Genomic DNA, 288358 nt, shown 5'->3' with positions numbered 1-288358 from the left:
TCATTCACCAAATCTAGAACACTTGATGTTTTGTGCACAACACCTGCAAAGGAAGATTCAGTATGTCCTTTGGGTACATTTGCTCACATGATAATATCAAAAATGCACATTAAGATAAAAAAACAGTAATAATGATGATTATGGATTTCCATAAAATATTGCAAAAAATGTTAGGCATACTAATATGTCTTATTTCTATTTTTCAAATTCAAACTTCATAGTTCCTACTTCTATTTTTTAAAAAATAAAGTCCTGATACTATTTTGCCTCTTCCTTTCACTAAGAATGATTGATGGGCCATTTTAACTAAATTGTAAAATATCAGCGTTTTGCTATATCTGAAATTTAGACCTTATTATAAGCGACATGTAAAAAGAAGAATAGAAAAGCAGAGTGGAATTCCATTATCAGACTAGTATTAGAATATAATGACACTTGTAAGACAATTTTCTGTCACACCCTCATGAAAAGTCTTAGACATATTTACTAATCATTTACATATATACACAGGCATTTAGCTCCCTTTAAAAATTAATTGACAATATAATTATTCCCATATGCATGTGTCAAAAGAAGTGATTTTTTGTCCATTATAACTGGGTCAGTGCAACTTGCTGTGAAATGGTTAGTTTTTCACAAAAATGAAGCAAGAAGACTCTCACTTCAGGCTTCATTTATCATTTTATTTGTATTATTGGTAACCTGAGAAGGAAAAATCACAGTTTTGTTTGTTTCAAAACCTAGCACACTGTAAATTTTAAATGACTACATTAGATTTCAGACACATTTTTTTGTAAATGCAACTATTTGCTTTTAAAAGCTATTTTAATAATAAGGTCAAAAATATTAACTTTTAGTGACTGCACGAATTTTACTATAGCTATGTTTGGTTTCCTTAGAAAATCATGACATCTTTTTTTATTCCATTTACTGTAATTTAAGATGTAATTGTTAGAAATATTTTAGAGATTCTACAGGCCTTTACTATAAGAAGCACTACAGTTCAATCTTACAAAATATTAAATTTCTCTATACTTCATTTATATTCTTTTGAGGTAATCAATCATTAATAATTCTTGCTTTATATGGGTCTCATATTTTTAATTTATACATTTATGAAAAACAATAAGATACATATTTTTAAAAATATTCTTACATATAAAACAATTTTTGGCATTTTAGATTTCCTTTAAATCCCTGAATAATTAGGACTTCTGAAATCTGTAGAAAAGAATTGTTCTATTATTGTGTTCATATGTCCATTAGAAATAATATATGTATCATATATTGAATAAGAAAACTTTTCTTGGATTCTAAGTCATAAGAAATGTTTTAAAAGTTATAAATGCAAAGAAGCAGTCAAAATTTAACTTATGAATTATAATATATGGTTAAATGTCTAACATAAACATTGTAGAAATGAAGAATGGAATCTTTATTGTATAATTGATAAAGATTGAATGTTTTTACTTGAATAAAGGTATGTTCGCTTTTAATTCTGTATATTTTTCTCTTATTGAATTGGATCTCAGAAAAGACATCTTGAAAGGTGACCTTCTAAATGTGAAAAAATACTTTCATGTAAATTTATTTATCTTAATAATTGGAAATGTTTTGAGTATTTACATTATGAATATATTTTAAATCCATGCATCCAAAAGGCAGTGCTTGAGATGAGCATTTTCAGAATATGTGATTTTTGTCTTGACTCCATTTGACAAGACTGCCTAATACTGATGTCTAATAAGGTAGAAAATAATTCGCTCATCAAAAAAAGCAAAATGAAAAGCAATATTATATATATGTGTGAATATATATCTACACATGTGTAGATATAAAAAGATACGATTATGTTTAGGGTTATGATAAAGTATCATAATGGAAATACGAAAATATTTTGGTGCATTTTGGAATTATATTAATATTAATCTAAGAACTATCTATCTACTAATATATTGATTGTTCTCTTTTAAATTCATAGATAATATTAGTTTCTCCATTATAGTCTATGGAACAAGTTCTTCCATAATTACTTGAAACAATTATTTTAAAATAATATTATAAAACAATGTAAACAATCCAGGTGCTTAGCATCAGTTATTTAAAAATATTTGTTTCCTATAAATTATTTTTAATCCCACTTACATTTTCTGAAACCCGAACATAAAATCACAAAGTTTATTTTATGTGCAAAATTGCATATAGTATGCTGAGTGCCACTTAAAAGGAATGAAGCAGTAACAGTAGCTTATTTTCTGAAGCAATCTTGACACTAATGCTAAATTACAACTTGAAAACATCTAGCATTTTTACCTTTATGAGAAAAGGCTTTTTACATATTTAACATAATTCTAGGGAAAATAAACTAGAATTACGTATAAAGATATGTACACTGTAACCAAAGGGCATTTATATTCCCCTGTAGAATACTTACAATGATTTTATTGCCATTTTGTGTCATTTTCTAAAGGATATAAAATACAGCCAGTAAACAAACTAGACTTTAGATTTGAGCTGACAGCTGTTCTTTCAGAAGCAATATTCAGATATTTAATCTTAAGAACATTGAATAGTTTACAACCAAGTAAAGTATACTTTTGCAAAAATAGAAGGACTGAGTGCTGTGGCTTATACTTTTCACAGTCGTGATGATCAACAGAGCCCCCACCACCGATACCCAGGATCCCTATATTCCAGGGAATAAATCCCAATGTCAGCCCTGAGTTCAATTAACCCCTCAAGGAAATTAACCTGTGTGCTTTACTTTTTCAAATTGAAAACATCCTTTCTCTAAAATGATGATGATTCAACCTATAACTTATACAGTGTCATATTATTTCTAGTACTATTTTTGAAATCTATAGTTTTAATCAGGTGTAGCAATCTGAATTTCATTGAGGGACCCTTCCACTTCATTTCCGAATCATCACGAGTTGCATCACGCCTCCAAATGTTGATATCTTGCTGCACTCAGTGAATTAGTGCTATGAATACATACATCTTAGTGTTAAGTGGGCAAATGAAATCAAAATTTACTACCAGAATTCTGTTTCTATTTTATTTTTTCTCCTTATCTCCTATTTATAAAGGCCTCTCTCTGAAACTTTATGAATATTGTGTATTTTTGGCAGCTAGATTTGACCCATCCCACCGGCTCAATGATAAATAAATTTCATTTTTCCAATTTGACACTTGAGGAGATACCTACCCTTATTAGCAACCAATTAACTATCTCTTTCTTAAGGCCTGTTTTAGCTAGAAAATTTCTTAAGAAATCCAGATGCTTCTTTACAACAGAGGACCAGTCCTGCTTCAAACACAAGACAAGAGTTTATGTGAGCTATTGCCTCCACTGCTATGGGTGTCACCATTGAGCACGGCCTTGGCACGGGCTAAAAGATACTTATTTGTCTCTGCCGAGATTATTTTCCAATCACACTGTCTGGCAGTGACACAGCGGTGTTTCAAGCTTGTATTCTATTAGTTCACAATTGTAAGTCCCTAACACCATTGTAGTGAGGCCCTGAGTGGCTAATCAAGACCTCAGTGGCTTCAGCCTCAGCCACAGAGAGTGCCAGATCTAATTTTCCTCCAAAAAAGTTGATTCTGAGTTTTTGTCCATTTTTGTTGTTGTTCTTGCTGTTATGGAGGAATAGAATTTGGAGTTCTTTCCTCTGCAATTTTCATTAATACCCTATATTACTTCTCAGAGGTAGATTCTGACAGTGAAATTACTAGCTTAAAGAATATGAGAATTTAAAAGGATGTTTATATGTGTGTGTATGTAGTATCTGCTACATCTGTTTGTGTCTGTGTGTATCTGAATTGCCCTCCTGAAATATGAACAAAGGTATAACCAAAACTGCAGTGAATGGAAAGCTTACCCAATAATTTGATAGTCTTTTTGGCTGTAGTCACACAAACCGAATTATACTTCTATGACTTAATGGGATAATACTATATTTAAAATATGAAACCACATGGGTATCATCATTCACTGTCCTTTTCTACCTTCAAAAGAGGCTACATGACTAGGTTTGTTTTTTGTTTATTTTCTAAGCATGACCCGTTTAAATACAAGTTTGTCATAAGATTTCAGTCATTAGTAATATTCATTTTCTAGCCACATTTCTTCCCATTGATCAATAATATCCACAAAACAAAATAAGTATGACTACAAATGACTACAATGTTGTTTGTGTATTTTTAGCACACATCACTTAAATGACTACACAAATTAATACAAATTTAAAATGATCTAAGATTTCTTAATGGTCACATTGTAGTGATTAGAAAATGAACTTTTTCACACAGAGTTAACTTAGAAATGACAGTCTGCTGGGTGTAGTGGCTCAGGCCTGCAACCCTAGCACTTTGGGAGACTGAGGAGGGTGGATTGCTCAAGCCCAGGAGTTCAAGACCAACCCAGGCAACATCCCACCTCTACAATAAATAAAAATATTAGCTAGGCGTGTTGGTGCATGCCTGTAGTCCAGCTACTTGGGAGGCTGAGGTGGGAGGATCACCTGAGCCTGGGGAGGTTGAGGCTGCAGTGAGCTGTGATTGTGCTGCACTTCAGCCTGGGTGACAGAGCAAGACCCTATTTCAAAATTTTAAAAAAGAAATGACAATTAATAAATTTATTTAGGAATGGCAATTGAGGGTGATTATGTGTTTATTTCGTCTTCCCCAAACCTATCAGGCCAAATTTGCTAATTTGATATATATCACGTATACATACAAATCATTTTTTACAGGTACATTTTTGATACATTATGGTGGCAGCTGTGATGAGGACAAGGGGAATAGTTATAGGTGTGGGAACAAATTAGAAAAATCAGAGTAACCTGAAAGGCTGTGTGCTTCTGGTCCACGTCCCTGCTGATGTATAACCAGGCAGAAAAATGATTCCAGGTAATTCATCCAGATGAGAATTGGAAAGTTTCTGAAATCTCCAGCAAACAAAACCACTCTTGCTCCGGCTTCCTTCTTATCCAAGCACTGTAGCTTGGGTAAGCTTCTGTTACCATTTAAGACTCTTTAAAGAATTCGTATTAATAAAGAGGTACTACTGAGTAAGGAGACATCCCAACAGTTTGTTTTCTAGACAATAAAGTGATGAGGAAGGTTGTTTGTTACTCTGAATCTAATTCTCAACAAGAAAGAAAGATTGTAAATGACAAAAAACTGAGGAGAAAGTGACCTTCTCATTGTGGAACTCCCGATGAAGGCTGAGCACCATTTAATTTAATATTCGCAAGGGCATTTCAGAAGTTCAGAGAACTGGCATGATGGATCTGAAAGGGAAGGCATTTCAAGAGCCTTGGAAAACGCTCTAGAATTGTAACTCTGGCTTGCATTATTAGATAGTCTTGATGAGAAAGAAGATAAGGCATCTAAATAAATGCCATGGTGCACAGAATGTTTCCTAACAAACTTATGTTTTAAAAGATCACATACCAAGAAATAGAGAAGTGCATAATAAAGAATAAAAGCAAAAGATAGTTAATAAGAATGACAGTTATGCCTGGAATTCCAGCACTTCGGGAGGCTGAGGTGGGCAGATTGCTTGAGCCTAAGAGTTTGAGACCAGTCTGGGCAACATAGCAAGACCCCATCTCTACAAAAAATACAAAAAATTAGTCAGGCATGGTGGCACCTGCCTATAGTCCTAGCTATTGTGGAGGCTGAGATGGGAGGATTGTTTGAGTCCAGGAGGCAGAAGTGACAATGAATAGATATCATGCCACTGCACTCCAGCCTGGGTGACAGAGCCAGACCCTGTCTCAAATTAAAAAAAAAAAAAAAAAAAGAAGAATGACAGGGAAGCCAGTAATGGAAAAGGACTTCACAATTTCAAGTACCATAATGTACTATCGATCCTTGTTCAAGGATACATAAATTTTCCTCAACATTATTTAGTTGTATATATCAAACACCTAATGTATTTCTGCATAATCACAAAGGATATTTATTAACTCATATAAATGGGAAGTACCATAGCTATTCTGATGGGATTTTGACTCAAGAGTTAAAAAAAATTATCAACTCTCTTCTCCCTTTTTTTCATCTACATTGGCTCATTCTTGAGAATGTTTTCTTCATAAAATGACATTGATCCAGGCTTTTGTGATTCCTCCTACTCACTATCCTGGAAGATTTTCTTTTCCTGGTATTTCCATCAGTACCCTTTTTCTCTATTTGCTCACCCTGGAGAGAGGCTTTATGATTGGCTGGCTTGAAGATTTATAGTCTCATCAGGAGATGGAAGAGTAGCTCTAGTTCTGCACATGTACCCCAGAACTTAAAGTATAATTAAAAAAAAAAGAAAAAAAGAGAAAAAATGGCTTTTGCAACCCCAAAAAAAGAAAAAAAGGCTTGTCAAGTAAGTGCATGTCCCCTTTGCTATCCAGAGAAATACATTCAGTTTGCCAATGTGCACGTAGATGTGGCTCCTGCCTTTCTCATCTGAATGGCCTTTGGTACAAGAGGTCATAAATTCTGGTGGAAAACAATCCTTCAGCAGAATGCTTGGAAATGTTAGATGCCTTCAAGATGTAGGAGAGGCGTATGAAGTCAGTGAAATTGGTGATTATTCTAAACAGGCCAGGAATAAACCCAAACTGTGTGTGACAAGGGAAGCAGGATGTTGGCATGGCTGTTAGTTGTGCTTGAGTATAAATAGTCTTGTATATACAGAGAGCTTCCTTAGGGACAGTGAGTTCCTACTAAAAGGAATGTTATTCCTTATTTTCCCCAGACAGTTTTTTATTTCTACGCATTTAATCAAACAGTAGTTATTCAAGGCATAAAAGAAAAGTCCAGTCTTGTTTTTGATTTTAGATTTCAGTAGAATTAGAAAAAAAAAACTTTTCAAACATAGTTGAATTGTTAATTATAATCCCATTTTCTATACTACTAAATATATTTATACAAATATTACGATATTGGATAGAGCTGCTGTAACATTATTGTAAATGTCAGAAATGAAACTCAACCATAAAATCTAAATGATAAGCTTCTGTTATACTATGGAATTAGAATAATCATGAGGTATTTCAGTGGACTTCCAAGCTACAATTCCAATAGAAAAATAGGAAAGAATTAACAGTTGTGGTTTATTCCAACTAAATATTTCTTTGAAACATGGTTAATAAATATATAGCCATTTGTCACCACTTTTCAGGTGTTTGGTGATATCAGTGGCTTAAAGCTTGTCCACAGTGAAGTGATCACAGCTATTCAGGAGTATATAAGCAAAATGGACAGCATCCTGGGAGACTCATTTGACATTTAATTGAGAGACATGAAAAGAACCCGTTAAAATAAAACAGTATTTATTTGCTGATTAAATATTTAACTCATTGCTATAAATGAATGCATCAACTAGGAAGGAGCCACCAAGTGCTACCTCTTTCTTCTTGTTTTTCTAATGCTCCATGTTGCACAAGTCATGGTGAGAAGACTAAGTTCAACTTCCTTTTCAACCCTACTGCCTTGTAATATGTAGTTGACTTAAGGTCAATAATGGGCATTGGAAAGAACACCTAGAAGTCAAGGTCATTGCAAATGTGTTTTCAGAGAGAGGAGAAACCATCTTAATCTTTGCTAGCTTAGAGAGTACTATTTGGCTACTCTGGAAGATGAAGAGGGACAGGACGCCATTTTTAACATTGTTTGACAGTGGTATTCTTTCATGAAGAGGAAAATAGAGGAATGGCTAAAAAATGGTAGGGTCAAGTCTAAATAAATTCCCCCTCCTCTTCATTTAGCTTAAAAATTTCACTTTTTTTTTCTAGAAGGAACTTCAAGAAAAATGGAAGAATTAAATAACAACGACAAAAAATCAGGTTACTTAAATGAGTTCATTTGTGTAGTATAACTTTTGTATTCTAAGGTAGCAACCACCAAGCCCAAACTGGCTGGCTCAGATTTGGGCTGCTCCAATCACCATTCTTTTTAAAGGGTTCAAAGTAGCACAGCCCCCTTTCTGGTCCTCATATAATCTCTTTCCTTTCCCCATTACTCACTTGCTTTCCTCTCATTCAACTGAAGATTAGGTATCAGATGTATAATCATAAAGAGACAATGAACCCTAAGAGGGTTGAATGGTCATAAAAAGTCCAGCATCATTAAGAATCTTTTGTCCACTGTATAGGGGACATCTCAGCTCCCTGACCTTCCTCTGCACATTTAAGGAAGGATGAGAAGTGCTTTTTTAGCCGTATCTCTCAAACAGAAGGCAATGCTTATTAGAAGGGTCAAAATAGATACCAATAATTAGAGAACATGTGAACGCATCCAATCCTAGTGATTTTTCAATTCCCAGCTTTAGTCATTGTCTACTATGATATTGTCAGTGTAACATAAGAAGTTTGCATTAAAGATTACACAATGTATTCCCTCTGTCGGCAGAAATTATCAAACATATATACTATCAACACGTTTTATCCTCTATGGCTATTATTGAAGAGCAATCAACATACATTAGTGTCTCTGTCAACAGATATTAACTTTACAGAAACTAATAAATATTCCAAACATGTTACAATAAATTATTGGCCAGACGTGGTGGCTCACATCTGTAATCCCAGCACTGTGGGAGGCCAAGGCAGGCAGATCACGAGGTCAGGAGATCGAGACCATCCTGGCTAACATGGTGAAACCCCATTTCTACTAAAAATACAACAAATTGGCCCAGCGTGGTGGCAGGAGCCTGTAGTCCCAGCAACTCGGGAGGCTGAGGCAGGAGAATCACTTGAACTTGGGAGGCAGAGGTTGCAGTGAGCCGAGATCACATCATCCTGGGCGAGACTCCGTCTCAAAAAAAAAAAAATTTAATTTATCACACCTGCTCACCTCAGACAACTAGAGTCTTCCTTCAGACACTTAAAAGTTACTATCACTGACTTCCTTCCTTCCTCCCCTCCACTCTTGAAAATATTAATACTTATATCTGTGCTCGCTATATATTTACCTCCACTTTTACTTAACAGATTTATTAAGTAAAACTAATTACATACTTTTGTTTCCCATTACAGCATGAGTTACCTGTTAACAGAGAACTTTTAAAATGTATCTTCCTATTAACAGAACTTGGAATAGTGCTTGGTACCATGGGGGAGCTTGGTAAACATTTGATGTCGGAAAGAAGGCATGAAGGAGGCATAACGATAGCATTAGGTCCAGTTCTTTATTCTGCTCTTATTTACAGTAGAAATAAGTCCACACAAAGAGACAAAGAAAAAATGGGGCTAGATATATTAAAACAAATTCTCCGATAGACCTATATCAGCACAAAATACCCTGAGAAGGAACAAATGTATATATAGAAGTAGATTTCTGCATCTTACGCAGTGTTTCACTAAATTATTAAATCAAGTCAATAAATAAAAAGTACTATAGTAAATTTTTAGCCGCTGTTTGCTTAACTGAATTAAAGTAAATATCTGCCAATTTTGCAGGTCTGTCATTTCTATTTATAATTTTCTCACTAAAATTTAAGGCCTATGAAGGCAGGGATCATTGTCTACTTTATTTAATGTTACCTCCCCAGTTCCTAATACTGTACTGAATTAATAAGTGCTCAGTATATTTTTGTGGAATGAAAGAATAAACTGATATGTCACATTTCACTTAAATTTATGTTTAATGTGCTAAATGAATGAATTGAATGAGCAATGCAGAAATCAGCAATCAGTCCATTGATAACTTTTCCTTTTGCGGGTTTCCTTTAGGAAATTGGTGGCCCCAGTGGAAGGATGAGTAAAGAAAAGCAATATTTTCTGCACCTGAAGAATTCCCATGGCCACAGTATATTTTCTAATCCGAGGCATCTTCTACTACATTATTGCGAAGCATGAGTTCAATACTCTAAAATAGAAGTCTGCAGAGTTTATTTTGTCACTGTTATTGATTTTCTATATTTGTTTTCCCTGCCATTGATCTTCTCTTACTGGGCACTATGTACTAAGTAACAGGTTCAACACTTGAGCTTGTCTTAATCTTTTATAACAATATATGTACACATAGGTGTTTGGTGTGTAGAAATTTACTGACCTGTGTTTTCACGAATTCTCTCTTTTTGTTAAAAAGTACCATTCCGAGGTTCAGGGCTCAGTATTATCACCCAGTTCAGTGTTGAAATAAGATTTGACACAATCTACACCTGAAGTAAACACTGTGTACTGGCATTGAAAGAATCTATTGAATTTAGACTTTTTTGATGTGCATGTATACTTAGTTTCTTAAGAAGAATAGAGACAGATAAAAGAAACTTTATTCTTATAATCAATTTCTCTCATTTTCTGTGACTCTTTATGGACCGCAAGTAATAATTCCATGGATAAGGAGAGATGGGTATAGTCTTTGTAAACAGATTCTCTGTAAGAACTGAGTTCTAATGTAAGAGGCATCGGTACAATGTCCCCTTAGGAGAGTACATGTGTTTACGCACAGTGCAAAGTACTATTTCAAAATTCAGAACAGGTTTCTGAGGGACTACATATCTGTGAATTTAGTCATCAGTCTTTTTCAGTCTATTGAGGATAATTTATAATACTAATAATTATTTTTAAGGCCTCTATTAGTAAAACAATATCAAAAAACTTATGTGTATATTTTCAGTGATTTCATTGGTAACTTCATCTCTAGTATTATAGTTGGTTGCTAATTGACTTGTGTCATTCAGACTGACATTGTTCTTCCCACAGAGTAATATACAGTAGAAAATATGATTGTAATTGAAAACTGTAAATAAAAAAACCTTTTAATAGATTATTTTTGCTAGTACCTACTGTGCTCTTATTGTCTAAATAAATTATCCGTTTGGAATGCAATTCTATTAAGGATAAAAATATAAATAAGAAGAAATTAAAATTTTAAATGCTTTCTATAAATTCAAAAGTGAGATCTAGTAAATATTTCTTGTATTAAGTTCAGTGACAACAGATAGATTATATTAAGTGTCAGTTAAGCAAGTGGATGAAAAATGAGTGATTTTCATCTTTCAGTTAAGTATGGTGCTAAGTGGTATGTTGCTAGCATTAAAAGCAAATTACTTATCACTTCAATAATCACAGCATGAGAACATTCTATTGGAAGCTGTATTTCCAGTCTATCTGGGTCCTCAGTTTTATTAAATAAATCAACTGATAATGCTTGGATAAGCAGAAGGAAAAGCTTTTATGGCACTGTGGCATTTCTGTTTTATAAGTGCTTATTCAAGATGTCTCCAAAATGGTCTTTCCTATATATTTTAGTCACTAACAATGCATACACACACATGCGCGGGCTCTATATACATATACACATATGTTTACACACATATACACATATATATACAAACTATATATATATACACACACACACACACGCACATATATAAGCGTGTACATACACACAAGTTCTTTGGGTCCAGCCAATCATCTGTGTAAAGCACAAATCTCTTTTACTACATCACTTCTAGTTGGCCATCTAGCTCAATATTAAACACCTCTAGACATGGGAAAAATTGTCCTTTCAAATGAGAACTCTTACAACTGGGGAATTCTTCCAATAGTTTGAAAATACCTACTACCAATTTGGAGATTCCCCTAAGAACTTGCTTAGTATAACAGTGAAGAGCCTGGCAAATGATAAGTCCTAAATAGCTGGTGATTGAGTGAAATAAGGTAAACCTAATCTTTTTTAAAAACCCGTTTTTTTTCTTTTGAATACAGTGCATTTTGTATAGATTTTTCTCTTTTGTCACTGGTGAGGAGTTAGGGGATGGGGAGAACAGATATACTCAGGGGTGAAGTAGGTGATGCTAGGTTCTGCCTCCAGGGATCCAGAAAAAGTTCCATTACTTCACACAAAAAAGTATTGTTTTCTTACATACTCTACCAGTGCCTGAAATGCTTTAAATAGGACCAGATATGTATAATATGCACTGATACTCTGGTCTGTGGCATGAACCCTGGGATCTGCTGAATGGAGAATTTGCTTGATCTTGGACATTTGATAGATTAGAATGGAAAGGCTGTTGTTCCTTATTGATACCTTAATTTATTGAGACCTTGGAAGGAGCAGAAATTCTCTCCTAAAATGGTATAAATTCCTCAAGGATAAACACCCCAATGTCTAGGTCAAGCTAGGAGCTCAGTAATTGTATGATAAATAGGTGAATAAATGAATCAAGAAATGAATAAGATAGTACAGCACAGTGGTTAAGATCTGGGGCTCTGGAGCTAGATCTAGGATGAAATCCTGCCCTATAGCTTAGTAATTATGTGACTCATACAAGTTACTCAACCTTACTGAAAGACCTTAAGTGGTATTTGCTAATCCAGTGATGTAATTAGGCATGTATACCTGGAGTGCACAATTGGAGAGTATGTCTGAATAGCTGATGTACTCTGTACACCCCACCCCAGGAGAAAGACTATCTGACACTAGAGCTCACCTGGTCCCATGTTGACCACACGGAATGTGAGAGCTCCACAGCCAGGAAGGGGATTTAAAGGGGGCTTAAAAACTGTGCTCCAGGATTCACAGATCATTATGAGTGAATGCACCAAGTGTTCTTTCTCTTTGAAGCTGACTTGATACTTTCAGTTCAGTCTTTCTGTTAATGGATGTTGTTGCCCTGATTCTGTTGTTCCACTAATTCTATACTCAATGTGAGAAGGTAGCATCATTTTCTCAATCGTCTCCATGAAAGCATCTGAAGTAGTTGCACCCAATCACTCTGGTGGGGTTTTACCAGTGTCCATTTCACAGGGTGGTTGTGAGGAATACCATGAAGGATGAAAGAAATTTGTTAGCTACTGTGATTAGCTAGGCAAATTAATGAGCTTAAGAAGAAGAAAAAAGAAGTAAAGAATAAAAAGGAAGAGAGTAGTAGGGAAGAAAAAATGATGGAAAGATGGAAAGAAAAAAACTGAGAGGAAAGAAATAATACATTTCTATAAGTAAGATGATGATGATGATGATTATTATTGAGGTGGAGTCTCGCTGTGATGCCTATGCTGGAGTGCAGTGGCACAATCTTGGCTCACTGCAGGCTCCGCCTCTCCAGTTCACGCCATTCTCCTGCCTCAGCCTCCAGAGAAGCTGGGACTACAGGCGCCTGCCATCACGCCCGGCTAATTTTTTGTATTTTTAGTAGAGATGGGGTTTCACCGTGTTAGCCAGGATGGTCTCGATCTCCTGACCTCATGATCCTCCCACCTCGGCCTCCCAAAGTACTGGGATTACAGGTGTGAGCCACCACGCCTGGCCTTCTATAAGTAAGATTATTAAATAAATTGGTAGCTCATTTAAAATTCCAGTATATACCAATTTTACTTCAGAAATATTATACTAATTTCTACTTTAACCATAAATGGTAGTTGAGTTAACCTCTTCTTTCTCCAGATTTTGCTACTAACAGACATTAATTGTAAAAATATTTTCTTATTGAAAAGGTGAAAATATTTTATCAGAAATGATGTTTATTTTACAGGATCAATGAAAATGTATAGTTTTACTGTTGGAACTCACTTTTTCTTATTGAATTGTAATAGCTCTTTATATATTAAGTGCAGTAAAAGCTTTGTCACATATGTCACCAAATTATCCCAAGATTGCCAAGTATTTCATTTGCTTTAATATATATTTTGGCATACAGAAGTTCTCAATTTTTATGTAGTTTAATCTGTAGTTTTTCTTCATTGTTTTAACATAGTGTATCAAATAGTTTATTTTTTCCCTGATATTTGAAATGCCACTTTGATTATATAGTAACCCATTTAGGTTATTTTTTCCTGGAAAGTGTTGCTGATTCATTGATTTATTGTCTTTCTCATGCTAGTGTCAGACTCCATTAATTAAACAGAGGTCATGGATGAACCAGGGACATCCTATGGTTAAACTGCATACTACTAAGAAAGATTTTTTGGCAACATGGGAAGAATGAGAATGAAGAGAACACAGCATAAAGAGGAACACTGGATTTAAGTAATGGATAAGTGAGAGTTCATTGGATACTATTTTTTTACTACTTGTGAATAAATTTAAAATGTTTTATAATAAAAAGTAAAGAAGGTTATAGATATACAAAAAACAGGTATGCTGTAATATTGTGTATTTATTGAAGTTTCATTTTCAAATAATAAAGAATTACATGAGGAAATGTTCAAAATATAATGTGGAGTGAAAAAGGTAAGATGCACATACTATGGTCTCAATTATAAAAATATATTGTGTTTAAAAATTTGAAAAAACACATACAGATATATTGATAGTAGCTATTTGTGAGTGCTGATATTATACATTTTATAAGTTTCTTTTCTTTCTATATTTTCCACATTCTCTACTCTGAGCTCATGGTATTCTTATAATCAGTCCTGAAACAGCAAATGTAATTCTAAGCACTAAAACCACTGAAGAAATTAGGAAAGTATATGTGGTGTCACCTATGGAACTGAAAGCTATATTATATTTGTTAACATTATCTGTGAAGAGAGATGTCCAAAAGTGGCACACTGGAACATTTTAGAAGACAGAACCCCTATGAAATAGAAACAGAAAGCTATAAGTAGTGGACCAGCTTAGATAAAAATGTAACAGGATGAAATAAAAAGAAAAGTAATGGAGAACGAAAGATTAATGAAAACTAAAAATGAGAAACTAAAACTAAAAATGCAAAGTTATAAGACATCTCAGAGGCTTGCAAGTGCAGATTTTGATGCTGCAGAAAATCAAATCATGTCAATTGCATGTCCATCACTTTTCCTCTGGTTTGTCCCTTTTTGTTTTTTTCCTTCTCAACCAGCTTAACTTTCATAGTCATCCAACATCATCACTCCTTAGGGGCTCACACCTGTGGCTCACCTCTCATTTCCTTTTCTCACTTGAAGAGACCACGGCCCTAATTGGACTCACCTGTGCCTCATTTGTGTCTACCTATGCGATTAAATGCAGCTGGAGAAAAATAGACATTGACACTGACCAATCTTACTCTAAATTTATGACTATAGATCTCAAATGGCCTTTAACAGTTCCTGGTAATCATGTTATATTTTCTTATTTCATTCACTCTTCCCCTATCTGACTATTGCATTTCATTGTCTATTTCCAAATTTGAAACACATCTTTCCCTAGCCTCACTCTCAACTAAAAAGCTGGATTTCTACTTCCTTGGGAAAACGGAAACAATCAGGAGGGAACCCACAATTTCCTGTCATGCTGTGAACCTACCTACCAGTACCTGCACCCACGGGTGCTGCATTTTGGCTTTCACTTCAGGGGAAGGCACCATGCATTTTTCTAAAACTGATCTCTCCAGTAGGTGCTAGATCACTTTCTTGACTCCATCAGTTCTTTTCTCTCTTTTCTACCTTATTATTTTTTCACTCTCCATTTGATAATACGAATTTGTTATTATTTCTCCATCTTGGAACAGAAATTACTACCCTTGACCCTATTGTCTCCATCATCTCTCATTTCTCTGTTCCCCTTTGTAAAAAGACTCTTTGGAAGAATTGTCCATTCTTGCTGACTCTTAACTCCCCTCTTCCTATGCTTACTGCAACCCAGCTCATCAGGATTTCACACCTGTCCTCCATGGAGACTGTTGCTACCAAGTCCCACAATGACCCTTCCCAAGGTTCTAAATCTAATAGTCAATTATCAATCCTCAATCTACTTGATTTCATAGAAATGTTTGACATAATTTAACACTCACTTATTCTTGGTGCATTTCTTCACTTGGCTACCAGGACACCACTATCTTAGTTTTCCTCCTATATGATTGCAGTTCTCAGTTACCTTTGCTATATTCTTCTTTTTCATTCTACTTCTTAACGTTGAAGTGCTCTAGGACTCAGTCCTTGGTACTCTTTTCTCTCTTCATTCATTGGTGATCTCATTTATTAGAAGAGATGATGCTACAGTTTGAATGTGTTGCCTTCAAAATTCAGGTGTTGCCAATGATAGTATTAGAAGGTAGGGCCTTTAAGAGGTGAAAGCTCATTAGTGCTGCTCCCTGGTGAGTGGGATTAAGGTCTTTATAAAAGAAGCTTCATGCAGTAATTGGCTTGGCTCTTCCACTCTTCTGGCCAATGAGGTCACAATGTTCATTCCTTTTGCCTTTCTGACATATGAAGATTCAGCAAGAAGGCCTTCACCAGGTGCTGGCACCTTGATCTTCAACTTGCGAGTCTTCAGAACTGTGAGAAATAATTTTCTATTTCTATTTTTTATTATACTTTAAGTTTTAGGGTACATGTGCACAATGTGTGGGTTTGTTACATATGTATACATGTGCCATGTTGGCGTGCTGCACCCATTAACTCGTCATTTAGCATTAGGTATATCTCCTAATGCTATCCCTCCCCACTCCCCCCACCCCTCAACAGGCCCCAGTGTGTGATGTTCCCCTTCCTGTGTCCATGTGTTCTCATTGTTCAATTCCCACCTATGAGTGAGAACATGTGGTGTTTGGTTTTTTGTCCTTGTGATAGTTTGCTGAGAATGATGGTTTCCAGCTTCATCCATGTCCCTACGAAGGACATGAACTCATCATTTTTTATGGCTGCATAGTATTCCATGGTGTATATGTGCCACATTTGCTTAATCCAGTCTATCATTGTTGGACATTTGGGTTGGTTCCAAGTCTTTGGTATTGTGAATAGTGCCGCAATAAACATACATGTGCATGTGTCTTTATAGCAGCATGATTTATAATCCTTTGGGTATATACCCAGTAATGGGATGACTAGGTCAAATGGTATTTCTAGTTCTAGATCCCTGAGGAATCACCACACTGACTTCCACAATGGTTGAACTAGTTTATAGTCCCACCAACAGTGTAAAAGTGTTCCTGTTTCTTCACATTCTCTCCAGCACCTGTTGTTTTCTGACTTTTTAATGATTGCCATTCTAACTGGTGTGAGATGGTATCTCATTGTGGTTTTGATTTGCATTTCTCTGATGGCCAGTGATGATAAGCATTTTTTCATGTGTCTTTTGGCTGCATGAATGTCTTCTTTTGAGAAGTGTCTGTTCATCTCCTTTGCCCACTTTTTGATGGAGTTGTTTGTTTTTTCTTGTAAATTTGTTTGAGTTCGTTGTAGATTCTGGATATTAGCCCTTTGTCAGATGAGTAGATTGCAAAAATTTTCTCCCATTCTGTAGGTTGCCTGTTCACTCTGATGGTAGTTTCTTTTGCTGTGCAGAAGCTCTTTAGTTTAATTAGATCCCATTTGTCAATTTTGGCTTTTGTTGCCATTGCTTTTGGTGTTTTAGACATGAAGTCCTTGCCCATGCCTATGTCCTGAATGGTATTGCCTAGGTTTTCTTCTAGAGTTTTTATGGTTTTAGATCTAACATTTAAGTCTTTAATCCATGTTTAATTAATTTTTATATAAGGTGTAAGGAAGGGATCCAGTTTGAGCTTTCTACATATGGCTAGCCAGTTTTCCCAGCGCCATTTATTAAATAGGGAATCCTTTCCCCATTTCTTGTTTTTGTCAGGTTTGTCAAAGATCAGATGGTTATAGATGTGTGGTATTATTTCTGAAGGCTCTGTTCTGTTCCATTGGTCTATATCTCTGTTTTGGTACCAGTACCATGCTGTTGTAGTTACTGTAGCCTTGTAGTATAGTTTGAAGTCTCAGTAGGTTCATCAACCTGATTCCTCGTTTTCGTAGTCATTTTAAGTCTCAAAAATATCACAGTCTCTTTTGGATTAGGTTAGTGGCTCTTTCTGGCAGTGCAACTATCTCAAAACCTTAGGCAACTTTTTATTTAACTGATTTGTCAGCTGAATATGCCAATAGTTCTTATAGTTCTTTTTAGACATGACTTAATTGCAGGTGCCCTGAGCTTATTAAGCATTGATGGCAGAGATTTTTTTTCCTAAGCCTTTTTCTGTTAAATTAACTCAGTAATAGCATAACCCATTCAGAGGTAGTAGTAACAATGAGAATACCACTGATTTGTTTTTACCAGAAGGCTTTCTTTCCTCACAGGCATTCTCAAGTTTATTTTGTATTGGTAGCTGGTAAAAAGCAATAACCTCTTCCAACCTTACAAATCTTCAAATTTTTCCACTCCCTTATCCCATTTCATTTCTGCTTGCCAATCAGCAAATTTCTTTTAAACTCATCTATTTTTGGAGTACACTGTGAAATGCAGCCAGTAGTATCCAACATATGCAACTACATTCTATTTTTCCCACCTCTCCCAGATCCTACAATATAGGCTCATTAGATACATTATTCACCTTCCAAGTTAGTGCTGAAAACAGTTGCTGGCTTAAAAGAAAACGTATTTCTTGTGCTTGCTATACATCCATCAGAAGTCCCCTTAGACTACACAGTGTTGTCTTCATCCTCACTCTGTGCCCAGATTGATAAAGTAACCAGTTTCTAGGACACCCCCGGTTGTCATAGCAGAAGAAAAAAAAAGCAATAGGGGGCTGCATGACTGGCTCTTAATATTTCCAGGTAGGACTTAAAACATGTCCCTTCCACTGACACAATGAAAGCAGGTTAAGTGGTCACAAAAAGGTGGAGTGCAGTCAAGGTGACAGGTCCAGACACCAACAACTGTACTGATTCCAGCAGCTCCTTTCTGCCTCTGCTGTCAAACATTCAGAAACTCTACTGGGTATGCTTTGAAAATAAGTCTGTAATCTGGCAACTTGTCACCCTGTTCTCTGCTGCAACCCAAATGTGAGCCAATATTATTGCTCTCTTGGACTTCTGTGAGAGTCTTCTTATTGGTTTCTTTGCCTTTGTCCTCACCCCACATTGACTTATTCTCAATGCATTAACTAATCCCTCAAAAATAAGTCAGAGCATGGGACTTTGTTGTTCAAATTCTCCATTAGTTTAGCATGAAAGGCAAAGTTTTCACAGGGACCTCAAGTCACAGTCAATCCACCCAGCCATTACCTCTTCCTTTCACATTCATGGATATGTTTGCCTTTATTCATACTGCTCTATCATCCTGGCTTTTTCCTATTTCCCAAACATACCTGTTCTTTCTGCCTGGAAGACCACTCCATGCTTTCTGTTCCAGCTGAGATCCACGCAGCTAAGCGCTCCCAGAGGTCCACTTAGCTAGCTTCTCTTTAGCACCCTTGTGCAAATGGCACCTTCTCATTGGAAACTGCCACTGACCCCTCTATTCAAAAATTACATCTCACTCTACCCCCTCCATAGAGATCCCTCTAAATCTGATCAACCTTTTCTTTTAATAGTCTCACAGCCCTTAAGTCTTGTATTATTTCTTCTGAAGATCAATTTAACTCTTCCTGCTTACCGTAATTTTAGTCTTTCACCCATGCACAGCCCAGCCACTGGAGAGCCAAACACTTACAAGCCTTTTAAAAGCATCACCAAAAATTCTCCTGAGGAGAAATTCTTGTATCAGCAGCTAGAAAAGATAAGTACAGGCAAAAGAGAAGCAAAAAGCAAAACAAAACGGCAATAAAAACATCACTTATTTCATAGGAATTAGAGGCAAGCGTTTAATAAATACTCTTAGAACCAACTCTCTGAGTTAGGACAGTATGAGTAGCCCCTGGAAAGCTGTATTTTTTAAAAGCACTAAATGTAATTCTGACAAACTTATAGGTATCCACTAATATAGATAAGATGAATAATACAAAAAATCAGTATAATTTATGTAGAGAGATGTTCATGTCAAATTCTTATTTCCTGGTGCTACTGGTGCATTTATAAGAATATATCACACATTAGGGCTCTTACTCAAAGAAAAATCACCAGTTGTACAAAACAGAAGTTGTACAATACATATTCAGATAATAATGCACAAAAACAATTAAGAAATTATGAAAGTTTATATTAACAGAACGCATGTGTGAGAAACTTTTTAAATTACTTGTGGGCCAAAGAGGAAATAAAAATTGCAATCATAAGCTATTAAGAAATTAATGATAGTGAAGCAATTAGAATGCTATTTATGAAAACTTATTAGATGTGGCCAATGCTGTAATATATTTCTTATTTAAAAACAAAAGTCAAGAATTTAGGAAAAAAATATAAAAAAATAAACCTTCAAAAGCTGAAAATCAACTGAAAAATAAGAATATAAATTAATATTTATGATTTTTAAATTGATAGAACAATATTGATTTTTTTCTTCTGGTAAGATTGACAAAGAAAAATGTTGCAAACATATAGCATTAGGAATCAGAAGTGGAATATGACCACAGATAAAGAAGAGGTTAAAATATAAGGCATTTTTATGTTAAGACCCAGAAGTGCTATATCAATTCCACCCACGTATCACTGGCCAGGGCTCAGTCATACAGTCCCGAACATGGGGTGCAGCAGGAATATAGTCTCCCTAAAAACAAATGGTTTAGTGTGGTGGTCTATATTTGTTTCTGTAAATGGCCAAATAATATTTTAGGTTTTACAAGAGTTACGGGCCTGTCACAACTCCTCAACTCTCTTGTTATAGCACAAAAGGCCAGACAACATATAAAGGTATGGGCATAGCTATGTTCTGATAAAACTTTATTAACATGGGGTGAGCTGGATTTAGCCTACTAGCATAGCTTGATGAATGCTTGTTAGTACGTAGCATTGTTTTTGACACAGTTTAATAATTGACTTGGAAATGTATCTGTAACGTTTTAAATAAACTAGGTAGATTATTATTCAAAATTTAAATATATATTTATAAAAGGTTCTCTACATGCATGCAGACATATGTATAGATTTGCATTAAAATAATGGAGAAATAGATACTAAAGTGTTAACTAATGTTATCTGTTGGTATTTAAGGTGATTTTCTTTTCTGTGTATCTACATCTTTTAATACTTTTACAATAACCATATAGTACATAAATAATAAATGAAAGAGAAAGAGTGAAGAAGCACTTAGCAAACAAAATTTTAAATGTATTTAAAAACTGCATTAATTATTAAAATACTTTATGGGCACAGATGTAAGTAGACAAACCAGTTGAACTGAATAGAAAGCCTAAAACAAAGCATAAGCAAAATATAAGAATTTAATGTTTTGAAAAAAGTTGTCTGTGTAAATGTATATGATAATATACGTTAAAATAAAATGCCCAGTACACAATGATTGTTGAATAAATATTTATTCAAAGAATACATTGGGTTATTGATTAAATATTGATTAATTCAAATATTTTTACTCAGGATATTATGTCATTAAATTTTTTGAAGGCATGATGATTGCATTTTATGTAGAGACTTTTTAGTTGTCTATATAGTCAAATATATCAACTTTTCATCCATCTTGGCCATTTATCTACACTGAAAATGTTCTCCTTCATGAAATGAAGTCATATTCTTTCCCCACTATTCCACGGTTCTATTTTTTAGAATTAACACCCTAATTCCTGCAGAATTTACCTTATGGAGGAAAGATGCAGCCTCATTTTCTTTTCACTTAGCCAGTTCTCCCCAGACCATTAATTCTGTAACTTTCCTTCTCAACCAAACTGAAATAAAAGAGAATTTGATCTTGCCCCAACTACCCGAAACAACTTCCAGGGCTGCCCTCTATGGGTTTATGACAATAAAAACTCTAACCCCTCAGGTCAGATAATCAGATGTATGATAATTAACTGTATGAGTAATTATTGTGTTATGCAAATAAACAATGCAGATGAGTCATTTCATTAAGCAAGCACCATGGGGTCATTAGGTTTTGATCTCTGTCCTAGTCTTTTGGGGAAAAATATCTTCTATCAACTGTTCTTCCGAACTGGCAATAAAACATCACTGGTAGGTTCACATTAAGCTGGATAATATGCAGACTGCTTGATTTGTATTGAATATGTGTCTGGTGGTTGGGGCCCACTGTAATGAACTAGCCCACAAATCACAGCTTAATGGGAATCTACTTTTACATATTGCTTAATTAAAAGTTGTGAGCTTATTAACATGTGTCTTTGGCACTGAGCTTTGGGGATGTAATCTCTGTGCAAATAAGACCAGGTTGTAAAAGTTTTATAGATTGACGATGATATTATAGTCCATACCTTAATAACCCATCATTTCCCCAAAGAATTTTTTATATCTTACATTCTTCTACCCAGCTGTAACAGATTCTTTTCTTTTTGTTTTCAATGTGAATGATTCCTATAATATATACTGGTATCAAAAAAGGGTTATATCTTTAATTGTTCATCTGAATTTTTTATCATTTAATCTTACTACCAAAGGTATGCAGAAGAAAATTTCAGAGCTCCTTTCATTAAAGGGGCTCCAGGTAGTATAGATCTATTAGATATGGTTTTCTAGAATTTCCATTATAAATCTCTATTTTCCGGGATTTATAATTCAGCTGTAAAAATGTTGCCCTAGGCTTCAACTTGGAATACAAGGTCTTAGCCTGAGAGAGTACATTGTTAACACATGAAAAAAAAAATCATGTTGTTTTCATCTTACCAAAGTGAAAAAGTAATGGCATGTAACCGTTTTCAAATACTTTCTGGTATGCCACTGTAAGATGATGTTTGGAGTTTTTTCTTTCTGTTTTGTCTTGACATGACGTTTTACGGTATGTTTGTAATTTTAACCAAGCCATTTGGTCGCTTTTTAAAAATGTCCAAATAAAAGATGGCTTCTGTGTGCCTCACACTACAGTTCCTGGACTGGACATCTCTGATTTTCATTGGTGGAGCCTTTGACACAGAGCATTTCTGGAGTCTTTGCACTGAAGCTCCACATTTTATTAACTCCCATCAATATTTGGAGTAAACAAAAGTTGTATTGTTCTAAAGAATTGAACCCTATTATTGTTTTAAGCAACGGGTAGGCCTATTTTAATTAAAAATTCAAGTTGATATCTCAGGATAACAAAGTATCAGTGACCTTTGTCTGATGGAAAGAGCTGTGGGAGAGGATCGTGGCCCAAACTCTGTTATTAAATGGCTGTGACCTTGGAAGATTTACTTGAATGGTCTGAACCTGTTTCTACATTCATCAAAAGAGTCTGAAGATAAAACAGTCTCCAGTATTCCTTTAGAGTTTGAAATTTTCATATACCTGCTATTTAGCCATACCTTGCTAAATTCACCAGTGACTTCCATGTCTCTAAATCCGATAAACACCTTAGTCTTCAATTTAATCTCACCACAGCATTCTGAACAGATGACCATCCACCATTTGCAGACACATTGGCTTCTAAATTACTTTAACATCAGGTATCCATGATTCTTCTTTTTTCTCTGTACCCCTCTGCTGTTTCTTTCCCATGTCAACTCAGTCATTAAATGTCAAAGTTCACGAGACTTGGTTTGGTGGACTCTCCTTTTGCTGTTCTATGCAAACTCCCTAAGGGACCTTGTCCTTCCCAGTTACTTCAAATGCCATCCATGTACCTTCTCTCAAATGTTTACTTGGGGCCCAGATCATTCTTTTAACCCCAGATCTTTTAAAGCCAACTGTTCACACAGTACATCCTCTTGAATGAATACCTCATTGTAATTCATGGGTTCTGACCTCCTGCTCCAAAGCTGCCTTTCCCCTTCCCTGCTAAGTATATGGTTCTACCCTCTATCCAGTTATTCAGTCTTTGGCTTCATCCTGACAGCATTTCTTATTCTCTGCACTATAAACCATGTCAATGTTTCAAATGTTCAAATGAGTTTTATTTTATTACTAATGTCGATTCCTCGGTTTAGGCCATTAATATCCTCCTTGGTGATAAATCCAATTTCTTCTCTCCTTTTCTGCCTCTCCTCTTGCCCTACTCAATTCAGTTTCTAACTTGCCTCCAGAATGACACTTAAAAAAAAAAAAAAGAAAAGAATTCTAATCTTGACACCAGCCAGCTAAACATCATTCAACAGCTGTGATATTACATTTAAGCTAAGATCTCAGATCCCTCCTACACAAAGCACACCATGATCTGGGTCTCCAGCTTCATTCCTCATGCTATTGCCAGTGACTCCCTCTGCTTTAGTCCTCTATGGTTCTTACAGTTTTTTCAAGAACATCTTTGCCTTTTCTGCCTCAGGCCCTGACATTCCATTCCCTCCACCTGCAGTAGTCTCTTTGATCTCCTGTCCTTCTCCCAGGTTGCCCTCCTCATTCTTGTTGGTGGAAGAATGGGGAAGGGGACCCTTGGGATGGGCTGTCTATGCCAAACTGAACACCCGTCTCCTTCTCTAGGCTCTAAGCCTCATGAGAGCAGCATCCTCTTCTGTTTTTCAGGAATCTGACCTCAGCTCCACCTGGTGCCTGGCACATGGCAGGTGCTTTATGAAAACTTACTCTCTGAGACTGTAGAGATTGAAGTCCAGCAAAAGACCCAGGCCAGGTCTAGGTCCCACCAATGCCTGAGACTCTGTGATCAGCAGGAATTACACATTCCACTTACTATTGTCTGAAGCTATTATGTCATTTTGTTCCACAGGATGGTAAAAACAATTAAGCAATTAAGCAGCAGCTGCTGGGTCCAACATGATCTGGGCCCTTGGTTTATAACAGCCAGGGTGCAGGAGCAGGACTTGCTCAAGGCTGTCAGGCAGCTCACAGTGGATATTGGAGACCAGGCTGGCCTTGCAGTGCTGAAGTTTCCATTCACTAGTGACTGTGTTTCAGACACCTTCTCTCCCCAGATTCCTCTTCTCTCCTTTAGTTTATTTTGTTCTGATTCTTTACATATTGCTAGGGCCAGTTATTTCGGTAGAAATATCTGAGTAGAAAAATCTGATTAAAAAGATACATTTTAGCAACTTTATATATTACACCTTTCTATAGTGATTATGTTTTATAAAGAAAAACACGAAAGGCTACAGTTTGACAAAATGAAAAGTTCTCTAATGGTGGAATTTTGAGGCTTGCAGTTTGAATGGGACAGAGATTCCAAGGTCATGGTAGCCTTCTTTTGAACTGCTCAGTCACACCAGAGGATAAGACAGAATTGGTATCAGTTTCTCCTTCTTAATCAGGAGCTTCTACACCATTAGGAAACGTGCTATGCTCAGAGCCTTGCAGGGAGCAAAGCCTCTCTCCTTCTTGGCTCCATTTAGGCCCTCTTCCAAGGTTTCAGGGCTGAATTTAAATCAAGGTACATTTCATGGACTATGGCATGGAAAATACCAATAGACCATGAGAACTGAAAAAATACTTCTGTTTTCTACACAGAAACATAAATGATATCATTAAAAGTGTTCTAATCCATACCTCGTGCAGACTTGGCCAATATAAATATTATGTAGGGGACGGGGCTCCACAACTGAAATGTCGACTAAAAATAAATGACCCTTGAGTTCCTTTCTAACCCTGGGATTCCATTAATCTAACATTTCCTTTCATAGCACATAGATAACATTTCTCCTTCAAGAGAAGATTCATTTAGTACCTATGCCATTGCAAGGAGTTAATATGACTGATTTGATCGACCCGAACAAAGGCAAATGCTGTAGGATGACCTGGAAGACCATGATCATTGAAGCACGGTGCCTTAGCAGCATTAAAAAGATTGCCAAAGAAGTGTGACTGGTCCCTAGACCAGGTGACTGACTACCTGGAAATCCATTCACATCTGAAAATCATTTCAGTTCAGTTTCTTTTTCAATAGGTCCCCCTTAAATGAGGCAAGGAATGCTGGCAAATGAGCAGTAAAGACTTTATTCTAACATCTCAAGCCAGGTTTCTTTTTTTTTCCAGTGGTACACATCAAGCTTAACAGGAAAGCCACACTTTTCATGCTGGTAAAAGAAAACACCTTCTATGTTAGTAAAAAGGCTTGGCAAAGTGACAGTCACCTTGTTGCCCATCAGGGGCTGTTAGCTTGTCACTGTTTCCACTTATGTTAATCTTGATTTCTTTGAAGAAAAATAATTTAGAAGAATTGTTTCAAATGCACTCCTAGTGTGAAATGATGAGAAATGCTGAACAGGCTTAATCTTTATTACACTAACTTCATTTAACAATTCTGCTCTAAAACTGATTGGACCCCATGGGTCGCATCAACTAATACCCTGACTATACTTATTTTGGTCAATCATTTAAATTTACAATAGTTATAAGCCACATACTACAGTCCAAGAATTGCAATGTGAAATTACAAATATGTGTAAGGCAAGATTTCTACTTTCAAGTAGTTAGAATCATTTGAGGAGTCAAGATATGTGAAAAAAATGCAATACATATCTGTTGAATAGCAGTTATGAATTAATGCACCTAAATTCTAATGGCTGTCAGTTGACCGACTGATCAGTGAGGCATACATAGAAATGTTTTCTTTGGCACTGATTTCATAGACATAGCAAAACAGAAAACAATCTAGTGTAATGACCTGGTAAATTTGGTATTGGATGAGACTATATCAAGATCGAAGAAATAATGCAGAGTTCTCTTCCCATGTCTTTTGGCTTTCTGCCCTTCATTCACACTATGACCAAGTCCAGATTGGTTTTGAGTAGGCTCCAGTTTACTCAATGATTCTTATAGTGCTGACCATACTTTAGGCGCAGTTTCAAGTAAGCAGATTTTAAATTAAATACTTTTTGATCTTGGAGAGTTACTCTGTTTACCTTGCAAGCAGAAGTAGAGAAGAATGCACTACCTGTAGCTAGTAGAGGGGATAGCACGCTGTCACTGTGGGGCAGGGGATCACTGCAGGGCCGTGGCCACTATTACTAGAGTGCTTGGCTTAGGGACCTTAGGGAGGGCAGATCCATCAAATACTTATATTACACAAATCCTTCTCACTATTTGCTTGCATGCATCTCAACACCACGCAGGGTATCTTGTGAATGCGTAATGAAAATTAGGTCTGAAATGTATTTGGAAACTTCCCTGAAGACCCATCCCCAGGGATGCTATTGTCGAAACACATATGCCAAAGTGTGCTTGGAATGCTTATTAAGAAGGCACTTCTCCAGCCTATTGGCATGCACGCTGGGAAGCATGTGCTTCTGTTACTATCACTTCATGCATCTCTTTTTCTACTTCCCTCTTTCCTTTCCATTCCATGCTTCTTAGCCAAAGCCTGCTTTCAAAACATGAAGTTTAACAATTTCCCAAATGTTTTAGAATATATGTATCCAATTATAATATGAAGAAAATATTTCTACGACTTTAAAAGAGAAGAGAATTCTCCAGAAAGGTCATATTTTATATGATGAAGCTGTTTAACTTAGGTTTACCAATTTGATTATTGTTTTGAGGTATGGCATCACTATCTTTTCACCTGGTTTTTTAATATATGAAATTTTATGGGTTTTTTTTTTTTTCTGTTGCCCAGGTTGGTAAGGGCTCATTGCAACCTCGAACTCCTGGGCTCAAGCAATCCCCTCACCTCAGCCTCCTGAGTAGCTGGGACCACAGGCATGCACCACTATGCCTGGCTAATTTTTTGTATTTTTAACAGAGATGAGGTTTCACCATGTTGTCCGGGCTTGTTTCGAACTCCTGGGCTCAAATGATCTGCTCACCTGGGCCTCCCAATGTGCTGGGAGATTACAGGCGTGGGCCACTGTGCCTGGTCTTATATGCTTTTTATTCCAGTCAGGGACACCATATAAATACATTTTTGATTAATTGATATTTATATGAAATATTCATATTTTAGTGGAATCTGTAGTTGTTCTTCAGGGAGAAATCAGCATTTTTTATGTGAAATTAGGTGTATATCGCTTCATCAAGCCTTTTTCAATTTAATTTACTCACAATAAGTATTCATGTGGGTTCACTTTCCAGAGACCCTTTGTTTCATTATAGCTAATAATTTTTGATGCGGTTATAGCTAATTATAAAAAAAAAACTAATGAGGCCTCTCAAGTCATAGTAGGATAACTATTTCTGTTAAATAACTGTACTCTTGTTGGCGTGGTATTTTCAGGAAATCTCACAAAATATTTAACGTGTTTAAAAATATAAAAAGTATATAACTTTTAACAGGGTAAACTCCAGTCTACTTAATCCTATTTTTAACTTTAATATTTACTGTATACAACATTTCTTTCAGTTAAATATGCAATGGAAAATATATATCTGTGAATACTCTGTCACTTTAAGCAATTACAAGTTTTCAGTGTACATCACAGATGAAATGTTATGGCTGAATCACCTATATCACTACCTAAAGATGTAGAGGCATATCCAGAATGCTATTTTTTTTTTTTCTGGCAAGCGGGGAGGGGTGTTTGCAGTGACAGAGCCTCACTCTGTCGCCAGGCTTGAGTGCAGTGGCACAATCTTGGCTCACTGCAATCTCCGCCTCTCAGGTTCAAGCGATTCCCCTGTCTCAGCCTCCAGAGTAGCTGGGGCTACAGGTGCGCACCACCATGCCCACTTAATTTTTTGTATTTTAGTAGAGACAGGGTTTCACCATGTTGGCCAGGGTGGTCTTGATCTCCTGACCTCGTGATCTGCCCGCCTCGGCCTCCCAAATTGCTAGGATTACAGGTGTGAGCCACTGCGCCTGGCCCAGAATGCTTTTTAAAAAGGCAATAGCCATTAACAATTACTCATTATTGTTTTTTCTGTATACTTGAATAGCGGTATTTTCTTATTTTTAAAGTTTGTATACATTTTCCCACAGAGATAAGAAATTAAAGTAAGACTAAATATAATGTGAAACCTTCAAATTATAGACCTAATATATTATGCTACTACCATTAGTAATGGCTGAGATATACTTACTTACCTTGTGTGTGTATGGCCTAGATAAATTCTTAAATATGCCAATGACATTGGTACTATTAGCTTTACTATATTTACCAACAAGGAAGCTGAGACTTAGAATGAAGTGACCTGCCCAAGTTCACAGGATGAACCTGGGGGGCAGTATTATGAGTTGAATTGTGTCCCACCAAAATTTACATGTGGAAGTCCTAACCCTTAGTACCTCAGAATATGACTCTTTGGAAATAGGGTCATTGCAGATGTAACTTGTTAAGATGGGTTACAGTGTAGCAGGAAAGGCTCTTACTCTAAGAGGACTGGTGTCCTTATAAAAAGAGGAAAATTCAGAGACACACGTGCAGGGAGAATGCCCTGTGAACCTGAAAGTGGAGTTTCTACAAGCCAAGGAATGCCAAGCATTGCAGCAAACTGCCAGAGTCTATGAGAAAAGGATGACAGATTCTCTTGTGGCCCTCTGATGACAGAAGAAGCCTACTGTCAACATCTTCATCCTGGACTCCTGGACTCCAAAACTGTGAGATAATTTCTGCTGCTTATGCCACTCGGTGGCATTTTGTTATGACAGCCCCAGCAAACTAATATGGGCAGCCAAGACTCACAGCACAAGCTGAGTTGGCATCAGGACATTCACTACTTCTCTCACAAGTGACTGACTGCTGCTGATACCTGGACCACCCCGCTCCATTCAATCCCAACTCTAACAGAAATTTAGCTCAGTACCTATGGTGGTCTAAATCACTGATTGAAAACCTCTGTTGGATTAATGATGGTATTCTTCCAGGGGAAGTATATAAATTTCTTGCTTATGAAAAATAAACATAATTTTTAGCCCAAACAGTTATTGAGAATGTATGTTTTAATGATAAATGGTTTGTGTTAGCATTTTAAGTAGTGTTTTCCCTTAATATTTTATCAAGGAAAGTTTCTGATATTTCATAAAAAAAATTTTATTTACCCCAAATTAAATCCTAAGCAAGATAGTGAAGGAAATCTTCTCTGAAATACTGAATAAAATCAGTTGACTACAAAATAGAATGCATGTCTTACTTAAGCAGAGATTGAGCTTTTAGGGTAATTATGGATAGCAATCTTCCAATTCATGTATGGTTACCTACTGCTAAATTGCAAAAAGTAAGCTTGGCATGGCTCAATTGAAAATGAATAATATTATCATATTGAAATTCAAAACCTATTAAAAGTTTCTAAAGATTCTGAGCTTGACTGTTAGAAATGGTAATGGTGGGGGATTTGGGTCATAATTTTCCATGGTATGACTTTAGTAAGGAAGTTCTCAGAAGCAGTTTCCAGGTGATGGTTAAGTCTAATTCTCTTAGATTTATAGCACCAGAACCATTAACAACTACAACAGACTGTAGGTACTTGACTAACAGTCAGGAACTTAATAATTCTTCCTCAAGTAAGTAACCTGATTAAACATCTCAAATGTTTTGCCATCAAAACCATTTGGAGCCTGTTATGATTAATGGGCCACATTACTTGCCAAATGTTGATTTAGAGCAATTCTCAATATAGTTCTTTCTGGATGAATTGAAAACATAACCTACCAATGGCAATGCTGTAATCCTTTCTTCAACCTTTAGAAAATAGTTTATGGGATGACAATTGAAAGTTTATGCTGCAAACTGCTAAAATAACTTACATGTTTTGGATCATTTTAATGATTCCATTGTTAATTACTACAATTCTCTTTGTCTCCTTTATTGCAAACTCTTCAAAAACAAGTTAAGCCTCTCTAAAGTTTTCATTGCCTTGTCACTGACTTTTGGCTCTGTGAATAGAAGTCTTCAATGGACGGAGCTATTTTGGCTCAACAAAAATGCATCCTCATGTTGATAACCACATACACTTTGTAATCTTAGTCTTCCTTATTCACCAAAGTGAACAGGAATATTTTCCTTAAAAATCACACAGTAATCTCGGCCAGTTTAAAATGTTGATGCTTATCCCTCTTCCCATAAATTTATCTGCTCACTACTCAAACCCACTTTAAGCTGAATACTTGCCATAGAAATTATTTTAGGTTCCCATTAGGAGTGGGCACCAATAAGTCCACATCTCTAAATCATCCTTCTTGCAGCTCTCTGTGAAAATAATTTGGATATAGAAATGTGGGAAAGCCGGGCGCGGTGACTCACATCTGTAATCCCAGCACTTTGGGAGGCCATAGCAGGTAGATCACTTGAGGTCAGGAGTTCAAGACCAGCCTGGCCAACATAGTGAAATCCCGTCTCTACTAAAAATACAAAAAAATTACCCAGATATTGTGGCGTGTGCCTGTAATCCCAGCTACTCAGGAGGCTGAGGCAGGGGAATTGCTTGAACCTGGGGGGGCAGAGGTTGCAGTGAGCCGAGATGGCACCACTGCACTCTAGCCTGGGCAACAGAGCAAGATTCCATCTCAAAAACAAACAAACAAAAAAGAATAAAAAAGAAATGTGGAAAAAGGCTTATGTCAGCACTTACACCTGCTAAGGTAACAGCCCATGCTGACAACTTAGAGGAATTCCTGTAAAAATATAATGGGGTGAGGCAAGGAGGAAAGGACTAGGAAGTCCTTTAACTCACAGAGCTGCAGGTAAAAATGGTTCTGGACCATGTTTGGCTTCCTTCTCTACCTCACAGATGTGCCGAAGACAACAACAGCAGCACAGCCATGCCAAAGATCTCACAGTGTCACTCTGGAGGGAAAGCCATGCTAATGAGCAATGGAGTCATTACTGCAGCTGTCTCATAAGAGGGAATGGTTGAGTCATGCAAGGAACACAGGCCTTCTCCTGGGTAGCTTCTGGCTGCCTTGTCACATATGACAAGGACACTTGCATAACTGCAGCTTCCTAGGCTGCAAATGACTATGGCTTCTGCCACTCCCAACAGTTCCTGAATGTGTTAGTAGGCCCAGGTCTGCTATAGGGAAACATTGGTTTAGTGTCATTTAAAATGTTCCTAGAAGGTTAGAGCAGAGATTCTCTAACTCTGAGATAACCCATTTTATCTCCCATGAAGTACATAACACAGGTCTTTCTACATATGCATGATAATATGAGAAACAGCACCAAACATTTGGGAGGCACTACAGTCCTAGTGAAGAGGACTTCATCTGATGAATAAAAGGAATTGATTTCTAAGAAACAGTTATTGCCAGAAAAAAAGAAAATCAATGTATTATTTCTATAATACAAAAACAGGCAACCATAAAGATCGAAAAACTTAAGGTGTAAACATCATTCAAAATTTAAATTTTGTTTGTTTGTTTGTTTGTTTTTTGAGACAGGGTCTTATCTCGGCTCACTGCAACCTCCGCCTCCAGGTTCAAGCGATTATCTTGCCTCAGCCTCCTCAGTAGCTGGGATTACAGGCGCCCACCACCATGCCTGGTTAATTTTTGTATTTTTAGTAGAGATGGAGTTTCACCATGTTGGCCAGGCTGGTCTTGAACTCCTGACCTCAAGTGATCCACCCACCTCGGCCTCCCAAAGTGCTGGGATTACAGGTTTGAGCCACCGTGCCTGGCCCCAATGTAAATATTTATAATGGAGACAATAAACAACACTTTGAATACTGCTGAAATCTGAAGTGGTAAAGTGAAAGACAAAATTAAGTGATTATCTCAGAAATTACAGGAAAAGGGAAAAAGGGGTGAACGGATTAAAGAAATGTTAGGAAACATGAAAATACGATAGATGGGATCTAACAGAGAGGTGAAAAAGAAACCCTAATGAAAATAACACAAGCTTGGAGAGCAATCAATCCAGAGGTGAGCTGAAGTAAGGAGATTGCAATGAGAAACACCCAGTTTTTAAAAAGTAACACGGAAAAACTTCTAATCTTTAAATGTACCTAAAGGAGCTTTAGTTACTCAAAGAATAACTAAAGATGGATAAGTGGTAGAGACATAGAAGAATATAAAGGAAAAGACCATATTGCCTCCTCTGAAATGAAAAGGTTTTACACAAAAAGGTAATTATAATATATTGGTTCACTGCAGGACACTGTGCTATGTATAATATGCATAATGTTATACTAATGTAAGTGATAAATACTGACCTAACAAAAATGTATATTTCAATTGCTTTAAGAGTCAGAGGAGACAGGGAAAATGTATGTGTTTGTGTGTGTATGGCCATAAAAAGCCTGATCTTTTTTTAAATAAAAAGAAATAATAGATAATAGCTAAAACCTTTTTTATATATACTTTTAAGTTCTAGGGTACATGTGCACAATGTGCAGGTTTGTTACATAGGTATACATGTGCTATGTTGGTGTGCTGCACCCATTAACTCATCATTTACATTAGGTATTTCTCCTAATGCCATCCCTCCGCCATCCCCCCACCCCATGACAGGCCCCAGTGTGTGACATTCCCTGCTCTGTGTCCAAGTGTTCTCATTGTTCAGTTCCCATCTGTGAGTGAGAACATGCGGTATTTGGTTTTCTGTCCTTGTGATAGTTTGCTCAGAATGATGTTTTCCAGCTTCATCCATGTCCCTACAAAGGACATGAACTCATCCTTTTTTATGGCTGCATAGTATTCCATGGTGTATATGTGCCACATTTTCTTAATCCAGTCTATCATTGATGGACATTTGGGTTGGTTCCAAGTCTTTGCTATTGTGAATAGCACCACAATAAACATACGTGTGCATGTGTCTTTATAGTAGCATGATTTATAATCCTTTGGGTATATACCCAGTAATGGGATCACTGCGTCAAATGGTATTTCTAGTTCTAGATCCTTGAGGAATCGCCACACTGTCTTCCACAATGGTTGAACTAGTTTACACTCCCACCAACAGTGTAAAAGCATTCCTATTTCTCCACATCCTCTCCAGCACCTGTTGTTTCCTGACTTTTTAATGATCGCCATTCTAACTGGTGTGAGATGGTATCTCATTGTGATTATAGCTAAAACTGAATAATCAAGTAACAGAATTATAAGCATATTAACTGGAAGAGTTGAATAAAAGTGATTGCCTCTGAGGAGCTGGAATTAAAGACCGGTGGCAGGTGTACATCTTGTCTGTGTTTTAGTTCATAACTCAAGGATATATGTATATATCCATGCATACATTGGGGTTATATAGGTATATATTTAAAGCAGATTGCCAAATTTTGAGGGTATACTGGTGTATCATAAACATAAACACATTTCCTAGAAAATAAATATTGTCTTTCATTATCATTCTTAGAAAGAAAACAAAGTTGCATGTGTCATGAGGGTAAAGATGTAAAAGAATTCTGGGTATTTTATCCTAAACAAAGGTATCATTTATTCTGGTAAAAAATTAAAATGTGCATAAATGTTTTAATTTACAAGAGAAAACTAAAGCCTTTAGAAAATATATTTCTTATAGCAAAACATAGAAATAAGAGAAAAATAGAATAATAAAACAAAATATGGCAGAATATGAGATTATTGACATAAGAATACTGACACCAAGAATACTGGTGACAAATATCTGTTAAACTGTGCCTCTAAAATTATATTTAAGGAAGTGGAAAATGTTGATAATTATTTTTAAATTTCTCCTCATTATTTTTCTAATTGAATTATTTGTAATATTATAGTACAGGTGTTCAATGACACTTTCTACAATATCTAGTAGGTTATGTGGAAAAGCTAATTTTATGACTACAACCAATTAGTGATACAAATATAAAATTTAATTGTTAGAAAACCCTATATTCGGTAATAATAATAAAGTAGTTTAGTTTGACCATAGAGGTTGTTACCACTTAATAAAATGAGTCATTATTTTATACTTCAATACGTTTAAATAGTTGGAGAGATAACGTTTGATGTGAATATTCTAAATAATCTTAAATTTCTAAATTCTCTAGATTTTAGCTGCAGACAGAATCACGTGATGGGTTTAATGTAGCTTATTTCACCAGTTTTTCTTCTTATCTTCTGATATTTTCAACATACAAGAATTTACAGTAAATTTGTCCCTTGTAGACTACAATGAACACTCATCCAATCTCCATTACTGGTAAAAGATTTGACATGTGTTTGAGTATTTTTATCTAGAAGAATATGTTTCTGATGGTGACAGGCTTGCCTTTCTCTGATATTTTCACTTATAGAAAAGAAAATACTTTGAAAAAGTTAGCCTTTATTTAAACTTTTTAATTGATGCCTTCTCATTAACATAATGGAACAAGTTTATAGTCGAATTTCACATTTTCTCATTTCGAATTTGTTGTTTTCTTTTACCACTAGGTGAACATGCATTCTGGTTTGCCTGAAACAGTCTCAGTTTATACCTGTGATGATGGTACAATTTTTTTTTTTTTTTTGAGACAGGGTCTCACTTTGTCACGCAGGCTGGAGTGTAGTGGCACAATCTAAGCTCTCTGCAGTGTTGACCTCCTGGGCTCAAGAGATCCTCCCACCTCAGCCCCCCAAATAGGTGAGATTACAGGAGTGCACCACCACAGGCAGCTAATTTTTTGTATTTTTGGTAGAGATGGGGTTTCATCGTGTTGCCCGGCTGGTCTCAAACTCCTGAACTCAAGCAATCTGCCAGCTTCGGCCTCCCAAAGTGCTGAGATTACAGGTGTGAACCATTGCGCCAGCTGGTACAATTTTTAATAGTGCTTTTTGACTCTCTATGCCTTTGCAGTTTGGACAATAAATTACTTGGTCACCCTACTTTAAAAATAGACATTCTTTTAATCTCAAACAGAAACTAATAACATCATTCCTTGATACTTCTGGTAATCAAACTTCAGCTCTTGAAAGAAAGAGTTGTAACAAAAGATTTTACCCGAGAGCAAAGACCACGTATAACATAAGCTGAGAATGAAGAATGTCTTTTAATATGTGACTTGTCTCTCTATAAAACATGAGAGGTTTGAGAGGATACAGAAGGAATGTGATTGAAGTAGAAGAGTGATTGATAGCCATGGCCAGATAGCGGAGAATGTTTGCAACCAAGCAATAATAATAATAATTGTTGCTATTAAATGGTTCAGCAGCAATTTCCAGTGCATACTGCCATGAGAGAAAAGATGGTGCAGGGTAGATGGTGGGTGGATTGGGTGGGAGAGAGGATATGGGGATCTAGCTGCTTTTTAATGGTTTTTTGTTTCAATCAATTCTCCTGCATGCTTCCTCATGAAATACTTGTTATTGTTTTCTGCCTATTTTTGGTGGTTTTCAAGACTCTGAATATCACTAATGATGTATGCTGAAAATGTAAACTCAATCTAGGGAAAATTTTAAAAGCTCCAAAGTTATTTTTGTGCCTTCTATATGTGAAAGAAGTTGGTGTATCCCAACTAGATTAGAAGGAACTAGTAACCTAGATATACAAAGACTCTGGAAGAAAGGGAAAAAGTAAAAATCGGTTATCAAGTGACTGATCAGAATATTACAGCATGATATCACTTGGTACTAGTTGTATTATTCTCACAGACAATGTTTCTAAAAACAAGGTGAGGTTGAAAGTAACCTTCATCAGAAGCATGTGAAGCACTTCTCAGAGTGCAAACCGAATGAACTAATAAAACCTTGGAGAATGGGGCTCAGGAACTTTTCACAAACTCCCTCAAAGGATTATTATGTATACCAAAGTTGGAGAGCCATGCTTTTGAGCTCTGTAGAAGTGTTAGAAAATCATTGTATTGGAACACCAAGTATAAGTATATTATATATTTTATATATTTCATACAATTTTATTGGAACACCAAGTATGAGTATAATATATAGTATATATCTTTATATAGTATACATATATAGTGTGTATTTATATAGTGTATATGTACACTATATAAATATATACTATATATTATAGTATATATAGTATATATTATATAGTATTTATATAGACTATATATAGTAATATAATATATACTATGTATTATATTTAGTATATTTATATATCAATATATATGATATAATATATACCATATAGTATAATATATATTACTTATATATACCTATACATTATATAATATATAACATACTATATATGTATATATAATATATAGTATATATACAATATACTATATACTACTATGTATGCATATGTAGTATGTATATATAATGTATACTGTATAGTGTATACTATATAAAGCATACTACAAATGGTATGGTATGTCTTTATATAGTATACTATAATGGTATACTATTTAAATTCCACTGCTGAGGATATCCACATCAAACTCCTTTAGTCACCAATGATTACACTGGAAAATATGGGGAACTCACTGCCCTGGAAGCCACTCTTCACCAGGGGATTAATGAGAATCCATGGTTAAATGCTTCCTACATGAGTTTGATCCCCAGTGAACAGTTCTGCAACACACATCATAAGTCTCTTCAGAAGGTTCCTGTAGATGAAGCACAGTTGCCATTAATGGTGGACAACTTGATAATACATTCTTGTGTTGGCTTTCATTGTTTTTTTTTTTTGTGATTTTTTTCTTTTTTTGAGACACGGTCTTGCTCTGTCGCCCATGCTAGAGTGCGGTGGCATGATCACAGCTCATTGCAGCCTTGAATTCCTGGGGCTCAAGCCATCCTCCCAGTTCAGCTTCCTGAGTAGCTGGGACTGTAGGCCTGTGCCACCAGGCCCATTTAATCTTGTTGGTTTTCATTAATTCCCTTTTATTTCTCCTGCTCTACATGCTTGCTCCCAGGAATCCCATTGCCTACAAAAGCTACCTGTGCCTTCATTGTTTGGGAAAACTCTGGCTAAAAAAAATTGATATTTGAATTGTTCCCAGAAAGCAGACCCTTAGTATAGATTTTGGAGTTGAGTGACCCACCAATCAGATGTGAATAATAACTCTTCTGCTAGTGTTAAGTGAGTGCTGTGAACTCCTGGCATATTCAGCATCACAAATACTAAGATTGCAGATTCGTGGATTGTAAAATAGATAGAGGTAGAAGTTGAAACACTGGGTTATGTGGTAGCTCTGTCTCTTAAAACATATGAGAGCAATTATAATTAAAAAGGCTGTAGCATTGCCTATTTTTTTCTTAACTATTTTGGAATCCTGGGGAAAAAAAGAAGCCAGGAGGAATCATGTGGCAGAAAGCCCTCTCACCATCACTTTCAATAACTCCCTTCTAGAATTTCTTCTTTCCATCTTCACAACCTCAGTCTTTATTAGGTGAGAGGATCTGGATTTTAGGGAGGGAACAAATTTATGAGGGCATAGACCCTAACTAATGAATGTCTGGGTCGTCTCTCTAGGAAGAAACTTAGTGCAGAATAGTTCTACAGGTGGTCTTGGACCAACCAAGTTCTCTCCTCTTTTTTTTTTTTTTTTTTTTGAGATGGAGTCTTACTGTGTTGCCCAGGCTGGATTGCAGTGGGGCAATCTTGGCTCACTGCAACCTCTGCCTCACGGGTTTAAGCTATCCTTTGCCTCAGCCTCCCAAGTAGCTGGGAGTACAGGTACATGCCACCACTCCCAGCCAGTATTTGCATTTTTAGTAGAGATAAGGTTTCGCCATGTTGGCCAGGCTGGTCTCCAACTCCCGATCTCAATTCACCTGCTTGGCCTCCCAAAGTGCTGGGATTACAGGCGTAAAATTAACTGTGGAATGTGCTGGAAATGCAATATCCTAAGATAGTATAGGACTGGCCAGAACAACCTGGGCTCTGTTCACCTTTCTCCCCCACCTACCCTAGAAGCAAGATGTCTTTCACTGCATTAGCCCAGCAATCCCTATGACCCCTGGGCTATAAGTCTCTGGACGGGGTGCTTTCTGGAAGCCCTCAGACCCTTTGTAAATAAGACTGCATCCTCCCCGGGCAGCTTTCCTGAGCTGTGGGGAGTCAGCTCACAAGGAATATTAGGCTTCTATTGTTCCTTGCTGCCTACCTCTAAAGAATAAATGTGCTTCATGCAATTTGTGTGTGGGGGTGTTCTCCATAAGACTCAAACAAGTTGGTAACCAGTACACCTGCTTCACACTTAGATTAAAGTGCTGACCAATCATGAGGGGAAACACGAAGGAATCAGGGAAGAGGGAGATGGTTAAGTATGATGGTGTTAAGACCAGCTGCAGCAGCCAGGACTATAACTGTTTGTACTAAGACGTCGCAGAAATTATAGCAGACCTACCCTTAAAAATGAGTCTGTGATTGATTGGACTTACTGTATGGTATGAGTTGATCTCAGTGAACAAGATATAGACTATATCCAATAGCTTTCAGACACCATTTCAATATCTCCTTAGCTTTAGCTTTTATTCCAGCCACAGTGGACATGACCAGTTCCAGATAGGCTTCAACCAACTTTGTGCAGAGGCAATGAGATAGGGCCTCACCATCCACCAGCACCACGTATCTCTTCCTGGGTCCCCTCCTTGGGTCGTCTTTGTACCATAGTAAGGGACCTCCATAGGAACTAGCTAGGCAGCCATGCAAGTGAATCCTAGAGGTTTAGAAAGTTACTATCTGGGAGCATCCCTTGAAAAAAAGAAGCATGATAGATAAATGCATCCTTCTTTCATCTCCAGGCAGGCAGGTCTGAGGCACGTTTTAAGTCTCTTCAGTAGGTCCTTGCAGGATTAAACACCAGCAATAGTCACATTGTTAATGCATCCCTCTAGTGATTTTCCCTACCTTGTCTTTCATTCCCCTGTTTGACGTGCCTGCTTACAGGGATTACATGCCAGACTTGTCACAGGCTCAGCATTCAGGTGAATGGAGCCTAAGATGATTAGGATGACACAAAATGGGAGAAAAGAACTGATGACACTGTGAGGATCAAGATTAATCATGCAGGCAGAAAGAGGATCTGGAATCTGCTTTCTAATTACCAAATGGGCCTAAAGATATGCTGATACACTTCAACCCAACTTCAAGAATTGTAAGACTGTGAGCATCTAATAAATTCTCGATTGCCTTTACTGTATATTGGTTGTCTATAAATGTAGAAAGAATACAACCGTGGCTTGTTTGAATTTCTTCCATGAAAAAAAAGACTGGGGAGTGACACAGAGGAAATGAGAATCACAGGGAAAACGTGATTATTCTCTGGAATTAAGAATAAATGAGTTTCATGACTGGTTGAGTCAACATGTTCCCCAATTTTTTCTGGAATTAAGAATAATGGCTGGGCGCGGTGGCTCATGCCTGTAATCCCAGCACTTTGGGAGGCTGAGGCGGGTGGATCAAGAGGTCAAGAGATCGAGATCATCCTGGCCAACATGGTGAAACCCCGTCTCTACTAAGAACACAAAAATTAGCTGGGCGTGGTGGCGTGCACCTGTAGTCCCAGCTACTTGGGAGGCTGAGGCAGGAGAATTGCTTGAACCCAGGAGGTGGAGGTTGCAGTGAGCCGAGATCATACACTGCACTTCAGCCTGGCACAGAGCAAGACTCCATCTCAAAGTTAAAAAAAAAAAAAAGAATAAATGAGTTTAATGATGGGTTGAGTCAACATGTTACCCAATTTTTTTAAAGTAGATTTTAAAATTCTCAGATTAAAATTAAATATAATTCTGTTGGCAGAAACCCCGAAAGGGATGAAACTAAAAAATATTGGGACACTTTAAATCAACTAATATTTCTACAGTTTGAAGTACATCTCATGACAAAATTGGAGACACTGTTAAAATAATTCTACGTACATATCAAGATTCTGTGATAAGTTCAGATGTTAAAGGACGTTTCTAGAAAATAGAGAGAGATACTATACCAAGAGTGATGAAACAACAGTATGATGCAAGCTTCTAAGAATTAAAGCAACACTGGTAAAGCCAAGAACGAACAAACATTTATAAACAACGTTAAAAATGAAAAAACCAAAATTACTTAAAATATATTCTTGGAGAAAGAAAATAAGGAAAGGGTGAAGCTTCTGTCTGGAAAAAAAAGCAATATGCATAATGGTACCAAGCTGGAGAAGAAATAGTAAGGTATTTACAGCCCAAAGAAAGCCACACTTAACCAATAAAACAGGGAAGAAAAACTTACCAAATCACCTTTCGATATACTTTATTTCCCAAAATTGTTTGTGTCCTTAGCTTCCTCTGGGTGATTGAAACTATTTCAATGTAAAACTATCTGATTGTGTTTGTGAAATGCAAGACTTAGAAAACTCAAACTTATGTGTGAAATAAATATTTTACTTTCCATGATTCTGTAATTGAGGAACAGCATTTTATTTAACTCACAGAGGTAAACAGTTCTTAGAGACAGAGTAGCGGCTAGGAATACAGGTATCACACGTGTAGACCCATAGAAAACACACACGCAAAGATATGTTAACACAAGTTAGGATACTTTAGGTCAAAAGTAAGTATGGTTTATATATAGGAGGCTAAGAGAAGCAATTTACTGGGGGCAGACTGCAAGAGAGCCATGGGATTTCCAAGCCCAGACAAAGGAGTGTGGGAAAAGGTGTCAGCCTTCTCTGAACCATCCAGGAAGTCTTTGTGAGGCAGACAACTTAAGGGATGTTAAAATGTCTACAGATGTGTAAACCTAGTCATTTCAAGCATGTATTTATCCCTGAAATTGAACCCATGTGTGTCAAGTCACTGACTATAGATTTCAAAGGGAAGCAGGACTGAATATTTCTGTTCCAAGCATGGTTTTTTTTTTTTTTTTTTTTTTTTTTTTGTAGTAGTAGCAGCTGCATTGGTTTTAAGATAAGGGCTTCTTTATCCAGGCAGATGCAGCAGTCATCAGAAGCTAATTTGCTGGGATATTCACATATGCAAATCATGTCACAATGCTGAAATGCAACCACGTAATGACTGGAAAATGTTATACTCATAAATCATACCGCCACGATCATCAAAATTTCCACTCAGCCAGGACAAATTCAACAGCATTTATGTCTTTCCAGCTTTTAGCCCATAAAAACTCTATGTTTTTGGAGAGTGTGTTACACTGGTGATCTTAAAACTCCCAAGTCTGGTATAATGAGTCCTCAAGTGCGTTATAACTTACCAGTAATTACATTTCAACATATCTGCTTTCAGCAGTTAGTGTTTTATTCATAAACATTTAAACACTGAATTAGGCATAAAATAAGAATGTTGGCAACAACCTGGCTTAATTTCATTAGCTATTAGGTAAACTTAGTATTTCTTCTTCAAATAATCCTTGGTTTTGAATGCTAAAGATGTAATGAACTTCATGGTTCATAGCATCTGACATTGCTTAATTAATGGGTGCATTTATAGTACATAGGCCTTGGTAATTGATTTATATGCATGATTTGCACATACAGCTGTTAGTTCCTGTAGGAAAGTCATAATTCAAATGTGTGCATACTTTGCAGATATGGGAGAAAGAAGAAAAAATTAGAACTTGACAAGTTCCCCCAAAACATGATAGCGAATTAATAGCTTAGAAACAAACCTACAGGATGAAGCATTAAAGTTATAGTCTCGAATTTTAACAGCATGTGCTTTTCAAAAAATACCGAGAAAATGGTTTGGGTTCGTTTTAAATATTTACCTTCCTAAGAAATAAGAATTAGTTTACATATCTTTCTGTTCTAATCCATGCATTGGAAGAAAAATGTGGTTAGATTACAGACAGAGTCAACTTCATTAAAATAGAGCAAGGCGTTGAGACATTCACCTCCTTAATAACTGATCCTTTCTTTGGTATGTAGGTCAAATGGCTACATAAGAATGTATATGTGTTATTCTCTAGACATAAAGGGTCTACACCTTTCATGTTTGGGGTTCGAGTAATATCCTCCCTAGAAGTAATGATAGATTTCCACTTACATTTACTTAGCTAATTCCCTAAGTGAACAATAATACTAATTTACAAGCAAGCTCCCCTTAAGTGAGGACACAGTTTGAACTGGCAAACAGGGAGAAACTAATAGATCTTCTGAGCAGAAGCGGCTGCTCCCTTATATGAGGAATGATGTCTGAGCCATGGTGAGCACTGTATCTCTATTTCCTCTGTTGCACCCAGGGACCTATACTATCAGAAAGAAACTACCCTTTCTGTCTTCAGGGTCTTGGGTTAAGTCTTCTCTAAATGTAAGACAAGCATTTTATGGGCAGGCACAGGAATTCCGCTTTTCTATCTTATATAACAGATTACTTGTGAAAGCCAAAGTTGCAAATTGAGGGGTCAGAACTGAAGAATATCTGAGCTCTGATAGTCTCCGGCAACATTAAAGAAGGTTGAGGTAGAGAAAGGGTTGTTTCTGGATGGTCCGTGACCCCAAGAGAAGAGCAGCCTCCTCTGGGTTCGCTCCTGGTCTGCGCTGTGGCCCCGCACTGCACCTGTCACCTCTCACTTACGCTGCTATTTGCCACAGACGTTTAGCGCCTCTATCCACACCAGTGATGGCGACTGGTCCTTTCCCCATTTGTTAGCTGCTGGAGTTATTTCAGTGAGGATTTCGGGAAACTCTTGCAAACATTACAAGCTTTTTTTTCTTTCTTTCCTTTTTTTTTTCAAGGCAGCTATCAAAGTGCTTTACTGCACATTAAAACATTCATAGCACAGGCACCTTGATGGCTTTCACCATGTTGGTCCGATTTCCTGGTGCTCCAAGGCACTGCTTAGCTTTTCACTTTCTAACTCTATACTCTACATCTGCTACTCTAATGCCTTCATTCATCAGAGGACCGGCAGTTGTAAATTTTTCCAAAGCTATTCCCGCACATGTGCTTGCACGCCTGCGCACGTGTGTAAAGAGTTGACATGATGAAAGGTAGAAGCTGGACTGAGATGCTGTGGCTTCTTCTGATAGAGTAGTTTAAGATGTTGGCATTTACAGACAATTCCTATCCACACATCCTGCCCTGTATTGGTTTTCAAGTCCCAAATCCTGCATTGTCAGGACTGGAGATGATGAAATAGTAACATGAAACATACGCATGCTCTCTTTGAAGAAAATCCTAGGTTTGCAACTCCTTATACTCACATATTGGAATTTTGCTTTTGGTCCAAGTTTTCAAGTTTTAGAATTAATTCTAAACTCTTTTATCTTGCCATCATTAATAATTTCCGTTATATAGTTCATCAAGAGACCAGAAAGGTGACTTGGGTGAGATGTTAAGTCCCTATGAGAGAACAATACAAATAATTAACTTTAGGTCAGTGTCCCAGAGTCTAGCAAATGACAATTATTTATGTAATTCTGCCAGATACAAGGTTAATCTTTATACATAGCCAAGGGTCATTATTTGGTACCTTGGGAAATTATGGGAAGCAACAACAACTACTCTTCATATGTGTGGCATGCCCCACTTTAAATACTTCCCCAAGCATTAGCTCATTCAAGCCTCAAAACAATTCTATGTCACAGGTAGTGAACACATTAGCATTGTGCCTTTTCTGTGGTAACAGCACTGGGGAGAATGGGGTAAAATAAATGGAGCTAGTACATATATTTAAATTTTTAAAATTTCAAATTATATGACCTTTCTCTTATACCAAACCATTATTCATTTTCACTCTATTCTTTCTCTTTCTTAATTATAAGAGGCATTTAATGATACGTATTTATAAAGTTTAACTTTTAATCTCTTTAAATTCAAAAATAAAATAATAAAATTCTCTTCCTTATAATGTGTGAAAAACAGTTATTGCTAGCTCCTGTGATTACAAGCACTTACATGACAGATGACAAATTCTATAGTAGAATTGATGGATGATCTTACACCAAAAAATGGTAAAGGTAATCCATTTATTTATTCCTCCTTTCTTCTTTCTTTCTTTCATTTAAAAATATTAATTGAACATTTACAGTATACGTGCCAGGCACTTAAATGAGTAGCTAAAATAGTGACACTTTGAGGTAACACTGGCGAAAGTCTACTCAAGATACTACTGGCAGAGAATGTGGCAGAAAAAGCAGTTCCGTGAACCAGGGAAATTATGTTCTAGTTAGATAAACATTAGTCTCTCTAAATTTTTGTTTGTTTTAATTTAAGGGATTGGATTGGATAATATCCAAGAGTTCTACAACTCCAACATTTTATCAAATTGAATTTCTCACCTTAAGAAGAGCTAAATATTATGCCTGGGTCTTAATGTCTTTATAAGTAGTCAATAAAGTATTGCACGAGCCACTATAGGAACCTAAGAAACTCTATAAACCTGTGTGTGACCTAACAGAATAAGCCAGATATGAAGACTCTATATGGCAAAGATTTTCTAGAGTAAAGGACTTTTATCTCAATTTTTAAAAAAATTTATAAACAAATGTCATGACACACTTCTTACAATTAAAGCGAGGCTTGAGCTATCTAGCCTTAAAACTTAGACATGTAAATAGCAAGAAGGAAGAGCTGACATTTCTTGAGTCCCTGCTATGTTTTCAGGCCTAAATTAGGTACTTTGATCTAAATGAGCTCATTACATAGAATGCCTTATAGCTCCTTTACTTAGATTAGCTCCTGGTTACTGGTTGTAAAGATTACTTCTCTTACGGGTGTTGTTAGTATTAACCACTCCGTATGTATTTTCACCTTCTCTAGCACACGTGCCTTGCTCTATTCAGACTGTTCTCTTCAGTTTTCTCAGCCCACACATTCACCACCTCCCTCTCTTTGTCATATCTTCCCTCTTTCTCTTTGTCTCTTCTTCTCTCATTTTTTCTTGCTCATTTCTTCCTTCAACAAATGTTTATCAAGCATCTACTATGTACCAGGTAGCACTATTCCTTTGTGTTGTGCCTACGCCAGTGAGGGAAACAAAGTTTCTGATCATACATCTCAGTTGGAGACATATTATAATTAGATACAAGTATACCTGGTTGTTTTAAGAGCTGTGAAGAAAAATAAAGCAGGATGAGGACACAGAGTATGACTATTCCTATCCAACCTCTGACCGTTGTCTTTATTCTGTTCTGAGGGCTCTGTCTCCTCTGGCTACTGGAATTCTATCCATTCCTTAGTTCCCAGCACAAGCCTCAGCACTCCATGCAAGCTTTTGCAGCATCCAGCATCCGTTCACATGTCTTTTAATTTTTCTGAACTCTTCTTTTGCACTTATTGTTAGCACCTGAGTATTTTGAACATGCTTCTACTCCAGTTGTTTTGTCAGTCGTAGCCTGGTCCACTCAGCTTGATTGCAGTGTCTTTGAGAGCAGAGACCATGAATTACATTACTTTTGCACTTTTCTCAGCCGTTTGCTTGAGAGCAAACACATACTGGGTGCTCAACTAGTTCTCATAAAATGATGTTTACAGAAACATTTTATAGAAATATGAAGATATCCTATGGAAAAAATATAGGTTTAGTAATGAGTTTTAATGAAGCCCTGATGTGCTAAAAGCAATGCAGAATAGAAAGGGAAAATATTTTTTCCATTTTGATACTAAAACTTTATAGTGACGTGAATTTTTTATGTAACCTGGAGTAAGGGTTTTTAACTCTTGTTGAGTCACAGATTTCTTCGGCAATCTGTTGAAGCCTATAGATGTACTTGCAGAACACTTTTTTTTTTGAGACAGTTTCAGTCTTGTTGCCCAGGCTGGAGTACAATGGTGCGATCTAGGCTCATTGCAGTCTCCGCCTCCCAGGTTCAAGTGATACTCTCGCCTCAGCCTCCCAAGTAGCTGGGATTACAGGTGCCTGCCACTACGCCTGGTTAATTTTTTGTGCTTTTAGTAGAGGGGGGTTTCACCATGTTGGCCAAGCTGGTCTCAAACTCCTGGCCTCAGCTGATCTGCCCGTCTCAGCCTCCCAAAGTGCTGGGATTACAGGTGTGAGCCAACGCACCCGGCCAGAATATTTTTAAATGTACAAAATAAAATACTTAAAAGAGTACAAAGGAAACTGATTGGATTAAAGTTACCAAAATGTAAAGGAATTTGTAGAGTAAGCCACACACTGTCTTAATGAGATAATGTGGTGGATCTAATAACTACCACAATGATAGAGGGGTGATGAGTGATGGACAGAAATCATATTCGAGGATATGTGCAATAATGCGATATGACAAACACCTGCAATTTCTTCTGGTGACAAAATTGTAAGTACTGGTTATACTACCATGTTTTCTGGCCATATTAAGAATGAAAGGAAATGCTAAAAATTTCCATTAGTTACTAGAAAAAAAATCAAGTGATTTTTCCCATCCAGGCTCACAGATTCCCTGAATTCTCTTGAGGGATTCTGGGCATGGGTGTGAGTGAGTGTTAATCCCAGGTGAAGCATCAGGCTCTGTGGTCCTCTGTGATCATCTAGAATTCAGATTCAAAGACAGCTCGATTCTTAGGAATCAATAGTCCACTTTAATCTACAGCATAAAATGCCAGACACAAATGACTTAGAACAGTTTGATGTACTGAAGAAAAACAAAATTAATCATAGAAATGTATACTGAAATTAAGCACAGCAGGTAAACAAAGATCCTGTGTGGATTTCAGATGATGCCACACATCAGTGCACTCACACACGTTGTCTTTCTATTTCTGCTGCAAAGAGGTCTTATTGGAAACAATTAAATACGTAAATGAGAACTGAGAAATAGAGCTGTGGATCTACAGAATATTTAGTCATTTGCTGTTTTATAAATTTCAAGTTTTGGCGTCTTAGCAGCAGGACCTCTCCCGGGTTTAGATACCCGGGTTTTCAGTGGATAACAGAATTACCTTTAGTTAATTTGATCAAGTATCTTTATTCAGTATGGTAGAAGTTATTTGTTCTGGAAATTTTTCTTGTTCTGCCTCAAGCCATAGACCACTTGAATCTGGCTAAATGGATGCCTTACTATTTATACATAATATGAAGACCCAGGCTCAATTTAGAAACCTGCAGGCTGTAAGGATGCTGAAAAGTAAAGGAACCATCACAGGGATAAGGAACAAGTCTGTGTAATCTATAGCAGTTGGCTAGAATCCTTACTGCCTAGTCTTTACAGACAGCACTGTGTGAATTTTAAGCCATGAAACTTGATTTTCATTTCATAAGGTAAATTGGCTTTCCTAAGGTGACTATATACTGACATATCTTGGGTGAAATAAACAGCTTCTTTTCGTGCATCTGAAAAAGGTTGTTAACTCTACAACAAACACATCTCTTCAAGCCCTATTGCCTAGACAAGGAAAGCAGTACCTGACAATCCAGGAAGAAGGATCATTCATGATGAACCCCCACTATAGATTTTCCCCAGAAGCTGTGTTACTTCAGGTAGCGGTTGGTGGGGAGGGAGTGGCTGTGTGTCCAAGGGTATTTGAGAAGCTTTATCTTCCTGTGAACATATAGATAACACTCAAGAAATGGAATCTGGGGAAAGTGTGTACATTTCCACAAAATCAAGATGAGACATGTTTTTTTTTTTTTTGAGACGGAGTTTCACTCTTGTCACCCAGGCTGGAGTGCAATGCCGCATTCTCGGCTCACTGCAACCTCCACTTCCTGGGTTCAAGTGATTCTCCTGCCTCAGCCTTCCAAGTAGCTGGATTACAGGTGCCTGCCACCACACCTGGTTAACTTTTGTACTTTTAGTAGAGACGGGGTTTCACCATGTTGGCCAGGCTGGTCTTGAACCCCTGATCTCAGGTGATCCACCTGCCTCGGCCTCCCACAGTGTTGAGATTACAGACTTGAGCCACCGTGCCTTGCCGAGACGATGTTTTTAAACAGAAGTGAGATTCTTCTGTTAATACCACTTTAATTAAATAAATGAATAAGACAACCACTACGGTGGTGCCATGAGAGGTAAATGAAATTATGAAAATCCACATTAAAGAGTGACTATAAAGTTGAATCAACATGGTTGGTATATATGAAAGATCTAGAAAAGCATATTACCCTAGTTTAAATAACAATTGTATAATTTTTAAAAAACTATTATAATGGTAAGACAATGAAATTTTTAAAAATTTTTTTGAGTTCACTGTTAATGTAAAATTAGGTTAAGTGTCTTTTTCTCCTTATATTTTACATCTGTAAATATTACAGATGTAATATTTTACATCTGTAAATATTACAGATGTAATATTTTATCCCTAAATAAAAAAGATATTATTATATCAAGCCAGAAGAAATATCTTCTTATTACAAATTTGATATTATAATCGGATAGAACTTGTTTCAGTCTAGGTGCTATCTAATATTTGATTTTTTAATCACAACCAACTCATTTTATCTCTCTGAGCCTTAGTTTTCTTATTTTGTAAGCTATTGTGAAAACAGTTGTTGCAAAGGTTAAATGTGTTAGCACAAGTAAAACACTGTGCCTATCACTTAGAATGTCCTCAAAAAAATCAAGCTTTTATTAGATACTTGACTGAACTGGGTACTTCAGAAGACAATTGTCTGTTGTGGCCAAAATTCTAATATAAAGTCCTGTAGCACATGTTTGTATTCACAAGTCAAATTTCTTCATTCAGCATTTTCAGGGAGACTTCCAAGCTCTACAAGAAAAAATATATATTGTTATAAAAAGTTTCTCAAATTTTAACTTATAAAACCAACAAAAAGCAAACAGTATCCAAGCTTATCAGCCCGTTGCTATGAAAAAGATATTGCTGACATGGTTGAGCTAAAAATATTGCTGTATGTGTGCCTTCCTTTGTTAATGAAGATACCCAGCACTTTTGCAAAAACCCTGATCATTGTGTCTGAATGTCCATGGGACTGACACATCCAGGGTCAGAATCCAATCTGCATCCGTTGGGTGCCTTCCCTCTCTCTTACTAGTTACTTACCGGGCATGTGTACCTATTGCCTAGCTATGTTCTGCTTCTCAGTGTCTCCTGACATTCCTCCAAGGCTATGGGATCCATTCAGGCACATTCCCTAAGCTTTCCCAAATCGCAAAGCTGAGCAGAAAAGATGAAATGGCCCAATCTCTGTAGAGGTCAGACATTTTTCCTGGGCCCTAGTGAGACAACAGATTTCCCCTTGGCCCTACCTGTTAATGGCCTTAGCACTTCCTGCCCTGTCTTCTTCCCATTCCCCAACAAAGAAAGAAAGAAAATACAGAAGTCAATGTGAACATCTTCTCTTCATTAGCCTCCTTTTCTCACAGGTTTCCCAGGTTCCACAATCCATTCTCAGTGAAACCAGGTGGCTTCCTTGGCTTCCATTCCGTAGTGGCCCTGGAGAGTAACCTAGTTACGTTTTAGGAGGTCATTAGGACGCCTTCCAGCACCTGACCAAGTTCTGATCTGGTGGGGAGAGTCCAACTGTAAGATAGCAAGCATATTTGTTTAGAATTTTGTTTTCCCTAATCTGGCTACGCAGACTGTGTAGTTCTTACTCATTCATGGAAGCCCAGTGTCTTCTTTTCTAATCTTAGAAAATTATTGGCATTTCCTTCAGAATGGGAATGAGTTGATGTTAAGTCTGTGATTAAAAATAAGTTTCAAGTAAACAGGTTTCTGGGGGAAGAATCCCATGGCTATGCAAAGGGATTACAGTTAATTCTAAACATGGCGTACTTTACAACTATTAGGAGACAATAATTTTAACAGTTCTACAGATGATTAAAAAGCCATTTTCTAAAATATTCTCACTGGAGTTTTTTAAAAAAGAAAACATTTAATTGCTCCAATCAACCATAACTACTTTCTGCTTATGGTGTAATTTGTATACTCTGATCACATGGTGTGGCTATTTGTCATAATTTTGTAAGTGTATATTCCCCACTGTAGTGATTGGCTGTCATTAATTGTGAATAATTCCCTGCTCATTAAAGTCCTGCAAGAAGACTGAAAAGCCAGGTCCAGCAAACAAGAGGAGGATGAGAAGCCCTGGTCAGAGTCCTCTCCATGCATAAACGTTATGTTTTCCAAGACTTTATAAACTTGGAAGGCATTTAAAAATAATACAAACAAGTGACAAAAGCAGCCCTTCAAGGTTTCTCAGGTAAAAAATGGAGCCTGACTTATGCTTTCTCTGCTGCAGGTAGCAATTACTTTATGCAGCTCAAATAAGCTTTACTTTTAAATATTTAAACCTGCTGCAACCCTTCTTTTCACTGTATAGGTTAAACCATCCTGACAGGAAACAGGAAACTGCATAAGGATTGTCCCAAAGGGACCATTTCAAAATATAGTAATCCTATTACCTAGTTAGGGAACATCAAATCCTTACTCTGTGCAAATGGCTTAGAAGATATAAGATCTAGAAGTAACATCTATCTGAGTGTCTTAATAGCCTCTTCAATATGAATGAGTTCTATGATGCTAATGAGAATGAAAACAATCCAGGTTTATTTAGAATGGGGCAGAATCCAGGAAAATGAGAGCCAAGTACTATGCTAATCATAAACATCTGTAGTCAGCTGTCTGTAATAGTTTATCTATTTCCTTGGTATAATAAAAACATGACATTTTAACTTTATATGAAATAGCCCACTCCTTACCCATTGTCATCATTCCTTTCAGGTGAGGTCTTTTGTCTCTTCTTTTCTTTCTTACCTCTGCTCTCTGTGCCTGTGTGTGTGGGATACAACCTTATTCTGCAAATTCTCCCACCTATTATTCCAGTGGTTCCTGAATTCCCACCATTTTCCCCAGAAAACCTTCAATAAATCAACCCAGAAGAGCTCATAGAATGCTGTTTAACCTTCCTCAGAAAGTGACAGGGAGAATGACATCAGTTCTCTGGCTGCCTCCTCATGCCTCAGAACAAAAATCGCACTGCCTCTGAATGATGTTTTGGGAATATTTGCCTACTCATAGAATGTATATATTTGTTAATGACTTTTCAAGTCCAATTCATAACTATATCATCCCTTATTATCAACAAGGCACTTCCTTCCAAGTCAGTGTTGAATATTATTAAGTTTATACATAATTTTCCAAGGCATCTTGGGCAAACAGGCTTATCTCTAGTCACTGCTATTATCAGTCAATAATGATAATGAAAATAATGATGATCATTATCATTAATAAAGCTAGAGGTGTCCTGGACTTGGATCGGACAAGGAATAGCATTGAAGACCCCATAAATTGTGCCAATGGGTTTTACATATATTAATATAAGCAGGGAATCATAACTTCCTTCATGTCAATATTTTCCTCTGTGTGTGTGTGTGCAGGTGCACACACATACATATGTGATATGGTTTGACTCTGTCCCCCCCAAATCTCATCTTGAACTGTAGTTCCCATAATCCCCATGTGTCATGGTAGGGACCAGGTGAGAGGTAATTGAATCATGGGGGTGATTACTCCCATGCTGTTCTCCTGATAGTAAGTTCTCATGAGATCTGGTGGTTTTATATGGGACTTTACCCCCTTTGCTCATAACTACTGTCTCCTGTTGCCATCTGAAGAAGGATGTGTTTCCTTCCCTTTCTGCCATGATTGTAAATTTCCTGAGGTCTCCCCAGCTGTGCAAATCTGTGAATCAATTACACCTCTTTCCTTTGTAAATTATCCAGTCTTGGGTAGTTCTTCTTAGCAGTGACAGTGGCAGGAGGTAGGCAAATGCCTAGGCAGACAGGGGCGGGTACCCAGTGAAACCCCACCTTCAAGCCTAAGACAATTTAAAGCCTAGCTACAAGTCCTGGTAGATCCATAGACCAGATTGAGAACCTGTCTTCCCATTTGGTGTACCTTCCTCTGATTGGTCCCCACCCTTCACCTATTTTGCAGATACCTATCCTTTTCTAATTGGTTTTCTACACTGTCGTGCCCACCTTTAAGTGGTGTCTTCACATTAAACTTTTTTGCATACTCACAAACCAATCAACACACACTCCCCTACTCTGAGCCCATAAAAAACTCTGGACTTGGCCACACTGAAAGACAAACCACCCTCTGCATCCCCTCTCCACTGAGAGCTATTCCATCACTCAATAAAATTCTTCTCCACCAATCCTCACCCATTGAATTGTCGGTGTATCCTCATTCTTCTTGGACATGGGACGAGGGCTTGGGAACCGCCAAACACAGGTACAAGTTATTACACAGTTGGGCTGAGTGGGTGAGGTTCCTGCAGCAGCAGGCCTGGGGCAAAGTGAGTCCCAGGCAACAGTGGGGCATTGCTAGCTATGGAGATTCTTGGTTGACAAGATGGCCAAGAAAAATCATGTGTCAGCAGCATGAGAATGGGCTAATACAGTAAATTGGTGCTACAGAGAGTGAGGCACTGCTCTAAAAACACCCGAAAATGTGGAAGCAACTTTGGAACTGGGTAACGGGCAGAGGTTGAATGAATTTGGAGGGCTCAGAAGAAGACAGAAAGATGTGGGAAAGCTTGGAACTTCCTGAAGACTTGGTGAATGGCTTTGACCATATACCCTAAATCATCTCTCTCAAGTTCAAAGTTTTACAGATCTCTAGGGCAGGGGCAAAATGCTGCCAGTCTCTTGGCTAAAACATAGCAAGAGTGACCTTTACTCCAGTTCTCAACAAAGTCCTCATCTCCATGTGAGACCACCTCAGCCTGGAGTGTATGGACAGCAAAATCCAGGCTGAGGTGGTCTCACATGAAGATGAGGAATTTGTTGAGAACTGGAGTAAAGGTCACTCTTGCTATGTTTTAGCAAAGAGACTGGCAGCATTTTGCCTTTGCTCTAGAGATCTGTGAAACTTTGAACTTGAGAGAGATGATTTAGGGTATATGGTGGAGGAAATTTCTAAGCAGTAAAGCATTCAATAGCATAAAAGTTTGGAAAATTTGCAGCCTGACAATGCAGTAGAAAAGAAAAAACCGTTTTCTGGGGAGAAATTCAAGCTGGCTGCAGAAATTTGCGTAAGTAATGACGAGCCAAATGTTAATCTCCAAGACAATGGGGAAAATGTCTCCAGGTCATGTCAGAGACCTTCATGGCAGCCCCTCCCATCACAAGCTAGGATGCCTAGGAGGGAAAAATCATTTCCTGGGCCAGGTCCAGGGCACCCCTGTTGTTTGCAGCTATGGGACTTGGTGCCCCGTGTCCCAGGCTCTACAGCCTTGACTAAAAGGGCCAAGGTACAGCTCAGGCCATTGTTTCGGAGGGTGAAAGCCCCAAGCCTTGGTGGCTTCCACATAGTGTTTGTTCCACAGGTACACAGAAGACAAGAATTGAGGTTTGGGAACCCCCACCTAGATTTCAGAAGATGTATGGAAATGCCTGGATGTCCAGACAGAAGTTTGCTGCATGCAGGGACAGAGCCCTTATAAAGAACTTCTGCTAAGACAGTGCAAAAGGGAAATGTGGGACCATTGCCTCCACACAGAGTCCTCACTGGGGCACTGCCTAGTGGAGCTGTGAGTAGAGGGCTACCATCCTCCAGAAGGTGGTGGAGGTAGATCCACTGACAGCTTGCACCATGCACCTGGAAAAGATGCAGATGCTGCACGCTAGCCTGTGAAAGCAGTTGGGGGCGGTCTTTACCCTGCAAAGCCACAGGGCCTGTACTCTTCTTACCTCCACTGTGGAGTAGTACACTGATTTCATCTTGATAGTCCATGTCAATCACCCCAGCCAACATTGTAACTCCCTTCTTAGCCTGTTGATTTAAAGGTAAGAGGAGCCCAAAGTGTCCAGGTTGGAATCTTAACTTCCAGTTTAATGAAATCGTTGTTGTGTCTCCTGGTGGCAGCATCCCTACCTCTGGAACTAAGACCCCTAGGCTAGCAGAACGTAATGTTGCAGGAACGAGTAGCAAAAATTTTGCTAGTGGGTCACTAGGGGTGATGGTGAATGGTGCAACTTCCACTTCCACCCCTAGATTCCTGGACCTGTGAATCCCTGGCTATGGGAGAAACAGTACCACATATTGGATGCTGATTCAGAGAATACATGGCCTTCTGGACATCGTTGCACCAGCCCTGCAAAGTATTGTCACCTAGTTGGCATTGTAATTGTGACTTCAAAAGGCCATTCCACCATTCTATCAATCCAGCTGCTTCAGGATGATGGGAAACATGGTAAGACCAGAGAATTCCATGAGCATGAGCCCATTGCTGCACTTCTTTAGCCTAAAGTGAAAGCTTTGGTCAGAGGCAATGCTGTGTGGAATACCATAACAATGGATAAGGCATTCTATTAGTCCATGGATGGTAGTCTTGGCAGAAGCATTGTGTGCAGGATAGGCAAGCCTATATCTGGAGTAAGTGTCTATTACAGTGAGGACAAACTTCTGCCCTTTCCATGATGGAAGAGGTCCAATATAATCAACCTGCCACCAGGTGGCTGGCTGATCACCCTGAGGAATGGTGCCATATAAAGGGCTCAGTGTTGGTCTCTGCTGCTGGCAAATTGGGCACTCAGCAGTGGCCATAGCCAGGTCAGCCTTGGTGAGTGGAATTCCAAGTTTGCTGAGCCCATGAGTAACCTCCATCCCTGCCACTAAGGCGACTTTTTTCATGGGCCCATTGGGTGATGACAGAGGTGGCTGGGGAAAGAGGCTGAGTGGTGTCCACAGAACAGGTCACCCTATCCACTTGATTATTAAACTCCTCCTCTGCTGAGGTCACTTGTTGGTGAGCACTAACATGAGATACAAATATCTTCACAGTTTTTGACCACTCAGAGAGGTCCATCCATGTACCTCTTCCCCAAATTTCTTTGTCACCAATTTTCCAATCATGCTTCTTCCAAGTCCCTGACCATCCAGCCAAACCATTTGCTACAGCCCATGAATCAGTATATAATCCTACATCCGGCCATTTCTCCTTCCATGCAAAGTGCACAACCTGCTTGAAGTTCTGCCCACTGGGAAGATTTCCCTTCACTGCTGTCCTTTAGGGACGTCCTAGAAAGGGGCTGTAGTGCTGCCGCTGTTCACTTTCGGGTGGTGCCTGCATATCATGCAGAACCATCTGTGAACCAGACCCTAGTCTTTTCTTCCTCTGTCAACTGATCATAGGCAACTCCCCATGAGGCCATCAGTGCAGGCTGGAGGAGGGAAGGCAGGGTGGCAGGAATGGAGACCACGGGCATTTGAGCCACTTCCTCGTGTAACTTACTTGTGCCTTCAGGACCTGCTCAAGACTGATCACATATATATCACTTCCCTTTGATGACGGAATACTGCTCTGCACAACCCATTTGATGACTAGATGGGTCAGAAAGTACCCATAAAAGCACCATTTTATAGAGAAAATCATTACATCAGCCTAATGGTGTAACCAGTTCACGATAGGCAGTTCAGGTTGCATGGTGACTTGATGACCCATAGTCAAATGTTTAGTTTCCACCAAAGCCCAGTAACAGGCCAAGAGCTGTCTCTCGAAAGGAGAGTAGTCATCTGCAGAAGATGGTGGGGCCTTCCTCCAAACTCCTAGAGGTCTCTGCTCTGATTCATCTATGGAAGCCTGCCAAAGGCTCCCAACAGCATCCCTATCTGCCACTGACACCTCAAGCACCATTGAATCTGCTTGGTCATATGGCCCAAGTGGCAGAACAGCTTACACAGCAGCCTGGACCTGTTACAGAGCCTTCTACTGTTCTGGACCCCACTCCTGGTTCCAAAATCTGTATTAGGGTTCTCTTAGAGGGACAAAACTAATGTCTATATATGTGTGTGTGTATATATATATATATATAGGACTTTATTAAGTATTAACTTATATGGTCACAAGGTCCCACAATAGGCTGTCTGCAAGCTGAGGAGCAAGGATAGCCAGTCTGAGTCCCAAAACTGAAGAACTTGGAGTCCGATGTTCAAGGGCAAGATGTAGGCAGGGAGGCTAGGCCTGTTTCCCCTTTACACGTTTTTCTGCCTGCTTTGTATTCACTAGGCTGAATAGGTTGTGCCCATCAGATTAAGGGTGATTTTTGTCCTCTTATTTCAGCTTCTGTTATTGACTCCAGACTTACTCAGTGCAATTAAAAAGTGGATATGGTTTCCATCTAGCTTTAACTCTCATATATCCTTGAACATAGTTGACCCTTACACTCTGGCTCAGTTTCTCTCTGGCTGTTGCTGGTCATTCCATAGCCTCATTTATTCTCAGCTCTCAGGACTCTACATTGTCTAGTCTTAAATTGGACTCTGAAGGAGATGGAGAGGGGGTGGTTAAATGTGGTCCATTTAGTTAATCAATGAATACACACATATGAGTAAAACACAACCCCTGTTCCTGAGGATTTCATGGTCCAGACAAAAAGATAAACTTTTAAAACATTATTTATTATATAATATGATAATGCCACAATAAAAAGATGGGCAAATTGCTGTGGCTGGTCAGAAAAAGTTAGTGGTATTTACTGTATCCCTTACTGAAAGGATATTTTGAAAATAATTAATTAAACTAAAAGGAAAAAAGTTGTCCAAATTGTAGGGTTATCTCAATCACATAAATATATAAAATAAAACTGTTTTTATTATATAATAATCATACAGCCTCTTCCTTATCAAATTATTTGCAAAATATCTTTATTTAGTTGTATTTAGTTGTGGCTAGGATAGTGTCTTTGTTCTCACAAATAGGATCAACATTTAAAGGCAGTTTAAAGCACCTGGGTGCAGTGGCTCACACCTATAATCCCAGCACTTTGGGAGGCTGAGGTGGGCGAATCACATGAGGCCAGGAGTTCTAGACCAGCGTGGCCAACATGGCGAAACCCCATCTCTACTAAAAACGAAAATTAGATGGGCATGGTGGTGCACATTTGTAGTCCCCACTACTCAGGAGGCTGAGGCAGGAGAATTGCATGAACCCAGGAGGCAGAAGCCGCAGTGAGTCAAGATCGGGCCACTGCACTCCAGCCTGGGTGACAGGGCAAGACTCTATCTCAAAGAAAATAAAAATAAAAATAAAGTCAGTTTAAAGAAAGAGATCTGGTGAAAACTTTACAGAAGTTGTGAAGAGAGCAGAGCACCTTAAGACATGAGGATGCAGCTGGGTATTTTGATTTCATATCGGCTTGGGTTATCCCTCACAGGTACCCACTATTTTCTTCTAAGGTGAACTGACTTCCACACATGTACATGAAAATAAAAAGTATACACCACTGTATAGGGGTATCTAATTCTACAAATGGTTTAAGTATTTGCAACTGTTTAAAAAGAAATTCTGCCAAACCAGTGGATTCCTCTAGCCAAAAGATTTTAAGAAAAAAAGGGTTACATAGAAACGTGAAGAAGGGAGAAATGGTAATAGAAAGTCATAGACCACTATACCATTTTATAGATAAAATCATTACATCAGCCTAATGGTATAACCAGAAAGGACTCAGTGAAAATGAAATAGGGAATGAAATTCATTGGTTTTTAATGAGTTTGAGAATACACATGAATTGGTGGGGGCTGTTTGTAAATGGAAAGCTATTATAAAAATAAATTCACATATTACTTGCATAATTAAAAACATCATTTAAAAGACATAATAAAGAGGTTCTTATTGTAAAAGTCCAGATTCCATTTTATTCCCCATATCCAGTTTTCTACATAGAGCCATTATTTTCAATTTTCATAAAACTTGTATTTCAATCCTTTTTAAAAAGAATGTTCACAAATTTGTGATTATAAACTCAGCATTCTGTCCTTACAGTATAGATGTTTATAGTAACAATGGAAGGAGTCCATTCACTGCAAGAAAGTTTTTCTGGTTAACTTTATTATTCGTGCCCCTGTGCATGTTTATTGTATGTGAACCCACATTTGTTGTATAATTAATCTTGGAAGCAAGATTTTGCAGCTTCGCTGCTCTAGAAGTAAAAGGAGTAAGCCTCAGGGATTTTATGCAGTTGACACAAAATATTTAATACTGATGAAAAGATAGAACTTATCTTTTGAGTTATTTTTAGTGTCTTACTTTTTAAAAAAATGAGATTTTTAAAAATCCCTGAATCTGAAGATTTATAGCTAAGAATTTTGGAAAGTGATAAACTTGAACTTTTTATACAGTCCCAGATAATTGCCAAAGGAAAAAATAAGTACCTTATCAACACACACATCAACACACATATGCAAATCTACCTGTAATGAGTAAGCTGAATTAGAGCATAGAGCCCAGGAGTTGGAGAAAGTGTGGTTTCCCTTCTGCTCTTCAAAGCCAATGCCACCTTCTGTATGTTGTCATGTATCTTTTCCTTGACTTCACCCTCCTTGCTCTGCTAGATCTTATTTTTTAGGATCCAGAGACACGCTGAAATACTCCCCATTCTAAAACAAAAAGCAAAGTAATACAAACACTACTGTTCCATTGACCTTGGATTTCCTTCTAGCTGTGCCCCTTCTCTGCTCTTTTTCTCATAGAATCCTCTCAACCATGGACAGAGGAGGAGGAATTCTGCAACTAAGGGCTTTAATTTCTTGTTTCTTATCTGATAGTCAACACAGCAATGTTTCTTCTAGCTGCTAATCCATATAAACCAGTCTTCTTAAGGCAACCATTGAATTATCAGATTCAATGGTACTTTTAGCTCTTTACTTGCTGGACTGTCAATTTCACTTACCACTGTAGATTAGCCCTCCTTGGAACTATTCCCTTGATTCTATATTAGATTTTTTTTTATTCTTCAATTTCTCCCACCACTCTTTCTCTTATTCCTTTGTGAGTTTTTTCTTCTTGGCCATTTTTTACCATGAGATTTCTTTTGTTTTCTCCCTCAGCCCACTTCTTTTTCCTTTTTTTTTCTTTCTACCTGGACAAACTCATGGCTTTAGCTATTATTTATATGTAGATAAAACTTGATTTATACCTTCAAGCAGAATCATTCTCTTGAGATATAAATCTTCGTATCCAGCTTCCTGCCTGACATAACTACTTAGAGGGCTCCAAAGCACTCTAAAGTTATTAAGTCCAAAATTGAATACATCCATTTCCTTCCCAAAACGTGTTATTAGTCTTATGCTCCCCATCTCAATTGGTGGATCTAACAAGGTCACCCAAATAAGAAATCTGGAGTCATCATTGACTCCTACATCTCTCCACTGCTTAATAACATTAGTGACCAAGATTTTATATTAAACATATTTAATCCTTTCACATTCTCTTCATACAGATTACCACTGCCCAACTTGGGCTTTTAAGATCTTTCTTGAAGCTATTGCAGTAGCCTCCTTTGGGTTTCTTTGCCTACATTCTTGGTTCATTTAAATGTATATATCAAATATCAGTGTTTGAGCTAAAGTCAAATCTCTCTTATTCATGTCAATGGCTTCCAGGTACATAAAGTATAAAATTCAAGTTTCTTAGACTAGCGTAAAGACCTTCCTCTACCTGACTATACCTCACTCTCTCCTGCCACACCTCCAGTGTAAGTTTCAGCTCTGTTAACCTATTTGTAAAGACTTGCAAACTCTCTACAGCTTCTCTTTTGCATACTCTTCTTCCTTCTTGGAACTTTCTTTAGTCCTACACTTTTTTTCACTCACCAAGCTTTTACTCATGCTTTTAAGACCCAACTCTGGGACAGGTCCACTGTAAACTCCCTTCCTCTTTTGGGCTCCATTAGTTCTACCTCTCTGTGCTTCTAAAGCAGTCTTTGCAGGCCTTTTCATGATTTAAATGCATTATGTATATAAGTGACTCAAGAGTAGGGATATTTTCAATCATGTATCTTAGCACTTACAAAGTAAGATTTCTGGCCAGGTGCTGTGGCTCACGCCTGTAATTTCAGCACTTTGGGAGCCTGAGAGGGGCAGATCACAAGAGGACAGGAGTTCAAGACCAGCCTGATCAACATGGTGAAACCCTGTCTCTACTAAAAATACAAAAATTAGCCAGGTGTGGTGGCACATGCCTGTAATCTCAGCTACTCGGGAGGCTGAGGCACAAGACTCCCTTGAGCCGGAGCGGGGGGGGGGTTGGAGGTTGCAGTGAGCTGAGATCGCATCGCTGCACTCCAACCAGGGTGACAGAGCCAGACCTTGTCTCAAAAAACAAAAACAAAAAAGAGAAAGTGAGATTTTTTTCTGTTCAGTAAACGATGCATTGTAGTCAGACTAGAAACACAGATGACATTGAAAAAAACATTACAGTTGTTAGAGGTGTTTTCTTATGAAAGATCAAAGTAAAATTTTTGATGGTATTAAAACTAAAGTGGTTTCAATATGTAACTTTTGTTAAAGCAATTTTGGCCACATCAATACAAATTTGCATTTGCTTTCTCTGCTCCATCTAGACAGAGATCTGCATAAAATTACAGTATCATAAAGTTGGCAGAGACCTTAAAGATAATCTATCTCCACCGAATAGCAGGTATTTGATTCTCTGCAACAAAATCCCCACCAATTGTTCACTAAGGTGTATTTAAACACCTCCAATTTGGAAGGTCTCACTTTCTCAAAGATGAACCAATCATAAATTCAAGCATTTCCACTGCTTATTAGGTTTTCCTTGAACAAAACAAAATCTGTCTTCCTGAAAAGCCTGCATTGTTTCCACATCTCTTCTCCTTAAGGTCAAACAGAGCCAGCCTGCTCCTCTTCTACTTGGCATGCCTTCAAAAGTAGTCACCTATTAGGGACTGTATAATCATGCCCTCTCCAAGCTTTCTTTTTACCTGTCTGTGGGTGATTGTATTTTAGGTCCCTTCGCTGTGCTGACCATCCTCCAGGGTACATCTCCTCCAGTGTCTACTTCCCTCTTAAAAAGTCTGACTTTAGACCTGAATCCAGTGCTCCAGGAGATTCTGATTGGCACACAGAAGAGCAGGTCCATCACCTTCCAATTCCAGATGCTACACATCTATCAACATCTGAAAGGTGCATAAGGATCAAATGTACATAAATAGGTATATCATGATATCAGTACCCTAAGCAAAATAATTGATATGAAAGCAGTCTCTTTTGTCTCAGTGGGTGGTTACACAAGCCAGAGAGTACCAATTATGAATGGTACTTTTGCTGTGTTGCCCATGGCATGCAATGTGGCTGTACTGCAGAGAGTATCAATTAATTTCCACACTGCTTCTTTTCTGACATCCAAATCCTCCACCCTGTTCTCATATATTCCACCCTATTTCTGTTTCCTCTGCCCATTCCTGTGGTATTCTTTCTATTTTTACATCGCCTATTTTTCTTCTGTCTTCATAATCTGCTACTCAAATTCTCCACTCTCTCTACATGCACTGCTTTCTACCTTCTCCGACTTGCCTCTTGTCATTCAGTCATCTATATATTTGATGATATGGTTTGGATCTGTGTCCCCACCAAATCACATGTTGAAATGTAATCCCCACTGTTGGGGGTGGGGCCAAGTAAGAGGTGATTGGATCATGGGGGCATATTTCTCATGAATGCGTTAGCACCATGCCCTTTGTCATGAGTCAGTTTTCATGAGATCTGGTTGTTGAAATGTGTGTGGCACCTCCCACCTCTCTCTCTTGCTCCCTCTCCTGCCATGTGACATGCCTGCTCTCCCTTCAGCTTCCACTGTGATTGGAAGGTTACTGAGGCTCTCACTGGAAGCAGAGCAGATGTTGGTGCTATACTTGTACAGCCTGTATAACTGTAAGCCAATTAAACCTTTCTCTTCATAAATTACCATGCCTCAGGTATTTCTTTATAGCAATGCAAGAACATCCTAATACATTTGGTAAATATGGTTTGAGTTCTAACCATGTATTGGGATGCTGTTAGCCAGTCCTTGCAATAGACTCAATAAAGTTTCTTTTTTTTACCAAATCAGATTGAGATTACTCAATCTATCAAAGGTGAATAATTGTTTGAGCAAATAGTGAGCGCTGGGCTTGGGCATGTGTGCCAGTGATTAGAAAGAAACCTGTAATGCCAAAAGAGGAAGTGAGTGAAGGAAATCAGTGGCAATGTAAGGAGAAAGTAACGGGATCAGAGAGGATGATGCCGATGTCCATCATACAAGGCTCTTAACAAAACTATAGGTCACATAAACAGGAGAGTTTGGAGGTATTTATGAGCACAAACTAGCAGGTTAAATATTTTATGGTGTATCCATAATTTAGAATAATATGCAGTTATTAAGAATCATTTTTTCAAGAATATTTACTATTCCTAAGAGTGCATTCCCAGTTAAAAGGGGAAAATTATCATTAAAACTATTATAAAATGATCCTGAATTTATAACGTGTAGCAAATATAATAAATATATAAGATTTTATATTGTTTTATAAATAAAAAGAGGAAAGAAGTTAATCAGAATATCAGAATTATTGGTAATTTGTTATCTTCTTTATATAGTTCTGTATTTTTTACATTTTCTATAGTAATATAAAGTACCTTATATTTATGATCACAGAAAATAAATGCCATCAAATATAAGATGGCTGTAGTGACAAACTCAGTTAATACCTAAAAACAAGTGAATTATATGTCTTGTAAGTTAGATATCACATGGATAACATGTAAAATTGCACTTATAATTTGATTTCATGGTTTGTGTTCTAGTTTATAAAATAGTACAGAATGTTAAATATACATGAATAGAAAGTGATATAAGAATTTAACATCTAACTACCTTTATGAAAGTAGTACCATTTCTCCCATTTCCCTCTTATAGTACAATCCAATCATTCAAGCATATTTTTAAATAGCATTTCTTGTATTTGAAAAGTTATTGAGTAATCAAACAGTAACCTTTCGTACTCCACCAAGAAATGCAATTCAGCTTTGTATAGCTTCCAAACTAATCAATATCCTATTATGATCACAGACGAGATTTTTACAACTGAGACACAGCAGCTAGAGTACCAGATACACTTTTGTTTTCTCTAATGCCAGAAATTTTATGCGTTTGCATAAGAAACCATTTTAAGTAGGAACATTGCATTATTTCTCTTTTGAACAGGACAATTAAGTTTTAGGTTCTAACATAATGCTATGAGAATAGGGTGTATTAACCATCATAGACCCATTACCTCAGAAGACTTATCTATTACAAAGAATATGTGAATCTCCTTTCATCTTGCTTATTTATTCTGAATGGGTGTGTAAAGATTGATGTGTAGCATACCATTCATCAATCAGACTACAGGAATGCCAAGAGATACTCACATCTAGAGCTGATACTATTATTAGGCTCCACCAACTGATTATCTAATACAGTATTTAGTCGATTAGTTCATTAATAATGATCAAACCAGTTGTGTACATCAACACAAATACATTTAAAATGCTTATAAGGCACTTGAAAATCTAACTCTTTGAGAAGTACAATCCAGGCAAAGCGTTGGCTGCTGACTTTAACCTGCATGGGCTTCCAGGGCAAAGCCAGATCTATTAGAGGTTATGGCACAAACTATCAGTTGACTTACTGATGAATTAATATCTGTGTTGAGAGGATCAGGGACAACTAATTTTAAATATCTATTTGAACATGTTTATAGCCAAAGATTTATAATCATTTCTTACATTACATTTTTATACATTAGAAAACTTACCTTAATAAATAAATACAAATATCAGGGAGAGAAAGAAGATAGAGGATTACCACTATCGCCACAATGACCCAGGTGGATATGTTGTGAAAACTCTCGTTCTACTACTAGCTAAATGAGCCAAGACAGTAAATCCACAAAGACTTAGACATCATCACTAGAAACAAAGGTTGAATTTCAAAAGCATTATGGGCTCTTCCAGCTGCTATGTTAAGTTCTAGGGGAAAAAAATCCTAATGACTCTTACTATATATGGCATTCGACAAAAATAAAATATTTTCCATAGACTAAAGAAGGGCCGTATATCTATTCTGTATATTCATTTGTCTAGTATGTGTTTCTATGGCCTTTCATTACAATAAACTCTTGATATTTTGGTTTGGGGCTTATTATCCAAAAGTGAGCAAGAAAGCAAAACTACAAAGTTATGTCATCCTGACTTTGAAGAGGTTTGCTTTCTGTTTTGACATCTGTTGAATCAATGGCATCAGCCTCTTTAAAAGTACACTAAGCCAATATTGAATCTTGTAAGGGAATTGCACAGCTCTCTTAGATGGTCCTAATACAGGCTTGCCCATTTGAGTCATGGGACTAAGGAAGAAATCCAGGGGCAGTAGCGCAGAATCATTATTGCGGATTATGTTCCAAAAAAAGGTATTAAAAAAAACTAATGCTAATAGTGCTTGCCATAAAATATTGAAAAAAAAAACCTAATACTAATAGTGCTTGCTATAGGCTGTATCTGTTCTCCAACTTCTTTATACATATTATTATTTTTTAAAATCTTCACAGCTATGCTGTGGAGTAGGTATTATTATCCCCATATTACAGATGAGGAAACCGAGGCACAGAAACAATTTGCCCAACATTACATATTCAGGAAGTGCCTGAGCCATGTTTGAACTTGGGCAGTCAGTCGTCAAAACCCCCAAGCGCATTGCTTTCCCTCTGTTTAGGAACAACGTGGCAAGAAGCGAACTACCTGCTCCTCTTAGTCACTGGTTCCTTTAGACAGGAGAAATTTTCTCTCCAAAGATAATGACTCAGGGGGAAATTTTAACATCAGGAAGTAGGGCTTCAATTTGACTCCTTTTATCATCAGGAGTGTGATCTAGTGCCCTCTAGAGGGCAAAAGGGAAGATCATGAGCAATGCAGATTTTTTTTTATGAACATAAGCAGAAAATTTGCATTAAGACAATATAGAATTGGAAGTTTGAAAAGCCTACATTCTTATTATTAAATCTCTCTATTTAAAAAATTTTTGTAAAGTTCCTTGTCTTCCTGTAATATGGAAATGATAAACTTCTGGATGTTGTACAAATGAACTGCAGCCAAGATGATAATGTGAAAATATGGAACATAAGATAGTACATAGTAAAATCTTAAAATGACAAAAGTAATCATTTAGGTAGTCCAACTTTCACAGCTGCACGATTTGAAGACACCAACAATTACTTGAAGCAGGCTCAAATAAAAGAGAAGATTAGTGAAAAACCCATTGTTCTTTTGCAGGGAGACTTGGTATCACTCCAGTCAACACAAAATTAGGTCATCTGCATTGCACGTAAAGATACTCACCAAGCACCAAAAACCTGGCCTGGTTTTGAAGAAATCTGATCTCTCTACAAACCAGTGTTTTCTAGATGTGAAAATAAAGACTTTTTTTTTTCTCTAAGGCAGACAAAATATATAACTAATATTTTAGATAACTGGTACTCATTAAATACTTGATAAATTAGTGAATGAATTCTGGTTCTAGTTATACTAAAGGTCAAATACTCTTTAGTTTTTTTATGTATTGTCTAACTTCTCACCCATCTTTGTTGAACTAATGAAATGAAGATATCCATCATGATGTAACTGTGAGCTGGGAGGATCTAAATTACCTTCATCTGGCACCATTCCAATATACTATAAATGAGGTAATTGTCCTTGACTATAAAATTTGCATTTTCAAGACTTAATTGCTATCATTACATCTTTTTTGTAATGCTATTAATTTAACTGAATGGAGCGGTTGGTTTTATGGTTAAAAATTTGCATTAAAACATTGTACATCTAAATAGAATTTTAATATTTTTATCTAAAGTTCTATACAGTTATCCCAGAGGAGCTAAGTAATTTCACAAGAAAAAGTAGGGACCTGTCAACAAGCAGCTTTTACCTTCAGTGATCATTAACAGACCTTCAAGTCACCTGCAAATGCTTCATTCTGGGATTTGAGAAGCCACTGAGGCCATGCACTCCATGGAGTCCTCCGACTTAATCATTAACAGGAAATCTATTAGCCATAGCCAAGGCATGGCTGGGTGCCCTTTCCTATGATCGTCTTGGTGTTTGAGGTGTTTCCATCTTATCCTCAGCTGAATGGGTCACTCTATATCTGCATGTGTTTTGGTTCAGTTGGAACATGCAGTCCTCGCTGTTCTCTCTCCTCCTGAGCAAGATATTTACATGTACGTGTCTGATCTTCCAGCCACAGTTCATTGCACAGACTGGTTAGTAAAATGTTATAATTCTTCACTCTTACTGGCGGGGGCAGTCGAGAAAACTTTCCACCTTAGCCTTTGGAATCTTTGTGGTCACTTAACAATTATGCAGCCTTTTCTTAATAGATTTTAATGTATGTGCAGAACTTTTCTAGTCAATTAACACAAGCATTTTCTTAAGTAAAGATACAGAAAATTGCAGTTAATGAAATTGACTTTTTACTTAACAATTCTGCAACCCTCTAGACCTTTGAAAACTACCAGCGTCTTGGTTTTTGGACAACTGAAGTTGGTTAAAAATCAGAAAAGGACTGGGGCAAAGTTTCATACAATAAAGTTTGGAAGGAGGGGTAAAAACTGAGAAGAAGCCTTTGTTCTGAAAAATTTTGCAGTGATGGTGGATTTTCCTGACTTTACTAGCCAGCTGTGAGGATGAGTGCACTCATGTACCTTCTGATACCACTTAGTTCAGAGAAAGATGGCAAATATTTGCAGAAAGTGGATAAGGAAATGTCATTAGGGACATGAAGAGCCTGCTTTATACCAAGCATTAATTTTGAAGATGAAGCCCAGAAGCCCAGAAAAGGTCTGTGACTTGACCAAGGACTTCCATTTAGTCAGTGGCACAGACGACCTAAAAGTCAGCATCCTTGATTCCAGTACATACTTGTAGTCACTGCATCGTACTTCCCTTCTAATACCAAAAGCTCTTCTTCTGGGGAGAATCACTGCAGACTACAATCAAAGTAGCAGGGCCTGGGAGGGTTCAGTGAGAGGTGGTTGACACTGGCCCCAGGTGTCAGAATTAGTTCCTCATCCACCAGTCTTAATACCTCATGTATCTTCTTGTACATACTCCCAGACCCAATCCCTGAAGCCCAGTAAATTGAAGGATGTATGTCTTAAACAACCAGAAAGCCAAGTGTGTCACTTAGATTTCTTTTTCTACCAAACTGACACGCCCACCGATTCTATACGTATCACTTTGAATTCATTCAGAGAGATTTTATGAAGTGTGACAACTCCCACATCAAAATAAATTCTAGTTGTTCTCACCGGAAACACAGAACAGTATTGTATGATTGAGCACACCATGATGTATCTACCTAGGGATGACATCAGGAATGAGTTGTATATAAAAGGAAAGACTTTATATGAATTAGCATCCTCAAAACATTATAGTTGTGCTTACTCAAGAATTCAGTGTGAGGCATTTAGATTGAATGCAACCTATTATTTCAATCATAGAACCTATTCTACCAAGATTAATGAAGTCAGCCAATTATTTTTAGGTTAATAATATTTATAAGGAGCTGGGCATGGTGGCTCATGCCTGTAATCCTAGCACTTTGGGAGGCTGAGAAGGCCAGATCACCTGAAGTCAGGAGTTTGAGGCTAGCCTAGCCAACATGGCAAACCCTGTCTGTACTAAAAATACCAAAAAAAAAAAAAATTAGCTGGTCATGGTGGCACATGCCTGTAATCCCAGCTACACATGAGGCTGAAGCAGGAGAATCGCTTGAACCCAGGAGGCGAGGTTGCAGTGAGCTGAGATCTCACCACTGCATTCCAGCCTGGGCGACAGAGCGAGATTCGTCTCAAAAAACAAAATTTTTTTGAAAGATATTTCTTGCTTAAACAGGAAATGAATTTCCTTATCTCCGCCTTTTCTGTCCCCAGTCATTCCCCACAATGTGATTAATCATAACTTAGTATGCATTGTGCTTTGTCGCTTATTTAATGCACAATAATATTTCAAGAATCACACTAGTGACTTATTTAGGGAAGGTCACATAAATCACAAGCTTATCGCCACCATGAGCCAATGGAAAAGACTTTGCATAAACTTCAGCTATAAGTTCCCCCCCACCATTTTCTCTGAACACTTCAACTCAAAGAAGTCTGACTCAATTTAATAAACATTTAATGAATTTCTACTATGTTCAAAGCACTGTACCAAGTACAAGGATCTTAGAAATGAGTAAAGCATATCCCTCTACCTAAGGCGTATATTGTTCTCGTCTGGATAGCTATGACTGCTATCACTTACCTGCATCCTCTAAGCTACTTAAATTTTTTGTTGTTTGTAGTTAAATTCTAACTCCCAAGTTATTTGCTAAGGAAGCTGGAGTTTGAAGATACGCCTTGTTTTTATATTCTGACCAGTGTGATCCTATATCCTGCTTTGCCTGACTTGCTCTTCTTGTCTTAGGATAATTAGTAATAGCACTCCATTCCCCACCAATATATTCTACTTTGAATAATACATTCTGTCTGCACAACATAGTACCCAGCCTGTTGTTGGCTTAGAGACCAAAACAGAGAATGATGGGAAGGGTAGAGCTTTATAGTCCCAAACCTGTGTTTGATCCCTGCTCCAGCCCTGACCAAATGATAGCAGGTTTGTTTGTTTTTTTTAACTTTCCCAGGCCTTAACTTCCTAATAAGCAAAATAGTCAAGGTGACATCAACACTATAGAGGTGCTGTAAGACCAAAGGGTTTTAAATGCTGGAAAGCAATTTGCAAACACAAAGCACTATCTAACCATTCCAGTAAATAATTATTGTTGGTGACTATGATATAGGCAGTGTGGAAGGTCACAGACCTCGGAACTAAAGTGTGTCAAGTCTAATCTTTAACATTTAGGATTAATAAAGGCAGGGCTAAGAGTATAGCCCAAGTATTGCTGAGCCATTAGCCAAATATAACTGAATAAGAATAACAATGATAATACCCACAGCTAGAATTTATTATGTCTATATGGTATACTATGTATTATATGTACTCTATATGTACTAGTACTAATTGTTATATTTTCCCATTTTATAAATGGGGAAATTGAGGTCCAGAGAGGCTGAATAATTTATAATGGGCACTGCTTAATGAATGACTGAGTTAGCTTTCAAATAAACCTTTCATCATTTCCAGCTGCCTTTTGCTGTGTGCTGGCACCGACAGGAAATTCTTAGCGCACTCACCGTAAAATAAAAACATACTCCCACACATACATACACAGGCACACACACACTCACATGCACATGTGTGAGCACACATGCACACCAAGCAGACAATGTAACAAAGAATGCTATGCACCTACTGTACAGGTAGTTGACTGTCCCAATCAAAATGCTTTAGTCCTGATTTTCTTCAAGATACCTATCAATAATGAACTTTTGGGCTGGGTGTGGTGGCTCACACCTGTAATCCCAGTATTTGGGAGACCAAAGTGGGCGGATCACCTGAGGTCAGGAGTTTGAGACCAGCCTGGCGAACACAGTGAAGCCCCGTTTCTACTAGTAATACAAAAATTAGCTGGGCTTTGGTGGCAGGTGCCTGTAGTCCCAGCTACTCGGGAGGCAGAGGCAGAAGAATCGCTTGAACCCAGGAATTGGAGGTTGCAGTGAGCCGAGATCGCCCCACTGCACTCCAGTCTGGGCGACAAGAGTGAAACTCTGTCTCAAAAAAAAAAAAAATCACACACACACACACACACACAAACTTGGTGGGGGAGTTTGGAGGAGAGTTCTTCCTTCAATCACATGCAAAATCTAATAAAATGTTTTCCATAAAAATACTCTATTTCAATATTAAATTCTCATATATTTTAAATAACTACTAGTTATTTTAGGTTATTTTTGCTTTAAATAACTACCAAGTAAACATTGTAAATAGTTTTAAGTTTAAAAGTGTGTGTTAACTATTTACTAAATAATAGGAGTTACTGTTATTTTCATATCTCTACTACTGTGTTAAACTCTGGGTCTACATTATTTCCTTCTTTAAAAAAATAATATTGCTTTTTATTCACAATATTCTTTATTAGGCAACAGCAATATGCTCTCTCTACATTTCATTTTATTTATTATGTATTTCAATTACTTTATTTAAATGTTAAAGCTGTCAGCTTTTGCTGAAAATGTATAGAGACATTATAGTAATAATTTAAACACTTCTCTGCATGAAGTATTTTTTTCTGAATCTTATAAAAAATTGCAAATACCAACACTACATCACTCAGCATTGCACTTTACACACAATTTGAAGAGGATCGTTTTAACCCACTAGTACTGAAACATTTGTTTTAGTTCTCCGTCTCTCAACAATCTAGAGGAACTCAGATGCTCGGACCAATCTTGCCAAACATTCTCGTGTATTTTGCTGTGAACTGCCCCACCTTGTATACCACTGCCAGTAACAAGTTCAATAGGAATGAGGGCTGTTCATCATATGCTGAAGGTCAAATATAATAATATTGTGAGAGTCATTGACAAACTCAAAATTATAGACTTTCCCCCTAAATATTTAGTGAGCAACTTCTCTATGCCAGGAACTCTACTATGCACTGGGAATAAAAATAAAATTAAAAAATAAATCATTATTGTCAACATCTGTGCCCTTAAAGAACTATAGTTCAGGATGAAGACACATAAAAAAGAACAATTGGCTGGGTGTGGTGGCTCACGCCTGTAATCCCAGCACTTTAGGAGGCCAAGTCGGGCAGTTCACTTGAGGTCAGGAGTTCGAGAGCAGCCTGACCAACACGGTAAAATCCCATCTCTACTAAAAATACAGGAAAAAAAAAAATGTAACCAGGCATGTGATCTCAGCTACTCAGGAGGCTGAGGCAGGAGAATAGCTTGAACCCAGGAGGCTGAGGTTGCAGTGAGCCAAGATCACATCATTGCACTTCAGCCTAGGCGACAGAGTGAGACTCAGTCTCAGAAAAAAAAAGAAAAAAAAAAAGAGCAATTAATTAAAATGTCTGCTGATAAATGTCATGATGGTAGTAGGCATGGGATTCTATGGGGCTGTGTACACAGTAGACTCCTCTAATCTAGACGATTAGGGAGGGTATAGGGTTATGTTATTGGGTGTGGCAATTTAATTTCAATCTTGAGAGTAACACGGGAAGATAAGATCTGAGCACTGAAGGACAGTCCAAGGTCCAGAGTTAAGAAGGGAGCTGTGCCAAGGTAGGTTTTATTTTTTCCTTTAAAGATGGAATGTTTAGATGGGCCTTCTAGAGATAGTCCAGAATCCTAGGTTACAGGGCTGTGCTTTAAGTCCTGCCTTTGTTTAATGATGATATATTGGGTAAGTTTCATAATACCTCTGAAAGCCAGTGTACTCTTCAGAAAAATGAACTTCATCTTTGCTTCTTACCATTGAAAACTATGAGGATAAGATGAGGTAACACAAATGAGGTAAATGACCCTTGAACAACCATACAGTAATCCCTGCAAGAACTGGGAGCAGAAACAAGACCCGAATCCTAAAGGAATGGACGTAGAAAGCAAGGACTGAGAAAAGAGACGAGTTACTGAAACTCAACATTTGACACTATGCCAGAACCTCACTATGCCTGGTTCCAGGCTGCCTGCTTCCCTGATGCATTTGCTCAACTGTCTAAACCTCAACCAGTTTCTTTCCTTAGAATATCTTGACTCCACATCCTCCACATTTTGAAACCTCCACAACTTAGTAATTGTCAAGACCCACACGTCTGACCTTTAAACGTTAATCTCCAATGCCATTTTTTTCTACATTGAACTCAAAAAAGGTTAAAGGGAAGCAAAGGGTTCAATAATTTTGCTAAACTGTAACTATGAAAATGGCACACTTGTTAAAATTATTACATACTATGGTGCAAAATCTACCATGCCTACTTTTGTTTTTTGATATTGATGACATAAAATAGATTTGCTTTTTAGAAGAGGCAAAATCACTTACTAGCTAGAAGTATATTCCCTAAAGCCAGCCTGTCCATGTTTAAAGCTCAGATCTACCACTTGCTAGCCGAGTGACCTGAAACAAATGATTCAACCTCCCTTTGCAACTGTTTCCTCACCTGTAAAATGGGATAATACTGTCTACCTCATAGAGTTCTTGGAAAGAATGAATGAGGTAATTCACATAAAACTGTCAGAACAATGCCTGCCACATAATAAATGTTCAATAAATGTTGGCTGTTATTGTATCCAGCACTGGGGTCACAGCAAGTCACCTTGTTGGCACTCAATAAAATCTGTGGTTGAAGGGAATGATTGACTCAAATGAGTAGCAAATAATGACATAACACTTCATATAAGTTCATTTTAATAAAATTATCCCCAGAGAAGCATACCTAAAAGCAAACTCAGGCATTAGTAGACATGAAAAAGACATACGTGAGAATTGCAATATTCAACAGCAAACATTTTTTAACAGGAATAGGGGTAAGTTTCTGTCTGAGGGCTGTTGCAAAAACTCAAAAAATGCTTTGCCTGTTACAGAGTGAGAAATTGTCACAAAGGGAAAACTTCAAGGAGTCAGAGAGCATTTAAAGCATTGAGTCATGAGAGCTACTTCCAAAGAAACAATATCTTCTGCTGTTTTTCACTTGCACTTAAATTATCAAAACAAAGTAGCAATGATGCAACTTATTATTTTAATCAAGCTTGCACATTAAAATCCCACCTCTCATCACTTTAGCCAAATGTCACTGTCTGAGTTGTTTTGATATTCTGCCACCATGTGTGTTGAAATCATTTTGTGTAAAACTTTACTCTGGAAAACAAAGGTGTGTATATTTGGAAACAACCAACTGGCTTGCTGAGTCATTAGCTTCCATCTCATTATCTGTTGTAGATCTAGCTGATGTGTAGCTTCAGTACTGAGGCAGTGGTTGAGAGCATCTGTACTGCTAGGACTATTTTGTAAGAAAGGGTGCAGAAAACAGCCAGTCTCTGAAACTAGCCCCAGCAGGTCAACCCAGATAGGCAGCATTTCATTTTCAAAGAAAGTATTTCCCCCTTTCAACAATGTCTGGGACATTCTGCTGTCAATAATAACTTGACTCCTACATACACATACTACAAATTGTTCCCCAATGTGGTTGTACCAATTTATTCTTCCACCAGAAGCACATGAGACTTCCATTTTTTCAGCACTCTTAGCTTTCTTTTTTCAAAATATTTAACTTTTTATCACTTGGATAAAAACACAAGGTATCTCACTTTAATTTGCAATTCCTTTTTGATTAGTGGAATGGATCATCTTTTCATATGTTTAATGATCATTTAATGTTTCTGTCCTATGAATTGCCTGTTCACATGCTTTGCTCATTTTTATGTTGGATTCTTTCTTTTAGTGATTTATTACGTTTCCTTATATATTCTAGATAATCTTTTTCTTGTGCCCTAGATTGTTTTTCTTCTTTAGTCTGTAGCTACTATTTTTAGTCTCCTTATATTGTCTTTTAAAATACTTTTACTTGACAATGATCTCAAACATACAGAAATGTTTTAAGAATAAAAGTAGTACAAAGAACACATCTGCACATTTTACTTAGATTTTTTGTTAATATTTTACCCTATTTATATGTATAGATGTTTGAATACATATACAGAACATATATGTATATATTTTATATATTTTTAAAACCTTAATTTTAATTTAATAACTTTTCTAGGTTTCTTCTTCATGACCTGTATTTTAGGGTCCCTAAGAAATTATTCCTTAACCCTTAATTTATTAAGATATTCTTCTATATTTCCTTCTAGGAATGTAAAGCTGTGTCTTTGTATTTAAGCTATAAATCCACACATTTTTGTGCAGGATATGAATTCGAAATCTAATTTTTTTCCCCTACAGATTAAAAAGTATTTGTATTACTATTAAGTGCATCAGCCATTATCTCCATATTAATTTATAATTTTACTTCTGTCATGGGAGATAGATAGATATCTATATTTATATAAATACACACGCACATACACACATATACACACTTAAACCACTGGAACAGAGCAGAGACACACATAAATATATATATATATGTACACATTAGTATATATGTAAGTGCAGTGTACAGTATACTACATATGTATATGTATAAATATAGTATATATGTATATGTATGTACTGTGTATATACATGCATGCATATATATGTATATAGAACATATATATACACATATATATACTATAAATTTATATATGTATATATGTAAATACATATGTACAGGTGTCTGTTTTCGTAGTTTCTGTTCTATCCTTGTTTAGTAATTGAGCTAATAATATAGTACTTGCAAGTATATCTTACTTGTCTTCACAAATTTCTCCCATCTTGCCATTCTCTAGTGGTGTCTTTTTTTTTTTTTTTTGGCCATTTTCATCTTCTGTCACCATCTTATTTTAAACAGCAGCTTTTTGGTATTTTATTGACTTCAGTTTAATTTAGAGATTAATTTGGAAATTATAACTTCTTTTTTTTTCTTTTCAACTTCTATTTTACAGTCGAGAGTACAAGTGAAGTTCTGTTACATGGGTAAATTGTGTGTCACTGAAGTTCGGTGCAAATGATTTTGTTACCCAGGTAGTGAGCGTCGTACCCAATAGGTAGATTTTTTAACCTCATCTTCCTCCCACTCTCCTTATTTTATCTATTGTAATAAACTTTATTCAATTGTAGTATTTCTATTTTCCACCACTGAAGACTTTGATTTGCTAATAATTTATTTAGGATTTCTGCATGTATCTTCACACAAGGGGATGGCCTGTATATTTTTCTTTTTCCTTATCTAATTTGGAATCAAATTTATTATATTTATTGGCATACTTTTAAAAACTATCTACTGAATCTAACCTACTAATTGCCTTTTGTGTTGTGACTTTTCCTTTTTGTTTTGTTTATTAATCGTGCTTGAAATTTGTATGTTTTATTACTTCTTTTTCAAAAATATAGGCAGCTACTTCTATGGATCTTGTGTTTTTCATTTTTTATTAGCACTTAAAAAAATTTTATTCTCTCTACTTGCTTTAGGTCCATCTTTCATTATTTCATAGCTTTCTCAATATGTCACTCCCCCATTTTCAGTCTGTCCCTTTAAAAAAATATAAAGCTCTTCAAGGTATACAATAAACCCTAAACTGCACTTTCTCTGTATTGCTAAGCTCGGCTCTACTTTTCCTTCACTCTTGTTCAGTTCAAAATATATTTTATTCCTTGAGATTAACCCATAAGTTGATTAAAGTCCTTTTGAAAGTATTCAAATGTCATCGACATTTAAATTATTTTTAAAATTTTGTGTTTAAAATTAATCATATATTGTATGATAATTATATGAAATGTATTGAGACTCCACTGTGGCCTCATACATGATTAATTTCATAAATGTTTTATGTGTACTAGAAAAAGATAAGTATTTATATTTGTTTAATATATATATCACATAATTAAATGTACTGATTACATTGCTCAAATTTCTTGTTTTTAATCAATTTTTTAATGTATTTGACTTTAATTTCTGAGAAATGTGTGTTAAAATTTCTCACTATGATTGAGAGTTATTTTTCACTTTTGCTTTATATTTTGAAGCTATGCTTTTATGTTACTAGACTATGACTATCCCTAGATGATAACCATTATAATTTTTAGATAGATTAGTTCTTTATTTATAATTATTATCTATATTCTATTACAATCAATTCATTTTCTATAAATTCCTTTGTCCTGTTATAATTTTTCCATACCATATATCTTTTGTTTGGAGTTTATCTGTTTTTCTCTTTTTATTCTTTTATTTTCAAACTTTGTGTAGGTTTATTTTAGGTATATTTGTCCTAAGAGGCACAGTGAGCTGGGATTTAAAATTTACTACAAGCCTTTGTCATTCGATACATTACTTCAACACATTTACTTTTATTGTATGATAAATATATCTGGACTTATTTTTACCATTATTTATTCAATTTCTCATTAACATTTTCTTTTCTCATTGCTCGTTCTCTTCCCTTTTTAAAATTAACAATTTTTAATTATTCTTTTCATTTGCCATTTCCAAAGCTGTAGATTAAGGGTTCGCTTATTTTAATATTCATGCTTAACTATCAATTTTTTTATAAAACCTTTGGGTTTCCAACTTTTTAATTTTGTTATTAAAATCAGAAGCACCTTGACACTCTTTAATCATATGCTGAAAAGTCTCCAAATCAAAAACAATATTGCTATTTTAAACATTTTTAATTGGTTTTCTGTAGATTTATCAATTTATTCTATTCATTTCTGTATTCAGTGTTTCTTTTATCCCACACTTATATATTCCCTTTTATCCTGATCACATTCTTTTTTAAGAATATGATTGTGGTAATTACTCTTAGTCATTTTATATGGAAACTATCAGTAGTCTGTGATGACAAATTGAGCTCAGATGTGTCTCAATAATTACTAGCTATATGATACTGAGATGTTACTTATTCTGCATCTTAGTGTAAGCATGTAATAATGATCATTTCTAAGTCATAAGGGAAAATGAAATTTCGATAATACATAAAATGGGTTTAGGGCAGTGTTTGGCATATGGCAAACATGCAATAAATGTTTCCTATGTTTATTACTACTCTGCTTTTTTTCCTTACATTTATTAATTTAACTTAGAAATACTCCTGAGTTCACTAAAAAGTTGCAAAAGTATAGTGCCAAGGATTGTTTTCCTGGACCATTTGATGGCAGATAGCCAACCCGATGCTTCAACGCTTTAATGTTTATTTTTATAAACAGATATTTTCCTACATGACCATAGTAAATCATCAAAATCAGAAAATAAACAGATATATTTCCATTAAACCTCAGCGTTCCATTCCAGTTTTCCTAATTATCAGAAAAATATTCCTCATAGGAAAAAAATCAGTTCAGAATCATGAATAGCATTCAGCTGTCACACTTTTAAGCCTCCTTCAATTTGGAATAGTTCCGGGTGCTTTCCTGGACTTTTATATTTTTCACACTTTTTAATCTTATAGACCAGTTATTTTGAAGAGTGTCACTTAATTTGGGTTTGTCTGATGTACCCTAAAGTAGATTCAGGTTACAAAGCTTTGACAAAAATATTATGGGAGAGATGCTGTATTCTCATTTCATCTTATCAGGCATCACATAATGTAAATTTATCCCATTATAGATGATCACAACGATCACTTGGCTAAAGTGGTATCTGTCATATTTCTTCAAATAATGTGACTTTTTAAAATTTTATGATTGTGGCAGCTTTGTACTGTTTCACCTTAGCTAAGCTTGAACTTTGATTCGCAGATTCCTTTGCTGGTATGATTCTGAGCTAGAATTGGCCACAAGAGAAAGCTGGGTGAGATCTAGAGGGCAAATGGGAAGTAGCAGCCACGTTTATGATTGAAAGGTCTGTGTCCTGTCAGGTGCTGTTGTAGCTTGTGAACATTCTCACAAATTTGCTTTCTCATCTGGTTGACATGAGCCAGCAGGAGAATGCACAGCTTCTCCAGCTCCGGTTGGAACTGTGCCAGGTACATGTTTAGTTTTGTGACAATGGGCATCAGTTTCTCCTACAAATCACCTCCTCATCAGCGTTGCAAGCAGTGGGACACCAGCATAGGTTCAAACCCCGGGGTTCCAATTTTCCCTTGCTGTCCCCACTTCATAATCATGTTTCTTTCCTGACTGCCTGTTCTGCTGACTCCTGGCCCAGCAACAGAAGCAGAAGTAAAAGCCACGTGTAAATTGCATAACCAGAACCCATGATTGCGTCATCTCTGTAATAAATTCTTTATTCCATATGACTCTTAGTACTTCTGTTTCTCTGATCAAACCATGACATAGAGAACTGAAAAATACCTTTACTTACCAGTTTACCTAGAAAGCCATGAGTATAGGTCCCATTCCAAGCCTAACCATGAGGTTCATCTTTGCCTTCTTTTTCCATATTTAGAACTCTCTTTAATAGTGAGAAACATGGCTTCCAGTAGAATCAATAAATTTACTTTCTTGTTTAATCCCCCTCAATGTAATCAATTTCTTACAGGTATCACTGCCCCCTCCCGATGCAGATGCCATCCTCAACCTGCTAGGCACAGACACCCCAAGCCCACTTACTTCTCCACGTGGGCACCCTCCTTACTCTGCTCGGCCTCTGACATCCCATGTCAGTTGAGTCTGCTCACCCTGCTAGGATACTGGTACCTTACCCTGGGCTGCTCCTAACCCTCGTGTCCACACTCTCCTTATTCTGCTCAAATTCTGATACCCGTGCACCCACTTCCTTTTCTGTCTCTTACCCCACACGTGGTGTGGATACCTGGGTTGTTTGGTCCCATCTAATGTCTTTAGGACTGACTTTTTCAAGAAAGATAAGAAAGAAGAAGAGAAAGAAAGCTGCTCTTATGTTTATATGATAGTTCATCTTGAATAGCTTTCTTTTCTAAAACTAACATTTGATTTATTGAAGTTATACATTTCTATAAAACCTGGTTTATTTAAATGTTTAAGTTTAACTTACATACTTTGCCATTTTATTTTAAAGTTAAGTATTTTTCTTACAAAAGTAACACTTTCTTTTACTTGTTTTTGGATTAAAATTTGATTAATTCAATTTGAACAGATTAAATTTCTCTGAACAATTTGTTTCATTAATAAGCAGATTTTTAAATTGCCTTAAAGATCAAATTTTCATGTGTAAGTTTAAAATACTCAACATTTTAGCCTTCAAATGTCCAAAAGTGAAGATTTTTAACCCAACAAAACTTTCTGAACACTTTGGTAACTCTTATAAAGCTAATAAATTAAACATATAAATATAGAAAAACACATTAGCTAAAGCATTGCAATAGTGTTTATAAACTTGCAAAATTTTCCCACACCTAAGATCTTAAAGTCACAAGACTTAATATGCCACATTTTAAAGACATGATGAACATTTTAAACAGTAAACACAAATTATCTTAAAGTGAATATAAAAATATTAATAAGAGTTTTCATACTCTATGACTTCTGTACTTAATCTAAAGGTTCCCAGAGTTGTAAATTTATTTAGTTAAGTTTAAAAGAACACATTTTAAAATCAGACAGCTAGAAATCAGGATCCCAAATAGATATTAATCCCTTCATATTCATTGCAGCATGATTCACAATAGCTGAGACATGGAAACAGCCTAAATGTCCACCAAAAGATGAATGCGTAAAGGAAATGTGTATACATAAAATGGAATAATATTAAGCCTCAAAAGGGAAGGAAATTCTGACTCAGGCTACACACAGATGAATCTTGAGGACACTGTGCTAACTGAAATAAGCCAGTCACAGAACGACAAATACTGAACGATTCCACTTATATGGGATATATAAAACAGTCAACTTTACAGAATCAAAGAAATTGAATGGTGGTAGCCAGGGGCTGGGACACAATGCGGGGGATGGGGAATTAATAATCAATGGGGCTAAAGTTTGAGTTAAGCAAGATGAGTAAACTCTAGAGATCTGCTGTACAACATTGTACCTAGAGTCAATGATAAAGTATCGCACATGTGCAAATGTTTTAAGAGGGTAGATCTCATAAGTGTTCATACCACAAGAAAATAATTATGAGCTTACATTTCTCCATCACACAATGGTGAAAAAAATTATCAAGGGATAACTAGCAACCTTGCAGGAAAAACATTTCTTACTATAACCCAAATGACCCTACATATAAAGACATTAACCAACATTGAAAAGTTGAGAAACAGAAACAAAACAAAACAATTAAAAAGAAGAAAAAAAAAACAAGAAAATGAGCATAAACTCTGAAATCAGTGTATAAAAATATAAGCTGAAACTTTCAAGTGATGAAGAAAATTAGCTGCAACCTAGATGAGGTTAGATTTCCATCTCCTCAAATCAGAAGATAAAACATGTAAAAGGCTACTTAAAAAACTGGGTAAGGAGTTGTATGAAAAAACTCCAGGTGAATTCCAGGTGACAGTGTAGACTTCTGGGCTTTCAAAGACAGTGACTGTAAGAATGATCCCAGGGTATCTACCATGTACAATTTGGGTAGAATCCCACTGAAACTAGTTCTTACGTCTCAGGCCCGGCCTGGCACATCGACCTCTAGGCAAACATCTTAAAATGTCAATTTTTTCCATCTGGTAATTGCAATCTGTCTGATTTTAAAATAGTTTTCAAAGTTAAAAACTTATTTTTTTTTCTGTAAATTTTAAAGGTATTACTGCTTAATGCATGGCTTCTCTTGTTGCTGACAAGAGTGATGTTGATTCTCATTGTCCTCTTAATGTAGGTAAAATTTCTCTCTGATTGCTTTAGAATATTAATATGTTTTTCTTTTGCTTATGTTCTGCAGTTTTGCTACAGCATGTCTATATACAGATTTAGCTATTTATTTTTTGTTGGGTACTTACAATAGCCTTGTGTTCTGAAGACCTTATATATTTCTTAAATACTGAAAAAACAAAAAAACTCAGCAGTTCCTTTTAGAAGTATTGCCTCGTTACCATTCTGCACACTCTTCTGGTTTTTTTTTTTTTTTTTTTGAGACGGAGTCTCACTCTGTCGCCCAGGCTGGAGTGCAGTGGCGCGATCTCTGTTCACTGCATCCTCCGCCTCCTGGGTTCATGCCATTCCCCTGCCTGAGCCTCCCAAGTAGCTGGGACTACAGGCGCCCGACACCACGCCAGGCTAATTTTTTTTTTTTTTAGTAGACACGGGGTTTCACCGTGTTAGCCAGGATGGTCTCAATCTCCTGACCTCGTGATCCGCCCACCTGCACCTCACAAAGCACTGGGATTACAGGCATGAGCCACCGTGCCTGGCCTCTCTTCTAATTCTCTTATAAGACAAAGGTTGGAAGCTCTCAACTGATCTTCTACTTTCTCTTCTCCCGCTTTTTTAAAATTTTGTCTATTTAGCTCTGTCCTGAGTTCTTGTTGGAATCTTTTGCAATTCAATAATTCTCACTTTTGCCATCTATAAACTATGGTCTGTCCTGCCTTTTTTCTTATTTGAATGTAATATTCTATGAATGCTAGAGCCAGACTACTCTTCCACATTCTAGGTGTATGACTTTGGATAAGTAACTTCATCGCTGTACCTCAGTTGTTTTCTTTCTTTTTCTTTTTCTTTTTCTTTTTTTTTTTTTTTTGAGATGGAGTCTCACTCTGTCACCCAGGCTGGAGTGCAGTGACGTGATCTTGGCTCACTGCAAGCACCATCTCCATGGTTCAGGCCATTCTCCTGCCTCAGCCTCCCGAGTGCTGGGACTACAGGTGCCCACCACCATGCCCAGCTAATTTTTTGTAGTTTTAGTAGAGATGGGGTTTCATCGTGTTAGCCAGGATGGTCTTGATCTCCTGACCTCATGATCCGCCCGCCTCGGCCTCCCAAAGTGAGTTGTTTTCATTTTTAAATGAAGGTAATAGTAGTATCTACCTCGTTAAGTTGTAGTAACATACTAATTCATGCAAAACATTTAGAAAATTATCTGGCATAAAATATGCTTTTATCGATAGCTCTTATTATTATTTTATTATTTTAAAGTTTAATTTTCTATATTTCAAACTATGTTGTTATTATCTTTACCTGTTCTTGATTTACTGGTGACTGGTTTTGTTTTACAATTTTTAAAAAATAAGTAGAATTCATGTTTTCTTTTTGAACATTTAATACGTATATCAAAAGCCTGGTCAGACTCATCTATACAATTCATTTAACCTATAACACACTTTTATTCCAAGTCGTTTTAACTTACTTTATTCACTTTCTTATTCACATGCCTTAGAAATTTGGTTTATATGCTGGCGATGAGTGGAACCATCCCACAGCCTTTACTCCCATTCTCTGTGCTAAGCCCTCCCTGTCCAACGATTTTCTGTTTCTATGTATAGCCTAATCCAGAATCAGGTCAAGTCATAGAACCAGCTTTCCTGACTCAAAGCCAGGCTGGGGATATCACATATCTCGGGAATGAGCTCAGAGGGCAGCGTGACTTAGCTCCTGGTTGAAAATCTGCACTTGGTTTCTTGAAGTATGATGTTCCAAGAGTCATGGCTGCAGACAGAGATTAGTGATGACTTTTTGTCTTGCTTTCAGGTTTCAAATTGTGAGGAGGCTTTTTTCTTCTTTTCAATTCTATTTGAAGTTTAGTCTCCATTTTCCTTCAGACAAACTCTCAGTTGCCATGACCTGCATTCAACTTTTCATTTCTTGCCCCTCACCATTTTATGTTTCTGCTCTGTTTCTGGCAACAGAGATGTTTATTGTATTTTTGATTCTGGCTTTGTCCTCTTAGTTTTTCTTGTTTTTTGTTTTTTATCTGCCACATGCATATGTTTGAAGCAAGGAAGGCATTTGAAGCTTGATCCGCCCACCTAATTTCTAGATAGTCATGTTTCTCTTGTCTACACTTTTATTCTGTTCCTCATTTTTAGATTGACACAAATTGCCGGTGGGTATGTTGCCTGTTTTCATATGACAAGTAGATATGCACACCCAACACAACACACACACACACACACGTAGATCATTTGCCCAGGCTCAGAATATTGAACCTCTCTTGTGACACAAACACAACATTAACAAAGCAATGCTTATATTTTTCCAGGATGTTAGAAACCAGTCAGAGTTTTGTCATTTTTTTTTTCAGTTATGTTCTAAGAAATGTACTAATGTGTTCCAAGTGTTTGTAAAAGTATTTGCAAGAAAAAATTGTATTTGGGATTGTAGTTGACTGAGCTGATGGGGACTCTCATCCATTGTGAATGATAATACAGCTTAACCTCCAATAGGCTATGTATTTTTGTTTCATGAATGCCAGTACTGACTACTGTTTAGTCCAGTTTGTTATTGATATGAAATGTCATGTTTCCAATGCTTTAAAGATATAACATGTTAGAAGGTTTTTGTTTTGTTTTGAATTAGAAAAATGATAGTGGCAAAGCACTGACAATTTTCCAGGAGTGAATCCTGTTTCAAAATGACAGTTGTCTTTGATCAGACAAAAGCTAGAAAATGTACTGTCACTTTTAAAACTACTTAATCTTTATTACCTTTTGCATGATGTTTTAAACAATAATAGAGTGTTAACGAAGAACAATTTTAGTGGTGTTTCCAGTAAATAAATGGCACATACCAAAGCAAAAAACGTGGGAAAACTAGTTTTGCAACACTTTTCTGACCATCTAGCTCTGACACTAAAAAAAAAAAAGGCTGAAGATAATTTTTGAATTGTACCTTGGGTCCTGTGAATTCTACTCCTTGTCCCAGATGTGGCTGCATACATGAAAGAGCTAGGCTGAGATTATCTTAGATTGTGTTGGAGAGAGCTTTCTAATGAACAAAGAACAATAAATTCAAATGTTGTGTAATAAATATTATGATGACGGTAGGCCTGAGATTCTACGGGGCTGTGTACCCAGGCAAGGTCACTGATCTAGGCCGTTAGGGACACTGTGACCATGTGACCTACAGGAAGAGCTGTATTTGCATAAATTAAAGTAATTGCTGAAGATGAATCCTTAACAATGTAAGAGGAGGTACTAGAAATGACCCACAAAAGAGTCACATAAAATATCTGCCAAGTTCAACAAGAACCAACACAATTTCCCAACAATATTAATCTAGTAAGATGTTTTGCTCTTTTCCCTTCTGCCCAAACTTCTCCCTCTCCCCCATCCTGGAGGGTCTGAAACCAAGCTCCGTGGGATGGAGAAGAGGAGGTAATGTATAAGGCAGCGGAGGGGAGAGTAACCAGCCCTCTTACTACACAGGCCTGGGCTGGACAACGGCAAGAAGCCCTTACTTATTAAATTTGAGGATGGTACCATTATGTGTAGATGATCTTTTTAATCACTGAACAGAAACTGATTTCATTATTTGCCCGTAAGCAGAAAAACCAGAGGACTTGTCAAAAATTGCATCCAAGCATAGGGGAAAAACAAGCCCCACATAATACACATGAAAGATCAAAATAAAATCCTTCTTTGATTATCCTGCAAGTTATGTTTCTTTGGTGTAACATTTATACATGTAAAATGGGATTAATAATATAATAATAATAGTTACCTGGGATGGTTGTTGTGATAATCAAGACAATATGTGTCAAAAGATGACATACACCTGGCTTAAAGAAAGTATTTGCTGCTATTTTAATAGTCTTCCTGTCGTACCTTTATCATGCAAAATCACGTGAGTGGGCTGGAGAACTGAATAGATTAGTAAAGGGGAAAAACAAATTATGAAGAGACAGAAATGGAAAACCCCACTGATTTTGCCGATTATGTGCAGTGCGTAGGGAAAGCCCACAAGATGAGAGGCTGAGAATGGCTATGGGGGAGACAGGAATGAAGTCATCATTATCTAGAGGCTGCAAGAGGTTTTCACATCAGGCCTCCAAGACCAAATTGTCACACAGGCCACTATCTTGGGCCTGAGAAGTCAGTTAATCTGCCTTGTCTTTTGTTTATTTATTCAGCTAAAATCTTTGATATTTTCTGTGGAAGTCTGTGAGACAGAATCATGGCAGTCAGAAGAGAGACAAGTTATCCTGTTAAAAATGTATTCTTTATTAAGTTTAAAAATTTCCGCCAATAGTTCATTGAATGACTCACTTTCCAAGGATTTTTTCGTGAATATGTGGTATTTAAGGATGTGACTCATATTCTTAGCAATGTTGTAAATTTGACACATGAAGACAAAGGGTTGAGACACATACAGAACAATAATGGGCTACTAATGCAGGAAAAAGATCTTTGAAATCAAGATGAGACTTCTGTTTATATGGTGATATGCCTGGATTTCACATTAGCCCATGTTTTATATTTGAGCCGAAATGTTATAATCCAATCACCATAATGTTCTGAGCTACATGTTTCCAAAATAGCTGATATGGTTTGGATATTTGTCCCCTCCAAATCTCACATTGAAATGTGACCTCCAATGTTGGAGGTAGGTCCTTGTGGGAGGTGTTTGGGTCATGGGGGAGGATCCCTCATGAATGGCTTTGTGCTGTCCTCGCAGTAAAAAGTGAGTTCTCGCTCTGTTCGTTCACGGGAGAGCTGGTTGTTTAAAGAGCCTAGCATCTCCCTTTTGTTTCCTCTCTCGTCATGTGATATGCTGGCTCCTCCTTTGCCTTCCACCATGATTGTAAGTTACTTAAGCCTCATCAGAAGCCAAGCAGGTGCTGGTGCCATGCTTGTATGGTCTGCAGAACTGTGAGCCAAATAAACCTCTTTTCTTTATAAATTACTCAGTCTCAGGGATTCCTTTATAGCAATGCAAAACGGACTAAAACAGTAGCTGATCAATTCACTTCACATTTCAATTTCAATTTTTTGAAATTCAATTTTTATTTCAAATTTTTTCTCCCACTTTCATAAAATAGTTAACTGAATTCTGTATGGAATTCCTAGGATGCTTTCATGCCATTTGGATACAATCAAGCATCCATCATGTCCATTAGATTTTTAGTTCAATTACCAAAAGGACGTTTTCCTCCTCAACGTAAGCTTGGGTGTATGAGACCCTTAGAAAGTAACTTCGTTGTGTTGATCTTAATCTCATAATGCAGTTTACCTTTCTCCCAAGGAGCAGTGTACTTATTACAGAAGAAAGCTATTTTCAGTATCTCTCCCTGTGTATGGTGGGTGTTACATTTATGGCAAACATCTACAAATAAGGTTTCAGTATTTATGTTTGCTGTTCTGCTATACTGTTTTCTATTGATCTGTTTTTACTAAGACTGATGGTAAGGGCTATGGGATATAGAAGTTATTTTGAACTTCTGTTTAGATAAAATATATCAGTGCATTTAGTCATCATTGGAAATATATGTCCAAATGGGTTTAGTCGATGTTTAGAGGCTAAAATTTTCACGCAGAAGAAATTAATCATCTTTGTAAGAACTTAGAGTTAGTAAAGTTAGCATAATCTGAATGTCATACACGTGATGATATTTAAAAGAGAATAGATTGAAGTAAGAGTTGATACAGGTAGATCAATGAATATCATCAGAAATATAGATAATTAAATAATTGTAAGAAAATTTCCACATTCTTGTGACTGTGCACACAACTAATTATACTAATCACAGTATATATATATGTATATGTGTGTGTAGATATGTGTATATGTGTGTGTGTGTGTGTGTGTGTATATACATAGATTTTTGTTTCATCCAAGAAACAAAGAAAATTGCAGTTCAGCATTTTCCTTAAGATACCTAATGGTATAGATGCTAATTTTATTTTTGTCCTGTGTAAAAACTAATTGCATAAAAAAGCAGAATAACAGTTTAAAACCAGTCTAAATAAATGCTATTACTTATAAATTAGGGGAGGTGATATCTAGAATACAATTAACTGTTTTACTTGCGTAGTTTCAAATATCACTCCAATCAGGAAATACCTTACAATAGAACACCGTGATGCATATATTCTGCTTCATTTTGGATGCCCTATGTTTATATTAGGTCAAAATAGTTACTTTGAAAAGTCATCTATTTATTTGGTCACTTGCCTAATCGATTTTATGTAAAAATAGTTTGCCTAATGCCAAAAAACAGAAGCTACGTGCTTATGACTTGAATATTTGGACATTGTTTTAACCCCATTTTATGTATATATTTTGATACTATATATAAAAAACAGTCTTATGAGTCCTGCAAAATGGACTTAATGCCATGCTCTAAGTATCCTAGAGAAGATTGTAATGAAAAAATTGATTTCTCAATGCTTTTTCACCCTACTCCCTAAATGTTATTTCTTTGTTTCCTTACTCTTCAGCAGTTTTTATTTACATTTTTATTTTTTAATTGATCAAATAAAAGTTATATATATTTGTGGTATACAGGCGGTTTTGATATATACATGCACACATACGCACACAAGCACACGTTGTGAAATGATTAAATAAAGTTTACATATTCATAAAGTTAAGTATGATGTCACATACTTATCATTTCTTTTTTTGATGAGAACATTTAAAATCTACTGTCTCAGCAATTTTCAGGTATCAATACCTTGTTATTAATAGTAGTCACCATGCTGTACAATAGATCTCCAGAACTTAATCTTCCTATTTAACTGAAATTCTGTACCCTTTAACCAACATCTTCCCATTCCCTCCACTTCCCAGCCCCTCTGACAACCACTTTTCTACCCTGCTTGTATGAGCTCAACTTTTTTTGGTTTCACATGTAAGTGAAACCATCTTCGCCTCTTTACTTCTATTATAAGTCACATTTTACACAACAATCTCAGTCTGTTTTAGGCTGAAGCCCAATTAGAACCTCCCAATTCTTTGCTAAAGTAGACAATGTAGCTGGCAGGGAAAGCCACCTATTCTAGGGGAATAATCTGCAAACAATGTCAGTTCTAGATTTGACCATATCCTCCAATATTTCAATGTGGCCTCCCTGACAGTACTGACAGTTTCAGCTGCTGCAATTAGACCCTTTCTGATCAAAAGGGATTGTCCAGAATGTATTTATAAAATACGGATGGGGTTTAAACCTGTGTTATTCATCCAATTAATCTAATTACTGCAGGGCATCTGTTTGGTGATCAGCTCATGCTTCCTTTGGGCAAGTTGAGGCATTAGAAAGATATGCTCTTGAACACTCCAAAGGTTTAGTATATTGTCCACTGAGTCATACTCTGGAGAGGGGTATGTGTTATTCAGATTAAATAGAAACTCTAGGTAAATGTAAATTATAATTATATGGATTGAAAAGCATGGGGATAACTCAAACCCCCTACTTATTCAGACAGATGTTAAAAATAGAATTTCTGAATACCTGGATACCTAGAGGAATTATTATTTAGAGCGCATACTCAGATTTCATCTTCAGTAATTTTATCTTTGAATCACAAATCTAATTCCTTTTCTAATATAGCAGTACTTTTTTTCTTAATTCCACCTAATACTTGAGCTAAGAAAACATATTTTTATTGACTCTAATATTGGGAATCTTGAGGAAGAGCAGAAGTAGTAACACAGGACAACCTACCTTCTATAACCTAGTAGTTTTGGGGGTTTTTAAAAGCATTTTTCTATATAATACTTGAAATATCAAAATTCAAATTTAAGACTCAGGAGAGATCACCAGAAAGTGTGACTTTGAGTTGATAGTAATGTGAGCTCACTTAATCACTTACTTAATCACTTACTCGCTCATTCATTCATTCAGTCACTCATTGAGTCTAACTCTGTGCCAGGCACTGTATACACCACTGTACACACCCTTGAGGTAGGCATAACGATGTCTGATGACTTAAAGATCACTGCTGGGTGATTGGCAGGTGGGAAGAAGAAGGTGAAATAAAAATGGCAGCTGTACTCAGTTGACTTTCAGGCTTTACCTAGGACTAACAAAGTTTATCTGAGGTCTTCTCTGGGAGGTCCTGAAAGGAAGTGAAATGTACAAAAAAGGCTGCCACTCGCTCTTTGCTGATGTAACTACCCCCAGATTTTCAGTTCTATTTCAAGGTATTAAGACCACTCAATTATCACCTGCTTTTCAGAACCAGGAAACGTTAGTGTAGAAAAACTTGAGAAGTTACTCACTTAGATATGAATGGTGGAACAAGTGGGAAAAGGGAAAACAAGAAGCAAATAATTCAGTTCTAATTGTTGCAGAAAGAAAGAGAGAGAGCGAATGGAGCCAAGTCTTTTTTGAGTTTACACACCCAAATCCCTTGGCTCAAGGTCTCATCACAGCAGATTAGAGGTTGCTGGGTGGAGTGGGGCCAGTGTTCCTCTTGATGGGATGGTTGGCTACGTCGCCCAGGAATGATGACTCACATGAGAAACAGCAAGGGGAGGATCCAGCCTGCAACCTCAGCCCCCACAGGGTGTCCAGCTTACACAGCCCAGGGCCCGTCATTCAACAGCAGCCCAGGTTAAAACCAAAGCCTCACATTGGCAGCAAAGCAAGATACCAGCCTCTCAAGTAAAATTTGCTGTGTGCTGCATCGGCCTCTATTTAAAGCTGATCAATCCTGGTAGGGCCCCTGTCACTGTAAACTGCACTTCTCAGAGCTGTATTTTTAAATAGGGAACTGCTTACAATAGCCATTTACAACTGTATGCTGTTTAATTAGCCAGCCTGGGTAGTGCTGCAGGCATAGATCACTTTGCTTTAAAGATTTCAGAATGATAATAGTACAGTATATCATTTTAATTATTACTGGATTAATGTTGTGTCTCAAAGAACACCTAATGCAAATCATGAGAAATGGCCTGAAGTGACCCAAGGGTTGCGAGGTATTAGAAAAGTAATAGTTCTGATGCTTAAATATAAGGACATTTTCTTTGTTCAAATGTCAGTCAGCATTCAGCAGCAGGGCTTTGTGGGGGCAAAGCTTTGTTTCGTTTATTAGTAGCAGTATTCTGCAGTTCAGGCTAAGAAAGGCCAAAGAGTTGGGTTAGAACTGCGGGTCTAGTGTGGTAGCCACCAGCCAGGCATGTGTGCTAAGAAGCAGTTGAATGTGACTCTTCAGCAGTGAGAAGTGCTGTCAGTGAAAAACACACACAGGATTGTAAAGACAGTACAAAAAGAGGTGTAAAGTATCTTACTAATTTTTTTTATATTGGTTTCCTCTTTCAATGATAAAATTTAAGATACATATGGTTAAATAAAAGCCATGATTAAAAAGCAGCCAGGTGCAGTGGTGCTCACCTGCAGTCCCAGCTACTAGGAGGTGTGAGGCTGAGGGGAGAAGATCACTTGAGACCAGGAGGTCAAGGCTGCAGTAAGCCATGAGTGTGCCACTGCACTCCAGCCTGGGTGACAGAATGAGACCCTGGCTCAAAAAGATGAAAAAAAAAAGTTAAAGATATGAAAAATTAATTTCACCTTAATTTTTTAAAACTATTTTTAGTTTAGCTGTTAGAAAATTTGTAACTACACGGATAGCTCATACTAGTGACGCACATTTCATTTCGTATGGACAATGCTGGCCTAGACTTCCAGGAAAGAAGAGAAAACTCAGGCCAACAATAAAAGTGCATTTAAAATTTCTTCTTTATTGCCACTAGCTATATGGCAAGACGCTGTTAGTTTCATATATACACACATACATGCACACGCATATGTACATATGTGTATACATATGTGTAGGAGATAACATACGTATATATGAGATACATATATGTATATATACATATGTTTATACACACACATACGTGTATATATAATATGTATCTCATATATACATATATATCTTATATATCTCTCATATATCATATAGATGAGAAAGAGATATGTATCTCTTTTTAAAACCTTTTTTTAGTTTAGCTATTAGAAACTTTTTTTTGGCCAGGTGCGGTGTCTCATGCACGTAATCCCAGTACATGCGAGGCTCAGGCAGGCAGATCACTTGAGGTCAGGGTTCGAGACCAGCCTGGCCAACATGGTGAAACCCCGCCTCTACTAAAAAATTACAAAAATTATCTGGGCATGGTGGTGTGTGCCAGTAATCCCAGCTACTTGGGAGGCTGAGACAGGAGAATTGCTTAAACCCAGGAAGCAGAGGTTGCAGTGAGCTGAGATTGTGCCACTGCACTCTAGTCTGGGCAACTGAGCGATATTCTGTCTCAAAAAAAAAAAAAAAAAAAAAAGAAGAAAGAAAGAGAGAAAGAGAGAGGAAGGAAGGAAGGAAGGAAGGAAGGCAGGCAGGCAGGCAAGCTGCTAAATTCCATGGATATGGAGAACCAGTTAAAAGAAAACAACAAAAAAATATAAATTAGCAAGGTCTGCGAAGTTTGTGCAAAGTTAGAGAAGCACTAACTAAGCTTGTCAGGAAGCTATGGAGCTAACAAATTCCAAGGATGAACTCCTAAAATCTCCTCCCAGAGCCTCACCTTTGCCACCATCATGCTGTTACTTGTTGGAAAAAGCTTCATTGTATCAACAGTGCTTCACAGCAAGTGTTATAAATGCTCTACAGCAAACCATGATTAAACCCATGAAGTATGTGCCCATGTAAGAAACACAGGAGAACATAATTTTGACTCTACAACACTGAATGTCTAATTTTAAACAGATTTGAACACGCTCTTATGCCCTTCTCAGCCCCTATTCCGGCACATTTGTTTGTCAAATGTCCACTTTCTTCGGTAATATAAGAGCCAAAAATTTAACAGGGGAAAGGGTGTCAGGTTCACTCTAAAGGAGCTGAAATAAGTTATAAAGATGTCTCATTTGAATAAACTATTTTAAAGACATTTTTATGTCTTTGGCATTTCAAAATTCTCTATTAATATTTCCAAGAAATACTCATGCAGTCATCTGCTTTTGAAAGCTAGATTTCTTTTTATTTATTTATTTATTTAAATTATACTTTTAAGTTTTAGGGTACATGTGCACAATGTGCAGGTTTGTTACATATGTATACATATGCCATGTTGGTGTGCTGCACCCATTAACTCATAATTTACATTAGGTATATCTCCTAATGCTATCCCTCCCCCATCCCCCCACCCCACGACAGGCCCCAGTGTGTGATGTTCCCCTTCCTGTGTCCAAGTGTTCTCATTGTTCAATTCCCACCTATGAGTGAGAACATGTGGTGTTTGGTTTTTTGTCCTTGCAATAGTTTGCTGAGAATGATGGTTTCCAGCTTCATCCATGTCCCTACAAAGAACATGAACTCATCCTTTGTTATGGCTGCATAGTATTCCATGGTGTATATGTGCCACATTTTCTTAATCCAGTCTATCATTGTTGGACATTTGGGTTGGTTCCAAGTCTCTGCTATTGTGAATAGTGCCGCAATAAACATACATGTGCATGGGTCTTTACAGCAGCATGATTTATAATCCTTTGGGTATACACCCACTAATGGGATGGCTGGGTCAAATGGTATTTCTAGTTCTAGATCCCTGAGGAATCGCCACACTGATTTCCACAATGATTGAACTAGTTTACGGTCCCACCAGCAGTGTTCCTATTTCTCCACATCCTCTCCAGCACCTGTTGTTTCCTGACTTTTTAATGATCACCATTCTAACTGGTGTGAGGTGGTATCTCATTGTGGTTTTGATTTGCATTTCTCTGATGGCCAGTGATGATGAGCATTTTTTCATGTGTCTTTTGGCTGCATAAATGTCTTCTTTTGAGAAGTGTCTGTTCATCTCCTTCGCCCACTTGTTGATGGGGTTGTTCGTTTTTTTCTTGTAAATTTGTTTGAGTTCTTTGTAGATTCTGGATATCAGCCCTTTGTCAGATGAGTAGATTGCAAAAATTTTCTGCCATTCTGTAGATTGCCTGTTCACTCTGATGGTAGTTTCTTTTGCTGTGCAGAAGCTCCCTAGTTTAATTGGATCCCATTTGTCAATTTTAGCTTTTGTTGCCATTGCTTGTGGTGTTTTAGACATGAAGTCCTTGACCATGCCTATGTCCTGAATGGTAATGCCTAGGTTTTCTTCTAGAGTTTTTATGGTTTTAGGTCTAACATTTAAGTCTTTAATCCATCTTGAGTTAATTTTTGTATAAGGTGTAAGGAAGGGATCCAGTTTTGCCAAGTCAATCCTAAGCCAAAAGAACAAAGCTGGAGGCACCACGCTACCTGACTTCAAACTATACTACAAGCCTACAGTAACCAAAACAGCATGGTACTGGTACCAAAACAGACATATAGACCAATGGAACAGAACAGAGCCCTCAGAAATAATGCCACATATCTACAACTATCTGATCTTTGACAAACCTGACAAAAACAAGAAATGGGGAAAGGATTCCCTATTTAATAAATGGTGCTAGGAAAACTGAAAGCTAGATTTCTAAAGTCAGTCAATACCTATCTATTCTGTATATGTGACACTAGGTGAAAAGGCAGAAAACATACCCATTGTCACTGCATTAGAAATGTGCAGAGCATGTTCATTGTGCTTCTGCACTAAAACAGAAAGGAATACTTGAATGTATATGGTAAATTCAATATGACAGGAAAACAGGACATGCACGTTTTAAATGGAATGCTCCTTAACTTTTGTCCAAAGCCTCTCTGCGTTATCAAAGAAACTTCAGTGAAGTGGAGGACTTTCTATTCATTAGCCTCAAACAGATCTTTCTTTATCATGGTCCTGATCAATAAAAATACTGAAAAGGATCCCCTAAAAAATATTGATTTTATTGCCTAGCCTGTACATAGAGAGGGAAACATCTTCAGCATAAAAAAAGCATTTAAGTGAGAGTCTGCACGTGGTGCTTGGACGATTTTCCACATGGAGTTTACTCAGTTTGCCATAGTTGGTCTCTCCAGTTGGGAACTAGGAGGACTGGTTTTTAAATTCTAATTTTTATGAAGACCTACATGAAAAGAGTTAGGTGATTCGAACGGGAGTTTTAAGTAATCATAAAAACAATGATGAAAAAATAATAATAGTTAACATTTATTGAGTGCCTGACACATGGCGGATATTGTACTAAGCATATTGTATCTCATTTAATTCTCACAACATGCCCAATAACTAGATATTATTCCATTTGATAGATTAAGATCTTGGGGCTCAGAAATATATAATAAATGGCCCAATAGGCAGAGATGTCATTTAGCTCTAGATTTGTCCGACTGCAAATTAGGTTCACTTGCTCTGATACAATTTGTTTCATATACACCTTTTACTCAAATAATGTAAGTGGGGTCTAGTGTGTGTAAGACTGGCATTCTCATCCACCATTTCTAGAAGAATCACCTATAACAAAAACAAAGTAATACCTTTTCAAACAGTTTAAAGTGATTTCTTATTTTTATTTGCTCTAATTATAGAAAAAAGTTATCTGAACCTGAGGCTATACTTATATGACGTGTAGAAATTCAGCTGAATAGTGAAAGCAGTAGCTAATGAGCTCATCTTGAATACACATACATAAACTGGCTTAACTGGTTAGCTTCAGTGCATTAACCAGATAATAGGCTTGCATAGTCCAATATGGTAGCCACTAGCCACATGTGGATACTGAACAATTAAATGTGACTAGTCTTAACTGATATATGCTTGTATTAATCAATATAAAATACACAGCAAATTTTGAAGTAAATTATCTCACTCATAATTTTTCATGTTGAGTATGTATTGAATGGGTAATAATTTGAATATAATGGATTAAATAAAATATCATTAAGATTAACATTACCAGCCGGGTGCTGTGGCTCACACCTGTCATCCCAGCACTTTGGGAGGCCAAGGTGGACGGATCACCTGAGGTCAGAAGTTCGAGACCAGCCTGGCCAACATGGTGAAACCCTGTCTCTACTAAAAATACAAAAAATAGCTGGGTGTGGTAGCACAGGCCTGTAATTCCAGCTACGCAGGAGGCTGAGGCAGGAGAATCACTGGAACCAGGAAGGCAGAAGCTGCAGTGAGCCCAGATCACTTCAGCCTGGGCGACAGAGCAAGACTCCATCTGAGAAAAAAAAGAGATTAACATTACCTATTTTTTTCTTTTTTTTTTACCTTTTCTTTTTAGCCTGGGCACCAGAAAATTTAAAATTTCACTTGTGGCTTACATTATGTTTCTGTTGGACAGTGCCAGCAGAGACCATTCAAAAAATAAGATTATGATGGACAGCAGTACTGGAATATCTTGAACTTACGAAATACATATTTATTTTCCTGTATGTCCATAGCACTCTGCAAGGCATTAGGGACAGAAAGATGAAAAAAATCAAAAGTAAACAAGGACTTCATGGAATTTACGATTTAGGAAAGGAACAGAAATATTTCATATTAGCACAAGGGAGGAAGTGGTCAAAAAGGGAAGGATTAACCACACTTGAAGTTGCAAATTGATGTTATCTTTAAATCCTGCTATATGTTGGTAAGGATCTTAAAATCTCACCCAATCACCCCTGCAGGAGAACTGCCCAGACACAAGGTAACTACAACCAGCAATTCCCAAATATTCCTAATAGTTATGTCACTCGAACTCAAGTTTTATGGTATTGATAATGAAGTTATTTGCTTGCTTTGGTAGAAAGGAGTGTGGACAATTCTTCACAATTCAGGGCTCATTAATATCCAGGAACTTTCTACTCTAAATGACAAAGAGTTTCACTGTCATGAAGAGAAATTGCTGCTGACCTTAGACCTTTATTTTTTTATTTTTTTGTTTTTTGGAAAGTGGAATGATGGAGCACAGGAGCAGAGTTTGGTATTTGACCGAATCCTTCACAATTATCATGCATGTGTATATAATAAAATTAATTCTGTGTCTCTGCACTGTAGCCTGCGGCAAGAAGCGTCCAATCAGTTTTGTATGTATAATAGATTACAGAGTTGTTCATGAATAATACAAATGCATTGAGCAGATACTAGTGAGAGAGGATGTTTGTCTTTGCATGGAATCGAAGTGAACATGTAATATTGTGATAATATATATTTGATGAATTCAGGTCTGACTTGCCTTTGCCATACTCTGCTAATTCCCCGACAAGGGTTGCCACAATAATTGAGTTTCCAATAACATTATGATTATTTCCACATGATAATTTAATTGTGGGTATTTTTTAATATTGTAATATTGTAGATTTGTGATTATTATGCATTTGCATGCAGATTTTCTTGGTGACTTGGAGCACATCCCTACATTTATAACTTAATTTTATATATTATTGCATATATATTTGGGGATGAACTCATTAATGCAAATAAAAAAAATGTAGGTCTGTTTAGTCATTCAGCTTTTATTATAAATGTTGAAAGCCTTGCTCATTTTTTATAACAGTCCTTACAATACTGTGAATAAACCAAAGAGAACTTTAATTTGAGAATGGATTCATTAAAAAGAATGGTAATAGCTATAATAATTACAAATTGCAACATATTTGTTCCACCTAATTGGGATACAAGATCCTATATATTATTTTTTTCATAATGCAAAAGTTCTGGGTGTGCTATTTATTGACTATATCATAGGAACTCCTTACTATTAAGGATGTAGAAAATATTGACTGATAATTTAGTCAGTGGAAAGCAAGCAAAAACTTAAGAAAACAAAATCCTAGACAACGTTTATATTGTACATCTTAAAAACGAGAAATAAATCCCATGGTAAAGACATCTGAGTTTCTGCAAAGACTTAAATTAGAGTTTAGGATAGAAAAACAGAGGTATATTATATACATATATATATATAATGCAGATATGTATTAAGCAGATATATATTATCCATATATAGATATATAATACATATATTCAGATATATATTATACATATACAGATATATATGTTATATATATACAGATATATATGTAATATATATACAGATATATATGTAATATATATACAGATATATATGTAATATATATACAGATATATATATGTTTTGAGAGATGTGAACTCTGAACTAGTTCTTTAGATATAATAACTTGAAAATTTTAAAAATAAAAAATTTTGTTTTTAAAGCATGTATCCTAAAGCAGTAAATATGAAGAAATTATGTATCTATTGCTACTTAAAAACAAGAGAAATGCTTACAACTGTCCAACAAACACTTTCAACAGATACATCCAAAAAATTATGGGCAATAATTTTTACTTTTACATATGTATTCATCTTTGATATCTAGAATAGAAATAGAGATTGCTGTTTTGGGGATTAACTTCACTTTGCTTTCACTTTAGCTAGCCGTACGCAGAAATTGAGGAAGGGATATATAAACCCTCATTGACACAATGGCTGATTTTGAATTGGCTGAATTCTACTAGATGTGTCCAAGTTAAATGACTTAGCAGAATTTAGCCGTTTAAAAAATTTCACTGTTAATTTCATCTCAGGTTATTAGAATCAAAACTGTGAACAGAGAGTCCATATAAAGCTTAATTTTAATTTATATTTTTGTTATAATTTGGTTTTCAAATTCATCAGGTATTTGAGAACTGATGCTAAGCAGAGTCCTCATTTCATCACTGTAAGAGGTGAAGGTTTCCCAGGAAACGAAGCTGCCAGAAAGTTTCTTATATACTGGTTTGGCTAGACAGGGCACCGAGACAGAATGAAGGCATGCTATAGCAGAAGTGCAGCAAAGCACTATTCAGGGAATGCCCAAATTGAAGAACTCTACTTGATTGATCTTGTGATGTACAGAATTATGAGGAATGAAAAATGGGGAATGCCAAGACCAAAGATAGAAAATGGTCAAAAAGATTCATGAAAAAGACACATCTTTAGAATCAGATAAATTAGGTATAATTTTAACTTCTGTGAGCTTTCCCTATTAAAATGGGAGAAGCAATACCTACATTACAGAAGTATGGTAAGAATTAGAACTAAAACATCTGAAGGAAAATGGCTCAAGGCTTGGCATCTAAAAGGCATCTCAAATATAAATAATAACAGCAGCCAACGCTAATTGAATGCTTACAAGGCACTGAGTACTGATTCTCATTTTAGCTCAGTCCGTACTATTATCTCTTTTGTGCAGTTGAGAAAGCTCAGATGAAAACTAATGAATAAACCACTCAAGGTCACACTGCTGTTAGAGGCTAGAGGCAGCTCTAGAATCCCAGACATCTGACTCTGGGGCTATCTAAATAAGCGATGTTACTGTGTTAAATTGTATGATGTATCACACAAATGGAAAGTACCCTACTAGGCTCCATTATATTAATTATGAATTGACTTAGTGAGGGCTGAGGCTTAAAATGTCAACTGGGGTTAGGGATTAGGATGTAGTTTTCAAGGTAAATAGTTCTCCTGCTGTGGTCTTGGGACCAGTACCATTAGCATCACTTGAGAACTTGTTAGAAATGCAAGTTCTTAGGCTCCCACTCAGACCAATTAAATCAGAAACTCTGGGGGATGGGCCAAGAAATCTGTGTTAACGAGATCTCCTGTTGCTTCTGATGCACTGTCATTTGGAAACCACTGCCCTAGGTCAAACCATGCCATGATAGTTCCCACATCACGTCATGGTTTGATCTGGACTTTAGGAAAGTGACTGGTGGCAGGCTTGAAGCATAGAATGCACAGGAGGGTTACCTCAATTGTTCAGATGGGAAATACTGAAGGATTAATCCTGGATATTACTAATGGGTCTCCAAAGTCAGAAGGATAAGTGACAAGAAATAGCAAAGCCTGGTGCTACAGCCTGAATATTTTTGTTCTCCCAAAATTCCTATGTTGCTAATCCCCAGCACAAGTCTATTAGGAGGGGGGGTCATTAAGAGGTGATTAGGTCATGGTGGTGGAGCCCTCCTGAATAGGATTAGTGCCCTTAATAAAGAGACCCTAGAGATCTGCCTTCCTTCTTCCACAGTGTGAGGGCACAGCAAGAAGGTAGCATCTGTGATCTAGGAAACAGACCCTCACCAGACACTGAATCTGCCAGTTCCTTGATCTTGGACTTCCCAGCCTCTAGAACTGTGAGCAATGAATTTCTGTGGTTTATAAGCCACTCAGTCTATGGTATTTTTTATAGCAATCTGAATGGATTATGACACATGGTAACTGACTCAGTACAATAAACATGAGCAGAAGAAGAGGAAATCATTGAAGAAAATAGGAATATCTCTATCCTGAGAATCAGGTGGTTGTTGATGTCATTGATTAATACAAGGGGAAAATAAGGAAAAAGAAAACAGCGGAAGTATATATTCAAGTTCTTTTAGTCATAACTATGGTTTTAGAGCAATTGTTAAGGTCTTTTCAAGTTGTAGGTCAATTTAAATCTATTGTTTTTGTCTCACATAACCCTCCCAATTGTCTGCTTCCAATTGTTTTTGAAAATGCATAAAACATTGAACAATTTTTCTTTTCCTCAACCTTTAATGAATCTGTTCCCCTTTTCTACCTCCATCACAAGATTTGGAGTAGGAGGAAAGTTTGTAAAAGCCTGGGTCCTGCACTATTATCTTCCCAAAGGTGAGAGAAGGAGCCTGGTCTAATGAGAAAATTACAGGAAAAACTTTCACCTGACATATGCTGTACATCTAATTAATCACCTTTCACTTTTTTAGATGTTAGGGAGTTTTCTAGTTTTCCCTCATTATAGTTTCCTCATCAGAAAAATGGGGATGAGGATATTGGAGATTATATAAGAAAGTGTTTGAAAACTACAAAATGCCAAAGAAGTCCAAGCTAGTACTATCAGTAAGTTTTTAGAGCATATAACTGAAATCAAGAGAGATCCTACAGGTAGGAATAGAGTGTGGGGTAGGTAAATTACTTTCACAGAAAATCTACTTTCTGGCTGGGCAGGTGCAGTGGCTCACACCTGTAATCCCAGCACTTTGGGAGGCCAAGGCAGGCAGATCACCTGAGGTCAGGAGTTTGAGACCAGCCTGACCAACATGGGAAACCCCGTCTCTACTAAAAATACAAAAAGAAATATATTAGCCAGGTGTAGTGGCGTATGCTTTTAATCCCAGCTACTCAGGAGGCTGAGGCAGGAGAATCGCTTAAACCTGGAAGGAGGAGATTGCGGTGAGCCAAAATTGCACCATTGCACTCCAGCCTGGGTAACAAGAGCAAAACTCCATCTCAAAAAGAAAAAAAAAAAAAAAAGAAAAGAAAAAAGAAAAAAAGAAAATCTCCTTTCTTCTTTGCCACATTGTCTTTGAGGAAACACAAGAATTTTTAGATTTTCCTGCCTTTGGTAGGGGTACCCTGAACAATAAAGAAAACGACAGGTGAAACCCTTTCAAAACTGTCATTTTTAGTAATGGTATGTAAAAAATAATCGGTCTATGACCTCAGCTTTTGCATCTATTCTCATTATTAGTGTTTGACCTCTTGCAGGGACTTGTGTCTGGGCACTTTAGTTCAAAAGAAAAAAACTCTCATGAGAGAAAGGTTCGTGGAGTTTGGGGAGGAGAATCACAGATTCCATGGTGAGCTCCTTCATGTAAACTGTTTTATAGTTAGAAACTTTTAACAACCAAATTAGTTATTCCATCAATGTAACAGAAAAATAGTACGAATGCAAATTCACTAATCTTTAATAAATGTGTTACTGGAAAGGTGTCCCTATCCAGACCCCAAGAGAGGGTTCTTGGATCTTTCACAAGAAAGAATTCGAGATGAATTCATACAGTAAAGTGAAAGCAAGTTTACTAAGAAAGTAAAGGAAGAAAGAATGGTTACTCCACAGGCAGGGCAGCCCCGAGTGCCGCTGCTAGTTGCCCACTTTTATGGTTATTTCTTGATTAAATGTTAAACAAGGGGTGAATTATTCATGCCTCCCCTTTTTAGACCATATAGGGTAACTTCCTGATGCAGCTATGGCATTCGTAAACTGTCATGGGGCTGGTGGGAGGGTAGCAGTGAAGATGACCAGAGGTCACTCTCATCGCCATCTTGGTTTTGGTGGGATTCGGCCGGCTCCTTTACTGCAAACCTGTTTTATCAGCAAGGTCTTTATAACCTGTATCTTGTGCCAACCTCCTATCTCATCCTGTGACTTAGAATACCTTAACCATCTGAGATTGAAGCCCAGTAGGTCTCAGGCTCATTTTACCTAGCCCCTATTCAAGATGGAGTTGCTTTGGTTCAAATGCCTCTGACAAATGGATTCAAAGAATTATCAAAAAAACTAAAGAATTTTACTAGTACAGACATATCTATTAATTCTAGTTATTCTAATAATTAGAACTAAAATAACTCATGCTATGTTCACATAGAAACACCAACCTTTAATCCCCATGTCTAATGCCATATTTAATGACTATGAAATATCCTCATTAAAATTCATATTTAGCTATTACCTGAATTATAATTGTTCTCCCACCACACCTGTATTCTGATGAGTCAATACTCACACCCGTGTATGTCCACCTCTGTGAGAACAGTTGCTACTGGTGATATACTCTTCCATAATAGAGATTTCTTTTTTTCCCCAGGTGAGGGTTGATGCCTGGCAGTGAATACACATTCGGCAAAAAGCCACATAATGTGTTTGCTTTTGATCCTCTGGGAATTCTTCTACTGCCTACTGAAGCAAAAGGTGCCTGGGCAGGTTGGCAGCTGCAAATCTACTCTTCACAAAATGTTGGAATTGCAGCTACTAGAAGCCCTGAAAGGTTCTTAATACAAAATTGTATTTAGTAAATTTTATTTAGGTTCTGAATTCCAAAAAATAACCCCAGAAGCTGGGAGTACCTTTGCTGTTTGTTTTGTTTTGTTTTGTTTTTTAATTCTGTGATCAGGCGAGAGTTTTTGGAGCACCTCGTTTGAGTCCAAAGGGGAGCAACAATCCACATGTCAGTCCAGTGACAGAGAGGCACAGAATTTCTTGGGGATCAATGACTGACTCAACTTTGTTCATTTCAAAGTAGCAAAAAACCCCAGTAGATCAATCCCAAGAAAATGCCCTGATACCATTGATTTTAAAAGCTGAGGAAAAATATACACCTCTTACGATCTGTTTATGTATGCAAAGGTTCCATTTATTCTTATTAGTAGTAATAATGATAGGCTCCCGTGGTGCTTTTGTGACACATGTTCTTTGCCCTTCAGGTTCCTTTATGCAGAACAAGAAGAAGTACACTGATTTGCATTGACTTCCCATGGCGGCTCTATAGGCAAGGGGATTTTTTCACATCTCTGTGGGAAGTACAAGATCTCTCTGAGAATGGAATGTCTAAGGAATTACTACCCTGTATGTTGGCCAATCAGATTTCCTGAATAATTGCTCAACATTCCATTTGCCTTATTACATTGTGCATCATTTTAATTTCCTCCAGGTAATCATATGACAGATCTCTCACGCACATAAGGCACTCGTTTTTTCCTGTGCAACAGCTACAAACAAAAAGCATGTAGTTCAAGAGGAGAAAACAAAAATGGAAGAGTCAAAACATATTAAACAAGCTTAATTTGTTTGAACATATTTTATGCTCCTCATCATCCCCAGTGGTTTCCTGTTGTGAAATGGTGCATTTTGTTTTCAAAATTACAAACTGGTGATAAAAAGAAGGCATTTTTACTGTAAGGTCACATTCCAAGCATATTATCATATGTCTATTTCTTATGTGTGGCTTTTACCAGAAGAAAGACCCACTTGTGTGCATTTGTATTTTAAGAACCATGTGATAGCATAGCCATCTTGAAATTCTTTTCAAAGAATTTGCTACTTGCCAAAATTCTGCAAAATATTCTGCCAATCAGTCATTTTGTCTATAGAATACAAATTAAATTTTTGGACGTATAATTTTTCCCATGAGTTTATCGCTTGAGCTTAAAACTATTTAGGATCTGTTAAAGGATCATTGTTTTATTTAGGACACAGATGGTTTCTTCAGATGGGAAGAAATAGGCAACAACTGTTCAACCACAGAAAAGTCATCCTCAAAACAAGAACCACTGATTGAGCGCCCATTATATAATTATAATCAGTCATAGCAAAGTACACTTATAAGCACTTATGATGTGCTAGGCACTATCTAAGTACCTTGCGTTAATTAATTAGCACTTGTAAAAAATGGTTTTCTTATTAGCCAACCTATGAACGGGTGTTTCTTTTCAATTCTACTTTTTGTCAAGAATTAACTGAACTAAATGTTCTCCATGAAACAAATTCAATGGATGAATGTATGCTCTTCTGTTTTGCATTTCATATAGAACCTAAGTAATTCACTATTGCAAGTCAATTATGGGATGCAGAGTTTCTTTTTTATGTTATCTAAAATAAACCCATTGTTATAAGTCATTTTTATTAGAAATATAATATAATCCTCTTTAAATACAAGACAATAGTGAAGGGAAAGACAATTGCCCACAATTCAAGTTATTTTGAGCATAGACTTTTGGGTGGCAGAATTGGATTTATGCCCTAGATCTGTTACATTGTATAATATTTGTACAAATAACTAGCCTTGTCCTAAATTCTGGATCTGCAAAATGAACAAAATAGCACCAATTTCTGAGCACTCCTATGAGATGTAAGTCACCTTAAAGTGTAAAGAGAGGCTGGAACTTAATAGATACTAGCACTACTCTAGTTTTTGAAACGTAAACACTGGCACTTTGAGCTTTACCTTTTTTTCCCCTCTTCTTTTCTATGAGTTTGTATTTTTTTAATCATTGAATACATGTAAGTTGGAATCCTAATGTTTTCTATTAAATGAGTTTTTTTCTGTATTTTCAAGTCTTTATAACTATAGTTTTTAAAGTTCTAACAGGTGAAGAGCTTATTTTTTTTTACTTCCAAAGATAAGATCATTCATCTTAGCTTCTCTTTTGAGCTCTAGAATACTGGTTTGAAAATTGTTTGCTTGGAGCATCTTGGTTCTTCAGAGGTACGTTACAGGTAGTTTGAAGTGGGTGGTTGAACATTATCCAAGCAGGTTTCCTTTCATGAGTTTCAGGGTCCACTGTAAGGGTTCTATTTCTTCTAATTTACCTTTGGTGAGATGAATTAGTATCCCTAGTCCAACTGACCTTATTAAATTTATTTGTGAAGCCTAATGGAAAAGCCACATGCTGCAAAGCCAGCCGTAGCTGGCTTGGAACGGTGGTTTGCCTGTGTCCTGGTTGAAGGACTTGGAGGAACTGCCTATCTTCTTTGAGTATCAGTTTCTCGTTGGTAGCAGGAGGTTACTAATATCCACGTTTTAGGACTGTTGTATGGATCAAATGAAGCTGATTCAGGGCAGGTCTTGGCTTCACTGGGAAGGGATTCAAGAGGGAACCAGGGATAAAAGAAAACAGCTTTACTGAGGGGATGGCAGTGTTATAGCTCCATGACTGCTCCTGCAGAGCAGGGCTACCCCACAGGCAGTGCGCTGAGAGTAGCATCCTAGGAGCAGTTTTTGCAGTCATATCCCCTTTTAATGACACGCTAATTAAGGGGAAGGTTATTCAGAGATAGTTAGAAAATAGGCGCTAATTTCTGGGTGTTGCCATTGCAAGGGGCGGTAATTTCCTGGTGTTGCTATGGCAATGGCCAATTGTCATGGCTCTGGTGGGCGTGTCTTATAAAGGTGCTTTCCCTGCCTCTTCCCGGTCTCAACCAGCATTCAACCCCGTCCAGAGATGCAGCCTACCTGGCTTTTTTTTTTTTTTTTTTTTTTTTTTTCTGAGACGGAATCTCGCTCTGTCGCCCAGGCTGGAGTGCAGTGGCGTGATCTCGGCTCACTGCAAGCTCCGCCTCCCGGGTTCACGCCATTCTCCTGCCTCAGCCTCCCGAGTAGCTGGGACTACAGGCGCCCGCCACCACGCCCGGCTAATTGTTTTTGTATTGTTAATAGAGACAGGGTTTCACCGTGTTAGCCAGGATGGTGTCGAGATCTGCCCGCCTCGGCCTCCCAAAGTGCTGGGATTACAGGCGTGAGCCACCGCGTCCGGCCGCCTTTTCTACTTCAAAATGATTATACAAAGTTTTTGACATTTCTTCACTATACGCTAAAATCACAATTATTTACAAAGTTTGTTTTGCTATACATGGATGTAGAAGTATAAATACATAAACATACACATGCTTATAAATATAAAACAGAAACAATAGACAACATCATTTTTCAAAGCAATGGATACATGGCTTTTCATGCTAGGAAATATGCAGAGATGTGATCTGTGAAAGAATGACTTTGCTAAAAGAAATTTTCTGTGGATCAAACCAAATGATACTGATTCAGTCAAGCGTGGCAGAGCACCCTCGAATAATCAACCTTTCAACGTTATATATTTACTCCAAAACTATATTTAATAGAAAACATAAAACATTTTAAAAGTTCTAAGTAACCTGTCTGTCTCTATGAGCTGTGTGTGTCTGTTGATTATTAGACTTTATGCTTTTCCAAAGAAGCCGCTTAGACGATAAAAGGTAATAGTGGTCTCTGAATAAGAGGTACATTTTCTTGTATTAATATCAATTTCTAGTTAAACTTGAATCCTTTCTTAGTCCTATTTGTACAATAGATGTTCATGATTTTAAATATTACAATGCTGTTTGTATGATTGATGAGCTGGTGGTTCTGAGTTAAAAAGTAAGAAATTTGATTATTTTTTATCAAGAGGGACAAATGCTTCATGAGGTCATAGGAGAGTGACTATGGAGGTCGCACTGCCCCCGGGACGTTTAGGATATTTGTGGGGGAGTCATTGGTTGTCACAATGATTGGAGTGATGCTGACATGGTTGAGCATCCCAAGTCTGAAAATATCTGAAATTTGAAACACTTCTGGTCCCAAGCATTTCAGATAAGGGATACTCAACCTGTAGGGTTTCGTGAGCAGAAGCAAGAGGATTTAGTTACAGACACTGTGTGATTCAGTCTAGCCCTAGAAGGACGTGCCTGTGTATCCCATGACTTCCGTTTGTGTTGCTGAAAATTCATGTAGATGAACATCTGTTTATCAGAAACTAGATCCTAATTTGGGTAACACATGAACCAAAAGTTGGTGGTGGTGTTGTTGCTTTTACTCAGTTTTAATTTACATTGAAGTTTCTTGGAACACATTTGCCACAAAAATTGAGAAAGGAGGTCACTTTGTTTCATCTGGAAAAGTACCAAGGTTTTTCTCCCTATTTTAGAATGTCACATCACTGACCATAACGCTACCAATAAAGCCCATCTGTGTCATTCTTATTTAAAGCTGTCATGTTTAGGGAATTTCAGGGGCAAATATGTGACTTCCTTGTTACATCTTCTAGCAAGCTTGTGTCGAAACATTTACATAATAATGTGCACATTATTTTATTGTCAATATTTTCCTTTTATTTTTTTTTACATTTCATTCACAGCTAATACTAATTTTAATTTCATTTTTGGCAACTTATATTATCTATACATTTTATTTCGTGATGATAATGCAGGGATTTCACATTATCTATTATTAAACAGAAAGCAGAGTCAGGTGAGTCTGAGGACCATTCATACAGTGATCTAGAATTCAGACTCCAGACTGAGTGGCTTTCTGGGTTCTACTTCAGTTCTGCCACTTGCTAGCTATGTGATCTGAGACAAGTTCTTTAACAAGGCAGAGCTACTGTGGCCTCATCTGCAAAATAGGATTAAGGACTTGCCTTAGATGATTATTGAGAAGACTTTGTGCGTTAAGGGCTCATGTGTCCTAAGTGTTTAAAAAACACTTGTTTTTTTACCATGATTGAGGACTCAATTGTCTTCAATCATGGTAATTTTTTTTTTTTTTAGACCAAGTTTCACTCTTGTTGCTCAGGCTGGAGTACAGTGGTGAGATCTCTGTTCACTGCAACCTCCGCCTCCCAGGTTCAAGTGATTCTCCTGCCTCAGCCTCCCTGGTAGCTGGGATTACAGGCTCGTGCCACCACACCTGGCTAATTTTTATATTTTTAGTAGAGGTGGGGTTTCACCAGGTTGGCCAGCTGGTCTTGAACTCCTGACCTCAGGTGATCCACCTGCCTCAGCCTCCCAAAGTGTTGGGATTACAGGCATGACCCACCATGCCCATCCAATCATGGGAATTTTTAACTCATTATATGCTAAGATGAATAACAGTGTTTGTTTTTATTTTATTTTTTTTGGTTTTTACTTCAAAATGATCTATGTAATATAGTTTTCTTGAGGCCATAGTAATGATCATGATGAAAATAATGAACTTCATGAAAGCTGCTAGATATTTTTCCCATTCCAAACTTTCATCTCTAGGTTAGAGAAGGGGTATGTTGTCATATTTACAAACCAAAAATAAAATTCTAAGCCCCCTAACTAACTGAATGGACCCCTCCTCTGGGCCGAAGGCATTTTATAGTAAACTTGAAACTAGTTCAAGCCATGATGAGAATGGGTGGCCAGACATGCCTCATTATACCTTCTACCCTTTGGAAGGAAGCCGACCAACCTTAACATTAACGTGGACATTAAGACCGACAAAGCAAACTCTTTGTAGCAATAAGATACCAATATGACACCTAGCAGGACCTGAAAGAAATCAAAGTATTTTAACCCAAAATATATTTCTTTGACAAATTTTGAAATGGTCCTGCAAGGTTGTCTCTTGTAGGGAAAATCTACATTTTGCAGAGAATTCCCTTCTCATTCCAGGTCTTTTCCCTGATTCAGGAGAGAATTAACTAAGAGTCTGGAACCTTTTTGGGTCTGATAAGAGCTCTGAAGCCTGCTGCCTGGAGGTTTCATCTGCATGATAAAACTTTGGTCTCTACAACCCCTTATCTTAACCCAGACCTTCCTTTCTATTGATTCTAGGCCTTCAGATAATAACTCTTTCAACCAATTGCCAATCAGAAAATCTCTGAATACACCTATGACCTGGAAGCCCCAGCTCTCCAACCCCTTCAAATTGTCCTAACTTTCTGGACCAAATAAATGTACATCTTTCATGTATTGATTGATGTCTTATAGCTCCCTAAAATGTATAAAACCATGCTGTATCCCAACCATCTGGGGACATGTTCTCAGGATCTCCTGGGGCTGTGTCACGGAGCAGTCGTCACTCATACATGGCTCAGAATAAATCTCCTCAAATATTTTACGAACATTTGAATTTGCCTTTTCATCAACAAATATATGATTGGAGGGGAAAAAAAAAAACTACTTTGGATGCAGTTTTGAGAACTGATTTGAAGTAAGGAGTGCATACCAACAGATGTAGGGAAAAGCAATCCAAATGAGACACAGCGGCGGCCTGGCTCCTGCAGGGTTGTGGGGGCCTGGAGAGGAATGTCTGTTCTTGAGAGATACTGAAAACAGAAAACGAAAGTGACAGGATTTTGCAATGGATTAATTTGGGTAAGGTATGAGGTAGAAGGGACTGTCAAGTTCAACCCCAAATTTCTAACTTACAAATCTAGCTGAATAGGAAATACTGAAAAAAAAAGAGCAAGTACGGGTAAACTGATTCGAATTCAACTGCAAGTATAAATGTGCCTCCTGAGAAATGGGAATAGTAATAGAACTCTCCTCATAGGATTGTGTGAAGAATAAATAAGCTTAGAACTGCATAGTGGTTATTACAGCGTTTGGCACAAATAAGTATTCAATGAATGGCGGCTATTTTTATTAGAAAATAATCACAAAGGGCCGGGTGTGGTGGCTCACGCCTGTAATCCCAGCACTTTGGGAGGCCAAGGCGGGTAGATCATTTGAGGTCAGGAGTTCAAGACCAGCCTGGCCGACATGGTGTAACCCTGTCTCCACTAAAAATACAAAAAATTACCCAGGCGGTAGTGGCATGCACCTGTAATCTCAGCTACTCGGGAGGCTGAGGCAGGAGAATTGCTTGAGCCTGGGAGGCAGAGGTTATGGTGAGCCAAGATCGTGCCACTGCACTCCTGCCTAGATGACAGAGACCGGATAACAGGTAGTACTTTACAAATAATTCAAAACAATTTCAAGATTTGAGAATTTTTCTAGTTTATGAAGTTCCTATGAATGTTTCTCTTCTCCAACAGAAAGAATATGATGGATACTTGTCTATTTTCTTTTCTTTTTTTTTTTGAGACGGAGTCTCGCTCTGTCACCCAGGCTGGAGTGCAGTGGCGGCGCCATCTCGGCTCACTGCAACCTCCGCTTCCCAGGTTCAAGCAATTCTCCTGCCTCAGCCTCCCATGTAGCTGGGACTACAGGTGCCAGCCACCACTCACGGCTAATTTTTGTATTTTTAGTAGAGACGGGGTTTCACCATGTTGGTGAGGCTGGTCTTGAACTCCCAACCTTAGGTGATCCAGCCACCTCAGCCTCCCAAAGTGCTGGGATTGGGCATGAGCCACCGCGCCTGGCTATTTTCTTAAACTGAGCGTCAAAGAAGGGTGATTTCACCTTATAACTGATGCACTTACTAAATTGTTTGTATATCTATCTGTTTATTATAAGAAAATGAATAGCTTTTTAATCCAGACTTTTTCATCAGTTTTTGTCTCTTTTGAATATTTTTAAGCAGCTTATTTATTTGAACATGTAATTAAGAAACCAGTAAGGAAATTTAAAATGTCCTCAAAAACACTATGTGCAGGGCATTGCAGTTGATGCCGTCATGGTTTGACAGAAGATGCAGTAATGCATACTTCCTGATCTCAAATTGCTTTCAACCTTCTTGCTAAAGGAATCATTTATTGTCATGTATAACTGGTTAACTGTTTAAAAAAATTGGCTTATAAGTATCAAGCTATACATTAATTATTACTCCAAAGAATCAAGAGTAGCAAAAAAATCATTATGGGCAGCAGTAGAGAGAGAGACTTTTTTTTTTTTTTTTTTTTTTTTTTTTTTTTTTTTTTTTTTGAGACTGAGTCTTGCTCTGTCATCCAGGCTAAAGAACAGTGGCACCATCTCAACTCACTGCAACCTCTACCTCCCGGACTCAAGTGATTTTCCCACCTCAGTCTCCTAAGTAGCTGGGACTCTAGGCGTATGCCACCATGCCCGGCTAATTTTTTATATTTTTAGTAGAGATGGGGTTTCACCATGTTGGCCAGGCTGCTCCCAAGCTCCCAATCTCAGGTAATCCGCCTGCCTTGGCCTCCTAAAGTGCTGGGATTACAGGTATGAGCCACCACGCCCAGCCAAGGGAAGCTTTATGGACTAGGTAGACTTTGGCTTGAGTCTTGAAAGATGCTTGAAACTTAAATATGCAGAGAAAACTAAAGAGGGCATTCAGCTTCACAAATAGGAGAAATATAGACATTATGGTACATATGGGACCTTTTTATTATAAAGGCTGCCTATGCCAGTATTCATTTATTCAAGGACAGTGAATAGGGAACTGAGCTAGAGACAAAAGTCCTTACACAGTCTACTACTCTATAAGTAATTTCTATTTTTAGTTATCTTACTGATTTTTGAGGCAAGAAGGCTGCCTAAAAAAACACAATAAAATGTGTCTTCTTAATGACCACCAATACTTAGGGGGCCCTATGGTATCCCGAAACTGACCCACCAACTCTTTGTCCTTTGACATAACCAGAGTTTATTTACTCACAGATGCGGTAGCCCAGGCCAAAGTCACCCAGTACTTTATGTGCACTGACAGTTTTTAGCACTTGGCAAATGTGGATTCCTACATGAATCATTCTAAGTCTCTTCCACAAAAAGATCATTATCTAATACCAAATGCAGACGTATAAAGGTCTTAATTAACTGTTAGAAATACAGGAGGGTATAAGGAACAGAACCATCCAAGCTACTAAAGGAGGACCTAGGAAGTCTTCACATAAGGAGTGACAACTGATTGAAATCTTTACACGTGGGCAGTTTCCCAGACAGAAATCATGTGGGAGGGCACATGGAAACTCAAAGAGACATGTAATATGTATTTTTGTATTGCTGGAAAATAATGTATACTTAGAACAAAAGATATAGCTGATTTAATATTTCTAGGCTGTAACATAGTACTGTTTTTTTTTTTTTTTTGAAATGAAGTCTTACTCTTTTGCCAGGCTGGACTGCAGTGGCGTGATCTTGGCTCACTGCAACCTCCGCCTCCTGGGTTCAAGCGATTCTCCTGCCTCAGCCTCTCAAGTAGCTGGGACTACAGGTGCACGCCACCATGCCCAGCTAATTTTTTTTGCATTTTCAGTAGAGGCGGGGTTTCACCATGTTGGCCAGGATGGTCTCAATCTCCTGACCTCGTGATCCGCTCTCCTCGGCCTCCCAAAGTGCTGGGATTTCAGGCATGAGCCACCTTGCCCGGCCCATGAGCACTGATTTAACAGCTTTACTGAGATGTAATTGACATGCGGGACAATGTACATATTTAAAGTGTACAATTTAGTAAGTTTTGACACATGTGTACCCTGCTCAAACCATCCTCAGAATCAAGCTAGTGAACATCTAGCTTCACTAGATGTGGGTGAAGCTTTTCGGTGATACCCCCAAAAGTTTAATCAGGTCTCTGTAGGCTCTCCCAGCTCTCTTTGTTTCTCATCACAAGCAACCACCCATCTGCTTTATATCACAATATATTAGTTTTGATTTTCTAAAGTTTTACATAAGTGACATCATATGGTATACTCTTTTTTGTTTGGCTTATTTCACTCAGCATGATTACTTTGAGATCCATTTATGTTGTTTGTACCAATGGTCCATTCTTTTTCAGTGCTGTGTAGTGTTCCATAGATACCACAACTTGTTTATCCTTTCATCTGATTGATTTTTTTTTTGTTTGTTTTGTTTTCCCTAGTTTTGAACTATTACAAATAAAGCTACTGTGATCCTCCATATATGAGTCTTTGAATGCACATGCGTTTCCTTTTCTCTTGAGTAAATACCTAGAAGCTGAATGGCTGTGTCTCATAGTAGGTGTATGCTTAATGTTTTAAGAAATTGCTGAACTGTTGGCATAATGGTGGCAGCATTTTATATTTCCACCAGCAATATACAAGCATTCTAATTCTTCCACATCCATGCCAACCGTTGGTGAAATGTATATTTTTTACTTTTAATCATTCTAATAGTGGTATAGTGGTATCTTATCATGGTTTTAACTTGCATTTCTCTCATGAATAATGATGTTGATCACCTTTTCATCTGATGAAGGCAGAAATATCACCTTTATTCATTCTCTTAATAGCGTCTTTCAAATACCAAACAATTTTAACTTTGATAAAATTCAATTGTATCAATTATTTTTTCTTGTCTTTGGTAGTCATGTTTGTGATGTCATATCTAACAAATCTTTCAATTAGAATCTCTGGGAATGGGACTCAGATATCATAAGTTTTAAAAGCTTCTCAGGTGAATTCATATGTAGTCAGGCTTGAGAACCAGTGTGCTAGATCAGTGCTTCTCAGATTTAAAATGTGAATTCAAAACACCTGGGAATCTTCTTAAAATGCAGATGCAGATGTAGGGCTAAGATGCTACATCTGACAACGAAAACAAACAAGCAATCAAGATAAAGCAAGCAAGGCAGTCAGTCAGAAGCCAGGCAAAAAATTGTGTCTGCTACTTTAAGGAAGTTAGGGATTTGAGCTTGATTATTTTGGCAATGGGGACTCATTGGAGGGCTTACAAGAAATGAGTAATGTGGTTGCATTTGTGTTTTAGAAAGATCATTCTGGTAGCAGAAGGATGGGTAAAGATGAGACTTGAATCGGAGGACCTGCCAGCATGTGTTCTATAATCTAGGAGACAAAGAAAGCGTAAAGAAGTGAAGACTCAAAGAAAAGGGGGTGAATATGAAAGGCGTTTAAGAAAATTGCATCACTGAATAGGAGGGTGAGGGAAGAATGACTCCTTTAATGGCTTTGGACACTGGATAAGTTGCAACACCATCACATTTTTCAATATAGGAAGAGAGAGTTGAGGTTGGGCTGTGTTGGCTGACACAGAAGTTGAATTTTAGACATATTAAGACTAGAAAGCTTTTGGGCCATTCAGGAGTAGATGCTCAGTAGAGCATTGGTTGAATGAGTCTTGGGAGCGTGCATTTAGGAATCAGCTGGTGTAAGGACATTGGAGATCATGTGTGTGAACGGAATTGCCCATTGAAGATATAGACCATTAAAATCAAAAAAGACCTACAAGGGATGGTTTTGGAGGTCACCAATGTCACTTTTCAGGGGCATTGAGGGGCAGAAACCTGAGTGCAGTGAATTGAGGGGTGAAGAAGAGTCTTTGCCCTCAGGGTTTTCTTTGCCCTCAGGGTTTTTATTGATCACCTTACAGGGTAATTATCAGGCTGCAAGCGCTGACTGTCTACTAGATTTCCCTGAGCATCCGGGACTAACTTCTCAAAATCCTGCTTCAAGGAATGATCCTCCTCCCCTAATCCCTATGTTTATTGGAAGAATTGTGAGGTATAAAATAGGAGGCTGACACTGGCCACACATCACAAGTCAAAGGTCAAAGAGAGGTAAACAGCCTCCACAGCATGTCTTCCCAAGGCCCAGTGCATCAACGCTCTTTTTCTGGCTTGGTTGTTAAAACTTCTTCATACTTTCACCTAGGCCCTCTGGCTCAGTTTCCTAACTCTTGCAGGAAAAGGGTTGATCCACATTTCGGAAGTGTCTCCCTCAACAGGTTTATTTTCATAGTCATATTTTTTTGGGTTTTCTTTCAAGTAGCAGGCCTTATTCTGGCGTGGATTACTGTGTTGGGTTTGAAGGATCAGGGCAAAGCTCTCATGCTCCACTGAACACAATCAGAAACATTTCCATTTTTGTTCTGATTGCAAGAGACAAATCCTAAAATTACCATGTGGGTCTAAATGCTCAGTATCATGTGAGAAACATGCCTCCAAGTTGGTAATCATACTACTTACACTGTGGTTTCTGGATTCCTTCTCTCTTTTTATTTTCGCTTTCTAGTATAAATTCCATTTGTAGTTTTCAAGGCACTGTCTCTGAGTATATATACCATTTCATTTAGCTTTTGCAAGCTAAGGGCAAAGTTTCTACAGGTTTCTTCACTATAATTCTAGCCTGTCAAAGAGGAGAGAAGTGAGCACCAGGCCACAATGAAAAGGGGGTCGTGCATCTTTAAAGAAAACTGCAAAGGAAACCCTAACCTCTCCTAATTTACATAGGGTGACATTTTGCAGAAATATTGAAACATTAGCTGTGACATAATGAAATTCTGCCTATCAGCCATGAAAGGAATAATGTTACTGTTAAGGTAACCTGTCCACAGTTTGTTATCAAGAAAATATTCTTGCCAAGAAACATATATTTAGTAAGGCATGATAAGAAGGGATTTTTCTCCCCTTATATTTTCTCTCCTGGGCTATCCATCTTCCCCTACAGATTTACTGCACGATCACTCCCTTTACATGCTAATTATGTGCAGGTCTGGCGAATTTGTTAGTGGTGACACTTCTGGGACCCAGTGGGACTGCAACTCATTATGTGGCAATGTCCAGATATATCAGATATTATTAGCTGTCATTAATCTGCTGTGGAAACACTGAGTACTAAGCCAGGGAAGGAGGGGAAAAGAGTGTGCAAATGAAGTCTGGAAACAGCCTGAACCCCAAAAGGTCAAAGGGAAAATCAGCTAAAGAGGGGAGGACAACATTTTGTTCCTGATTTTTTACCGCTTTAGCTAACAGGGTGCGCCAGGGAGAAGGAGCAAAGAAGCATCACTTAGCCGTTTGTTATTTTAATACCCCTTGTGGCCATTTCACCGGCACTAACATTTTACTGTAATTATGTGAAATTATACACAGTATCTGTTAACTTGTCCTAGACGCAAAGAAACACCAGAGGTGGGCATTTTACCATGGGACATACTTCAGCTCCAATTTTGTGCAGTAATTCCTAGGACAATAAATTCTGAAATGCAAAGCTTCTTGTTATTATTATTATTTTAGTTGGTATATTATTTGAACTTATTGCTTAAGCTATTTCCTCCACATGGACTGTCTAGTCTGTATCTGCTCCCCATTTCCTCCCATCTCTGCATACCCAAGTTCTAATTTTTGTTTAAGGCTCAGCTTAAATGCAATCTTAATAAAGACTTACATGACCCTTTAAAATCCATGTACTCTATCTTTTGACCTGCCATAAAACCTTTCTATATTTTAATGATCTATAACTATAGACCTTCTATCTATCATCTATCTATTTACCTAGCTGTCTGTCTATCTATCTATCTATCTATCCATCTATTCAGCTAATTTCCTTATGTAGTTCATAAATCTTCAGGAGAGACAGTTAAGATCACATGTTGGCTTTGAGTCTCAAATAAGATGTTATAGTCTAACGAAAAGCATGCAAAGTTAATTTTTTAAAGTATACAAAAGCACATATGTATAAGATTTTATGATAAAGGTATGCATTATCTATTCATGTATATTTTATATATTTGACATGAACACACATATAAATACATGCATATGCTAAAGATGTCTGTATTAGAGAGTAGAAGTCTAAACAGTATATTGAAATGCTTCCTTTTGTTTACTTTCATTCATTCTTTGTTGCTTACCTACTTACCTTTTTCCAGCTCATACATTTCTCAGCGATTATATGGTGTCTGAGCAACAGACCATCCTCACATCCTGAGAGCGATTCAGAGCTGCAATTCAGATACCTTCTTAATACTATTCATTTCTCGAAGAATGGTCTTGCAGGGGTTCCTAGGATTATGTCATATGTTTTTAGTCCATCGCTAAGCAATTTCTGTGGTGTTAAATACTGCGAAGCACCCCAGAGTGCTCATAAATACGAGTTAAATGAGACTATAATGTTTCTTCATTGGAGATGTTCCCTAACTATAACAGACATGTTTATTACTCCACCCATATCATTTTAGTTCACCCACAAAAAAAATTGCAGATGGTCATATTCCAGGCCAGTGGCTTTCTGCATTATCCTGCCTCCAAGAATTATCCAGCAGTGGAAGCAACCAGAAATACCAGGGAGTTAATGTCCCAGGAGCGGTCCTCAACAATAAGAAATGGGAGTTGGTGAATAAGTATGCCAGCTTCTTTGCACTTCAGTGGGATAAGTTTTTGATATTAAGGTATGTTCTACTTCACCTCTGCGACAGTCTTTGGTCGGACTGAGCTTCCCACTAAGTTCCCCATAGTGCTAACCCCTTTATTCTTACCTCATTCCCTTCCTCTCCTTTTCACTACTTCATTGTGCTTCCTGTCCACCTCTCAAAGAAACACATGGGCCAAAATCTTGTTTTAGCATCTGCCTTTGGGAGAATCTAAACTCATGCAATTAATACCCTGGAAAGCAGATCATTGTGATGGCATCCTGAAAAATGATGGCAGCAAGTGCCTTCTCCTGGTGATAAGTAGGGTGGTGATAACTCTTGGGTGTCAATTACTAACTCTCACCTGCGCTGGAATATGATAGAATACAGGTGGAAGAGAAGCACTGATGCTTGAAAAATAGGGTGACAAATGGTTATTATAAGAATTATGGAGCTTCTTGAGTTTTTCTAATTGCTATAAAAATCTTGATAAAGATAATGATAGGCTCATCCAGGTATTACCTTAGAATACACTGGGGGCCGGGCACGGTGGCTCATGCCTGTAATCCTAGCACTTTGGGAGGCCGAGGCGGGTGGATCACGAGGTCACGAAATTGAGACCAGCCTGACCAACATGGTGAAACCCCATCTCTACTAAAAATAGAAAAATTAGCTGGGCGTGGTGGCACGCGCCTGTAATCCCAGCTACTCGGGAGGCTGAGGCAGGAGAATTGCTTGAACCTGGGAATCGGAGGTTGCAGTGAGCCAAGATTGCGCCACTGCACTCCAGCCTGGTGACAGAGTGAGACTCCATCTAAAAAAAAAAAAAAAGAATACACTGTGAAAGTCAGAAGACCTCCGTGGCAGGGTTAAAGAGACCCTCATCTCCTGCACTTAGAGGCAAGACTATAATGAAGCTAGGCCTAAAATTAGATCATTATGGTTGTGGCGTTAACAAGGATACTCAGTTTACAGCTCCAGCAAGTTGTCCATGTTAAAGTTGGGTCTAATAGGGAAGGAAAGGGAATTTGAGACCCAGGATAAAGACAATTAGGTCATGCACATGAGAACCTGTATCCCCAGAATCACTTGAATCCTCCAAGCTGATAGAAATGACACCTTCTGCCTGCTAAGAAAGAACAGCCTCCCTGTGCCTAGAGTGTCTACAGAGAGTTCACATAAAGCAGATGCCTCACAAAATAAATTCTCTTTCTCTACACAACTTGCCCCTTCTCATCTTATTATTTCTAATCCAATAACTAGGATCCGTTTGCAGCATGGCTTTAGTGGGAAGGTACCGTTTTTGCATGGGATGGGAAGAAATGGAGTATTCACCAAATTCATCACAGGTCCTGGTCAATATGAACTAACAGGGACAGAGAGAGTACATATAAGAATGAATAAAGGTGTTGACACAGGAGACCCAAAATACAAGTCTGGATAGAGGAGTGGTTGTTATCATTGCGTATTTTTTAGTAGCATCAGATTTAACCTGTTGGCAAGGATATCTGAGCCTGTATAATTCATTGATGCGATAGTTGCTAGAAGTCTTGGTGATGATACTGCCCTGTAGTAAATGAGGTGAAGTTGAAAGTGCCTGGCAATAAGAAGGGAATAGAAAGCTTGACTAGGTGGGCATCACAGATTGGATCAACTAAGCAAGGTTAGCAAACACACCAGCCAGCTGTATTCAACGGGAGGGGCCCTGGGGACACTTCTTTCATTAATGAAGGACGCACAGTGAGAAAAATAAGACATCAGTGGGCCCAGGGATGTTTTCCTCTGCAGATATATAGATAGATAGATCTATCTCTATAGAGATAGATAGATATATCTATATATATAGAGAGAGATAGATATATATATGTATTTTGAGACATATATATAGATATATATATATATCTCTGTTGCCCAGGCTGGAGTGCAGTGGCACAATCTTGGCTCACTGCAACCTTGGCCTCCTGGGTTCAAGTGATTCTCCTGCCTCAGCCTCCCGAGTAGCTGGGATTGCAGGCAAGAACCACCATGTCCGGTTAATTTTTGTATTTTAAGTAGAGACAGGGTTTCGTCATGTTGGCCAGGCTAGTCTCAAATCCCTGACCTCAGGTGATCTGCCCACCATGGCCTCCCAAAGTGCTAGGATTACAAGCATGAGCTGCCGCATCCGGCCTCCTCTAGAGATCTTGTTTGATGGTGGAGGTGCTGCTTTGAAACTAGGATATTTAAGTTCAATAGGAAGATAAGATTATAAAACATTTTTTTCCTAGAAAACTTTTTGTGGCCATTTTTTACATAGTTATTGTATATATTTAATTTTGTATTTGCTTTTTTATTTAATATTGCAGTATACACAATTCTATGTTTCTCCAGTGTCTTTGAAAGATAATTTTAGTATCTAAATAACACTCCTTTAAACTTATTATATTGACCTAAGTATCTTATTTTTAATATTTAAATTGTATGATTCTATAATACTGAAAATAATGTGATGGATTCTTTTGTCATCTAGTGTTCCCATGTTTTAAAAATTATTTTCTTAAAGTACTTTTCAAAATATAGCATCATGCATTCAATGATACATTTTTAAGGCTCCTAGAACATGCTATACATTATTCCCAAAAAGTGTGAACAAATTTACATCACCAAGCACAACATATGAGTGAGTTTCTCAGCATCATTGCCAGAAATGGGTATTTTCTTGGATTTATTTTTTCTCATTTAAAAAGAAATTTGGAGCACATAATTTTACATCAGTCTTTATTTGCTCTTGAAGATGACATGACCCAACTCTCTTCCTTATCTATCAGCAATTTTGGAGCCAGAAAAACTTAATCAATTGTCCAAATATCAATGACAGTGATTAATGACAATGGTTAATGACAATTTCTGGAGGTTAGTTTTCCTATCCAGATCTTTTACTCACATTATGCTGCCTCCTTTTGAAGTTTTGATCTGCCTATGCCCAGTGCTTGAAATTTTTTTTGGTGTATTTTCCCAATATAATAAATTATTAAACTTGAGAGTAATATGAGAATGATATTGGAATAAAGATGTGAGGCAAAAGAATATGGTGCTGACTCCCTTTATAAAATACTTTCTACAGTCAAGTACAGTGGCTCACAACTGTAATCTCACCACTTCAAGAGGCCAAAAAGGGAGGATCACTTGACTCCAAGAGTTCGAGACCAGCCTAAGCAATAGAGCAAGACCCAGTCTCTAGAGGAGTTTGAGGTTGCAGTGAGCTATGATTGTGCCACTGCACTCTAGCCTGGGTGACAGAGTGAGACTTGTACTCTAAAATGTTTTTAAATACATTTTCTGCAGTTCTTTATAGATCACTGAGAGGGCCCTCTCTCTTGTTGCAAGGAGTAAAATCACTCAGTTTTGTAGTCTTTTGTTCAACTGCTGGGTATATATTTGAATGATTCTCTTGAAATAAAAGTGATAGGCATATTCCCCCATACTTTCCTCTGCCCATTTCTTGCAGCCTTTTCTAGTGTCTATCTTCTTTCCATATCCCCTTAAGTTGTTACTTTGCCTATCTCCACGCTACCTGTCTGTATAGTATCCAGCATGCATACATTGTCTTTGCAGACTCATCACTGTAACAGGGCAGATTGTAAGTGTTCAGGATTCAGTCCCCTAGATTGCTTTTCCTACTTATAACATCAGTACTGTACTAGTTCTTGAGCCAGTCCTGTTATTGTCAGGTCCTCTATCATTCACTTCTCTAGCATCATGTCTCTAGATGGGATCCAGAGTCTAGCTGTTACAGAATGGTTGTCTTTAGTTGTCTTTATTCTTCTGCCCACTACAATCTAGGACCTGGGATTTTTTTTTTAAGCTTATCACTTATAAAATTTCTTTTACCCTACTGCTAACTCATTATTTGTCCAACCAATGGAAAAATGCTGTAGTCTAACTTTTCTTTATGTTTTTTCTTACTTCCTATGTGTTGCCTTGGCACAACTTCCAATATTTGACTGTTTATTTGGGGCTGCACCCAACTTCTGCCAACTCTTTTCCCGGAAGCCTCCTTTAAGCTAAAAGCCTGGATTATACTGTTTACAGGTAGATCTTCCCAAACCGTAACAAAGCCATCCTGACTCCTCTATCAGCGCCTCTCCAGTTGGATGGGTTCCATCTGCTAGCTTCTAATTCTGGAACTAGGACTGTATTAGTCAACATTGAGAGCAGAAAATAGAGTACTCTAGGTATTTCAAGTAAAATGGGTTTAAAGAAATGATTAGGGACAATGACAGAGCAGGGAACATGAAGGCAACTTTAGAACTACTCAGTTGAGAACAAACAGGTGCAATTCAGGGACCAGGGAGCCACCAGAATGCTGAGGCTGACCTTTGCAAAAGTCCCTTGACCCTCACATTCCAGGACGTTCCTTTGTGTGTCAGAATCAATATCAAGAAAGCTGCACATTGTGCACATGTACCCTAAAACTTAAAGTATAATTGAAAAAAAAAAAAAAGATAGCTTCCATCTCATTTACCTTCTAGATCTTCTGAAGGCACATCAGATTGGAGAGACCGAATTCCTCTCTAGAACCCTACCTGTAAGGAAGTGTAGGAAATGCAGTCTTTAACTTTCTGGCTCTGTAGTGCAGGGAGGAACACAGGAATGGGCTAGAAACGGGTGCTGAGTGACAATCAATCATATCCAGTCTAATGACTGCAGATTTGGCCTCCTTCTTTCTTCACTTCTCTGCCCTTCTCACCGTGTGAGCTCTCCTGACCCTTACTCTGCTGGAAGGTCAATACCCCCGCCCCAATCCCAAGTCACTCCTCTTTGCCCCTCATTTACCCTTTCTTAGCAGTACATAATGCTTCATGCCCAAGTCCAGTCAAATGTCTTTCATGATAATTTAAGCAGGACTAGCTTCGTGTCAGGAATTCAGAATTCCTAGCTTGTAAGAAATTGTTCTCCCTCCAGTAGCCTCACTTATTCCTCTTTTATTAAACAATCAAAGAAAAACAAACTTGAAACATGCCTCTTCTCAGACACCATGAGCCTCAATTTAATTCCAAATGTTTAATACACAGTTTAAGGGGGCCCAAGAAGACACTAAAGTGTGCACCGCATGGTAATTGAATCCATTAAGGCTGCTATATTATTATTTTTCTCTGTTGTATGTGCATCTGCCCCTGGGTGTTGTCCAGATGCCTTTACCAAATTGTTCATTTCATGATGTCCTTCCGTATTGTTCATTTGAACATTCAAATATGAGTGTTTCTACTATCCGCCTCAAAAAACTTCCTCAATGAACTTGCTTGCCTAGACAGGCTTAAAGGATCATTCACAAAGTGCAAATATTTGAGGCTTGAGTATGTTTTAAATTCTTTTTAAAATCTTATTTTCTTTAGAGTTCATGCATATCCCTTTACTTAAAAAATGACACTTTGTATATTTGAATGTGTGTCTTGTTTAAGCAATTATGTGCAGTTCAATTGAGAACAATAACAAAATTGCCTGTAAATACGTGGGCAAGGTATGAACAAGAAAAACAGAACCACTAAAAAAATATTCAGGGTGATGTTTCTTATATATTGGTAATGTGAATTAAACATCTGTGGGCTATATCCACACACACACACCCTGAAGTGAAGGATCAGGTTAACTCAACACCCAAAAGGCTATGAAATATCAGGTGTTTCTTTTACTTAAAACCTGGTATAGCATTAAGCCTAGGTTACAAGCCAAAACGTCTATAGATGCCAGGAAAGTGACCTAAATGAGCGAAGTTGAGGAGGCAAAGTATGAAATATTAGAGACAGTCATTCATACTGAGGGTTAGTAAAGAATGAAGGGATAGTGGTGTGCAGGAGAGTCGTATTTGCTCCAAGGGATTAACTGCTACCCAGGAAGCCAAGATCACTATTGCCAGAGCTTCCTTTTTTATTTTTTTGCAAGAGAAGCCCAAAGTGTATTTTGGAGGGAAATGTTTTAATCTCTAAATGTTGTTGATTAATGCAGTTATAAAACAACAACATTAACACGGCAGGCGAACATACCCATACCAAGTTGGGATCCTAGCCTAAGGAGACTAGGTTTTGACTACATTCTGAAGTTCTCGCTGGACTCTAGGAAACTGGAATGAGGGAGGACCATATCCAGGAAGAACAATTAATTGAGGAGCTGCATGTAGGGGCTGCTCTGCGCCGCTTTCATTCCCTGGTGTGTTCCTTCAAGTCTCTAATGTCATTTCCTCCAGGAAGCCCCCTCTAACCAACCCCACCACAAACATAGACACACACACACACCCCCACGCACACCCCAGACTAGGTGAGATGCCCCTTCATGCTCTCAACGTGACCTTGACTTCCATTATCACAATTCTTTTTAAGTTATTGTTACTATTTGCTTGGCTGTTTTCCTTCAGTATGCAAGGCCTTTGTTTATCCAGCCCATAATTTTATCCTCAGTCCTTAGAATGAGGCTAGCATAGAGTAGATCCTTAATAACATTTCATGAGTAAATGAATCATATGTAAATGATGAAATACAGACATAAATAGCTATCTTGTTCTATTGATAAAAGTATCCTGGACCTACACAGCATACATAGAAAAGGATGACTACTGTATACAAGAAAAATAAAGTAGTATTTAAAAAGCTGTGTTTCGGGGCTGAAAGATCAAGTGATTAAAACTGGTGTAATCAAGTTATAGTTGCTTGAATAATATTCATTTTAATTTAGGTTTGATTTTCATGTTTGTGGTACCATGAGATCCATTATTTTACTTGGCCTCATCAGTCAGTTTGTTTCTAAATTGGAGTAAGTTTTTTTACTACCTAATTGAGTGCCCAATTATTTCATTGGCCAAATTTGTATCAAAAGTGTTTTAGACACAGTTCTGGATCTTTCCTCTTCCTTGAAAGTGCAAAGTGAGGCTGCCTTAGTCAGTATCCATATGCAGTAAGTGAAATAAATTATTACTCAGGGAACCCTCAGGTTCATTTCATAGGACTCATTTTTGTGGCAATTACTACAGTAAGTATTTGGAAATATACATGCACAGCATTTTATTGTCACCATTGGACCATTCAGCTGACCTAATTTTCTATTCCCGCACTTATTTTACAATGCGACTAACTGGCCCAGTTGTATCAAAGATTACACTTATTGTTTTAGAGAAAACAGTTTTGAATCATTGTGACAGCTTCCTGCAAGTTTCGAAATCAAATTAATTGAAAAAAAATGTTTGAATCTCAGCCACTTCCCTTATGGGTTAGGATACAAAGCACTAAATAAAATCAAAGAGAGCTACTTCAGTTGTTCACTAGTGATTTATGCCCTCAATGAAAGGAAAAAAGTGGCAACAGGTTACCAATCTTGTTGCAAATTTCAAAAAACATATGCAATTAAATTGTATGCCTTATGGCCCCAGATCATTCTAATATCATTTAATAATAATAATAAATAACCATAACACAGAGAAGACTTAAAGTGCAAATACATTTGATTAAACCAACAAAGCTAGTTCCAAAACAGCTGTTGCCATAATCTAGGCATGTGGGTCCCAAAATGAATTGTTAGGAAGAAAAAAAAAAGTAGTTCACACTGTTGCTTCACATGGTTTATTAGCTGCTGTTATGAGCAGCAGTGTTGATTAAAATAATTATTTAGTGCTTCAATTTCTGTCCCCTAAAGCTTCCCAAAATATGTGTCCCTAACTTCACTTAAGATGAACATTTTGTCTAGTCAAACAATCAATGCAGATTGTTTCAGAATCCATTCTGCTGCTACAATTGGTAGTATGTGAGAAGAGGGCATAGCATGGTCACATTTGACTGCTATGAATAAGCCTGGCTTAAATTCCTTGTCTAAGGAAATCATCTTGAGCAAAATACATGACATGAATATGTCTGGCACAAAAAAATTATAGAAAAGAAAACTAGAAACAATTGTCTTTTAGCTCATAACATTATCCAATACTACAACCTTGTTCCTTAATTAAAGTTGCCAGTGTTCAGAACAATTATAACAATTATTATAACAATTATAATAGATAATTGATGTATTTAGCACTCAATGGATTCCATTATTCAGTGCCTTAAGCTACCAACTGGGACATGGGACAGTTCATTGGATAATTTTGGTTATCTCCATTCAGCTGTGTGGATGTTAGGGGTCAGAATAAGTGAAACAGTTTGGCTCATCTAGAGTTTAGATTTTTTTTTTTTTTAATTCTGTAAGTTTCACTTCTAAGAATCCTTTTCCAGTAACTTTATGTAACTTATGAAAAATTGCTGGAAAACTACTAAAATCAGGATTAAAATACTTACATGATTATTAAAAGTAATGATCCTTTATGTAATTAAGCACCTTCATCGCTGTGTATTGACACCATCCAATAGAATGTATTGCTTTACTTTGTTTAAATAATACAGTTAATACAGATTCTTTATGTAGCACATGTGAAACACAAGATAATCAAAGATGCTCCAAATAAATCTGCTTTCTCACACTTCTGAGTCATGTCAAACTGGATAAAGTGAGAATGAGACTGTATAATTCATTGTGCAAACTGGTTCAATTTCAGAGTGAAATTAATAATGACTTCAGGAAAATCACATACACTAGGACTGTTTGAGGCAAATGAGGCCAGTTCTAGGAAAACTAGAACTTTCTTCCAAAACATGTATAGTTTTCCCCTTTTCCTCCTTGTCATGTCTTTTTGATGGTGCAGGCTACATTTGTGATGTGACAGTGCTACTCTTATTTCAGCATACACTTAGAATTTTCTCAAGTTATGTTGATGATTCTGTGGTATTTTCTTCATCCCCTGTGATAAAAATCAAGCATTAATAGGTGGCTGGTGGGGATTCAGGTTATAGACTGTGACAGCGTGAGTGCCTGCAGCCCAAGCAGCAATCACACTCTCAACCTCATTGTCAGTTGCAACAGACTCTCATTAAACGAGCTAACTGTTCACTCTAGCAGCACTTCACAACTTTGCATGATATTTTATGATTAAGCGTCTCTAAACACAGCTCTGTATTGTAACCTCCAACTTTAAAGGGAGACACAGGGAGAAGTTGATGTTATACTGAATAAAAGCCAAAAAGGCTATGAGCTTTGTTTTTCTTTTCTAGAAGCTTTGTTATCAAAGCTTCTAGATCTCTATGCAAAGACTTCCACTAGGTCCTGAACACCAAATGTCAATGAGTCATGATGACTAATACTAGGTGGTGTTTATGCTTTGGCCTCCTTGCTGTATCCTGTAGGCTGGCAGAAATCAGGCCAACTGAGTAATTGCTATAATGCATTCCCTTTTCATAATATCTGCACTGAATCTTTGTTGCTTCGCACTTCAGTTTGCATTCCAGCATTCTTTCGTGCCAAGCCTGGTGATTACTTTAAGTCCCTGAGCTACAGGCATAATTATCTTTCAAGAAGTCATTGGGGACTCTTGAGAGAAAGGAGGAAGATGGAGAGAAGAATACTAGATGAACGATTAAGGTATTTCTTTGGTGGAGCAAGTAGCAGTGGGGAAGAGGAGTAGGTGATGTTCATTTGCCAAGTATTTAGAGAGTCAGGGACCTGATATTTAAGCTTTAACGTTGACCAGAGGTATGGTCAAACATTAAAAAGTTAAATAGCTGAATATCTCTCTATTCATGGCCTAGAGAAGCTTTGTTATTTAAATTTAGATGTTACTTTGTTTTAATTCAATTACAGATGATCATGTTTGTCAATCAGTTTACTCATGATTTGTCCTAGTTTTGAGGGAAGATCAGATTTCCAGATGTCCTCAAAGATCGCTTTCACTGACAACAGTGAGCAATTATGCTATCCCTAAAACTTCCATAAGGAGTACTCTATGGCCTTTGAAACCACATCATTGACTAAGTGAAACAATAGAGTTCCTATAGCCCAAGAGAGCAAAGCAGAGTTCATTTAGCTACAAATGACTGTTGAAAGGCACTAGAGATAAAGAAAAAAGTATATCACATGAAAAATAAATAAATAAATGGTAAGATGTTAGGTCAGTATGATTTCATGATTATTGCAGAAAAGTAAACAAAAACCGTTTGATTATTTACATTTCTGGCTTGCTTCAGTAACGTGTCATCTAGTACCAGTTCTGTTTATAGAAAACATTGCCTTTGTAAAAACATGCTTATAATGAACAATAAAATCCATGAAAAAGGATTTCATTGCAGAATAAACTTGTAGATTCAATACCCTCAGAAGCATTCTCTACCATAGCATCTCAGAAACAAAATTATGCTGGGTTTTTTAACAAGCCACTTAACGTATTTATCTTCCAAGGCATTGGGGAAAAAATCAGGAACCAATCATTTTCTATTTTACTACAGGGTAATTTATTACTTACTATGCTAAGTGTTACCTATTTTTTCCCAGTAAAACTAAAAATAGGACTGTCTCTCAAACATTGACATATATGATTAGGCTAATATAGTAATGTGTGTGCTTTTTATTATAAACTAAGTTACTGTAATCCAGAATACAGTTTGTGTATGGCAAACAGATAAGGATCATATGACTGTGGGGTGACAGAGTAGGGTTTTGTATTTAGAACATACATTGCATCTGTAAAGGCTTCTTTTCAGAAATGTAATTAGCTTTTTTATGAACTAGTAAATATAGTATACAGAACACCCAGGGAATTTCCATATAGCCACATTTATTCCCACACGTCTCTGGGAATCATAAATGGTTGTCTTCCTCCGAAATGGATTAGGACAAATTACATTAGGACATGATTGTGAATCTGATTAAGGTGGAATACAGTTGGTTTTTTTTTTTTTCTGCCCCTTTGGGATGACCATGTTTTTATATAACAACCAGAAGACGAAGAAGCCTTTGGCAAGATGTTTCAAAGACATGTTTTTGTATGCACATAAAAAAGAATTTTCATGTTAATTCAAAAATTGGCCCATGACTTTAATTTCTGTATCTTGCCAAGACAAAGTTTGAAGCACAACCTGCTCTAGTATAGAACACATTTCAGATACTGATTTGGGTTTCAATGAAAGCATGTAAAAAAGCAATTTCCATGCATAATTTCTTCCAGGAGTGGAGGGCCAGGTTGAAAGGATTTTCTGTTGACTAAAAATCTTTGAGAAAGAAAGAAAAAAAATTGCTTCATAAATGGTGTCAATATTTTACAGTGATTAAACCTTTCCACACTATTTTATGAAATAAAATGCCGACCATAAGACAATGCATGTAACCTCGATTACAAAACAAAGACAGGTGACAAATATTTGACATTGGCTAGAACTTGGAAGATGGACATTGCTAAGGGAATTTGGATGATAAGAGAATATGAAATCTACTATGATCTATTTTCCTGAAAACTTAAAATAAACCATTGAAACTGAAGTGAGCTATTTTTTAAGTTGTTGATAACATAGGTTTTATACACTAATGTGTGTAGGAGAGAAGGGTGCGTACTGATTCATTCTTGGTCTTCTCATTGCCTGAATGCTAAATCAGTGATTCTCACACTTTATTCGGTTGACTAAAAATCTTTAAGAAAGAAAAATTGCTTCATAAATGGTGTCAATATTTTACAGCGATTAAACCTTTCCACACTATTTTATGAAATAAAATGCCAACCATAAGACAGTGCATATAACCTCAATTATAAAACAAAGACAGGTGACAAATATACTAGACAAATATACTAGAATCATCCAGGAACTTAAAAAATCCCCATATCTAGGCCACCCCCTCAAGAACGATTAATAAGAATCTCTAAGAATAGTATCAGCATTCAAAAAACAATTCACAGTTGATTCCAATATGCAGCCATATTTGTGGACTAGTGCCCTAATCTCTGTGTTACCAAAATGCCAGGGTACAGTCTAGATCCTGTTGCTCACTGCACAGAAAGCCAATCACTGAGAGGAGTACTGCCAGGGAAGAGGGCTTTTATTAGAGGGACATCAACTGGGAGAATGGGGGATCAGTCTCAAATCCATCTCTACTTGACTGACTAAAACTAGGGGGTTTATATAGCTGGGAAGGTGGGAAAACAGGAATTAGGGAGGGGCAAGGAAGCCACCATGATGGATGAGGGAGCTGTCGCCTCATTGTCTGGGTGCAGTGATCTGAGGAGTTTCAGTCCCTTGCCTGAGAGTCATTTTTCTGTGGAAGGAACTCGGATGAGACAAATGGAAGTTTTGAGTTTTAAGACCAGGAGGGTCAATTTCTATATTTATTCAAAAAACCCATAAATATCATTTCTATGGGACAACCGGGCCGTTTTCATCACCATAATGCAGCAACTAGAGAGTTAACTCTTAGCATAGCAAGATCCTCTCAACCCTGTCTTCCCAGCTATAGGCAACATTTATTCTGATTGGCTGATAGCCACACTATGCTGTTTACTAAATATATTTTGAATATTACCCCTGCTGTAATTCTCATTAATATATGGTGTATGTACAAGGATCTCTGCCCAATCTGAAGGCCACAGAGGGATAGATTTTCCTAATTCTTACTGTTGGACCACTTGTTCTTTAAAGACATTAATTTTATCACAAATTCTAGTCAATTTGGCTAGAACTCTAAAAAATGGTTTCTTTCATAAGCCCCAATTTCCCTTGAGGGTTGGATTCTACTTTTTATAGTAGTAGCCATTAGTTATAGCCCTATTCTTCAGCAGATTTGTTAACTAGAGGTAAGGCATTGCTGTCCATCTTGACCCTTGACATTTTCAAGCATCTACACTTTTGCTATTACACTCAAACATTTGATTGGACATCCTTAGGTATGTCTTGGTATAGTGTCTATAACCCAACTACTGACCCATAGAGGTCAGGACCACCACATAAAATTATACAGATTGTGCTTGGCACAATTGTAGGAAACACCATTCACATCTGTAGTAAATGTATATATTTTCTCTGTTGTTCAACAATCTTTTCCATGTCATTTTGGATATAGTATGTTGAACTGAATGTTCCTTCTTGGGTAGAAGACCCTAGAGGTTGACCAATGTCTCCAGTCCCAGCCCATCTTGACTGCTACCTTACTCCATGACCCTACTGCTGAGATTTCACTGGCCTCACAATCCAGGCCTCCTGGTTATATATAAAACACTGGAAAAATAAAACATTTATTTTGGATAAGAACTTAGAATTGCAGCATTATTCACAATAGCAAAGACTTGGAACCAACCCAAATGTCCAACAATGATAGACTGGATTAAGAAAATGTGGCACATATACACCATGGAATACTATGCAGCCATAAAAAATGATGAGTTCATGTCCTTTGTAGGGACATGGATGAAATTGGAAATCATCATTCTCAGTAAACTATCGCAAGAACAAAAAACCAAACACCGCATATTCTCACTCATAGGTGGGAATTGAACAATGAGAACACATGGTCACAGGAAGGGGAACATCACACTTCGGGGACTGTTGTGGGGTGGGGGGAGGGGGGAGGATAGCATTGGGAGATATACCTAATGCTAGATGACGAGTTGGTGGGTGCAGCGCACCAGCATGGCACATGTATACATATGTAACTTACCTGCACGTTGCGCACATGTACCATAGAGCCTAAAGTATAATAATGATAATAATAATAATAATAATAATAATAAAAAGAAAAAAATTTCAGAAAATATTCAGAAAAATATACAAAACAATTTAAAAATAAAAATACAACAATACAAATAATGCAAATAAAAACAATACAGTATAACAAAAAAAAGAACTTAGAATATTTTTCTTGCTTATTTGTACAGGGCACAGATGGTGAATAAGACAAATTTATAACAAGTAAACTTATAATAATTAATTGAATTTTCATACAGAAATCAGCATAATATACACCCTACAAAAATGAAAGCAATGAAAAACATTTCACTTTCAAATTTTTTTTTAAATGATCTCCAGCTGCTTACCTTGCCACCGATGTTTGAAGATAGAAAATTCCGCATTAAGGTTTGCTTGTGATACCATGTTTCAGCTGCTTGGACCATAGACGCTATACCAATGCTCCTTCAAATAGCAGGTCAGTAAACAGTCTATGGTGAACTAACATTGTAAATTAGTGCATTTCTTTCTTCATTTAGAAAGTCTTGTGAAAAAAGGTTAGCTGAACAAAACAGTGTGTCTATGACATAGTCCATTTATATTCCAGCATAAGCTCCTATCTCACTGAAGACTACTAGCGAAGAGTTTACAGAAAAGTACTGGGTTGGCCCGGTACGGTGGCTCACCCCTGTAATCTCCCACTTAGGGAGGCTGAGACAGGTGGATCTCCTGGGGTCAGGAGTTCGAGGCCAGCCTGGCCAACATGGTGAAACACCGTCTCTACTAAAAATACAAAAATTAGCTGGGCATGGTGGCGTGTGCCTATAATCCCAGCTATGCAGGAAGCTGAGACAGGAGAATCGCTTGAACCTGGGAGTCAGAGGTTGCGGTGGGTGGAGACTGTGCCATTGCACTCCAGCCTGGGCAACAAAAGCAAAACTCCATCTCGAAAAAAAAAAAAAAAAAGAAAAGAAAAGTACTGGGTCAGGGAGACTATACCTGTGTTCCTAATGACCTTGACAGACACTTATTGTTTCACTTAAAAAAAGATATAAATGTACGAAGACCTTTTACGTACTAGGCACTGTCAAGCATACACAGATGAACGTGATATAATCCCTGCCCTGGGGAAGTTTCAACTAAGTTCTAACCTGGTCATTTCTTGGCAATAAAGCACTCTATTTATAATAAAGGAAAAACCCCAATATATTTAAAGTCAGGTAGGGGTATGGCACCAGTGAGTTAGAAATAGACACTTAAAGATTAAGAATTGTCTTCTGTTTAATCTTGTGAATTAAAATATTGACACTTTGAAGTAATTAAACTAAGAACAGATATTAAGCCATTGGCTAAAATTATATGTAGCAGGCATATAGCTTCCTACAGTGATTAATATATTCTGATTTTTTTTGTTCAGGAAGTTGGCATACCAAATTCAGTCATGGTTTATATTACACAAATATATATAAACTTTAGAAGCTATTCAAATGGTTTAAAATATTTTCTCCTCTTTTCTTTATCTTGGCCTATCACAAACACATATACGTTATATGCATATGTACGTGTACGTGTGTATATATATATATATTTATAATCATCTGATTTATTAATATGCAATGATATAATGCAAAATTACCTCCATAGGGGCTAGATATTCGAAGTCTATTTTTCCAAACGGGCTGTAAAATATACTGTATATAATTAACATATATTAATTATCCCTTTCACCAGACTGGAATCTCCTTAAGCATAAAACTTATGTTTGATTTGTGTTTGTAATTTGCATAGTGTCTAGCATGCTATTTAGACCATGATAGCTCTTTGATTAATAGATGTTCTATTCTGCTACTAGTATTACTGCTATTAGTAATAACAATAACAGTTTACATTACTGATCTCTTACAAAATGTCAGGATTTGTGCTTACTTATATATATTACGTCTTTCAAGTTTAAAAACATTTCTATTTCTATGTCCCATTACTCTTCACATTTTTCAGGTAAAGAGCTTGACCAAGGTTCTAAAAATGTAGAGCCAGGATGGTAAAATTGATTTGAAAATAATTACAGAAATAAAACTCCTTTAAGTGGCTACCTTCAGATAATTCAGTTCTAACAACACTCAGTGACAATATCTCTGCCTAGTTTCTAATTTCAGGAAGTATGAAATGATTGGCTTAGCTTAACTCAGCTGCTTACCCCTTAGATCTATGACTATCAAGGAAAATAAACAATTTAGTTTTTGCTGGTCCCACATCCCTTCTGTCTTCTTTGAGCAACAGCATCTCAATCTTTCAATGAATAATCAGCCTTCACAGCTTTCCATTCATGTCCCTAAATTCCTAGGGTAGACCCTTTGCTGAATCAGTGTCAAACCCTAGAAATTTGCTGAAAACCTTCACATAGCAGTGTGCTCTGTCAGCTCTGGCTGTTGGTAGCCCCATTTGTCAGTAGGAAGGAAGAACCTACCCAAGAACACAGTCAACATAGAAATGAAAAGGAAATATTGATTCCTCTCAGTGTCCATTGAGCACATGCATCTAGCTATTCCTGGATCTACGGTAGAATTTCAGCCAGCCTGACTTTCGTTTCTGTCATGAGCAATCAAAGATGGATGAGTGTGGTGGACTTGGGTATCTACTGCCCGCCTTCAGGGAGTGTGGACAGTAGGCAGTCTCCAGTGACAGTTCGTTCATGGTCAGCTTCAGCATCAAGGAACCCACTTTCCTGAGGTCATGCCCTGCCCAGAGCAGCCCAAAGCGGATGATTATGCAGAGTGAAAGTGGAGGGGCCTAGCCCTTTGGGCCCAGAATGGGGCATTTGGACAGTTAGTACTCACTCCAGAGCTCCTTGCAGAGTTGGAGACATGCTATTATGCCTCCTTCACTGTTTAGCTTTCCCCACATGCAGCCCTGTCCCCTCCTCTTCCCTTTACAGATGTTAATCTCGAACCCACATCTTGCACTCCAAATTCTCAGTGTCTGTCTCCAGAAAACCCACACTGCCATAATAATAAACAGATGTCCATTAAATACAAAGTCTATGTAGCAACATAGAAAAACAAGGATAAACTTTCAGATTAAAAATCAGCATGTAGATTTATGGTTATGAATGAGGGGAGGATGGGAACAAAAAGGCAATACGGACAATTAAAGATAGCTATGTCAGGCTGGAGGGTAATTTTCTAAAGTTGTATCGTTGTTTATATGCTAAAGAATCCTTCTAAAAAACGCCTTACTGAAGATTTCCATAATACCCTAAGCAATCAAGATATTCCAAGGAATGGATAAACTTATATTTCTTCTACTCAAAAATTAATATAATCTAATCTGACATTTAGACATTGGAAATACAATGGAATTATTTGCTGAATAAATTGATCATTTATTTTCTGGACTTTGATATGTAAATGTTCAAATTAGTATAAGTTAAATGTAGTGATGAAACGCAAGGATAAACTTTAAATAAGCTTAATAATGGTGGATACAACAAAGGGCTTCAGCAAAAAAGAAAACAAATGGTAAGAGGAAAATTGGGGCAAGATACTGGCTCAAGGAATTCTACAACACATTGATGGATTTTATTAAAGTTTTAAAAATGAGTTTCATAATAAGCTAGTCTAGATTCTACGATTATATTTCCATTATTTATTTATTTATTTATTTATTTATTTTAATTTTTTTTAAGAGATTGGGGTCTTGCTGTCTTGCCCAGGCTGATCTCAAATTCCTGGGATCAAGGGATCCTCCTGCCTCGGCCTCTCAAAGTGCTGGGATTACAGGCTTGAGCCAGCATGGCTGGCCACATTCCTTTTAATGTATTCAGAATTTCCTCCATGTGTTTCCTCAAAGTCTAATCCCACGGTTTGAGAATCATGATAAAGTAAATTCAAGGACACATTTTTAAAAAAAATTTTTTAAATTAAATTCTGGGGTACATGTGCAGGGTGTGCAGGTTTGTTACATAGGTGAACATGTGCCATGGTGGTCTACTGCACTTATTAATCCATCACCCAGGTATTAAGCCCAACATGCATCAGCTCTTTTCTCTAATGCTCTCCCACCTCCACCCTCCCCCAGTAGGCCCCATTAAATGTTGTTCTCCTCTCATGTCCATGTGTTCTCATTGTTCAGCTCCCACTTATAAGTGAGAACACGTAGTGTTTGGTTTTCTGTTCCTGCATTAGCTTGCTGAGGACGATGGGTTCCAGCTTCATCCATCTCCCTGCAAAGGACATGATCTCATTCCTTTATATGGCTGCATAGTATTCCATGATGTATACGTACCACATTTTCTTTATCCAGTCTATCATTGATGGGCATTTGGGTTGATTACATGTCTTTGCTATTGTGAACAGTGCTGCAAGGAACATACACGTGCATGTATCTTTATAATAGAATGGTTTATATTCCTTTGGGTATATATGCAGTAATGGGATTGCTGAGTCAAATGGAATTTCTGGTTCTAAATCTTGGAGGAATTGCCACACTGTCTTCCACAATGGTTGAACTAATTTACATTCCCACCAACAGTGTAAAAGCATTCCTATTTCTCCACAGCCTCGTCAGCATCTGTTGTTCCCTGACTTTTTACTAATTGTCATTCTGACTGGTAAGAGATGGTATCTCATTGTGGTTTAGATTTGCATTACTCTAATGATCAGTGATGTTGAACTATTTTTCATGTGTTTGTTGGCCATATGTATGTCTTTTTTGAGAAGTGTCTGTTCATATCCTTTGCCCACTTTTTAATGAGGTTTTTTTTTTTCTTCTAAATTTGCTTAAGTTCTTTGTAGATTCTGGATGTTAGACCTTTGTCAGATGGATAGATTGCAAAAATTTTCTCCCATTCTGTAGGTTGTCTGTTCACTCTGATGATAGTTTTATTTGCTGTGCAGAAGCTCTTTAGTTTAATTAGGTCCCATTTGTCATTTTTTGCTGTTGTTGCAATTGCTTTTGGCAATTTCATCATAAAGTCTTTGCCCATGCCTATGTCTTGAACAGTATTGCCTAGATTTTCTGCTAGGGTTTTAATTGTTTTGGGTTTTACAAGTAAGCCTTTTAAACATCTTGAGTTAATTTTTGTGTAAGGTGTAAGGAAGGGATCTAGTTTCAGTTTTCTGCATATGGCTAGCCAGTTTTCCCAGCACCATTTATTAAATAGGGAATCCTTTCCCCATTGCTTACTTTTGTCAGGTTTGTTGAATATCAGATGGTTGTAGACGTGCAATTTTATTTGTAAGTTCTCTATTCTGTTCCACTGGTCTGTGTGCCTGCTTTTGTACCAGTACCATGCTGTTTTGGTTACTGAAGGACACATATTTTAAGAGGATAGTTGTAACTACTTTATTTTTTACATGTGCTTCTAATAATTCTGCTTTCACTATATAACCAGGCGAACACTGAGTAATAGTATTCTCTTATCAGATACCATAGTTGCTAAGGTTACTTTTCTATCCAAAAAGCAACCAAGACTTTCCTATCCTACTTCATAGATATTTTTAGAGAAGACAAGTCTGCTTTTCCTTTCCTGGTTTCTTTAACTAGTGGCCTCTGGCGCAAGTGTCATATTAGCTTTCTGAAATACAGAGTAAGGATTCTTCTTTCTTCTTCATCAGAGTCGAAATGTTGGGCACAGTAGGCTTTTTCCTAAATTTAGCAATTCATGAGGAACAGATAATAAACAGAAAGTTGTAAAGGAGTTGAATAGTATTCAGACCAGTGAATATATGTGTTGAAAAATTGATTTATTCCATCTTCTATGACGTCAACTCATCAATATCAATGTAGTCACTGGGTCCTACATTATTTAAAGAAATGTTTCACTAATTGCAATGCTGGATCCTAAGTGTCTTTAGTCATTTAAACAGATTCATTTTTGATGGTTGTCAAGATAAAAGTTAATGATCCCAGGTCATTTTAATGTGTGAACAAGCCTCTTGTTACTTCCTTGGGTCATTAAAATAAGTACCCATTGGCTATGGGAAAAAAGTAGTCAAGTGCTAACAATTCATTGTTTCATTGTTAAAAAACAAACAAACAAACAAACAAACAAAGACCACCTTCCATAGTTAAGATGTCCATTTAATACAAAATTACTTTAGACCCATGTTCCTAAGACAAACAGACACTTACTGTCTCCATAGTATATTTCAATGTGTTCATTTTTCATCATTTAGTCGTTTTGTTTCACTGTTTATCCTGGCTTAGAAACAATAAAAACGGATCCCTTTATATATTTTTCTTATTTCAATTTTTATACAAGTTTGTTGATGCTTGTATTAATTTGTGATGATTTTCATAAGAAAAAGCTTTTATGCATGTTTATGTTGGTCTCATTGAAGTTACAATTGTCAGTGCCACTGAGGTTGATAGTAAAGAAATGTAAAATCTTCATGCAAGTTCTCTAGAGAGAAGCAGATTAATAGCTGGCACCTTTACTCTCGTCTCCTGAATACTGTAATGAAGGCTTAAGGGAAAATATTCAATCCTAATAATTTTGGACCATCTTGCTTTTCCGTGGAAAATAGTACATCTTAAATAATTAAAGGACAAGGGCAGAGAGCAAAGGGAAAAGAATAATTTGAAATAAGTAGAATGTGGATATAAAAATGCTAATGCTCCCAAGTTACTTTCTTTTTTAAAATTTTAGCAAACTCCCATGATTTTTTCCCAAAGGATTTGAATAACTGAATAGTTAAATAACTGCATCTCTTTTATTGTGGGGAAATAAAACAGAGGTTTGTAAATGAGAGCTCCCAGTAATGAAATACAAGTAAAGAGAAGCTTTACCAAACTACAGAGCTGTAGTTCAAGTAGAATGTGTGGTACACGTGTGATGGGAAATCGATGATATGAAGACTAGGTTTATGACTTGTTTTTTTTGTGTGTGTGTGATGCATTTATTTAATTGATTAATGTCTATGTTTAATTCTATATTCACATTACATATGCAACTTAATTAATTCATCTTTCATACATACAACTACTCTCCGGGACTTGATGGAGGCAAACAGTTACGGAACATGCTGGTCACCCTTGCTTCTGCTGAGAGTTTTCTTCTGGTTATTCCAGCTACACCTACATGGGCTTTCACCATCACCTTAAAAATACGTGTCCCAAACTCACCCTTCTTATTTTTTAGCTACACATGTTTCCTGGGAAATCTTACTTTATCTATGACTTAAAATAGTGCCTCTCAATTCTAGGCTTCTGAGTCTTTCTTCTGAACCCCAAACTTATAAATTCAGCTTCCTGAATATCTCCATGTAAAGGTCTTCAATATTTCAAATTCAACATGGAGATAAACTAAACTTATCTCTATCCCTACCTCCTGCTTCACCATCAAATCCTTTTCAGCCATCTCATATAATGGCATAAACATCCATTAAAATGTCCAAGGAGGAATACTGGTAAGCATAATTCTTGACTTCCTCTCTCTTAAGGTTCACATTAAATCTGGAATGAATTTATGTGGATTCAGTCTTCCTAATGTTTCCCAGGTCTGTCTCCCCTCGTCATCACCATGGCCACTGGATTATGCAACAGCTTCCTAATTGTTATTTCTCATTTTGATCCACATCTTCAGTTTAAAATAATTTTTCTTTTTTAATTTTGCTACTTAGAACCTTTAAATGACTGTTCCTTCTCTCTCCCTCTCTCTCTCGCTGTCCCTCTGTCTTTCTCTCTCTTTTTCTTTCTTTTGGTAGGATTCCCTAAAATCTTAGCTTATCATGCAAGACTGTTTATTATCTGAGCCCATCATACCTACTCAGCATTAAATTCTTACTCCTTCTCAGTCTTCTTCTGCAAGGATATAGATCTACTCTTAGCTCCCAGAACATGCCATATGGTGCTACAGTTCTGAAATTTTATTCCCTCTCTTCCGTTTATTTGGAACTCCCCTCCCTTAACCACTATCCCCTATTACTCCACTTACCATCCATCCTTCCAAATTGGCTCATATCTGATCTCTTCCAGTGATTTTTTAGTAATCTTCAGAGTCAACAAGTTTGGCAATGAGCCCTCCAGCACACTGTGCCTCCCTTTCTTCTAGTGCTTGCCCTTCTCTTAGATGGTTTAGGTACCAGACTCTTCTTGAGGTTGTGCACTCAATAGAAAAGGGATTGTGTGACTTTTCTTCTCTGAACATTCAGCACTTAACATAGTGACTACTACGTACTGGTTCCTAGTATATATCTCGATAATGGTATGCTCTTTTTCATAGAAGAGAGCTACATATTTTATGGAGGTGGTAAGATGTTTATTTAAAAAGGCAAAAAGGAGTTTGACTTTAAAAAATAAAAGTGCTTTAGAACAATGGGTTTTCTTCCTATTCATGAAGTGAGTGAATAATTTAGGCATGACAAGAGGACACAGGGAAAATGGTCTGGAATTAGAAGCTCCTGCATATATATGTGTGTGTGCATATATATGTATACGTATATATATACGTATACATATATGTATATATGTATACATATATATATACGTATACATATATGTATATATGTATATACGTATACATGTATATATGTATATATGTATATACACGTATACATATATGTATATATGTATATACACGTATACATATATGTATATATGTATATACACGTATACATATATGTATATATGTATATACACGTATACATATATGTATATATGTATATACACGTATACATATATGTATATATGTATATACACGTATACATATATGTATATATGTATATACACGTATACATATATGTATATGTATATATACACACACACATTTATATTTTGTTTGTTTGTTTGTTTTGTTTTTGAGATGAAGTCTCACTCTGTCGCCCAGGCTGGAGTGCAGTGGCGTGATCTCGGCTCACTAAAACCTCTGCCTCCTGGGTTCAAGCTATTCTCCTGCCTCAGCCTCCTGAGTAGGTGGGACTACAGGCACGCGCCACCACGCCCGGCTAGTTTTTGTATTTTTTAGTACAGACGGGGTTTCACCATATTGGCCAGGCTGGTCTCAAACTCCTGACCTCGTGATCTGCCTGCCTCGGTCTCCCGAAGTGCTGGGATTATAGGCATGAGCCATCACGCCCGGTCAGAGCTCCTGCATATATTGAAGGAGATGGCAAAGAGGTTTCAATTCATAAAACATAGGTGAACCCAAGAGAACCTAGGTGAGCATATTTTACTGACGTATTTTCATCTCATTGCTGTAAAGCTATGTTAAACATGCAATCAATCTTTCCAGGTACAGTTCCAATTTTATATATTTATATGAACATATATATACACACACATATGTATACACACATCTATAATATTTATGTTTTCTATAGTCTTTGGTAAAGAACATCATATTATACTGACAACTGAATTGTAGGTATGACTCTCTAGAAAAGAGATACAAAATAAAGCATTTATAAATACAAGAAGACTCTTGTATAACCTAGTCAAGAATAAATAATTGTGCTTTAAAGATCTGCTCTAATCTATACATCATTATTGGAAATTCAAATCCATGACATTTGAAAAACATATTTTGTGCATTTGATTACGTATTTTTTTGTGTGTGGAAAACAATTTTAAAGTTTTCCACTCTAAAATTTTGAAAACCATGTTAGTAGATTTAATAAACAGGTTGGACTTATATATTAATTGATCTTGAATGTATAAGAATTTGTAAACATAACTATGAAGCTGGTACATTGTAGTATTTCAGAATAAAGACCATGAAAGTTCTATTTATATGAAACACTCCATTAAACTATTGAAATTCTTTTGTAAACATTCAGACTGTAGTAGTACACCTACGTACTACCTGCATACCTACCTACCTACTACCTGCCCTGTTTCTCAAAAAAGAGTACATATTCAGGAAGAAGGAAGAGAACCATTTCAAATGTCATGCTTTCTTAAAGATCCCAGTGGATGTGGTTGACAAATCAAATTTTGCTATTTTATCCATAAAAGGGAATGATTGTTAGTATTCGTGAATTGCTTCACTAGTTTGTATGTTGCTGTGACACCAAACATGTAATAACTCTGAGTCTCAATTCATTGGCCATAATGTGGGAAAATACAGAATGAATGGAAGTGATTTCTCAAGACTTTCTGTCATGGCAGTTCCTTTTGGTATGATTTAGGAAACCATGGGCAGTACAAAAGCCTCCCTTTTAAATGTCAAATACAAGATTCATTTCTATGCTACTTTAATCCAAATGTCAGAGTTCTGAGCTGCAACATCAATCTCACTAGAACTTTCCAAGCTTTACGCATCAAAACTGTTGTCCTTTAAGAGAGAAATCCTGATTTGGGGGAATACCAAATATTCAATTTGCATGATTCTAAAAATCCACCCATTAAGCAGCAGGATATGTTTATGTTGATTTGACCACTCAGAAGTAGAGTCTGAGAATAGTCTGATCTTACCATAAGAGTGGGTAATCAAATTAAGAGTATTTTCTTCTAGAACTGGAAGGTAATCTTTTTTTTCCTGAAACGTCTTTCCTCTCTTTTTTTAAACTTATTTTTCTACCTCCTGTTTCCTCAATATAGGACAATGTTCTTTGCCCCTCTCCATAAAGCCATTTACATTTGTCGAGGTAAAGTGAACAAGGTTTGCTTTTCACACTTTAAATGTCTCCCTGGAGTCACTGTGGAGTCCAATGGGCATGAAAGACTCTAGTCCATGTATGTACAGTGAAATGAAGCTCTCCACTTTCAACCCACAGAAACAAAACAAACAAAAAAATCATATGAGAGATCTGAATAAACAAAAAAAGAAGAAAGACAACTAACAAACTGAGTAAACAAAGATCTGAATAGTGGGTCAAATTTTATGTGTTCTGCAAATTCAAGTTAACAGTGGATGTTCACAGTGGAGTTTCACAATGTTCTGAAAACAGACTATCCCCTTGGATGCATGGAGACCTATGAGGTAATCTTCACCCCACACACTTAACCAGTTCCAGAGCAGAATATACAGCTCAGTTCTCCTCTGCCCAGCTGAGATGTATTAGATGGCTGCAGACAGTGAGAAAAGTGACTAAGCATTTAGAACTGAACAGAAAAGTGCCATTGGAACATAGACCCCTGGGAACATGGATTCTCTTCCTGGGTGAGAAATTCTTACAAAGAAATTTTTTTTAATGTCTATGCTAAGAAACTTTTCTTTGGCATATGTATCTACAGTGAAAAAAAAGTTCTGTGAGCATAGGTGTATAGAAAAGCTATTTAAATAGGAACTATTGAATCTGGGGGGAAAATAAGCTTTAATCCTCAGGTACACTATATCAAAGAATTGTTTACAGGATAATGACTACAACTCCATTTTCATGAAACTCAGAGAAGGCATCAAGAAAACTGTTTCCATTGAGTATTACAAAAACAAATCAACGAATATTCTGAAATCTGTTTCTTCAGCTACTTTGAATTACTCGGTGAAGGAGCAATTTTGTTTTTAATGAGTGTGTGGGATTGCATATAACATGCATCAGACATGTAAACAAGGATCCCCCTTTCAGTGTCTTTCTGCATTTTCCTATAGGTATACAATGTGGATTTCAGCTTTTTGGACACCGAAAAGGTATAGTACTAAAGGTAGAGAACTAAATAGTTGTTTTGCACTGAACCTTTTAGGAGAATGTTTGGCATCATAGTGGCTTTGGATGGGGCCAGGGGAAAGGACTTGCTGAAGAGGATGTGAGGTGAATTAATTACTCAGAGCCCAGTAGGAATTCATGGGCATCCAAATCTGAAGACTCTGAAATGGAGAGCCTTTGAGGACTCTGAAGACTTCTGAAATGAAATCTGAAGACTCTGAAATGGAGCCAACATGGATGGCTCTACCCATTAGACTCTAAGCTTTGTAAGACCTGAAACCTGCCTGTTCTCTTCATCAATACATCCGGATCACCTGAGTGATCATCTCATGTAGAGCACAAGTACAACATGTTTGTTGAATGACATAATGAAGTCATCAGTGGTAACTTCTCCAAGTCTACTCAAGAGAACATATTTGGTCTGCTTCTACAATTCGGAGAAAGAAATGTGTGGTAGTGTTTTTCTGTCAATATTTAACATAGGTTATGCTAACCAGGGGACATACTCATAGCTATGCCAATTAGTGGAATCTGATGAGAATGAAGAAGTGTTATCAAAGCAATTCTAAAGAGGATGCAAATTTTGATACATCACTCCCGGTCTCAGAAATAAGCAAAGGTAAATACCCTTGAATAGTAAAAGTAGGAGCACAGTAGGGTTCCCACGACGAAGTGCAAATAAAAACAGCTTGGTAACGGACTCCATGGACTTGCTGAAGCTGCATCAAAACTCCTAATGTGGGTAAAAATCTTATTTTTCATTTTAGTGAGTAACCCAAGAACATTATTAGTAGAAGGACATCCTTATAAATCCAGGACACCACGAAAGACACTCATGGTAATTGATGTATTTTATGGAGTCCAGGTCTAACTTGATTAAGGATCCTTATAAGCCAGCTTTAGGATGGGGACAAACTATTTTATTTGTTTTACTTTAAAACTTGGCTTGAGATAGTCATTCACATATATATCTTTAATGTCTGTCTTTTTCCAGAAGTTGTCCATTTTTTGGCATTGTTGCACACTTTTGAATATTAAGATTTTTGTTGGCTCTTTTGAGGAGAATAATTTAAGCAATAAATATGAGTTAATAACAAAAATGTCTTATGATGACTTTAAAAGCACCCATGTTTAATAAACAATTTACTTGTTTTTCCACAAATACTGTGTTACTATTAGAGTAGAAACACTGGCTGTATTCTTTTTCCTTTCTTATATATTCAAGTGGTAAAATTCCCACATGAAAACTCACAATCTTTGTTTTTTATCATTACTGTTGATATTGTGCTATAACCTTGACATTTTAGTCTTGATCATATGATGTTAATAATAATAACAGTATGCCCATTCATTGTAGCAGAAATACATTTTATAACTTGCTCAAAACTTTGAGGCATACATCTGAGCTTGGCAATTCTGGTTCTATGTATGTGAACAGACCCCAGGGGAAACTACTGACCGTCATTTTTAGAGCCCCCAAGTTTGTCCAAATTTCTAAAGGCAGAATTATTATGCCTGATGTTTTCCAGTCTCTGTTAGTACAACAGACAAGACTGTACTGTGAACAAAAGCGGCAAATGGAACCATTCTATATTGGCTCTACCACTGAGTACATTAGTGTGTATTGACACACTTAGATTACAAACATTTGTTGGGGAGATGTGCTTATATAACTCAATTAGTTAAACTCTGGCAAAGAAATTTAGGCAGTAAGGAACTGAGAAATGCTCACATTATATTTTAGATTAGAAACATCAGTTTCTGAGTCTTATTCTGTATACTAGATTGACTAGCTCTTTAGGGTAGAGAATGCAATATGTTTAATTTCCCTGTGTAACTGGTCAGCGCTGAGCACAGTTCTGAACAACGGTAGGTGCTGAATGAATATTTGTTGAATATAATTGAGTATTTTTGCTGTCTTAAATGAGAAGTAAAACAGAGGCAAAAAAGAAAGAATATGGAAGTGTAAACCCTTCCCCATTTTCATTATTTAGGGACTAATTATCATGTCTCTTGATGCCTTGTACTTCCTATGTCTAACTCGTTTCTCTGCTCATTAGCACCTCCACCACACCAGAGGGTAGACAGGAGTTAAGAAAGTGATTATAGGGGACAATATGCAAATTAGCTATGCTAATTTGCTGGGCAGGAAGTTTGCAATTCTGAATTAGCAGAAGACTTTGGGATTACCTCTGAATTTTCACTGTTATGCACACCCCCCTATTGGGGAATGTATACAGTCAAGAATATAGACTTGGTCTATAAGTCTTCAGAATAAAAATTAGCATCCACTGGCTGTCCAGCCACCTGAGTTGCAATAGGTGCTAGCACATCAGAGGAAATGGATTCAGAAGAGCTTGACAGGCTTCAAAAGCATAGAAGCAAAAATTGCAATCTGATTGGCAAGCAGTTTAATAAAGCAAGAGTGGAGTTACGTGTGTGTTCCAAAGGATACTACAGCAGAATGCTCGTGTCAGCATTTTGTACAGCTGCAGTCTGTTAATTGTGCAAGCAAGAGGATAACCTAAAGGGTTGTCACTGTAATTTAAATAAGGAGAAATACTGAGATAAGGACCCTTACATCAGCAAAAGAGGAAGGAGTGGAATTTGGAATGTGAGGGTCACCTAGTGAATTTGTTTTATATGCCATCCTGATGGTGGGACACTCGGGGAAATAGGCTGATAAAAGGAAAAGAAGTCAATGAGAGACCAGGTCTTTTACAAGTCCCATCTAAAAATAGTTTTGTTTGAAAATATTAATAAAACAAGGACAGAATTTAAGAACAGAAGGGATCTGGGAAATCATCAAGTTCAGGGCTTCTCAGATTTGGCTAAGCATAAGAAGCAACTAGGGAACTCTCTTAAACATAGATCCCTGGGCCCTATTCTCAGATTTATTTAGCATGCCTGGATAATGGTAAGTGATATATGTGTCTATATCTATAGATCTATGTCTATCATCTGCATATTCCTGTATATATCTATGTATGTATATATAAATCTATCCCTCTAAATTTATTTCAAACTTTATTATCTATTTTTCTATCATTTACCTATCTATTTGTTAAAGTTTTACTGAAAAATCTGATATACCACAGGTTTGGGAATCACCCATTAATCTTATTTCTCATATTAATTATGAAATAACTAAGATTCATAAAGACTGTGCTACAGTCAAGTTATTTTCCGAGCTATGAGATCAGAAGGAGATCTAAGTCTCGTGATTCTCAATTTAGCATCCTTTTTCCTATTCCATGTATTAAAAGGAGATAAATGGGGAGGGAGGGATGAAGAAGGTATGCAAATATGAACAAAGTGGAATTTGGGAAACAGACAATCTAAAAGTCTTTTTTGGCAAGAGAATCATCTGAGAGACAAACTTTTAGAAATGTTTTGATTCTAAAGACATCTAGCATAAAGAATGTGAAGTCACATATGAGGGAAACTGAATTTTCACTCAGAGCTCACAAAATGGCATGTACTTCTGTGAATTCATCACAATCCAGGACCTAAACCTCAGCTTTGCTGAACCAGAGATACGTTCTTTTCAATACCTCAGGAACAAGTGACTAGATTTACACTAACTGAAGTTCATAAAAGCCACAAGTATAATCTAAGATCACAATTTATTTGTTTAAAATGAAAAGGAGATCAGACTAAAGGACTAGTAGATGATGTTTGCATACGCAGTACAGTCTCTTCTTGTAATCACATTTGGTTGTCATAAGCAGCAGGTTGCTAGGATGGTGTGAAATGCAAAGAGAAAATTATGTAACTCTATTAAAATGTTCCCTGGCTGAGTTCCCAGAAGTCTTCTTCACCTCGATGCACTGTTGTTGGCTGCAGATGGGACAGTGGATGGGACAATTTCTGTAGGTTTCTCAGGACACTCATGGACAGAAATTATGAAAAGAATCACTAAGCTTCACTATTAGTTTCCTCCTCTTTTAAATGTTGGCTTCTTTTACTCAGCATAATGCTTTTAAGGATCGTCTAATGTTGTGGCATGTTTTAGTACTTCATTCTTTGTATTGACAAGTAGTACTCCTTTGGGTGGATGTACTACGTTCATTTATCCACCCATCAGTTGATGGATATCTGGATTGCTTTTACTCATTAGATATTATAAATAGTGTTACCATGAACAGTCATGTCTTGGTGCAGACGTACTTTTTCATCATTCTTGAATAGATAGCTAAGAGAAGAATTGCTGGATCATGTGGTAACTCATTTTAACATTTTTAGAAACTGCCAAGCTATTTTCTAAAGTGGCTGCACCATTTTCGATTCTCACTACCAATGTATGAGAGTTCTGATTTCTCTACATCCTTGCCAACACTCGTTAATGTTTTTTTGATTATCGCTATCCTGGTGCGTTTGAAGTGGTATCTCATCGTAGCTTTGGTTCGCATTTCCCCATGACTAATGATGTTTAGCATCTTTTCATGTGCCTATTGACCATTTGCATATTTCTTGGATAAATGTCTTTCCTAATCATTTCTCCATTTTTAAAATGAAATCATCTTCTTATTAGTTGAAATAATTATTTCTATATTCTGGATATAGGTTCCTTATTGTACAAATGTTTTGCAAATATTTTATCTCAATCTGTAGCTTGTGTTTTAATTTTCATAATTTTGACCTTTGTAGCACCAAAGGTTTGAATTTTAATGAATTCCAAGTAGTGTTTAAAAAGTTTCTCATGTTTTGGTATCATAGCTAATAACATTTTGCCTAACCCAAGAACATGAACACTTTTGTGTTTTCTTCTAGAAGTTTTATCATTAAGATCTGATATAATTCATTTTGACTTAACTATTTGTATGGTTGAATTAAGGGTCAAAGTTTATTTATTTTATGAACAACGAGTTGCCCCAGTAGTACTTGTTGAAAACTGTAATTATTTCTTCATCGAATGGTCTTAGCATCTGTTGAAAATCAATTGACAATAAATGTAAGGGTTTATTTCTGGAATCTCAATTATATTTCATTGATAGATATTTCTATTTTCTTCTAATACCACATTGTCTTGATTACTATAGTTTTATGATAAATTTTGAATTTGGGAAGTGTAACTTCTTTAACTGTGTTGTTCTTTTTAAAGATGGTTTTGGCTGCTTTGAGTCTTTTGAATTTCTATATGAATTTTAGAATCAACTTTTCAATTAATGCAAATGAGGCAAATATTGATGGGATGGTGTTGAACCTGTAGAGTAATTTTGGGAGTATTGCCATGTTAACAATGTTAAGTTTTCCAATCCATGAACACAGGATTTCATTCCATCTTTATTTAGATTTTCTGTAATTTCTCTACAACGTTTTGTAGTCTTTAGCATACATGTATTGTGCTTCTTTAATTAAACTGAATTTTTAATATGTTATTCTTTTGATTGCTATTGTGAATGGAATTGTTTTCTTTCTTTCTAATATAAATGCCTTTTATTTCTTTTTATTTAATAATTACCTTGACTAGAACTTCCCGTACTTTTAAAGTAAGTAGTTAGGCAGACATGAGCAGAAAAAAAGAGAGCCCCTCCCAGGAATGTCAGGTGACCATCAGGTGATGGTCAGGCACTTGTTAACCATCTCTCTAAAATAATAATCCGTGGCAGCCAGACCAGGGAAGGGCAATCTCCCAATAGATAGATAGAAGACACCTCAAGCTGGTGATCAGCAGCTTCGCCTTAAGGTTTCAGGAGTTGGGCGAGCAGGCTCAAGCATGTTCACTAAGAGGCAAAATGGTGTAGTTTGACCAGTATATGACCTTCCTCTAAGAACACTGGTAAGTTGAGCATGTGCACAACTTCAGTAAACACACTGCGCATGTGGCCCCTCCCAAGTGCTAACAGGCCACTGTGCATATGGATAGCTTGCTCCAAGAACAGAATCAGAAGAAAAGAAATACAAACCCTGGAACCATGCCAATGTATAAAACCACAAGTCAAGGGTCAGACGGGGCAGTTGGATCTCTCAAGTCATGCGCTTGGCTCTCTTCCAAGTCTACTTTGTTTCCTTTTGTTCCTGCCTGAAGCTCTTTCATAAACTTTCACTCCTGTTCTAAAACTTGCCTTAGTTTCTCCCTCTGCCTTAAAACTACTTCTGCCCCTTGCCTGAATTCTTTCATCTGAGGAGGCAAGAATCAAGTTGCTGCAGACCCCTCCAGATTCCCTGCTGGTAACGGTACACCATTGAATAGAAGTGGTGAGAGAGGACATCTCTGTCCTTGTCCTGTCCTCAGGAGGAAAGCTTTTATTTCTTTATTATTAAGTATAATATTAGGTAGAGTTGTATTAGGCACTCATCTAACTGCCTGAAACATATTATTTCTTTTAACCTTTACATCAGCAATATGAGGAAATAGCTACTAGTATTTTTATTTTACAGGTCAAAAACTGTCACGTAAGTTAGTAAGTGGTCAAGCCAGAATATAAGTGAGATGACCAGACATGAGAATTCACTTTAATTGTACTTCTATACTGTCTCAATAATTATTAGTTCAATTACATTGATTGGAACTACAGTTGGTTTAATACTTTAAAAACTGACATAAATTCTACTATATTGTATATGGACTTTATAATTTAATGCTTTATTGATGGGAAACTGTAAGCAGTGGATTGGTTTTTCTGTGTCTCAAAAACTTTAAAGTGTTATGATAATAAATGAAATAGTAATAATGATAAGGAAAACATAAAGATTAAAATCACTTGTCTGATACTAATACTGGATCTCTGTGTGACTTTATATATATTTATTAATTTTTAAGGCTCTTTTCTCCCTGAAGGATTCATCTGATTTCAATGCCTCTTTCAGCTTTAACATCTGATGATTTCATAACATTTGTCATAAAAAATTAGTTAATACAAAAATTATCATAATTTTTAAAAATGTTGCTTGTTGAGATATATCAGCTCCCTTCACCATTTTGATCTGTGCAGAATAAATATTTCATAATCAAAAGAGATTCTACCGTTTCAAGGATCTCATGGTGTTCTGAGGATGATCAGGCAAGCTTTCCTCCTTGATTCTGGTCATGAAACCAGCTCTCTCCATTCTCGTTCAGGCCACAATTCTTCTTTTTTTATTTTTTTGATTTGAGCTGAAACAAAAGTAAGTGAATATAAAGGGAGGAGGAATATAGAATTTTTTTTAAACCCATTGTGGTTTGATTCTAAAATAAAGAAAAAAAAACTAGAGTATTTGAGTTCCCACTGATATGCCTGCTATACTTACATGTATATTTGAAATATACAAATTTTAAAAATTAGGATTGTTAACATTCACTATAAGTGAAAAATCAAGACATTTAGTTCTCAACAAAAGAAGTAATTTTTTAACTACTAAACCAGAACCTGGCTAGAGTAGTGTTCTGTTTTAAACCCAAGTAACTATTTCAGTTGGCTATGGCAAACTCTGAGACTGTTGAGTGCTAGAAAAATACTTTATTTCAGGACTTGATCAATATGAGAAGGGCTAAAACTACAGTTCAAAGAAAACTTTGAAAATCAAGAAGTTCAGTGAGAAAAAAAGACAAAAATCATTTAATTAGGGTGGATTCTGTTTTGTAAACAAAACCTTTCAATATTTAAAACTCCTCCTTGTGCAAATTAAAGATTTAGGGGATAGATTAAGAAACTCATGTGTCTCATGGTAACCTCAGGTATAATTGAATGAATAAAAATTGTAATTATTTCATAGGCATACTGTTAGGTCTTAAAATATTTATGAGAGAATGAAAGAACACAGAAGTTAAATTTCCCCCTCTTTTAGTAAAAAACAACCAAAGTACAGATAATAAAATTCCCCACCCCAAAACTTTACTCACCTCCTTGGAAATAAGATTGAGAAAAATAAATATGTAAATAAATCCCAGTTAATAACTAAACTGAGGGCATGTGAACAAATTCACAGTTAAGATTGAATGTTTTGGAAACAAATTTTAATAAAAGTTTTCGGTTTGGAATATAAGGATTCTTATCGTGATCTTGATAAAGAAAACTACTGTCATATTGAAAGGAAAATCAAAGCTATAGTGTAATGTAGTAGATGACAAGAACAAAAGCAGTTAATTCTTCTGTTTCCACCTCCAACAGGCAGGCTAATCAGTTGTAATTAAGAGGCAAAGTAGCAGTCTAATAAACAGCACGTGTCACCAGTTGTCGTCTTAGTGATCAATTCATAGCTCCATCACAACGACAGGACCCTTCAAGTCCTCTAATAACCTGACTCCTTGGAGAAGTGGAGGATTAGGAAGTGGATAATGGATTGTTAGGCTCTAATGAAGTAGAGGGTAAGGAGATGAAACCTCTCAGCTGGGGAGGTGGGGGTAATGTGGGGGCTGAGCAGAGCTTTGCAAGAATAAACTTTAATTAAGGTTTTGGTTCACTTTGGTTTCTTATATTTGAGTAAATAAAGTTAATTGAAGAGATTGAAGACTATTCTTCTGATTGAGTTTCCTTCTTTTCTCCATTTTTCCTTTTCTGATATTTGTAGATAATTTTTTTCAGTCAGTACCTACTCCAAGCTTTTTTTCTTTTTGATACATTACATTTGGAAGCATACTTTCTTCATTTTAACTTCTCTCATTTGATTTTTAAATATTTGTTTTTTTCCCTAACCACTTAAATAAAAATCATATTGTAAGGAAATACAGAGTAAGCATCAAGCTTTCTTTTTTGCCACTTAGCCTAGTTTTGTGTATGAACATTAAACAATAATAAAAGAGGCTGTATTTTGCACATTACATCGTATGCTGACTCTAAGAGGCAACAGGGCCTTACATAAGTAGAAAATACAAGCAGGTTTCACATGTGGTTTATTGGCTCAGCCAAAGCAACTGTAAAACCCTTTTGCAGCATTTGCTAGTTTGTAAAGGTTATCCTTTTAATGACCAATATAAATGCACTCCTTAATGTTTTAAGCAATTTGTTTTCCAACACCAGCAAGTTAAAAAATGAATTCATATGACAAGAGCCCAGGTACACATAAAGCTATGTGGATCGCTTGTACCATTTTTCCTTGCCAGAGTGGCAGTGTGTATTATTATTAAATCAGGCTACAAGAAATGGAACCGATCAGCCAGTCTAAATACTTTGCTTTGGGCTGCATCAAATCAACCTGGTTGTAGAACAGAGAAAACTCTTTATCATTTTAAAAATTAATGTCATTATCTTCTTTGGTTACATAGTCCAGTAGTCAATAATTTTTCACCTTTCATTAATCTGAGAGCGAGGCTTATCCATACGTATATAGTTGTTATTATTACTTTATATGTCATCACTTCAGCAGATTACATTATTTGGTTGGATCTAAACCACTGCAGCTGCAAATGTAAGCTCATTAACTCAGGATTCTTGTTGCTATTCTAAACAGAAACACCTTTCAACATGGCCCTACTTTTAAAAACTTTGCTATATCAAACACTTATAGCTAAAGGACTTCAGATACATATCAGCTTATGAAAGATTTCAGAACTTTAAGTCTTTGGGAACTTCCAAAGATTTGGGAGAAAACATGTTAAAATTCACCTTTTGCCTTTGAAAGTCCATCTTTATTATCAAACTAGGGACTAAACTAGTCTACGATAGAAATATGAATGATGCCTTATTTTTCTTAATCAGTGTCATTGAAGTGACTGAAAGATTGAAGGCAGGGTCTGATAATATTTCAGTTACTTTAAAATTTGAACCAAATTTGAAAAAGAAAATAAGAATTAAGAACATTACCATCTGTACTTTAGCAATCAAAAGTCATTAATTTCTATTATTCTCAAAAATGTCAGTTTATCCAGTGTGCTGTGACAGAATCTGTGTATCCATTATCTAACCCATTAGGACTAATGAGACCTCATTTTTTTCCTCTCCCTAAAATCAAATCCAAGGACCAAGTGGCCGTGTTTTCATGAGATTCTCTTTCCAATGGGATTGTTTAAACATTCTGTACGGGGTAAGAATGTTTCCCACCACCCAAGCACCCCCGTTTATTCTTTTCTCCAGAGCCCTGCTTGGGGCGCACCATACACAGATAATATTAAAGGAACAAGGTCAACATGTCACCTGCTTTTATTTATTTATTTTTCTTTTGTGTTCAACAGATTGTTGTCCTCACAATGGCACACTTGAGGAACACGAGCCCTGCTTCCTCTTGAGATGTCTTGTTGTGAGATATTAGAATAGCAAAAGGCTAATCTATGCATCCTTGGGGTGGGGCAGGGGAGGGGGGACCATTTCAACCCACATTTCACACTGCAGTCATCAATTCATTGGCTTAAAAAAGAGAGAGAGAGAAAAAAGCAGCCTGCTCTGTCCTTGTGCAGCTGCGGCAGGCAGGAGCTGGAACATATGCCTGTCTGAAAGAGGACGAGCTGGGAAGGCTTCTCAGGAGAAGGCACACAAAGAAAGCCAATCTTCTCCACAAAGCGTGGAATGACTTAAACACTCTATTGTATTAAATATGAATGAGCCCTCATTGTGGAGCACAGTGTGTGGGGACCCATGGTGTCCTCCCATTAGCCACAAGATTAACCAGATTACACGGGAAGCCGCTAAGGTAAATAAGGCCAGCCTTCTGTCACTTCCTCCCCCAGGCCTGGCCAACAAGGGGCTGAAGAGCTGGCCCCTTTGTAGTCAACTGGGTGGAAAGAAGAAATAACCATGAATGTCATGCTTGGTAATTAAAAAAAGAGAGAGAGACAGACAGAGAGAGAGAGAGAGAGAAAGAAAGTTGTCTCCAGAGACTATCTATGAGAAACAGTGTGAAAACATCTTTCTGATCAACTAACATGTCAGTATTGTTCCCTTTGACCACATAGGACTAATCTAACCCTCCCCTAAACAGGAGCCTGTATTCCCTTTTGTGGTTCAGGGACAAAAACCCCCACAAAACATGAATTAATGCTGCCTGATTCTGCTCATTAGGGGTGAGAGCGGATCATTCTGTGCCTACAAATCCGCCTGCCTGTTAACCCTCTTCCATCCTTCTCTAAGTGTGGGTGCCTCTTCCCTCCCTGTGGGTGCCTCTTCCCTCCACTTCTGCACTCCTGCTCATTCTTGTGAACAGATAAACGACCGTGGTTAATTGGTTTATGGAAATTGCACCAAAGTTACAATTCTCATAGCAGCTTGAGCCTTAAGAAAATGCAAGGAAATGGGAACCACTTCTACTGGTACCAATGAGAGAAATAAACATTATCTGAATTCTGACCTGATATACAAATAGCTGATGTGTAAGATGCCTTGTGAAATATATTTTCGTTTCTTGACATAATATTAAAGTGAAATTTTTTTGTGACTCTTATAAAGTGATATCTGTCTGAAGACTAGTGCTTACTTAACGACAAATAAAAGCCTGGATTTCTGTTAGTGGGGAAAAAAAACCTTCAATGTCCAAACAAACCACATAGACATAGTGGCTGAGAAACAGAATGATTTGGTAAATTAAAGTACAAATGAATACAAATTTAAGAATTTATTCTGGCTATCTTTAGACATTTTAAATTAAGCCATATTTTAAATAAGTAGAAAGGCTAGGTATTATACCTCTGATAAGCATATATCCATGGGCAAAACATTTTAAACCTAACATTGTGAGAGGTAACCATTAATTTCTGTTTTTATATAATTTTTGTCTGCCTCAGAGTTGCCGTATTATCGAAAATATAAAAATAATTAGTCTTTTCCCCAAATTTGTTTACTGCTGTTGACCCCTCTCTAAAAAGTTTATAACACCTATGTAAGATATAAGTCCATCTGACATAAAAACCAAAAAACTGGTTTCCAAGCTCCCTTTCAGGGTAATATAAGACACACTAATAATTTGAAAAACTCTTTGCAGTATTTTTAAAATAGATATATAGAACATTATGTATACTGATCTTATTTTTAAAATATAATTATTCATCTTCTACCGTGCTTTTTCTCCTAATCATAAAATTATGGGGGTAGAAAGACAGTTACCCCAAATGATAAGAGCAAAATTCCACGTTGAGAAAAAATTCCTGATGTTCTAACAACTCAGGCAAATGTTAAATATGGTATGAAAAAATTACCAATTAAACAAATGAAATAATAGAGCTTTTGTTATTAATTGAACAATTCATCGATTCAGGGAGTTGAGTGTGTGTGTGTGTGTGAGTGTTTGTGTTCCCTCTCCCCCTGCATTCCCCATGTTAAAAGCAGGTATACCAAGGACTGAAGAAATACAGATTCTGATTTGCGGAGGGTCTCAATCTAAGGACAGAGACCACATTAGAACAGAGATTTTCCTGGATTATTTAGGATTTGATTTCTTTTCATGAAAAGCCATCATTTAACTTCTTTTGGTGGAAACATTTGTAAGCTATCTAATTATTCATTTTTCCTTGTCAAAAGGAAACAATCACAATTTAAATTGCTTTTGATTCAAGACTATCCTAAATGTCAACCATTACCGTGCTCTCTGGATAGGGCAGTGACTGCCTGGGGTAGATGGTGTGGTCCTAGAGTTGAAGTCTTTGGGTTCCCCTTGCTCCCCACCCACTTAGACTACCCAATCATACTCTGAGTATCTCTTTAACATGATGTGATGATTTCTTTGGAGGCAGAGGTCTGAACTCGTGATGGTTATTGTCATGTACTCTAAATGATTGTCTCCTCCCTTCTAAAATACACATTGTGGAGCTGTTTTGCTATCATTCTTTTCATATTCTTCTTTCCTGTCTGTTTCACTTTGTGTTGCTTTTGTCTCGTCTTTAAACATTTTTCACTTTAACTGTTGCTTTATGGATGGTACCTTGAACCTCTTTTTCAGCTAGTTATAGAACCAACTAATCCCAACTGTGACATTAGTGTTTTCATGATTATTGATTTTCTAAACCTATGAGGCTTCTCAATGTTTTTTTGTTTTGTTTTGTTTTTTTGTTTTTTTCCAATTCTGGCTTGAAAATAACCTGAAATTTGAGAAATTCTAGAATGCAGGTTTCCAGAAAAAGAATGCTTTATGAGGGGGAACAGCAAAATATCAAATGGCTCAGTGTGTTGTGAGTCTCTGAACATTTGAGATGCTTGGTTACCTAAGCTCCTGCCTTTGAGTTCCATTGTTCCTGAAAAACAACCTAAATGATAAATGATTCCAAGCTATCATTTCTCTATCACTATGTGGGAAAGACGTGAAAATTCCTTTTCTTGGTTTGAGCAGTTATTTTAAATAAGGTTTGAATAATGAATGAGATGTTTTCAATCTAAAATTTCATATGTTCGTTTGGGTATGCAGAAATAAAAAAATTGAAATGATAAACTATGATATTTCTATATGTTGTTCATATTTAATACACTATTGGGTTTCCAGTTATATCACCAATGGCATAAAAATTCATGTGTTATTAAAACATTTGTCAGTCCTTATGGAACCTTTCATTTTCTAAGATTCTGAACACTTGTTTTATTTATTTAGAGCTAGGATTCAAGTCATTTATCAGGTACTGAGTTCGGCACTTAAATTACCTTAATTTATTTTCAGTAAACAATGGAAAACAAGTTTTTATTAAGCAAATTATGTTAAAGACCCGAAGTAGGCATAATGATCTTAGCTTTTTGGATTATTTTGCCTCAATTCTGCTAGGCTATTCTACGCAGATTCATGAACTGGATTTTCTCTAAAGTGAGAGCATGACTGTGTGTTTCATATGGAGGCCTCTTTTCAGATGGTTAATGCTGAAGAATCCTACTTGAACCTTGGTTTCTGAAGATGAGAATAATGAGACTACTTAGGCTTTACGTACCACTGGGAAAGATGAACAGTGCCTCACTACATTCATGGGAACTTGGTGTGAAACTCATCATAACCAAATTTCTAATTGAATAAGGGGCTTAAAATGATAATTTTTTTGTAGTAGAATTTAAATTCAGTGTACATTTTTCCAATTCTGTGAGAGGTAAAATCTTCAGGTATGATGATAAAGGAATTTAATAGAAAATGCAAAAGACTTACACCTAATTATAGTGGCTGAGAGTCAATTCTTCAAGAGTATTTTAATTTAATAACATAAGTTGCTTAACATCACTTAAACAAGCTTTCAACTTATTTCATTGATTAGATTTAATATTTAAATTAAGAGATGAAAACTTTAAGTATTAAAATTACCTTTATAGATTACTTAGGCCTTGGTACTTACTGATATGCTGGTATCAGAAAGTAATTGGCTGTAATCTGACGACATGTTTACTACAGGTAGCTTTTATCCCATCATCTCTCCATGATCATTATATATTCTTAGGAGTATAATACTTCAAGCTGTTAAACTATAATAATAGCATCACAAAAACAAAATCAAAACAAAATAAAAAATACCCAGATTCCAAACTAACAGTTATTTTTATTTTTATGCTTAAAGAAACCAAACTTCTGCAACTCCATGACAAATCGAATACACAATTTTATATATTTTGTTTATGGAAGAGATACAATATTATATTCTACTTCTGTTCACATAATATAAATAAACATTCCACAGTGGTTACAGACTTTTTATTAATGTTTTAGGTTTTATTTAACATTTTAATACAGATATGCTATTTGCTTACTTTTCTACGATTTAACATTGAGTTTATTTCCAATTTACTGTTTCCAATACTTCAATAATCACCTGTGAATATCTTGTAAAAATAGCATATTCTTTCTGAGGGATTAATTTTTCAGAAAATTCTCAGGGAAAGAATGGCAAGGTATTTACAATAATCTGATTTCTTCCCTGGCTACAATAAGATTCTTAGTTTTACAGTCAACATCTTTTCATTAAAGATTAATTTTATGCAGTGTGTTTGAATTTTGTGTTAGTTTGCAAACCCTTTAGTAATTGTTTACATTCCCTTCCAACTTTTTATAAACTCCATCATTCAAGGAATGTAGGAAAAGAAAACTGCTGCACTGGTGTCTTTATCAGCTTTGGTTTCTTCTTTAAGGCCATTTTGAACTTTATTTTCTTGTTATTCTAGTTAAATAATAATATAAAATAATATCGAAGCAAGAAATTACCCTTGACCCCTTCACAGGCCTCGTGACAGGTATGCCTCACTTACTCAGCCCACAGCTCTCAATCTCTCGTGGGAGGGGGAGCATGCCGGTGAGTGGGTGAGGGAGCCAGAGTGAGCACTTTTGGGCACCGAAATGAGCAAAACTCTGTGCGGGCCCCTAGGCAGTGTCTATGGGTTACAGAGGGCATGGGTTACAGGCAGCACTCTTAACTTTGCCATCCATGGATGGATTAAGTGTTTAACAGCTCAGTGGACCTTTTGTCATTTCACGAGGGCAGTGGGTCAGTGTGACAGCTTTCTGTATCCTAAGCACTTGTCCAGAGTCCAGGAAAAATCAGGTCACATGAACAAATTTAAGGAGAGTAAATGTGAAGGATTTTATTGCTGATGGAAGTGGCTATCAGCAGGAAGGGGAGCTAGAAAAGGGATGGAATGGGAAGGTATTCTTCCCTAGAAGTACCGCCTTCAAGCTGTCCCTCTGAAGTAAAGCTGCTTCTGTCTGATGTTCAGCTGCCTCTTCTCCCCTTTTCTGCTCTCTGCCAGTGGAGCCCAGGGTTTTTATTGGTACAAGATTGGAGGCAAGGCAGGCCAGGTGGTTTTGGAAAAGGCAACATTTAAGCAGGAAAACTAGGATGTAAAATTCTCACTTTAGGCTTTGGTCGCAGACCTGAGGGTGTGGCTCTCGCCAGGGACCCCACAGTTTTCTGTCTAGAATTTCTCTGCCTCCTGTCCCTATCAATAGCAGGCTTGGGACAGAGTTCTCTAGAACACATTTTTCAAAATTCCTTTTTCCCTAAAGTGTTTTCCGAAGTTTAGCTTATGAATGACCTTTAAAAGAGCCATGATGATAATACGATACAAAATATCTGTAGTTCTCTAGTTCTTGAAATCAGTGCTGTGCAAAAACACAATTTTAAACTTGGTTACTCAATGAGTGATTTCTAAAGTATAAGAGCATTCAGTGCAAAGTAAAACCAACCACATGAATTTTTCATAAGTGGGCATCATAAGAATATATATCTCTGATCCATCGCTCTCAAGATCCTATTGCAGCTGTCATTGCTCTGTCTTTGGCACATATTGACCTCGATATACATCCTTATTTGGATTGAGATCGATATATCTCAAAGACAGAGCAATGACAGCCACAATAATCCCAGGTACATTCTACTAATTATACTTTAAGAGCTACATAAATAATTTACATTTGATGTTATGTGCGTTACTACAGTTACGCATCACAATAATCTTATGGGATAGTCATTATTACTGTCCCTGTTTCATGATTAAGAAAAAAAGACATTCTTAGGAAGATGAAAACATTTGCCCAAGGCCACATAGTAAATGATAGAGATAGGGTATGGACCCAGATAGATTTAGTTCAGGGGCACATAAACTTGAAAGATTTGAAGGGCTATGATCCGTGAGAGAAAGAGACAAAGAGAAGAACAGCATTGCAGGTTAAGAAGCTAAGGAGACACCAGAGCAAATCCCAAAAACCTCAAAGCGAAGATTGTTAGATTTGTTCTTTGCACAATGCTGCCTATTTACCAATAGATCTGTCTCTCTCTCTCAAGAGATGAAAAATTATGAGTTCATACTGATACCTCTAATTCCGCACCATTATATGTATCCAATTGCTCAATCCTAGAATCCACTGAAAGTAGCTGCACAATTGTTAACCCATACCAATGCAAAGACAAACCTATTCATTGAGTTCAACAGATATTTACTGTTCTTTGATTCTAAAATATATAATCAAAATACTGTATTCAAAAGCTAGTTAGACTTTTTTACTCTTCCTGTTCAGTGTGGTATGCTATCCATTTAAAATACATTTATTTGCTTATGTTTGTATTTCAAGTGAGAATTTTCCTCCATTCTTATTGATCTGATTTTATTTCTTTGAAAATATAAAATATAAAATGGCTCCCAAAGTAAAAACTATACTGATAGAGTTGTCCATTCTTCTTTTTTTTTTTTTAATTATACTTTAAGTTCTAGGGTACATGTGCACAAAGTGCAAATTTGTTACATATGTATACATGTGCCATGTTGGTGTGCTGCACCCATTAACTTGTCATTTACATTAGGTATATCTCCTAATGCTATCCCTCCCCACTCCCCCGACTCCACGACAGGCCCCAGTGTGTGATGTTCCCTTTCCTGTGTCCAAGTGTTCTCATTGTTCAATTCCCACCTATGAGTGAGAACATGCAGTGTTTGATTTTTTTGTTCTTGCAATAGTTTGCTGAGAATGATGGTTTCCAGCTTCATCCATGTCCCTGCAAAGCACATGAACTCATCCTTTTTTATGGCTGCATAGTATTCCATGGTATATATGTGCCACATTTTCTTAATCCAGTCTATCATTGATGGACATTTGCATTGGTTCCAAGTCTTTGCTATTGTGAATAATGAAACAGTAAACATACATGTGCATGTATCTTTATAGCAGCATGATTTATAATCCTTTGGGTATATACCCAGTAATGGGATGGCTGGGTCAAATGCTATTTCTAGTTCTAGATCCTTGAGGAATCACCACACTGTGTTCCACAATGGTTGAACTAGTTTACAGTCCCACCAACTGTGTAAAAGTGTTCCTATTTCTCCACATCATCTCCAGCACCTGTTGTTTCCTGACTTTTTAATAATCACCATTCTAACTGGTGTGAGATGGCATCTCATTGTGGTTTTGATTTGCATTTCTCTGATGGCCAGTGATGATGAGCATTTTTTCATGTGTCTGTTGGCTGTATAAATGTCTTCTCTTGAGAAGTGTCTGTTCATCTCCTTCGCCTACTTTTTGATGGGGTTGTTTGTTTTTTTTCTTGTAAATTTGTTTGAGTTCTTTGTAGATTCTGGATATTAGCCCTTTGTCAGATGAGTACATTGCAAAAATTTTCTCCCATTCTGTAGGTTGCCTGCTCACTCTGATGGTAGTTTCTTTTGCTGTGCAGAAGCTCTTTAGTTTAATTAGATCCCATTTGTTAATTTTGGCTTTTGTTGCCATTGCTTGTGGTGTTTTAGACATGAAGTCCTTGCCCATGCCTATGTCCTGAATGGTATTGCCTAGGTTTTCATCTAGAGTTTTTATGGTTTTAGGTCTAACATTTAAGTCTTTAATCCATCTTGAATTAATTTTTGTATAAGGTGTAAGGGATCCAGTTTCAGCTTTCTACATATGGCTAGTCAGTTTCCCCAGCACCATTTATTAAATAGGGAATCCTTTCCCCATTGCTTGTTTTTGTCAGTTTTGTCAAAGTTCAGATGGTTGTAGATGTGTGGTATTATATCTGAGGGTTCTGCTCTGTTCCATTGGTCTATATCTCTGTTTTGGTACCAGTACCATGCTGTTTTGGTTACCGTAGCCTTGTAGTATAGTTTGAAGTCAGGTAGCGTGATGCCTCCACCTTTGTTCTTTTGGCTTAGGATTGTCTTGGCAATACGGGCTCTTTTTTGGTTCCATATGAACTTTAAAGTAGTTTTTTCCAATTCTGTGAAGAAAGTAATTGGTAGCTTGAGGGGGGTGGCATTGAATCTGTAAATCACCTTGGGCAGTATGGCCATTTTCATGATATTGATTCTTCCTACCCATGAGCATGGAATTCTCTTCCATTTGTTTGTATCCTCTTTTATTTTGTTGAGCAGTGGTTTGTAGTTCTCCTTGAAGAGGTCCTTCACATCCCTTGTAAGTTGGATTCCTAGGTATTTTATTCTCTTTGAAGCAATTTTGAATGGGAGTTCACTCATGATTTGGCTTTCTATTTGTCTGTTATTGGTGGATAAGAATGCTTGTGATTTTTGCGTATTGATTTTATATCCTGTGACTTTGCTGAAGTTGCTTATCAGCTTAAGGAGATTTTGGGCTGAGACAATGGGGTTTTCTAAATATACAATCATGTCATCTGCAAACAGGGACAATTTGACTTCCTCTTTTCCTAATTGAATACCCTTTACTTCTTTCTCCTGCCTGATTGCCCCGGCCAGAAATTCCAACACTACATTGAATAGGAATGGTGAAGGAGGGCATCCTTGTCTTGTACCAGTTTTCAAAGGGAATGCTTCCAGTTTTTGCCCATTCAGTAATATATTGGCTGTGGGTTTGTCATAAATAGCTTTTATTATTTTGAGATACGTCCCATCAATACCTAATTTATTGAGAGTTTTTAGCATGAAGGGCTGTTGAATTTTTGTCAAAGGCCTTTTCTGCATCTATTGAGATAATCATGTGGTTTTTGTCTTTGGTTCTGTTTATATCCTGGATTACGTTTATTGATTTGAGTATATTGAACCAGCCTTGCATCCCAGGGATGAAGCCCACTTGATCTTGGTGGATAAGCTTTTTGATGTGCTGCTGGATTTGGTTTGCCAGTATTTTACTGAAGATTTTTGCATTGATGTTCATCGGGGATATTGCTCTAAAATTCTCTTTTTTTTTGTTGTATCTCTGCCAGGCTTTGGTATCAGGATGATGCTGGCCTCATAAAATGAGTTAAGGAGGATTCCCTGTTTTTGTATTGATTGAAATAGCTTCAGAAGGAATGTTACCGGCTCCTCCTTGTACCTCTGGTAGAATTCGGCTGTGAATCCGTCTGGTCCTGGACTTTTTTTGGTTGGTAGGCTATTAATTATGGCCTCAATTTCAGAGCCTCTTATTGGTCTATTCAGGGATTCAACTTCTTCCTGGTTTAGTCTTGGGAGGGTGTATATGTCCAGGAATTTATCCATTTCTTCTACATTTTCTAGTTTATTTGCATAGAGGTGTTTATAGTATTTTCTGATGGTAGTTTGTATTTCAGTGGGATTGGTGGTGATATCCCCTTTATCATTTTTTATTGCATCTGTTTGATTCTTCTTTCTTTTCTTCTTTATTAGTCTTGCTAGCTGTCTATCAGTTTTGTTGATCTTTTCAAAAAACCAGCTCCTGGATTCATTGATTTTTTTGAAGGGGTTTTTGTGTCTCTATCTCCTTCAGTTCTGCTCTGATCTTAGTTATTTCTTGCCTTCTGCTAGCTTTTGAATTTGTTTGCTCTTGCTTCTCTAGTTCTTTTAATTGTGATATTAGGGTGTCAATTTTAGATCTTTCCTGCTTTCTTTTGTTGGCATTTAGTGCTATAAATTTCCCTCTACACACTGCTTTAAGTGTGTCCCAGAGATTTTGGTATGTTGTGTCTTTGTTCTCATTGGTTTCAAATAGCATCTATATTTCTTCCTTCATTTCGTTACCTACCCAGTAGTCATTCAGGAGCAGGTTGTTCTGTTTTCATGTAGTTGAGTGGTTTTGAGTGAGTTTCTTCATCCTGAGTTCTAGTTTGATTGCACTGTGGTATGAGAGAGTTTGTTGTAATTTCTGTTCTTTTACATTTGCTCAGGAGTGCTTTACTTCCAAATATGTGGTCAATTTTGGAATAAGCACGATGTGGTACTGAGAAGAATGTACATTCTGTTGATTTGAGGTGGAGAGTTCTGTAGATGTCTATTAGGTCCGCTTGGTGCAGAGCTGAGTTCAATTCCTGGATGTCATTTTTAACTTCCTGTCTCGTTGATCTGTCTAATGTTGACAGTGGGGTGTTAAAGTCTCCCATTATTATTGTGTGGGAGTCTAAGTCTCTTTGTAGGTCTCTAAGGGCTTGCTTTATGAATCTGGGTGCTCCTGTATTGGGTGCATATATATTTAGGGTAGTTAGCTCTTGTTGAATTGATCCCTTTACCATTATGTAATGGCCTTCTTTGTCTCTTTTGATCTTTGTTGGTTTAAAGTCTGTTTTATCAGAGACTAGGATTGCAACCCCTGCCTTTTTTTGTTTTCCATTTGCTTGGTAGATCTTCCTCCATCCCTTTATTTTGAGCCTATGCATGTCTCTGCATGTGAGATGGGTCTCCTGAATACCGCACACTGATGGGTCTTGACTCTTTATCTAATTTGCCAGTCTGTGTCTTTTAATTGGAGCATTTAGCCCATTTACATTTAAGGTTAATATTGTTATGTGTGAATTTGATCCTGCCATTATGATGTTAGCTGGTTATTTTGCTTGTTAGTTGATGTAGTTTCTTCCTAGCATCGATGGTCTTTACAATTTGGCATGTTTTTACAGTGGCTGGTACCAGTTGTTCCTTTGCATGTTTAGTGCTTCCTTCAGGAGCTGTTGTAGGGCAGGCCTGGTGGTGACAAAATCTCGCAGCATTTGCTTGTCTGTAAAGGATTTTATTTCTCCTTCACTAATGAAGCTTAGTTTGGCTGGATATGAAATTCTGGGTTGAAAATTCTTTCCTTTAAGAATGTTGAATGTTTTCCCCGACTCTCTTCTGGCTTGTAGTTTCTGCTGAGATATCCACTGTTAGTCTGATCACCTGTCTTCTGCGTCGCTCACGCTGGGAGCTGTAGACTGGAGCTGTTCCTATTCGGCCATCTTGGAACCACCCAATCGAGTTGTCTATTCTTATCCTCAACACTTTTACCCTATTCCCACCCACTCCTTGAGATAAATTTGGTTAGCCTATTTTCCTTGCTTTCTTACACAAAACACATACTATCAATATACTATGTATACTCATTTACACTTTGCTTTTTTAACTTTCCCTACATTTTAGAAATTATTTATTCATGGAAACCAAATTTCTTTCCTCCTCCTCCTTCTTCTTCTAGTAATCCAGTATAGGTAACATAGTAGCATAATAATCCATTTTGTGCATGTATTGTAGTTTACTCATCCAAACTTCAATTTATAAAAATTTACATGTTTACAGCATATTACAGTTATAAGCAATGCTGCAATAATCAGCTTTGTTCATATGTATTTTTGTATCATGAAAGGTCAAATTTAGCTTAAACTCCTAGAAGTAGGTATATCAAAATTTTCCCAGTCATCTCTTGATTGGATGAAGCTTTTGAACTAGTAAACTTGATAAGAAAGTTTTCAAAATAGAGCCTTCATTGACTTTGTAAATTTATCATTTTAAATATTGGTTTTTGTCCCTTTACTTTGTTGCCTTTCTTCAGAGATGATAATTATCTTTCTTTAGATCTTCTTTGCCTGGCTTCTAGTTCAACTAGTTTTTCTTTGAGGCTTTTTACTTTTTATTATCTCATTCACATTCACCCAGTTATTTTTCTTCTTTGATTAGTGCTTCTTATTAAATTTTTATTTCATGTATTCTCTCCTGGGAACTGTATAATTTTTGACATTATTTTATCTTTTTGTTTTATTTATTAAGTAAAATATTATCCTGTTTCATTTCTTTCTTTTCTTTTTTTTTTTTTTTTTTTTTTGAGATTGAGTCTTGCTCTGTCGCTAGGCTAGAGTGCAGTGGTGTGCAATCTCCGCTCACTGCAACCTCCGCCTTCCAGGTTCAAGTGATTCTCCTGCTTCAGCCTCCTGAGTAGCTGGAACCACAGGTGTGCACCACCACGCCCAGCTAACTTTTGTATTTTTAGTAGACACGGAGTTTCACCATGTTGGCCAGGATGGTCTCCATCTCTTGGCCATCTTGGAATCACCCAATCGAGTTGTCTATTCTTATCCTCACGAATCCACCCTCCTTGGCTTCCCAAAGTGCTGGATTACAGGCGTGAGCCACCACACCTGGCCTCATTTCTTCTTTTTGTATATATATATATCTTCAAATTTTTATTTTTATTTTTATATCTCCAAATTCTTGTTGAGAATATCTGATACAGTTTAGGATGCTGTCATATGGTTTCTTCTGCAACACGGTTATGTCTATTGGGTTTTTGCTTTTTATTTTTTGCAGAGTGTTTCCCCCAGGAATTTTCATCCACTAAAATATGTGATCCTGGTTTTCTGCCTTTGTTTTATAATCTTAAAATAGCTTTAAGTCTATACATTTAGTGCAGAGGTTGGTGTGTTCACAATTCATATTTCAAGAGCATCCTTACCTGTCAGAGTAGCAGAATGAAATGTCTTTAATGGTTGTCTTTCACAATAATGTTGTGGAGGATGGGGTATATTTCCTTTTAGCATTTTTAGGGTCTCTTATAACTTACAGATTTCTAAATTTCTTCTTATTGTTATATTCCCCTTCACTACTCATTCTTTACTCTTTATTTCTTTTTACCCTCTCTTCTTCAGAACGCAGTGCCTTTCTGTTCTACCACCTCAAGCTCTGTGCACTTTTATCTACCATGCCTGCAAATCAGGGCTCTGATTTCAGTAGGATAGTTTCTCAGTATTATTACACTTAGAGTGGGCATTTTTTTTTTCTTTTTTGAAGGATGGGCTTTTGAACAACCTAAGGCTCTTTTCCCCAGCATGTTTCTTCTGTAATGGCTTCTGGGTCCCTGCTCACTCCTTCTTCCCATACTCTCCATGCAGGGATATAGCAGGATCTCATATCACACTTCTGATTAAAATTGGGGTTTACTTTTCGAACTTGCCAGTCATGTGAAATATGTAGTATTCTAGATCTTTTAGTTAAGTTGAGGGCATGTGGGTTTATTTGTCCTTCCCATTGACCTGTAAAGATTTTTTTTGTGTGTGTGAAGGATGTGTGGAGGGATTTCTTGATATCTCTGAGGGAGCATCGTTCTGGTAATATGGCAAAACTTAGAGAGGAAACCAACCATTGTTGTCAAGCTGAGAGGCCATTGTTTAGTTGACAATAATAAGAACCAGGAGCAAATAGAAAAAAGCACATCCTTTATTCTCCCACCAGCCTTTTCATGTTCTTTTGGGACCTTACTTCAGGCTTAGCAGAATCAACTGTCAAAGAAGAAATTAGATTGCAGAGTCCTTTCCCATCATCCCAAAGTAGAGCAGAGAAAGAGATGGGCTTGGAATTGAGAGAAAACAACTTAATCCAGTACTATGAACTTGGTAACTCTATTCAAATTCACTCAGCTGTACAACTAAGATTTACACACTTTTCTGCACGTATGTTTTATTTCAATGAAAAATTTACTTAAAAAGAAAAGATAATCCTATTCACCACTTCTCCCTCCAGAACCCATTCCCCTTGAAAAAGATTCTCAGGTGGATAGTTGTGGCTATTGTGGCTATAAGTGGTGATACCATCTATATTTCTGGGGCAATGGTGCTCACTTGGCCAGGTACTAATCCATAGGTTAAAGAAAAACAACAATTGGGTTTTTCTTTAATAGCGATTTGGGCATTGTCCTATAGAGAGACATTGAGAATAAAAAAAATTCTCTATGTAGAATCATCAGGGATTGTCTCACTTAAACAGATATATTTTAATTTCAAAATAACAAGATAATATAGAGAGGACTACTCAGGGTATTTTTCTTATCTCCCATATAAATGCTGTGCCCCACACTTATCTTTATGTGTCTAATACATCACCGTGTTATTGGTGGATTGTCATTCAAAGTTACATTCTTCTAAATTCTCAAAAATTTATTATGTACAAACAACTCCCTTTGAATAAAGCAATGTCTTATTATGTTTTCAAAGCTCTAACTCACCATTCACACTGGGAAACAGGAAGTTTTAAACATGTTTAGGAAAGTATTACAATTTCCTTCTGTTTCAGCACCAAGGTACCAATGTTGCTTGCCATGTCTCTTAAAATTTTAACTTAAAAGTTAAATTTGCAAAAACTGTTTCAAAATGTTGACATTTAAAATACATAAAAGCATAGAAATACTTATAAAATGATCTTTCTTAAAAGCAAAAAACAGAAAAGCAAAAGCCTAATTTTTTTTAACTAAGCTTGATGTTTCAATGGAAAAAAAATTAGGGTGGGATATTTTCACAGGTGGAAAAGAATACCAAAATTCAAATGTTTAATGTAATGACTATAAAAAGAATCCTTAAGCCACTGCAATACTGCAAAAATAAAAAGGATTTTTAAAAAAAATTTTTTGTTATCCCATGTTCTAACAAATTTGGTATGAGTTTGCAAGTTTGGGTTCTCTCTCTGCTATTCCTAACTATTCTTTTGGAACATTGAAGTACTCTCAGCCTTTGATTCCTCAGGCATAAAATAAGAGGAAGAATCTGTCCTCACCCACCTCCCTGTGCAATCATCACAAAGACAACTTGCCCTGTAATGGAAAGCAAAGGTACACCATTCAATGGGCTCTGTCATTCATGGTCTTCCATTTGTTTAGTCCTACAGATGACTAAAATGTGATCCCTAGATTCTAACTGGGCATAAAAGGCTGCAAATTGCTATTTCAGAAACTCTTCTCAGCCACGGCAGCATTTGCAGACATGAACATATATGTCAACACCCTTCTTCCTGAATTCACTGCAGACATTACTAAATGAACACAGGTGTTTTATTCTCTAAGCTTATACGCAGGTCCTTGTATTATTCCCAGCTCATCATTCCTGTAACACTAATGGGTTCCACCCTTCTCTTCTGCTATTCAAATTTTGTTGCTTGAGCTTTCTGTTTCACACCCTATGTAACCCTATGAAAGCTCTGCCTTTTTAATTTTTTTTTCTTTTGGGAGTGGAGGAGGAGGTGGTGGAAGTGGGTAGAGAAGAAGTAGGTAGGGAAGCTTAGAGATGCCCTGGACCAACAATATTTGCATAGGAAGTTTAGAGGATCCTAGAACGTGCTGTAACATGAGAAAATATGTCAGCTGGAACATCAACAAAAGATATACAGATAGTTATAAGTAATGATGTGGTTTTAAACCTAGACGATATAAGTATGATCAAATGGTGAAGGGTGACCTTAAAGATTCCTTATTTGTTGACCATAGAATTGATGGCTTGCTCTCTTTATATTCTGGACCTCCAATGCTTCCCAAATACTCTCCCAAGCTCAAGATCTCTTTTCTCTGTGATCCCAGTCTCCTCCAAGTTGGCCCTTGAACAACACAGGTTTGAACTGTGTGGGTCCACTTATATACAAACTTTCTTTCCAACTCTGCCACCCCTGAGACCAACCCCTCCTCACCCTTCTCAGCCTACACAATATGAAGATGATGAGGATGAATACCTATATGATGATCCATTTCCACTTAATGAATAGTAAATATATTCTCTTTTCTTTATGATTTTCTTTGTAGCATCTTTTCTCTAGCTTTCCTTATTGTAAGAATAGAGCATGTAATATACATATATAAATAACATACAAAATATGTGTTAATAGACTTTATGTTATTGGAAATGCTTCCAGTCAACAGTAAGCTATCAGTGGTCAAAGTTTTAGGGAGTCAAAAGTTATATTAAATGTTTGAGTGCACGTGGGTCAGTGCCTCTAATCCTCACATTGTTTAAGGATCAACTATACTTTTCTCTAGTAGCTGGTGCAAGGAGTTAAAAGGTAATAATCTCCTTAATTCCTCTTTCGATCATCATGGCCAAAACTCCTTTTTTATTCTCAATTTTTATTTTGGAAGTGAAAAAAAGCTGAATATTGATACTTCTTTAAAAAAATTGCACTATAAAATGTTAGTTTTCATACAAGCATGCTCAGTTCTCTAACAGAATAAAGAAAAGGTAGACCTCAAGTAAGTAGGGAGCAGAAAACCATTAAATTAATATACATAAAAATATTTCCCTTGAAATCAATACAAACTGACTCTCAAAATGAAATGTATTTGCCATTGCTGGTCTCGAGATTAATACACTGTTACTTAGAATCTTGTCTTTGGCTTCAATATCTTTTCCTGCAACATCCTAGAACTTGCCTTTTTGAACACTCTTCCCACTGTCTTGTATATTTTGAGAATTTATATCCATCCCCAAATATTAAGGTTAAATGGCACCATGTCTGTGAAATCTTTCTTGATTCTACCATGAGATTTGATTATATCCTCTTCAACATAACACCTGTAATTTGTATCAGCCTCCATGTGTTATATGCATTAATATGATTAGAGGCTTAAAGACCTCACAGAAAAGTAGAGGAGATAGACAAGGAAGCACGGAATTATCTGCATTTAAACCTGCATTTGCTCTCTTCATTTCTCTATCATCAGTGCCTTGCACAGTGCCTGACACAATGGAAATATTCGAAGTCTGTTAAATAGTCAAGATCTGTTACATGTTAAATGAATGTTTTGATAATTTAATTTCTGTAAGATTACATTGGAAGAAATGGATTCTTCCAATATTTAAGTCTCTAGTTTCAGTCACTTAGCTTGCAAAGGGAAATGATGATTCATGCCCAGATCATCAGACTCATGCGCAGGTTGAATTATTTTCTCATTTTTGTTTCTTCTTTATGGTCTTTCTATTCATTTCCAGTATTTCCTTTACGTTCAATATTTAAGAGTTGGATTTTCTAAGGACCTGAGATGCATGTACAGCATTTCAAGAAGGATCGTATTTGTACTTAATAGGCTATTTAATACACTATTGGACATATGAGGGTAGGTACCTATTTGTCTTTTTTCTTTTCCTTTTGACTGCTAGGTATCAATTGTGTTGAAGAGTCTAGCACATAAATTTTAAATACATATTTTGAATAAATCAATAAGGAAATTAATATGAATGAGTAGAGAGCATATACTGATATATTCTCTTTATAACTGATAAGTCTATTCATGAAGTTTAAGGTTGACTATTTGACCAGCCACGTTCATTGCCGTCTTCTCATTATTATCATTAGACATATTATTATGGACCCAGATTTTCCTTTTTTCAATATATAAAGTAAGGAAGAGGGTGTGCCATGCCCCTTCCCCCCCAAAAATATATATATCCTATTAAAAAAAGAAGCGAGTCAGCAGCCTACAACTCAAATTATTTGGTGAATAAAATACAGAATAACAACAATAATAGCGATATTTGACATATATTAAGCACTTGTGCTAATTGTGTTACATTTACTAGCTTATTGAGAGATGGCCTTTGAAACAGCTATTGTCATCTATACTTAAATATGAGGAAGTAGAAACAGAACAATTTAGCACCTTACCAAAGTCACAGAACTAATAAGTGAACAAGCCAGAATTATAATGGAGACCTATTTGACTCAACCACTTCTACTCTACAAACTGCAAGTTCTGGACCAGTTACCAGGGATTTTAAAATACAAAAATCAAACTGGGAATAACTCCAACATGTTAAACTGGTTTTTTACTGCTGGAATTATTGGGGCCTTTGACATGCTAAAATGTGTTGTAAGTTTTCATTAGGGAGAGAATGTGTTGCATTTATTAAATTTATATATTTGACCATGAAAACTTTTATTTCACCCAATGGTATTCCATGGAATATACTTTGTGAAAAGTTGCTTTAAAGATTTAAATATCTCTACTCTTTTTTTTTGTTGTTGTTATTTATTTATTTACTTATTTATTTTTTACTTTAAGTTCCGGGATACAAGTGAAGAACGTGTAGGGTTGTTACATATGTATATGTCTGCCATGGTGGTTTGCTGCACCTATCAACCTGATATCTAGGTTTTAAGCCTGGCATACGTTAGCTGTTTGTCCTAATGCTCTCCCTCCCCTTGCCCCCAATGCCCCCGGCCCCAGTGTGTAGCAAAGATGTGGAACCAACCCAAATGCCCATCAATGATAGACTGGATAAAGAAAATGTGGTACATACACAACACGGAATACTATGCATCCATAAAAAGGAATGAGATCATGTTTTTTTGCAGGGACGTGAATGAAGCTGGAAGCCTTCATCCTCAGCAAACTAACACAGCAACAGAAAACCAAACGTGGCATGTTCTCACGCATAAGTGGGAGTTGAACAATGTCTCCTCTTTTCATCTGAAGAAGCAATCAGCTGGTCGTAGAGTATAGACTGAGTGTAACTGTGTTAGCAGAAACATGTCTCATTGAATTTGACTATGCTTTCTGAAAGAGAATTATAAGTGTGAATGGAGCATTCTATATAAACAACTCAACGTAAGCCCATGTTTAGTATTAGTGTACTTAGAAAAATGAATTCTTTCTTTTTAGTAGATTTGTCGTTAGCCCTTCAGGACACTGGCAAATTGTTTGGTATAACATTAACTTAGCTGAATTTTGTAGAATGTTATACCATTTATGAAGTTCAAGTATCACTTTACTTCATCTTTACAAGAACTCTGTGAGGTCAGACTTATTCTCATCTTCATTTTATAAATGAGTAAGATGAAATTTAACGTCACCATTTTGCATACTCAATGTCTCTTCGTTTCACATTGGCAATGAGTGATGAAGTGGTAACTCAAGTGCAATTCAGTACTAGCAAATTATCATCATGATTGTCTGTACTTAAACCACACACTTTCCACCTTTTGGAGTAGCTGGAGAACATGCACAGGGATTTTCTTCTTCTAACTCCAGGAAAAAAATCAAAAGAAGAACCTTCCCTTGGCATTTCATCTTTTCAGCACCTTTGCCCATCCCAACCAAGCCTTTTTCTTTTCTTCTCTTTCCTTTTCCCTATTTATTTAGACATTTTCTAAAGACCTTAGATATTTCAAGATGACTGTATTCTTCAATGCATCCATTTACATGTCATCAGTTTCTATTTTGTCAACACTGGAGCTTCTAGCCCACGGATTTTTCGTGATATGGCTAAAGAAAGTTTATTCCAGTGTGTTAAAGATGTTTGGTTTTTGTTTTTCACAGGTCGACTGTTAAATTTGTACTGTACATTTATCAGGGATGCTCTAAATGGTACTAAAGCTGACAGGAAACAAGCAGGAGCTGACAGCTTCACTCCAGTTACAGCTGATTAAAGGCTGCTGAGGCCGGAGGGCCCAGTTTCTAAAAGAGGACCACTCAGACTCGACCAGAACAATTCCAGCCTGCATCTTTTACACCAGCTGCAGTGGAAATGCCTGAATCCTGCACTGGTGAAAAAGGCTGTGGAGGATGAAAGCCAGCAGTTTAATAGCATTTACCAGAAAAGAATTGCATAGTTTGGAAAATAAAATAAATGTACATACTTATGTTCCCAACTGTACAGGTGCACTATGTACACAAACACAAAGATGGCATACAAGCTTGCAGACAGGCCTATATTTCTAATGATAACCCTTAATGATTATTACCAACTATTATGATGCCAAGTAATTGGTGCACAAGAATACATAATAATAATAGGCTTTACATTTGCATAGTAGCTTTAAATCCCAAAATGTTTTCCCATCTGTTATCTCATTTGATCTTTCGCAACAATCACAGAAGTTAAGAATGAGAATCAATACCCCAATTTTACAGGTGAGGAAATTAGAGTACCTCAAGTGTTGGTGAACTTGACAAAGTTTAAAGAGCTATTACATGGCAGAGATGGTATTTAATTATCTAAACTTCCCACACATTTTTTTTGGTGAAATTTGTGCCTATATAATTATGGATTTAGGTTACTTTCTGCAAACATCAGCTGCCCTACAGAAACCGCTTTACTTATTATTGCTTATGTCAAACAAATTATCTGTTTATGAGTCTACAACATGCTAAGATTCCTTGAGGCAGGAACTATGTCCTTTTTAAAAATATTTATATTCTCACCTCCTGGTACAAACATATTTCATAACAACCAGTTCAATTGAACTGAAATGAAGAATTCCTTGAGAAGGTAATTATATTAGACATTAATCTGCAAAATGAGAGTATTAAATAACTTGAATTGATGTTATTTTGTTATCAGAGGACATTATCAAGAAAATGAAAAGACAACCTACAGAATGGTAGAAAATATTTGCAAATCTATATCCACATGGATATTCAAATCTGTATCTAAGAGTTTAATATGCAGAATCTACAAAGGACTCCAACAATTCCTCAACAAAGTACCTTGTTAAAATATGAGCAAATAACTTGAATAGACGTTTCTTCAAGGAAGACATACAAATAAGCAGCGAGCACATGAAAAGATGCTCAACTTCATTCATTATTAGAAAAATGCATATCAAAGCCACAATGTGATACCATTTCACAGACTAGGATAGTTAAAAAACAAAACAAAAATAAAAAAATAGCAAGTGTTAGGGAGGATGTAGGGAAGTTAGAACCCTCCTACATTGCTCTTAGGAGTGCAAAATGGTCCAGCCACTGTGGAAAACAGTTTGACAGTTCCTTCAAATGCTAAACATGCAAGTATTACATGGAAATTTATAATATACTCAAAATCATTAAAAGCAACGATCAAACAGATACTTGTACTCCATGTTCGTTGCAGCATTATTCACAACAGCCAAAATGTAGAAACAACTCAACTGTCCATCAACAGGTGAATGGTTAAACAAAATGTGGTATATACGTACAATGGGATATAATTCAGCATTAAAAAGGAATGAAATTCTGGGCCGGGCGCAGTGGCTCACGCCTGTAATCCTAGCACTTTGGGAGGCGAGAGGGGCAGATCACGAGATCAGGAGATAGAGACCATCCTGGCTAACATGGTGAAACCCCGTCTCTATTAAAAATACAAAAAAATTAGCTGGGCATGGTGGCGGGCGCCTGTAGTCCCAGCTACTTGGGAGGCTGAGGCAGGAGAATGGTGTGAACCCGGGAGGCGGAGCTTGCAGTGAGCCAAGATGGGCCATTGCACTCCAGCCTGGGTGACACAGCGAGATTCCGTCTCAAAAAAAAAAAAAAAAAGGAATGAAATTCTGATCCATGCTACAATACAGATGAATCTGTTGAAACTGGACCCCTTCTTTACACCATATACAAAAATCGACTGAAGATGGATTAAAGACTTAAGTGTAAAATCTAAGACTGTGAAAACCCTGGAAGATAACCTACAATACACCATTCTGGACATAGAATGAAAGTTAAAAAAGAAACAAACAAAGAAAAAAAGAATCTTGAAAACATTATGCTAGGTGAAATAAATCAGACACAAAAGAACAAATATTGTATGATTCCACTTAAATAAAATATCTGGAATAAGCAAATTCATAGAGACTGAAAATAGATTTGAGGTTCCCAGGGGCTAGGAGGAAAAAAATAAAGGCAAGTTATTGTCTAATAAGTAGAGTTTTAATGAAAAATTTCTGGAAATGGATAATGGTGATGATTGCACAACAGTGTATAATTAATGACACTGAATTATACACTTGAAATGGTTAAAATGGGAAATTTTATGTTATACATACTTTCTCACAATAAGAAACTTTAAAAAATCACTGTGAAATGTTATCATACCTATGACCTCACCTCTGCTTGGAAAATGTGAGTTATGATAATCAAATGAAAGAGCAAAAGTTTGTTCAGATGACAAAGAATTTAGTGAAAAATATAGAAGAAAAGAAGGTATTTAGACCTAATAAACACATTTTATTGCATGAGAAGTTCTGAAAATATGTTCCAAATAAAATTATTTATGCTCACTAAGGAGTCTTTTATATTTTTAAAAAAATATTGCACAATTTTATAGAATTTGCAGTAAAAGACATATTATGAAAACAACTTTTACTTTCTTGAGTAAATTTAAAATTCGCAAAGTCAAATTTATATAAGTAGGAAAGCTGAACGATTAACACAAGTTGTTTGAAAATGTTAGGCAATTATTTACAAAAATTCTATATAGACCTCACATTTATCTTTATTGTGAATTCTCAATTTTTCTACTATAGAAATATTTTCAGGGCCGGGTGTGGTGGCTCACGCCTGTAATCTCAGCACTTTGGGAGGCTGAGGCAGGCAAATCACGAGGTCAGGAGTTCGAGACCAGCCTGGCCAACGTGGGGAAACCCCCATCTCTACTAAAATACAAAAAATTAGCCAGGCGTGGTGGTGTGCACCTGTAATCCCAGCTACTCAGGAGGCTGAGGCAAGAGAATTGATTGAACCTGGGAAGCAGAGGTTGCAGTGAGCTGAGATCGTGCCATTGCACTCCAGCCTGGCAGACAAGAGTGAAGCTCCATCTCAAAAAAAAATAATAGTAATAAATAAATGAATAATCAGGTAAAGCAATTATCTGCATTCTCAACTAAAGGACCCTCTTTATGCTTTTAAATGTTTTAAATGTCACTCTATTATAAATTATCTTATTTGGAGTAAAGTATTTGTTCTATTAAATCCATAACCTATCTGCTAAAACAGTTAAATTTAGTTAATTGAATGGAAATAAATAGCAAATAATTATATCATGACATCAATTGGTTAATATATTTTTCACTTTTAAATCAGTTACTTTACGTAGCTTCAAAAATAATTTTAATAAAAAGCCTTTAATTTTAGATTTATATTTCAGTCAGCATTTATTTCATTAATCATTTGTGTTTCTAGTTCGCTGTGTAATTTGTCATTACATAGTTTTTCCATATAAAGAGATTTCCAATGACTATAGATAACTTTGTCACATTTACAGTGCCAATTCACATGAGCCAAGAACTTACATTTTGGAATTTCTTGCTTCTTCACTTGGTGGTTGTTTTCCAAATACTAAGGCACCTTGCGGTTGCATTCACGCATTAAAAGGAGCATTTAAAAGTAAAAATGTAGTTCACTTTAGCTTCTCCCAGGTTGATTATATTTGATATGGGTCATTTAATCATTTTCTTCTGAAACATAATTTCTAAATGTGCATACAAGTATGTCTAATTATTTTTAAATGCTTTTACTAAAATCATTAGAGTTTTGTTTTTTGGGTATTTTTTTTTAACCATTTTAACCAGAGCTTTTCATTAAACCGTCCCACCACATTCTCCCCTTTAAATCTCAGCCTCATTTATTAGTACCTGAGGCCTGATTCTCAAAAAGGCTGATAAAACTTCCTGCATAATCCTTAGAGGAGCTTGGCTTAATACTGTACTTCTAAAACATGTTTGAAAAAAGAAATCATTGATTGTAGTTTTGAGAATAATGCCATACATAACTATAATACATCAAAGAAAAATAAGATGTGATTTCCCTTTATATTTAAATTTGAGTTTATTACAGATGGATTTAAAAAGTTGTTGCTTTAATTTGTTTTTAATAAAAATCTTAGAAAATTGTAATCAAGATATTTTATAGTACACACTAAAAAATTCTATTTCCATATATTTAGATGTAATCTTCAAGAAAATGTCTCTAAAAATGATAAAATCCATAGTTACCTTACTATGGAGTGTAACTACTATAGTTTTGAAAAAGCAAAAATTTTTAAAATACCCGCTCAACTCCATTTCATTCATCTTTTATTCATTTATTCAATCATTCATCCAAGCAATATTTGTCATCAATTATCAAATTCTGTACCAGGTTCCGTGCTAGATTACCTGGTTAAAGAATAAGATGCCTACAGGGATCATGAGATCTGGCAGGGAAGAAGGCCAACTGAAGTCATCTGGAATGTGGACTTCAATATCAACAAAATGCTTTATGAGATCAAGAACTGATTCACTGATTTTTTTCCTAGAGAGTGCCGAAGGACTTCCTTGTCGAGGTGGTGTGCCTGGTCTGCCTCATCCGGTTGAATGGGGTTTTGGCCAGCAGGGACAGAAGGAAAGTACATTTCAGGTGGAGGGACTGGAATGGACGCAGGCACTGGAGAAACAAAAGCACATGGGGCATTTGTGAATGTGAGGAATCTGACATTTTAAGAGTGCAAGAAGCTAGAGGGACAAAGGACACAGATACAAGGCTAGAAACCTAGCACAGGGGTAAAGAAGAGCACGTATGTATAGGTTTACAAATAGAGGAAAATCTTACAAGCTTTCCTTCAACTTTTCTCACCCTTTATACATCTTTCTACAAACTGGAAGGCCTGATTCATGAACACCAATATTCACCCTGAAGTAGCTGTTATAAATCCATAGAGACAAGTTCTAAAAACCTGCAGCTTTTTACTTAAGAGACAAAGACTTTTCTCCTTCCCACTCTTAGATTGAGCACTGCCTGGAAAAACTGAGTCCAAGCCTTCTGTGGAGCTGTGAAAGAGCTGGAGCGGGATACAGAAAACAAGAAAAAATAATAGATTGAAATTAAAGTGAATCCCTAGAGGAAGAGGATGTGGACTGGGAAAGAGGCATTGGAACATAGGATAAAGAGATCCAGGATCCAGACCAACCTCTGAAAACGTCTAGCCTTAAAGTCTGCAATACTTCCATCACCTCTCAGAGGTCGCATTTCCTTTTCTGAACCAAGAGAGTTGGACTTGACAATCTTAGATGTCCTTCTAGATATAATATAATATGACTATAACCCATGATTATGAAAAGAATGATGAAAATTGAGAAAGGAAAAATTCAATCATAGTTTAACCTTTAACTAACTATATACCTTTGAGTATCTCCACCCAAGTCAATTATTTATTTTTTAGAAAAGGTTAATAATAGCTGCATCTACTCTGTGAATGTGCATTTGTTCATATTTGGGGAGAATTTCACAGACTATAATACAAATGCTGAAATTTCTTCTTTGATAGCTGCATTAAATAAGCATGAAATCAGTGTGAAAGTGAGCACCTATTAGGTCTGGTCCCACCACAACACAAACAAAATGAGCAACTTTTGGGAGACTGAAGGCAAAAGTGATTAAGGTTAATGCAAGATTAATTGGCCATCTCTTACTGAAATGTGAATGTCTCCGCAGTGGCCAGGCAGACGATAACCCTTCCTCACTGACTGGGCTTCCTTTGGGCACAGTTCACAGCGTGTCATCATTACACTTCCAAAGCAATCATAACCAGGTTTATAGGCTGCACTCATTTAAAAAAAATTCCCATGGTGATATGGTTTGGCTGTGTCCCCAACCAAATCTCATTTTGAATTGTAGTTCCCATAATCCCCACATGTCATGGGAGGGACCCAGTGGGAAGTAATTAGATCTTGGGGGCAGTTACCCCCATGCTGCTCTCATGATAGTGAGTGAATTCTCATGAGATCCGATGGTTTTATAATGGGATTTTCCCCTTTGTTCAGCCCTTCTGTCTCCTGCTGCCATGTGAAGAAGGATGTGTTTGCTTCGCTTTCTGCCATGATTATAAGTTTCCTGAGGCCTCCCCACCCCTGTGGAACTGTGAACGAATTACACCTCTTTCCTTTATAAATTACCCAACCTCGGATATTTCTTCATAGCAGCATGAGAACTGACTAATACACATGGCCAGAATCCCTTGCTTTGCAAAGAGTACTTATTGTGACTGTGTTGCAATTGTTCTCAGCCATTTGATAGCCTCAGATAGGATGGCTAGATATTTTTTCTAGGGAGGAGTAAGAACTGTGCTAGGCACTGTGGCAGACACTGATCAAGAACAAACCAAGTATTAGTTTTTTCTAGCTTCTCAACAGCTGTGAAATATAGGTGATATTGTTCCCACTACACAGCTAAGAAAATATTGAGTTACAGTAGATGGAAGATTTTTCCAAAGGCATATAACTAATACTGACACAAAGTGGGGGTGCTTTGAATCCACTTCTATGTAATGAGAAAGTTAGATAAAATTCTAAATGTGTGTGGGTTATTGGATGATGAATACATAGTTATAACTCTTGGTCACATGAGGTTAATGTGGATTGAAAAAGCATAAATGGCTATGCTGTCTTTTCCTTATAAGTCAAAAGAACCATTTGCTAGCTTGGAAAAGCACTTCTTCCTCTCATAGAATTATATTGAAGATGGAATCCACTTATAAAAATCTACAAATAAATGCCATTTACTGTAATAATGTCCGTAAACTGGATGGGGAAACCACATTGGCAAACAAGATTTTAAAAGAAGTAAGGCAAGTTTGTTTTGCATGTTGTTTTCAAAGGATACTAAATGAACGACCTTCCTTTCTCCTAATGGTTATTTCCTACCCAGTTATGTGTTTCAGTTCAAACAGTGGAGGGAGCAGTAGCTAAGTACATCCATATGTCTACTTACTGTCTACTCCTCTTCCTTTCCTGTAATGTAGATTTATGATGCATCTATCCTTCTCCTTCATCTACAAGGTCCTAGGACATTCAGGTAGCCAATCTGCCCTTAAATATGTCTCTAAGGAAATGGTGCTAATTAGTATTGGAATTTACAGCCTTCCATTTTATTGACTTGTCCTACTTTCTTCGATAATTAACTAATGAGTAAAGTAATGAGCTATGTTAGTCAGTCATGCTGTTCAATTAAATGGCAAATCAATTATTGAAAATAGTTTCGGACAGCTCTAATGTTGGCATGATGTGTGTGTATGTGTGTGTGCATATTTAATACCAGTGTAATTATGTCCTAGATATTACAAAGTCAGCCATGTGAGGATGGTGTGACTGGAAAGGTCCTTTCTGACTGCAGTGCAAATCTGATCAGTTACCAAAATGCAAACAAGTCATTATAGTATTTGTCTATGGCCATTCTACAGTTTGTAATTCATACTTAGCTGAGACATCACAGCTTCCTTGAGCTTACATTTTACAAAGCAATGTCTAATGGATGAGTGATAAGAGATAACAAAGAAAAACAAATCAACTTTTTTTCACCTTAAAAAGGAGTCCAGGGTGACACGATTAAGGCAGAGAACAGATCTAGTTGTGATTTAACTTTTCTTTTTCATCTTGGGTTCCTCATCTTAGATATTTGCTTGTTTTTCCTTGATAGTATTGGTGAATTACCCTTAAGTTTGAAAATTTGGTGTGAAATACAAGATAGAAATATTTCTCAGGCATAAGCGCATAATTCAATATCACTGAGAGTAAGACAAGTGTACACACACACAAACACACCCACACCCACACCCACACACCCACACACACACACACATCTAGCAGAACAAAAGCCAGACTGGCAAACTGCAAAGGTCCTCTGTGAGTCTCTCTGGTTTTGGAGCAGCCCTAGACGACAGGCGAAGTGACTGTGAACTTCTCACCAGCTCTGCGCTCAACCTCATCGTCATTCCCAATCCTTTGCTACTTTTAGTTTCTCAGTCTCTTAAGAAGTGCCTGTTACCTGTGCCTCTTTTCTTTGCCTTACCCTTCACTAGTAGTTTACTGTGGATTTTAGGTAGAACACCCTATAGTTTTTTCCACCTGGTCTTGACCTTGTACCAATGTAATATTTTCGGCATACATAACTGGTTTAGCCTGATGCATTTTTAAAAAACATAATATGGCTTGGATCGTGAATCTTCAAAGATGTCAGTTACAATACCGTATTCGCTTTTAACAACCCACAACTGTTTTTAAAAGACCATCTTTAATTTGAGATCTGTTCCATCTTACTTCATCTTCATCACAGCCTGTTGTCAGCAATATAGCAGAAAAATTAGTATGTTTTCCCTTAATAGAGTTTACAAAGACTGTGATTTTAGAGTTCTCAAGATTCTGAACAATATCTTTTACCAGAGAAAACCTGAGTAAAGGCTTAAATGATACAACTTTTGCTAGCATGTGAAAATGCAATTTGCACCTTCAAAATATCCGCAAATTGTTTAAAGGTGTAAAGATAGTTTTTATTCCCTAAACTATAGTTTAGAATCTTAACTTTCAAAAGTGATTAAGCTTTGTTATAGGAACTACAAAGCGAAGCAAATCAAAGCCAGGTCAAAAAAGGGAACATAAAGTTTTTATTTCCAAACAGCTTTAATTCTGTGTTTGTGTTCTTGCCTGAGAGGAGACAAGTAACACAAACATTCCCATATGAATTAAATTAGAATTTACATATGAATTACATTAGAAATATGAGCTCCATCAAGGAATAATTAGCACTGTCCTGGGTTATGTGAAGGCGAACAAAATTAAATAAGAACAATTTCAAAGGCAAGTTTTGTTTTGCCTCTTCAACTAAGCTGGTTTAATCAGTGATAATGACTGAAATAAATCCACTCCATCTAAAGTAATGTACAGCTTACCATATTGTGTGAAATGCTATTACTGACTTAGTAAATCATAAAGTCAATGAGACTACATCATTCACCAGTCTTTGACATGGTTGCTTTGTGCTTAATGCCAAGTGTAAAGGTGGGAAAATTTATCCAATCAGAAAGCATAGTGAGGGCTAATGTTATAAAAATATTCCAGGGAGACATCATAAAAGTCAATGAGACTCTGAGAATCACATGATACATGTTTTGTATTGCATTTGTTGATGTTGTTACTTTGATTGTTATTTTATGCTCACAGAGGACAAAGACTGAAATTTCTCTCTACAAAATGGCAGTTGTTACTAAAGAAATAGAGAAATTAAAATATCAATTGGAATCAGCCCAGTGACATAGATGTGCCTCAGTCACTAAGCAGGGTTATGGTTTATGAGTGCCTACCCTAATGAGCTAAACTCCAGTGACCATAAAACTGAAATATAATTATGACATTAAAGATGCCTATATTTGAACTTAATTATTAATTAATTTAATGAGAGGAGTGGAGGTCGTAAAATCGCTAATTAAATGGCTCTGTAAAACTGCAGACGGTGGAGGATTTACCAAATGATAAATCCCAAACAGTATTTTTGCTATATCAATATTCTATTAATATACAGTATGCCAGAGGTGCTGGCTAGAAGGTAGTTGTGAAGTTGCACAACCACGCAGCATGGTACGACCTAGAATTCCAAATGACAGCAACCTTGAAGAAACTTCAGCCCCTCCGTTCAGAGAAGGTCCTAGAATCTTAAATGAACGGAGGAGGTCAGAGCACAGCTCATCTGACTGCAGTTACATGGAGACAAAGGTTTTTGTTATTGTTGAGCCACCACTTTAGGTCTTCTCTTGCAGTGCTAAGAAGAGTCAGGGTAGATTTGTTTTGTACTCATGAGAGCTGTGGGTCTGCAAGAAATCTAAATATTTCATCCTGAAAGCTAGACAACTCTTCATATACCATGCATTTGGAAATGCAATTCATTGGATTGCAATTCTTGCAATTAGTGGACTGGAAAGGACAAATGTGGATTTTAGCATGAGATAGGCTTGGGTTCAGATTCTGGCTCCTACCGTGTATCATCTAAGTGACCTTGGGGAAACAGGTGCACTTCTCTAGGCCTCAGTTTCTTCATCAGTAAAATGGGGTAAATGCTCCTAAAGTCATAATATTGTTGGGAGAATTGTAATAATAAAATATGTAATGCACACAGTGCTTACTCATAGAAGGTGCTAAAAAATGAGAAATAAATAAAGAAAAGCCCTATGCATTGAATCAGAACTTCAGGGGGGCAATTAGTGAGATGCCCACTTTGCACATGGTGTGAAATGGTACAGGTACTTTTACAATGGGACACAGAAAGCAATCACAACTAATGCAACTAATGGCAAGCTTTATAAATAATGAAACGGGAAGAAAGGTGTTTCTATTCTGTGTTCAGCCTAATTCAGGGGAATTTTTATTGAGGCATTGTAAACTGTAGGGGAGTAAAATATGAGCAAAAACATAATATTTAAGAACACATTTCAATGAATAGCTAAATGAAATTTGAGGTAATTAGAAACACCACATACTAATTGTTCATGAAGCTTAAATCTGTCCTTAGAAATGTACAAAGTATAGTGAACAGATTTTCTTATGATGAAAAGATGACTTAAAATGGAATCAAATTAATGCATGACATTGTTTAAATTACCTAAATAAATTCAAAGTTCTTGCTCTTTTTTTTCAGCTGGTTTATAGTTTAGCTTTTCTAGTCATCATGAACTGCAATTCTTTTAAAAGCCAGTAGTAATTATAAAAATAGTAAACAAGGAATTTTAAAAAATGAACCCAGGAACGAAGGCACATCCTTCTATTTTGTAACAAAATAAATTTAATGATTGGAAATGCTATTGATTATATTAATTGAGAGTGTCGAAATTCATAAACAACCTTGAAAAACTTGGGCTTGCTAAAAATCCATTTATGGGTGAGGATTTAACTGTATACATTTCACATTGTGCATGTTTTATAGGCCTGCTTATGACTGTATGATATCTTGATTCCTAGAGTAGAGTTGTGATTAGAATGAAAGTCTGAAAAGATTAATTAACTAATCTTGAATTAGAAAATTTCAAACTAATTGAACAAGGGAAATAATTCAACTAATCAGCCAAGTCCCAGATTGGTATCATATAGCACAAGATGATACGGTATACTGTAACATGACATAATTATAGCTGAACAATGTCACAGTAAAAACTTCAAAGGCAGGGGAAAAAAATCTATCTTTTTTTTAAAGTTTAGAGTACGTGGTAGGATTTATGATGACAAAAATCAGTGAATTGGTAGCATGAATATGATTACAGAAAAATATATTGCACACACACCATGTATACTCACACTGATAGAAGACTAGGGAGTGGAAGAATGTGAATGTTAGAGAATAAACATTTGTTCATTCAGGTACAGGAAGAGACAATTATTTAATATATCCCTTATTAATAAAAAATGGTTGTTTTAATGAAAATGTTTAGTGAATTATAAAGGCTAGGACAACATGAATTGTTATCACCACTAAGCTAGGCAACCCTACACTACATTCCTCTGTGTCACGTACTAAGCCTGTATACCTCCAACAGTAGATGAATGAGCTCACTCCGTTCTGTAGTGTACACTGTCAAGGATAGTGAATATGCCTTTGAAGACAATCTGTTATAATTCAAATAAAGGAGAAAAGAAAAGAGGAAGCTTTCTAAATGGTTAAGAATCCTTTCCTACTCCCTGGAGTTAAATAACAAAGGCACAATCTCTTTCTAGGGGGTCCTCACCCAACCACGTCAAGATTAAAATATTAAAATCATTAAGAAATATACATTTTCTTCTACCAGATTGACAATGACCATCATTATAGATTTTTCTCTCAGAATGTCCCTGAAGATTTTCTCTGTTCATTTTTTTTTAAATATTTGTCTCAGAATTAGCCAAATTAGGCCGGGCGCATTGGCTCACACCTATAATCCCAGCACTTTGGGAGGCCAATGTGGGGGGGATCATTTGAAGTCAGGAGTTTGAGACCAGACTGGCCAACATGGTGAAACCCCGTCTCTAATAAAAATACAAAAATTAGCTGGGTGGTAGTGGTGCATGCCTGTAATCCCAGCTACTTGGGAGGCTGAGGCAGGAGAATCGCTTGAACCCAGGAGGCAGAGGTTGCGGTGAGCCAAAATCATGCCACTGCACTCCAGCCTGGGTGACAGAGTGAGACCCTGTCTCAAAAAAAAAAAAAAAGAAAAAAAAAACTAGCTAAAGTAGCATCAAAATAATCATTTCTTATTTCTAATAACTTTTTAATTATAAATGTAGATTAGGGAGAATCATGTGTATTATAATCTAGTCTTACTCCCTAAGATGAGATAGTTGTGTTATTTTATTTATTCACACTTTTAAAATTTGAAATTTTCAGTAAAATTACAGTTTCTTCATATAAAAATCATATATTTTGTTAAACTTATGTCAAGGTAATTTATATTTTTGTGGCCATAATAAATGGAATCTTTTTATTTCTAACTGTTGATTTTTTATAGGAAGACTATTGAGTTTTGAAATAAACTTTTTATTAACCTTGTTAGATTTTCTGTTTATTTATTTTTTTAAAAGTTTTTCAGATGCCTCTCTTGGGTGTTCTAAGTAGATAAAATTATCTGAATAATAATAACAATAATAATAACAATGATATTAATTTTGCCTCTACCTTCCCATTTTTCTTTCCCTTTTCTAATTGCATTAACTAGTGCATCAAAATATTAATTTAAAAAAATGGTAAGATGTTAAAAGTAGACACCCTTGTTTTCTAACAACTATTAAACTACAACTATACAAAAAGCACAATGTTACTATTTTTGAGAAGAGTCAAAGGATGTATTTTGCTATTTGGACGGTGTTCCTAGGAAATTAATTGCATAAGAGGAGAGCTATGAGTTAATAGTTCCAATTTTAGATAAAAGCTCTAGGTGAGATAAGGATGAAATATCATGGAAGTTTAGATGAAATAGAGATATATTCTTCTTGTTAGACTTAAATTTATGTGGTACCAATGGCAGTGATACTGAGCCCTTAAAGGTAGTGTTCTGCGGTGAGCAGGTATAGGAAAACCTACCCCAAAGGCCAAGGGAGCTGAGAGGTCAAAGAAAGAGGCTGGCAAATACAGTTTCTCAAAAAGAGACATTTAATAGGAGCTTATGAATGGAACTGATGTCACAGGTAGCCATGAGACCGTGGATCCCCACACCCACCCTCCAGAAAATATCCTTAATATAGCAAGCTATTTTGGTAAAATATGAGCAGTTGGTCATGCCTCAGACTTTCTTGCAAAACTGATGACTACTGGGGATTGGATAAGCATCCTCAGAAGGAGTTATCAATGCTGTGGGAACACCTTTGTATGCAGGAGTCAAACATTGGTCATTGTGGTGGTTTCACTTCAAGATAGTGTCACTCCTGCCATTCACCAGGCTGTTTTTCTATGGGTAGCATTTGACGTCCTGGGGTCAGAGTAACGAAAGAGTTGGGAGTTGAATTGCTTATATGCGTAATAGTAACAGCAGTTCCACGATGACGAAACTATTACTAGTTAACTTCAGCTTTGGTGTTTAGCATTGAGCATATATGAACTCATAATAGTTACATTCTAGAGATCGTAATTTCTCTGTTGGTATGTGCAGGTTTTATTCCTTGACTTATAAGTAGATGTTTCTTATCTAGGCTTTCCATAATTAGAAATATTTATTCATTTGTTTGTTTTTTCTCTTTTTTTTCCTCTTGATGGAACTATATGGAAATGGAATAAACTTCACTTCCTAAACATTCATGTTACTCCTGGAGGAAGGAACTGCAATTTTTGAAGAGGGGACTTGTTGAAACAGGAACAAAAAAATCTCATACAAGAAATTCTTCAGTTGACAAAAGGGAAATAAGTTCATTGAGTGACATAAGCATGCTTAACATAATTGTACATGCAGATGTAATAGATGGATGAGGATAGGAAATGGGAAGTATAGTGAGTTGAAACTTGTATAGTGAATTGAGATTTCACTTAAAGTGGGGTCAAGTGGGTGCAGGAGACCACAGATTTTGGTGTTCAAATCTCAGCTTTCTCAGTGACCAGTTCATTGACCAAAGTCAAGTTTTTCAATTTCCACACATACACCACCCCCTCTTTTTTTTTTTTTAACAAAATTAAGAGAACAGAAATAACCCACCTGTCATTTAAAGTTAAAAGAAAAATCACCAAGAACAATATCTATTAAGTATTTTACAACTAAATCATAAAAATGTAACCACAGCAACGGACATTCTGAGTTACAACACATGTTGGTCTTTATCTGTGGCCCACTGCCATTTAGGAAGACAGCTTTATTTTTAAAAGCTATGATTTTTTCTAAAAGGACATATGGGAACTCGATGTACTCTTCAACAAATAAAAAACCCAAACATCTGGTGTACCAAATGGAGAGGGAGAAGAAAATGGAAAATGGGCTATTTAGGGACGCCATCTTTTAACAGTGCAGGTGTATATTGACAATCATTTGGCTAGAAAAATGTTTACCAAGCCTGGATCCAGATAGCTGCTTTGAAGGAATTGTAGATAATTGAAAATAGGTTTATAAAGGCTTTGCTCTCCATTCCTAATTATGACATAAAGTTCCTACATACTCGGCTGTTTTACATTTATAGTTCTGCATTTGTAATCTGAGACATGTTAAATCTGCTTTGCTTTACAAGCACTTGATCCATCATAAGTTAAAGGTTACATTGCAGAGGTGATGAAATCCCACATAACACAGTTCCATAAAGAGAGGACTGAGTTCTTCCTATATAAAGGAGAATAGTCCAGAAGTTGATCAAACTGTTGAACCAAAGAACAAATGAAATAAGTTGGGGCTGAGACCCCATGACTACTTCCTTGCATGATCTTAAGTAGGCTTCATAATATAAGCAGAAAAGGAATGATATGTAGTCTGCCTCTCATTTATAAAGTCATTAAATAACATATTACCATTCTTACACAAATTTCAGATTTACCAAGGAGTTTGACAAGGTGTTACATTTAAAACTCTATTGACTTCTTAATGGGAAATATTTGTCATAGAATTCAATAAAAAACACATTTATATCAATATTTAATAAAATATGTGCCAAGGAATTTAAGGATATTAATAGGCATTAGCCCTTAAAATAGTTCTGAGATACAATGAATTTATGAAATTCTAGGAATTTCTTGAGAGTAGAAATCCTAAGGATCTTTGATATGTTAATGTGCATTATAAATCTCCAATAAAAAAATCTTATGCTGTATTACCCAAAGGTATTTTATAATAGAGCCCTTGTACAATGACATGTGGAACAAGGGCAGTGAGACTCTTTCTAGCTCCAAGATTCTATACTTTTATAAAATTGATGTAATTCATTTATTAAAAAATAAACTACTGAAGGTCCACTCTGTGTGGAGAACCATATTAGAAGCTGTAGATAGACACAAAGAAGCATTAGATTTAGTATTGTACTCTAGCAGCTGGCAATCTCTGGAGGAAGGAGGGTGACTAGAAAGTAATTTCCTAGAAGACATGGATTTTGGCCTTTTTTTTTTTTTTCAGTCGCTGCTGTTTCCCTAATGAGACTAGTGTCTGACACGTAGTAGGACTTTAGGAAGTATTTATTGAGGGAACGGAAGATGGCAAGGTTGTGAAAGGACTAGATTACCGTATCAATGTACTTGGACTTCAGCGTTCATTCTACAGGTAATAGGGAGTGATTGAAGGCTCTTGAACAGGGAATATTGAGTGATCTCCCTTTCTTCAGAAATGATTGTAGAGGAACTGCCTTAGATATTGGCAATGATGTGTTCAATCTGGACTGCTTTGGTGCTAATAGGATGGTTTAAATAAAGTTTCATCTTGTAACTACATCTGTAATTATAATTAATATAAGCCAAATTCTCTACATTCATTTTTTACATAAAGGTAAGACCTCAGAAAGATGACTTTATTTTTCAAAGGTCTCGGAATTACAAAGATACCTCAACTCTCTTATAAAATGTTATCCTGTGATGTCCCTGGATATAGTCAGGGGCTTTAATGTGAAGTTGAACTGAATTCAAATCTTAACCCTTCCACTTTCTGCACAATTTTCTTTCAATTAATCTTATTCGCTAAAATATTTCAATAAGTTAGTTTGCCAGGGAATTAAATCTACTGCTTCTATGTTATACTACAAATCCATTTCCCCTGATTGTATCACTAATGAAGAGCTAATTTTCAGTCTGTTTTGAAGTATTTTCCCACATATATTTATTGTCTTCTTTGCTATTCTTTCTGCATATCTTAATCATAGACTATATTTATGATATTTTAATCTGTTCATTTGTCTTTTTCTAGCGTATTTATATTCTAACTTCGATCATTCAATAAGTTCTCAGGGCTTACTACATAGAGTTGTATAGATTCAAGGTTCACAGAAGGATCCAAATTGATACATATATAATGAGAAAAGAATTAACAACCACAGTCACAACCACAAAGCCAAACAAGCAAAGAGAAAAAAAATGAGAAGCAAAGCAAAGGTAAATTAAGTAAATAAACTGTAATACATCCAGCTGTAACAGAAGCACTTTAAGCAGGTCTGATCTGTTGGCATAGACTTACTCAGATAACAAATCATATTCTTAGTGAGATATCCCCAAATTGGATTTGCATCTAACAGACCAAGTAAATATGAAAAGACTGCCAAGTCTCCCCAGCAATCTCATATATTTACATTCTCTGCATTTGGCAATAACAAGGGAGAAAATAGCAGGTATTTCAATCTTTAAGAGGAAATGCAGACCATTCCAAAAGAAAAGAAGAAAGGCTATTTTCATGCACAAAATAGATAATACCTAATATTTACTGCATGCTTATTATATACCATACATTATGTCATATTATTTGTATTCATGATTTTATTTCAGAATCACAGCAACCCAGTGAGTAGGTATTATTAACCTCATTTTAATATTTCCCATTTTAATACTTCCAGGGACTGGGACTTAGTAAGTAGCTTGCCTGAGCTTAGTAGGCTGGTCGAGTCATTGAACTAAGATCTGAAGCAAAACTATCTAAGTCCAAATGACTACACTTGTATATAATTTTTTACCGTTATACACATAATTGTTTTTCTTGGATTTTGAATTTTAAAAAGTTTAGAGAAAGAAGTGTTTAAGAGGAGTGTAACAGAAACAGATACTCAGGCTTAATCAGTATCTACATAGAATGTGAAAATGAATTCTAGTCGTCTGTAAAACAGGGAGTTCAGTTCCCTATACCAAAAACAAGTATTTAAAACAGGAAAATTGCAGTTACTTATTTACCATTTATCTCTGGTGCTTCTTGCTCCTTGTTTCTGCTTGCAAGTATCTCTACTCAAGAAAAAACACTTTCTGTTGTTATTGTTTGCTTTGTAAGAAGCTGCAGAAGTTGTCATCCAAATGCGAATTTGTTAGGAGAACTATTCAATAACCACCTAAGCCAGAATATCTTCAGAAAATATTATCAGAAAATCACCTGGAGAGCTTGGTAAAACACAACTTGCTGGACTCCCAACCCCAGAGTTTCTGACCCAGTAGCTCCAGGTGCATCTCTAACAAGTTGCCACATGATGCTAATGCCTCTGGTCCAGAGACCACAATGTAAAAACAGCCTTAAGTTTAGTACCAAGTTGTCTCAGTTGGTCAAGTTCTTTCACTGTAATATTTCTGGCAAGTGGTTCTAGGCAGGGTAGCTTCAATTACATCAATTTGATACATGAGAGAAAGAACTAGTTCCCATCTATTACATTTCGGAGACCTAAACGTTTGGAATGGACTTGAGTCCACTTTCAAGTAGACAGTGGAAGCCTTGAAAGAGAACTCATTGCATCATTGTAGTGGAGAAAGAAGTCTAGGAGAGTGAACCTGTGTTTCATAGGGGCGTGGTGCATTCAGCAGCAATGTGACTACTGTTATTAGAGTTTATCCCAAACCAGGAACCCAGTGCATGTGCAGTCTCTGCTAGAGGGGTATCGCATTTCATGATTAAAGATCCCTAAGAATAAATGTGATTCACATTTTTAGACATGAGCCACATTTCTTCAAATCCTTAGTTTAGAGGGGCTTGATACAACAGAAATTTCTTCTCTCACAGTTCTGTTGCATCTTCCAGTTTCTGGTAGCTGTCAGCATTCCTTGACCGGTGGATGTACCACTCTAATGTTAGCCTCTGTGGTCATCTTGCAACCTCCTTTTCTGTCTTTCAAATCTCCCTCTGTCTCACTCTTATTAGGACATCTGCCATTGAACTTAGAGCCCACCCAGATAATCCAGAATAAACTCTTCTGCTTAAAATTCTTGACTTAATCACAGCATTTGCCATATAAAGTGATATACATTCTTTTACCATGTAATGTAATTGTATTAGTTAGGTTCTCCAGAGAAAAAACCAATAGGATGTGTTATACATAGAAAGGGATTTAGCACATGGAAAGATATTTGTTAAAAGGAATTGACCCATATAATAATGGAGCTGGCGAGTCCAAAATCTGCAGGACAGGCCAGCAGACTGGTGACATAGGAGAGCCAAAAATCTAGTTTCTGTCTGAAGGCAGCCCGCTATAGGGCCATGGAGAGCCAATGTTGCAGATAAAGCCTGAAAGCAGACTGCTAGAGAATTCTCTCTTGCTTGGGAGAGATGAGTATTTTGTTCTAGTCACACCTCCATCTGTTTGGATTAAGTCCACACATATTACGGAGGGCACCCTGCTTTACAGTAAGTCCATTGATTTAAATCTAAATCTCATCCGAAAACTCTTTCCAAGTTGACACAAAATTTATCATGACAGTAATATTCTCAGTTCTGGAGGACAGGACATGGACATATCTTTTAGGAAGCCACCGTTCAGCCCACAACATGCCTGTTCAGAATACAGAATGGCAGAGAAAAGGGCCTTTCTGTTAAGTAAGCTTCCTATGCAGACTATCACTTGCTTGACATGATAAGATCCTCTATGTGGCAATAGCTCTTCCAGAATTCTAGCTGGTCCTTTTCCTGAGGAAACTCACATGGTTACCATAAAGTTCTGCATCTGGTCTGTAGATTACAATTGGTCCTCATTATTTCCCAACTGTACTACTTGTTTTAGATTCCTCCCACCTCTGGAGATCACCAGTACTGATGTACAAAGTCGGGAACTCACCTGCTAGGGTTATTCAGACCCTCATCCTTGGGAGGTCACAGCCAATGGTCACCATGCTCTTAGGCTGAGGCTGCTGAATGTGCCCATTTTCTGTCAAAATTGAGCAAGGGAATATCAAGAGTCAAGCCAGTGGATTATGGGGAGGAAAGCCAACATACTCGTACTTGTCACCATTGTGAACCTACTTCTTGCAAACCTACTTATTTCTGATGATAAGAGTCAATCACCTCTGCTGGAATGAAGACTCTTTTCCCTCCCGGCTGATGTCTTGGTTGAAATGAATGGGTGACAATCATAGTTTAAAGTGTATGGGACTCTTGCTGTTTCCCCTAGTAAAAGCATTTCCTCTCTGGGAACCAAGGCCTTTAACCTCACAGAGTCCGAGATTGTGGGGAAGGGAAGCACAAATTGCCTAAGTGGGTCAATGGGTAGGTGGGTAGCAAAGCCACTCCTACTTCCTTATTTGATTTTGACCCATCTGCCACCTTATATGGCAAGTGAAGGTAAGCAAAGCCACCTCTACTTCTTTACTTGATTTTCAGACTTTGTATTATTTTTTTTTGGGTGGGGGACGGAGTCTTGCTCTTTCACCCAGGCTGGAGTGCAGTGGTGCGATCTTGGCTCACTGCAAGCTCCACCTCCCTGGTTCATGCCATTCTCTTGCCTCAGGCCTCCCAAGTAGCTGGGACTACAGGCACCCGCCACCATGCCCGGCTGATTTTTTGTATTTTTAGTAGAGATGGGGTTTCACCATGTTAGCCAGGATGGTCTCGATCTCCTGACCTCGTGATCCATCCACCTCGGCCTCCTAAAGTGCTGGGATTACAGGCGTGAGCCACCATGCCCGACCCTGGACTTTGTATTTTAACAAATTGGGACATAATGTCATATCGTGGTTGTTGATTTGGGGAGCATACTGCATCTGAAGGATGCCACCTCATCCTTTCTGGGTGTCATCCCTAAGTTCTGCCTCAAGATTACTCTAAAAGCCATTCCATCACTTAGATTATGCTGGCAGCTTCCCGGGGGTTCATGTGATAGAAAAAGTGGATACCATGATTTTATGTCCACTGCTACATCTGCTTTGCTGAAGTGTGTCCCTTGGTCTGGTGCCATGTTACACAGGATCCACGTCTGTAAGGCCTAAGATAGTGGGGCTGGCTGAATCTCTGCAGGCAAGAAGCAAAGTCATATCTGGTATATGTGTCAATTTCAGTCAAGATAAATTGCTGCTCCTTTCAGGGTGGAAAGGGTCAAGTTAATCAACTCACAACCAAGTGGCTAATTAATCTCCTGGAGGTGTGGTGCCATACTGGGGGTTCGGTAGGAAGTTTGGACATTCAAAAGCAGCAATAACAAGGTCAACCTTGATGAATAGGGGATAATGCTGTTGAATTTGTGCATAGCTTCCATTTCTGCATTCATGGTTACTCTGTGCATGCACCCAAAGGATCAGCACTGGGTTAGCCAGTGACAGGGGATGACTGATATCCACTGGCTGAGCCATTCTGCCTACTAATCATTTAGTGTTTTTTGCATGGTGACCGTCCACTAGTGAATTTGAACATGCAATATAAAAGTCATCACACTTTGCACCTGTACCTACACCTGTAGGTTTATCCACATCCCTCTAGCCCAGACTTCCTTATCCTAAATTGTCCAATATTGATACTTCCAGGTTCCTGACCAATCGGTCAAATCATTTGCATCATCTAACGAGTCCATATGTAAATTTACAAGAGGTTAGCTTCTCTTCCATACAAGAGAGAAATCAAGGTGCATGGTGTGAGGCGTTCTCTTTTAGAGCATTTTCTTTATCTCTGTCTCCATGGCTGACACTGACTATAGCGATAATGTAGCAGCAAACTGCATTTTTTTTTTCTTAGCTTGCTCTAACATACCAACTTAACTCATCCTTGAGCCACATTTAGACTTTTTTTCTAAATATGTTGTTAATATCCAATTGACAGTACCTTACTACCCTCATTGAAAAAAATTTTGATTTCTGTATACATATGCATTTATATATAAATACAAATAAGTTCATATATATTCTCCATGTTATGAATGTGTGTATATGCACAAACACAAATACAGCACATCTCAGGAGATTAAACACATAAATGAATTACTTTCAATATGAAGAACATCAACAGGTAGATTCAGCAACCTCCTTATTGCAATCAATGAGTAATACCAACTTTATATCTAAATGCAGAAAAAACACTTTATATTATTTTATTGTAGTTCTCAAATTAGAAACACTTTGTGGCATAAATAAGATGGTTCATACTCAGGTATCATTATCAAAATATGTGAAGAGATTTCCTAAAATGGAATTGAACAATGCATCATCCCTGGGTCATAATTTTACTTAAATTAATAATCAGTCATGGCTTCGGTATTTTTTAATTGTATTTTTCTGGTGAAGAACAGAAAAACTACCTATTCCATAATTGTAACAACTTCTAAATAGATAGTTCAATTTTAAAATGCATATTGGCATATGAAACATGACACTCTCCAATTGTAAGGAGCTACTGACACTCTTCTCCCACCATCTGAAATCACAGCTACAATTTTGTATCATTTTTACTTGAGAAATGCTAAGGAAATTTGTGAATTCCCATTAAACTCATTCTCTTATTCTATGGGAAGGAAAATAACTTCAACTTCAATATTATATTTTATAATTTGATATATGCTTTAGAGGAGAACATAATTCAGATCATTTCCCTATGTAGCTATACTTTTGGAACAACTGAAATATAGAGTCAATGATCTTAAAACATGCGAATAAGTAAAGAGGGAAAGGACTGGTTGGTTGCTCTTAACCCATTCACATTCTGCCCAAAGAACACTAGGGGGCATCGGAGTGGGCTGGTGAGGAGTGTATGGTGTACTCAATGTCTACCTATGGGTGGGAGGAGGTGTAGAAAGAAAAAATGGAGTATTTCAGAAAGAATGCAGAATTATTTTTCTATACTCCTTGATTTTTAAAAACTCCCTTGTAAATTCTAAGGGCCTCAATGAACCATGAATCCCGGCAGAGGAAATTTTAGCAACACAAGCTGAGGAAAGATCAATTGCAAGCAAGGCAAAAGTGTACATTGATCAAGTGTCAAGTGAGATAATACAGTTTAAGAACCACAAACTTACCTCTACCATTTCACACTTCAAATTATCTTTATAAATCCCTAAATTAAAGGAGGAAAACTACATGCATTTAGAAGTTACTGCACATGCAACATCCATGGGTGCCGATTACTCTCTTGTTGTCTCTTTCTAATATTATTTTAAAAGGAAATTCTGGCAGATTCTTAATTCTTTCAGTACGCAGTGGTACTGACATTTGGATGATTGACATTGTAAGGAAATCCGTTTGTAGTCGTAGACTTGTGATAAACGTTTTAAGATCATTGCACAATGCAGTTACTTTGCTGGACAAACCTTTCAAAACACAGGATCCAAGAAAGAAAATATATTAATAAATAGGATTACTGAAGTAAAGGAACACATTTTTAACATTGAGTCACAAGGTCTTTACTAATAATAGAGGAACAATTAGGGGCAATAATTGGGTCAGCTATTTCTCACTTTTTCTTCTTCTATTGCTTCCCATTCATTTATTCAATACATATTTCTTTGTTGTGCTAGTCGGAGGTATGTGTGGATAAATATAACAGACATGGTTCCTGTGATTTTGGGGATTGTGGTCATTTAGAAATTATAGTTTCTGAGGCTAAAATTTGTATTCATGAGAGGAGATCTAATTTAGAGATTAACACCATTCCCATTACAAAAATCACAGTACATAATCATTCCTCTCCTCATTGGTAACAACTGTACATGAATGCTTCAAACGTTTCTATTTTTTTAAAAAAAGAGGAGGTATTAGGAAGAATGAATGTAAGAGAAAGCTGTAACTTACTGTTTCTCCAGAAAGTAAGGAAGTACTAAAAAATCATGTTAATGAGCATATTAAAAGGACAATGTTGCCAACTTGAAAGAGCCCTGTCTTAGTCCATTGTGTCACTATAACACAATACCACAGGCTGGGTCATTTATAAAGAAATTTATTTCTCATAGTTCTGGAACTGAGAAGTCCAAGGTCCAGACACCAGCAGGTTTGCTTGTGCGATGAGACTAGTTGGTCTGTTTCCAAGATGGCGTCCTCCAGAGAAGAGGAAAGCTGTGTTCTCACATGGCAGAAGGGCTGGAAAGGTAAAAGGGACCAAACGTCCTCATCAAGCCGTTTTACAATAGTGTTAATCAATTCATAAGGGTGGGGCCCTTATGGCCTAAACCAGGGGTCCCCAACCCATGGAATGCAGACCAGTACCAGTGTGTGGCCTGTTAGGAACCAGGCCACATAGCAGGAGGTGGGTGGTGAGCGAGTGAGCATTACTGCCTGAGCTCTGCCTCCTGTAAGATCAGGGGCAGCATTAGATTCTCATAGGAGCATGAACTCTATGTGCTCCTTACAAGAATCTAATGCATGGTGATCTGAGGTGGGACACTTTCATCTTGAAACCATCCCCCCTCTCCCCTCCCCACTCTCTTCTTGGCCATCTGTGGAAAAATTGCCTTCCACAAAACCAGTCAGACTGGTCCCTGGTGCCAAAAAGTTTTGGGACCACTGGCCTAAACATTTCCCCAAAGGCCCCACCTTTCAACATTGTTGCATCAGGGATTAAGTTTCAACACATGAACTTTGGGGGACACATTCAGAGGATGGCAAGCCTCAGCTGTCCCAGTCAAATCTGAGACAATTTGAACATCAAAATAATTATCAGAGAAGTGGATTATAACTCATTATATAAGAATTGATATGAATATAAATCAATAAATACATCAATAGAGAAAAGGAGAACATCTCTTTCCTCAAGTAGAATACTGACATAAATATACAAACATAAGGTTAGAAAATCATCAATAAAAAATAAAACTCATGGTGCAAATTTGTTAAGGAACAAGATGTTTACATAGGCTCATAGTATCTCTCAGTAACTTACTTATTAATAACAGGGAATATTAACTTTACAATATAGAGACCTAGGTTGATCCCACATTAATTCAGTCTCCAAATATTACATCACTAATATTTGGATTAACTGACAGCCTGCACTTTCTAATAAAATGAAATAAAAAGAAAACACATTTGATGTATTTCTACCAAAAATGCATAATCTGAATTCAATTATGACAAAACATCAGACAAACCTAATCTGAGTAGCATTCTACAAAACAAAAAAAACAAAGACAGAGGAGTATTTCAGATTAAAGTTGATTAAAGAGATATTGCTAAACTAAATGCATAATCATGGCCTTGATCTTGAAGTAGTAAAAAAAAAATGTAGCTATAAAGGACATTATTGAGATGATTGATAAAACCTAAATATGAACTGCACATTAGATAATGGTATTTTACCATTGTTAAATTTCCTGATATTGATAACTGTACTGTGGTTATGTGAGATAATATTCTTTGTTCTTAGCATATGCAGACTGAAGTATTTAGGGGTAAAGGGACATGATATCTTTAACTTGCTTTCAAATAGTTGAGAAAAATGTTTTATCTATCTATCTACCTATCTATGTTTTTATCCAGGGAGACAGCGTGAGAGAGAACAGTAAAGCAAGTGGTAAGGCAAAGTGCAAATAAATCATGAATGGTAATAGTGAATGGTGAAGAGTACATGGGAGTTCCTTTTCTTATTCTTGCAAGTTTTCTGCAAGTTTGAAATTATACCAAAACAGAAAGCTTTATAAAAAAAGGAAATAGGTATGAGAATTCTTTGAATAATAAATACATACCTGTAATTTGAAAGTTAGATAAAACAGACAATTTTCTAGTAAGATAGGTAAATAACTATAAATGACCATGGAAATACAGAGCAACAAAATAGATGGGCCCAGGTGGTTTTTTAAATACTCTTTGTATGTATCAGAATTTCAAGAAATAGATAATCCATAGCTTATGCACACTGTTCCAGAGAGTAGAAAAAGAAGAGCTTAGAAACCCCTAAGGTACAAGCCTAGCATAGCCTCAATATTAAACTGAGCCAAGGACCACATAAGAAATTGAGACATTTATTAATTTATTGTATAACCGTAGGTAAAAGAAACACCAACAAAGATAAAATAATTATCAAGTGAATCTGGAATCTGGAGTATGAGAAATGTTCTAGCTCTTAATCTCAGTCTTGGTGGTTCATGGATATATGCATACATAAAAATGAATTGAGCAGTACACAAGATGTGTGCAATTTACATGCCTACCTGTAAGCAATGTTGCAACTCAATAAAAATGTTTTTAACTGTTAATGTGGCTGGGGGGAATGGTATAATACCCTTGCTTGTGTAATCACTTAATTAAAAAAAAACTCTTTCATGATGTTTTAATATGTATTATCTTGTTTTAGATGTTCCATAGGATTCCAAAAGCTTTTATCCTATCCCCTTGCTTGTTCCTGTAAAAATCCATTTAATCTTTGCTCACGAGCACTAAATAATCTAAATATACAATCCTAATTGCAGATGTTGAAAGATTGTGAGTAAAAAAATCAACACCATGAAAGATGTTTTTTTTTTAACTTACTCAAATGGCATTTTTGGTTTCCCCAAACTTTATTTTCTCTTAGCATTCTCAGTCTTTTATAACTGGCTGTATGGCATGGCAGTCTTCCAATACACTCAAAAAGCTTGGAGGAGCCATCCAATGTATATTAATCCTCTGTGAAAACAAATAACTTGAGTGCTCGCTCTATTGCAGCCTCAGCCATTAATGTTGGTGGATGGTTTTGATGGTATAATCTGTGTGTTGCCAACACAAAGGTCTGTTACCTTCTCCTCAGTGCCAATCTTATCTCTATTCCTGTAAATTGATGAAGGAATTTACTCCATTTATTGATGGAGGAATATTACAAAACAACAAATAGTATCTCTGCTTGATTCATACAACAAGACTCTGGGAGAGATCTGGTAACACCAAAGAAAATCTTCATGGTTGGAATGAAGCAAATAAAATGTAGCCAAACAAAGAAAAAAAACAAGAGCCCATTGCTTTCCAGCATTACATCTACTATGATGTATTTTCTGAAAGCCGCCCAAGTATAACTATTTATTTTAACTAAAGTAATCAAGATTAATGTCAGCAGTTATGACACACACTGTTTGCTAAAGGACACATAGAACAATTGCTCAGGGCAAGCTTCATTAAGAAATCAGATAAAATTAGTAAAACTGATTATATTTCAAAACTCAGCAGCAGCTAAAATTGCCATTCAGGAGCTTCCAATTAACACAATTGGTCTTGTTCACAATCAGCTATTGTAATCTCATTATCTTATTATATTTTAATCATTGTGACATCAGCACAGCAAAACTTATTTTATTTTGCCTGGCTAAAGATTGGCTAAATTGGGTGTGTGGCCTACCCAGTCCTAGATGCAGACAGGCCTTTGCAACTTGGCATCTAGCCCATTCTTTGGGGAAATTATCCTGATCAAGAGTCAAATGCACATAGATTCCCCCCTACTCTAGTAGTGAGAAGGCATTTTGGAAACAGTCATCTAATTTGGCATCTAATGATTGGGGTATCAATTATTGAGTCAGCTGACACTGACACTGACTCAAATCATTTTGTAATAGCATTTGGAGAATTGATAGTTTATACAGGAAAGAGACAGAGAGAGATTGAAGAGCAAAGAAAAAGGGTGGAAGGGTGGTAGAGTTCTCTGCGTACCTGTGTTTAACTACTGTACCTCTTTGTTTGACTACCTTGTTTTATAACTATGTTCTGAAGATACTGGTCATTGCAGAAAGAGAATCTTTTTGTCTTTTAGGTAAGAACAGTCGCACGTACCTAGAAAACTGGTGTTTCATTGATATCAAGTATTGCCTGCTGCAATGAGATTATGTTCTATTGATGGGAACTGGGGTGTAACAGCCATCTATAGAAAGCAATAGGTTGCCCTATTTTCTGGCTGAAAATGCTGCGTGTTTTATGAACTGCCTCTATCTTGCACACCAGGGATGTTTCTGTAGCTAAAGCCATAATAGGATTTTCCTAAATGATACAAAAATACAAATATTCTGACCAACCAGCTTGCAGAGGTTGCTTATTCTCCAGCAAGCTTTAATACTCCATTATTTTTGCCTCCATCTTTCAAGAACATTTTTGATTTCACTTTTCTGTTATGAGTGCTTTCTATAAAGGCATCAATGATCACTAATTGTATTCTGCGAAAAGGAAAACAACAGAGGCAGTGCGCCAATATACGTGCAAATCCTTGTTCTTGGCAGGACCCTGTATAACTGGAAAGATATGAAGAGGTAAACATTCCTAGATGTGCACACTGGGAAATTCAGAAAGCCTTCTATGGTCTCAAAACCCTGCTATGCTTTTTTGAGTAGTTGAGACTAATTCAATCTTTAAAAAGCAGCCACTCAGCTCCTGATATTTTAATGTCCATAAATAAATAAATGAGAAAAAGTGCCCTTATAAATCCCAGGAGAGAAAGTTAAATGAAAATGGAAGATGGAGTCCTTCTGTGACTATCATATTACCGTACCTAAGCACTAAAAAGGTGAACGTTCATCATTATTAAAATCATTCAATTTGTGTCTTTAATTATAACTTTTGGGGGCATGAATGGCTCCAGAGAAATTAGTCTTCTATTTGCTCCATGAAAGAATTTAATAAGTAATACATTATGTTAACTGATTTTTAAAAATCCATTTAATTTTTCCCTGAATTCTATTTTAGGATGATGAGTTCTGATATCACAGAAATTTTTGTCCAGTATCTCTTGCTTAGACAGTCATACATTTTTGTTTCTTAAAACACAAGGTCCTGGACTTTGGATGTTTATGATTTAACTTATAAATTGCTTGTCAGTTTTTCATAATTTGAGCCATAGCCTACTTAGCCATGTATTAACCAGCTGCAGTCTCAGATTCCCTTTATGAAAATCCACTCAAATTGTGTGAATGATGGTCCCAGGTTGCCTTCAAGCCATCGTCTTCATTTCCAATGGTGATACTTGCATATTTAGAGATGCTCAGGTTGTACAATCAATAAATCTCGTCTCCCCTGTCTATGACTGATTTGCAGATTGATCCCCATGTGGTATGGGATCAGCATGGGCTTCATGACAAAAAGAACTTCTCATAATCCTTCATGTCTATTCTGATGACAATAGATAATTATGTTGAATTCTCATGTGCAACAACACTTACAAACCACTTTTTAGAATGTGGTTTTGTAAGTAAATCCTGAAATTCCTTAACGAAATGCAAATGGGGAGCAGGATTTGAAGGTTCAGCATCGTTTTACAATTTCGAATAAAGAAGTATTTTTGTAGGGAGATAATAAGTGTACATATCAGTATAAGTGTACATATATACACATTTGTATCTACATTTAGAGAAAGTTAAATATGCAATATATAACTTTCTATATGTACACACATATGCATACACACATATATACACATTATTTAGTGAACATTTGCTAAATATAAAAACATTGACTTTGAATACTTAGAATAAAAAATATTATTATTATCATTGCCTACCATTAATTCAGTGCTTTTGGTGGGTAAAATCTATTCAGTTCAACACCTACGTTTTATTTCTAAGCATTATGTTTGGTGCATGGCATTGCAGACTTTATAAAAGTACCACAGGCAGATAATTTAAAAATCATATTATAATATTTTCAGTTGTTTTGTTATTCTTCATTGATGTTGCTGCAGATAACTTTCTTTAAATCATGTCTTACGTGGGTAATCCTATTTAAAACTGATGAAAGCGAAGTTTCCACATTAAGTGAGGTCAGAGTCAGAATTCCATTTACTTCTCTCTCTCATTGTCACATGCTATGGAGCCTGAATGAAACGAACAACTCAGCACAGTTTGAAAATCACCATAATACCATCAACTTAATAATGATGCTATCATGATGATGTTTAAGGATGCTGAAAGAGAACAGGAGAATAAGATATTTCGTCTAAACAAAGGTTTCCATGGACACTGCACAGTGGAGATGATTATCTCATTGGAGTGGGAATGAGAGTTGACCTGAAGAGTAAATGGAGGTTTTTATTGAAGGCCAACAGAACAATATGAGGAAAGGTATGGAAGGATGAAACAGATGGGGGCAGGAAATGATCAGAGCATTACACAGGTGATGGAAAGTAGCAAAACATGAAAGAAGAGGGGGTTAATTTGGGATCAAGGATGGTATTGAACACAATACTAAATAATTAAATTGTAGCCTGTAGGAATGGGTGCTATGATGAATATTTTTAGGCAGAGATACGGCTTGATGAGATTTGTATTGTAGATACATAGCTCTGGCTGCAACGTGGGGAATTAATTTAATGGGGTTAAGAGAAGACAGGTGAGCTGGATGCTTCTGTGCATATCAGAAGCTCTGAGGTCTGCATCCCTCCCTTAAAATCCCTAAGGTATGAGTCATTAAGCCACTCCTTCTGGGTTTAGTGACTAAGAAAGAGTCAGTAAACCTCTCCAAGTGCAGACATCCAGAAATAGCTCATTTGTTTATTCATTCAATTAAAATCCAATTATTCTTTTGTTCATTAAAGGAACATTTACCTAGTAGCCATGATGCACCATTTTGGTAGTCTCTGGGTCATGGACCATGGCAAGGTTTAATCTGAGCAGCAGGGTACCTTTTTATCATACAGATTAATATTACCGGATACTTTTTAATAATTTCTGGCCATTGGGTGCAGAAGGTTATAAGTGGGGTAGGCAAGCCCTGGAAGTTTCTTTAGGTTGAATCCTGTTGCACCTCCATGAATCACATGAAAGGACTCTAGCATTCTCTCACTCCCCAGTTTTCTTTGAATGGACTGTGCTGAGCAATTCTGGCACTTCATCCCCTCTCTTATTCTCTCAGCATTTGACATTAGTGTTTATTTTACTATTTTCATCTTTTATGCAGAGGTTTCTCAACTTCACTACTACTAGCATTTGAGGCTGAATAATTGTTGGGCAGGGGCTGTTCTGTGCATTGCAGGATACTTAGCAGCATCCCTAGCCTCTACTCATTAGATGCCAGGCATCCACTCCTCCCCATCAGTCCCCCAATCATGGCAATCAAAAACAATTCCAGACATTGCCAAATGTTCCCTGGCTGAGAGAGAGGAACCACCTCTGATTGAGGACAGTGATATTTCCCATAAAATAAGATTCAAGGTTTTCCTCCACTTACATGACCTAAGACCATTGTAGGTAAACACCTATTCTCATTCATTGTAACTTATCTATCTACCTCCCAGGAAGAGCACAGGCTAGCCACAAGTAGGATTTGTGCATAATCCCTTTACAACACATACACTGCCATGGCTATGAAAGTCCTTTTAAAAACTCATTTCATTGGAAACCAGGGAAGAGTGAGCTAGTCTCTTGAATCAAATCACATAATGTGGCTATATTCTTGTAACTAGTATGTGGCTGACCTTGAACTGCCCCATAAGTGAATCAAGATGCTGTAGTTTGCCATGTGTCAATGAGTTGTTATCATCAGTAAACAGGATGACAGCATGTCTGAGACTCTACAGATTATGGAAGAGCTTTTTTTTTGTCCTTTGTTAATGAACCGAAAGTTAGGCAAATGCTAAGCTCTCAAAGTATAGAGCATTTTAATAATTTGCTTTGGCAATTGGGGCCATCGTTGCATTTCAAAAATCTACCTCTGCTAGGCTTGGCAGGGTTATTTAGACTCCGGGATGTGTGCTAAGATCTGCAGGAGGAAGCAGATATACTAATAAGGACTTGCCTTGATTCCCCTTCCTTTCATCTCTCACAACTAAAACTATGTATTTTTTTCGTCGGGAAAACAAAATTAATTTTGAGTCTTTCAAAAATCTTGGCATGTACAATAATACAACAGAACCCCAATTTTGGGACTGCTGTGATTGCATTCCCTAGTTAAGCACCCTAGATATCAATACTTAATGGTATTCTCTAAGCTCAGCCAGTGAAGAAAATAGGGTTGTTATCTATCAAAGCACATTTTAGTTTCTGACAAGTAAAAAGCAGCATGGGGAATGCAGGAAGGCTGAAATGAAAGCCTAAAAGAAAACTCATATAACATCTGGTGTCCTTTATCCCCTGATGGCCTTTCATAGGATGATATGATGAGCTTGTTCTGATTTAAGACCTGATGATTTGGTTTGAGAAAACAGGAGGAGGGGGCTAGATGCAGCCAGGCTGGCAGCAAATTGGGATACAAAAATCTGCTCAAATAATTGGAAACACGACAGATTTTTTTTTTTTTTTTTTGTAACTGATGCCAGTGGCATCTTAGTTTATCCATCTCTCTCAGTTGAATTTGTAAAGTGCATTATCTTATTGGTTTTAAAGTTTCCATCTCACTTATTTGCAGATGGAAATGTGAGCAAATCAGTCATGATGGATTGCCTAATTTTCTGGGCTGAATAAACCAGTTTTATGAGATTGTTGATTCCTAGATTATTAGTTAACAGAAACATTGATCAAGTTTTAACCTAAAAAAAAAAAAAAGCTTATCAGACTATTGCATTTAAACTGTTTCCTTATTGTTACATTTCCTAATTTTTACAATATTTATAGTATTGATAATGAATATGCTCATTAAAAAATTCAGAGAGTGTCTCATAGAGGGTTTTTCCTTTGCTTTTTCTATTTTCAATCCAAATGCTAAAACTGGGCTGAGCCACAGATGTCAGAAGATTAGTAATTACTCTGCCAGAAATCATCTCTGATCAAAAAGCCAGAGGAGGCCGGGCGCAGTGGCTCACGCCTGTAATCCCAGCACTTTGGGAGGTTGAGGTGGGCAGATCACCTGAGGTCAGGAGTTTGAGACCAGCCTGACCAACATGGCGAAACCCCGTCTCTACTAAAAATACAAAAATTAGCCAGGCATGGTGTCACATGCCTCTAATCCCAGCTACTCAGTAGGCTGAGGCAGGAGAATCGCTTGAACCCAGGGGGCGGAGGTTGCAGTGAGCCGAGATCGTGCCATTGCACTCCAGCCTAGGCAACAAGATATCTCAAAAAAAAAAAAAAAAAAAAAAGAAAGAAAGAAAGAAAGAAAAAAGCCAGAGGAAGGGGCGGAGAAAAACCATTCCCTACCTAGAAAATATAGGTCCAATTTAATCCGTTGCAAATTTCTTACTGCTTCACTTACAAAAGCTGGGAAATAAGGAAAACCAAATACTATAGAGCCATATTTTTTAAATTAAATGAATCATTTAAGGTTCATTTGCTGTGGAAGTATATGTGGTAATTAACAAGGAGAAGAATTTTTATTTGTTAATCAGAACCTTTTGACAAGGGGTTGCCTGCATGGATGCTCCAAATTTTAATGTTCCAATAAAAGCAATAAGGATCCAATAAAAATCCACCCCTTTATCATTTTTTTCTTCAAATTTGAAGTACAATCATAAAAATAAAATCGTTTTGTGCTTTGTTATCTTAAAACTAAGAGTTGTAATAACGACGCCATGGTGGCTCGGGAGTGATTAACATAAATTCAGGCATCATCTTGTGACAGAAAAGATGTTCCTGTTTTTTTCTTTGTTTCTTTTATTTTCTGTCCGATCTTTTTTATGGTTGCATCTTAGTGAATATAAACTTTTCCTAGTTAGAATTGCAAGTGAAAGAAGTAGTTTCTTTGTAAAAGGAAAGAAGGGAGTTAAAAACTTATGCAAGTAGACTTTACTGTGAAATGTTATCTTTTGTTAGTTCAAAGGTTCCCAAAGATATAAATTCTTCAGAACTGCCCTGAGGTGCTAGGGATGTAAATTGAATACTTTACAATTTGTAGACTGTTCCTGCAGTAATGTGTATCTCCTCTGTGAGTGAGTGTTTGGGGATTTTTCAATTACTGGAGTCTGAAAACTCAGAGATTCTTTAGGGCAGAAAAAAGTTCTTCTCAAAGTTGAGTCACTGATGTTCAAATTAGCTGCCAAAAGCACTATAATGATCTGTGTTCCAGATTTTGCTAAACAGGGAAAAATGGCCCATTTTTGTCAGGGGGAAAATAACCTCCTCTAAACGCATCCATGAATAACTGCAGGATGGGTTATGTGATAGGTTGAAAGTGAAATATATTGTTGATATGTGCTGTATATAATAGACTGATGTTGTTTCTAAAAGACTCAAATGAGCTTCTTCGTATTTTTTTAGGATGGTAGCTTAAGTACGGCCTTTAGGCTTACTGTTAACAGATTTTTACAAAATAATAAATGAATAAAATGATATATGTGCATTTAAAATTAGGCATATTTCAGAATTCCATATAATGCAGCAAGCTCAAAATAAAGGAGTGACTAACTGAAAATTATAATTTTTAATTTTCATCTCATTCTGCCAACTTTTTCTTAAAATGTATGTCTTGCTCCCATCCCCAAATTAATGCAATTTACTGGATTATATTTCAAATTTCTTCTTATACAAGAGCTGCTAAGCACTAGTGAAATAATACTAAAGAGTTAGCTTGGAGGAAATTCACCAAAAAATGAACAAAAGAAATAGCTTAACACTGGTACCTTCCAGCCCACTGGATCATAATGAATTGTAAGCAAAGGCAGTCTGAATTAGAGTAACATCTATTATGAGATTTTTAACCAGACTAAAATCTGTTACCAAGTAGTCATCTTCTTTTTTTTCTGAATGGGTTATCTATTTCAATTAATATATCTAAAAGAATTTATTGTCGTGCAAGTTTAAATTCAAATACATGGTTCCATATTGTTTAAGCAGCTTGTTCTCTTAACTAGGTCAGCTATTCTTGTGTTGTCATTTCATGCAAACTGTTTTTGAAAGAAAAAAAAAGCCACAAATAAAGCATTCTTTAAGTGATAGATCTATACCTTTGTTCCTGTCCGATTCTCAGTAAAACAATCAAACTGAGAAGATTGGGTTTTATTCTACCAGAAAGGAAGAGCTAATTTTTTAAGGTTTCATGAACACACAACCTCATAGAACCTTTGATTTAATGGTTATTTTCTGACTCTGCTTTTTAAGGAGTAAGAGATAAAAGGCAAGAAATAAAAAGACAAAGCTAAAATGCAATTAGGTTCAACTCTGAGTACTTATTAAGTCAGAGATGTGAATTAAAACCTTTCCATTTCTAGTTACTAAACATTTACTGAGAAACTACTATGCTTGAGGCAATAAACTACATGGGAGAGATATAAATCTAAAAATTGATCTTTGGCTGTTTAACCCCAAGGATTTTACTATGAATAAAATATGCTATACAGAACTAAGAAACAAAGCAATTGATGCTGAAAAAACAAACAAAAAATAATGCAGTCTTGGGAACTCGGCAAGGCTTCTCAAGGAAGATGGGATGCGCAGGTTGCCCATTGATGAAGAATAAGAAGGCAAAGAAGAACGCAAGGGTAGAGTCCTCAGGATAGAAAGACTGGCATAAACAAAGGCATGGAGGTGTGAAATTGCACAATGTCTGTAGGGAACTACTACATTTCAGTTACCCAGAGGACAGACTACAAGTTGAAGAGTTGAAAGAAGCAAGGTTACAGGAATAGGAAAAGTCGGGCATAGAGAAGATGTTTTATGCCATACTAAACTCTCAAATTTTCATTTCTTACATATTCATGGCCTCAGTAAGTTTCGGATATACACCTTAGTCAAAAGAGTAAGGTTCTTGCAGTAGCCCAGGGTCATGATTTGATGAGATATTACTGTTTTATAGTAAATTAGTAAATGATATTGATTTTGTTTTAATTTGGTTGGATTGACATTTTTTAACAATCACTATAGCTTTCTAAGTGCATTCAAAGTTTTGAAAGCCAGTTGAACAAAAGTCGGCTTGCCAAAAGGCTATTTACTGAATAAGTGATAAACCAAATGACCAGTTCACCAACAGCCAATTCATCAATTTACTGAGTGAGTCATTTTGTTGAACTTTCCACATATGTTCAAGGATATGAAGAAGAAAACACGCATGAACCTGAGCGTTCCGTAAACACAGTACTCTTTGAAATGAATATTCCAAGAAAAAGTAGTGCTGAAAATAAACACTTGAAAAATTGAAAAAAAAAATGCCTCCACATGTCAAATTGTCTTGGGGCCAAAAAACATTATTAAACCATACATGCATTTCTCATATTGACCAATAGTCATTGGTCAATTCTGTGGACAGAATTTGGCCTAATATTTTATTATAATTTGACAACTCTGGCTTTCCATTTAATGATGAAAAGTTCAAAGAACAAAATAAAAGAGATAGGTAGTTTCTACCACACAAAAAAGAAATATTTTTAAAATTTTAACTTTTTTGAATACAAAATGATCATGGTGGACTTTTAATTGATGAAAAATTATTAAAATCAGTTTTCACTTTGCTAACTGATCCATTACGTCTATACATCAACACTTAATTCACTTTAGAAAGTTATTCGTAAGGAATATATGTATCATTTGTAATACGACTATATATGCACAATAAAATCACAGTGGTGAACCAGTAATTGATTTACTGCGTTCGTAAAACACCTTCTTAGCATATTTCTTATGTCAAGGGCTCCCTATGTTGTTCCGAAGTTATTTTAAAATTTTTTAAACCACGAAACATTTCCCATACTCTGAGATTTGCTCTGCAATGCGTAGACCATCCCGGGCCTGTTCAACACATCCTGCCCGGCCAAGCCAGAGTCTGGGTAGACCGATCGCAGATGCGCGGAGCTGCCCGCTTTCGTGGAAATACTGGCGTCTTTCTCCGCTGTTGGTCGCCTGACTACAAAGATGACACAAGCAGCGGTGGCACTCGTGCTTCCTGGCAAGGCTCCCGTTTCTTGGCTTCAGTGTCTGCTCACATGCAGCCGGCCCCGGTCACACCGCACTGTTTTTCAATGTAACCAACAGGCCGCGGCTCACCTTGAGCTCATTAGTGCACGGAGGCGACTTTCCAGCGGCGCGGCAAATGGAGCCCCAGCGTCCTCGGAGGGAAGGAGGAGGAGAGGAGGAGGAGGATGGGATCCAGCAGAGGAACCGCAAGGCCCTGGTGCTCAAGGCCTTGTCGTGCGGATGGGGGTTCTCTCCGCCCCGCCCGCTGTCAGGGCCCTGCTCTCCGCCAGTTCTCGGCCTCCCCACCCACCCCAGGGCGCGCCCCCACCCTGCGCTCGCTGGGCACCCTGCCTCCCAGTGAAGTCAGCAGTGGGCAATGACAGGGAAAGAGCTCATCTATCTGTGAGGAAAGAAGCCACGTTGCTGGTTCCCTAGTGGATGCAATTGTGCTCATTACTGCCCATTTACATTTCATCACTCGATTATCACAAATGCCTCATTACTGTTGAAAAGGGTTTGCTGGTGAACTCCTTGCTAACTATTCATCCCTCAGCTCGGATGTCACCAGGCAGGCTGATTGGAAAAGGAGGAGGGCGAGGAGGAGCCGAAGAGGGGCGAAGGTGAAAAAGGTCTTCTATCCGATTTGATTAAAGGCCGTGATTTAAATCGATATTTAATAAAGTGGCTGCTACCACATAACACGGGCAATTCCCCATGCAGTCAGCATGGTGATTAGAGGCCCCTCACTGCCTGCTACATAACTCAATTGGGTTTTGTGCACTGGTCTGGCACCTGTGTCCCTCAGAACTGCGCCTCCAAGGTAATAGGTTTATGAGCCGATGAACAGAGGTGATAGGTTCTAAATGGATTAACTAGGTGTCTGCAGTCTGGTGATGAATACATCAGGCAAAAAAAAAAAAAAAAGTCTGCATAAGCAGGAGAGTGATAGGAAGTGTTGACAGACATTGTGTGTGTCACTAGCCCCACAGGGTAAACACTGGCTCGGTGCCTGTCATTCAAGTGCTTTCTCAGAGTAATGGGTGAAGATATCAGGCCCGGCTGCTTAACAAGCCTGCAGGTGCCAGGGCACCGAGGCCTGCTGCTGAAAAAGGCTTCCACAGGGCACGCCTCACCCACCAGCTACAGCCAGCTTAAGAATATGCCTCTGAGATGATATTCTTTTCTGTCTCAAAATAGATTGGAATTCCTGGGCTAACTGGTTTGTGCTAACTGCTTGGAGCATGGTGTTAAGAAAGAGTCTGAGGTTATATCCAGATTCAGTGGGAAAACATTAAATAGCACTAAAGTGCTGTGGACACAGCAGAGAGGAGTGAGTGGGGTATGATTTCTGCATAGTTGTCATCCCTTCACCGTCATTAGATGCCTTGTAATAGCTAGATTCGTGTATCCCAGGGTTTCGATAAAATAATGCAAATACTCATATACATGCATAGTTGAAAGGGACTCAAATTCAAATCCAATTTAATAATCCTTCTCAGGTGTTCATAAACAAGAGTATGGTATAGTTGAGTTTTATCAGAAATTTCCGGTACTCCTAAACTTTTTGAAATAAGACCAAAATAACGCATTTTTAAGATGGGATATGGCTGGTATAAATTACATTGCAACCTTCCTACCCCAGAATTAGCAAGCTATAAATTAGGGAAACAGTGCCATTCATGAAAAAAAAAGAGGGGGTAGGGAATCTGACCTAAAGTTATCATATAAAAAGCAATTATTTATGTTTAGAGTTTAATAATTAATGATTCAGTAAATGCAGTCGAAACATACATGGACATACAGAGCAGTGAATGGTCATGACTTTTGTAGATTTTTAGGGAGAAAAGCCTAAAACAGGAATCAACTTTCTCTCATTTGGTGAAACTACAAAATGTAGGATGTATAATAATCTAAACATAATTGCTGAGGAATCTATTGTAACTTTGGTCCCAATGTGATCTGAAAATAACTTTTTGATTTTAAAATCAAAATAAAATACTCAATTTAAAATTGGCCTCACGAATTTGGAGGAGGCTTTAGGTCCAATGTGGTCTTATGGGGAGGCACTATTAATGGTTTTCTGATACAACTGAGTTCCATCAATTGCTGTCTCAGCCACTTTTAATTTTGTGATTTATATTTTCCACAAACTCCAAAATACAAATGGGTGCCAATGAAACTATAAAGAGCCATAAAATCTATGTTTTCAGTATCTATGCAGGAGATGCTGAGGGAGAAAATACAATGTCTTTACAACCTAAGAATTCAAAAATAACCAATAGATGCTCATGAAAACTCTCTGTGACGCAGTCTGAGAACAGCTGCTGGCGTGGGGAGGGGTACATGCTCCAGTGGTGGGTGAAATCAAAGGATCTGAAATGTTTTGAGCAGACGGGGCCAACAGGGCCCTGGGAACGCCTCACAGCGAACCAGCCAAACCTCCCTCCCAGGAAAATAATCCCACATTGAGAAGAAATTGCTGGAAATAAAAATGAAATGCAGCAAGACAAGGACAATAGAATAAAGGAAAAATAATATTCCAGTAAAACAATGCAGTGCATATGTGTGAATGAGTAGGGAAGGAAAAGAGACTAAGGAGATTTCAGAAAGCAAAGTATCATATCTTTAAACATTTCACAAGGACCACAGAAGAGAGTTCAAGAGCTATCCTGGAAGTTCCTTAGAAGTTAGTAAAGCTATTCTTGGCTGGGCATGGTGGCTCATGCCTGTAATCCCAGCACTTTGGGAGGCCGAGATGGGTGGATCACCTGAAGTCAGAAGCTTGAGACCAGCCTGGCCAACATCGTGAAACCCCATCTCTACTAAAAATACAAAAAAATTAGCCAGGCGTGGTGGCACTCGCCTGTAGTCCCAGCTACTTGAGAGGCTGAGGCAGGAGAATCACTTCAACCCAGGAGGCAGAGGTTATAGTGAGCCAAGATTATGCAACTGCACTCCAGCCTGGGTGACAGAGTGAGACTCCATCTCAAAAACAAACAAACAAACAAAACCAGAACAACCCAAGAAGTTAGTAAAGCTATTCTAAATCAAATCTACCTCCTAAAAATGAAGGAAAATAAATTTTTGTAAAAATTAGCAATATAAAATAATATCAATCCCATGCAATGTTATCTTTAAAAAAAAAAAAAAGAGATTGAATATCAGGATAGCACTTCTGCAGACAACAGTCTTCTAGAAAGGCATGCCCACAAAAAGAGAAAAGCTATCTTCAAATATTTCTAACAAGAAACAACAAAAAACCCAAACTAAAAACTAAAAAGTATTAAGAAAATGATTCAAGTTATGAAGCAGTAGCACAAATCAGAACTAGAAAAAAACTCAGAAATGAGGTGCTAAAATTCCAAAAAGAATTAAAAGAAAATGTTTTTTCAGAAATGAACATAAACAAGAACACATGCAATGGTAAACAAATTCAACAGATAATGCCTTGAAATTATATAAAAGTAAAGAGAAAAAAGATTTTAAAGCAAAAAGAATGAGAATGATTAAAAAGATTGGGGAAAAAATGACACATATAAAGACCAGTCAATCAAGAATTCAACATACATATAGTGAAAGTCCCTAGAAAAAGAAAACCAAAACTAGGAAGCAGAACAACTATAAGATCACAATTCTAGAAACTTTTCGGAAAGGAAAAAGATTCCAAACTACAGATTAAAGAGGCATACAGCATACCTGGAAAAATAAACCCAGAATTAACAAAACTGACACATATTCAGTAAAATTATTGTACCGGTAAAAACCACTGGTCATCAAAGAAAAATAAAATCAAAACACCTGTTGGTGTTTTAGTAATTTATAAAACAAAGAAGATCAGATTGTCATCAGACTTTCAGCATCGGTTTATGCCAGAAGAAAATAGAATATTAATTACAAGTTAGCCAAAAAAAGAAAATATGAATGAAGGATTTGATATCCAGGCAAATTGACTTCTCCATATAAAGACCATAGATAAATTGACGTCACATGAAAGAACTCAAACAATATTGTTCCTATAGCCTTTCTGTAGTAAATTGTTATAATTTCATGTTCCTCTGATATTCATTTTAAATAGAAGTTAGACTTTGTCTTACCAGATGCAGGCCTCAGTCACCCTTGACAGTTTCCAGTTCTCTGCCTCCTCCCAGTTCTTCAATGTGGTTAATCCAGATATCTGCCTTATACAACCACCTCCTGGTGACCACCTGTCTATGGGATAGCTAGATACAACCCACTTGACCTGCCCTGCTGACCTCCACCCCCTACATGGACTATGCAGATGTGCCACACAGACCGCCTCTCAGTCACTGTGCAACTCCACGTACATGCTTGCGATGAACCCACCAATTAGAACTCCCCATGGGAAACCTGCTTGGGGAATGCCTTAGATCCTAATACAGCCTTTGGCCCACAGATCTCTGGCTCTCTCTTTCTCACTCCCTTTCCTCCCACTGGTTGAGTGTGCATGTCTCACATGGCAGCTTCCCCTTCCTGTTGTTGGCCCTACGAGGTGTGACACCTCTTGGCTCTGTGACCTGTAAGTAATAGAATTGCTTCTATTACTTCATGTGTTTTGCCATGCTCCCTCTCCTGTTTCTTATCTGACTGACACACTTGTGCCTAACTCTCCTCCTGGTCAGGGCTCTCCTAGAGAGTGGCTATCTTGGTAGAAATAAACTGGACACAGGTCAGACAAGAGCACAAAGACGTCTGCCAATGTCATCAATTTTCTTGTGAGAGGGACACCTGGTCACACATAGGACACTTAGGCATTGGGTCATCCATGAAGATAAAGAAATACCCCAAGAAAGACACAAGACACACCGTAAACACCCATGATCAAATCCCTGGAGTCCCATGAGGGCAGGGTCAGAGTTTACAGTCACTTTAAGGGGAGAGCTCAAGACCAAAGTAGAGGAAAAAATGAACAGATTCCTTAGAAATAAATTAGAAAACAAGCTTCAGACAACCAATATGACTATAGAGACATCAACATAAAAAATGTTTACCTACAAAATTGAAAGTAAGTGAGATTTATAAGAGATTGATTATAGTAACTAAGAGCTATGTTATACAGATAATAAAACTACAAATTATACACAAAGAATCACAAAAATTTTTAACTGTTTTCAGTAATCATTGTTGGTTGTAGTGCTGCTATCTTATTTTGATAATGTTTTATGTAATAACATGATTCTATCATCTCTGTCATATTAAGAATCAATATGGTGAGGAAATAAAGAGCTCCAGTTATAAGATAGAAGAGGTTAAATAAACATGCTATAGTTCTCAATTCTAAGTGGAGGTATCTGCATGAAAACATAATTGTGTTCTCTCATAAGTAACTCTTACAGTTATAATTCAGAGTTCTAAGTGGAAATATGTGGGTATATTTGCATATACACACTTTCAAATTCAAATTTAAAGTTGCAATTATAAGGTGTTCACTGAAAAGAACTTTCAGGCCAGCAGAGAAGCAGTAAACTTCACATACCCAGCGCCCGTTTCACATGGGCTTCTTGGAGAAATGACTGATTGCAAGTCTGAGGCAAGAAATGTACAAGTTGGGGAGCTTGGGACACATTATTTTACTAGATAAAAGAAAGTTATCAGAGATTATGAAAAGGATGTGGGAGACTATTTTGTAAGAAATTTACTGGACAAAATTTGGACAAATTAACTACCAATAGGAATGATAACAGCAGTAAAGACAGTAACAGCAGTAGAGACAAATCATATGTTAAATATATGAATTTATAATCACACACAGATGCACAAGAACACACCCATACACATGCAACAAATAGACAAACAAAAAAATAGTGAGATGTGAGTTTTGGAGGATGCTAGATGTCTTAGTCCGTTTTGTGTTGCTATAACAGAGTACCTGAGACTGGGTAATTTATAAAGACCAGAAATTTATTTGGCTCTTTTTTTGGAGGCTGGGAAGTCGAAGATTGGGCAGTCCATCCGGTGAAGTTGTCATGCTGCTTTAACTCATGGTGAAAAGTATAAGGAGGTACAGGTGTGTGCAAGGCCGTCACACAGTGAGAGAGGAAGCAAAAGAGTCTAGGAAGCCAAACTCACTTTTATAACAACCCACATTTGATGTCCGCCTGTTGTAGATTTGAATCCTGACCTAGTCACTTTCTAGCTGTGTGACCTAGGACAATTTACGTAATTTCTTAGTTCAATTTTTCTCAACTCTATAATGAATGAATAATATTCTAATAAGATTGTCAGGAGAATTAAATAGTCTATATACGATATTGTTGCACAGTACATGATACTTTATCATATTTATTAAATATTAGGGATTATTTGTAACTAATTAGTTATGTTCACTTGGTTAGCATCATGAATATACAACTCTGGTATATTAAGAGTATTGGCCATAGAGCTGGCATGTCTGCTGGTAACAGTTACAACCAAGGAGTAGAAGAGATTATCCTAGGAGAAGGCAGAGAGTAAAACAGCAGTGAACCAAGGAGAAGACGCTGAAGACTATCAATAATACAATAATAGAGAAGGAAGTGGAGTCTACCTAAAGGTTAGTGAGTGCAGTCAGAGAGTTCAGAGGAGTGTTGGAAGGTAATAGTGTTGTAGATATTAAGGAAGGTAATAGTGTTGTAGATATTAAGGAAGGTAATAGTATTGTAGATATTAAATCAGGCTCCTAACTTTCTTTCTGAAATCCTCTTCTCAGAATAAGACTCTCATGTACAGTGGTGCAGGTGAGTGCTGCACAACTCTGTGGAGGGGTATCTTATGTGTCTGGAGACCTTGGAGTGGGTAGGCACCAATCTTGCACTGCCATAGACAGGCTACCTTAACTCCACAAGCACTCAGAGCTTGCAGAATTATTTTCACTTGCAATGCAGTATATTATGTGCACAAATGTCCTCTCTTTCTTGAATACCCTCTTTTATTCTTCCCACACGTTATGGTTTGGCTCTGTGTCCCCATACAAGTCTCATCTTGAATTATAATCTGGATTACAATCCCCATGTATTGAGGTAGGGACCTGGTGGGAGGAGATTGGATTGTGAGGGTGGTTTCCCCCATGCTGTTCTTGTGATAGTGAATGAGTTCTCACGAGATCAGATGGTTTTAAAAGTGGCACTTCCTCCTTTGCTCTCTCTCTCTCCTGCCTCCAGGTAAAACATGCCTTGCTCCCCCTTTGCCTTACCCATGATTGTAAGTTTCCTGAGGTCTCCCCCAGCCATGCAGAACTGTGAGTCAGTTAAACCTCTTTTCTTCATAAATTACCCAGTCTCAGGTAGTATCTTTATAGCAGTGTGAAAACAGACTAATACAGCACAGATCCCCTAGCCTTGGAGTCTGATAGCAAACGTGTGCTACTCTTTGAAGATTTCATTGAAATCTCTCAAACACATCAGGTTTCCCCGTGGTGTTTACATAGTCTCTCAGGAAACACATTTCTATATTTTTGCATGAATTGTTTACATATTTGTCTTGATCACAGGCTGAGAACTCCTTGAACACAAAAACTATATCTTAATATCAATAATCCCTACAATTGGCATAGCAGTATTCCATAAGCGTTTGTTGAATAAATGAACAAATGAACAGAGATATCAACACCCACATCTAGATATAACTTAGTCACAAAGTCTTAACATTACAGAAACTTGAAAATAAATCTCAATAAGATGTCATTTTTCAGCAATGCATTGTTTTTTTTTTTTTGTAAAATCAAAAAGTAGACCTTAAGTGAAATATTCTAACCAACTAATATGCATCTAAGATTTATGCAGACAAAGGGAAGATATACATAAGCAATCACAGCCCCGTGACCTTGCTCCTGGAAAGGCAAATCAAAGTCAGAAGATTTATTTGATGGATTTAAAGACAAAGATAAGGAGTTCAAAAAACTCCTCAGCTACTCCTCAGTAATGTAGGTGATTGTCTATTTCTAGGGCCTCAAATACTCAACAATGGGACAGGAACACTGGGAGTCAATTCGCACAGTAAGGAATACCCACTAATGTGGTTATATGTCTGCTCTCTGTTTTTCCTGTGTTACCCTTTTTTGTTTACTTGTTTTTGAGACAGGGTCTTGCTCTGTCACCCAGGCTGGAGTACGGTGGTGCAATCTCAGCTCACTGAGACATCTGCCTCCTGGTTTAAGCGATTCTTGTGCCTCAGCCTCCCAAATTGAGTAGCTGGGACTACAGGCACATGCCACCACACCTGGCTAATTTTTATATTTTTAGTAGAGATGGGGTTTTCCTATGTTGGCCAGGCTGGTCTCAAACTCCTGGCCTCAAGTGATCAGCCCACCTCAGCCTCCCAATGTGCTGGAATTACAGGTGTAAGCCACCATGCCCGGCCTGTTAGTATTATTGTTAGTATTATTCTTGTCATAGTTTTAATGAATCAATAGGGATAATATCAAAGGCCAGATCTACCTGAAAGGAAACAGTTTCACCTACCCATTTACCAGGAGTTGTTAGGCTGGTGATTTTGAAATCACCTACTTCTCTGAAAAGAATTTTACATTTTCTTATTTCTTCTGTTTCTAAAGTCTTGGGGAATACCTCTATATAGATCCTAAGTACTAACAATAGTCATTGCTTGACCAGTTTGATTTGTGGCAAATTTAATAGACAGGATAATGGTTTTCACATGGTGTTATGAAGAACCCTAGATGACATATGCGTCACACAAGTGAGGTAGTCCAAAAGGTCAAAGTCAAACATCTCTGGGCTCATGCATCTCTTCCTTGTTTCTACTACAGTGGCTTCATGTATACTTTCTCACTTCTTGAACTTTTAAGTAATTTCATTGAAGAAGGAGCTCCTTCAGGGGAAAACTTTTTTTTTTTAAATCTATTTCTCTGATGACCTAGAAAGTTCCAGAGGACAGGCTATGGGGAGGATGGAAATATGGGATTAGAACAGGGCTTTCCCAGTGGAAGCAGACAACCTTAAAAAAGCATTTCAACCTCTGGTGATGTTCCAGAAAGTCTTCTGAAGCCACCTTTCCCTCCAAGTATTGTTCTAGGAATTTCAAGTGTGACCTGAGCCTTCCAGAAATCTCCACTTCAGTGACCGTTGAAGGCACCTCATCCACAATGGACCTCATCAATTTCTGCCCTCCTGTCACTCACCCAATAGCCTCTGTCTCAGTGAACATCACCCACATTCAGCCAATCACTAAAGCCAGAACCTGATGGGGATGGGCATAGGGTTACGCCTCTTCCTTACCTCCTTCATGAGGATAAGAAAGTCCGTGTATTTTGTCTTTCTCTTGGTTTCATCTCTTCGTGCTCACTGCCATTTTCTTTTTTCAACCCGTCAACACGGTCTGCCTGGATTACTACGATAGGCTCCAGACCATCCCCTGCCTCCTTTTTCATCTTCTCCAGCCAGTTCTCTCTTCTGTAGCAGCACATTCTTTCTATGCCTTCAAGATAAAATAACAATCTGGCATCCCAGGCCTTTTGGTTCCTTAAGTACGCTCTCTCTTGACTTTTGTCTTCTCTTATGTGATTTTCTCTTCCAGGAGTATCCTCCTTGCCCCATCTTCACCTTCCAGCAGATTTAAGTAGCCCAGCTCACATGTTCCCACCATCTATTTCATGTACTTGTGTGACCACACTGAATCCATTGCACTGTAATTATTTATTAATGACTTCTCACCGCTCCTGTTAAGCCCCCCTCTTTAAACAAATTAGGAACTAGATGCATTCACTTTTGTATGCCAGCAACCAGTACAACAGCAAACACATAATGACCACTCAGTAAATGTGCTTAATGACTAAGATTCGATGAATGAATCTTTGGTATTATTTTTAGTTTTCTGTTTGATTTCCATGTCATGGTGCTTTTTGCCTGACAGAATTTCTTCTCAACTCTTGAATTTCTTCTCAACTTCACTTCCTGAGAGATATTTTTGCAAAGCTGCCAAGATGTGCAGTATAGCTGCCCAAAATAGGTACATTTCAATAAAAATGAATGCATATTTTATATTTTCTATTGTCCAAATAATGTTTCCTTAGTCCAGTTGGAATCAATAATTGCATTGTAAGACTGGAAAAATATCTTTAAAATATTGTTATTTATTTTTCATCATTTTTGTTAAATACTACCCTTCCTTGCTTTTTTATGCTTTATAACTTCCAGAATAATCTAACACTTACCTGTTTGAACACGTGAGTGTGGCTAATACAGAAAAGGGCTGCTAACTTGAAAACTGCTCAGTCATACCACAACTGGGATGGGAAGTGGACTCAGGACCCATTGGCCCTTTCTGGGGCTGTTTTCACATTTTCAGGTGTGGTGCACCTGTGTCCTTTTGGCAATAGGCTTTTCGGGAAGACACCTAAATCCAGAGTCAGCGTTATGTCTCAGGTTCCTTTGGTGAGTTTTGCCATAATTGTAGCCACCCGTCTGAACTGCTATGCCACAAATGCACACAACAGGCAAAAGTATGGGCTTTTGCAAGCACTGTGCAACTGCTCTCCTGTGAGCAGAGCTGAAAGCAGTAGTCAAGATGTATAGGGAAATTACACTAGATTTATTTACAGAAACCATTTATGTTGAACTAGCAGTTTCCTATTGTGTCAGCAATTTTCTATTGCATTTATTTGTTACTACAGTACTTGGCAAGAGTGCAATCCTATTAAACCTGTACAATACATTACACAAAATTGTAATCATTTTCTATTTTATAAAATAAAAAGAACTGTGAAATTTGTACAATTGTGGAGTCCTAATAGAATTTCAAGATGGAAATGCATAGTCTTGGGCAAAATTGTTCTGACTGCACTTTTTCGTTCTTTTCTTACCTCACTTCCAATGTTTTCTCTTTAGTTGATATGAACAATAACTATCTACGAGTCTTGACTTCATAAATCAAGATGAAAAGGAAGAAATTCCTGAAATCCAGCTTTCTTTCCTGCTTTCAGAGCATTGGCTCAGCTTCCATTTTCCATACATCAGCAACCTTAAAGCTTGTTGTTTAAATAATTTTAAAATTAACTACTAGTATTGTTATATTTATATCTCACAGACCAGTATTATCTAAGACAAATAGAATTAGAGTTTAAATTTAAATCACTCTGTGCTACTAACTGTTATTTCTACAAGCCAGTTTCTGCCTTCTCTTGCCATGTTCCAGAGCCAGTCTTGACCAACTCTGACTTTATTGAAGGAGGTCCCTCCACATCAGTGAGTGAGGTATGCAATTCATGTGGCTACCTCAAAATATGTCAGATATACTTGCTGTAGCAAGGCCTAGGCCAAATTGCAATATGCCAACAAAACTATAACATATTCCCCTAAACCTCAATAAATTTGGCATAACCTATCTAGTATAGGACTTCTGGATTGATTGCCTGGTTGGTGCTCCATATTCACATTCTTCTCTAGCACTGATTCACTTCCTGATTTATTGCCTAAAGGTTCAGATTCACCATCCTTGCTCTAACATGTTGTAACTAAGAGACTTTGGGCAAACTGATGAACTTTGTTGAGCCTTAGTATTCTCACCATTAAAATGCAACCTGCTTCATTATGAATATTAAGTTTTATTTACATTAGATTAAATATACTTATTGCACATAGTGTATGCCGAGGATTAAGATATAGAAAACAGGCCAGGCTCAATGGCTCATGCCTGTAATTCCAGCACTTTGGGAGGCTAAGGTGGGTGGATCACCTGAGGTCAGGAGTTCGAGACCAGCCTGGCCAACATGGAGAAGCCCCTTCTCTACTAAAAATACTAAAATTAGCTGGGCAAGGTGGCAGGTACCTGTAATCCCAGCTACCCAGGAGACTGAAAAAGGAGAATCGCTTGAACTGAGGAGGCGGAGGTTGCGATGAGCTGAGATTGCATCATTGCACTTCAGCCTTGGTGGCAAACAGTGAAACTCTGTCCCCCCCAAAAAAAAAAAAAAAGATATAGAAAGCAATTAGTACAGTTTCTAGGATGTAATGTGTGCTCAATTCATGATTATTATTGAGGTGGATATGGTTGATATTGCTGATATCATTATTATCATTACCAATCTCCTCTCATCTTCTTCGGTGTTCTTTTATTTTTCTAATCATTGATGGGTGTCTTATTTTAAATAAAACTAACAACTCACAAAATTTGTATTTTCACATTGACAATTATTATTTCCTAGAAATTCTTGCTAATATACCAGTGTAATCTATTTTATCAACAAGCTAAAGAAGAAAAATATTATTATTATATCAAGTGGCAATGGAGAAATCATTTGACAAAATCAAACATCTAGTCATGACAAAAACCTTCCACAAGTTAGGAATCGAGGATCATTTACTCAGCTTGATAAAGAACATATACAGAAAAAAATCCTACACAGTTAACATCACACTTTTTTTTTTTTTTTTTCCTTTTTGAGACAGGGTCCCATGCTGCCGCCCAGGCTGCACTGCAGTGCTGTGATTTCAGTCTACTGCAACCTCGACCTCCTGGGTTCAAGTGATCCTCCTACCTCAGCCTCCCGAGTAGCTGGGACTACAGTCATGCACCACCAGGTCCAGCTAATTTTTTCGTATTTATAGTACAGATGGGGTTTTGCCATGTTGGCCAGGCTATTCTTGAACTTCTGCACACAAGTGACCTTCCCAGCGTGGACTCCCAAAGTGCTGGGATTACAGGTGTGAGCCACTGCACCCACCAACATCACACTTAATTGTGAAAAGCTGAATGCCTTCGCCCTGACATCAGGAAAAGACAAGGATGCTCACTATCACATTTTTTATTCAACATAGTACTGGAAGTTCTCTTCACTGTAATCGGCAAGGTAAAGAAAGAAAACGCATACAGAGTGGAAGAGAAGAAATAAAGCTATCCGTATCAGATGATATGATAATCTCAACATAGAAAACCTTAAGAAAAACATGCAGAAGCCTCAGAATTAAGTGAGTTCAGCAAGGTTGTAAGATACAAGTTCCCCACACAAAACTCAATAGCATTTACACATATGCTAATAATAATCATGCAGAGACCAAAATAAAAATGCAACATCATATAAAATTGCACCAAAGGAAAACATATAAGTGTATGTCTAACAAAACATGCACAGGACCTATATATTGAAAATTACAAAATGCTTGTGAAATACATAAAAGAAGACATAAATAAATGGAGACACTTATTGTGTTCACGGATTAGAAGACTCAACATAGGCCAGGCACGGTGGCTCATACCTGTAATCCCAGGACTTTGGGAGGCCGAGGCGTGTGGATCATCTGAGGTAAGGAGTTCAAGACCAGCCTAGCCAACATGGTGAAACCCCGTTTCTGCTAAAATTACAAAAATTAGCCAGGTGTGGTGGCATGCACCTGTAATCCCAGCTACTAGGAAGGTTGAGACAGGAGAATTGCTTGAACCCAGGAGGTGGAAGTTGTAGTGAGCCAAGATCTCACCACTCCACTCCAGCCAGGGCAACAGAGCAAGACTCCGTCTCAAAAAAAAGAAGACTCAACGTAGTCAAGCAGTCAGTTCTCTCCAAATTTACCTATAGATTTAGGGCAATTGTAGTCAAAATCCCAACAAGGCTTTGGTAGACATAAACAGGCTTATTCTAAAATCTATCTGAATAGGCACAGGCCCTAAGGATAGATAAAACAATATTGACAAATAAGAATAAAGCAGAAAAAATTGTTCCACCAATATTAAGTCTATGTAGCAACAGTAATCAAGGCAACGTTGTATTGTGGAGAAAAAACACATAGATCCACAAAACCAAATAGAGGAGCCAGGAAGAGAGCCACACATGATACTCAACAGACTTTGACAAAGATTCAAAGAAGGAAGTTTGCTCTTGAAGAAGATGTGAGAACAAATGGATATCCATAGGCCAAAACCAGCCATATGAATGAATGAAACAAAACCAGAAAAAATACTACCTAAACTTCACATACTATACAAAAATTATCTCAAAATGGATCATAAGACTTCAATGCAGGCTATAAAATTATAAAACTTAAATCGGGCAAAAGTACTTGCTGGTATTAGATTTCAGGATAGTGGTTACTTTGGGGAAGGTGGGGCTGGTACTGACTAGGATGGGTAGAAGGAGAGTTTCTGAGGGCTAGTAATGTTCTATTTCTTGATCTACATGGTAGGTGAAATGGGTGTGTTCACCCAATGGCAAAAATTCTCTGACACGTGCAATTATGATTTATAACTTTACTGTATGTATATTTACAAATAAAGTTTTTTGGCTTAGGGTTGAGGAGGGGACCAACAGGGGAGCCAGGGCAGCCCTTCTGTTTCTTAGCAGTCCCACTCTATAACATTGGGCCCCTCCTCAAACACCCTTCATTTTTCCCCATTAACTAAAGAATGACATTCAACTGCAATAAAATGGCATGTAAGGCTCTTTGTTACCCAATCCCACTGTCTTTTACCCAGCCACTCCCTTTACCCCACACTCTGCCTCCATTCATTTTTAACTAATATTGGTTGGTTTCTTACTTGGTGCAGAGCATTGTGCTAGATGATAGCAATTGATTTTGGAGCAACACATACAGGGTTTTCTCTCTCGTAGATGTTACCATCTAGTCAGGAAGACATGATTAAATGGTCAATTATATTTAATGAGGTTGAGTGTTATGACAGAGGAAAAGTAGGATCTTACAGGAACATAAAGAAGAAACATCTAACTTAATCTAGAGGAAGGGAGCAAAGACTTCTGGCAATTAAGTTGAAGCTAATAAAAAGGTTCATAGATATTCACAAAGTACAATGCTGTGTGTGTGTGTATGTGTGTGTGTGAGAGAGAGAGATGTGATGTGAAAGAGAGAGAGGAAAATCCAGACAGAGCGAAAAAGAGAGATACGTTAACAAGTCACTGGTTAACTTAATTATGAAAGACTTGTCTTACATGGCTTCAGTGGGCAGAATTAAACCAAATATTTGGACCCATAGGAAGAAAGATTAGTATTTTTAAATGAACTTACTTTTAAAGTATTTAAAAATAACTAAATAACTTTCTGAAATTAGAATAAGCTATTATGTTGAGTTTTTCATTGCAGTAGCTTTTCAAACCAGATGACATAACATTTAAGCTTAAGAAGGGGGATTGGACTAGAACATCGTTCAGATCCCTTCTGACACAATGACTGCATGATAAGCATGGACTATAAGCACTGCCTATTGGTTCTCAATAATTCATTAAGGTGTTGCTACTTCTAAAGAAAACATTTGGATTATGATTTCTCAATAAATAGGACCCATATGAACACAGAAAGAGATTGAAATATATATGCTTATATTTCTTGTATTACAAAGCAGTGATTCCTTTTTTTATAAAAGTCCCTACCACATATTTAATCATAACTAAAACAGGTTGCATTTTTTCCTGGTGTGAAAGTAGTAGAAAAGCACATCTACTTCTTTTCTCCTTCACTTTGTAGCTAGCAGTATTTACTGTCTGACGAACTACAACAAGCCCGTGCTATCTGAAGGGGTTTTTGAATGGTTAAAACTAGAAAATAAGGGAATATCATGAAATCTCTGTTTGTTCTCATGGGTAGTCTAGTCAAGTTTCTAAATCAAAGAAGTTATATTTTGTTTGCTTCTGTAAATTGCTTTAAGTTCACCTTCTGTTAAGCAGAGCAGATAATTTATTTGTATGTAAGTATTGAGATATTTTGCCTTTTGTCAATGAGTGGCACATATGAAGTGGGCCTTGGATTTCAAATAATACTGAAACTAATTAGATTTCTTTCTTTCTTTTCTTTTTTAAAAGTTATCCCATGGGATTCTTTAATTTCTTTTTATTTTTATAGATTAGGGGGTACAAGTGCAGTTTTGTTACATGAATATGTTGTGTAGTGATATGAAGTTCGGGCTTTAGTGTGTGCATCGCTTGAATGGTGTACATTGTACCCATAAGGTAATGTCTCATCTCACTCCTTTAAATTTCTTATTTCTTATTGTATCTATCATCCAAGTTGGTTTTTGTTTTTCCTTAATATTTTACTCAACCACTTTCTGCCAGAATATTCCTTCTGGGCCTGAAACTGCTGCATTTGGCCAGGTAATGCCATTCTCCTTTGCAGTTTTGCTCTTTGGAACTGATCTGGAGATGTATGGGCTTGTTTTCCAAAGAAAAGCATTGTTTAGACTACCAAGATTAGAAGCTACCTAGGTGTGTGGTAAAACCATTCAAAATGTAGCAGAGCAAGGCTTGTGAACGGAAACGTAATACCTGAGTTACATTCTGCTTGAAAATGTAACAAATATAGATAAGTTAAAAAGAAAAAAGTAATATGTCGAGGAAGAGAGGTTTAGGTTCCAATTTAGACAATAACTGTGACTATATCCTTGCTAGAGCCTGAGCAAAACAAATGAAATTGTTTGCCTTGTAATAATCAAACAGACCACAACTGAAGACAAACTTCAGTCACAATTTACTTGCTAATGACTTCTCCCCTTCCTATTGCCAGTACACTATTGGCCTTGGAAGCTGAACCCTGAAAGCACTAAAAAACCTTTGCTTAACGTTGTATTCAATCCATTTCCAGGTTTTTTTTTCTTTTTATTTATAGAATTTTTTTCAATTATCTGGTAATACATTTCAGTATCTAGATTAAAAATATCTTGGAATTTTTATCCAGCATATTTGTTTCCTCCTAAGATTCTGAGTGCAAAGGAATAACAACAAAATCAAGTTAAAAAAATCAATATGCAATTTAAATTGTAAAATTCTATTTTCATTAAACTATTCTTCTATGTGGCCAATTTTTTATATATATACGTATATATGTGTATACATATACTTACATAATATATACATATACATACATAATATATGTACATAAAAGCAAAATACAGCCTCTCTTTGATACAAAAATTGAAATGTGGTTTACTTTTTATGAGGTAATAAGTGATACTGCATTATTTTATCTTCAAAATCGGCATTGAGAAATTTTAAGTTGACCTGGCTGATTTATTTAAAATAATTTAAAAAAAAAAAGGAAGAGAAGGAGAGAGAGACTGAGAGAGGGACGGAAGGAGATGAAAGGAGGAGGGAGGTAAGAAAGAGAAAGTAGAGAGAGGAAGAGAAGAGAAAGAAAGGGAAGTGATAGAAAAAAAGGAAAGAAAAGAATCAGAAAATGTCCATTTCAAGCATTAGAGAAGAACTTGTAAATCAAGGTTAACGTTGCCTATCTTTGGTTTTGTGGTATTAAATAAGCATAAGGGAAGAGAAAGGTGTTATGTTTGGACTCATAAAGATCTACTGTAAAGTGACATTAATTGGAAACATTAGCAACAGGTGTTTTTCTAACAACATATCTATCTTGCAGGATTAAAACTGCCAGTCTAAATATTCAAATATTTTTCTCCTGTGGTTGATTGTTACACAGCAAATAATATTTAACACCAGCCAGATTGACCTTATTTGGTTATATTTCTTCTTCTTTAATGAATTGTCATGCAAAGCAAGGTGTGTGAACATATGTTTTCCCTATTACTTCTTTTATACATTTTTAAACACTTAGCCTGGAATGTTAAACCTCATACGGAAGAAATAACATATTAGTATTGAGGGTATTTGCAAACATATATGCTATGAATCATGTGTTAACATGATAATTGTTTCCACACACACATATATACAACCATAACAAGAATGATTAAAATAATTTAAGGGAAACCTACCATAAATATTTGGACTCATTTTTTTAACACAAACTTTTCTTTCACCTAGCTGGTAAATATATCCTAGAATGAATTAAATTTGTAAATTTCTTTGTTTATTGATGTTTATAATTTCTTTTCTTTATTAAGGGACTCTCTCCCTAAACTCTCCTTATACGATTATGACTTTAGCTTGTTTATGAGGGTTAAAAAATTAAAATAAGGTAACAAAAATCCCCCACTGAATCACTAACTAACTAAAGTTAAAAATATTTGTCCCAGGTCCTGAAAGTTAAAAACCTCAGGTTCTGAAAGATGATGAGACGAGACAAACGAAGTCCTAGAGAGGGGTCTGTTTGATGGAAATGCAGGCCTGCAATTTATCCCCTCTCTCACATACGTTTTCTACTCACCTTCCCCTTATGTTACTAGAAAAACAAGAAAAGGCCTTTGGGTCACCAATAAGATCAGTTTTTTAAAAACAAAATTAGAGCATGTTAACCAATAACATATGAAGGTGCACAGCGCAAGCATTCCTTCAAGGAACTTGAGCCAAGAACCCTCTGGGTCCAAAATATCAGTTTTACAAAATACATATTTTCCTTCTAAAGATATAGGTAATAGCACTCTATTAAGATTTGTAATATTCAATAAACAAATTAGGAGCAGGTTTCTAGATGTAAAATTATTTAATTACTCAATGGAAACTTGACACAGCCACTTTAGAGACACCACAAATGCCATGTGTGAAGTTCTCATGTCGTTTCTGAGAATTTTGTATCAAGGTGCATTTTGTTTTCTATTTTTTATTCTTCCTTTTCACTGTGACTAGGACAGGGTTATGGAGGGAAGAGATTATCAAGAAAAAACCCACTCTTTCCTGTTGACAATAGTGACAGCAAAGCTGTCTTACATGGCAACATTAAGGAAAACATAAATTTGCTCTAATTTGGGAAATCCTATTCCATTTTTTCTTCTTTTTCTAGCATAGCTGACTTTTAGGACTTTGTTTTTCTTCTCAGTCCTACCACTGTCTCAATATGACATTTCCTCACATCAATTCTTTCTATCCATCTTATTGTATTCATTAGAAAATGTCCCCATTGTTGCTCTTAAATCCGTGAAATAACAGAGTCACATAAACAAAAGAACAAGAGAGATATACACAGGAAGTCTAAAGAGTGTCCCGAGAAGAATAGAATACATAAGGAATGTAATAGCATGATGTTTTTGACATAAGAAGTCCAGATATGGTCAGCCAATTGCTCAGAGCTGCTTGAGAGCTTTTCAAAGTTCCTGATCCTTCCTAGCTTCCTCATGCACCATTCTTCACTTCTGGCTCTTGTCCTCATTCTCACCATATAGCTGCTCCACATCCAGGCATTATGGCTGCATTCCAGGCAGGAGGAAGGAGATATGGTAATGGTAAAAAAAAAAAAAAAAAAAAAGTGGTGTGTGTGTGTGTTGATTCTGTCAATTCTGCTGGAAGATAATAGCAGCTTTCCATAAGTTGTACCCAGTTGAGCTCTGCCAATAAGGTGAAACCAGTACAACTTATTGGCTAGAATTGAGTCCCGTTATCATCACTGGACAGCAGGGATTTGGAAAGGTAAGTGTTTCCAACAGAATAAAGCCAAGGTTCTGTAAATAATGGAGAAAGGAAAAGTGGGCAGTGAGTAGGTAGACAGAAACGCTAGCCCCAAGGGAAGAGACTGCATCCTCTTGACCTTTGCATTTGCATTCACTAGGACACTGTCTTTGGGAATAAGTTAGAGGAAGAAAAAAATAGCTGAATGAGTGAATGAATGAATCAACGAATTGACTGTTCTCCAGAACTGGGGTTATTATAACTACTTACAACTCTTCTGTTACCTGGCAATGTACATATAAAAATAGTCTCTGAGTGCTTGTTTTCCGAACTAAACTTTAGAAAAGTGACTGATTTCCTAAACCCAGCACACGCACATACGCAGCCTTGTAGTAACCTAAATTTAAAGTTCAATGGCTGGGCACGGTGGCTCACGCCTGTAATCCTAGCACTTTGGGAGGCAGAGGTGGGCGGATCACTTGAGCAGGAGTTCGAAACCAGCTTGGCCAAAATGGTGAAACACCATCTCTACTAAAAATACAAAAAATTAGCCGAGCGTGGTGGCACATGCCTGTAATCCCAGCTACTCGGGAGGCTGAGGCAGGAGAATCGCTTGAACCCAGGAAGCAGAGGTTGTAGTGAGCGGAGATCTTGCCACTACACTCCAGCCTGGGTGACAGAGTGAGACTCTGTCTCAAAAAATTAAATAAATAAATAAATAAAGTTCAAGGTCGAAGTAGATACTTGAAGACAATTAAAGAAACTAAAAAGGAATGGGATTCTGAGTTCCTAACAAAAATGTTCATGTCATAAAAGCACATATGCACACAATTTACGTAGGAAAACCCTACTTATAATTTGTTTCAGGATGACTTTGGCAGATAGACTTATAACATTTTAAGTCTGTACTTCTTTTAGCAAATCAAGCCATAATATAAAAACAACGTAAATTTATTATTTATTTTTGAGCCTCGTTTCTTTCTAAGTCTCTGTGTTTTCAGTAATAGCTCTTTGCTAACTTCCCGGACCTTTCTTTTTCTTATACCATATACTGGATCAAAAAAAGGCTAGTATCAGTATTTTCTCTTTTTTCATATTTCAATAATTATTTCTGTCTTAGGTCTTAGATGATCAATAAGAAAACTTAGTATTATTTATTAAAGTGTAGAGGAAAACCCATAACATAGTAATAAACATTGATTGTGGATGTTTTAAATCTCAACATCTTTTTTGGCTTCTGAAAATTTACTACAATCATAGAAATGTTGTATTTCTAAAATTTGCATCTTAGGTTTTTCCCAATCTCTTTGGTGACTGCTTTTAAAAAACATCATATGACTTAACATATATTTGTTAAAGAGATTTTGGTGAGAGCTGGCTTATTTAATATTTTTACATATTTCAAATCTAATGCAATCTAAAATATTGAATTGAAATATCTTGACTAAATATTTTATTTCAATCATTTACATTTCTGAATTCAAGTGATGATGAGATCAAAACATTATGGTCTCTGAAAAGTGACACTTGGGAAATGATCATTTGTTTAGTTCCTAAAAATTAGTTTATTCTCACTCTTAACCTCTAGAAACCTAGCATCTAATCAAAGCCTTATTATCAATGACCTGGAAACCATAAAAGTCCAGTGAGTTGAGATGGTTATTTTGTAATCATATACCAGATTGTTATACAAAGATCCTTCTTCTCCCCATTCCCAAAATGTACAAAACTAGTCAGCAATTTTATGCATTAATATGCCTGCTGATATAACATTTAATACAGAGAAGAAACTTAAAGATCACTAAGCTTTTCTAGCTCTCTCATTCTTCAGATGAAAACACGAAATTCAAAATGTTAAGCAATTTTCTAAGGAATCTTTTGGTTGCTTTTGAAAGAGTCATAAGTTCTTGTACCCTTAGTTTTTCTCCACATTCTTCCTCCCCATTAACCACAGGAAATCTCTGGTCACAGAACTTAAATGAAAGTCAAGAGGGTCGTTCGAGTCATCTGTTCCGGAAGTTCTCAACCAAAATGAGGCAAACAGGTAACATTGAATCCATGCATGAGTCTCTCCATTCCCAAGGCACGCAAGGTGCTGCCTGGGGTCTCTATATACCGTGGGCAAGTGACTTACAAATCCCAACAGATCTACTCCGTTAACTATAGTACATATAATTTTCTATATGTACCATGGCAGGAAAATAAATGAGAAGATTAATCTATTTCAATGTACTTCCCCAAATAGAATCCTCTATATTATCTTGGCGTGGTGACCATTCATTCCACTGGCCATGCCTATTAGACAGGAGAGTGGACCTGACAGATGTGGGGTTAATGGCAGACACTGTCCAGGTCTCTGCCTTTGACCAAAACTCCGCCACAACTTCTCCATGTGAAGAACGGTGAGGCATATGAATGTACAAACGGTTTCTGCCTTTCTTTAACAGACCCTGTGTGAATTTAACTTACCCAAGAGACAGCCCTAGATCTATCCCCAGTTCTTTAAAGTAAACCTCAGCATGGAATGAAAAAGCCATATCGGTCAGCATATTGGAACATAATGCTTTGAAGAAGTAGGGAGGTAAAGTAATTGTTTCAGTTAGAGTCCTAGGATTTTGTTTGGTGAGCCTCAACTGAAATGGTCTGGATAAATGAGCACAAACATCATCATAACCTAAAAAAAAAAAAATTCAAAGCAAAAGCTCTACTGATGGTGGCTCATTTTGATTACAAAGGAAAGTTTACACATATTTAAGCTATTTTTATGAACTTTAAAATTAAGTCCTATGCTCATGATTATGGGATGAGAAAACATCACATATGTAGTGTATATATAGTACATGAGTTAGTTCTCCCTGCAAAATAAGCCACCACAAAACCCCAGTGGCATACAAAAGTAATCTTAAACATCTGGGGTGGTTGTCTAGACAGCCCTACTGGCCTTGCCTGTGTTTATAATACATAGGTCCAGGATTGGGTTTGCTGGTGTCTTATCTCTCAGAGCCTGTCTTGAGGAGATTGGGACAAATTGGTGCATTCTTCATACCTCTCAACTGATAGCAGGCTATCCTGGGTGGGCTTTCATGGCAATGGCAGAGAGTCGAGAGAGCAAGCCCAACTGTGCCAACACTTTTCAACCCTCTGCCTGTATTGAGCTTGTTGAGTCTTGTGGCTCAAGGAGTCCCATGGCTGAGACAGAGCTAGAATAGATGGGGATTTCAAACTTACATGGCCAAGAGCAGGAATTTAAGAAGAGGTGGGAAATTACAGCCAGTTTTACAAGCTACCACAAAATATGGATTTAAATTACGTTGTAAATCAACATTCCACAAAAAACTATTTTTCATGTTCCTTGTGTAAGCACGCAATAAAGTGACAAACCTCAAACACCATGATAATACATTTGCTTCACTCGTAAAGTACTATTATTCTTCTCTTTGTTTGGTAGAGAGAATCGTATAACCACTTCTAATTTCCTCGCGCCTTAGTTGCCAAGAAATTCAAAGTTAAATATAATGTATTTTACAAAAGTATACGTTTGGTGTACTTTTCTTCCTTTGCTGTGACTTTGGGCTTATATTTTTAATCGTATAATCCTATCCCCTTTATTTTATGTAATTCAATTTTAAATCATTAAATAAAGCAAGCATTATATTTTGTAAAGAGATAATGCACTACAATATGATATTGTGACAAGCTATGTTCTGGCATTTGACTTCTAGTGGGAAAACTTAAGTTGATGGTTTCTATAGGAATTCAACTGATAAAAAAAATTATAATCAAACTTTGTTGTACTTTGATAATTCACTTTCCTTTTGTCAAGATGTTGATCCAAACCTCAATCAACCAGGCATTTTTACTCCTTGCAATCTAGAATGTACATTTACATTTTTAATTATCATCTTGTTGGGGGAGAATTAAAATTTTACTTCTCATAAAGGGTCTGCAAAACTCTTCAGTAATATTGAGCTATTTTACATGAGGAAATGTAGACATGTTAATGTCAAGTGATTTACCTCCATCATGCAACTAATCAATGGCAGAAGGAGGAGGTGACCAGAGCTATAGGACTTGTTCAGCATGCCGAGCCTTATTACGCCGCACAGACTCACATATATTTGATACTCAGACAGAGGTATTGAGATCGGACCACCACCTCACACAGGTGGAAATGTGTGTACAAGGCCTGTTAAACATGATATATTCCTAATGTACTGCAATTACTGAAACACCTGTGGCATAGAATGCACTCTGTTCTTGAGGGAAAATGTGTAGCTCATTCAAATAGTTTGCCTCACATTTCATTGCCTTTACCTGCAGTTATGTGATCTACTGGTTCCACATTAGGGCAAATCATAAGAACTATTTCTTAATTATGGTGACTCTGAGGTGTGACTGTGTTGATTTGCACGGTTTATTTTTCTTTCTTAGAATTTGTGCTAGCTTCGGTAGCCTGTTAGGAAAAAAAATGTGTTTCAACTGAGTGTTCAACAGCTCTGAGAAAGCCATCTGCCCAAGTTATCAATGCGTGGAAAACACTCACACACTGAAATAGGATTCAACATCCATTTAGAATCTGGAAATTTCCCACATAAATTCTTTAGTTCAATAACACGCCGCAGGCCCTTACTGCCCAACAGGTGGAAATCGGTTTGAGAGAGCTATTGAGAGGGCAATTCTCTTTCTAGAAAATTCTCAGCCTCGGGACCATGGTGCATGTGTTTATACAGTTAGATAGGTTCAATCCCTGATTGTTTCTGAGGGAGAAAAGAGCCAGTAAGAAAAATATAAATACAGCGTATGATGACATTACAAAGGTGAGAAGAAATAATTCTTACAAGTCAATCTTCTGGTCAGAGAAAAAAAAATATTGTGACTCTTTTGAAATAATTTTTTGAAGATTTTAAAATATTTTAGAGCCACAACTATAATTTAAAAGTAATTTAAAAATTCATTTTTCTAACAATTCACTTACGAAGTTTAATATTAAATATATAGAGATGAAATTTCCTTTGCACTCTTTCCATTTTTATCTCAAGAGGATACTAGTGTGTGTGTGTGTCTGTGTGTGTGAATGACAATTATTGACACTTAGCTGTATACTTTTACTATATATGTAAGTCTCTTTAGAATTCCTAAATATATACAGTGTTGTTTTGCAAATCAAACTTCATATTAATATATAGTACTGCATGTGACCTACTGATATTTGCTTTTTTGGCTTTGAGATTTGTTCATGTTTATATATATAGCACTAATTTGTTGCTTTTACTGCTGTATATTATTCTGTAACATAAATATAGTCCACTTTAGTATCCATTCCCCTTCCTGATGAGTGGTTGTCTTGTGCACAACATGATTTGATATTTCTTAGGAATGCTTGACATAGCAATATTTGTTGAGTAGTCCATCCATTTCTCACTGACTTGCAATGCGGGGTCATTAATCATCTTTTGCATATATATGTGGCTTTGCTTCCAGACTCCCTATCCTACTCTACGTGCCTGTTTATTGTATGCTTTCATTGTAAGTCTTGATATCTCACATGGCATGGTCTTTCACCTTCTTATTCTTGACTGCTGTGGCCTCATTGCTCTTTTTCCATAGGAAAGGCTTACAGTTTTGACCCCCTAGAAAGGTTGAGGTTTTGATTTCAGTTATATGGATCTTACAAATTCATTGAGGTAAATCTGGCATCTTTATACTAGTGAGGGTTCTTATACAGAATAACTTTTTATTTTTTTAGGTCTTCTTTAATATATCTTAATAAAGGTTTATACTTTTCAATATAAAGTTCTTGCATATGGTTTGTTGGACATGTTCCTTTATTTTTATTTGTAAAATGAATTATTTCTAAAATTTATTTTAACTGTTTGGGGGTTTTGAAAATCAAAATTTTTTTAGTATTTATTTTACTATCCATAAACCATGCTAAAGACATGAGACCTAAAGTCTGGAGTTATAATATAGATACATTATTTACGTTGTTGGGATTGGCATTCTTTAAAGTGAAAATATAGAGGGAAGATAAAGAGAGACTTCTAATTTAGAAGTCTGGTAGAGAAGTGTGACTGCATAAGAGAGTGCCCTCACATAGCAGAGCAGCAGACTGTTCCAAAGAGGCAACGGTCAATCACGTCAAATGCTACTAAGAAGTCAAGTAAAATAAAGATTAATAATTTAATAAGGAATAGATCAGAAGTTACACTACAATATATTGATAAGTGAATAGGAGATTAGGAAATAGAAGTATTGCGTGTAAATCATTCTTTCAAGAATTTTGAGAGTGAATGGCAGCAGAAAAATTGAGTGAATATATATATATATGTATATATATATATATATGTGTTTAAAAACATGCTACACCATTAGGAATGCCTGAAGATACTCCTGAGATTTCTGTGTAGACAATTATATTATCTGAAAATTATGCTGATGTTTCTTGTCAATCATATTACTTGCCATGGATATTGAATAATTATCTTACTGTTCAGATAAAACCATTGATACTACATGGAATAGCTATGGAGATCATGAGTGTTTTAAAAGAGTTTTCACCACCAAGGAAGAGGTTTGATAGACCCTATTTATCAGGTTAAGGATATTTCTTCTTTTATCCCTTTTTTGTTTTTTGTTTTGTTTTGTTTTGTTTTTGAGACGGAGTCTCACTCTGTTGCCTAGGCTGGAGTGCAGTGGCACAATCTCAGCTCACTGCCACCTCTGCCTCCAGGGCTTAAGTGATTCTCCTGCCTCAGCCTCCTGAGTAGCTGGGATTATAGACACGTGCCACCATGTCCAGCTAATTTTTGTATTTTTAGTAGAAACGGGATTTCACCACATTGCCCAAGCTGGTCTTGAGCTCCTGACCTCAGGTGATCCACCCTCCTCGGCCTCCCAAAGTGCTGGGATTACAGGCGTGAGCCACCGTGCCTGGCCCTATCCTTCCATTTCTGACTCACTGAGTATTTTATCCCATGAGTGGGATTTGAATTTTGCTAAAAAATTTTCTGCGTTTTTGAGAAGAACAGTTGCTTTTCCTTTTATGTATTAACATAACATGTTACAACAATGGTTTTTCTAGTGTAAACATATTATTGAGTTCTTGTGCTAAAAACAATTAGTCTTGATGAATTTATATGTTTACATATTAGTTGATGAAGTCAGCTTCCTAATATTTGAAAATATTCAGACATATGTTCATTCATAAAGAGACTGACCTCTAATGATTTTTTCTTATACAATCTTATATAGTTTTGATATCAAAGTTATTAATCTTTATAAAATAAGTTATTCAATGTTTATTCATTATTTTCTACTAAAGTTGTTGTTAGGTTGGAGTTCACTATCTTTTGAAAGTGTTAGAATGTAACTCTAATACCATCTGATCTGTTAGGTTGTATCAATATATGTGTGTATGTTTTATAACTAACAGTATCTGGTTATGAGCCTCTCTTGGGTTTTCATTTCTTCTTGAGACAGCTTTCTTAAGTTACATTTTTAAGTTATCTTTTATTTCATTTAAATTTTTCAAAAATATTTTGATCAAGTTCATCATTGTACCATCTGTTTTTATAATTTCTGATTTCTCTGTAGTTGTATCACCTTTTGAAAGCTTAATATTCTTAATACTAAGTACTTGTGCCATTTCTTTGTTTTTCTTGATTATAAGTTTGTCCATTTCCTTAATCTTTATAAGGAATCACCTTTTGACTTTGTGGTTCTTTTCAATTCACATTTGCATTCTGCTCTAAATTTCATTATTTCCTTTCTTTTTAAAAATTTATTCTATTTGTTTTGTTTTGTCAGTTTGCCACTTTGGATGATAAGTGGTGAATTTTTAGCCTTTCTTTTCTAAAATTATATGTAAAGTGGTAACATAACAAATATAACAATAACATTTCCATCTAAATATAATAGTAACCCTCATATTTTCTGAGGTAATATATTGATATTATTCAGTTCTAGATATTTCCAAGTTTCCATTTTGATTTTTCATTTAACCTATGAATTGTGTAAATATGTGTGGATAAATTTTCAAATGTTTAAAAATTTTTCTGCATCATTGTTTTCTTAATGTGCTTGATAATAATATGCATTTTCTGGGTCTAGAACTGAATTGCGTTATCAAAAGTTCTTTAATGTCCAACTTTACCAACTTTTGTTCATGATGATTTATATCACTTGGTTTTTTGTAATTTTGAATTGTGAGCTCATTCTTGGAAGAGCTCTCTGTGAGAAGCCATATTCAGAGAGAATTGGCTGGCTTTTGCCAGCCATCCCACAGTTGCTGTAAGTGCTTCAAACAGACCCTAACATAAGTACCACTTCAATTTATTTTATTTTAATTTTTTTGGTTTTTGGTTTCTTCAATCATGAGGGCAGGATATACTTCAACCCTAAGCTCCTCTAAAGGTATAGCCATGCAGCCAAAATTTTAGGGGATTTGTTTTTCCTGCCCAGAGCCCAGGCTAAAACTTAACTCCTTATAACATCTCCTTGCAGGAAGAATAGTCTTTAGAGAATTTTGAAATTATGTGTGGGAGATGAATCCATTTTAATTTTCCATATTGACAAGCCTGAAGCCTTTCTTCTTATGCCTAGGTAATTAATAAAATTCAAGAGTCTTCACTACTTTTATTGATAAAGCCCCTCAGTAGGGCAATATAAGTAGTATGAGCTCCCTGCTATGGTTTTTATTTCCTTCATCATATATGGTCCCTGTAATACTGTGATTTATAACAAAAAAATATATATTTTGTCTTCATATCTGTTCCTGGCACAGAGCTCCTAAAACCCTTAGAATTTCCTAAGTGATAAGAGCAATAAAGGTGAAAGAAAGGTCTTTTGTTATTCATAAGTGATATGGTTTGACTGTGTCCCCACCCAAATCTCATGTTGAATTATAGCTCCCATAATCTCCATGTTTCATGGAGGGGACCCAGTGGGAGGTAATTGAGTTACAGGGGCAGGTTTTCCTGTGCTGTTCTCATGACAGTGAACAAGTCTTATGAGATCCGATGGGTTTTATAAAGGGCAGTTCTCCTGCATACCATGTAAGATGTGCCTTTGCTCCTCCTTCACATTCCATCATGGTTTTAAGGCCTCCCCAGCCATGTGGAACTGTGAGTCCATTAAACCTCTTTTTCTGTATAAATTACCCACTCTTGGGTATTTCTTCATAGCAGCATGAAAATGGATAATACAATAAGAAATCTCTTTTAACCACACCTGAGTTATGTTAGTGATATGACTTTTGGAAAGCCCCTTAGGATTGGGTGACTGGTTGCCAAGGCAACTAGCTATGTGATTAAAGGGTTTGAACTTTCAGCCCTACTCCACAGCCTGCAGGGAGGGAAGAGGCTCTGAAGGTTGAGTTGATCACTTATGGCCAATGATTTAATCAATCATGCCTATGTAATGATACCCCCATAAAAACCCCAGAAAACTGGATTCAGAGATCTCTGGGGTTTTGGAACACATGGAGGGTGGTACATTTAGAAAAGGCATGGAAACTGCATCCCTTCCCCGATACCTTGCCTTGTGTATCTCTTCCATCTTTCTGTTCCTGAAGTATATGCTTTTAAGAATGGATAAACATATGTAAAGTGTGTTTCCCTGAGTTCTGTCAGCCATTCTAACAAGTTTGAGTACACGAAAGGGGTTGTGAGAACTTCCAGTTTGTAGCCAGGTTGGACAGAAATTGTGGGTAGCTTGAGAACATACTACTAGCCTCAGGCACCTGAAATGGGGACAGTCTTGTGGGAGTGAGCCCTTCATCTGTGGAATCTGACACTATCTCTAGATAGATAGTATCAGACTGAGTTAATTATCTGACACCCAGCTGGTGTCAGATAATTGGTCAGTGCGCAACCCCCAATACATCTGGTCACAGAAGGTTTCTGTGTTGAGTGTGAGCATAGAAGAAAAGCTGGTTATTTTTGTTCTCTATACAATCCCCAAGTATTTCCTTTACATCTTTTTTTTAAATAGACTTTGATTTTAAAAAATAGTTTCAGGCACACAACAAAACTGAGAGGAAGATACAGAGATTTCTCATATATCTGCTTCCCCCACACTTGCACAGCCTGCTCCATGATCAATAACCCCCACCGGAGTGGCCCCTTTGTTAATTAATGAACCCACATTAACACATCATTATCACTCAGAGTCCGTAGTTTACATTGGCATCCAATCTTGATATTGTACTTTTAAAAAATATCTTGAAAGCTCAAATATGCATGAAAAGAGACGCATGTTACATAATATCCCAATTTCTACATGTTCTATAGTTGGAGTTTTTTAACTACCGAATCCACCATTTAAAAAGGGATGGAAATGAAGCCGCAAATATATCTTCCAAAATTTCATTGATTAACTTCTCATTTTCTGGAGGCTCCTTAGGAATTAGAAAAGATAGCATGTGAGGAAAGAGGAAATAACAGAGAACAGTGAAATGAAGCAATGGACATGAAATGAGAAGATCCACTGACTAGGTCAGATCCTAGGCACACAGAGAAATGCAGGCACAATCATCGGCAGAAAAATGCAGGTCTCTACACGTGAGATTGGGAATGAATCTCAAGGGTGCCTGGTGCTTTTATATTTGGCTTAACCTGCTCTTGCTGAGCTTGAAGCATACTGGTCATCCGTGATAGATGAGGGAGAGAAAAATCATCAAATTATAGTGTTTAGAGTTGTAACAACTTGTGTATCAGATGTTTAATGCAATATAAGGCATATCTAGGCTTTGCTTTTTCATTTTTTGTAGCAACAAAATAATGTATAGAAAAATATGCAATACTGCTTAGCTACTTTACTAACATTTGAAGCTGTGTGTGTTTTTGTTTTGTTTTACTATAGCACTCAATTTGGAGTTGTGTAACATCAGCACTCAGGGTCAACATCCCAAGGAAATAATAAATGAGCGGTAGGTTCTGTCCATGATCTAAGTGAAGGTTCATTGTTGGGGGGACACAGTAGTGGTTAATAGAGGAAGCTTTGGGCCAGCGTGACTCAGTTCAACTCCTGGCTTCTCCACTGACTACCTGTTTGATGCTGGGCCATGTACCTTTACCTCTGTGTGTCTTAGTTACCTCGCATAAAATATGGGAGTATATCAGAGGTGTTTGAACCAGGGTGACTCCATCTTGAATAGGGGCTGGGTAAAATAAGGCTGAAACCTACTGGACTGCATTCCCAGGAGGTTAGGCATTCTTAGTCACAGAATGGGATAGGAGGTCAGCACAAGATACAGGTCACAAAGACCTTGCTGATAAAAGGATGCAGTAAAAGAAGCTGACCAAAATCCACCAAAACCAAGATGGCAACAAAAGTGACCTCTGGTTGTTCTCACTACTCATTATACACTATTATATTGTTTTACCATCATGACATCTTACATCTTTGCAAGTAGGGCTGATTATTTATTTTACATGCATACTTCTTAACTTGAGGCTAGCACACAGTTGAAACTTGGTTAATGTGTGTGAGAATGTGTGTGTGTGTGGGCCGGGGGAGGTTTGAGGGGAAGAAGGAAAGAATGGGGAGAGGAGAGATTCAGCGGAGTTAGGAACAATCGCAGCTGAGCCAAGTAGATTCAGATCGCATTCATCTGGCTATGCCAGCCAGCTTGTTGGCTAGAACCTATCTGTATCACTTCATTCTTTTTGGTGGCCTAATTATTACTTGTTTGGTAATAATGGCCTCTATTAATGCCTACATCCTGCTAATTGTCTTTGGCATGAAAATTACTGAAAAAGAGCTAGTGAAAAATCACAATAAAATAAATACCTATAATCACAGACGGTTTCAGGGCCTTCAATTTTCTTGGAATAAATGATTTTCAGTAATTTTTAATGTGATGAAGGCACAATAGGATGTAGCACATTTATTATAAAATAAACAAAAAGTGCATTTGAAGAGCAAATTGACAGCATCTCTTTGCCTCTTTAGTAAAGCAGTTATGACTGTTTATTCACAAAAAGGCTGCATCAAGACTTCAGATCGTTATTTATTTATGTATTTATGTATTTACTTAGAGACAGAGTCTTGCTCTGTCACCCAGGCTGGAATGCAGTGGTGCGATCTCGGCTCAACTGCAACCTCCACCTCCTGGGTTCAAGTGATTCTCCTGCCTCAGCCTCACAAGTAGCTGGCATTACAGGTGCCCACCACCATGCCCAGCTACTGTTTTGTTTTTTTTTTTGTATTTTTAGTAGAGATAGGGTTTCACTATGTTGGCCAGGTTGGTCTCAAACTCTTGACTTTGTGATCCGCCCGCCTCGGCCTCCGAAAATGCTGGCATTACATGTATGAGTCACCACGCCCGGCCCCCAGATTGTTATTTTTTAAAGCTGTTGGAAATCGTTTTCCATTTTCACTTATTTTGTGGAAGTTTTAAATAAATCTTTTTTCAACATGTTTCATCTTTGGAACACTGTCTGCCTAGTTTACAAGGCAATTTTAAGACACAAAATAAACTTAGTAATTCTGTATGCTTTTATTCAAATTAGTCTAGATTTAAAGTGTAGCATAAACCTTGTAGACCGTTTCACAAAGCAATTAGTACTTATTAGTTCTTTCTTGACTCATTCTAGCTCTGTTCAAAATCACTCTTAAAGCAAAAATAACATTAAAAGTAAATATTTTTACATGTAAAGACGAAGGTAGTTTTGTAACTTTGTTACACCGTGTGTTTGTTAAGAGGGCTATTTCACTGCTCAATGAAGATCCAATAGTGGCTTAAAAGAAATGGAGATGTACCCCTTTTCCATGTGATCATCCCAAAGTAAGTAGTTTATGACTGACACGATCCTTTCAGGGTGTTGGGGAACCAGGCTCTTTCAATTTCACACTTTGCCAACCTGAATGCATAACTTCCATCTTGCTTAAGTTGGCAGCTCCAGACTCCATCTCTACGTTACATTGTCTAAAGGTGACATAGCCAGGGCTTGCCTTTGCTAATCATGATCCACAATGGAGAAGAACTTAGTCACATGGCTCTGTAGCAGCATAGTTAAAAAATAAAATAAAATGACAAATCCTGAATATGTATTGTACCTCGCCTATGAAAAGCCAAATACATTTTTATGTATTTTCATAAGAAATGCTTTCTATTCAACTTGAACAGCAAATTTAGAGTTACTATCTGTATTTTCAACATCCCAGCTTTAAGCCATTTGACCTCCTCAAGTGTATTTCTGTTCTTTAAGAGTATTTTCCCAGCTTAACCTTGTTTTTATAATTCTGAATACAGATTTTTTGTTTTAGTTTTACTCTCTTTCTTTATGAGTAAAATATTAAATACCCAAGAATATAACAGCATATATAATAAAATTAGATGTAGATAATATATTGGTCTTGCTACACTCTAAAACTCTCTCTTATTTAAAAAGCACTCTGTTAGTACATTACACAACATTAGACCCATTTCTTAATATAATTACTTAAATTGTATTAAGCAATTTAAGCAGCATTTTACTTCAGAGATGTGTAAAAAACTTAGAGAAAATACAAAAGCACTCAAAAAAGATGAAAGAACTGGGAAATAGCCCATTTGATAAAAGGTAGAAGAATTGGAAAGTTTTAGCAGTAAAGAAAAATGAATGTGTGATTTAATAACAGTATTTACATCTGTGAAGTATTCTCTCCCTTTTTTCTTTTTTCAGAGTGGAAACCAGGTGTCATTGGCTCTTGATCTCCAGTAAGAAAAGAATGAAAGGAAGTTAGATAAAATTGAGGCACATGGATCGGGACTAGATAGACCAAAGAATGACTTAACAGCAAATTTATCCCAGAGCTCCTATAATTCACTTAAGATAATGTGGACTTAAAAGTCAAAAAGACTTGCAGTGGAATATGCAAAATAAAGCCTTCAAAACCTTCAGGTTGAATAAAATGGGTATGTAGAGGAAGGTTTTGCAGAAGATATGCTGAGGCCTCATTACATTTTCATGTTTTAACAATTGTCAGAAAATCTTGTAGATGCTTTTGAATTAGAAATGCACTTCAAAGTTCAAAATCCGTTTTGATTCTGTCTTATTAAAGAAACAGAAGTAGACTGAGAAAGAAAATTTAATATTCTTGACTCTCAGTTGGTTTTTAACATTTAAAGCTCTATTATTATTACAAAGTTTACTAGATACTAGTAAAGCATTCCTAGTTTTCTATAACCAAAATTTGTGCTATCTGTGTAACACTTGCTATTTTTCTCTAATATTAACTTCTGTTTTTGTTCTGATTATTTTCTATGCACTGGGCTAGGCATTTTCATATATTTTATTTTGCTAAATGCTTTCTATAACCTGGAGTTAATATTTTAATAATATTATTTAAATTTAAATTATTACATAATTTATCAATATGATAATTACTATCACATAAATTATGTAACTTTTTAAATATTATTAAATATATTATAAAAATGATATTTAATATTTAATAAACATTGAGGAGCACACTGAGACTGCAGACATTAAATGCTTTGCTGAAGGCCATCTACTGAAAAAACAGCAGAGATAAAATTCAAACTCAGATTTGAAATATTTGAGCACTCTGGTTACTCTGCTCTAGGTCTGAATTTTATCTCTGTTCTAATTAAATATATGATTTTAAGAAAATAGTTTAATTTATGATCTCAAATAACCTATAGCGCTTTCAAATGAATGCACTGGTCTCCAAAAGGATGAGAAAAATCTGGGGTCAAGGAGACAATGGAGGTGAGCAAGACTTGATTCTGATGTAAAGTGACCATGGAGACCATCCTGCATGAATCTGGGAGTTAAGGAGGAGGAATTTTGTATTAAATGAATTAAAAGGAAAAAAAAAAGATTACGTATCAGTGCAGATAACTAAGATTCTAGCTTGCCTTGGCTCTAAATTGAGGGGGAAAATAAAATACCAGCCTCTATAAAAACTTTTGAAACTAAGCTATACCATACATAGTGTCTCTAGTAGGACCAGAAATTATGTTTCTTGAATACGCAAAGAACTTTACAGATAAATTTATATAATGTGGACTGAGGCCTCCAGTTTTTGCAGATGACTGCCAGTGGCAAGTGCAACTCCTTTCTGGACAAATAATACTTCGACCCAGTCTTCCTATGAAGTGTTCAAACAGATTTAAACTCCAATAGAAAAAAAATAGTAGTAAAACATTCAAGAGTTAAAAACCACTATAAGAAAGAGACAACAGAAATAACAGTCAACAGAACTAGATACACAAAGATTTCAGATAGTGCAATTATAAAATGCTGAATGTAACATAAGTTGGATTAGTGGATTTGAAGAAATTAAAAATGGATTTTTTTTAAAAGTAAGGAGTGACTATTAAGCATCACCTACAGTTTGGAAAGAAAACCAGATAGAACTTTTAGAAATGAGGGATATGTGGATTTATCTCTTACTCGCTTTATCTGACTGCTCTCACAATGTTATCTACAGCAAAACTGAGGAACGAATATCCCGATATTAACATTCTATTTATACTATTTTTATCTTATTTTAGAAAATGCAGTTAATTTACACACTGATTTTTTTTCCTTGTGGTGAAATCTCTGATCAACTTTTAAAATCAAATGTCTTCATAACATGTTTATAATTCAAAATGAATATATTCTCTACGGCTAAGGCTGTGACCATTTCCTTCTCACTTCGCTGTGGCCAGAAAATGGCAAGTAACTAATTACAGAAAAAGTGATTCAACCTATGCTTTTGAACATTTTTTGCTCACTTCTCAGTTTACATCTGTCTTACAATACTTCTTGCCTGAACTAATAAAAAGAAATTACAAAGGTTATAATTTGGCATTTTGGTCTTACTGATTCCAATTTGCGGTCATACCTCAGGCTCCTTTAACCTTTCACGCCTTGGTTTCCTCAGCTGTAAGTGAGAATAATAAAGTTGACCTATTTCAGAGAGGTGCCAGATGAATCTAATAAATTATTTTTAAAAGGCACATTTAAATACTATGATATAATATTTTGGTTCCTATGAGTCATACAAACATGCAAAATATATCCACACTCCCCTTATGTACTATGTTTCATAATGATAACCAGTTTACAAATATCTAAGATTTTGCAATGTAGAAAGAAAGTGTTTAAATTAAAATCAAGCCCCTTTTACAATTCTACACCTCATATAAATTCATCTAATGATAAGTGTATCATATTTTCATGTTTTCAGTGAAGGTCAAGTGTGTCATTAAAAGGTCATAAAAGTAGAGCACAAGATGCACTAGTTAATTCCTAATAATATACTTAATGAAATTCTTGAACATTCAACTTACTGTGTGTTCAATATAAACCAATGTTATCTTCACACTCTATCATAGATCAGTGATGACACAGCAGAGGGGAGGATGCTAAAAGCCAATGCTTGGATCATAAATAAGCACACACCTGTGGGGGATATTGGAAAAAACCAATCCTAATAGGGGATGTTTGGTTTAAGACTTTTAATGTAGTGAATTTCTAAAATAAATAAAGTTTCTGACATAATTGGCCTCACCATATTGTCTCTTGAGTCTCCTGTCCTGGTCCTCTACCACAGCACAATAAATACTTTTTTTTTTTGAGAAGGAATAAGATGGTTTATCATTATTATATCATACAGGATCTAGGCATCTACTGAGTCCTTTCAAATAAACTTGAGCATGCTTATCATCCAATGAGTATTCAGAATATTTCCAAAGTGTCTTCAGAAGTTGCTAATTTCTTAAGGTTACAAATTTTTACAAGAGAGCAGTGCTTTAAATATTTTGTTTGTTTGATAATGGTAACACCATTGGTAAAGGTAGTGTTATTGCTAAATTTGGACATTGTCAGCCATTATTATTTCCTATTTTAAAATTTTATTTATCTTTGATAGATTACTTAAATGTTGGGTTAAAATTTTCCTCAATAAATCAATATTTATATGTATTTTAAGTGGGTTTAACTTTGCTTTGAATATGTACAATTACCATTTCAACTTCAAGGTTAAAAAACTTTAAATACGATCTTAAGCTAGACTATTTCTCTAGGGTTACTAGAATACTAAATATGACACAACTTTTATATCAACAAGCTTTGGATAGAAATCTTGGAACTAAAACATCATATAAAATTATTTTATTTATTACTTATCTATTTGTTTATTTATTTATTTTGAGACAGAGTCTTGCTCTGTTGCCAGACTGGAGTGCAGTGGCACAATCTCAGCTCACTGCAACCTCCACCTCTCAGCTCACTGCAACCTCCACCTCCCAGGTTCAAGCCATTCTCCTGCCTCAGCCTCCTGAGTAGCTAGGACTACAGGCGCACCACCACGCCCAGCTAATTTTTATATTTTTAGTAGAGACAGGGTTCACCATGTTGGCCAGGATGGTCTCGATCTCTTGACTTTGTGATCTGCCTGCCTCATCTTCCCAAAGTGTTGGGATTACAGGCTTGAGCCACAGCGCCCAGCCAACATCATATAAAATTCTAAGTGTCTATATAAAAAATGAAAGCTATTTTGCCAAAAAGAATTATTCTACTTATGTATGTCTATGAACATATTAATAGAAATAATTATTCTATTTATATATGTCTTTGAACATATTAATATCGTAATCTAATTGATAATATTAAGTACTATATGTTTAAAATATTTTCTTTTTAGTAGCAATGTGCCGACCTATTCCCAAAGGCATTCATATCTCTTTAATACTAAAACAAGTACTTGTTAAAGCAGCAATAGTTGAAGCCAAATAAATATTCAAAACACGTTTGACAAATTTTGTTTTTCAGTCAAAAATTTACATATGTAAACAACACTCATGTTCATAGGAAAATAACATTTTCATTTAGAAGACACTTGTTAATGTAGATAAAAGTCTAAATTCATTTTCTAATATATCTGTGTGTAAAAAATGTTAAGGACATGGCATTTTCTATTTTTAAAAATGTAAGAGTGACTGCAGTGATTCCCTTCCCCATCTCCATTTTCCCATGGCTTCCAGATCTCAGGGATCACACCAGGTCAAACAGCCACTGCTGCTATCTTTAGGACTACAGTCTTAGAGGCCTTGAAGAACATCAGGTGTAAGCTTATCAGTTTAGATATAAAAAGAGAATTCCTTTGGGAGATTAATACTGAAGTAGATCACCCAGTTCCCCTTTTTCTCATTCCACTATTGGTTCATCATCCTCACACTATTTACTTATGCTCTCCTCATTTCCAAGGTCAACTCTTTATGTTTCCTTGGTGCAGGAAACTCATGTTTCCTTGGTGCAGGTCCAAAGTTTTATTGCCACCTTCCACAAGGTAGTAGAAAGTTTTTATTTCTTTACTATTCACATGACTGATGTAATTTCATGACCATGATGTCATATATAAACATAAGATGTAGCAAAAACCCCAAATTGCTTTAACAATGAGAATTCCAATAAAATGATGGAAATTCCAATAAAACGTATCTCTTACTGTACTTGTCATTATAATGCAATAAAAGTTACAGAGTGACATCAGGAAAGTTACAGGTACTTTTTTGGCTTATAATTAGTGAATGATTTCATTTTGACATATAACTTTACTTTTAACATGAAAAATACATCTTAAACTGTATTATTTTTATCTTTCATAAGTGTGATGTAATTCCATGTGCTACTGACACCAAGAGATTTCACATAAATTAGGTGATTCATCCAAAAATATATGATCCAGTCACATTAAAAAATGGAAATATATATTAAACTATATGTTATAAATGTTACTTTATTAAAATGCTAAATTAATTTTAGTTATTTTTATGTTCATTTTTTGTTGGCATGTATTTTATTACACAGGTTTCTGGTAACTGTCTTGTGGGTGTGGGGAGCATGGTATAATGTCAGAATCCAGCTCTGTCATTTCTTAGTGGTGTGTCATTGGGCAAATTCTTAACCTCTGAGCCTGGATAACAACATCTGGGTGTTTGTTCATTTGTTTGCTTGTTTAGAGGCAGGATCTTGTGCTGCTGCCCAGGCTGGAATGCAGTGGCACAATCATGGTTCACTGCAGCCTTGAAATCCTGGGCTCAGGTATTCCTCCTTTCTCAGCCTCCCAGGTAGCTGGGACTACAGGCAAGTGCCACCATGCCTGGCTAATTTTAAATTTTCTGCAGAGATGGAATCTCGCTGGTTTGCTCAGCCTGGTCTCAAACTCCTGGTCTCAACAAATCCTTCTGCCAGGGCTTCCCCAAAATGCTGGATTACAGGCATCAGCCACACTGGACCTGGCTGTAATTAATAATCTAATAACTATTCATAATGTTCAATTAATAGGTATTAAATAGGTACTTTAATATTATCATTATTATATTAGCAATAATGTAATCACATGAATATTCATAATCTGAGAGTTAATTAACAATTAGAAAATATATAAGTGAAATGTCAAACACCTGTAAAACAAAAAAATCTTCTGTATAATGAATTTACAAAGAACAAGATTATTTAGACAAGAGGGTGAAATATTTAAAATCAAATTCTGTACAAGCAAATTAATTTTGTTTAGTGCAGGATATCTGGTTCTTGTTGCAGAAACCATTCCACCAACAACAGAATAAAAACTGAAGAAACCAAATTTATTCTCCAAGATAATTCAGTTCTACTGAATATATATGGACACTTCAAACCAACTACAGAATGGTCTTATTAACATAGAATCCGTATTCTTTTTGTAATTTATTATTTTAAAACAATTTTTATTGATGCATAATCGATGTACATAGTTCCAGAGTACATGTGATAATTTAATCCACTCATATAATTTGTAAAGACCAAATCAGTGTACTTGGGACATCCATCACCTTAAATATTCGTCTTTTCCTTATGCTAGAAACATGCAAATTATACTCTTTAGCTATTTCAAAATGTACAATAGATGGCTGTAAACTATAGTTACCCTGGTGATTTCACAAACATTAGGTCTTATTTCCTCTTTCAAACCTTAAATTCATTCCCACTACTAAGCCTCTCTTCATCTCCCCCTGTACCCTATCCTTGTCGGCCTTTGGTAACCACCAAACTAACTTTCTATCTTCATGAAATCAATTTTTTTTAGTTCCCACATGTGAGTGAAAACATGCAATATTTGTCTTTCTGTGCTTGGCTTATTTCAGTAAATATAACAACCTGCAATTCCATTCATGTTGCTTCAAATGAAAAGATTTCATTTTTCATTATGATTGAATTATATTTCATTGTGTATGTATACCACGTTTTCTTTATACATTTATTCATTGATAGACATTTAGGTTCATTTCATATTTTGGCCATTGTGAGTAGTGTTGCAATAAACATGGAAGTACAGATATCTCTTTGATACATTGATTTCCTTTCTTTTGGATATGTACCCACTAGCAGGACTGCTGGATCATATGGTAGTTCTTGTTTTAGTTTCATGCGGAACCTCCATGCTGTTCTCCAGGGTGGTTGTACTAATATACATTCCCACTAACAGTGTACAAGAATTTATCTTTCTATCTTCTCCAGCATTCATTGTTTTCTATCTTTTTAGATGGAATGAGCTGATATCTCATTGTGATTTTGATCTGCATTTCTCTAATAAACATTTTTTCATATACCTGTTGATTATTTGTATATCTTCTTTTGATAAATGTCTATTCAGATCATTTGCCCATTTTTTTATTGAGTTATTTATTTTTTGCTATTGAGTTGTTTGAACTTCTTGGATATTTTGGTTATTAATCCCTTGTCAGATGGATAGTTTGCAAATATTTTTTTCCCATTCTGCGAGTTCGCTTTGTTGATGTTTCCTTTGCTGGGTAGAAGCTTTTTAGCTTAATACAATCCAATTTCTCTATTTTTACTTTGGTAATCTCTGCTTTTGATGTCTTACACAAAAATCTTTGCCCAGACCAATGTCTTAGAACATTTCCCCAATTATTTTTTTCTAGTACATCCATAGTTTCCAGTCTGAGATTTAAATCTTTCAATACATTTTGATTGGATTTTTGTGTATGGTAAGAGATAGGCATCTAGTTTTATTCTTCTGCAACATGGTTATGCAGTTTTCCCGGCACCATTTATTGAAAGAAACTGTCCTTTCCCTATTGTATGTTCTTGTTGCCTTTGTCAAAGATGAGTTGGTTATAAATGTATAGATATATATCTAGTTTGTTTTTTCTGTTTGATTGGTTTATGTGTCAGTTTTTACACCAGTGCCATGCTTATTTGGTTACTACAGGTTTGTATTATATTTTGAAGTCAGGTACAGTGATGCCTCCAGCTTTGTTATTTTTGCTTCTTATTCCTTTGGCTATTCAGGGTCTTTTGTTGTTCCATGTAAATATTACATCTTTTTGTCCATTTCTGTGAAGAATGTCATTGCTACCATAATAGAGATTTCATTGAATCTGGAAATTGTTTCGCGTAGTATTTGCATTTTAACAATAATAATTCTTTTAACCCATGAGCATGGAAAATCTTCTCAATTTTTGTGTCCTCTTCAATTTCTTTCATCAGTGTTTTATAATTAGCTTTCCTTATATAGATCTTTGACTTCTTTGGTTCAATGGATTTCTAGGTATTTATATTCTTTGTAGCTATTGCAATGGGATTGCTTTCTTGATTTCTTTTCAGGTTTTTTGCTATTGGCATATACAAATGCTACTGGTTTTTGCATGTTGATTTTGTATACTGCAACTTTACTAAGTTTGTTTAACAGTTTTAATAGTTTTTTTTGTGTGGAATCTTTAGGTTTTTTTAAGCATAAGATCCTGTGGTCTGCAAACAAGGCTAAGTTGACATATTTCTTTCCAATATGGATGCCCTTTGTTTCTTTCTCTTGCCTAATTACTCTGGTCAAGACTTCCAGTATTATGTTGAATAAAATTGGTGAAAGTGGGCATCTTTGTCTTGTTCCAGTCTTTAGAGGAAAGACTTTCCAATTTTTCCCCATTCAGTATAATATTAGCTGTGGTTTTGTCATATATTGCCTTTATTATTTTGAGATATGTTTCTTCCATACTCAATTTGATGAAGATTTTTATCATAAATTGTTGGTGAATTTCATCAAATGCTTTTCTGGCATCAATTGAAATAATCATATTGTTTTTGTTCTTGGTTCTGTTAATATGGTATACTATGTTCATTTGTTTGTGTATGTTGAACCATCCTTGCATGTCTGGAATGAATCCCTCTTGATCATGGTGAATGATCTTTTTAATATGTTGTAAAATTTGGTTTGCTAGTATTTTGTTGAGAATTTTTGCATCTATGTTCACCAGTGATATTGGCCTGTAGTTTTATTATATGTGTGTGTGTGTCCTTGTCTGGTTTTGGTGTCAGGGTAATGTTGGCCTCGTTGAATGAGTTTGGAAGTATTCCCTCTTCTTCAGTATTTTGGAAGAATTTGAGTAGAACTGGCATTAGTTCATTTTTATATGTTTTGTAAAATTTAGCAGTGAAGTCATCAAGTCTCAGACTTTTCTTTAGAATGGAAGACTTATTTTTACTGTAGCTTGGATATTGTTACTCCTTATTGTTTGTTGAAGTTTTCTATTTCTTTACTGTTCAATCTTGGTAGGTTGTGTGTTTCCAGGAATTTACCCGTTTCTTCTAAGTTTAAAATTTATTGACATATAAGTGTTCATAATAGTCTCTAATGATTCTTTATATTCCTGTAGTCTCAGTGGTTATGCTTCCTTTTTCATTTTTGATATTATTTATTTGATCTTCTTTTTTTCTAAGTTAGTCCAGTTTAAATGTTTGCCAATTTTATTTGTATTTTCTAAAAAACAAACTTTTCATTTCATTGATCATGTATCTTCTTTTTGGTATCAATTTTACTTATTTCTGCTCTGATCTGTATTATTTCTCTCCTTTTACTAATTCTGAGTTTGGTTTGTTCTTGCTTTTCTAGTTCTTTCAGGTGCATTTGAAGTCTTTCTCCTTTTTTGATATAAGCATTTATTGCTATATACTTCCCTCTTAGTACTGCTCTTGCTGTATCCCATAGATTTTGGCATGTTCTATTTCTATTTTCATTTGTTTCAAGAAATTGTTTAATTTTATTTTTGTAGTTATTCATAGTTTCTTCATTGATCCATTGGTTATTTAGAAACATATTGTTCAATTTCCATGTTTTTGTGTTTTTTCTGAGGATCCTTTCATATACTGATTTCCAGTACTATTCCATTGTGGTCAGAAAAGATAACTGATATGATTTTTACTTTTTTGAAGTTGTTCAGACATGTGTTATGGCATAAGACATGGTCTAACCTTGAGAATATTCCATATGCTGATGAAAGGAATGTGGGCAAAATGTTCTGTAAATGTCAGTTGGGGCTAGTTTGTAGTTTAACTTCAGTATATATTAGGTCTAGTGTGTAGTTTGATCTTTCTTTCTTGATTTTCTGTCTATATGATCTGTTTATTACTGAGAGTGGGGTGTTAAAATTCCTTCCTATTATTACATTACAGTCTACCTTTCCCATTAGATCTATTAAATGTTTGTTTTATATACTTGGAAGCATTGGTGTTGGGTACATAAATATTTATAATGTAATAGCTTGCTGAATTGACCCCTTTATTATTATTTAGTGACCTTTTTATCTTTTCTTACAGTGTTTGACTTATAGTCTATTTCCTCTGATGTAAGTATAGTTACTTCTGCTCTATTTTGATTTCTAGTTGCATGGAATATCTTTTACCACCCTTTCACTTTCAGTCTACATGTGTCTTTACAGGTGAAGTGGGTTTCATGTAGGCAACATGTAGTTGGGTCTTATTTCTTTATCCGTTCAGCCACTCTATGTCTTTCTATTGGAGAACTAAGTCCATTTACATTCAGTGTTATTATTGATAAGTTATGAATTACTTACTGCCATTCTGTTATTTGTTTTCTGGTAATTCTGTAACTCTTCCCTTTTTTTTTTACTGTCTTTGATTGCAGTTAAGTGATTTTCTCTGGTAGTACGTTTTAATTAATTGCTTTTTATTTGTAGTGAATCTATTATAGGTTTTTGCACTGTGATTACCATGAGACTTACAAAAATACCATATAAAAAGTTATTTTAAAGAAATGACAATTTACATCAGATCACAAAGAAATTAATAAAAACAAAGTAAAAACTTTAAATTCAACACATTAATTCTATTCCCCTTATGTTTTGACTTTCAGTTGTCTCAATTACATATTTTTATATTACTACCACTTAACAGGTTGTTGTAGCTGTTATTATTTTTGATAGATTTGTCTTTTTGTCTTTGCATTAGAGTTATGAGTCAATTACAAACCACAATTACAGTATTAGAATGTTCTGGATTTGTCTGTATATTTAACTTTACTCATGAGTTTTATACCTTCAAACTCTTGTAAGACAGGTCTGGTGGTGATGTATTTTCTCAGTGTTGATTTGTCTGGGAAAGATGATCTCTCCTTCGTATTTGAAGGATAACTTTGCTGGATAGAGTATTCTTGTATGGCAGGGTTTTTTTTTTTTTCTTTCAGCAGTTTGAAAATGTTGTTACACTCCCTGCTGGCTTGTATGGTTTCCACTGAGAAGTTTGTTGCCAGATGAATTAGAGCTTCTTTATATGTTATTTGCTTCTTTTTTCTTGCTGCTTCTAAGATTCTTTTTTTGTCCTTGACTTTTGAGAGTTTGATGATTATACAACTTGGGGTAGTCTTATTTGCATCAAATCTGTTTGGGGTTCTCTGATCTTGTACCTAGATATTTTTATCTTTCTCAAGTTTTGAAAATTTGTCTATTGTTCTTTAAACTTTCTATCTTTTGCTCTTCCTCAACTCTCTCTTGAACATCAATAATTATCACATTTGTTCTTTTGCAGTAATTTTCTACATCTTGTAGATGGTCTTTGTTCCTTTTCATTCTTTTCTTTTCTCCTCTGACTGTGTATTTTTAAGCATCTGTCTTTGAGTTTACTAATTTATTCCTGTGCTTGACTCATTCTGCTGTTGAGAGCCTCTAATGAATTTCCTAGTTTAGCAAATGTTTATTAGTTCCAAAATGTCTGTTTGATTTTTAAAATTTCAATCTCTTTGTTACATATTTCTGATAAATATCTGAATTGCTTTTCTGTGTTATCTTGGAGAACGCTGAGTTTCCTTAAAACTGCTGTTTTGAATTTTTGGTCGGAGATCTCACATATCACACTCTTGTTAAGTCAGTTGCTGCTTCCTTGTTTTTTCTGTTTGCAGAGGTCATGGTTTCCTGTTGTTTCCTGTGGATATATGTCTATGTCTTTGCATTGAAGGATTAGTTATTTGTTCCAGCCTTCTCTCTCTGACTTCTTTTGGTTTTAATTGGATGTATTTGCTTAGAGATTCTTTACTACTAGGTCACTCACCTCTTTTTGGCTCTAGATGGTGCCTTAAGCCTGGGTTCAACTTAACTCTAGTAAATGATGAGAATTCTGCCTGTCCTGAATGGGGGAGGTCTCAAAGGAGATATCTTATTACCGTGGGAAGCCTGGCTAGGGATTCATGCCCAGGGGACCTATGGAATGTACCTCGTGTGGTGTGATGCTGCTGAAAAGCCACTCTGATTTGGCATCTCCTTTGGCTACTCCAAACTCTCCTTTGGAAACTCCCAGCAGAGTTTCCACGGCTGGGAACAGTAGTCCTGCCTCCCTCCTTTGTCTCTGCCTGTCCTTGGGGATATCTTTCCCTTCCAGCCCTCACAATGCTTCTCAACGGTTATGGCTGGAACAGGTCTCCTGCCAGGGAATCCAAGATGGTGGGGAAGCTGGTTGTCCACTTTGAGCTCACTTTTTTCAGTGTAGAAACCATAAGCTAAGGGAAATTTTCCAGATACTTTGTGCCAGGCTGAATGAGGGAAGGCATGTTGTGGATGTGGAAGTCTAATTATCTTACCATCGCCTCAGTTTTTCACTTCTCTGTGGCCCCAGGATCTGTCTCATCGTCATATTTTAGTTCTAGGATATTACTGGTGCTAATCTTGATGGTGTATATTTGGTTTTCATTTTCTGTATGGAGGGAAAGGAAAGACAACTTGCCTCCAAGCTTACATTTTGAAACTAGACATCCCTATCATTATTTTTAAGTACAAATCTGAATCAATTTTAGATCACAGTAGCATTTATAACATACATATTTTTTAAAATTTCCCTCTAAAAACTTTTAGGGTCTTCAATTATTTTCAAGGATTACAATTCTCTTGCTCAGATATTCTCCCAGAATATAGGACCAGAGTTGACATATATTGTACTATTTCCAAAGATACTTCAGTAAGTTCTCACGCCTCTTGTCTAAAACCACACAGAGATAATGAGTTAAACTGACTTTACATATCAGTTTCACTTATATGTAGAATCTAAAAACAGTGTCAAAGTCATAGAAGCAGAGAGCTGACAGGAGCTGGGGAGCAAGGGAAAGAAAGACATGTAGGTCAAAGGGTACCAACTTTCAGTTATCAGATGAATAAGTTCTGTGATCTAATGTACAGAATGCTGATTGCAATTAACAATACAGTATTGTTTACTTGAAATTTGCAAAGAGAATAGATCCTAAGTGTCTGTATCTCTCTCTCTCTCTCTCTCTCTCTCACACACACACACACACACACATATAATGATAACAAAGTGTGGTGACAGGTGTATTAATTAATTTGTGGAAATCTTTTCAAAATGTATATATATATAAAATCATTGTGTTATATATCCTAAATATATACAATGTTTTGTCTATTATATCTCAATAAATTTTGGGAAAAATAATAAAAGATGTTTTTAAGAAATGGTTTAAGATGTTTCCACAGCACACACAAAAATGAAAGAGGTTTACACATTCACTCATTCATTCATCCATGTTTTGACTCAATCAACAAAGATTAATAAAGCACCTACCACATCAAGCCTCAAGGAACTGGATGAAGAAGGATTGTTTCCTCCTCTCCATAAGACCACTGGAGTACTCCTCTCACAACTCTACCAGCCTGAGTGAAGAAGGTTCAAAGAAAGCAGAGTTTTAAAAACCACAATTAAAAGAACATAATTTTATATAAAACCTTATCAAATACTTCATTTTAGCAAGCAAAAATATTTGTATGAATAGCATTCTAAAATTAATATTCAAATTTAGCATTATTTTAATACAAGTCTCCTGAATTTACAGTAATATTTTTAAAAGGAACCAATCACCTGAAGCTCAATTTCCTGTGATAGATCATGAGAACTACCACATAGTTCTTAACTTGTTTACTTTGATTACCCCAACAGACCAACAGAACCTGAAAATCTATCAAGGTGAACCACAGAACCTTCTCATTTTGTACTTAGAGGTTTTGTCCAAGGTATTTCCACTAAGAACAAGGACCTGAAGTCATCTAAAGCTAAAAGAAGAAATGGAGTCTTAAAATCTCAAGGATGCTCTTTCCAGCTTCATTATCTGTTATATGGTCTTAGGCAAGCCATTCAACTTATTAGAACTTTGAATGAGTCCATTCACATACTTCTATGAAGAAATCTCTGAGACCAGGTAATTATAAAGAAAAGAGGTTTAATTGGCTAATGATTGTGCAGGCTGTACAGGAAGCATCACTGGGAAAGCCTCAGGAAACTTACAATCATGGCAGAAGGCAATAGGGAAGCAGGCACACCTTCACACGGCCAGAGCAGGAGAAAGAGAAGGGAAGGTATTACACTCTTTTAAACAACCAAATCTCATGATAACTCACTATCAGGAAAACAGCACCAAAGGGGAAATTTACCCTCATGATCCAATATACCTTCCACCAGGCCCTACCTCCAACATTGGGGATTACAATTTGACATGTGATTTGGGTAGGGACAGAGACCTAAATCACATGAAAATTCTATTCACTTAAAAAAAATCAAGACAATAATTATGTTGTTGGTTTAGAGGTAATTAATTGACAAATGCATGGAAAAGGATTTGGTCAATATTTGCTGTCAGTTATTATTATACAGACCACCACTGTAAATGTTCTAAGAAAAATAGTTTTCATCTTCTTTTCCATTTCTTTCACAACATGTTTCCCTCTCTATTAGAAAAAAAAAAATCACATAAATACATCTTGTTACTTAAGACAGAATTTCAAGTCACTGGGTTGTCACTAAAAGAAGACATGATTTTAACAATTGCTTCTTTATCTTAAGTGATATGTGATTGATCTTTCTGGACATAAAAGACCACAATAACAACAGGAGCCATTTCCCAAAGTCCCTTAGGAGCCCATTCAGTGGCTGCCCCAGAGGAGTTGTCATTTGTGGGTCCATGTCACAGCTGAGATGGCATTAGATGATCTCCAGAGACTGACAGGTTAGGAAGGCAAATTATCCCCATCGTGAGAGCGGGTAGAAATTTCTATACTCTTTGACAGTAGCTGTAGGAGGAGCTCCAGCCTGTCAGATCCCAAGGCTATGGAGAGCTCACAACACTAGGGTCCAATTGTGAGGGAGCTGTCTGGCCCCTTCACAGGACGATCAGGAGAAAGAGAAATCTCATCTGAATTTGCCACAGTTTGAGCCAGATCAGATGTCTGGGGAGCACTGATTGGCAGGGAGGAATATAGGACATCATGACACATATGAAAGCATGAAGACCAAACGATGTATCCTTAAGACTTGAGATCAGGCAATGCCTGATCTTTCCCAGGCTTACTAGGGATGGTGTTTTGATGATTGGCATACATGATTAGTCTTGACATATGTAAGAGAAAGGGTGATGCTCCAATGTACCATTCATGTGTCACAACTTGCTTTTTTGTTGTTTAGAATAGGAAGACCAGAGTGAAGGATGCTCCTGGAGGGGTGATGGAGAGCTTAGGAGCCTACAGAAGCAAACCAGTCATTCTTCCCTGGGTATTTTGCTGGGCAGAGTTCTTGAGTGTCTGTTTATCACATACATAATCTTGAATTACTAGAGTTAGCTTATAACCTCTGCAAAGGCAGGGGTTGTGAATTCTTCATCTTGACCACCTACCTTTCTGACATTCAGTTCTTCACTCAAAACCCGTCACCTTGAGTAGCGGCTCAGCATGTGTAGTGACTGATATTCAATTTAAATTAAGTCACAATAGTTCTTGTTTTAATTGGTTACATGAGAGCATAATCCTAGTCATAATAATAGGCTGCCAAAGGATCTGCTGCTCCTATCATGATGGGGAAGCTGCCAGCAACCTGATGGATACAGAAAGTGCACTAAGCCTGCCAGCCAGAAGACTGAGAACCGAGGACAAATGACTATGCTGGTTTGCTGTGATTTGTACTCGCAACACGGATGCTCCATGCCCTTTCTTCCACTTACTCCATTCCGATTTCACTTCTTATAAACTTACATCACATCAGCAACATTACTCAAAGTGAATCCAGGTAAAGAATTTTTATCTTTTTAGCTTTTGCAGTATAGGAAGACACACTGGAAAGTCACTGGAACAGATATTGAGCAAGCCAATTCACAGCATCTGATGCTGCCCTCTCAATATCTGGCACTGTGTTAATTTCTGACTTACTATTGTCTGTCTTCCACTAATGGGACATAAGCTCCAAGAAGACAAAGATGGTTTTAGTTTTGTTCACTTTTGTGTCCATATACCTAGAACAGTGTCTGACACTCATTAGCCACTCATTACATACTTATGAATGAAGAGTGAATGGAGCAGCGCATTAATGAACATGCAACCATACTCCAGGAGAATGAAGGGAAAAGTGTTGTCTTTGGAACAAAGCTTTGCTCCAGTTAAGGCAGTAACTTTGAGAAGCACACTAAGCTTCAGTTCCTCGTCTATGAATACATAGTATCTAACTCATAGTGTATTATTGGGAAATGAATGAAATAATGTTTATGAACCGCTGACATGGTCTCTGTTCTATATCCATCCCATCCCACTTCTGTTCCTGAACCTTCACCCCGGAAAAAAATAAAAGAGGCAATGGAGCTTGAGATAAATACATGTGTGCAGGATCCTTATTGAGAAGTGACTTCCAAGAGCAGGAGAGAAGGATGGAGAGTGGCACACATGAAGGATTCAACATAGTTTCCATGCTGAACTGCTCATGGTCGTTCTGGTCCTCCATGCTATCTAATCCATTTACTACCCAATGACATTCACAGTGGTGGCCAACTGCAGCCTCTGCAAGAAAAAAATTTTTAATGTGTTAATAGAATAAGTAGTAGTCCTTGTTGAGCTGGTGTTGTGGACATAATTAATGTTCATCATTTCCCTCTTTTATTACACATTCTAGATTTTATTCACCTTCCATTAGCATGTGGTTCATCTTGGTAGCTTGACTGATATGGAAATACGACCTGTATGTAAACTGATGTTTACATAACACTTCAAACAGCAACTGCAGAAAATATATTGTTTTCAAATGTGCATAATATACTTACCAAGGTTGACCATTTACTGGGTTGTAAAATAAGTTTCAATACTCTTAAAATGATTGAGATCACACAGAGTAGGCCCTTTGACCCCTGGAATTGAATTAGAAATGTATAACACTAAAATATCTAAAAAGACCATAAATACCAGAAATTGAATAAATACTGCATGTCTGCATAATCCATGGGTCCAAGAAGAAATCAAAAGGAAAATTAGAAATGATTTCAAACTGAATGAAAATGAAAATACCTATTAAAATTTTGGAAATATAACTAAAACAGTACCTAGGAAAAAATTTATAGCTTTAGGAATTTATTAGCAAGGAAGAAAAGTCTAAAATCATGTTCCATTTTGAAAAAGCTACAAAAAGAACAAACTAAACACAAATCAAAAACAAGGATAAACAAAACTTATGAAAGGAAAAAAAAAATAGAAAACAGGCAAACAACAGAAGAAGCAAAGGCAAAATTACTGTTGGTTGCCAAAACTATGGCCTAGCTCAAAGCTTAACCTTCCCAATGTACCTCTTCCCAATCCACCTCAGATGGGAGTCTTAGTGATTTTTCTGGTACTGCCTGTCACAGGGGATCACCTTCCACCACCCACCTGCATTGGGGCCCCTATCGCTGTCTGACCAGCATACAACTTCAGCACCAGCATTTCATCATGAGGGTCTATTTTCTAAGGACATGTCCAGTACAATTATCTTAACCTGTTTCCTCCAAAAGCAGAGCCTAAGACAAAAGCTTGGTTTCAGATGTTTTTTTGAGAAGAGACTCCAAGAAGGAACAAAAAACAGGGATGTGACCCAGGGAAGAATGGACAAGTAATACAAGGCTAAGTTCTTGAATTTCCCAGGCAATTACTAAGCATGAGTTCTCTTAAGGATCATCAGTTCTCCTTTCTGTGGGCTCTAAGATACCCTCTGGAATGTGTCTCTGAGCCGAGCATTTGTGCATCAGCTTTCAAGACCCCCTGGTCAACTTGGTGGTGCAGGTGTCACTTGCTCACACTGTGCATGTGTGAGTGCAGAGTGAGGTAACAGGGCTGTGTCATGCTGCAAGGTTAGAGAGGGTTAGAGAAGCCCCTGGGCAGGATGCGTTCCTGTAGCAGTGGTTGTAGTAAGAGATGGGCTGAGAAGATTTGAAGGCATGTGCAAATGTGTCCTAACACAGATGCTTACCACTCTGCCTAAGACTATTAATACTTACTAGAAATTTGTATGGAAATTTAGGCAACACTGTTAAAGTATGGGCCTGTACATACATATTCTTGGGTGTAGACTGATGAGGGTAGATGAGAAGGCATGCTTGTAACCAATTTTATTTGTTATAGCAACAGCTCACTAGAACCCTCAAAGGGGTTTCACTCCCATTGCCCAGGCTGGAATGCAGTGGAGCCATCACAGCTCACTTCGGCGTTAACTTCCCAGGCTTAAAAAGATGCTCCCACTCCAATCTCCTGAGTAGCTGGGGCTACAGCCACACACCACCACAACCGGCTAATTTTTTTTGTATTTTTAGTAAAGATGGGGTTTCATCATGTTGCCAGGCTAGTGGCCTCAAGCAGTCCGCCCACTTCAGCCTCCCAAAATACTGGGATAACAAGTATGAATGACTGCATGTGGCCAGCTCATATATTTTTTAAAACTCCCCATGATAATGGAAATTTTATAATTTTAAAATTCTTGCAGAACATATGAAATTGCAACTTATTTTTAATAATGAATTTAGCTGATTATACAAACTTTCAATGACTCCATAATGTTTCCAAGAGTCAAAGTATTTTTGTCATTCTCCTTTTTCTCACTCATGATAAGACCAATATCCCTGGCGGATCAACCCCTTGCTTGTTTGTAGTCTCTAGCACAGCAAACACAACCTCATCGCTGTCACCTGTCAATATCCATTTAGCTCCTCATTATGTTGAATCTCTGGATTCCTAAGGCTTCAAAGAAAGAATATGTACATCTATTAAACACCTACTATCTGTGAAGCACTATGCTAGGCATTCTTACATACCTAAAATATATGTCTACAAATAGTTTGTTTAATCTCTGCATCAACCCTGGAAGTAGATATATTCCTCATTTCGCAAATGAGGAAAAAAGAGGTTCAAAGAAATTATAAGTTATACAAATTCACATGTTAAATTTAGACTGAGATTTAGACTCCCTGGATGCTGCTCTTTCCTCTATATCCTTATGAACTCTTATAGCTCGAGTGCCTAAAAAGGTGCTATATTAATCATGCCTCTTTATTCTGTTTTTTGGTGATGCTTTGACATCTTGGGGCCTTGATGACCTTAAAGGGAGTGCCCTTCCCAGGGCTACCTAACTCCTAAAGATAACAAAGAGACTCACCTGTGAGCATGCCTTTCAAATGCAAACCAACGAATGCAGACCCAGAACCCCAACCACATCCTTTGTCAGACTCATACTCTAGGCCACTGTTTCCTAGGGACAGCTCCTCCACCCCAGAGCCCATTGAAATTATTCCAACTAGCCAATGCTAAACCTGCTTACTCTGCCCTGCTGTTTTCTTCCTGCAGGAACCACAATAGAGACTCTTGACCACTTTCCCTTCCACTCTGCTTCCTGACCAACCCTGCTGCTTCTCTGTGTGCCACCCGCCCCCCACTCCCCATGGTGTGGTGTGTACCCTGCTCTCCAGATCTGTGAGAATAACAAACTGTCTTTTCAATGGTGTCATCTGTTGACTTTATCATACCTGATTAGTAATAGAGCCCTTCTTTTAAAATAGGTGCTGGCAGATGGAAGGCAGGCAATCAAGGCTTGTTGAGATGAAATAATAGAAAACAATGGATAAGAAACAATAAAAAAGCAAAACCTTATCTACTATTAGTACATCGTATACATAGATACACATAGAGCTGGGTATGGTGGCTCATGCCTGTAATCCCAGCACTTTGGAAGGCCAAGGTGAGTAGATCACCTGAGGTCAGGAGTTCGAGACCAGCCTGGACAACATGGAGAAACCCCATCTCTACTAAAAATACAAAAATTAGCCAGGTGTGGTGGCAGGCGCCTCTAATCCCAGCTACTCTGGAGGCTGAGGCAGGAGAATCACTTGAACCCCAGGGGGTGGAGGTTGCAGTGAGCCAAGATCATTCCACTTCACTCCAGCCTGGGCAAAAGAGTGAAACTCCATCTAAAAAAAAAATGACGCACATAGTATAGATAAATAAGTGTGTATGATCAAATAGACCACCATGATAAAATCCATCAATTTTACAGCCCAGCAATTCCATGTTTGATTTTACAGAAATTTCACATTTCCTCATTTATAGTGTGATATAGAGTATAGGATTATCCATTCTCTCCACTGCGCCATGTTTGGGCTCTGCATGTACTCTCCTCTAGAAGTCTTCTGCTCTGCTGCTCGATGCTTGCTGTAATGGATGGCTAGGATGCTGACAATTCTGCTACCAATTCTGGAATCTACCTTAGTGATTTTAGAAACAATGGAAAAAGCTGATATTATATTCAGTGCTGAAAATGCAGATTTTCAATTTATTCTTTTCCTCTTAAAAATCATTGGCAACTTGAACACATCAGTTGCTCAGGATATTATTTCTATGTAATCTGAAGCTATTTAGAGGCAGCTTCTACATAAGATATTAGCCAATCCACATGCAAGAGTGGAATTCTTTCTTATCAGTTAAAATAAAAGAGGCTATTTTATAGATTATTCTTTGGTCTCATAGATTGGGTTAAACCATTTAGAATGAAAAATTTATGAAGTTGAATAGAAAAATAACATTTGTCTAATGGATATAATTTCCTATTTCAATCAACCATTTTTCAAACTCCTACTATGTGGAGAGAATTGTTACATGCTCTACACAGTTTTACGGAGCTCAAGCAAATTTGGTGCAATGTCTCTGAGGAAAAAAATTCTTCCGTTGGAAAACGTGCATTTCATTCAGAGACTTGACAAGAAAGCTGCAGACAGAAAGTCACCTGTTTTAACCTGCAATATAAAATAGTGGTTTCTTCTTTCTTATTTGTTTATGGCTTGTTTGACTTGTATTGAAAGATTAACCATAGTCCGCATTTAGAAATTTTCTTAGATAAAAAAGTTTTCCAATATAGCAACTAATGAAATGCTCAGTGGGATCAGAGCTGCATTCTGGCTCCACAATTGAGGGGATAATGTGTGCCACTCGCCTAAGTACTGTATTAGTCAAATGCCTAGAAACCTGTTCACCTCCATTCCTGACTTGAAAATTACAGAATTATGCTCCCTGCAGGTTCATTTATACACAATTAAACACAATGCGTGTAATTTTCTAAGTGCAGTAATTGGTGTTTCACCATTTTTTTAGTAGCAAAGTTGACTTGAATAAAAGGCTACTGAGATGTTTTAGGTTTCCACTGAGCTTGGCTTGTATACATTTTAGAGACAGATGTGTTTAAATTCAGTTAAAATAGGCAGGAAAAAGGGGTATAGGACTGAATACCCTACTTTAAACCTAAAACAAAATATGCATGAATGTAGGGTCTGAAGTAAGGGAGAAGGCTGGAAACATTTGGTTTTACACTTTTGACCATTACATTCCAAATAAAGAATTATTTTTCAAAGATGAGGAAAATTCCCCTCACATTAAAAAAAATTGCAATGTTTCCCAAGCAAATAGAAATCCTCATTTTATGTTGCTATCCTTCGGTAAATTAACAACTGTAGTATCATTCATGTGCACAATCCATTTACCTTTTCAGCATATGGATCATTTGTTCATCTCAAAGGAATTTCTGAGATTGGAAAAAGCTGAATGTGTATGTAGAAGAAAATAACAATTTGTACCAAAGAGAGTATCAAGAGTTCAGCTTATAACTTCACAAAAGCTTGTAGATAAATATGACTTCAACTGACTTGTCATGCTTGCTATTAAAATAACTGGATAGTCCTCATCTCAATGAGATCGCATTTCCCAAACCATCTGGTCCACTGTGAATGGTGTTGCATAGAGGCTCACTTCCCATAAGCAACAAAAACAATGATCAGAGACAAGTTATTTCTATTTGTTTAAATGCATTCTATAAGGTATATTCTTTCTGGCCTTACTTTTTCTTTTTCTGCAGATGAAACATTAACACCAGTAAAACATTGTCGTTTTAGGAGATGGATGTTTAAATAAATGCAACAAAAGCCAGCTAAAATGGTATTGTATATCCCTTAAATGGTGTTGCATCTCTCCTAATTCCTTTGTAGATAGACAGTGAATTAAAAACAAAGAATAAGATAAACATTCTTATATCTTTTTTTTGGTTCAAGAGGAGGACTGTAAGGAAAAGGACATGTATGTATATGCACAGATGCACACATATGCACACACATGCACAAAATGATACAGATTCAGAATGTTTCATTGTGGCTCCTCTTCACTGAGAGACAGTGTCCTTTAAATGCATTCTGGGAAATAGTTTTCTGTATCAATCCAGAATATCTGAGTGCAGAAATTGAGGATAGGGGATTGGCAGAGAAAATAGTCACAAGGGCAGTAGTCTTGGTTCCAGAAACCTAGAAACACATTAACTGTCATAGGTCACACAAACATTTCTGAAACACCAACCTCAGGGATTTTAGAGCAAACCAGCTTCTACCCCAAGACAAGGTAAAGCTGAGTGCTGACTTTATGCTCTCTCAGTAAGCATCCCACCATGGATGTTCCTGTTCTCAATCATTCAGAGGACTCTTTGTCACCTACAGTCTGTGGCACATTCAGCACAGATTGAAGTGAGTTCCCCTTGGGTTCAATGTGCCTGGAGACTGAAAAAAAAAGCCTTTCTATTTTCAGTGCCCTTTGTAGTCCAAAGGCTTAGCTATAAACCAGCCAATGAAACTTAATTACATAATAGAGGTTTACATGGATGTGGCAGCGCTGCTTTTGAACAAGAGTGGGTTTGACTTTTAGCTGTATATAAATATTTTTACTACTAGATTAATTGTGACCAAGCAGCCTCATCCCTAAATTCCTGGCCACCATATGCAAGAGACAGGACTACACTCAGCTGTCCACTAAGAGTAAGCACTGCTGAAGGTCTCCAGGAAATAGAACATGTGCCCTCTGGGACCTGCTGGCAGAAATCCTTTCTTCCCAGTGTGTACCCAATTAACTCTCAACACCTCACTACCCTTTTCTGCAAGAGTAGAAGCTGCATGGAGGAAGTAGGATCTGTAACCCTTTTTTTCTTTGTCTAGAACCCTCGTCTTTCATGGCCACTGGACTCTGGGGAAGGAGAGCTAACATCAAAGCTGCTTTACATCTTGTCTATATCTGCTAAGACTATGTCTCTAGGTGAAGACCATCCATTTATGAGGAAGCAAACTATCCATCAAACAATTTTTCCATTCTTGAAACTTTATTATCATTCCTAAATCAGATGAATTAAAATGGGATGGTAGCGGCTGCTCTTACACACATCAATTGTTTGTTCAGTCAGAGGTGTGGAAGTTGTTGAATCACATCCTCGCACATCACCTGAATAGGCAGGACCAGGAGCAGCCTGCCTCACCACACCTTGTCCTTCTGTCTTCTAATCTCACCCAAGTTTGTGCTGTGAGAAAGGGACATCTCCTTGTTGGCCCTAGGTTCACTCCCTCATTTGCTCATGTTTTTCAGAATTGTTATACAAAAACGAGAGTTTATTTTCACTGTGCTATGTATTCTTAAGCATATTTAAACATTTTTCTTGCTTAGTAAGAAGTTGAATGCTAGAAGTCAAGAAGGCAATGATGATCTAAGACAAGTTATTTCTATTTTATTTTCCTTAAAAAGGCATTCTATAAAGTGTATTCTTTCTGGCCTTTTTCTTTTTTCTGCAGGTGAGACATTAACACCAATACAACATTCTCCTTTCAGGAGATGTATGTCTAAATAAGTGTGATAAAAGCCAGTTGAGAGAGTCCACCCATTCATCTCTAAATGATTGCACGCAGGAATTCTTACTCTTGTTTCCATTCCCTGCAGAACCTATTGCAGAGTTTGGCACAGAACTAGTCCTAAATAGCAGTTTTAGTTTTATTTCTATTTTAAAACTTGTGTCAAAGTATTATGCTAGTGCAATGGCACCAACCTGCATTTTATAAACCTCAGGAGCTTTCCAATTACCTCAAGGGATACCATAATCTCAAAATTTTCTCATAAAAAGATTATTTTTAATTCATTTGTGAAGTTAAAAACTGTGATTTTACATGATACCTTTAGATTGGAAAAATACTGCTGAAATTTTCTAAATGCTTTGGGATGTTTGTTTGACTATTCTGAGATAGTCATACAAAATTTAAAAACAATGAAAATTTTCATAGGCCATGTATTCTAGCAGATTATGATATGTGAAATAAGAACGCTTATAACTGTTCCTGATAGTAATCCTGACACATATGTGCATGATCTTCCGTTGTCACCAATTGTCAGTCAACTCATTGACACTGACTCAACTGACATTGACTCATTGGTACTGGCTTCTAATATACTACTTTAAAAGTCACTGTCATTATTTTGTAATATCTTGTGTTATTTCACACACTTCTTGTAAAAAGTTGTTGTTTGAAATACTGAATTCCAGTTGAATATTTCTGTTTCAGGGAAAATTTGCTAGTAAGAATCTGTAGTCACAACTAAAACATAATATTGAAAAAAAGAAGCTGACATCTGTCATATGTCATTCAACAACTGTATGCCACACCAGTAAAAAGAAATGAATGCATGCATGCATGAATGAATGAATCCAACAAATGCCCCAGATTACAACTTTACTAAAACTGAATTAACAACTTCAGAGTGAAGTGTTTGAAATAAGTGACTGTTTATATTCCTGGTTATACAGTCTATCAGATAACGGCATATGTGTGTGTGTGTGTGTGTGTGTGTGTGTGTGTGTGTGTGTGTAGTGGCTTAATACCAGTGAACTGTTCTCTGTCTTCTTAAGCAGCTACTACGTGACTTCTCCAGAGGATAACAATTAGGAATCCTGCTAATACAAGTCTGAAAATGTTTAGTACAAAACAACCATTTTTCTGGCCCCAAAAATAACAGTGAAGTGATGAACTCTATGAGCTTTTTTTCTCACAGACGGCAATATGTCTGCATCATAGGGATATACGTATACCTAAAAAGGTATAAACTGAGCAAAGTCCAAGGGCATTTAACTTACTGTCTGTTGAAATGCAAGGTTAATTGCTACCAGACTTTTTAAATGGATATATAACAAAACTCTTCTGGGACCTAGCTCAATTCAGCAGCATTACAGTGTTGTCTTTTTTTGTTTGTTTGTTTTGTTTTCCTTTGAGACAGAGTCTCATTCTGTCACCCAGGCTGGAAGGCAGTGGCGTGATCTCAGCTCACTGCAACCTGTGCCTCCCAGGTTCAAGCAATTCTCCTGCCTCAGCCTCCTGTCTTTTGTTTTTTAATACTCTCCCACTGTGTCTAGAAAACGAATACCACCCAATTATTAACCATCTACCCAATTATCCTAAGGAATCATTCGCATCTCAGAAACAGTAATGTAATATTGAAAAAACAAAAAGTGATGAACCGTGACTTCTTGTCCAACTCAATGGATCGTACAATCTTTAAAATCAAGCTTTCCAATCTGCAGATTAACTTTGCCTGACACATTAAGTCAAGTTATACCGTACACAGCTTGATTACTAGATGTAATCCAAACCAGGCCTGCTGTTTTGGACTAGAATTTTCCAGCCAGAGTAAGCACCATTATTGCCTACTCTTGTTTTTCCTGGTTTTCATCTGATTTACAGGGTAGGAAAACAAATGTTGTAAGCAAGAGAGGGCAAAGTAGGTTAAATAGGAACTTGCCAGAGAGCTGGCCTCATTTTTGTCTTACCTTCTCTATATCACAAATACACCCCTGGGAGCAGGCATCAATGGTATGCAAATCTAATTGCAAAAGTAATAAACAGAAACAACATGGACGTTTCTCTCGTAGTTAACCCTGTTAAAGTCGTACTGGAAGTTGTCTAAATGTCTAATCTCTCATTGAATCAATAGTAACACATTTTAGACGGAGGAAAGGGTAAGAGAGCACAGGGAAAGAGTTATGGGAGAATGCCATTTCCAGATTCCCATGTCGTGCCCAGAAGACTTTATTAATATATGCTGCATTGAAAAGTGGCACCCTAAACAATACAGTCTAAAGCATAAGGTATTTCTTGCACCAGTTTAGACTCCAATTTCATCCATTTAAATGTTTCCATCAAAATCAAGTGGCTATTGGCTTGCTCATTTGCAAAAAAAAAAAAAAAAAAGGAGGGCAAGGCCTGGCACAGTGGCTAACGCCTGTAATCCCAACATTTTGGGATTAGGAGGCCGAGGTGGGTGGGTCACCTGAGGTCAGGAGTTTGAGACCAGCCTGACCAACATGGAAAAACCGCCTCTCAACTAAAGATACAAAAATTAGCTGGGCATGGTAGCAGGCACATGTAATCCCAGCTACCTGGGAGGCTGAGGCAGAAGAATCGCTTGAACCTAGGAGGCAGAGGTTGCAGTGAACCAAATCCTGCCATTGCACTCCAATCTGGGCTACAAGAGCGAAACTCTGTCTCAAAACACAAAAACAGGAAAAACAGCAGGGTGAATTTTAAAACAACTACACCCTACCTAGTGGTAAAGTTAGGATGTTAACACTGTGATTCTCATACTGTGGTCCCAGACCAGGAGCATCATCTGGGAATTTGCTAGAAATACAAATCCTCAAGCCCTATACCAGACCTCCCAAATCAGAAATTCTGATAACAAGCATTCTAGGTATTTCTGATGCACATAGAAGTTAGAGAACGGCTGGGCGTGGTGGCTCATGCCTGTAATCCCAGCACTTTGGGAGTCTGAGGCGGGTGGATCACGAGGTCAGGAGATCGAGACCATCCTGGCTAACACGGTGAAACCCCGTCTCTACTAAAACATACAGAAAAAAATAGAGGGCGTGGTGGCGGGCACCTGTAGTCCCAGCTACTGTGGAGGCTGGGGCAGGAAAATGGGGTGAACCTGAGAGGCAGAGCTTGCAGTGAGTTGAGGTGGGGCCACTGCACTCCAGCCTGGGCAACAGAGCGAGACACACATTTCAGGTGAACAGGTTCTTGTTAGGGGCTAATTTTCCTAAATTTGAACCAAGTAATTTCAAGTAGTCAAGAAGAAGTAAATCCATCAAACTATTGTTACTATTTTTTATTACTTAAAATAGTTAACTAGTTTCATTACATCAAATGATTTCAAAATAATGATGAAGATAAAATTAATAAGAAAAAATTATTTTTGTAACCAAAAGATAAATACCTTGGGAATCCTGAAGGTGGATCTATATCAGAACTTCTCTACATTGACAGTACTGATAATATGGACAGGAACATTCTTTGTTGTGGAGGCTGATCCTGAGCATTACAGGATGTTAACACCATCCCTGGTGTTTACCCACTAGATGCCAGAAGTATCCTCTTCCTACTGTTGTGAAAACTTGAATTTTTCTAACTGTCTCCTGGATGTCAAATTGCCCCAATGTTGAGAACCACTTACCTAGTTGATTATTTAGAAAGACTTTATTTGTTAGTTAACTTTAAAAGAAACAACATCTATTGGGCAACTACTGTTAGCAAAGCACTGTGCATTGCATTAAAGATACATATTCCATATTGGTATAGAAATTTTAGTACATCAGAGCTGGGCGTGGTGGCTCACTCCTGTAATCTCAGCATTTGGGAGGCCAAGGCAGGCGGATCACGAGGTCAGGAATTCGAGACTAGCCTGGCCAGCATGGTGAAACCCCGTCTCTACTAAAAAAAAAAGAAAAAAAAATTAGCCGGGCATGGTGGCGAGTGCCTGTATTCCCAGCTACTCGGGAGGCTGAGGCAGGAGAATTGCTTGAACCTGGGAGGCAGGGAAGGTTGCAGTGAGCTGAGATCGTGCCATTGTACTCCAGCCTGGATGACAGAGTGAGACTCCATCTCAAAAAAAAAAAAAAAAAAAGAAAGAAAGAAAGAAAGAAATTTTACTATGTCAGAATGAGTTCTAAGCTTGAGAGCAAGTTGTATTGGGGCCTTACTTAGCTATATTCCTCAAATGTTCCTGAGGGAATCAGTTTGTTCTCGTCCATGAAATTACAGCTAATCATTTTATTTAAGTTGACTTGTGTTAAATTTCACCCTAAGAAAGAGAGATAATGAGGCACTGGGGTGTCTTGGAAAAAGCAGTGATTAGCACTTAGGTGACATGGCTTATCATTTTATCTCTATTACTAATTTGTTGCACAGTCTTAGGAAATTCACAAAATCTTTTGGACCTAATTTTTTATTCTTCTTTGAGATGGAGTCTTGCCCTGTCGGCCAGGCTGGAGTACAATGGCACGATCTCCGCTCACTGCAACCTCCGCCTCCCGGGTTCAAGTGATTCTCCTGCCTCAACCTCCCAAGTAGCTGAGATTATAGGCGCAACGCCACCATGCCCGGCTAATTTTTTATTTCTTTAGTAGAGACGGGCTTTCACCACGTTGGCCAGGCTGGTCTCGGACTCCTGACCTCGTGATCCGCCCGCCTACGCCTCCCAAAGTGCTGGCGTTACAGGCGTGAGCCACTGCGCCCGGCCTGGATCTAATTTTTGAATATGTAAACTGCCCCTGATGGGCTGTTTGATTTCTATGATGACCTTTGCTTTTATATTTTATCAGTAATAAATCTCAGTCACACTCAAGTATAATTGATATTTAGCTTATAGTTATTAAGAACCACACTAAGCACATATATTATGTCTTTAATCTTCCTATCAATTCCAAGTGGAGCTATCATTGTCATTTTCAAAAATTTCAAGATAGAGATATTGAGATCCAGTCATGTTGCATCTGTAACTTCCCAAGTCCATACAGCAGTGTTTAGGCATCCTAGGAAGGGCCAGGGCTCTTCCCACTACTCATGTCAGTCTTTTTGTATCAAAGCTGATCCCTGGGAGGATGCAAAATGATTATCCTAAAATGACATGAGAGGAGAAAAAACATCAGCACAAGCTACCGCAAAATAATATGAGATTTTATTGTTAGTAGAATTAATCCAAACGAAGACAACAGGTGTGGTATGGGGCAATTGCTAGTTGTCACTCCACAAAGTGTTTATGGAGCACTTTTAATTTGTCAAGCATTATGCTAGTGCTGTAAGACATGGAAGTTTCTAGATCTTGACCGCCCTCAAGGAGTTCAGGAGTCTGCACAGTGCACGCCTCCCGGAAGAGAACTCTGGCTGGTTTTCCATTAAGCACCAGTGAGAACACAGTCAGTGGCCTGCTGGACATGCCCTGGTTTTGTTTTCTTTTGTTTTGTTTTGTTTTGCATTCCTAAGGAACCTGATGGAAAATGAAATTGCAGCAAGTGAAGACCATCAGGAAGACCTCCGCATTAGGCTCACTTGCATTCCTTAACTCCTTTCAAATAAAAATAAAGAATAAAAATTTTCTAATAGACTTTTACTCACACCCTATTGTCGTTGCTTCCAGAGGTAGAACTTAATCGTATAGGCTTGTAACACTTGAATAGTGGCCCAGGCATCTTTGCTGGCTTTGATTAGGAGTCCGAGCTTCCGACTTTCAACTCCCTGAGGTACAGCTCATGAGCACTTGAGAACAGGTTGTCTAGCGGGTTCCAACTCAGCTACTTTTCTCAAATGTTGCTGAGAGAACCAGTTTAGCCCGATCCATGACGTCATAGTTAATTATTTTATTCATGTTTATGCATGTAAAACTTGACCCTAGGAAGGATAGAAGCAGAGAAAAGTAGATTCCTTGGTTAAGAGTTCTTCCATTTTTTTTTTTTTTGAGACAGAGTCTCGCTCTGTCTCCCAGGCTGGGGTGTAGTGGCGCCATCTCGGCTCACTGCAAGCTCCGCCTCCCGGGTTCACGCCATTCTCCTGCCTCAGCCTCCCGAGTAGCTGGGACTACAGGTGCCCGCCACCGCTCCTGGCTAATTTTTGTATTTTTAGTAGAGATGGGGTTTCACCGTGTTAGCCAGGATGGTCTCGATCTCCTGACCTCGTGATCCACCTGCCTTGGCCTCCCAAAGTGCTGGGATTACAGGCGTGAGCCACCGCGCCTGGCCTAGAGTTCTTTTACTTTTAACATCACTCACCCATTGATGTGAGACATAATTGTTAGACTTGGTATTATACGAAAATTAAAAAGAAAATGGAGGTGAAATGACTTTTTGGGGTCCAATTTATTACAGTAAATTAAGTGAATCAAAGCCAATATGCCATTTACCTGTACGTCATTCTTTCGATATCACATCATTTTCGTCTTTCATAAAAGCCATGGCTTAACATGCCCCAGATCACCCTTGACAACGACTTAGTCAAAAATCAGCAGGCTTTAAGGGTCCCATTTCTGCTGTTATTACTTTAACAAGAAGGACACTGAAGGAAGAAAATAAAAAAATACAGGTGAGTTACATTGGTTTTGTTTTCTTTTTCTGATCTTGAGAAAAAGCTGATTTGTCAGTGGATGTGTGCAAAAATTGTGTTATGAAGCCGGGCTCCTGGCAGAGTGCTGGAATGGGCTCTCGGCGTTATTAGTATTCTGTTGTCTTCTGGGGCAATTATCTTGCTTTAATTTAGGTCACTAATGATATTATGAGATAGTTTGATGATGGTGTAATTTCTTTTGATGTTGTGTTTGTTGCTCTTGCTTATATCAACTCATTGTGATTCCATGAAAGACTGAATTCTATACCCGCTGAGGGAGAGTAGGGAGGCAAGCAGGAGGGGTTGAGAGGAGGAGGGAGGGAGCTGGGGATGCAGCGAATGGCAAGGCCTGGCGCTGGGATCTGGCAGCCGCGCTTCCACAGTGAGGGTTTGCCCCGTCCTGTTCCGCTTCTCTCCCAGTATGGGGACTGAAGGCTGGGAGATCCCACCACACGGCTCAGTGTCCTGTCAGGTTTGAAATTATTTCTGACAGGCTACCAAAACAATTGGTCCCTCACTCCAGCAGCTTTTACACTAGTTGAAGTCTAATTTATAAGATAGATCATCCGCTTCAGTGATCTCATGTCGGCTCCTCCTAAGCTACCTTATGCAGAGACCTCATTTGAGAAATACAAAGCTGGCCCAAAGCCCAACCCTTCAGAGCCCCCCACAAATGACCCCTTTGAAAGGACAGCTTGGAGGCCTCTATTGATTATTGCTTAATGTAAATACTCTTCTTAGCACTCAGCTTTATTTTTTTTATTGAATGTGCAACCGTGGTATTTATATGAAATGCATGCTTACTGGTGGTGTTTTAATAGAAACTAGCTCTGGAATGTGTCCACTCGGTCTACTCTCACCCTCGTTAATGCTGAAGGAGGGCTGACTTCGTGTCAAAGAGGTTGTTCCCGCTGTGGTGCAACCTGGGTCTCCTGCCAGGAGAGCTATTAGTAGAAAGGTTTTGGAAATAAAATTCAGAATTCCCAGTGGGTTTTGTGGTTGGAGGGGAACCATATATTTTGAGAATATCTATAAGGTAAATGAAATATTTAAAACTTTAGAAATATTATTATATAGAGAGTCCATTTTAGCTAAAAATAGTATTTAGAAAATTCTTTGGTTAGGAAAGAGATCATGTCCTTTGCAGAAACATAAATGGAGCTGGAAACCGTTATCCTCAGCAAACTAACACAGGAACAGAAAACCAAACACCGCACGTTCTCACTTATAAGTGGGAGCTGAATGATGAGAACACATGGACATATAGTGGAGAACAACACACACCGGGGTCTGGTTGGGGGGTAGGGGAAGGGAGAGCATTAGGAAGAATAGCTAATGGATGCTGGGCTTAATACGTAGGTGATAGGTTGATCTGCTCAGCAAACGACCATGGTACACAATTGCCTATGTAACAAACCTGCACATCCCGCACATGTACCCTGGAACTTAAAGGTTGAAGAGAGAAATAAAAAAGAAAATACTTGTATTATTTAGAGATGCTATTATGCAGAAACGGCACTCAGCAAATATTAGTCTATCTAACAACATTGAAAAGATAAAAGCCGAGCTGTTTACTTATACAGTCCATCCAAGGAAACTGTCAATTTTATACCCTACACCCCAACCTAAAATTGCTTAAAAGCTGTAAACAATGCAGTTCTGGGAGGATTCCAGCTAATGCATGTTTTCCAGCTTCTCTCGGATCACAGCGGTATACTACTACTCACGAGTGGTTTAAGCTCCTAGTCTAAAAACTGGCCAAGAAAGCCAGTGTCTCCACAATGATGTGGAAGCCATCAGTCCCAGTGGCCACTGTTCTTGGAACCATAGCAGGCCCTGAGAACTCATGTTTCTACGTCCCAAGATTAATTTGCCCACTTACTGGGCCAAGTACACATTTAGGTATCTGGAAAAGTGGAGTGTTGTTATTTCTTTTACTGATCTGTGGCCCAACATTGAGCTTATAAAAAACAACTGTCACTTCTGTGGATTCAGTTAGAGTTTTAGTTATTTAGTATTTATTTACTCCCTAGCTCTTAAAGGTGATGGGAGTAAAGTTCTCAATGCTCATTATTGGGGAAGTAAATATTTTCCAAACTAGAAGTGTTAGTTTTTTATTTTAAAATTCTTCTCAGCGTACACTTTTTTGATAAAGGCTTGGTTTTAGATAAAAAATAAAATTTTAAAAAATTAAAATAAAAATAAAAGAATTAGGATTATTGCCTAACATATGAACATATGAACAAAATACATAGTGAATATACTATTTTTAAACCTAGAAAATAAACATGAAAGCTGGAAACCAAGGAAGGGGCAGCAACTTACAAGTGTCAGATATTCTGCTAGGCACTGAGGTTAAGTATCTCAAGAAATTTAATATTCTGTAGGTGTGATCAGGTCAGATAAATTAGAGCTTCCCAATGAAAATGTGAAATAAATTGTAGAAGCATCACACACTTTTGAAAACTATTTACACTTAGCTAAATCACTGAATAGACCAACATGAACTATTGACTATGCAATGAGTTAACAGGCCTAGGTAACCATATGTTGTTTGATTTTGGGAAATAGTACAGCAAAGTCACTTAAGATAATCTGCCTATGGTTCAATGGAGAGAGCATTCTAACAATTTATTTTTCACCTGGGAAAACTTCTCTCATTCAATTGCTTTTTTTTATGACTACACTAGATATCTAAACATTGCACTTGAACCACAGGTGAAATTTTATAATTCTTTTATTTAAAAATCTTCTTAGGGCTGGTGGGGTTTTGTTATTATTTTAGGCACTATCAAAAATATGGATAAAAGAGAAATCTCAAATTCTCTTTCCCTGGAACTTGTGAAGAAATGGAGATAATGTAAAAGATTGTAACAAACAAACAAGAAAAAGATGAATACATCTTAATCTCTTGTGATTTGAGAAGGAGGCAAGCTAACATGTTGAAAGCCCCACTAATCTGAATTAAAGAAAGTTTGCTCCTCGTGCGGGCATTTTATGAATATCACAGGCCATTTCACCTCTCTGAACATCAACTGCTAGCTTAGAAAATGAATGAACTGGACTAACGAATATCTAAAGTCACTTTGAATTCTAAAGTATTATGGTTCTTTTAAAATCAGTTGCAAAGTGAGATTGGACTAAAAATATTACCTCAGCACTCTTATTCATGGTGTCAATTCCCTAAGCCTTACTATCTTTTAGAAAAGTTTTCTGTTTGCTTAATAATGTATTCCAGTACTAATTGTAATACTAACAGCTTCATGTCAACAGGCGAGCCAAGCTAGAAAAAAAAAAACAAAAAAAAAAAAACAAGAAGTAGACACAGAAGTACTCTAAACCAGCTTGGTTTTATGTAGTCTTGTTTAAAGAAAACTTCCAAATTCCAGCTGTGTACTGCTTAAATGTCTCCTTAAATGAAACTGACAGAGGGAGAATAGGATCCAATTAGCAGGAGTTTCCTTTCCTTGCATCTGATAAGTTAGCATCTGTGCCTTCTGATAAAGCCACTCTATTTTTTTTTTAGTGGCATTTGCACTATTCATTAGTTCCCTTTTAGTGCAAATAGCTGACTCCAAAAAATGCCCTGGGGCTACAAGGAATTGTTAGACAGGTGGTAGAGAGGTATCACCTGAGAAGAGAACCTCTCCAGCTATACATCTGAGTTTCCACATTAACAATATCCATTCAAATGGGAAAGAAAACTTTATTAGTCACATTGAGTATTTTAATATTTCCAGTGATTCACTTAATATAGTGTAATAAGGTTATGATGATATCAATAATGATGGCAAGATTAATTACTAATTCGCAGTTATCTGCTGCTTCCCTTTAAGGTACACAAAGTATTTAAGAAAATGCTGTTGTTGTTGTTGCTGTTGTTGTTGTTTCCTTGTGATTGTGTGTCTCTGTTCAGACAGGAAATTTTTTTTTCTCTTACCCTCATTCCCAAATGTCAGGCCCTCAGGTTATATTTTTGTTTGCAGAATTCTCAGCCCTCCTCCAATTTTTCTGCCAATTTCCCCCCTGCTCTATCATGTCAGACAATGTCCTCTGGAGCCTCCACCTGTCAGCAAGCACCTCTACCCTTCTGTTTCTGCATGTAATACTCCCTCCTCTTCTGTCTTAAAGGAATTCAGAAGACATCAACCAGTTCCCTTGTAGTCATCCCTTTTACTGAGAGATTTCTGGTTCTCACAAGCCCAACACCTACTTACCATATGAACAATATGTAATGTTGGCCAAATCCTTGTGTAACAACCTCTTCTCTTAAAGGCTTCTGCACTGCAGTGATTTCACCAGAATCAGTCCATCTTTTTCCTCTATCTATCCACAGACTCTTTGAGAAACACACGCCTCTTCTCATTCTGACAAGACTGTTAAGAGCTTTGGTCCAGAACTCAGTGTTTGAGGTAGTTCCCTCCTTCATACCTTAAAGATTCTGAAATAATAGTCTTAATAATCTGCCATTACCTAAGAGGAGATCCACCGTTTTTAATCAGAAGAAAACTTTATATAGCAGGAACTCTGCAAGAGTCTGCAAAGATGGGTTCCAATCACAGGAAGGGTCTTTAGCAGTCACCTACCAGTACACTGTGACGTAGCACCCTTTTCCTGTCATTGCTGAACAGACAGTGATGGCCCAATATCTTCCACCCAGAGAGCACAAAAAATAACAAAAAAAGCTAAAAATTTATTTTTAAATTATGATGAGCTGACTTACTTATCCATATGGAGTCCAGAACACTGTGACGCCAACCATTGTGGTAGGTAGGAAATTCATTATATATTATTTGCAGCACTTCATTTGCAGTGAAAGCTTTCACTTAAATTAGCACTTATTTATTGGTCAGACAAAATATGTGGCACGATTGCTCTACCATTTGATTGCAAGCAGAGAGACGATATAGAGTCAGATGTGGGGTGGGCATACTGAATGTTGTATCAAGCAAACAAGAGCGACAATAGAAATTTCCATTCTTAAAATTTGAACAACACTGGGGATCCCCACTGTGAAGAAATGTCAGCAGTTCCCCTCCACCCAAAATAAACCCCAAACTGGATACAATTGTCAAAACCTACCACTTCACAGCTCTGTGAAATGCCACAGCTAAACAACAAATACAGAAGCATCTATTCATGAAAAATTCTTGGGCTCCAGGTAAAAACAGTGGAGTCTGTTGCATTCTCACCTGGGGATGTCCCATTCTTCTTCTTCCCCAAGTCAGTTGAGATGGTAGTGCTGCTAGGACAGGGCTGGTTGTAAAAATGAGCAACTCTGTTGCTGGAGGGGTTTAATTTGATTTGGCAAGGGGCAAAATCTTATACCCAGTGGCACTGTCAATGAAAGCGGCAAATTCAAAAGAAAATAAAAAGGGAAAACATGAAGGTAGGGTCCTGGTTGGGTGAGAAGTTGAATGGTGGACTAGTCAGAAATTTAACCAGGGGGTCCTGGAAATGAGAGGGCAATAAAGTGACTAAATAAGCTTTCTACACATGCCTGGCTGACTCAGAGTCTGTAGAGACAGTTCCAGGATGTCCCAGCAAAAGTAAACACTTGCACAAATGTGAAATCTGCGTGACATTTAAATGCAGGCCCCAAACCATACTCAGACCTGTCAGGAGAGGACAGAGTTTTACTGGCAAGAGGTATTTGAGCAAAGCCTCTGGCCAAATGATTGGCTAACTATGAAGCCATGCAGGTTCACGTGTGATCTTTAGGATGCCAGGATAATAAATAAAAACAAGAATAAGAATAAAAAGAACTTGAACGGAGACACAGTGGGCCCACACCGTGAGGGGAGAGTAAACACAATAGTCTAGACAAATTACTAAAAAGGAAAACAAAATGGAAAAAATAACAACTCTCAAAATCCAGAGTTGCTACAACAAATTGTCTAACATTGCTATGGTTTTAGTAAAAAAAAATAGGATATACAAACAATAGGGAAGTGTAACATACATAGGGAAAAAGTAGTCAGTAAAAAGTGTGAATGGGCAAAGATGTTGGTTTTAATAAAGTCTTCAAAGCAGCTATTATTTATGCATGTTAAAAAATTAAAGAAAAATATGATGAATCAACAAATAGGAATCACAACAGTAGAAACTCTAGAATAAGTTTTAGAAATAGAAACTAAGTAGAAAGTTTTAAAAAGTGAAACTCTAAAACCAAATGGAAATTTTTAAGTTGAAAAGTACAGTAACTAGCATGAATAATTTATTACATGTACTCAACAAACAGACTTAAGATGACAGAAGCAAGAATCTATGAACTTGAAAATAGAGCACTGGAAATTATTCATTAAAGAAAAATGAATAATCAGAGACTTGTAGGATCAGTAAAAGCCTGTCAACATGTAGGTGTAATGGGAGTCCTGGAAAAAAACGAGAGAGGAAAGAGGCAGAAAAAATGTTTAAAGAATAAATTCTTATAATTTTCCAAATTGGATGACAAATGTTACTACAGGGAAGCTCAATGAATCCAAGTAGGATAAATACAAAGATATCCACACTTACCACATTATCGTTAAACTTTTGAAAGTCAAGGGCAAAGAGAAAATCTTAAAAGCAGCAAAAGAAAACGGACTCACTGTGTACAGAAGAACAGCAATATAATTAAAAGTTGCCTTTTTTGTCAAAAATGATAGAGATCTGAAGGTAGCGGAGTGGCAAAATTAAAATTCTTTAAAAAGAAAAAGCAAAAACAAACTTGTCCACCAAGAATTCAACAAAACTATCTTTCAAAAAGAAAAAATAAAGGCATTATCTTGCCTGAGAAAATTGATTGCTGGCAGAATTGCTTTGCAAGAGATGTGAAAGAGAGTTCTACAGCCTGAAAAAGAATCACACTAAATGGTAATTCAAATCTAGAGGAAGAAATGAAGAACACTGAAAATGAAAAATACGTGAGAAAGTATAGAAGAATACATAGCTATCTTTTTAAAAAGAATTTTTAAAATTTCTTTAATAGTCATGGGCAAATATTATTATGACATTATATTTATGGCTTTCTAACATATATACATGTAATATACATGACAATTAGAATTAAAAAATGGGAGGAAAAGGAGCTACACTGGAACAAAGCTGCTCTATTTTTCTGGAACTAAGCCAGTGCTAACCTGAGATAGACTATGACAAAGTAAGAGGCATGCTGTAATGCCTAGGTCAAACAACTAGATTAACAGACATACAGTAATGAGACATTTTAAAATTATGAAAAGTTAAGAGTCATATAATACTCTCTAGGGCAAAAATATGTATCTTTTACATAAAAGAAGGCAATAAAGGAGGAACAAAAGTTAGGCATATAAAAATCAAATGGAAATGAGCAGTCATAATCCAACCATGACAATAAGCACATTAAATGTGAATGAACAAATCACTGTAATTTAAAAAACACAGATTGTAGGACTGGATTTAAAAAATCAGGATACAACTGTCTCCTAGAGAAACACAATAGAATCATGGGCACAAATAGGTAGGATGTAAAAGCGTAGACAAATATATACCAAGCAAATAGTAGGTATAAGAGAGCAGAAGTATCTATATTAATATCAGAAAAAATAGTCACTAAAACAAAAATATTACTAGAGACAAAGTGAGACATTTCACAGTGATAAAAGGGTCAATTCAACTGGAACATGTAATAATGGTAAATGTATACTCAAAAGGAAAACATCTAAAATAAATGAAGCAAAAACTCACTAAAAGGAAAGGTATGAAAGACAATTCAACAATTAGAATCAGAGTTTCAGTATTTCACTCTTAATATATAATAGAACTAGACAGAAAATAGTACACTCAAACAATACCTTGACTTAACTGCAGATTGATTTAACTCAGCAACAGCAAAATACACTTTCTTTTTATAACACACATAGAAGTCTCTAAAGTAGACCAACTACAGATTTAAAACAACTCTTTTTTTTTATTATACTTTAAGTTTTAGGGTACATGTGCACAATATGCAGGTTTGTTACATATGTATACATGTGCCATGTTGGTGTGCTGCACCCATTAACTCGTCATTTAGTATTAGGTATATCTCCTAATGCCATCCCTCCCCGCTACCCCCACCCCACAACAGTCCCCAGAGTGTGATGTTCCCCTTCCTGTGTCCATGTGTTCTCATTGTTCAATTCCCATCTATGAGTGAGAACATGCACTGTTTGGTTTTTTGTCCTTGCGATAGTTTACTGAGAATGATGGTTTCCAGCTTCATCCATGTCCCTATAAAGAACATGAACTCATCATTCTTTATGGCTGCATAGTATTCCATGGTGTATATGTGCCACATTTTCTTGATCTAGTCTATCATTGTTGGACTTTTAGGTTGCTTCCAAGTCTTTGCTATTGTGAATAGTACCACAATAAACATACATGTGCATGTGTCTTTATAGCAGCATGATTTATAATCCTTTGGGTATATACCCAATAATGGAATGGCTGGGTCAAATGGTATTTCTAGTTCTAGATCCCTGAGGGATCGCCACACTGACTTCCACAATGGTTGAACTAGTTTACAGTCTCACCAACAATGTAAAAGTGTTCCTATTTCTCCACATCCTCTCCAGCACCTGTTGTTTCCTGACTTTTTAATAATCGCCATTCTAACTGGTGCGAGATGGTATCTCATTGTGGTTTTGATTTGCATTTCTCTGATGGCCAGTGATGGTGAGCATTTTTTCATGTGTCTTTTGGCTGCATAAATGTCTTCTTTTGAGAAGTGTCTGTTCATATCCTTCGCCCACTTGTTGATGGGGTTGTTTTTCTCTTGTACATTTGTTTGAGTTCTTTGTAGATTCTGGATATTAGCCCTTTGTCAGATGAGTAGATTGCAAAAATTTTCTCCCATTCTGTAGGTTTCCTGTTCACTCTGATGGTAGTTTCTTTTGCTGTGCAGAAGCTCTTTAGTTTAATTAGATCCCATTCATCAATTTTGGCTTTTGTTGCCATTGGTTTTGGTGTTTTAGACATGAAGTCCTTGCCCATTGCCTATGTCCTGAATGGTATTGCCTAGGTTTTCTTCTATTGTTTTTATGGTTTTAAGTCTAACATTTAAGTCTTTAATCCATCTTGAATTAATTTTTGGATAAGGTGAAAGGAAGGGATCCATTTTCAGCTTTCTACATATGGCTAGCCAGTTTTCCCAGCACCATTTATTAAATAAGGAATCCTTTCCCCATTTCTTGTTTTTGTCCGGTTTGTCAAAGATCAGATAGTTGTAGATACATGGCATTATTTCTGAGGGCTGTGTTCTGTTCCATTGGTCTATATCTCTGTTTTGGTACCAGTACCATGCTGTTTTGGTTACTGTAGCCTTGTAGTATAGTTTGAAGTCAGGTAGCGTGATGCCTCCAGCTTTGTTCTTTTGGCTTAGGATTGACTTGGCAGTGTAGGCTGGGCATGCTGGCTCATGCCTGTAGTACCAGCAATTTGGGAGGCCAAGGTGGGTGGTTCACTTGAGGTCATGAGATTGAGGCCAAGATGGTGAGACCCCTTCTCTACTGAAAATACAAAAATTAGCCAGGAGTGGTGGTGAGCACCTATAATCTCAGCTACTTGGGAGGCTGAGGCAGGAGAATTGCTTGAACCTGGGAGGCAGAGGTTGCAATGAGAGAGCTGAAATCATGCCACTGCACTTCAGCCTGGGTGAGAGAGCAAGACTCCGTCTCAAAACAACAATGACAAAAAACAGAATAAAACAAAACAAACAAACAAAAACCCTTAAAAACGATTAAAAGAACTGAAATAGCCAAAGTATCTTTCCCAACTACAATAAAATTGGAACTGAACAACAGAAAGAATATTGGGAAATCCCTAAATATTTACAAATTAGACAATACAATTCTAAATAATACCAAAGAAGTCACAGAGAATTGGAAAGTATTTTGACCTAAATAAAAACAAAACTCAATACATCAAAATCTGTATTACATGCTGCAACATGGATGAACCTCAAAAACATTATACTAAGTTAAAGAAGCCAGATGCAAAAAAAATTGCATATTACCTGATTCCATTTAAATGAAGTATCTGGAAAACTCAAATTTGAAGAGACAGTATTCAGATTAGTAGTGCCGGGGACTGGAGTGGGAGGGGAACATGGTGGGTAGGTACAGACATTGACCGCAAAAGGGCATGAGGAAACTTTTTGGGGTGATGGAAATATTTTTAAACTAGATGTGGTGAGAGCTGCACAACTCTCTAAACTTGCTAAGAATTATTCAATTGTACATTTACAATAGGTCTATTTGATGGTGTGTGAATTGTACCTCAATAGAGCTGTTAAATACACAAACAAATGTATTGAATAAGTTTATAACATGGTCAAAATCTGGAAAATTTGTTTCATAATAATTTGGCACACTTTTACTTATTTCCAAGAAAAAAAATCCCTATAAATCTTTATATTTAAAACAAAGTCGTAGACTAAAACTTCCTAAATTACAAAACCCAATTCTTTCTAGAGAAAAACACAGTATAGCTATAGCATTTCAAGCATTCAAAACAGGTCACCACCTTTTGTGTGTCCCTGTGTACATGGATAGGTAGAGGCTAATCAATTTAAGACCAATAACTGACTGGCAACTTGGAGGAGTTTTTCTGAATCTGAACTGGGCACAAAAATGGAATCACATATTCTTTAAAAATTTTTATTTTAATTTAAAGCACTTAAACAAAAAACAATTCTGCAATAACTATGCCACAATCATTTCAGTGTTACATTGGTTATTGATGTTCAGGTCTACTTATTGGAGGTTCCTACTATTTTCCTGGAATAGCCACAGACAAAATGAAATTTTTGCAAGTTCTTGCTTTGGTCTTATTAAAGTAGAACATGAACTGTGCATTAATTTAAAAAAACTAATCTTTCTATATTTTTATTAATTTTCATTATATGTGACAGCAAAAAGTAGAAACTTATTATTTTCTAGACTTTTCAAAAAACAGTCAATTGTGTTTTTAAAGAAATATCTTCTTAGCACATGGTCTGTCTCTCTTTTGTGCTCACGTTTTTTTTCTATTTACATGCTACTTAATTAAAGTTTATAGTTGTAAAACAAAAGCCACTGATATAAAAAATATGGAAACAAAAAAAACCATTGAGGCAAACATAGAATTGAGCTGGTGGAAGCCAAAGTGTACAGGTTTTTTAATTCATCTGGGCAATAAGGTAAATGGATATTTTTTGGTAGCAAGTACTTGCAAAAGATGTTGTAGACTGTTTAGCTTTCATGTTGCTCCCCCACGTTCTCTGTGGAACTCCTTTCCAGCCCTTGTATCAGTTATATATTGCCACAATGAGGCTGCACAACAACTGAAAAATTTCAATGCCATATAAAAATAAGCATTGATTCCTCACTCATCTGGAGCCAGTGAGGGTAGGCTAGACTGCTCTATTGATCTTTATTGAGTTCTTCATGCTATTGAAGGTCTCCAGTGACCTTCATTGGTTCAAGTGGGGCAACTCAGCTCTGTCTGCTCTGAATGTCTCATCCACCAGCAAGCTAGCCTGTACGTTTTTGGAGGCGACAAAGGCAGAGGAGCAAGAAAGAAAAAGCCTAAAGAACAGGTTATTTTTCAACCTCTGCTTTGTGTCTAATTTTCTAACATTCCATTGGTCAAAGCAAGTCACGTAATTGAGCCCGGAGCCAAGTTGTCGTTCTGAATGCCCCACCTACAATGAGGGAAAGCATGTCAAAATTACAGAGGAAAAGGGAGATTTAGGGTAAGAAGAATCGAGGACATTTTTAAAATCAATCTGTCACATGCTACTATCCCGGAGGCTAAAATCATATGCATTAACTTCCTAGCACCTGAGACTTGCAGTCCCTTTTCCACCTCAACTACTATTATTCCTTTGCCCTTTCCTTTCACTACCAACTCCTATGGCCTCACCCTTGGCTGCTAGAGGTCCAACTCTCAACCTAAATTCCAAACACACTTTATGAATAAATTATTCTATCTGTCCAGCTCTCTCCTTCCCTGACTCTACTTTTCCAACTTCAGTATCCTTGTGCTCAAAGCCCAGTCTTTGATCCTTTCTTCCCTGGTCTCCAAGTGTATCGACTGCCCGTGGATTCATTTCTTTCCTCGACACAGGAGAACTCAGTCCTCATTAGCTGAACATTTTCCTTGTTAGAATTGCTCTTCCCCCATACTCCTTTGGACAAACTTTAAATGCAAATGAAATCAACTACCCACGTTTTCCACACTGATACCTGGGTCGTTTTGTGCTGCTGGAGAAAAAACGTAGAGCTTGGCTGAGGCTGAGGTGGCTAGCCATCTGCCAAAGATTCGCGGTGCCTTTTCATGGTGTCAATGTATTGCTGTGAATCAGCTTTCTGGCCAAGTTCTACATTTTCCAGCAACTCCTTTGAACCTATATTAGGCCATATCACTGAAGGTGTCCACTGAAATGGAACCATGCCACTTCCAGATGGGACACTAAGAATACCTTCTGTAATTCTCCAGTCCTTTCTTTTTCTCTCCTTGCCGACTGGCTACAGAGTATCCAGCATAAGACCCTGAGGTCCCACAGATAATAGTGCCACAGAAAGGAAAGAGCCTGGGTGGCTGAAGGAACATGAGGAATGTTACCTAACAACCACAAACAGCTATGTTGGAATCAACAGGAAGAGGGCAGGGCATGGTGTCACATGCCTATAGTCCCAGCTACTGGGAAGGCAGAGGTAGGAGGATTCCTTGAATCCAGGAGTTCGAGACCAGCCTGAGCAACATAACAAGGACCTGTCTTTAATTACAAGAAAAACAAAATATATATATATACACACACACACATATATATCTTTTTAAAAAGATATATATATATATATATATATACACAAATTTAAATGTTGATTCCATGGGATTTTAAATATATATATGTATATATGTATATGTGTGTGTACATACACACACATACATACATAAGACTATATATAGTCTCATGTATCTATATACACACATATATACATATATAGTCTTGTATATATACACACGTACACATATGTGTATGTATATGTATGTGTGTATATATAATATATATATACACAAAAGACATTTGGTTATCGTGTTAAGCCACTGGTTTTATATACACACACACATACACAAACACACACACACACATACACACACACGACATTTGGTTATTGTGTTAGGCCACTGAAATGTTGAGGTAGACATCTTCAGCAACGTGTGCTGCATAACTTAATTAATATCTATTAGTGCTGTAAGATCTGCAGTCTGCTATTTCATTGTAGCCTATTATATGGTTCTGCAATACTGAGCCAGGTTCCTGTAAGTCTTCTTCGATTCCTTTCAGCAACTGTTCACACCACTTCTTCTCGCCCATATCCTCACCTATTTACTCTCTCACAATTCCAATTATTCTGAAGATAAACTTGCTTTCTTTTCACAAAAACTGAAGTTCCTTCCTCATCTCTGAAATATAAGTACCAAGAAAACATAAAATATGCCCAATTTTATAGTGGCTCAGAATGAATCAAATGTTCTTTAGCAAGCGTTTAAACACATAAGGAAAATAAACTCTTTCAAGCACTGGTGGGTACTGGATTTAACTTTCAAGTTTAGAAACAAGCTACTTATAGAAAATGTAAGTCACAAGCTGCTGACAAAAATCAGTTATAATGGACATTTCATTAGAATATTTTTCTTCAGTTATGAAGGCAAACACATAAGATTGTTTTCCTTTAGTAACTATCTTCTCGGATGGGATTAAGTTTTGCTAATCTTGTAGAGCAGTGGCTCTCAATCTGTTAGGATTTACGGCTTACTTTCAAATTCAGAATTTTAGCATACTTGAAGTGATGTAAAGCCTCAGAACAACAGGTAATAAGCAAAAGCTAGAGGACAGTTGTACTCTGGTATAGCTGTTCTGGAAGGGTCTGTAGTCCTTCAATTATTCTCTATTTCAGAGCTATATTGGTTATGCATAGAATAATTTCTGCCTTGACTTGTTTTGTTATACTCACAAGGAACATTCCAACCACTTTTTGGTGAACATCAGAATCTTTCTTTGCTACCAGTTTTCCTTTAGACTGAAACTAAGCCTCTTACCGCTTGCTTACAAAAAACAGCAGTTGAATTCTGCTGTTCTTTATTTCGCAGAAATCATTCCATTAGGTTATCTTTCTCACAAACAGTATCCTAACAAAATAAATACTTAAGTTTAAGTATGTCCCCCAAAACATTTCCCATTACTGGCCCATTTGTCAAGGGCTTAGAACACATGTACGAATTGTAATAGGTTGGTTGAGAATAACTGTTGCAGGGAAATTAGAATAGGTAATTCAAACTTTATAAAATGAGAGTGTAAATGAGTTTGTTTAGTAGTGATTCCGCAGGATCCAACTCAAGATGTTCAGAAGGCAAATTCATTCATAATATCTAAGGGCATCAAAGAGAAGGAAATTTTGGAGCATGGAGAAAATCAAGTTAAATATAGATTCTATTTACTGCTAACACTAAAACATTATTTGTTTTAACAAAAAAAAGATAAGGTGAAATTCAAGACACTGTTAGGTATCAGGGGTCCATAAGATAAAGTTTCCTTCAGTGATGAGATTGTGAAGAGTATTTCAATGTTCACTAGTGTCAACAAGATTAAAAAAGAAAAAGAATAGAATGGGATACAGAGCACATCTAACAGGAGTGCTGTTTATCTGGCAGAGTAGAGTCATGTTTCAAACAGAAAAAGCCATGTTTCTCTCCTTTCTAAAATGCATGAAATCCTCAAGACAGAAATAACCATCATCTTGAAAGCCCATACAAAAGGAAGACTATAGCATTAATCTACCAATCAATGAGCCACTTTCGTTGATCCTCCAAGCAATTGAGAAGAACTAGACATCATTATGAAACAAAAAGCAACATTTTAAATGGCAAACGTACATCATAATTTTAAATAATAGTACCTTACATTTGTGTAGCACTTCAGAGTTTACGAAGCACTTTTATATACATTATCTCATTTATCAACCTCTAAAAGAGGAAGAAAAATTTAAGGCAAGGAAAGGGATTAGTATCAGTGTTGCACTGGATAAATGAGGGTGAAGTTCTAGAATAATAGAAGTCCTCAACAAATCTTCATCAGGAGCTGATGAATTGCCCATCTCAACTTCATTATCCTTATCATGAGCACTTATGATAGAAATGAAAAATTGATGAGCACCGTCATAATCAAAGAGAATAAATGTTTCTCTGTTAAAGTGAATGCATAATCTTTCCAGGAATAAAATAACAATATTCATTAATTATTAAATTCCGATAATGCTGACACCAACTCTCATTTCAACCAGTGAAGAAAATTAGCAATATAGAAGAAAACTGTTGGACTTGGTGTTGTTAACCTATGTATACACACATAAAGTCATTGAAAAGACTGCCTAAGGTTTAGTCTTTTGTCTCTCCCAGTTGGGTGAATATTCTCAGAATCCATTTATATCAGAATATTCTGTTACCTTCTAAAAACAGATTGAGCAAATGTCAAAGGCTCTGCATGCATTACTTATAGCAGAAGTTAAGGACATCTTATGACAAAATATTCTCTTGAGTCATCAGGTTTTATTAGAGAATTGCCATGTTTTCTTCAGTATCCCATATAACCTCTCAGCCCAGCCCAACAAAAATATGCTGTAAGAAGTATAATTTACCCCATTAAGGAATTGCCTATTTTCTTTATCTGATCCCATCAGTTATTTCCATTCCACTGATGAAAATTACAACAGAGAATAGTGATAATTTGCCATTAGATACTTTAAAATGTGCATTAGTGATGTCTTTAAGATATAATGCTTTTTAATCACACACCAAAATTAAACTTCCAAATAAATACCAAATGTAACTAAGTAAAACAAAAGAAAGGAACAAATAAAAAAGCTTCAATACTTCTCCAAAGAGATAACCACTGCAAAATTATTGGTTTAGGTTTTTCTAGTCCTGTTTTCTATGACTGTGTGTGTATCTCTGTGTGTGTCTATGCATATATGACTCTGTGAATCTATGTGTGTATGTGTGTATCGGTGTGTGTGTATTTTTGTGTCTGTGTATGTTTAGTCTGTATCTGGGCACTTCCATAAGTTAGCTAAAACTTGCAGGCTTCTGTTACAAGTATTAAGGGAGAGTTAGCAATCTCTACAACATTAAGGCTAGATTAAAGCATATTCCTTCAAGAATCTATGATCTAGCCATTACAAATATTTACATTATGAAATAATTATTGAAAGACAAAAATGAAATATAAATGAAAATATATTTTTAAAAATAATCATAATACGCAGTTTTGTAACCTTCTGAGAGCTAAAGATGCAGATGCTTCAAGGCTTAACAGATGGTGATTATGGTTTAAAGATATGCATTTAAAAGGGATCATACCCAAATGATAACAAGTGTTGTAAGTTTTGAGCACATATCCTGCACCTAGAAATCTATTAAGCATTTAAACTATATTAAGTGTGTTCCTAATTCCAACTTTATTACACACCGATTGTATTATGCAAAAGTAGAAATGTCTCCTTTATTTACTTGACCCTCAAATGTCATCTTAGGAAGGAGGAGATGACCATTTGAGAGGGAGGACACTTACTCTTGCCAGTCGCCCTTATGCAGTCTCTGGCTTTAACGAGTCTTTTTTATTAAGGTAATATTAAGGCAATTTAAATTTCAAATTCCTTATCAGTCCCACTCCCCCCCAGGCCTCCATGGTTGTTCTTCCATGATCACATTTTGGGCTAATAGCAAGTTTCTGGAGACTCGGGGTGGTGGTGGAAGAGGTCCCTGATTCTGTCACCAGGTTGAGGTCTGCTTGCTTGGGACCCTGGGCTAAGACTCACTGCTCAATGTCTTAGGCCATCATCTCTCCCTCTCACTGAATTAATAACATTTATTGCTTCAGGGGGAGGCCACACACCACCTAAAACAAGACATTAATAGTCAGCTTTGAGCTCAGAACTAAAGATGTAAAATCATTCATAGAATTTTAGTCTTTAAAACCTGAGATTCTTGAAAGAAAAAAAAGCTATTTTACTTTCCCAGGTCTGCTTCCTCTCTATGTAAAAAGAAAACCTTGATAATCTGAACACAGGGCTTTCCTCTAAGTCATGGTATTGAGGAAGAAGAGCATAAAATACAGGAAGTCCCTTCCAAATACAAAAGGGAAAGTTACTCCTGGTACTTGGAGAATCTTGGAGAGAGGTTTGGGAGGGGGAAAGTACAGGGGCAGAGCCCAAATCAAATGGAGCCACAACCTTCCCCTGAGACATGGAGAGGCAAGATGATGGATATGGAGAAACACAAGCACACAAGTTCTAGTTACCCATTTCTGAAGTTTATCTGGGATGTCTGTAAGCCTCAGAAAATCCTACACTCAGCATCAAATGGAAGCCGTAGAGCATCAAAGATGACAGAGTCCTCTAACATCTCAACCCAAAATGACCATTTAGACACATGAAGGGAAATCTAGGAATTCCATGTGATTTGGTCATTGGACATGGATGTGCTGAGAGACACAGAAGATGCCTGAAATTGGGCAGAGAAGATTCCTTGAATAAGACATCACGGAAGGAATCATGATCAGCATCATTAGGTGTCAGCATAAGTCTCCAGAATTCCAAGTGGGCCAGCCACTCCTTATTAACATAGAAAGGGGTGACCAGGATCTAGTGCAACAAGAGCATCATTACCCAGAGGACAGGCCAGGGAGCAGGGTTCCTTGGTGGAAGCTATGAATATGCCTGAATTTCAAGAATACCCAGGGAGGGAGCCAGGGGAAGAGACTGCCTATAGAGTTGGACCTTGAAATCAACTGAATATTTACTCTAAACTGAAAGAAATGGAGTTTCATTTATTTGACAATTTTAAGTCACTTAGGTAGAGGTTGGCAAGATGTGAGCCTTAAAGTCCCAGAAATCAGTTTCTTAAAGGGCCCCTGTGGCCTTTCAAGGAATTTTGGACTAAAAAATTCTGTAGTTTCTGAAACTGTCTACTTGTCTTTTAAAACAACTATTTTGCAGCATTTAAAAATTTATATTTTAATTTGCAAAAGCTAACATGCCTAGCAAATAAGATTTCACTGTTACAGAAAACAAAATTTGTAACCAATCCTGTAGCCTCCAGTAGGGGTTGTTCTATAACGTTGATTCAGAAAATCTCTGAGGTCATTTTGCTATTGGAAGTAGACATTTATTTTGGTTTAGAGTGTTTTCCCTTTCTTAATCTCATTAATATCAAGTTTCAAAAATTTTTACATCTCTGACCTAAAAATGATATATGAAAAAATAAAACAATTAAATATAAAGTTTAGAAAGTAAAGAACCAAGCAAAAGATTATTTAATCATCACCATCATGTTACTTTATTTTTTTTTCAGTAATTTTAAACCAAAGCATAAAAATAACTTATTTTGTTGCCCTGGAGGAAATTACACAGAAAACAATGTTCAGAATATTATGGAACAGTCATCTATAAAATGAAAAATTATTGACCATTAAAATATTTATATTACTGCTAATAAAAATGTAGTTTTGATATAATATGTAACTATGCTCTTATTTTGGAAATATATTTGTATCTTTCTGAAAAAAATGATTATAAAACCGTATTTCAGAATATTAAAATGTGTATTTTATTGGCTTATCTTAATTTTTTAGCAATTTCTTTAAGGAAACCATGTGCTGTAAAGAATGAGAAAGTTTCGACTTAAGTGGAAAAAAGACAATTTTTGTGTTGTTAAAAAAGTTAATGTCTCCCTGTGGAAAAAAGAAAAGAAAAGGATAACCTATCACATAGAAGTAAACATATACTTGATATTATAGCAAATGAGAAATTGGAAGTTGGGAATTCTTTGCCTGAAATGGTTCTTGAATTTTTCTTTTAGCTCAAGCAAGTCCACCTACTTTCCATTTCTCTAGTTACCCCTTCTCAAACCTTGCAGTCACAAATTAGCAACAGACACAGGATTGCATGCCACCAGCTTTGCTCAGGAAAGACTTGGGCAGCTGCTCAACTGGATGAAAT

The sequence above is a fragment of the Pongo pygmaeus genome, chromosome 5, assembly GCF_028885625.2.
Source record: "Pongo pygmaeus isolate AG05252 chromosome 5, NHGRI_mPonPyg2-v2.0_pri, whole genome shotgun sequence".
Classification (NCBI taxonomy): Eukaryota; Metazoa; Chordata; class Mammalia; order Primates; family Hominidae; genus Pongo; species Pongo pygmaeus.
This window is presented reverse-complemented; position numbering follows the sequence as displayed.